This window comes from Carcharodon carcharias, chromosome 6 (assembly GCF_017639515.1).
Source record: "Carcharodon carcharias isolate sCarCar2 chromosome 6, sCarCar2.pri, whole genome shotgun sequence".
NCBI classification, from domain to species: Eukaryota; Metazoa; Chordata; class Chondrichthyes; order Lamniformes; family Lamnidae; genus Carcharodon; species Carcharodon carcharias.
Window position 1 is genome coordinate 64,131,893 of NC_054472.1, and position 288,358 is coordinate 64,420,250.

The following is a 288,358-nucleotide window of genomic DNA, read 5'->3' on the forward strand; positions in this document are numbered from 1 at the left end:
CAACATTTCTGGTATGTTATTAGTGTCCTCCTTTGTGAAGACAGAACCAAGGTATGTATTTAGTTGTTCAGCCATTTCTTTGTTCCCCATTATAAATTCCCCTGTTTCTGACTGAAAGGGACCTACATTGGTCTTCTTCTCTTCACATTCCTATAAAAACATTTACAGCCAATTTTCAGTTTTTATGTTTCCTGCAAGCTTACTCTTGTACATTATTTTCCCCTTCTTAATCAATCCCTTGGTTCTCCTTTGCTGAATTCTAAACTGCTCCCAATCCTCAGGTCTGTTGTTTTTTCTGGTCAATTTTTATGCCTCTTCCTTGCATCTAATACAATCTCTAAATTCCCTTGAAAGCAGTGGTATGGCCACCTTTCCTGTTTTACTTTTGTGCCAGACAGGATCAATCAATTGTTGCAGTTCACCCATGCGCCATTTGAACACTTGCCATTGCCTATCCACCGTCATTCCTTTAATTAATGTTTCCCAATCCATCATAGCCAACTCGCACCTCATACCATTGTAGTTTCCTTGATTAAGATTCAGGACCCAAGTCTCAGAATCAACTATGTCACTCTCCATCTTGATTAAGAATTCTATCATGTTATGGTCGCTCATCTTCAAGGTGCCTCGCACAACTAGATTGCCAATTATTCCTTTCTCATTACACAGTACCCAGTCTGGGATGGCCAGTTCTCTCGTTGGTTCCTCAATGTATTGGTCCAGAAAAACATTCCCGTATACACTCCAGGAATTCCTCCTCTATGGTATTGTTACTAATTTGATTTGCCCAATTGCTGGAGGAGATGGTAGAGACAGAGAGTGCCGATGGCGCCAGCAGCCGGAGGACTGCAGGGGACCAGGCACATGCTGAGTTGGGCCGTGATGATGTGCCTCTGGAGTCGTCCGCCATGCAGCAGCTGCAGGACAAGCGGTCGGGTGTGCGGGAGCATCTGGGAGTGTTGCATAAGGGTGTGCTTCGCTTGGTCTCCGTGTTGGAGGAATCCACACGGAGCATCAGTGATGCCATAAGCCTCATGTCAGTGCGTTAGGTTTCCTCCATGGAGAGATTGGTGACTCTTATGGAGAGGAGCTTCCAGCAGAATAGCTAGCTTCTGCTGGGAATACGTTCGGACCTCCAAGCCCTCACAGTGCTACTGGCCACAGGTGGTCATTGGCAATGTGGGAGATTGTTTGGGCACAAAGTGACCCAGCTCGATGCCCATCCATTTACGGTAAGCAGGGAGGTCCAAAGCAACCTCACGTCGGCGCAGCAGCTGCCTGTCGTTGCTGCAAGCTCCTCTCAGGACGCTCCAGAGGAGGGCAGCAGCTCCTCCGCCCCTCTGCCTGTGACTGTTGCATCTGTTGAGGCTGCGGCAACTGGGAAGATGCTAGTTCTGGAACTGGCCCCGCCCTCCCAGGCGAGGCCAGCACAGGCTCCATGGGCCAGAGGACATCTGCCAAGATCATAGAGGCCAACAGGATAGCAGAGTCAGCAGGCTGTCTCACAAGCCACTCCGAGCGATGGGGCAGCACCTAGACGTAGCACCCGTAAATGTAGGCATAAGGCACGTTAGGCACACCATGGGTTTGTCACTGGTGATTTTGTGTTGGCCCTAGATTAGGGAATTTATATTTTTTAACATTGTAACAGCATTTTGATTTGATTTTGTTGCACCATACGATGGATGAAAATAAAATCCACATGTGTAACCATGGTTGAGGGTGGCTCCTTTGTTCTGCATTTGTATGATATACATACATGTCATGGGTGTTTGAGCAGACATTGAGGATTACATCCAAAGCCCTTAGTTGCAGCTGATGAAGTGGAAGATGTAGCACTTAAGTGCCGCATATGGATGCACCAGGCAATACTGGTCCTGCAGATCCATTTGTGTGGCACAAATGTAGCTGAAGGTTTGTTGGATTAAAGTCTCCCAGAAGTCCCTGCCTCCTTGGTGTAGTTGTGGGTCAGCGTGCTGCCCCTCATCCTTCCCCTGTGCTTCCTCATCCGCCGAACCACTTCTGGAGTCATCGTGTGCAGCTGCATCCACTGCATAAAGGTCTTCATCATCCACTGCATCCCCCCTTTCCAGCGCAAGATTGTGGAGAGTGCAACATGCTACCACTATCACCGACACACGATCTGGGGGTTACTGGTGTGCGCCCCCTGAGCGGTCCAGGCATTGGAAGCACATCTTGAGAAGACTGATGGCTGTTTTCTATTGTAGTTCTGCGCAGGCTCTGTTCTTGGATGGTGGAGAGGCATCATGAGCCAGCTTCTGAGAGGATAGCCCTTGTCAGCCACCAGCCATCCATCAAGCCGGGCTGGAGCACTGAAGAGCCGCAGTGAGGATGTAGGCAGCGTGGGAGCTGCCTGGGTACCTTGCACAGACTTGTAGAATCTGCATCCTGTGATCACACACTATCTGCACGTTCATGGAGTGGAAGCCCTTCCTGTTGACGAAGGCACCGGGCTCACCTGCTGGTGCCTTGATGGCCACGTGTGTGCAGTCGATTGTACCCTGGGCGTGGGGGAAGCCAGCAATGGCCAAGAAGCCTCTGGCTCGCTGTGTCTGACTTACCTAGTTGCAGCGGAAATGCATGAAGGTCAATGCCCGCCTGAACAGAGCATCTGTAACTTGCTTGACACAAGTGTGGACAGCTGATTGGGAGACATCGCAAAGATCACTGGAAGGAGCCAGAGGCACAGAAGTTGAGGGTAGCTGTGACCTTTACAGCTGCTGGCATGGAGTGTCCACCCACACAGTTAGGAGAGATCTCAGGGCCTATCATCTAACAGATATAGTGTACTGTCTCCCTTGACAGTTGGAGCCTCCTTCAGCACTGCACCTCAGTCATATTGATTTAGCTGCTTCGCCACCTGTATACCCTGGCAGCAGGATGGTGGCGTCTTCTCTGGACCCTTCCACCTGGACTACCTCTTGGCCCTGCGCCCCTTGTGCCTGCGCCTGTCCTCCCAAAGGCTGATTGTCCACTCCTGGCCTCCTCCTTATTCTAGATCTCCCTTCCCCCTCAGAGGAGCTGCCTCTAGTGGAGATGTCAGAACCCATACCCAGGCTATATGGTGGCCTCCAGAAAGCTGCAGGTCCAATAAAGATTCCTGACTACAGAGTGCTGAGCTGAAGGTTCAAAGTACATAGAAAACTGCTGAAATTTGTTCTGATCACACAGGCAAGTTTAAAAAACTTTCTGCAATAAATACTTCACAGAACACATTGACAATCCCACTGAGCCCACATATCCCACCTGTGGATGAGCTTTGTTAAAAAGTCACTTACGCGCCTGCCTTTTGTGCCCGTGCGCTGAACCTAAGGTCGCACGGGCACCTGGGGATCGGTGTCGAGTTAAGGGCCTTAACTAGCCCTTTAATTAATGGCAGGCGCGTGTCGCACTTCATCGCGCGCTTACCCAACTAAATATCGCAATGGCGCGCGGTGATGTCGGGACGCTCGCCATTTTACGCGCTGATGTGCGGGGCCCGCCCCCCGCATGCCACCCAGGAAATTCTGCCCCATATGTGCAGAAATGTGCACATTTCTGGAATTAAAAGTCCAATGATGACCATGAAATCATTGTTGATTGTTGTAAAAACCCACCTGGTTCACTCATGTCCTTTAGGGAAGGAAATCTGTCGTCCTTACCTGGTCTGGCCTACAAGTGACACCAGACCGATAACAATGTGGTTGATTCTTAAATGCCCTCTAAAATGGCCTAGTAAGCCATTCAGTTGTAATAAACTGCAACAAAGACACAAAAAAGGAATGAAACCAGATGTGCATCCTATTGCATGTGGTCCTGGATAACCATATGTGTCATCAACTGCAGCTTTTCAAGCTCTGGGTTGTGGGGCTTGTGCAGCAGCTGGTGTCATCTACATGTTTGAGAGTTTTGAGAATAGCACATGATAGATGTGGTCTCCCTGCGGTTTAAGTGTACGCAAGATAGAAAGGGAATGGGTGACTGCCAAGCAGTCAAGAAGGACAGGCAGGTATTGCAGGAGACCCCTGAGTGTACCTCACTCTCCAGCCAGTATTTAGTTCTGAATGCTGGGGACAGTGATGGTTCATCTGAGGAGTGCAACCAGAGCCATGTCCGTGGCACCACAGCTGGTTCATCTGTATAGGGAGGAGGGTGTGCATGAGAACAATTTTAAAAACAATAATGATAGGGGATTTGATTGTTGAGGGAATGGACAGGCATTTCTGTGGCTACAGAAATGAATCCAAGATGTTATGTTGTCTCCCTTGTGCCAGGGTCAAGGATGTCACTCAGCAGCTTCAGAACACCCAGAGGAAGGAGGGTGTAAAGCCACTGGTTATGGTCCACTTTGGTGCCAATGACACAGGTAGAAAGAGGGACGTGGTCCTGCAGTCAGAGTTTAGTGGGCCAGGAAGGAAGCTGGTAAACAGGACCTCAACGTTAGTAATCTTCAGTTTACTCCCAGTACCAAGCGCAAGTGAGATTAGAAATAGGAAGATAGACCAGAGGAATGCATGGCTGAAGATATGGTACAGGAGGGAGGGTTTTAGATTTCTGGAACATTAGGACTAGTAGTGGGGGGAGATGGGATATGTAGAGGCCAGATGGATTTCTCCTGAACAGAGCCATGATCAATTTTCTTGCTTGTGCATTTGGGGAGCGTTTAAACTAACTGACAAAGGTGTTGGACACTTGCATGAGGGGGAAAAGTAGGGCAATGAAAGTGAGATTCTCTGAATGACAAAAGAGATAGAGAGGGAGATGAAGCAGAAATATGGTGCAGTGCCAGATGTCAGATAGATAGTACAATTAACAATCAATATTGAAGGTTCAGAGGGTAATCGAAAAAAACAAATAAGAGAAGCAAAGAGAGAGAATATGAGAAGAGATTGGCAGATAACATGAAAGGGAATCCAAATATCTTCTATAGGCATGTAAATAGTAAAAGGATGGTAAAATGAGGAGTGGGGCTTACATGGACCTAAAAGGAGACTTATGCATGGAGGCAGGGGGGCATAGTTATGGTATTAAATGAGCAACTTTGTATCTGCCTTTACTAAGGAAGAAGATACTGCCTAAGCCAACGTGAAACAGGGAGTAGTTGAAACACTTGATGGGTTTAAAATTTAAAAGTTGGAGAGATTACATAGTCTGGCTCTACGTAGATATGTTAAATCATTATGACCAGAGGATATGCATCCATGGATACTGAAGGAACTAAGGGTATAAATTGCAGAGGCATTGAGCATAATTGTCTAATCCTCCTTAGGTACAAGGTTGATGCAATTTTTGGAGAATTGCAAATATTACACCCTTGTTCATAAATGGGTGAAGGATAACTCCAGCCAGTTAGTTTAATTTTGAGAGACGGGAAGCTTTTAGAAATGCTAATTAGGGACAAAATTAATAGTCACTTGGGCAAATGCAGATTACTTAAGGGAGGTCACCACAGAATTGTTAAGGGAAAATTATGCTTGAATTTTTCAAGGAGATAACAGGGAAGTTGGATGAGGGTAATGCAGTTAATATGGTGTATATGGACTTACAAAATACATTTGATAAAGTGTTGCACAACAGAAATGTGAGCAATGCTAAAGTGCATGGAATGCAAGGGATAAAAGCAACTTGGATACAAAATTGGCTGAGTGATAGGAAACAGAGAAGAGTTGTGAATAGTAATTTTTTCATACTGGAAGAAGGTTTCTAGTGGGATTCCCCAGGTGTCAGTGTTAGGACCCTTGCTTTTCGTGATACAAATTAATGACCTACACTTCGGTGTACAGGATACTATTTCAAAGTTTGCAGATAACATGAAACTGGAAAGTGTTGTGAACTGTGAGGAGGATAGTATTAAACTTCAAAAGGACATAGACAGGTTGATGGAATGGGTGGACAAGTGGCAGATTCAATTTAATACAGAGATGGGCCAAATGGCCTAATTCTGTGCTGGAAATGGGTCTATGGGCGGAATCGTCCCAGGTTTGCACTAAGTGCTGTAGCAGGCAATTAAAACAACATTTTACCTGCTGGCCGCGATGGTAGGTTTTCACGGCATATCGTCCTAACCCACCACATTATTTAAGTATTCCCAGGAAATAGGTCATTTCAATTGCCCACTTCACTGCACGGACACATCTTAGGGCTTCCAGGCCATGACAGTTGCAGGGAAGATGTCCACAAAAGGCAAAAGGACTGCAGCCCCCAGGTTTAATGACACGTCACTGGAACACCTTTTGGATGCTGTGGAGGCCTGCCGCAATGTCTTCTAACCCCATTCCAGCAGCAGGATGGTCAGCGGCATTACCAACCAGCACCAATGCACTGCAAAAGAGGACAGCCACCCAGTGCCACCACAAGATGAATGGTCTCATCCGTTCTGCCAGATTAACTCACTCTTCTCATTACTCTCAACTCACACACTCACAAAACACATCAAATATCCACAGGGATCTCATACCTCAAGGGACAACACCGCTAACTCTCACACACCCTCACATCTCTATCAGGCTCATATCCTTTCAAACTCAAATCCCCATTCTTGTCCGCTCATCACACAAACATCCCATGAAGTCCTGTGTGTCCTGCTCACACTCTCTCCATCTGTTTTCATGCAGGAGAAACTTGCTCACATTAGCAGGAATAGGTCCCAGACTGCGGTGGTGTGGCCCACATTAGGCCCCTTGCTCACTTTGAGGAGGGTGGCATTGCGCTGACTGGTGAGGACGTGGGACGTGCCTGAGGTGACGGTGAGATCGGTGGCGAACACCCCCCTGAGGATTCTGCACCACATCACCTCTCTCTCAACGCAACTGTGAGTGTTCTCTCTACTGCCTTTGACTCTGCTGCCATGCCCTATTTATATCTACTTTGGTTCACAGGGAGCTCTATCAAGGGACCAACACCCTCAGCCAACCAGCCCCACAGCTCCATGCATGTGTTGATCTGCAGCCAAGAGGACTCTTCCTTCAGTGCAGAGGTGGAAATAAGCAGCCTGGAAAACCCGCCACTGCAGAGGGAGCAGCTGGCCCATGAGTGATTCTGGAGGGAAAGGTGTGTGTGTGGCAGGGTCTTTTAGATCCTCGTGTAAGCACACCCACGCACACAAATCCTTCATGTTTCACACTCATCTGAATGTCCTGAGCATTTTCAATGCTGCCTGCTGGGGTTCACTTTCAGTTGTTAATCTGAGCTGACCTGCATCTCCACCCACCCACTGATCACACCCCCAGCAACACCTGATCTCGCCCACCAGGACTCTCATTTCACTTTCGATTAGGGCAGCATGGTTCTAATTTGTTTTTACTTTTTGCTCCCCCATCCTTTATCCCCCCCCAGTCACCCATTTCTTCTCCCCAATCACAGTTGACCACGCCCCAGCCCCCCACAGCATCACCTTCCACCTCTCCTCCGTTACCTATCGGTCACAACCCTTTTCCTTTGGGGATGTCCAGGTGAACTAGCATGTTTTCTTCCTTCCTAAAAGTCCCACCCAAACCCACATTCATCTCCTGACCTCCTCCTTCCAATCCTTGAATCTGTGTCTGCCTCTGGATCTGCACCAACTACTCTCGCCGTCCCTTCGATCAATATCGGCAAACCCTCACCCTCCTACCTTACTGCCTCACTCTGCCCTTGATCATTCTCACCATTCCCTCATACCACACCCACTCTCAGTTTGCTCCCTGGGAGGCAGACTTGGACCCATCAGCCCCTCCCGTACACATTCACCTGCACATCCCCCCCATGCACACCTTCCCCCCAGGAACCCCTTTCCCCCCAGAAACCCGTCCCCCTGCCTCCCAATCTTCCCATCACCCCGGACTCACCCCATCCCCCCATTTAGGCCCTCCCCATTCCTGGCGCCTTACCCCACCCTTACCTCTTCAGCCACCTTTAGTCCCTCCCCCCTCCTGACTCCTTCCTCCAGCCTCACTTTATCCTCCAGCCTCACTTCTTCCTCCAGCCTTATTCCTACCCGCTTTCTAACTTCTTCCTCCACTTTTACTTCTTCCTCAACCCTTACACCCTCCCCTCTCCGCACCCCTCCCTCCCCTGGACACCCTCCCCTCTCTGCACCCCTCCCTCCCCTGGACACCCTCCCCTCTTCGCACCCCTCCCACACCCGGACACCCTCTCCTCTCCGCACCCCTCCCTCCCCCGGACACCCTCCCCTCTTCGCACCCCTCCCTCCCCCGGACACCCTCCCCTCTTCGCGCCCTCCCTCCCCCGGACACCCTCCCCTCTCCGCACCCCTCCCTCCCCTGGACACCCTCTCCTCTCCGCACCACTCCCTCCCCCGGACACCATCTCCTCTCTGCACCCCTCCTTCCCACAGACACCCTCTCCTCTCCGCACCCCTCCCTCCCACAGACACTCTCTCCTCTCCACACCCCTCCCTCCCACAGACACTCTCTCCTCTCCACACCCCTCCCTCCCACAGACACCCTCTCCTCTCCGCACCCCTCCCTCCCACAGACACCCTCTCCTCTCCGCACCCCTCCCTCCCACAGACACTCTCTCTTCTCTGCACCCCTCCCTCTCCCAGACGTCCTCTCCTATCCACATGCCTTCCTCGCCCTGGATACCCTCCTTGCTCTGCACTCCTTCCCTTGCACCTTCCACCCACCCTTAGACCTACCTCCCCAGTTGCAGTCTTCACCCTGTTACCCCTTCTTCCCCCAGCTCTCCCTCCTTCCCCCAACCTCCACCTGACACCTTCATTGCCCCCCTCCCAACCTCCCCCATCCTGACGCCTTCATTCCCCCTACCCTAACTCCCCTTATCCTGACACCTTCATTATCTCCGTCCCAACCTCACCCCCGACACCTCGTCTCCAGCCGATCCTAGTCCTTCCTCTCCCACCCCCTTGACCATCGCTCATTGTGAGCATCAACGGTGACTATCCAACTTCCATGCGCTGCTTCGCAGCAGAGTCATGACCATGAGAGTCCATCCAGCATGCCAAGGGCATCCCTCCAGTGTACCATTGCTCTTGGCCTCCAACATCTTCTGCTCCTTGGATGTCCCAGTGTGAGCAAAACCACATTGGGTAAGTCCCGACTTGTGCATGTCACACTTGTCAAGATGTGTTCTACACCAACATACTTTCCTACTGATGTGGGTGGATGATCCAGTGGGCGAGGCGGGGGAAACGATTTCAATGGACAGAACTAACAACGATTTGCTGATGTATTACAATGAGGCTCTCGGCGTCCGATGGTGGAGAGCGCAGCCTGCCATCAGTGGGCTGAGTGGATGATTACAAACTGGTTTCACAGCATTGTGAAACCAATCGCACCATATTGTCCGCTCACACCACCGAATACACCCAACACTGGTGGGCACAGAAAATCCTGACCTATGACTCTGTGACTCTCTATGACACTAGGTGTGAAGTGATTCATTTTGTTACAAATGAAAAGTTTTATATGATTGTTTCATTTCAGGACTTAATTCAGGAAAAAATGGAGGAATAAAGGATCATGTGACCTGAAAGCAAGCCTGGATGGATTAGTTGTCAAAGATTAAAGGGAGTACTTAGGTTGTTTTACTGGGAAGAAGGTGCAAAGTTTGCATGCCTGTAAACAATGAGCAATGCATCTGTGCTGAAGGTGGATAGACTGTTAGTCTCCAAAGTCCCAGGAAGGTGTTAGCAATGTCAGGTTTTGTAAACGGTTATGCCTTAAATTGCCTATTTAGATTCAAGATGGAGTGAAGTGGGAGTTCGAAGGATAGCTAATTAGGATATCTACCAAGATACATGTATGTGATTCATGTTGCTGGGCTTTGAGAGGGGAACAGTCCTTAGGAAGCCATGGTAGGATTGGCTTACAAGGTGTTTTCTTAAAATATCACTGAATCTCACAGACAGAGTAGTTTGCCAGAATCGGAGAGAGAGAGAGCTGAGAGATAGAGGCAGACAGTCTCTATGGTTTACCACACAGGAATGTGGGTGAGAGTTCGCAGTCTGAATGGAGATACTGGGTTTATGAAGATTTAAACAAGACTGGAAGATTCACCTAACTTTGGCTAAAGCGAGGAATCTCTAGGGTCACCCTCAAGTCAAAAGCCAGTTTAGGGATTAGAAGTTATCTGCTGGAAAAGGAAATAAAAAGAAGCAAGCCCTCAGGAACTAAGAATCACTTTGAACTGGTTCTGAGAGATTAGAGTTTGTACTTAAGGGACAGAGTACAGAGAAACCATGTCAGGAGATTTTTTGTCATTAAATGGGAATCTTTTCTGTAGTTTTGAGAGTAGTTGTCTACTGAAATAGTGTTTTGTCAGAGTTGCTATTAGTTTGTGTGTTACAGTAAAAGTTGTGTGATTCATTCAGTTATTCACTGGAAGTTCTAATTCATTTTTAAAAGTGAAGAATCCCTCTAGGATCATAACAGAATAGGGAGAGGCAATATAAAATAAAGGGTAGAATAAAGGAGGTGCAGAAGTAGAGGGTCCTGGGGGTATAAGTACACAGATCATTGGAGGTGGCAGGGACAATTGAGAGTGTGGTTAATAAAGCTTATGGGACCCTGGGCTTTATAAATAGGGGATGCAGTACAAAAGCTAGGAAGGTATGGTAAACCTACAAGACACTGGTTTGGCCTCAACTGAAGTATTGCATCCAATTCTGGTCACCAGAATTTAGGAAGAATGCAAAGTCATTAGAGTTGGTGCACAAAAGATTCATGAGACTGGTTCCTGAGATGAAGAATTTTAGTTATGTAGATAGATTGTGGAAGCTGGGGCTGTTCTCCTTTAAGAACAGGTTGAGAGAAGATTTATTAGAGGTATTCATAATCATGAGGGATCGGGTCAGAATAGATAAAGGTACAGTTACCAGTGGTGGAAGGATTGAGAGCCAGAGGACACTGCTTTAAGGTGATTGGTAAAGGAAGCAATGATGACATAAGGAAAATCTTTTTTTATGCAATTAACAAAAAACAAGTAACTATAGGCCAGTTAGCTTAACATATGGAATTGGGAAAATGTTACAGTCTATCATAAAGGATCTAATAGCAGAGCATTTAGAAATTTATAATATAATCAAGCAAAGTCAGCATGGCTTCATGAAGGGGGAATCAAGCCTGACAAATTTATTAGAATTCTTTGAGGAGGCGACAAGCACCAGTGCAGGGGTCACAATTATTTACAATACATATTAATGACTGAGATGAGGGAAGTGAATGTACTGCCATCAAGCTTGCAAATGATTCAAGAATAGGTGGGAAGGCATGTGGTGAGGATGACAAAAAGAATTTGCAGAGGGATATAGACAGGTTAAGTGAGTGGGCAAAAAGCTGGCAAATGGAATATAATGTGGGAAAATGTGAGGTTATGCGCTTTGGCAGGAATAATAAAAGAGCTGAATATTATTAAAATGGAGAAGGATTGTAGAAAGCTGCAGCAGAGTGGGATTTGGGGGTCCTCGTGCTTGAATCCCAAAAAGCTAGCATACAAGTTCAACATGTAATAGGGAAGGCAAATGGAATATTGGCCTTTATTTCAAAGGGAATGGAGTATAAAAATAGGAAAGTCTTGCTAAAACCATACAAGGCAGTAGTTAGACCACACCTAGAATATTATGAACAGTTTTGATCTCCTTATCTAAGGAAAGATAGACTGGCAGTCCAGAGAAGGCTCACTAGGTTGATCCCAGGTATGGAAGGATTTTCTTCTGATGAAAGGTTAAGTAGGTTGGGTCTGTACTCATTCAAGTATAGGTGAGTGAAAGGCAACCTTATTGAAACATATAAGATTCTTAGGGGCCTTGACAGGATAGATGCTGAGAGGTTGTTTTCCCTTGTGGGAGAGTCTAGAACCAGAGGGTGTAATCTCAGAGTAAGGGATCACCCATTTAAGATAGCGATAAGGAAGAATTTCTTCTCTCAGAGGGTAGTAAATCTGTGGAATTCTTTACCACAGAGGGCTATAGAGGTTGAGTCGTTAAGTATATTCAAGGCTGAGATAGACAGATTTTTTAATCAGTAAGGGAATCAAGGGTTATGGGGACAAAGCAGGGGAAGTGGAGTTGAGGATTATCAGATCAGCCATGATCTCATTGAATAGCGGAGCTGACTACTTCTGCTCCTACATCTTACCGTGTTATGGTCTTATGGAGTGGTTAGGATCTGGAGTACCTCTACCTGAGAGTGTTGTGGAAGCAGATCGCGGCTTTCAAAAGAGAATTGCATTAATTGCAGGTTTATGGGGTAATAGCAGGGGAGCTGCACTAGCTGAATTTCTCTTGCAGAGAGTGGTTGAATGGTCTCCTTCTGTGTTGCAGACATCCTATGATTCTATGATATGTAAACTTATTTGACTATCGCCGGATGTAAAATCTACCATGAACCAGAGGAAATAGGCAGCATTTTAAAACATAACTTATAAAAGGCAAAATACTACAGATGCTGGAAATCTGAAACAAAAACAAAAAAATTCTGGAAAATCTCAGCAGGTCTGACAGCATCTGTGGAGAGAAAGACAGAATTATACAGACTCAAAATGTTAACTCTGTCTTTCTCTCCACAGATGCTGTCAGACCTGCTGAGTTTTTCCAGCATTTTTTGTTTTTGTTTCATAACTTCTAAAAGGTTGCTTTAAAAAATATTCCTTGGTATCTTTCAAACTGGTAACCTGGGGCAACTTTTCTTTATATACGGCTGAAAATAAGCATTTTAATCACAGTCCAATACATGTCAGTAACCCAATTTTAAGCAACTGAAAATGACTTCAAAGTACTTACAGCACCTTTTGCTAGTTATAAATACAAAAGCAAAATACTGTGGATGTTAAGAATCTGAATTAAAAACAGGATTTCTGGAAATCGTCAACAGGTTAGGTAGCATCCAAGGAGAAAGAGACAAAGTCAGGTCAATAACCTTTCATCAAAACTCAACTTGTTTACTAGTTACTTTGGTGTACAGTAGGTTAGCTTTACATGACTGTATTTTAAAGCTGTTAAAAGTGCCAATTAATGTTCTTACTTGTTCCCCCTCCACATTCTTAAAAAAACATATTTTAAAGCCTCTGGAAGGCCTGAAAATGGGTGGAATTAGCAGATTCTCACAATAGCGATTAATTCAGCCTCGGTGCATGGCCTGTTTTGTGGCTAGCACCAGCTTTAGTGCAGGGCATTTTTAACTAGTGCAAAAAAACATGGAAAATGATTTTGCTCTTGAAACTCTGCGAGCTTTACATTGATTGTAGTTACTGCTGTAATATTCATGACATACTGTGTCCAGGAACACAGTCGTAGATATCATCACAAACAAAGCGTGGTGTAAATTGTGCATGAGCACATGCGCATGGAGATTTAGGGACAGGCACCATGCTGTCTCATTGGAAATAGAGCATGCGATGAAATTCTGAATGATTCATGCTGGACACAATGGAAGACAGTGGCAGTAATTTTATCCCTAAGAAAAGTGGGTTTGGGTCAGGTGTGATGTTATTTTTTTAAATTCTCAGACTCAGCCCCAACCTGCACAATTCTGATTTTCACAAGGTGAAGGCAACCAACCTGTTCCCAGTAGGCGGGTTGGACATTTAACATAAGAGCCTAAGAAATCGGACCAGGAGTAGACCCTTTGGCCTTTTGAACATGCTGAGCTGATCCTGGCCTCAATTATATTCTCTGGCCGGTCCCCATAACCCTTGACTCACTTGTAAATCAAAAATTTGTCTAACCTGACCTTGAATATATTCAATGACCCTGCCTCCACTGCCCTCTGAGATTGAGAATTCCAAAGATTTAGGACGCAATTTTCGTGCCCGGTGGTGGCGGGTGTGATAGTTGGTGTAAGTGGACATTATGACATGATCGGTTTCACGAGGGCCGGAAGACAGGTCACGATTGTCTGCTCAGACCGCCGATGGCGGGCCGCATTTCCCATCATTGGTCGTCGGGAACCTCATTGTAATACATCAGCATATCATTCGCAGGCCATCCCGCCAGGCTCTTGCACCCCCACTGGATCGTCCATCCACATTGGCGGGAAAGCAAGCCGATGTGTTTCACAACAGCAGGGAGGTGGCCTTCACCTTGGGTGAGCTGGAGGTGAGTGCACACAACGTTCTACAGGGTTTGCCAGGGTCACCTGTTGCTTTGCAAGCTTTAGGGGCGACGGGGGGTGGTGGTTGGGGTTAAGTGCCACCCTGCCTGACTGGTAGTGAGGGGGGTTCAGGGGGCAAGTGCAGCATTGCTATTGAGGTCACTTGCGAGGGGGGGGCAATTGCAACTTTGCCGATGAGGTGACTGATGGCGGGTAGGTGGGGCAAGGATAGCCCTGCTGCTGAATATGACACACAAGCATTCGGTGTGGGCGGGTAGGGTAGGTGAGGGAAGCAGCCTCGCATTCAGGAAACCTGTATAAAGTGACTACTCATCTGCAACTGAGACAGTTCAAGCACAACCACAACGATATGATTGGTCGGGCTCTTAGCTTATCTGCCAACTCACGCGACGCAGAGGCATCAAAGTGCCACTAAATTCTACAGAGCTCCCCCACATCCACCGCGCCCACCACCCACCCGCCCCCACCACCCTCCAGCCCCTGGTGCAGACTGCAAATTCATGAGCATTTTAGCGGACTGCAGAGCAGTTGGACGACTGCACATGTTGTACAATCTCCTCACTAAAGCTGGCCAGGACAGTCACTGCTGGAGGTGCTCACAGCCTTTTGCAATCTCAACACCCCGGTTTGGATCAGTCTCTCCCATGGTTGAAGCTAACAAGGCAGCCATGCAGTGCATTAATCTTTGGCCATCCAAGTAGTGGCCAGCACTCTCCGGGAAGCACTAAGGGGCCGTCACGCTTAATCGGGACAGGTTCTTAGTGCACCCATGCTAACCACGTGCTTCCCTCTTTCACCCTGCAAGAGGAGTACATCAGGATCAGGGAGCCTGGTGAACTAGCTATATGCCTGATGGCCTACAGAGCGTGAATACGATGGAGGAGAGAGCGACTGGGGTTCCTGGCTGTGAAGCAAGAGCAGCAGCCTCAGGAAGAAGGGATGGCTGGGGCACCCACACACACTGCTCAGGAGCCATAGCTGCTGTCGCTTTCGGCGCCTAGTGACACCCAGGGTCTATAGATGTCACCTTTCATTCCTGCAGATGACTGAGAACCAGTGTTGCTGAAAACTGCGCATGTCCAGGGAACTGGTTGCTCAAATCTGCGATTTACTGCAGGATTTGGTGCCACGGGGACATGGAGGGCATCCACTGCCAGTGGCTGTGAAAGTGACCACAGCGCTCAATTTCTATGCCAGTGGCTCCTTTCAGGGCTCCATAGGTGACCTCTGTAGGATCTCTCAAGCCTCCAGCCACAAACCCATCCATGAGATCATGGATGTCATCTTCACGAGGGCGCACAACTTTCTGCATTTTACCCAGGACCAGGCCAGCCAGGATGCAGGTGCGATTGAATTTGCCCAGATCTCCAGTTTTACACAGGTGTAGGGTGTGATTGACTACACTCATGTGGCGCGCAGATCTCTGTTGTAACACACAGTGGACTACATCAGCCACAAGGGCTTCTATGCACTGAATGTGCAGCTTGTGTGCAGCCATATGCATCCTGCAGGTGTGCACAACGCCTACATGCTCAGTCACTCGCAGATCCCTGGAGTCTTCCAGGGTCCACAGAGGCTGCAGGGATGGCTCCTTGGGGATAAGGGCTACCCTCAGAGGCTGTAGCTGATGACACCCGTGTGGTGGCCTCAGACTGCAGCAGAGCGGTGATATAATGAGGCTCATGCAACTTGGTGGAGCAGACCAGCGGGATGCTGAAGATGAGGTTCCGGTGCCTGGACCGGCCTGGTGGAGCCCTGCAATACAGTCCGCAGAGGGTGTCACGCATTGTCATCATCTGCTGCCCCCTTAACAATCTGGTGCTGCAGTAGGGAGATGAGCTGTCTGAGGATTTGGAGGAGCTGCACATCTCTGATGTGAAGGACGCTGACAGGGATGAGACTGAGGAAGTCCTCAGAGGTGACGACGACGGGAATGAGGCCCTCGCACTGGCGAGGTGAGATAGGTGCACTCGGGATGCCCTCATAGTTGCTACATTTGTGGAGGATAATGACGACATGCAGTGAGGAAACACCATAGTTCCTCACATTGCACTGGTGAACATCTGACTCCAGTCTGACTTATGACAGTGCGATTTCCCTCTATGAGAATGCTCCTGTCATGGAGACACTGTGGAAGCCCTAATAGTTGCTCAATTGTGGGAGGGTGATGACGACATGCATTGCAGACACTTCATAAATCTTCACACAGCCTCTAAGAATGTCTGACTCCTGTCTGGCCCTGGGCAGATCGCGTGTGCTCTGTGATGAGAGTCTTGGTGCTCTCCGGACATCCACAGCAGAGGTGCAAGCAGCCTGCTGACTGCGACATCCTATCTGTGATGACTTTGGTGGGCACCCTCGGGAGAGCTGAGACTTGTAGGGCCCTGGCCTACTTTCAAGATCCTGCTATGTGGCAGTGACACTGTCCTCAGTCTGTGGAGCTGGAGCTGCTGAGGTCACAGGAAGAGGGCTTTTGGATGGGATGGACGCTCTCAGAATCACCTGGGTGGATGGGCCTAGAGTCTGCACCTGCGGATCTTCCTCCCTGTGGGTGCCAGGGGGGCCCAGGCTGACTCCTTGAGAAGCAGGGGTAGCTGGGAGGAGGTCGAGCTGCCTGGCACCCCTCTCATGTACATACTTTTGGAGGCTAACTATGGCATCAGCGATGGAGTTGAGTCCATGCAGCAGTGAAGGAGCGACATCCTGGACCAAGGTCTCCATGCTGGCCGCCATCCTACCAGTGTTGACCTCGGTGCATTGGCATGCCAGTGCTATCACTTCAGAGTGAGGGTAGACTCCTCCATCGTGCCTTGCAATCTGATGAATGCAGCGAACATTCCTTCCTGATGCTCCCAAGCTTGCCTTTGCAGCTCCAGCAACTGTGACATGACCGAGTCCAGAGGTTCATCATCTGATTTGGACTCAGCAACATTCTAGCCTCCAGTAATCCTCTGAGTGCTGGGTGGCTGCGAAGTCCCTGCTGCTGCCTGCAGTGGATCTGATATTGTGATGTGCTCACCAGATTGTAATAGCAAGGCTACCTTAAGGCAAGTTCCAACCGAGGTGTGTGTCTCTGCGCTGCTGGAGGGTGTGGGTGAGTGCTGTGACGAGACTCAGGGAGGGTGCCTCCAGATTCCTCTTCAGAGGTTTCTTTGGGGCTTGATTGGAAGCCCTGGGTCATGGACTCTGTCGACTGTTTGGAAGATGTGCCTGTGAAAGCAAGGGGAGATAATTAGTGCATGGCAGTGGCCTGTGAAGGAGGACACATCACTCACAGCATGGTTGTCTGATGGCATTGCTGGATTCTTACTTGGTGGAGCAGCGCCGACCTCAACGTCAGCACAAGACTGGTCCTGGTCATCAGTGGCCAGCTGGATGGTTCTGCTTTCAAAGTCCATGAGGACCTTGATTTCAGGCATTTTGCCATTGGTCTGCGGCCCCTCTCTCTTGTTGTGTGCCAACTTGTCCTAAATGGATAGAGATGCTGAACGTGTAAGCGGGACGCCTGTCAGGCCAGATGACAATCATGCCTGACCTGTATAGGGGTTGAGTGGTCCCATGGAGGGATGAGAACAATGATGATGAGCACAAGAGAGTGAATGGTGATGTCCCTTGAACCAGCAGTGAGTACGGGCCCTGTGCATGTGTGATAGGTTTGTGAGTGTGTGAGTTGAGTGACTTACCCTGGTGGAATGGAGGAGATCATTCAACGTCTTGTGGCACTGGGTGGCTGTCCCCTTTTGCAGGGCCTTGGCATTGACCACTGCTGCCACCGCCTCCCAAGCCAGGTTAGTGCTGTTGCTGCCCATCCTGTGACCACAGCCAGGGTAGAGGACATTCAGGCGAGCCTCCAGAGTGACCAAAGGTCACTCGAGAGTCACAGCGCTGAACCTGGGGGCTGTAGTCCTTTTGCTTTTCGTGGACATCTTCCCTGCAGTAGTCATGACTTGGAAACATTGAGTTGCGCACATACGGCTGGACTTTAAATATGGTTGGCTGGCCGCATTGGTGGGTTTTCATGCCATATTATCCAAACTGGCCACATTAGTTATGCATTTTTAGGAAACATGACATTTTGGTGGAGGACAGGCTCTCATTCACCTACCACGCCATCATCTCGCCGCTTCATCATGCCGGGCGCTATATTTAACGTCCAGCTGCGCGCACACATCTCAGTGCTTCCAGCCCACAATTGCTGCAGGGAAGATGTACACGAAAGGCAAAAGGACTGCAGCCCCAGGTTTATTGATGTGTCACTTGACCACCTTTGGACACCGTGGAGGCCTGCCGCAATGTCCTCTAACCCGCTCTGGCTGCAGCATGGGCAGCGGTGTGACCAACCAGATTAAGGATGAAAGTTCTCATCCGTGCAGCCAGGTTATGGCAACCATCGCATCACTCTAAACTCACACCCAAGCCCATCACACATTCACTGGCATCTCACTCACTGACAGCTCAAGGGACATCACCACCCATTCTCACACACATACCTTCACATGTCCTTCTGGCCTCATCTCCTCTGGAGACTGCCTCCTCAACCCTCACCATCTTGAGGTCACTTTCATAGATCAGTATGTGTCCCCACACACACCCTGGGATACCCTCCTTCCCCAAATACAGCCCTTGTCCTGCAGCCTCTTCCCTTGCCTGAGGCCACTTCTCCCCTTTCCCCAAGCAAGACCTTGCCCTGCAGCCATTGAAAAGCCACCAACATATGGCAGATCTGGTAGGTAGAGACCTACCCGTGAGCCCCCCTAAAGGTGATGTGGTGTTGTCTGTGAAGCATGGCGCTGATGACTGCAAATGCTGCCCGAAGCAAGTTAGGCAAACAAACCTCGAAGTCCCAAGCTAAGTGCAGCTCCACCAGGTGCAAGTCACTTACGTGGTATTGTGAAACACATTGGCGTGTTTACCTGCTGATGTGGGCAGACGATCCAGCGGAAGGGGACGATTCTGACGGGCTGGCCTAATAAGGATATGCAGATCTATTACAATGAGGTTCCCAACGCCAAATGGTGGGAGACATGGACGGCCAACGGCGGGCTGAGCTGATGATTGCAAAATGGTTTCATATTGTCTGCTCATGCCACCGAACATGCACGACACCAGTGGACACGGAAAACCCCGGCCTTATGATCCTCTGAGAGAAGAAATTCCTCCTCATCTTTCTTCAAATAGTGCCAAGGCACCTTTGACACCTACCTGCGAGGATAGGCAAGGCCTTGGTTTAATGTCTCATCTAAAAGGTGCCACCACTGATATTGTATTAAGGTGTTAGTTCAGATTTTATGCTCTGGACTGGTACCCTCCTTTGATGCCTCTCTTGACTTAGTTGTTGCATACCATCCTACAATTAATTTTGGTCATACCACTAATTATTTTTTGTTAACCCTTGTCAAGTTCTTTCATTCTTGAAGACTACGTTCAACTGTGTTGCCAGCTTTTCTCACCTCCCTACTGCTGTTTGTATAGGTTTGATGCCAGTTCAAATAATTGGGGCCTCCCAGGCATGACGTCATATTGAGGCACAGATTCCAATTTATGAGCAGTTCTGGTAGCAGCATTGCAATATGATTATTTACATAGGTTGATGGCCTCATTACATGCCTGTTTGGGTATCTAATTGATTATTACTGCAGTGTGATAATTGAATATTTTTCCATTGAATGCTAAATTCAAGTGAAAGATACAACATCATTGACTTGTCCATCACACAGAAATTAGCCTAACGTTACTTTTTTGTTCATGCAATGCACTTTTAAATATACAGCAATATTAGAGTGGCAGTGTAACTTGAAAGAAAAGCAAAATACTGAGGATGCTGAAAATCAGAAATGATAGCAGAAAATATTGGAAAAATTTCAGCAGGCCAGGAGGGTATCTATGAAGAAAGCAGCAGCTCGAGCGAAAGGTCATCGACATGAAATGTTAACTCTGTTTCTTTCTCCACAGATGCTGCCTTACCTCCTGAGCATTTCCAGCATTCTATGTTTTTATTTCAGAGTAAATTGGCCGTCTGGAAACGGAAACTGGGAAACTCAGAGTTCTGAGAGCAACTTGCATAGGAAGCCTGAAACGGCTTGACCTTTGGACTGAATGCAGCACCGCATTAGCCCAATCTAAAACTAAAGTGTCTAGGTAGTTAGGAAAATTGGACTGGAAGAATTTCAATGTTAGGATTAAACTAACACTCCTGTTTGCACTTCTATAATGTTAAAAATTCGACATCAAGCAATTAGCACAACTATGTGCAGAGTTTATTTATGGCTCAATATAAAGTGCAGCTGTCAATATAACTAGCTTTTACTTACTATGCATTGTACAGCCTAAGGGCAATATCTGTAGAATAATCCCTTTAGATATCTAATGCCTCATATAGTATAATACCTAAAAAATAATACCTAATGATACACTTAGGTGATTGTATGCCCAGCAATTCAAAACAAAGCTCATGGATTCCCATACACTTTCTTTTCTTGAAGGAAATGCTAACACTGGAAAATATGTGGTGTATGGATCCATCTAGAGGATTGTCCAGTAACTGAGGAATGATTTTACAACTTTTTTTGTATTGCCAGCAAAACACAATAGAAGCATAAGTTGATCATAAGTTGTAGCATGAAACGAATTAACATTTTCCTGAAATTAATTGCAAAAATTAGGTAATGTAAATTTAAAGCATTTAAGATTTAAAGAATGCTGAATTCATGAAAGGTGCTCTTGTGGTGGCCTAGGCAACTGCAGGGAACCCATTTGGTGCTGGAAGGGTGAATGGAAAAGTTGAGTTGTATGCCTAGGCCTAAGAGAAAAATACTGCAACCTTGAGAACCAATACTATCTTGTCTGACCACAGTTGTAGGATGAGCCCTGAGACATTCCATGTTGTTCTTTCTCAGGCTGAAGGTAATCAAGGTTGCAATAAGCAACACCGTAACCAAACATCTGTTGTGAGGGAAATGGAAATTTACTGGAACATGGATTTGGTCAGTTAACATATGCAAATAAACGAATAGGTTTGTGCAAAATTTACTGATTGGCTGTGAAAATGCTTTTGACAAGTCTGCGTGTATTTTGCTATGAGACAGTACAGTACAATAGCTCTCATTGTATTGTCTCCCTTGTGCGCAAGTAATAAATTACGTACGAAATAATGCCTCGGTGTGATTAATATCTGACAGTTTCTTGGAGGTTCCACCGAGATGACTAACCCCTAGAGTTGGGCCACGGAGCACCAGCATTAGGACCTCATGATTCAAGGACTCCTCAGTCCATGGCAGCCCGATTAGGGCTTCTGGGGTTCATTGCGATCTGCCTTCGCCTGCCTGTGGCTATCTCTAAGGGTAAGTCATCTATTTAAGTATGTTGGATATTAGTTATTGCGGTCCGGGACCGCTCTGGCCAAAATATACTCAAGGTCGGTAGCCTCTGGAGTTTAGGTTTAGAATATACTCGAGGTAGGTAGCCTCTGGAGTTTAGATTTAGAATATACTGGAGGTCGGTAGCCTCTGGAGCTTAGGTTTAGGATATACTTGGGGTTGGTTGCCCTTGGAGTTGGTACTGAGTGTGTGTGTGCGTGATTGCGGCTTGGGGTCCGGGACGCCTTGAGCATGTGAGTGGACTGATTGCTGAAAGTACCTTAGTAGTAGATTGGGGGTCGAGGACCCGCCAAGGACTGGCCTTTCTTAGTTATTAGACAGTGAATGGATAATATGGCATCAAAGAAACCTCAGGTTCCCCCTCCAAAGGGAACCCCAAATCCTTTATATATGTGTTTGTTTGTGGACAAGGAAGCATTTGTATGTGAGCTTTAATGTGTTTTTGTCCCTAAATTGTTTTGTGTGTGTGTGGTTGAGCACTTTAGAGTCAAAAGCTGCATATTAGATTAAAGGAAAAGTTTATTGAAACATTCCAAAGTTTTGAGTATAAGGTTTGAGTTGAGATTTCTGGCAAAATCGCATTTTGAAGGTTGTGTAAAGATAAAACAGGGCTTGCCTTTGTTTGAGATGAACCAACCCTTACACCACCCCCTTGCAGACTAGTAAGGAATAACCCTCATCATCAGCTTCCAAGCTGATTAGGATTAATACATACGAGTTAGTATTCTAAAATTCTGAGGGGAAAAAAAAAATACTTGAAATTCAGAAGGATTCTACGAAAACCAAAAGACATAAACACAGTCTAGATGGTTCCAATGAATAAAAAGGGGTTTCTTTTGAAGAGATGAATTAAATATTAAAGGAAATCTGCATCCCAAATTTAATTCAAGAATAAGAGCCCCAGGGAAGTCCAAAGCAACATACGTAGTGAAATTGAAGCAGTTAACTGAACATTCTGACTTCAGGGAGGCCCTAAATGATATGTTAAGGGATTGTTTGGTCTGCAGTGTGCACGATAATGCCATTCAACAACAGTTATTAGCTGAAGTAAATATTAATTTGAAAAGAGCATTGGAAATAATACTTGCGATGGAAAACACCGAGCAGGATTCACAGACTTTACAGGGTGTAAAAAATGCCACCGTTTTCTGCTGGGGTGAGAACCAACCACTGGGAGTGGTATGAAAACCAGGGAGGCAGCTGCAAAGTGGGAGACAGTTCCTGTTACCTGAAAATTTAAAAAAAAATATGCAGGATGCAGCCCAGCAGCAAATCTGAAAATGAATTGTTACTAATGTGGAAGTAACCATATTCCTGAAACTTGCCATTTTAAAGAAGTGGAGTGCCATTATTGTCTTAGAAGAGTGCTCTTACTGAAGCAATGTAAAGCAAGATTGAGACAGACTCCCAGGCAGCAAACTAAACTGATTCAAGTACATTATGTGGAAGAACTAGAAACCGCTAATTCTGATGTTTATTCTCTCTTTTATGTGAAAGTAGTGAAAACAGAACCATTCAATGTTACTCTGCAGGTCAATGGAAAGCCTTTGATTATCCCCAGGATTGAGGACCTGAATGCCAAATTAGCAGGAGAGAGAATTTACATTAAATTAGATATGAGTCACACATATCAGCAGCTGGAACTAAATAACACATCCAGAGGATTTGTAACCATAAACACACACAAAAGGCAGAATTTTATGACAGCGGGATTTTACGTTCCCGTTGTTGTGAATGGGATTTATAACGGCCCGCTGCATTTTATGGCCCCATCCCCGCCAAAATGAGGCCGTAAAATTCTGCCCAAAGAGTTGTATCAATAAGCATGCCTGCCTTTTGGTATTTCTTTGGCCTGTGTGATTTTCCAGAGGATGATGGAGAGCTTTCTGCAAGGACTATCTCAAGTGGTTGTCTACCTGGACGACGTCCTAATAACTGGGTTAACAGAAGGGAAGAACTTAGCTAAATTGGAAGAAGTCTTAAAATGATTCTTGGAAGCAGGGGTGTGCTTGAATAAGGAAGAGTGTACCTTTCAGGCAAGTGAAGTCATTTAATTGGGCCACTGCATGGATGCCCAAGGGTTACACCCGGTAAAAGAAAAAGTTAAAACTATTAAAGGCGCACCCTCACCTATAAATGTCTCAGAGCTCAAGTCATTCTTGGATATGGTAAATTACTATAGTTGATTCCTACCCAACCTATCAACAGTCCTAGCCCCTCTACACTTATTATTAAAGAAAAGCCAACATTGGTCTCGGAAGTTGCCTCAAGAAGAAGCCTTCATGAAAGTTAAACAGTTCTTGTGCTCTTCAAACTTGTTCGTAGACTGGAATCCAACAAAAGAGATGGTGCTAACTTGTGACACCTCCCCACCACCGCACCTTCCCCCCAAACCGTGGCGTAGGAGCAATACTATCTCACAAGATGCACAACAGTTCAGGACGGCCAATAGGCTTTGTATCCAGAACCCTCCCTATGGCCGAGAGGGGTTATTCAAAAATCGAGAAAGAAGCATTATTGATTATTTTTGGAGTTAAAAATTCTGTCACTATGCACATGGCCGACTATTTACCATAGTATCTGAGCACAAACCGCTTTTGGGTATGTTTAGTGAAGAAAAAGCTATCCCATCCATAACTTCCACAAGATTTCAAAGATGGCTTTGATTTTATCAGCATATGAATACATTTTTATGCACAGACCAGGGATGCATACAGCCAATGCAGAAGCCCTTCATTTGCAGGAGAGCTTTGAACATGCTCCAACCCCACAAGAGATCATATCAACAATTAATTTTCTGGATTATTCTCCAGTCTGCACGAGGAAAACAGGAAACTGGACAAACTGTGATCCAGTCTTGTCTAGAGTACGAGATCAAGCATTGAAAGGATGGTCCAGAACAAGATCCCGAGGAATTGAAGCCATTCTTCACCCCAAGGAATGAACTGAGTGGTCAGGATGGTATCCTATTATGAGGTGCACGAGTTGTGGCTCCTTCACAAGGAAGGGAACCGCTTTTAACCGACTTACTTAGTGCACATTTTGGAACTTCCAAAATGAAAATACTTGCAAGGAGCCAAATCTGGTGGCCAGGTATAGACCGTGATATAGAAAACATAGTTAAACACTGGGCAGAATTTTGCCCTTGGCATGTGGGATGGGCAGGGATGGTCGGGAATCTGATGCTGTCCACGATCGACAGCATGCTGCGATTTCACACTGGAGGGCCAATTAAGGCCTGCCTGGCATGATATGTGAGCGGCAGCGCTGAGCACTGCCTGTGCAGGTGGAGAGAAGGAGGGCGAGCAGTCCTGGCATGAACTTCATAAATAATCTCCCTGAGACTTAGGTTGTGGCTCAAAGATTGGTGTGGGAGAAATGGGTTTGAATTCATGGGACATTGGCAGCAGTACTGGGGAAAGAGGGAGCTATTCTGTTCGGACAGGCTCCACTTGAATCATGGTGGGACCAGTGTCCTGGCGAATCACATAACTAAGGTTGTAGACAGGGCTTTAAACTAAATAGTTGGGGGGAGAGTTTAGTTGTATGGAAATATAAAAAATCAAAATTTAAGGAGAGGGTAAGAGTGCAGGTTAGTGACAAGGCTGATTGTTACCAAAAAGTGAAAGGAAGGGACAGAGTGTGCAAATGCCATATTGCACCAAAGAATCATAGAGGAGCAGGGAAAATTGACAGTAGGGCAAACTTAAAGGCTTTGTATCTGAATGCACGTAGCATTTGGTATAAAACCAATGAGTTAACATTGTAAATAGAGATAACTAGGTATGATTTGGTGGCGATTACTGAGACATGGTTACAGGGAGAACAGGTTTGGGAGTCGAATATCCAAAGGTATTCAGTGTTTTGGAAGGATAGGCAGGAAGGAAAAGGAGGTGGTGTAGCTTAGTTAGTAAAGGAAGAGATCAGTGCTATAGTGAGGAATGATAATTGGCACTGGAGAGCAAGTTGTAGAGTCAGTCTGGGTAGAAGTAAGAAATAGCAAGGGAAAGAAATCCTTGGTGATGGTAATCTATAGGTCCCCAAACAGTTGGTCAGTAGTAGGGCACAGTATAAACCAGGAAATGCTGGGAGCATGTAAGAAAGGCACAGCAATAATCATGGGTGATTTTATTATGCATACAGACTGGACTAATCAAGTTGGCAAGGGTAGCTTCGAGGGGGAGTTCATATGGTGCATTAGAGATTGTTTCTTGGAGCAGTGTGTTGTGGAACCAACCAGGGAGCAGGCTATTCTAGATTTGGTTTTGTGTAATGAGATGGAATTAATTAATGATCTCACAGTAAAGAATCCTCTAGGGAAGAGTGATCATAGCATGCTAGAATTTCAAGTTCAGTTTGAGAGCGAGAAACCTGAGTCCCACAGTGGTGTTCTGGAGTTAAACAATTGGCATGAGGGCAGACTTTGTCTGAGTAGACTGGGCAGGAAGACTACAAGGTAGGACAGTTGATGAACAGTGACAGTTATTTAAGGAGACATTCAATTCCTCCCAAGTAACATATATTCCAAAGAGGAAGAAAGATGGTAAGAGGGGGAAAAAGCATCAATGGTTAAGCAAGGAAGTTAAAGATAAAGGCAAAAACTAAGGCATACCAAATTGCAAAGGTCAGTGGCAGGCTGGAATGATTGGAAAACTTTTAAAGATCAATAAAGGGTTACTAAAAAAAATAATAAAAAGAGCAAAGGTGAATAATGAAAGAAAACTAGCACAAAATGTAAAAACTGATAGCAAAAGCTTCTACAAGTATATATAAGGAAAGAGACTAGCTAAAGTGAATGTTGGTCCCTTGGAGGATGAGACTGGGGAGTTAATAGTGGGGAATGTAGAAATGGCAGAGACGCTTAATCAATATTTTGCCTCAGTTTTCACGGTGGAGGACACTGGTACCACACCAATAGTAACAGGTAGTGCAGGGGGTATAGAGAAGGAGGAACTTAGAACAATCACCATCAGTAGAGAAAAAGTACTGAGCAAACTATTGGGATTAAAGGGTGACAAATCCCCAGGACCTGATGACCTACATCCCAGGATCTTAAAGGAAGTGGCAGCAGAGATAGTGGGTGCATTGGCTATAATATTTGAAAATTCCCTGGATTTTGGAAAGGTTCCAGTGGATTGGAAAAATGCTAATATAACACCCTTATTCAAAAAGGGTGGGGAGGGGGGGGGAGAGGCAGAAAGCAGGAAGCTATAGGCCAGTTAGTTTAACATCTGTCGTTGGGAAATTGTTGGAATCCATTATTAAGGAAGTAGTAATGGGGCATTTGGAATGTCAAAATGCAATCCATCAGAGTCAGTTTGGTTTTATGAAGAGTAAATTGTGTTTGACTAATTTGCTAGAGATCTTTGAAGATGTGCCAAGCAAAGTGGGTAATGGAGATCCTGAAAATGTTGTTTATCTGGACTTCCAGGAGGCCTTTGATTAGGTGCCGCACAAAAGATTAATACACTAAATAAGGTCACATGGGGTTAGGGGTAATATATTAGCTTGGATAGAGGATTGGCTAACCAACAGAAAGCAGAGAGTCAGGATAAATTGTTCTTTTTATGGATGGCAAGCTGTAACTGGTGGAATGCAACAGGGTTCGGTCTTTGGGCCCCAACTATTTACAATCTATATTAATGATTGGATTCAGGGATAGAAGGTACTATAGCTAAATTTACAGATGACACCAATATAGGTGGGAAAGTAAGTTGCAATGAAGAAATAAGAAATTTACAAATGGATATGGACAGGTTAGGTGAATGGGCCAAAATCTGGCAGGTGGAGTTTAACGTGAATAAGTGTGAGGTTATCCATTTTGCTTGGAAGAATAAAAAGGTGATTTATTATTTAAATGGAGAGAAACTTCAGAATTCTTCAATGCAGAGGGATCACTGAAAGCTATTATGCAGGTACAGAAGGTAATAAGGAAGGCAAATGGAATTTTGGTATTTATAGCTAAAGGAATAGGGTATAAAAATAGGGAAGTGTTGTTTCAATTGTACAAGGCATTACAGAGACCGCACCTGGAGTACTGTGCACAGTTTTGGTCTCCTTACTTGAGGAAGGATGTAGTTGCATTGGAGGCGGTTCAGAGGAGGTTCACTAGATTGATTCCGGAGATGCAGGGCTTGTCTTATGAGGAGAGATTGAGCAGTTTAGGCCTGTACTCACTAGAGCTTAGAAGGATGAAAGAAGATCTATTTGAGGTATATAAGATGCTAAAGGGGATAGACAAATTAGATGTGGAGCAGATGTTTCCTCTTGTGGGGCATTCTAGAATGAGAGGCCTTAGTTTTAGGCTAAGGGGTGTTAGATTTAAATCAGAGCTGAGGAGGAATTACTTTTCTCAAAGATTCCTGAATCTGTGGAATTCACTACCTCAGAGTGCAGTGGTTGCCAGGACGCTGAAAAAATTTAAGGAGGAGATAGACAGAGTTTTAATTAGTAGCAGGTTGAAACGTTATGGAGAGAGGGTGGGAAATTGGAGTTGAGGCCGAAATGAGATCAGCCATAATTGTAATGAATGGCAGGGCAGGCTCAAGGGGCTGAATTGCCTACTCCTGCTCCTAGTTCTTATGTTCTTGTGTTCTTATGAGCAGGGACATGGTTTTCTTATTAAAAATTAAAGTTTTTATTTCATTTGTATTTATTTTTAGAAACCTCATCCTGACCATGGATAAGGTTTCCAAAAAAATGCAAAGGCCACTAGGCCTTTTTGCCTGCCCGTCAACCATTAGGTTGAACTGGCAGTGAAAAATTAAGGGCAATTGACAACTTAATTGCCTTAACAGGCCTTTTAATTGCCGACTCCAGCGCGCGCCCACTGACTGAACTATCGCCCGACTGTGCATTGTCGTCAGCACACTCGGCCAACGTAAACGCGTGTCATTTAATGTTCAGCCGGGTTGGGCAGGTGCCCTCCGAGCTAAATATTCTTCCCATTGTCTCCAGTGCCATCAACTACAGAAGTTGCTTGACACAGCCCCACTGTACCCATGGGAATGGCCTTTTCAATCCTGGGTGAGACTGCATATAGATTATGTAGGTCCATTTCTAGGCATTTCTACTAATAATTGATGCAGATTCCAAATGGTTAGATGTGTACGAAGTTAGATCGTCGACATCAGGTGCGACTATAGAAAGGTTACTCCAAAGTTACATGGGTTGCCAGAAGTCATTGTCTCAGACAATGTATTGCATTTACTATTGCTGAATTTCAAAGATTCGTGAGCCTAAATGGAATCAAACACGTAAAGGCAGCACTGTATCATCCATTGTCTAACAGATTGGCTGAGAGAACAGTACAAACTTTTAAAGTTGGGATGAAAATGTTATTGGGAGGATCATTGGTGACTAAACTTTTACATTTCCTGTTTCACTGTAGAACGCCCCTCCCCAGGTTAAACATCTTCATAAGCGCCGCCTTCATACGAGATTAAGCCTGGTACTTCCCAATTTGGAGGGAAAGGTAGAGAACAGTCATGGGAATTAAAAAGTGACTCATGGTTTGCATAGTCAAGAGCAAGAATTTACTGTCGGTGAAACAGTATTTGTATAAAACTTCAGTGGTAGATCGAATTGGTTACCTGGTGAATTAGTTTCTGTAGCTGGGCCATTGTTATATCACTTAGAAGTGGAGGGCTGGATCACCCGAAAACATGTGGGTCATTTGATAAGAAGGGAGACACCCCAACAAGCCGATTTTCCACCTGTAACCATTGTAGAATCTGTGGCTTCGTTGTGATTGATCAATCAAGGATAGACATACCAGATGTCTCTGTCCGAGTGGATAACACTGAACTATTTGAGCCTAAGGAGGTACCTGATGTTGCTCTGGTTGCAGGAAATGAAGATTCAGTAAGAGATTCTAAAGTCGTGGAGCTATAACATTCCACCCGGATCAAGAAACTACCTGAGAGACTGAACTTATAATTTCATAATCTGTGTATATATTTGTAATGTCATGAATGCAGTTGTTCTTGTAAATACAAATTGCAAAAAAAAATTGAACGGAGAAGAATGCAATAACTGTAGCCGTAAGGATAAAGTGACTGGCACTTTTCAGCTGATCAGAGACCCCCAAAATGGGATTATAAAGTGCAGGTCACATCTGATGAACTTGATTGAGTTTTTTTTTTGAAGCAGTGTCTACAGTAGTGGACAGGGGAATGTCTATGAGCATTATTTAGATTGACTTCAAAAAGACATTTGGTGAAGTCCCTCAGAAGAAACTGTAAGCTAAAATGGAGCTCATAAAATTAAGCTTTAAGACTTATTATACTGTGTAGCATCATGTGACTTTATGAACAAATCAGCCCTAAGTGTGGGGGGAACTTTAAAGGTGGAGTTGTTGTCTAGTTGTGGATCTTGATAGAAGCATGTAACTGCTGCTGAAGCTCTGTAAATAAAGTTCGCTGTTTTTTATGAGAAACCTGTCTGGACAATCAAGTCTATAGCAATAATGTTGTCTTCTTTTTTACAAAGGAGAAAGACATTCATATGAATAATATTGATGTGGGAACTATTCCTTTAGATTGGGAAAATTATACAGATCCCTCTGCTTTTTGAGAAAGGTGAGAGAGGGAAACCAAGGAATTAAAGGCCAGTTGATCTAATATCTGTTGGTGGGAGTTGCTAGAGGCTATAATTAAGGATAGAGTGACTGGCACCTTGAAAATTTTCAGCTGATAAGAGACCCCCAAAATGGGATTATAAAGTGTAGGTCATATCTGATGAACTTGATTGAGTTTTTTTTGAAGCAGTGTCTACAGTAGTGGACAGGAGGATGTCTATGAGTGTTATTTAGATTGACTTCCAAAAGACATTTGATGAAGTCCCTCAGAAGAAACTGTAAGCTAAAGTGGAGCTCATAAAATTGACCAGGTTTGAAAATAGGCTGTGGCAGGAAACTGTAGTAACTGTGGGTATAGCATCTCCTGCTGTCTATCAGGGGTCACGTGATGTTCCGAGAGGCTCCGACCAATGATACCTGAAGACAGGCAATCCGGGGATGGGGATTTCTGACGAGAACCCTGTTTGAGCATGTAGCACCTGAAAAAGCTTTCTGTAATAAAGTTTATCTGGTTCTTGTTGAAACCTGTCTTCACAGTCAAGTCATTACATTTGGCGACGAGTTTAAAATAACTCTGATGCTGTACCTCACATGGTTGCCGTGAGTACAGCGAATGCTGTTAGAAACATGAAAAGGCCTAGTAGAAACATTTCAGCAGCGACTACAAGAATAAACTTTTATAGATGTGCAGGTGACCACATACCAGATGCCTGTAAATTTAAGGAGGCAGAATATCATTACTGCCATAAGAGAGGTCACATAATAAGGTAATGCAGGGCAAAGTTAAAACAGCCTGTAAAGCGGCAAACCAACATGACTGAATTAAAGAATACAGCAGAACATGAAGCTGCCAACACCTACATTTATTCCCTATATAATGTTACTGCTGTAAATACCGAACCTATCACTGTCACATCCAAGTTAATGAGAAACCACTAATAATGGAGGTGGATACGGGTGCCTCAACTACAGTGGTGGGAGAGCACACTTTCAAATAGCTTAACAAAGGTAGAAAGCCAGTGAATCTGGAGCGGACAACTGCTAAATTAAAGACATACAATAGACAATATATTCAGGTAAAGGGCATCAACATAGCACCAGTACCTTACAGGCAACAGACTACCCAGCTGCCTGTGATAATAGTGAAAGAAGGGTCCAGTATTTTAGGGCAAGACTGGTTACAGAAGATCAAGCTTGAATGGTCTGAGGTACTTCACCTGAAATCAGGAAGAGTTCCTGAAGTGCTAAGGAAATATGACGTGGAATTTCAGGATGAATTAGGGAAGATAAAAGGCGTGCAGGCCAAGATATATGTGGATCCTCAGGTGACACCATGTTTCTTTAGAGCCAGACCTGTGCCTTATGTGTTGAAGTAGAGGTGGATGCAGAACTGTACTGATTAGAAAAACTGGGCATCACCAACCCGTCCAATTCTTGGAATGGGCAGCACCCATAGTTCCTGTGGTTAAGCCTGACCAAACCATACACATTTGTGGGGACTATAAATTGACCGTAAATAAGGCAGCGAAACTAGATAAGTGCCCCATTCCAAGGGTAGACAACTTATATGCAAAGCTGGCCAGAGGCAAGCCTTATTAAAAATTGGATATGAGCCATGCCTACCAACAGTTAGAACTGGATTACACGTCGAGAGAATACATGACTAATATAACACACAATGGTCTTTATCGGTACACACATCTAGCCTTTGGAGTATCATCTGCATGTGTGTGCATTCCAGAGAATAATGGTGAGTCTTTTGCAAGGACTTCCCTGATGGGTAGCAAGATGATGTTCTGATCACAGGTGTTATGACACAGCTGATGGTAAATGCAGAGTTGTTCAAATCCCAAAGGGAAACTTCAAACAACTGCCTCAATTTGTTTTGCAATTTATATAACTTCTGAGATGCCCTGAATTCAGTAGTAAAAAGACCACCAAGTCTTATAGGTTTTACAAAACTAGGTTAAACATTTACTAATAAGAGAAATTATTTTTAAATACATGCATAGATCTACAAATTACTACTATGATAACTTCTAAATCCCTTAATCAATCTAACGCCCAGTTACACTTTTGTTAGGGCGACAATAAGATATTTTTAAAAAGTCAGGCAAAGAAACATGATAACCTGAACAAGTCGAATTCAAAGTGATCTTTCTTAACTTCAGTCCTTTGAAGACAGCAGCTTGAGCGTAGATGCTAAATATTTCTCACACTTGTAGGATTTTAAAATGCCTTCCCTTAGAAACTGTCTTTTCTCCTTTATACATATTTTCCACTTTGAATGCAAATACCCATTATTATACCATGTCTTTGGACTTTATCTTCCTGTTAATAAAAACCTCTCATCGCACTAAGTTTTACCAGTAATCTTTGGAAAAATAAGTGCATTGTTTCTAAATTTCACTTGGCTAGGAGACACATTTCACCCCTCCAATGAAAACAATCTAGTCTGGTTTATTTAAAAATGCAAATGTACCCTTGGCATTTATGTTTCTAAACTTCCCCATTTTTACCGAACTAACATTTCAAAACTAACTTCTCTTCTTACATCAAAGCACCCAGACTAGTTGCCTCTAATTCAATTAAGTCTCACTCACACACACAGACACATATAGATACATAGACACATCCTACTATTACTCTTTAGCAATAAGTTCCAATAATATTATAAGAATGATTATATCTTCCTGACATTCCCTCTGTATTGAAAAATGAACCATCACAATTTAAAAAGACGGCTTCATTTTCATTAACCCATCTTACTCTACCTCCTATACTTATCTATATACTTACGCTATTACATTACCAGATGCATGCATTAACATAACAATATATTTACACATCCTTCGGATCAACAGAAATCATTTCAGTTCAGAGTCCAGGTTTTTAAATGTCCAATGTTCCCTTTAAGCTCCAAATTCTTGATAAAGCATCTGCCATCAGACTTTCTTGTCCAGCGACATGTATGACCTGTAGGTCAAATGGTTGCAGCAATAAACTCAGTCTGAATAGCCTTGCACTTCTGTCTCGAAATTTTTCCAGAAACTTAATAGGATTGCGGTCTGTATAAACAACTGTTCCTGACAAATTATTTGCCACATAAATTTCAAAATGCTGCAATGCTAATGCCAAACCCAAAGTTTCCTTTCCGATTGTTGAACCTCTTCTCTGCTGTGCATTCAACGTCCATGAAAAATGCCCAATCAGTTTTTCAATTCCACTGTCATCTTCTAGTAAAAGTATGGCCCCAATGTCTATGTCACTTGCATCAACAGCCAACTTAAATTGCCTAATTATGTACTGTCAAAGCTGGTGTCATAGTTAATACTGTTTTCAAATTATCAAATGCCTTCTGACACTCTTGTGTCCATTGAAACTTCTTGTTCTTTTTTAACAGTTCAGTCAGTGGAGCAACCACACTGCTAAAACTTGGCACAAATTTCCAATAAAGCCTATTCATGCCCAGGAATCTCAAAACTTCTCATTTTGTTGTAGGCACTGGGAAATCCACAATAGCCTTAACTTTCACATCTCCTGGAGCGACCTTACCATGTCCAATGGTATGGCCTAGATTTGTAAGTTGTGCTTTTGCAAATTCACTTTTAGCCAGGTTCCTCACCAAATTAGATTCTTGCAATCGAGTAAATAATGCTTCCAGATGTTGTAAATGCTCCTCCCATGTAGGACTGAAAACTATTAAGTCGTCAATATAAACAGCACAATTGCTCAGTCCTGCAATTACTTTGTCTGTCAGTCTTTGAAATGTTGCAGCTATATTCTTCATACCAAATGGCATGAATGTAAACTGGTATAGTCCATTTGGTGACACAAAAGCCGTTATCCTCTTTGCTCGCTCTGATAACAGTACTTGCCAATATGCTTTTAGCAAGCCAAGCTTTGTGATAAATTTTGATTGTCCCACTTTCTCAATGCAGTCTTCCAACTGTAGTATAGGATATTAGTCTGCTTTTGTCACCGCATTCACCTTTCAATAGTCCATTATAATAGGCGATCTCCAGTTACTGCAACTAGAATCAATTATATCATTTTGAGACATGAAGTTAATTTCTTTATTTACTTGTGATAACTTTGCTGAATTTAATCTATAAGGGTGTTGCCTTACCGAAGATGAAACTTCTACATATACATCATGTATAGCTAAATCTGTCTTCCCCAACTTATTTCCACGAATAGCTTTGTGTAACCACAATAGCTTTTCCAAATCACTTTGACATTTTTTGGAAGGTAACTCAATATTACATTTAAATTTTCAAGTGCCCCTTCAGTATCCAATTTGATTAGAGGAAAATCAATTTCAGAATCCTGCATTTCTACTTCTTTCTCATTATCTACCATCACTAATACCACATTTTGTTCCTCTTGCCTGTCAAAGTACTTTTAAAGCATATTTAAAAGACACACCCTCTGCTTCTTTCTTCTATCTGGAGTACTTATTAAATAATTTACTTTACTCAGTTTCTTTACAATCCTGTAAGGTCCACTAAACCTTGCCTTTAATGAGTCAACCAGTACTGGTAATAGAACATTTTCTCTCCAGCAACAAAATACTGAGCTGTAGCTTTCCTGTCAGCTTTCACTTTCATCGCTTGCTGTGATATCTTTACATGTTCCTTAGTCAACTCACATGCTCTGTCCAATCTCTCTCTGAAGTTTGATATGTAACCCAGGAAGGTAGTTTCTGAATTTTGACCCACCAATTTCTTATAAATCAATTACAGTGGTCCCCTTACCTCATGACCATAGACTAGTTCAAAAAGGCTAAAAACAGTCAATGCATCAGGAGTGTCCCTGATAGCAAATAACAGGAATGGAATTCCTCCATCCCAATCCTGTGGATAATCCTGACTATATGCTCTAATCATAGCTTTTAGAGTTTGATGTCATCTTTCCAAAGCCCATTGTGACTCAGGATGATAAGTTGTTGACTTAAATTCTTTTATCCCCAAACTGTTCATTACTTCCTTAAACAGTGGTGACATAAAATTTGAACACTGATCTAATTGTATTTCCCTAGGTAAACCATATCTAATAAAAATATAGTTAATTATTCCACAATCGTCTTTGTTGTAATGTTTCTCCAAAGGTATTGATTTAGCAAACCTGGTAGCCACATTGATTATTGTCAGTAAGCACTAATTTCCACTTTTTGTCTTAGGGAGGGGTCCTACACAATCAATCATGACCCTAGTGAAAGGTTCTTCAAATGCAGGAATTGGGATTAAAGGTGTCACCTTAGTTTTGTGGTTTTCCTATCAGCTGACATGCGTGACATGTTCTACAGAATTTGACTACATCCCTATGCAATCTACGCCCCCCAAAAAATGTTTTCTGTATCTTCACATGTGTCTTCCTAATTCCTAAATGTCCCCCACTTGGAATCTAATGAGCAATCCTCAGAATCTCATTTCTATACTCAAATGGGATAACAATCTGATGTACCTCCCTCCAGGTCTCATTTGCTGAAACATGATATGGCCTCCATTTTCTCATTAAAATATTACCCTTAAGGTAATAACATTCTGGAATATATTCTTGCCTCTGTTTCTGAGTAGGCTGTCTGATATAAATGTTTTATTCGCAAATCTTTTTTTCTGCAACTCCACCAACTTGAGTTAAACACTTCATCTGAATTGATTTCCAGTCTTTCTTCCTGAACAATGTTATCAAACACCGTGTCAGATAATTGGATTTCAACACCTTCTTCCTGCTTTTGAACTTCCTGTCCTTCCTGTTTTTCCTGTTACAACCTATGAGCCCATGATCTCATTATCACACTATCTGGAAACAATCCAGGATACTCTCTCTGCAACACTTCTGTTGAAGACATGTCTACAGGCTGCTCAACTACCATAGGCATCACCGACATTTGTGATCCAGCTCTACCTTTACCCAGGATAAATTGAACCCCTGCCATGGGCAATTTTTCTATTACTTCAACAGTCACTTCACCTGTTTTCCACTTACTCTTTGAATTTACCAAGGGAATAGGTTTAGCATCTCCATGAACCCACTTATTATCACCTGTACCTGCAATACTCCATCTGAACAACAAATGTCACTATCCCACAACATTAAGGATTGACCAACCCCTGTCTCTCTTAAGATTTTAACATCCTCACCTACTCCACCCTATACACATGGAAAGCCTATTCCTTCATATGCAAAATCTCTAAACATTTCTGCAACCTGCTCTTCTGAATTCTCTTGGGTAAATTGTGAACATATTCGCATTTTTTTTTACCTATCAATGATTCTCCCTGATTTACCTGTAGACAAGCCACTGTTTTTCCTCCTGTGCCTGAACCTCAGAACCCACAGTACTTTTCCAGCACACCAATTTAGCATGTCCAACTTTATGACAATGAAAATACCTCAATTTTCAAAATTCACTTCTACTCTCAGCACCTTCCTTTTTATTCTGAGAAAAAACTTCCTGGGAATTTCCACCTACTCCTCCTCTTCCCTAACTACCCACCTTTCTTTCACCTTCCCACTTTTTATCCTTTTCTGATTTAAAAGGGTGACATAAAAAAGTTTTGTCTCTATGAACAAACTCGTAGTCATTAGCTATTTATGCTGCTTGCCTTACTGTTTCAATTCTCTGTTCTTCCACATGAGTTCTCACAAACAAAGAATTGAATTGTTAAATTCTTCCAAAAGAATTGCTTCTCTAAGAGCTGCATATGTTTTCTCTATCTTTAATGCCCATATCCACCAGTCAAAATTACTTTGTTTTACTCTTTCAAACTCAATATAATTTTGCCCAGGCTGTTTTCTCATGATCCTAAATTTCTGCTTGTATGCCTCAGGAACCAACTCATATGCGCTCTAAATAACCCTTTTTATCACATCATAGTTCACCAATATTTTTTCTGACAGTGAAGCATAAACCTCATGTGCTCTACCCACCAACCTGGATTGTTTCAACAATGTCAAGTTTTCCTGTAGCCATTTCATCTGTTTAGCTGTCTTCTCAGATGAAATAAAGAATGCTTCAACATCTCGTTCTTCAAACTTCGCAAGAGCTTGTACAAACTTAAACATCTCCCCACTGGGTTCTGGTCTGGAAATAAGTTCTCCATAACCTGCTGGCATCTCTATTTTAACTGCCTGCATTTTAAGCTGGAACTCTCCCTCTCCCTCTCTTTTTATCTTTCCTCTTTTTCTAATTTTGCCATTTTTAATTCTCTTTCTTGTTTCCTGTGTCTCTCCTGCCTTTCTGCCTGTTCCCTTTGAAATGCTCTTCCTTTTTTTACTTCTGTCTCTAGCTCAAGTTTTTTTCATTTCCTTTGCTTGTTCAAATTCAAACCTCTTCATTTCTAATTGAAGTCTTACTACCTCCGGCTGTGACTCACTGGTGTCAGGTATCACTTCCAACTTTAAATGCTGTGCTACATCATCCATTACATCTGTTTTCTTAGCCCCTGCAGGTAACCCCAATTGTAATTTATCTGCCAATTCCAGTAACTTAACTTTATTTATCTTTTGTAAACCAGCAAAAGTTATAACTTCAACTCCCAAACAAGTCTTAGCAACTGCCAAAGCCATACTGCAGTCTCACCACTTCAAAGAAAACCCCATGCCAACTCCTGAATTCAAAGTACTTCTTGTGCTCGCAATCTTAAGATTCGTCAACTCCAACCCCAATCAAGGAATTTCAAATATATCCCCGCAAAGAGCTCCCAGTTTTTGGTTATGACACATAAATACAAATGCATAAATGTTCAAATCCTAACGTGAAACTTGAAACAACTGCCACAACTTGTTCTGCAGTTTGTATAACTTTCGAGGTGCGTGCCGTGAATTCAGGAGTAATAAGGCCACCAAGTCTTATAGGTTTTACAAAACTAGATTAAACATTTATTAAATGATTTTAAATACATACATAGATCTACATATTACTACTATGATAACTTCTAAATCCCTAATCAATCTAACCCCAATCCACATTCAAACTGCCTAATCTGGAACTGCCACTTTATGATGATGTGTCTCATGCTACAGTTCCAGATTCTGTTGATCCTGTTGAGGAACCTCAAGTGGTAGAGCTATGCTGCTCTAGCCATATAAGGAGAGCACCTAAGAGACTTGATCTTTAATCACCTGAAGTTGTATACATGTATATGTTGTTGGATACTCAATGTTTCCCTATAGATAGGAATTGTAAGATAAAAACTAAAGAGGGAGGAAATGTAGTAACTAAGGGTATTTCCTCTCCTGCTGTCCATCAGGGGTCACGTGATGTTCTCAGAGCCTCCAAACAATCAGTCCTGATCGTGAGCAATCCAGGGGGCATGGAGGGTGGGATGGGGCTTTCTGATGAGAGCCGTGATGAATATGTAGCACCTGGAAAAGCTCTCTGTAATAAAGTTTATCTGCTTCTTATTGAAACCTGTCTGCTTTGTCAAGTCATTACAGAAACAGAGAGTAGAGATAATGAGCAACTACTTTATTTGGCAGGACGTGATGCATGGTGTCCCACAAGGATCTGTGTTGGGGCCTCAACTATTCACAGTGCCTATGGGCAAATTGGATGACAGAATAAAAAACTGCATATTCAAATTTACTAATGACACAAAGATAGGCGGTATTGCAGGCAATGTGGATGCAAGTGTAAAACTGCAGAGATACTGATACATTAAATGAATGGGCAAAGCTGTGGCAAATGGAATGTATTGTAGACAAATTTGAGGTAATCTACTTAGGGCCTAAAAAGGATAGAAAGCTACTTTCTAAATGGTGGAAAAATAGAAACAGTGGAGGCCCAAAGGGATTTGGGGTTCCGGTTACACCAATCATTAAAATTTCATGAACAGGTACAGAAAATAATCAAAATGATTAATGGAACATTGGCCTTTATTTCTCGGGGACTAAAATACAAAGGGGTAGGAATCGTACTCCAGCTACACAAAACCCTATTGGCCACACCTGCAGGACTGAGAGCAGTTCTAAGCACCACACCTTAGGAAGTATGTTTGCCTTGGTGGGACTGCAGTGTACATTTACTGGAATGATAACTAGACTCCAAAGGTTAAGATACGAGTAAAGATTAAACAAAATAAGATTGTATTTCCCTAGTATTTAAAAGGTGATTTGATTGAAGTTTTCAGGATATTAAGGGGATCAGTTAGGATGGATAAGGAGGAACAGTTTCTGAGAGCTTTTTTTATTTGTTCATGGCATGTGGGCATCACTGGCTAGGCCAGCATTTATTACCATCCCTAATTGCCCTTGCCCAGAGGGCATTTTTAAGAGTCGGCTACATTGCTGTGGATCTGGAGTCACATGTAGGCCAGGCCAGATAAAGATGGCAAATTTCCTTCCTGAAAGGACATTAGTGAACCAGATGGGCTTTCACAACAATCAGCAATGGTTTGTGGTCATCATCAGACTTTTAATTCCAGATTTTTACTGAATTCAAATTTCATCATCTGCCATGGTGGGTCCCCAGAGCATTACCCTGGGCCTCTGGAATACTAGTCCAGTGACAATATCACCATGTTACCCCCTTCCCCAATTGTGGAGTTCAGGACAAGGGGGTATTGTCGAAAGATCGAGTCAGAGCTGTCAAGAGTGAAATTAGGAAACAATTCTTCAGGCAAGGGGTGGTAGAAGCTCGGAACATTCTTCCTCAAAAGGCAATTAATGCTCAATAAATTGTTAAATTTAAAAGTGAGATTGGCAGATTTTTGTTAACCAAAGTTATTAAGAGATATGGGGGCAAAAGCAATTATATGGAGTTAGGTCACAGATCAGCCATGATTTCACTGAATGGTGGAGCAGGCTTGAGGGGCTTGTATAGCCTACTACTGCTTCTATTTCTAATGTTCTTATGTAGTGTCAACACCTAAATAAATAGCTCAATAAAGTAGATCCTAGGTTTAATTTGTAGCCTGTAGTGAAATGGTTAATCTCAGCTGAGTTATTGTGATTAACACTACAAGTGACCTCAACAATGTAAGGCTTGGGAGGAGAGACTAAGCTAGAATTTCACTCCTGATACCTATTTATTGACCACTGCTAGAACACTGGCTGGAATTTTCAGGTCCCATTGGTGCCGGGCATTCTGGCAGGTGCTGGGGGGGTGGGGGGGCTACAATATGGGGAGGTGGCCAAAAATCAGTTCAAGTCACTGTGAAACCAGTTTGCGATCATCCGCTGCACAGGTCAATGGCGGGCCATGCTCCCTGCTACCGCACATCGGGAATCTAATTTCAATAATAAAGTATTTCATTATGAGCCCCTGCTTGCCGGAATCATCCAGGCACGTTGGCGTAATTGCATACCGACGTGCAACTGGTGGGCTGCATTTAGCTCGGGATTTCGGGGCTTGTTTGCCTACTTTGCTTCGGGCAGCACTTGTGGTCATCAGCGCCAGGCTTCAAACGCAGCAGCACATCACTTTCAGGAGGGCTCACAGGTATTTCTCTATTTACCAGACCAATCGTAAGGCAGGGATGGCTTTTCACCAGCTGCATGGCTCAGGCTTGCTTGGGGAAGGGGGAGAAGTGGCCTCAGGCAAGGGAAAAGGCTGCAGGGCGAGGGCTGTACTGGGGAACGGGGGCATCCCAGGGTGTGTGTGGGGATGCATGTTGACCTGTCCAAGTGGCCTCAAGATGGTGAGGGCTGAGGAGGCAGTCTCCAGAGGAGATGAGGCCAGAAGGAGATGTGAGGATGTATGTGATAGAGTGAGTGGTGATGTTACTTGAGCTGGCAGTGAGTGAGATGCCAGAGAATGTGTGATGACCTTGTGAATGTATGAGTTTAGAATGATGGAATGGTTGCCTTACCCTGGCTGCATGGATGAGATCATTCATCTGTTTTCCGCACTGGATGGCGGACCTCGAGTGCAGCATTGGCACTGACGGCCTCTGCCACTGGTCCCCAGCCAGAGTTGTGCGACTGATGGGCCTCCTGCAGCCGAGCGGGGGTAGACAACATCGTGGCAGGCCTTTGCGGTGTTCAGGAAGCACTGAATCCGGGGATACGCTCTTTTTGGCATTGGGGCCATGTCTTCACCAGAGCAGCCCTGGGCTGGAAGTATTGAAAGTGTGTGTGTGGCTGCAGTTTGAATGTGGTACCTGTGTGAGGAAGCATGGAGGTAGCGGTGTCACGGGCAAGTAAGAGGTTGCCCGCCAGCGGGACCACATGCTCCCTGTAGCTGCATAATTAATGACGTGGGGATGGGACAATACGCTATGAAAACCTGCCATTGTGGCTGGCGAGAAAACAACCTTTTTTTCCCACCTGCTACTGCAGTTTGTGCAAATCTGGGATGATTCTGCCCAGTGTGTACAACTGAGGACAGCATTGGACTTAGCTGTAATGATAAAGCCCAAACCTTTGCACAACCTAATGGCCCATCAATGCTTGCAGACTAAGCCCACATGAGAAAGAAGCCTTAAATTAGATGTCAAAGCATTGTTGCTACAAATGGAACCATACAGCTCATCCTTTCAGAAAAGGAAAGTTCAATAGATAAAATCATAAAATAATATAAAATAAAACAAAAAAGCTTGAAAAAAAAATTAAACATTTATTCGAGTGTAAATTTAATTATCGAATGAAATGCTTGTCTTGGATGTTGACGCTCTTTTTTAGTTATATCATGCTTTGAACAAGAAATACATGCAAAATTAAATTTTTTTTTGTGTGCTTGAATACTCTGTTGTATTATAACATAAGATAGGTTCTTTTTATTCCGCTAACAAATCAATGCTGATTCAGAATTAATAATGGTACAATGTTAATGAATGTATTTTCAGGTTTTATCAATTTGTTTTGACAATGAATATCTGGTACTCCCAATTTTCTTCATTCCAAGGTCTTTCTCAGCAATGTAGCAGCATATATCAGCACTGACCAAGAGTGAATTTACGCCACTGCTTACAGAACATTTGAAAAGTGGGTTTAAAATTCTTCTTTTTCAGGCGCATGTTTTACAACATCGGCGATCATGGGTGTTCAAAATTCACAGTTCCTGGTGGCAACCAAAATCTTGGTGTTGTTTTCAAACATTATACTTGTTCTGCTTCCTAAGCCTTTGGTGTATTTCCCCCATTGTCTCCCTCTTGTTCTGCTACCAGTCACAACTAGATGTTCTAGTTTCTCTCTCCTAAGTATGTGTCCAAAGAATTGCAGTTGTCCCTTGGGGATCATCTGCAAAAGTTTTTCTTGTGCCTGCTTTCCTCAAAGCTTCCTTATTAGTTGTGTATGTTGTCCAACTAATACACTTATTACGTCTCAGAAGCCACATCTCTCTGGCCTTTAATTTTTCTTCCATATTCCAACTTTCACATCCATATACAAAGGCTAAAATTAATCAATATAACAAGATGAAGCATAATAAAGGAAAGCTTAGGGCAGATCGTCCTAGGTTTGCATTAAGTGCGGTAGTGGGCAGGAAAAAAAGGCGTTTTACCTGCCGGCTGCAAGGGTGGATTTTTGCATGTACAAAATTATGAAGGGAATAGATAGAGTGGACAGGATAAAATTGTTTCCCTTGATGGAGAATTCTAGAACCAGGGCACATAGATTCAACATAAGTGGCAGAAGGTGTAGGGGGGACCTGAGGAAGAATTATTTTACACAGAGGGTAGTGGGTGTCTGGAATTCGCTGCCCAGGTTGGTGGTAGAGGCAGAAACTTTAAACTCTTTTAAAAAGTACTTGGATCTGCACCTAAAGTGCTGTAAGTTGCAGGGCTATGGGCTGGATGCAGGAAGGTGGGATTAGAAAGGGCACCTGGTGTCCTCGGGCTGGCATGAACAAGATAGGCCGAATGGCCTCCTTCTGTGCTGTAACCTTTCTATGGTTCTATGGTTCTATGATCCCATTCCCGCCTCATTAATTACGCAACCACAGGAAACACGATATCTCGCTGTTTTGTGGCCACCCAATTTGCCCACCACGCTGTTATCTCGCCACTTCCTCAAGCAGGGCACCATATTTAAACTGCAGCAGTGCGCACAATTCTCAATGCTTCCAGCCCAGGAGGGTGCCGGCGAACACATGGCTCCAAATGCCAAGAAAAGTGCATCTCCCCCAATTCAGTGTCTTCTGGATGCATGGAGGCCGGCCGCAATGACCTCTAATTTGCTCTGGCCACAGGAGGCCCATCAGTCTCACCACTCCAGCTTGGGAGACAGTGGCAGAAGTGGTTAGTCCCAATGTTGCACTGAAGAGGTCAGCCATCTAGCGCAGGAAACAGATGAATGATTTCATCCATGCAGGCGGGGTAAGGCAATCATCACTCTAAACTCACACACTCAAGTCCATCACACATTCACTGGCATCTTACTCACTGCCAGCTCAAGGGACGTCACCACTCAATCTCTCACACACACACATTTGGCTTCATCTCCTCTGGAGACTGCCTCCTCAGCTCCCACCATCTTGAGGCCACTTGTACAGATCAACCTATGCCCTCACACACCCTGGGATACATTCCTTCCCCAGTACAGCCCTCACTCTGCAGCCTCTTCCCTTGCCTGAGGCCACTTCTCCCCATCCCCATTCCCCAAGCAAGTCCTAGCTCTGTAGCCTTTGAAAAGCCACCCCTGCCTTGCAGCTGGTCTGGTAGGTAGAAACCTGCCTGTGAGCCCCCTTAAAAGTGATGTGGTGCTGCCTGCAAAGCCTGGTGCTGATGACTGCGAGTGTTGCCTGAAGCAAGGTAGGCAAACAAACCTCAAAGTCCCGAGCCAGGTGCACGTCACTTATGTACAGTTGTGAAAAATGTTGGCTTGATTCCTGAATGATCCAGTGTGGGGGGATGATTCCAGTGGGCAGATGTATTAAAATGACGTTCTCGATGTGTGGTGGCGGGAAATGCGGCCCGCCATTGACAGGCAGAGCGAGCAGTCACAAACTGGGTTGATGACATTGTGAAACCAAAATTTTGCCTTTCCATTATACTGTCCGCTCACGCCTGCCTGATGCCCGATTCCAACAGGGATGGAAAATTCCGGCCTTAGTTTCACACTCCTGATGCCATCCCTGTGAAATATTACCTTTTATCCTTTTTAAAGTTTTAATAAGCTTGTCTTTTCGGCCACAAAAATTGCATTCATAGCAGCGCTGGTTCTGCTATGGGAGCCAGGTGACAAAAGAAATGGTGGGGGTTCCATCCTGATAGCTTCTAATGCGATCTATGTCTTGAAGGCTGATAATACATGAGTCCTGTGTGTGCACTGGAAGCATGCAGAGTGTGCAGATTGTGACATCTGTTAGCCATTTTGTACCTTGCTGCTCCTATTAATGCACTCTCTTAAACTCACACAGCTGGACAAGTGTTCAGCTGTGAGAGGGAGCCACAACTCCACCACCAGCATTCTTTAAAAGCACCATCAATCAACTCCCAGGTGAGGTGCCTTCTATTATTTACTTGCTGCTGCAGAGTTAGTGGAAATACTGTGTGGTTGGAGGAATTGATTGAAGTTCTTTCAGTCAGAAGGGAGTAATCCTGAATCTGTGGAAAGAGTGGTATGATTTTGAAAGGCCTCTTGAGTGCACCGCTTGCACCCAATCATGAGAGTTATATTTGAAGTTCCTCTTGGGCTTCAGCATTTCAGGGAGATGGAGCAGAAGCAACAGGGAGGAGAATGTGTTAGCTGACAGAGGAGGAGGAGCAGGAGCAGGGGGCCCTGGGTGGGAGGCCTTACCCACCTAGGGTCTTCAGACAGGACATCTGTCACCTGTACCACAGCCAGGAGCAGTGTTAGCGCAGCTACACTTCGCAGAAGATGTGGCCACATAACTGTGCCATCTCCTCAAGATGGACCTGCAGACACCTAACAGGGTGAGAATGGCTCTGCCAGTGGTTGTCAAGTTCAACAGAGCCATCAATTTCTGCAGATCCTTCCAGATTGGAACTGGCAACATTGCCAACATCTCTCAGTTTGTCATCCATTGTTGCATCCAGGAAGTCACTGAGGCCCTGTGCAGCAGACAAAAGCAGCAAAAGTGGGCTTGTGGCTTTGCCAGGATAGCTGGTTTTCCCATGGCGCAGGGAGCCATCAACTGCACACACATGGCCTTTCACATGCTGCATCTCAATGGGGAGATCTTCTACAACCATAAGGATTTCCACTCCCTAATCTGCAGTTGGTATTCGACCACTCCCAGGCCATCATGTTAGTGAATGCCTGTTTTCCTCAAAGCTGTCATGATGTTTTCATCCTGCACCAGTCAGCCGTTCTAGCTATCTTTGAGCCACCATGTAACAAGGGATACCCATTGTACATATGGCTGATGACTCCCTTCTGCCATTGGATCATACTTGAACAGCTCTCCTATGACAACTATGTTGCTTTAGGAATGTTGTAGAGCCCCCTGAAGCAATGTTTCACTGTCTGGACCCTATGGGGAGAGCACTCCATCATAACAAGAAGAACATGTTGTCTGATGTGTAGCTGCATCCTCCACAACCTTGCCAGCCCTTGCCACCAGGACTTCAACAAGCACCTTAAGAGGAGGAAGAAAGGAGGCATACAAAACATCATTGCTATGGATGGCCTGTCCATGAGCATCCCATCAGAATTTGCAAAATTTGCTTCCCTAAAAGATAATCACCAGATAACCATTGCTCCATACGTCCCCAGCTTTCCCACCCTTTGAAATGGATCAAATAAGAATAATCTTAGCCTGAAATTGAAGACACCACAAAACAACATTTTCATAACAACTTTATCAAACAACAATTCCAATAAAAGGTGCAAAACTAAACTGGCCATCCTTGTTCATTCTCTCAGTGTCTGACCTGGGAATGTCTCACCTAGTCCAGTGCCCCTATAGAGTACTAACCTAGTGCCTACAGCATGGCTTGTGGAAGGATGCTGAATTTTACTGCGGGAGACTGGAGGTGTAGGATGACATTGATTAACTCTGGTCCTTAAGGGCTTGGATTCAGACTGCACTGTCTCAGTATGGATGGCAACATTTGAGGCTGGCTGGCTGAGAAGCAACAGGAAGTGTACTGGCAGTGTGGCTTGGGTGGGTAGATGAATGCTGTCTTCCTGAGAGTGGAGATCAGTTTCAGGTTCCTCTGAGCTACTGTTATCCCACCCCACCCCCACCCCCCCCCCCACCCCCCACCCGGGGATGGGGCCTCGGCAATCCTAGTAATCTGTTAGAGGATATAATGCTCGACCCTCCTGTGAGACCATGCAATCTGTTTTGAGAACTGGTGTCCACAGCCATGTTGGCAGCAGTCTGGACTTGGATGGCAGCAAGCTGGGCTGGGCTTGCATCACAACATTCAGAGAACTTATGGCCTCAGTCTGAGCTTCCACTGCAGCTCCAAGGGTAGCTTCTGCTTCTGCTGAGTTGGAAGCTGGGACATCAACCACCAAGTGCTGCATCATGGCTGGGTCCTCTAGTGTTCTCATGAAGTTGGCTAACACTTCCACACTGTAAAGGATGGGCTCCAAGCTCTATGACAAGTTGAAGCTAGACTTCTCCATGCTCCTTGACAGTGACCACAAGGTCTCTGGCAGGCCTGCCAATGCACCTAGCATGACCATGTACACTGCCCCATCAAAGTGCTCATCAGACACCCACACAACAGAAATCCTTTGCGACTTCTGAACCCACAATGCCCCCATCGGCCCCAACCTCAGGACAAAACAGGCCCATAATCAACAATTCGCCCTTTTCAGTGACACCTATTGCTCACCTTTGTCTCTTGTCATGCCACTTTTTTTACGAGGCAGAAGGCCACGTGGTAGAGAATAGGTAACAATGGGGAGGTTGAGTCTATGCAGCTTTCAATAACCTTGAACAGAAAAATGACAGTGTCAACAGTGTTAAACACCCACGTGTGCAACGTAATCGGGCTGCGCACTCTTGGAGTTTGGGCCTGGTCCTGTTGCCTGGCGACTGGGTTGCCTAATCACCTGGCCCTGGGTTTGTGCACTCACCGGGTGGCTTGGTCTTCATGTGAAGGATTCAGTTTTGGATAAGATGAAAGTGAAGAACTTGGTAAAACTAACACTGACACCTCAGTGTCCTGTGAAATTTGATAAAGATGGCTCTGTTTTGGTTGCCATTCACGCCAAACCTGGAGCTAAACAAAATGCTGTAACAGGTGTGTTGGAAGAAGCAGTTGGCTCAGCCATCGCAGCCCCTCCATCTGATGAGGAGGCGAATGCAGAACTGGTTCACTATCTGGCCAAGTGCTCGAATTAAAGAGAAGTACAGTTGTCCTGGACAAGCAGCTACAGAGGAAACCAGAGAGGGATTGAAGAGCAGTGGATGTGTGAAGCAACATAGAGGCTTGTAATGTCTCAAAACAGCTGCAGGCAGAGGTCACCCTTGGGTTAGTGACAGAAACAACAAATGAACCAGTTAATCTCACTGTAATGTGTGACAATGTGGAAATAAATGACTTTTGCTTGAAAAAAAAATCCATTCTCCTCCCTTTCCTAATACTCCACATGGTACAACCTTCGTGGTTTCAGCAGAGCTACGGCAGGTTGCTTGTTATCCTGCTGTGACTGTTTGGATGCTTTTGTCTGATGACCTTCGAAGGGGCAGACTCAGTCATCGGCAAAAGATGCCGTGGGGCTCTGACTGCGGGGGTGAGGGATGCAAGCATTTTGAGCAGAATCCTCACTTCCAAGTGTGTTTCTCCATCTTCGCTGTCACGGCCCACTCTGTTTCCTGCTAGCCAAGAGCTGTGTGATTTGCGATTTTCTGCATTTCAGCGAGGCACTGAATGGCTTTCCCCCATTTTACTTAAGGTAGCAGGCTGGGTGTACGGGCCAGGATGCACCTGTGGTGCCTGATGCTCCATGCAGGTGGGCACACCTTCTATGGACGTAAGCATCAACATGAAAGCCTGAGGTATCATGGAACTCACTAGAGGTGGGTTTCTTCAATCTCCCTCCATTCTTGCTCCTGTGGAAAGACTGACAGAACCTCTCACATTTTCTGCTGGAGAAAAAGAAGCGGCTAATGAGTGTGAGCTGTGGAATGTTTGGGGAGGATGGAAGGACAGCATTTTGTGTAGTGTTCTTGTGGGAGATGGGTGTAACATTGTAATAAAATGTGGGTGACTATACGTGGTGGCTGATTAGTTGCAAAGTATTGTTCCGTTTGAGAAGTCTGACTGAACATTACATTGAGACCAATAAAAAGCAAAACCTAAAAAATAAACATGCATTGGTGTTCTGATATACTATATTTCCAGTTGCCTATCAGGACAAAATGAAGAAACTGTTCATTATCATCACCTGACTGGGAAACACTATCCTGTTCTCAGCAGAAAGATGAAGATGAAAGATGAAGATGAAGCTTATACATCATGAATAGATCTGGGAATGTGAGAATCTAATTCTGTTCTCAGCACAATGGACTTTAACAGAATATTTCTCTGCAGGATCTTTCTCGACAAAAATGTTATGTTATCCACGGGGTTGTCTAGCTCTCTTCACATGCTTCCAGCACATGTGTGAGTACTGTCTTAAACGGAGTCTGATGGTTTTAAATGTACGCTTTCTCTGGTGCTATTATAAAAGTATGCTAAGAAATAGGTTTACAACTTTGCTAGAAAAAACAGGGAATCGTCAATGCTGCTAACATTCATCAGAATAAAAGCATTAATCTTTCATCATTGGGTCTTCAAAGTGTGTTAAAAAGAATGTGGATCACATGAGTGGAGCGCAGCAGATACTAAATGGATGGGGTATAAATTGCTATATAAGCAGAAATGTTTACATCCACATACAAAGAGGCATATTGGCACAAATTCCAATAGGGGTCCCAATAGGAGTGTACACTGAGACCTTCGCTGCTATTAGGGTCGCAATGGTATCGCGAGTTCCTGGGAGCCGATTTACGCTGAAACCAGGAACTTGCGATGTGTCAGAAATGGCCCTTTGGAGCACTCACTGCTGGACCCCGGGACCTGTCACCATGGGCTGAATCTTCCGAGGGGTGGCAGTCATCATCAGATTGCCCCTCCGCTCCTATTTTTTACACAGTGCTGGAGCTCAACGGTTCTTACCTGCACTTCCGAACCAGGCCTCTTCAGACATGTAGAGTATATCTGCTGCAGGATCCTTCACAGGGCAGGGTCGTCAGCGGAAGCCAAGCCACGCCCCCTTTTCACGGCACTAGCTGCTGTATTTTGGTAAACCTTCATTCACTAACACAATGAAACGCTTTGGGATGTTTAAATGGGTTTTCACTGTGTTACTGAATTAGTACGAGTGAGGTAAGTGGAAGGGTGGCAGGATGGTAGGGTGCCAGCTGGGCAGGGTGGCAGGGTAATAGGGTGGTAGGATGGCAGGGTGGTAGGTAATACTGTGCCAGGTGGGTAGGGTGGTAGATATCAGGTAGTTAGTGGCAGGGTAGATAGGGTTAGAGGGTTGAAACCTTCCAGACAATTTCCATGGAGTCCTTGCATTGGGACTTCTGGTGAGTCCTCACCACATCTCTGGGATATGTCCATCTGGAGACTGGAACATCTGGAGCCAGATAATCTTGGGTAGCTTGACCTCCACTTACCCTGGTTTTTACACTGAATTACTTAGAACTGTTCCAAGCAGGAATTAAGCCTGCTCAGGAGCACAACTCTAAGTAGATCAGGTGGCATTGTGCAACTCTTGTGTAATTGAAGCCCCTACACAGCTGACACCTCAGTCCCCTGACACAGCTCAACTCCACCTCTGGCAATGCTCACCCCACCTAATACTGCTCACCTTCCTGACACATCTCACCCCAAAACTGCTCAATCCCCCTGACCCAGCTCATTCCCACCCCCGACAATGCTCCCCCAATACCTGACACAGCTCACCCTGCACCCATTATGCTTACCAACCCCCCCACCCACTGACACAGCTCAACCCCCTACCAATACCACTCACCCCTACACTGTTGTAGTATAAAGGGTTAATAAGTATTATGCTCATAGCTAATATACATGATCTGTGATGTCAGATCACTTGCCGCTAAAACTCAGAGAGAGAGATGCCTCTAGAAGGAGCCTCATATGTATTTGTCCCTGCGCATAGTTGTGTATAGTTAATAAGTGTTTGGAAGTCCCTAGATGCCTTGTTTCCAGTAGTCTCTGGTAACTACACCCTAGCTCCTTTTCTGATATTACTTCACGGTGGCAGCAGTAAACTAACCAATTCACAAAGGTTTCCGACGAAACTGCTGGTGACAGGAAGTGAAACCATCGAGAATACAGCAGCAATAGAATGCCTGCGGCAAGGAATCAGAAATAAATGCACTAACAGAGTCCCAAGACAGTTGATTAAAGTAACAGACAACCATAGAAAAGCCCTACCTCTACCTGACCTTTTTGACCATGTGGAAGACCCCGACCAAACAGCACATTGGAAAATCTGGCTTTGCAGATTCAACAGTTATAGGACCACTTAAGGGTTAGCACAGAAGCCTGATAAAAAGCAGGTTAGTGCAATCCTCTATTCCATTGGCAGCAGCGCAGATGACATTTTAGTAAGACATGGTGTTATTGGAGACACAGCAACTTATGAAGAGGTTATTAAGGCCTTTGATTCATATTTCAGTTTTCCAAAGAACATTATTATAGACCAAGTGAAGTTTAACGTGCTGTCAGAAATCCAAAGAAAGCATTCATTTTTTCTGTATTAGCCTGTATTATTGATAAGTGTGAGTATGGGACTTTAAAGGAAGAACTTATTCAGGACCCTATAATGGTGGGAATCCTTGATGAAGGCTTATTTGACTTCCTACAGTCTAGAGAAGAGCTAACATTATCCAAGGCCATTCAATTAGAGAGACAGACTGAGCATTGAAAGCCAAACCAAGTTTTAATCCAGGGCGATGGAGAACCTTTGTGGAGCCACACTGCCGAATCAGTGCTGACAGTGAGCAATAAAGGTACCAGTGCACCCAGTAAAAAACAGGCCTAGAATGAAGAGAGGGTCGTTTCTCCCATTGTCCAGTGCTCCCTTGTGGCACAAAAAAACTCATAGGTGTGAATGCTGGCCCACCATACATGCAGAGTTTCATGCCTGCTGGAGGCAGGTGTTATGACATGCCTTTAAGCAATATCAGCATTTCATCAATAGAAGGGAATTGTGTTTTGTGATCCAGTCTTAGTTTCAATTTTGCTTTGAGCAGAGTACACACCCACACAGCTCTGATGTCTTCAAGCTTTATACCTATGTATAACTGTTCTCATGTGTCTAGTCTTAATACATTAACCCACAACATGTTTCTCCAATCCCTTACGAGTGACTGGTATCTTTGGCTTGTACAGTTAATAAGCCCAAGATATTATATCATTATTATAAGAAGACATAGGTCAGTATTTTCACATCGGCATGCAGGGGCATGCCCGTCATGCCAATGCATAAAAAGATGCATGGTGATGTAGGGTGTGCATCCCGACGTCACCACGCGTCATTCAGATCTTTCGTTCGGCGGGCGTGCGCCAGAGTTGGCTGTGCACCCGCTGAACTGTCAAAGGCCTGTTAAGGCTATTTAAAAAAAAATTAAAGTCATTATCAATGCTGCCCATCCATCCTTAAGATTGATGGGCAGGCAAAGAGCCCAAGTGGCCTTTGTGTTTTTCAGGAAACCTCATCCACAGGTGGGATGAGGTTTCCTGAAGGTTTCATTAAATTTTTTTTTCTCGCAATTTGTAATTATGTCCCAGTTCATGTGATGGATCATGTCTAAATAATTTTTATGTTTCTTTATTTAAAACCTTCGATATGAACTTAATCTCCCTGAGACAGCTCCATGCCTCAGGGAGATTTCTGCGCTCTTTTGCGCGCATACACGAAAGACCGCAAGCCCCGATTCTCCCTCCTGCCCCCCACCCGCCCACATAAAATGGCAGCGTGCAGCTGATTGTGGGCAGTGACCGGCTCCATGCCCGATTTCTACCGGCCCGCCCGACAGGCAGAAAGTTCTGCCCATAATGATAAGCGGTGATGAGGCAGGTGGCAGCAGGATTAAGTACAAATACGGCATGGTGAACACCCTTAGATCATGTTTCATGTCATAAGAAGACCCTCAACATTATGGTCAGACTGCAACAAAGTCACAGCATTGGAGAGTATTGAAACGTAGTGTGCTGACTATGAAGAAAAGCTTTGGAGGCACAGCACCGATCTAGTGCTCTAAGAAGATAGCTGGTAAGCAGACAGGTCCCTCATGGTGAGATTGCCTGTCAGTTCTATTAGTGCGACAGTGCATCGAGAACACCAGCACCAGGTTAGCTCAGTCGGGAAAGGGGAGTGATCAGGGTGTGGGCCGGACTGATGGCTATCAAGGGAGAGTCCAACAAAAAAACCCAAAAGAAACTCATAAGAGAAGACTGTTATTTTAATGGATGGCTTTAGGAGTTGCTGAATGATAAATTAAATTAAAAGCATTATTCCATGATGTGTTCCTACCACAACTCATCTTAGTGAACAGAGCTTTGGGAAAGTGCACAAAAGCAGCTACAACAACATTCATCCCAGGTACCACAGCAGAAGGAAGGCCAAAGGGATATTGTCAGAATGTCCACAAAATTCACCTGTTTGAATTGCAATGCAGCTGACCTACTATCCAAATTAAAAATTTTTAAACAGTGTACAGAGCTATGGTTCCTTGATTCATGAGTTTCTGAACCAGACAAGCAAGCCATAAAAATTCACCTAGCAATTGGCAATAAAGGTCTACAATTTCCAAACTTATTTACAGGTCTGGGGAAGCTCCACCTGTCTTATGACTTTTCTTTAAAACCAGATGTTAAGCTCGTCTGTTTATTTATCCCACAATAGGTCCCCCAACTGCTCTTAAAAAGAATGAGGCAAGAGATTGACATCATGGAGTGATATCATCGGTAACACAGCCTATTTCGTGGTGCTCCAGCATGGTACCTGTACCCAAGCCTAACGGCTCACTTTGCATTTGTGTCGACCTTAGGCATTTGAACAAGGCTGTAGAGAGAGAGGTCCACCCCATGGCATCCATCAACAAAAGCTTGTGAGGAGCTCAGTTTTCACTATTTTTGATGCCGGTAGTGTCTTCTGGCAGCTCCCGTTAGATGAGGAGTCAAAATTGTTAACCACATTTATCACGCACCTCAGCCAGTACTGTTTTACCCACCTATCAATTGGAATTACCTCAGCTCCCGCGATCTTTCAACATACCATGACTGGCATTTTGGAAGGGCTTGATGGAGTTATCTATCATATGGATGATATTCTCATTCATGGATCCCCACTTTGGAGCATGATGCCAGGGCTCAGACAGTGTTACAATGTTTACAGGCTGTGGGACTTACACTTAATCATAAACGCGATTTCTCTAAATGCATTAGCAGCTTCTTAGGCCATATTGTTCACACATTTGGCCTCCAAGCAGAACCTCAGAAAACCACAGCCTTCAAGAATTTCCCACCGTCCATGTTACAGACCATTAAGCATTTTATGGGCATGTTTAATCAGCTCGGTAAGTTCTTTCCCAATCTTGGATACATCAACAAACCGCTGTGATAACTCCTGAAGCAAGACTTGGCCTCGTTCAGGGGTGAACACCAACAGAACGTGTTTGACACAATCCAGGACATACGCACGTCCACATAAACACTGGCCCATTACCACCCAGACCTACCCACCATAGTCATGGCTGACACAACGTCCATTGGCCTAGAGGCCGCATTTTTCAAATTCAGCATGATGGCTCTCACGGACTAGTATATTACACCTCCAGGGCACTGGCAGAAACAGAACAGTGGATGCTGTCATTGAAAAAGGCCCTGGAGGTCACACGGGTTTGTGAAAAGATTTTGGATTATATCCTGAGACTCAAATTCACTATCCAGACCGATCATAAGGCACTAGTCACCCTGCTTAACATCAAAGAATTGGAGAAGATGCCATCCTGCATTCAAAGATTTCAATTATAGCTCATGAGGTTTGATGTCAATATAGAATACCTTCAGGCTAAGCACTAGGTCACAACTGATGCTTTGACCTGTATCCCTGTGGGGGAGCTAGCATAGGACAATATCCACTTTGCTAAAGTGGTGGAGTCCTATATCTTCTTGTCTACTAAGATCCTTCCAGTGACCACTTAGAAACCAGAGGAAATTTGAGCAGCACAGAAAGCTATTGCTGAGTGTGCACAGATACAGGAGTACTGTGCCACTGGGTGGCCTGTGTATTTTCCTAGCAATTGTAATCTGAAGCAATGCTTCAAACAGCATTGTCACCTTAGTCTCATGGATCACTTGTTTGTGTACAATGGCTGAATTGTCATTCCCAGAGTCCTCAGTCTAGACATTCTCCAACAGGGTTATACCAGGGACACCTGGGTATCACCAAGTGCAGGGCTAGGGCCCACAATTCAGTCTGGTGTCTAGGCATCCCCAAAGCTATTGAGGACATGATTTCCAATTGTACCACTTGCGCCATCTGTAGACAAGACCACAAGGAACCACTGATGGTGTCCTCTTTCCCATCCCGACCATGGGAGTGCCTCGGGATGGACCCTTTTACTTTCAAGGATAAAAATCTATCATTGTGGATTATTACTTTCAGTGGATTGAGGTCAAACGACTACATGGATGCACCTCAGCGATTTGGCTGCGTCTCATAATGGCCACAGTTTGCCAAGGGCTGCTTCAAACACTTCACGGAGATGTACAGCTTCGAGCACATCACGAGGTCACCCAGGTATTCACAGGCAAATAGTGAGGCTGAAAGAGTGGTCTGTACTATAAAATACTTTTATGAAAAATGAATATGTTGGCTTGGTCTTACTGAGTTACCTGTCCAGTTCTGCAGAACTGTCTAGTTCTATCTGAAATCTCAAAGGGTAGGAGATTATACACACAGCACCTGAGTCTCCCATGTACCACACATATGAATCAGAAGCAGGAGTAGGCCACCTAGCCACTCGAGTGTGCTCTTCCATTCAACAAGATCATGGCTGATCTGAATGTAAATTCAACGCCACATTTCTGCCTACCCCCGATAACCTTTCACCCCTTTGTTAATCAAGAATCTATCTAGCTCTGACCTGAAAATATCCAAAGACTCTGCTTCTATCGCCTTTTGAGGAAGAGAGTTCCAAAGACTCACAACCCTATGAGAGAAAAGAAAAATCTCTTCATCTCTGTCTTAAATGAGCAACCTCTTATTTTTAAACAATCACCCCTAATTCTGGATTCTCCCATAAGAGGAAATATCCTTTCCACATCCACCCTGTCAAGACCCCTCAGGACATTAAAGGTTTCAATTAAGTCGCCTCTTACTCTTCTAAATTCCAGTGGATCCAAGCCTAACCTGTCCAGCCTTTCCTCAAAAGACAAACCACCCATTCCTGGTATTAGTCTAGTAAACCTGCTCTGGACTGTTTTTAAAGCATTTACATATTTTTTTTAAATAAGGAGATGGGTACTGTACACAATACTCCAGATATGGTCTCATGGAAGCCCTGTACAACTGAAACATAACCTCCTTACTTTTGTAATCAATTCCACTCACAATAAATGATAGCATTCTATTAGCTTTCCTAATTACTTGCTGTAACTGCACACTCACCTTTTGTGATTCATGCACTTGGACACCCAGATCCCTCTGAATCTCAGAGCTCTGCAATCTCTCACCATTTAGATAATAAGCTTCTTTTTTATTCTCCCTGTCAAAATGAACAATTTCATATTTACCCACATTATACTCCATTTGCCAGATCTTTGCCCACTCACTTGACCTATCCATGTGCCTTTGTACCCTCCTTACGTCCTCTTCACAATTTACTTTCCTACCTATCTTTGTTTCGTAAGAAAATTTAGCAACCATTCCTTCGGTTCCTTCATGCAAATCATTTATATAAATTGTAAAAATTTGAGGCCCCAGCACAGATCCCTGTGGCATACCACTTGTCAAATCCTGCCAACCAGAAAAAAGACCAATTTTTGCCAACTGTCTGCTTCCTGTTAGCTAGCCAATATCCTATCCATGCCAATATGTTACCTCCTACACCATGAGTTTTTATTTTCTGCTCTAACCTTTGATGTGACACTTTATCAAATGCCTTCTGGAAATCTAAGTACAGTAGATCCTCCAGTTCCCCTTTATCCACAGCGCATGTGACCCCTTCAAAGAACCCCAATAAATTGGTTAAACATGATTTCCCTTTCACAAAACCATGTTGACTTTGCCTGATTGTCTTGAATTTTTCGAAGTGCCCTGCGACAACATCTTTAATAATAGCTTCTAAATGTTTCCCTATGACAGATGTTGGGCTAACTGGCCTGTAGTTTCCTACTTCTGCCTTCCTTCCTTTTTGAATAAAGAATGTATATTTGCTATTTTCCAATCTAATGGAATGTTTCCCAAATCTGGGGAATTTTGGAAAATTAAACCAACGGATCAACTATCTCACTAGCCACTTCTTTCAAAACCTTAGGGTGAAGTCCATCCGGACCTGGAGGTTTATTAACTTGCAACCCCAACAATTTGCTCAATACCACTTGGCTGGTGATTGCAATTTTCCCTTGTTCCTCCCTCCCTTCCATTTCTTGATTTACTGCTATTTCCAGAATGTTACTTATGTCCTCTATTGTGAAGGCTGAAGCAAAATACCTGTTTAATTAATCTGCTATTTCCCTACTTTCCATTTTCAATTCCCCAGACACACAATGTAAACTCTTTTCTTATGTAAGTATCTATAGAGACTCTTACTATCTATCTTTATATTACTATCTAGTTTTATCTCATACTCCATTTTTTCCCTCCTTATTAATCTTTTTGTCATTTTTTGCTGTTATTTATATTCTTTCCAATCTTCTGACCTGCCACCCATCTGTGCATAATTATATGCTTTTTCTTTAAGCTTGATGCTGTGTTTAACTTTTTTAGTTAACCATGAATGGTGGGCCCTCCCCTTGGAATTTGTCTTTCTTGTTGGAATGTATATATTCTATGTATTTTGACATATGCCTTTAAATGTCTGCCACTGAACTTCTGTTGCCCTTTCCCTTAACCTCATTTGCAGATCACTTTAGTTACTCTGCTTTCATGCCCTCATAATTGTTCTTATTTAAGCTTAAAATACTAGCCTTGGATGCATTTGTTTCTCCATGAAAATGAATGTAAAATTCAATCATATTGCAATCGCTGCTACCTAGGGGTGCCTTCACTATGAGGTTATCAAGAAATCCTCCCTTGTTGCACAATACCAGGTCTAGAGTAGCCTGCTCTCTGGTTGGCTCCAGAAAGTGCTGTTCTAAGAAACTATTCTATAAACGTTCCATGAACTCCTCATCTACGCTACCTTTGCCCAACTGATTTTGCCAGTCTATATGTTTGTTATAGCCCTCATGATTATTGCTGTACCTTTCTGGCAAGCTCCCATTATCTCTTCTTTTGTACCCTGCCCTACTGCGTAGTTACAATTAGGGGGCCTGTACAGCATTCGCACAAGTGTCTTCTTGCCTTTATCATTCCTCATCTCGACACAAACCACTTCTATATCCTGGTTTCTGGAACCTAGAGAGGTCATCCATCTCTAATGTGCTAATATGATCATTAATTACCAGAGCCACCCCTCCATCTTTTCCTAACTTACTGTCATTCCTAAATGTCACATACCCTTCAATATTCAGGTCCCAGTCTATGTCATCCTATAGCCATGCCTCTGTAATGGCTATCAGATTGTAATTATTTATTTCTATTTGTGTTATCAGTTCATCTGTTTTGTTTTGAATGCTGCTTGTATTTAGATACAGCCTTTAGCTTTGTCCTTTTATTATTTTAGAGCATCTAGCTGATTTACTCTTAGATTTGTACTCTCTGTCCCTTCCTGTCACAGTCTGTTTATCATTTCCCATATTAATACCCATCTCTCTTGCCTTGTCTGTATTCTTTGGCTTAACACATCTTCCCAAATTCGATCCCTTGCCCCCATTATTCAGTTTAAAACCCTCCCTACTACCCTTCGACCATGCCTCAAGGAGATCAGAAAGGTGCAGGAAAAATGTACTACTACTGGGTACAGCAGGCCCTCATGTACAACCATTGCACAAAGCACAGGATTTACCAATGTTCTCACCAAGAAAGTCTGTCTGGGTCCAAGACAAGAACCAGCTCGGCAGGTTTTGAGTCAGCTCATTCATCCACATTCCTATCTTGTAAACAGCAGCCTTTGGTGGAACAGATCCACACTAGTATCCACTAGCAGACCGTCTCTATGAAATTGGATTGGCTGCCCAGACAACCAAAAGGACAAAACAGGACTCAACAGTACAGTTCTGTTGATGGGTCATGAGGACTCAAAACGTCAACTGTGCTCTTCTTCACCGATGCTGCCAGACCTGCTGAGTTTTTCCAGGTATTTTTGTTTTTATTTTTGTTTTGGATTTCCAGCATCCTCAGTTCTTTGCTTTTAACCAAAAGGACAACCCAGCCAGCTTACTAGATGGTTCACAGCAGATTGTTGGTGGAAGAGGAGAAAGATCTGGGTCACGTGGCTTCAATGGGTAGTATATATGAAACCATTGAAGACAATTTTCTGCCTGCAAAAATGTTTAAAGAATGAATTTGACTAACAGCAGAAATGTTAGATGTTAGGATTCATACTGAAATGTCTGAGGGATTTCATTTTTATTTGAAAGGATGTCTGTGATATAAAACAAATAATAAACGGACAGAAGAAAGATTTACAATGTTTCCCAAAGAAGACTGTAAAGTAAAGCATTATATCTGAATGTAATCTGTTTCTATATCTATGTAATTGTTGGTTGTCTGAAGTTGAATTGCTGCAATCCATCTTTACTTCATAGGTGTTATTCATTATTGTGTACATCAGTAGTGGTAGGAAATGAGTCACATTTTATTCATACCAGGGTCAACTGTGGATCTTGTTTCATAGAGGCTTGTTTCATAGACCATGAGACAGGTGATTGAGATGTGTATTGCTTTATTCTGGCTGGCAAAACAAATTACAGAGTATTTGATGGAGATCTCTTTCAGCTTCATCAGAGTTCAATTTAACAAAAAGAAAGGCAAGAGGAACACAATGTCTCTAATTTCCCAACCTATCCCCCCATCTCTTCCTTCCACCTCCTGCTATCTATCATTGGAAATTAAAACAAGTAGATGAGTGCTAAACTTTTGTAAGGTCACATAATTAATATTAAATTAGCAAGTTGGATTCTAAACTGGATTGGCAATAGAAAGCAGAAGGTGATGATAAATGGATTAAATTTTTATCTAAATCTAATGACTTGTGGAAGTCTACAGGGATTCGTTCTGGGCCTCCTTCAATCTATGCTATTCATGAATGGTGAACAGGAAAACACCTTTGTAATATTTTAAAATTTGTAGATGACACTAAGCTATGTGTCCAGGTGTTGGGTATAAGGGAGATTTATTGCATTCAAATGGATTTGGACCAATGAAGCAATGAATGGCAGATGGACGTTAATGTAGATAAATGCAAGGTATTGTACAGTGGAACAGGGAAGATTAAGCATGTACATAATTAATAGATCTGGAAAAATGACAACTGGATTAGAACCTGTATGTCTTATGTGTGGAAAGCAAGTGTTCCAGTCCACTCTGCCATTCATTATTGTATAATACTGAGATTGTCATTCACAAAGTTACAAAATAAATACAAAGTTGATTATTTGTCATTCCATTTACTGGAAATATTGATTCAATGTGAAGCTGTTATCAATGAGGCTGATTAGATGCTATAATGTATTATGAAAGACCTTTGGCTAATAGGCTATTGTAAGTCTAATTTGTTGCTATGGTTGCTTTTGAATTTTTTTATGGGCAAATCTGATTACCTAGACTTCAAAAGGATATCGATATATTAAAATATTAACAAGGATGATTCAGGGATTAAGGATGCTAAGACAGGAAGAAATTGTAATACAACTAAACTTATTTTTATTGCCAAAATAAAAACAGGTGGGCTACCTGATCCATAACCTTAAAATATTGGTACATGACTGATGTAGATGTACGCAATGTATTTAACACTTGTAATAAAAGAAACTAGAAGCCATCAGTGCAATTTAATAAACTTCAAGCAGGAGTAGAATTCAGGGAAATATTTTTTCACACTAAATATTGCTTGGCATGGCTAAGATTTCCAAACAAAAAAGTTATTCTAAGTCAATTGCCGCTTCAGCACCTTCTTCGGAAAGAACAGGCTAAATATGCCAATTGACGTTTTCTAGTTTCATGATTTCTTATGCCCTTATACTTCGGACTTTGAGAAGCCCATGAAGGAAAGGTTCTTGCTTTGCTGACTAATATATAACTTGTTAAGTGATGTGTGATATTTGGGTTAGTTTTCTTGAGTTCCCACCAAGCAGGGACAGCAAAGCTCCTGTGACTGTCCAGACCTGGTACTGCCCTGATTTCCTGTTTCAGGCCATCTAACTGGCTCAGGCACAGCCCTTGTGTAGCAATATGGGCAGAAATTTCACAAGCAGCTACAAATCTCTAACAGTCTGCCTAGCCAAGGTGATCAAGATCTCCAGGTTATTGTTGGACCTCCACTGTTGGAAGATCTTGACTAAGGTTTAAGTCCCTTGGGTAGGGGAAAAATATAAAGAGCTAGGCTAATGTTCAGAGCGTTGTTTTTCACCCTCTGATTGGCTGGCCTGAATGCCCCTGTGCTTGAATGCCCATTGAAACCTGGAATGTCCCATTCTTTCTCATTAGCTTTGCTCCATCTGGGGCTATAATTCCTGCAAGTGCAGGTCAAGTTCAATCTTTACTAGGATTCCCAGGACAATGTTTACGAGGCAGAGCTGCAGCGATCTAGGTGTTCAATGTAAATTAAGATTGGAAGAGATGTTGAACGAGTGGGTGAATTAATATCACCCAAAGTCAAAATTAACCCCAAAGTCTTTGTGATTCTCACAAATCTATGGTTAACACAGGCTAATTTGTCTTTTCATACTCCATCATTACTGGACGATGCCTTTCGCCAATTTGCCAGTTCTCAGCAATTCTTTGTCGTATAGAAACATAGAAAAATTGAGCCACTTTTGGAAGAACCAAATAAAGCTTCATCCAGTTGAAGCTCGAGACAACTAATTTTTCCCTTTTTTTCTGAATTGCACAAATTTCGAGCAGGGGCAAACTATTTTAATAATGTGTGAAGCCACAAAGGCTCCTCTGCTTCCTGACTGTCCTGGATGCTTCATTTAAGTTTAACATACATGCATTTTTAACATATTTGTATGATGCAGACGATTGTCTGGTACAATAAGGTGTTGTTACCACATATATCAATTAAGTGGATACATGTACCCCTTCAAAATAACCCAAGAAATAAGTCAGTGAAATAAATCCCATTTTTACAAATGTCCATTGTAAAAGTGGAATTAAACTCTCTGTGACTTGAGCTGTTGGGCAGCAAATGCATTCTCAGGATCTGTTGAATAACAGCTTCACCTAGCTGTGAAGGGAGGTAATATCTGCATCAATTCAGATCATGCATTCTGAGTCCCTTGCTAATGAACAATGACAACAAGTAAAGTTCTAAAGAATAGTGGACTTGTTAATAAGGTGATACCAAAGTCATTTGGGGCCCACAGTGCAGTTTCTAAAGGCAAATAAATCCTTTTGTACAGTAAGAATGATTCATTAATAAAAGTTTAAACATTAGGACATAGCTTCAATTATATCAGATTGAATATATGTTCTGTGTAAATCAAAGAGGCAACAGAAAATTGTTTTCTTCTTCTCATAATTTTTTTGTTAATAATCTGGATAAATTTACCAGTGGTGTATAGATGGAATTAACTTTGGAGTTTTTCAAAGTCAACAATTCTTAAGCTTACATGGGACAGAATTTTCTTGTCAGCATGCGGGGGTGGGCCCCACACGCTGATGCGTAAAATGACATGCGGTGATGTCGAGCAAGCATCCCGACGTCATTGCACATCATTCCGATCTTCCCTTCGGAGGGCGGTGTTGGAGGCAGCTGCGCGCCCACTGAACTGTCAAAGGCTTGTTAAGGCCATTAATAAACTAATTAAACTAACTCTGAACGCTGCCCATCCAACCGTAAGGTTGGCCGGCAGGCAACGAGCCCAAGCAATCCCCAGGGTTTGCATGAAACCTCATCCACGGGTGGGATGAGGTTTCATTAAGGTTGTATTAATTGAATACATTTTTTAATAACAATTCATAAACATGTCCCAGCTCATGTGACACTGAGGGGACATTTCTGAATAATTTTATTTTTTATTTTTTTCCAACTTTAAAATTGAACTTAATCTCCCTGAGGCAGCTCCGTGCCTCAGGGAGATTTTTGTGCTCTTTCGGACGCATGCTCCCGACTCTCCCTCCTCCCCCCCGCCAACACAGGTAGCACTGAGTGCTAATGGGCGTGTGGCCTTAATTTTCCCACCCAGGTAAAATAGCGTTGCACAGCTGATCATGGACGGCGATTGGCTCTGCACCCGCCCACGCCCGCGCCTGCTCCTGACCGGTCCGTCCAACAGGCAGAAGATTCTGTCCATGATTTCTACGTGATCTGTTGTTGCAATCCAATTAGGGACCAGTAACATTTTTGTTAAAGTAGATTAAATTTGAAATCCTAGGTATTTACTGAGAGAATAAAGCCACATGATATCGTGGTTTTAAACAAATAGAAGAAATTTCACTATACAAGAGTCAACAAAGTAAACAGTCAATACTATATTCTAACATCTAGGATTACATGAGATAAACATGAATTAACAGGTAAACTGTCATGAAACACAAACTATGAACTGCATGCCAAATGGTAATCAAACCCAAGACAGATTCAATGAACATCTTAGCAGCCCACCCAGATGTTAATTATCACTGTGACTCACAGTCCTTCCAATTCTGTCTTCCTCATGAAGGATTTCAGGACTTCTCCTTTGAGGATTTAGCCTCTGATTTCCCTTTGACAGCAACTTCAACTCAGCTTGTTGCTTCTACCTGCAATGTGTGGTCAGGCAACAGGCCTACAAATTAGAATGCCCTAATAGCTTTCCTTCTAGCTATTCAATCTCTTCCCCTGAGACTGTCCCACTGGGGTTACAAGGCTTCACCTCATCATCTAATCACCAGCAGGGTCCAGCTGTCTAGCTGCACTGAGAAGAACATGAAAGATCATGGGCTTTTCTTTGCCCCAGCTGCCAGTTTAATGGAGTAGATAACCCCTTCAGCTTCACTGAGTTGACAACTACTCCTCCTGATCTTCCACCCATGCCCTGCATTCCAGCTCAGATCAGATGACATATCTTCAGCTCCAAACAGCTGATGCTGCTCCTGGGTTTCTCTGAGCCCCAGCTCCCTAGCAGCATGGAGCTATCAACTGCTCTCTAGTTCTTCCTGTGCCCTAGCTGCACATAGATAATGACAGTCCTTCTGCCTTCTGCTGTATGGGATCAAGCCTCTTCTTCTTCTGCTCCCAACTACTTTTGTCATGTGGGCTCGTTTTTGTGCCTAAAACCCCAGTCGCCTGAGCAACTTTCATACTACCTCCCCAGGTCCCATGGTCACTCCTTTAACACCAGTTCTGAGCAACCATCAAGGGAAACCTGGAGCAGGGTATGCGTGGCCCACTCCCCACCACCACCCCGCCCCCCCCCCCACCCCCTGCTGCACTCTGTACGTGCGATGGGGTCCTGAAGATGCTGTGAGCTGCAGTCCTCCAAGCAGGACCTGGCTTCCACTCCGGAAACACACAGAAATAATCCCTCAAAGTGTATTTGTACAGTCCAACGGTAATACATTGGTAATATGGGTGATTTTAACTAGAGGTGAGCTATGTGTGGGCAGTTTGATGAGTGGCTCACTGCCTGCATCTTGTTATTGGTATTAGGATTAGCCATTTTGAGCCTCAGGCCTTACTCACTTGTGGTTGGTTAGCTGCGGGTGCTGGGCTGCAGTTCACCAGCTGGGTGGGCAACAGAAAATTTAGTTGGTTTCCATAGTTAGATTGTGGGAAGGTTTGGTGTGGGTGCTGGGAGGGCGGTGGTGGTGCGAGGGGTGGAAGAGGATGGTGGGGGAGGAGGAGGTTGGATGAGTAGGTGAAAGGCTACCAAATTTAAATGCCCTTGCCTTCAGTTTACAGCAAATTAATGATGCCCATAATAAGGTGATAATGTAAGGAATGGCTCAACTGTTTCAGTCTATATAATAACATGGATCAATTATATTTATTTTCAGACTATAATGGAATAGTTTGAGGTCAAACAACAGAAAAAGATCAGTGATGTTCACAGCCATAGGAGGATGACCACTAGGATACTGTTCGGACTTATGAATTCCAGTTGCACGCTTGTTGTGGGATGGCCGAGTTGGTACTATAGATAGATTTGATCAGCAGACACTTCTTAGGTGGAACACACTCTGTTTATTTGCAAAGGTAGTCAGCAGCTACATATGTGTGCTTTCACATCAAACCCTATCTCCATATTCCTGACTCTAACTACTGACTACTGACTACAGAGATAGCCCGTACTACTCTTCTATTGGTTACACAACATCATGTGAACTTCCTTTATAACATTCTTCTTAAAAGTATACTACACATTAGATAAAACCATAATTACCACATCTCTCCCCTTTACTCAGAACATACATTTTAGATTTACAGTTACAATTTTCTCAAATTGGCAACTTATTTACACTGATAGATAATTTACAAATTCAGTCTTTCTGGGGGGTTTCCTTTTGTGTGTCGAACATCTCAGCTCTACAGCTTCAGGTGCTTTGTCAGGAACCTCCTTTTGTGAGAGCTGAGAGCTCTCTCCCTCTCCTCCTCCTCCTAGTTTGAGCAGCTTGGCCTCCTCTGTGTTGCCTTTGCTCAATCAACCTTTCTTGCTGCAGACCAAAGGGATATGGTAATGGCAGCACTGATGGCAATTGCTCTTACCAGAGCTATGGAGGTCAGAACAAAGGCCTTCTCCACATACAGCACCGTTCCCTGTTGATTACACCAATTTTAAACAGTAGTAAACTCATAGCACCTCTACAAACTCAAACGGAGCCAAAAGAAATTAATCAGCAACTAGCCTGAAAATACTTGATTATCTGTTTAAATAGCACCAGTGTGGTTTCTTCCTGCTGCTTGAGCGCACGTTCAGATATGCATGTTTAAGAGAGGGATTATCTGGAGCAGTAAGTTTGAAATTCGGTCATGCATCTGCGCACATTGTACACTTCTGACACATGCTCCTAACACCTGCGCTTTTGTCTTCAGCAGCACAGACTGCATCAGAGCTGTGTGTACACAGCACAGTTCCCATTTTGGTGCCAAAACATTGCCTGTAGCACCAGTTCTATGGGCATCATGGGACTGAAAATTGAGCCTAAGTATTTAATCACATTCGCTTAATTAGTTTTTGTTTTTTATGGAATTAATGTCCTGACCTAGTTTCAGTTATAAAATGATTAAATTTAAAATATTTACTTGCAAACCTACACTTGCTGATGCTCCTTGTGCCGTGAGGCTTTTCTCCTTCAAATTTACTGTGACAATTTCCCTTGGTGCTTGTTTTATGCACTCTGCCAAATCTGTTGCTGGCACATTTTTAAAATTTCCCTAGGCCTCTCATGTACTGTATTATGTACGACACCTCTTTTGGGGCTCCAATACTGTGACCAAGGAAAGTTGGCCTCTCTCCTTTTTTTTAACAGTGAATGAACATTTTACAACTTATTACTTATTTCCCTTTTCTTGTATGTGCAGCAGGTTGCAAGAATAAATTCAAGTTAAGTGCACTAGGTGTACTCAAGCAATATGCCTTTAAATGACTTTGATGGCTGAATGTTGTGATTGACCTTTATAGTAGCTAATGTGGTATCTCCCTCTCTGAAAGCCTTCAGGTGGTTTTCTGTTACATTTGGAACGTCACAGCTCCACAACTTCAGATGCTTTGACAGGAACCTCCTTTTCCGGAGTTGCCTGAACATCAGGTGCTTTGGTGGGCACCTCCAGTTCTGTATCCTCAACTCCTAAAGGAACATCAGATACTTCAGTCCTGGGTTGAGTATCCTCAACAGGAAACGCAGACCCGGTCATGGTCACTGTTGGAACCAAATCTTGCTGATTTGTTTTTTCCTTCCTTAAATGATCCACATGTTTACGGATGATCTGGCCTTCCACCTCTGCGTGGTAAGATAGAAATCCAATCACAGAACTTATTTTGCTTGGTAACCACATTGGTCCTGCTCTGAAGTTCTTCCTGTATGCCATCTCTCCCATGGTAATTTTCCTCTCATGACTATGCCAGTCGTGTCTAGTTTTCTGGCTTCCCTGACTCCTTTCCATCTTCCTCTCTCAATTTGGCATTATTAGGCTTAATCTCATCCTGAGACAGTGTTTCAATAATAATTCTGCAAGTGCAATGCCTGTTGTGTGAGGGGTAGCCCTGTAATGAAAAAGAAAGCGAGTTAGCTTGGTTGCTAAGGAATTGCCACTCAGCTTTTTAATGCCTGCCTTTAATGTTTGAACCACCCATTCGGTCAGTCCATTTGAGGAAGGGTGTTACGGAGCAATTTTTACATGAGTGATACTGTTGAGTCTGATGAACCGTTGAAATTCAGCACTCGTAAATGCCATGCTGTTATTGGAAATGACTACTTCTGGTAATCCGTGAACGACAAAGCTTTGACATAGTTTCTCATTTGTAGTGGTTGACGTTGGTGACTTCACCTCATATGTGTTGAACCATTTTGAATGGGCATCAACAATGAACAGAAACATAGTTCCCAGAGAAGGTCCAATGTGGTCAATGTGTAACACGCTCAGGGTCTACCTAGCCACTCACAAGGGTGTAACGGAGCTGTCGTTGGCAACTTTTCCAGTTGCTGACATTACACAAAATACTTCACTAAACTCTTCATTTCTCCATCCGTCCCAGGCCACTATAGATAGCTGCGTGCTATGGACTTCATTCTGGAAATTCCTGGATATGCACTGAGTGGCTCATTTAAAAATGGCTCTCTTCCCTTTGGAGGTACTATTACATGTACTCCCCAAAATAAGATGCCATCCTGGCTGGTTATTTCATGTCTTCTGCTGAAGTACGGTTTCATTTACTCAGGTACGGTCTTATGTGACCAACCGTGCAGCACTTGTTCTCATACTTGAGATAAGACTGGGTCCCGATTTGTCCAGTGTCTGATATGTTGACCACATACAAGCAAGGATCTAAGAAACTTAACAGTAAAACAAGTTCCTGTGGAACTAGGAGGTGCTCATCATTTTCTTGTAAAGGCAAACGACTAAGGGCATCGGCATTTGCGATTTGATTGCCAGGCCTATGTACGAAAGCGTAATTATTTGCTGCCAAGATTAAAGCCCTTAGTATTTCTGTATCTTCTTTCTATATGCTTTCTTATTTCTGGCACAAACTTTAATCTTGGCCTTTATTTTGACTTCACTATTGGCCAGACTTCTCTCAGATGCAAGCTCAACTTGTCTGAGCTTAGTGGTTGAGACCCTAAAATTTCATTATCTGTCTGCTTCTTGGAACATTCTGTGGCAATTGCTTCCAAAGACTCTTTCGCTTAATTTAGCTGATTCTTCAGCTCTTCCATTTCTTTTTTGTATTTGTTTGCTGCCTCCTGGAAAATTGAACATTGTTGTGTCTTCTCTGCTAACTCATTCTTCAGTTTATTCAAAGAAGTGCTAAATTCTTTCTGTTTCTCTTCATACTTTTCCAGCGGTACAAACTTTGACCTGAGGGAATCTTGTAGTGTGTGAAGGTCTTTCAACAAGTTTACTTTTTCCCTGCAAGGGTTGCTCACCTCGTTTCAAACTCTATTATCAAGCAGGGTCTTCGAATTTCTTGTGCTGTTCTTTCACATTTTGGCTTAAGACAGCCGGATTTCAATAGGCTGTTGTGACCTTATCCAAATCAGGAATGTTTCCAGCTTCCTTTTGGAATTTCAGTGGCTGCTCAAGGTTGATTTCCCTTAGCCAATTTCACCCTAGAAGGCTTGGTCCTCTGCTTCTCAATACCAGCACTGGTAGCTTTGCCAATTGGCTTCCATAATGGACGTTACTCTGCTAATGCCTTTTACTTGAATGTCTTCACCCAAATATGTTTTGAGTTTGGCAGCTGTTTCTTCTAAGCTTGATTGATGTTCACCATTATTCAGATATCTGAAAGTAAGTTCCCCAATTACTGTAGTGGAAGCTCCCGTGTCCCCGTCCATTCTAACAAGGCTGCCATTTACTTTCATTGTGACCAACATTGGTTCTGTCTTTCCAATTTTCAGATGAAACAATGAGTAAATGTTTGAATTTGTTGTTTCAGGCTCTTCTACACTGTAGACGTCATTAGCCTTTTTCTTTTGTTTACAAGCCTGCTTGAATCTTTCCTTGCACTGCCCCATGATATGTCCATTTCTGTGACAATAGTAGCATTCGATTTTTTCAAACTGCCATTCACTAAAAGACTGCTTGTTTCCACCTCTATTGAAATTATTCTTTGATTTCATTGCTAAGTTATTTTTCTTTATTCTTCAGCTAGCGGGGACTGTTTCCCGCTTCTCGGCAGAGTCTCGCTTTTTCGCTGGGGTTTCCTGTCCGATGTGGAGGATGGCACCATTTTGCACACCCTGTATTGCTTTTGAATCTTTTACTGTGCTTTCCACGACCAGCACTCTTTCTAGTGCCTTCTTGAAATCCAAATTCACTTTGGACAATAATCTTTTCTGAATAGTGCCCTCATTCACACCACAGACTAAACGACCTCTGAACATATTGTTTAGGGACGTACCAAACTCACTATGTTCCATTAACTGCTTCAAATTTGCCTGTACTATTGATGGAGTTGATCTGCAGGCACTTATTGGGTGGAAACATTAAGTTTATTTACAATTTACTCAGCAGCACCTACATGTGTGCTTTCAACTCCAACTCTATCTATACACTACTGACTCCTGGGGTAGCCTGCCTTACTCTCCTATTGGTTGCTACAGATCATGTGGTCTTTCTTATCCAGTATTGTTCTTAAAGGTATATTACACACTAAATAAAACCATAACTACTGTAGGTACATTTCTCTATTGTGGAAGAAATAACGATTTTCTTTGCATTCACTCTTTATTGAATGTTCATGTTAGGGCCCAGTGTTGTACTTGCCACTCTATGGAACATGACCGAACTTGCAGGCTCAGTTAGCCCTTGCTTCTATGCATTGTAAAAGAGATTGTCCAAGGGCACTCTCAATGGGGATAATTGAAACATTGAAGGTGAACTCAAAGCCCTGGACGGACTGCCATCCAATACCCTGAGATGGACCCACATCAAAAGGATTTTAATTCTCTTCAAGCAGTGGAAACTTGGGAAAGAAGGAATTAAAATGGAGCAACATCTTCACCTGCCACAATTTTACTGGCAGGTGGTTGAGGTATCTGTCTGAGTCAGTTTGACACCTCGGGCAGAATATTACGCGTCTCTGCCAGAGGGGTTTGCAGGGGGGATGGACCAAGAAATACAGGAAGCTGAGCTCTGTCGAATTGTTTTGATGACGGGGTGAAAAATACAGCCATCTGAAAAATCCTGCCTGTCATTGATGTATGATAATGGTGTCCGCTCACTTAAAAAGGGCCCAAGCGCAACTTTAATGGCCTACTGGCCATTGTGAACTCGTTGACCAGTGAAACTTGCCGGACAACCAATCAAACCAAAAATGAGGAAGTAAAATATTTTTCTGTGTGGCCAGAAGCTTCAGGGGTTCCCCTCTAGGCCTCGCAAGGAGTCTGGGCCTCAGTCAGCCTGGATTTCTCTACTTTCTTGCTGAATTGACGCCCCACTGAACCACTACCTCCAGAATTTTGAACACTTCTATGAAATGTCTTTTCAGCCTTTATTGTTTTTGTAAAAGAGAAACTTAGTTTTTCTTGTCTCTTCCCATAACTGAAGCCTAACCCCTAATAATTCTCATAAATCTACTTTGTATCCTGTCCCTGGTGCTGAAGTGGGCACCCATGTGGATTATAGGTTCAGAACTTCCAGTCAGTGTCAATGCTGTGCACATTGAAGCTGCCTGTGACAATTTCTGTGACTCAACCCTTTTGTGATTTTTCAACCAAGACATCCAGTCCTGGCTGAAGCATCGATGGGTCAGAGCAGACATCCATGGGGAAGTCTGTCAAATGCAAGAAAAGACAGACAAAGTGAGGATACAGTCTTTTCACAACGTTACCTGCCATATTCAGATACTTTTTAAAGGTCTCGAGTATTTCAGTGGGTTAGTGAGTGGATGAGTTAATGAGTGAGTGAGTGGATATGTGAGTGAGTGAGTGGCTAAGTGGGTGAGTGGATGTGTGGATGAGTGGGTGGTTGGGTAGGGTGGTAATCTGGAAAGGGGTGGTCAGGTCGGGGAGGTTGGTTGGGTGGGAGGGTTAGTTGGGTCAGGGGGCCAGCCGCATGGAGTTTTATTCGGGTCAAGTCAGGGTGATAGTTGGGTGGTAGTGGTGGTCAGGTGGTCGGGAAGGTATTAGGGTCAGGTGGGGGTTAGTCGGGTGGGGGTTAATTGGTTAGGATCGGGAAGGGGAGTCGGGTGAGGGTTGTAGTCAGATCAGATCAGGGGTTCGTTGGAGGGTTAGTCAGGTCGGGTAGGGGCGAAGTCAGGTCAGGTAGTCGGATAGGGGGGCAGTTGGGCCAAGTTGGGATGGTTGGATGGAGGGGGTAGTTGAGTCGGGTCGGGAGTAATTGGGTGAGGAGTAGTCAGGTTGAGTGAAAGGGTGATTGGAGGGTTGGTTATGGTTTCAGTTCAGTTACACTGGCTTATCACTGGTATTAACCAGTGTAACATTTTTGGAGTAAGTATGCATGTATGTCCAACATATCTGGCCCAAGTCTCTGACACTGAGCTTAGGGTCGGAGACTTTCCCAAAGCATCCCAGGTGGTGATAATCAGCCCATCAGAAGTTTAAAGTTCCTTAGCAATGTCAGCATGTGTGTGTGTCAGGAGTTCCGCAGGCTCTTGAGGTACTATCACAATTTAACTCCAACCTCTGATGATACTGATACTGGAAGATATGGGCCAATACATTTTATTCCAGCTAACTAATGATGTTAATAAGTTTAGAATTTTCTCTTAGCTAATATACTCCATGTCCTGGCTTACAATACCTAGGGTCCCATATGCACTTCTAATAACTTTATCAAGCTCTTCTCACTCTTAAAGATTTATGAATTTGAATCACTAAAGTCCTCTCATCTTCTAGATCTTTTAACGCTAACCATTTGCTTTCCTCTGAAATGTATTACATCACGTTTCTTTGCAGTGATTTATATTTATATTTTCTCCTGTCTATATCTTCTTCAAGTTGTCTACATTCCTCTTCATAATTAATCAAACTCCCTCTTTTTGTATCATCTGCAAATTTTCATATTGTGCCTTCAATATGCAAAACAAGTTCCTTTATATGAGTCAGGAAATTGTTTTAATACTGATCAAGGGAAAGCATTGTTTAGATCCCTTCAGTTGAAAAACATCCATTAGCCAACACCCTTTGTTTGTTGTCCTTTAACCAACTTCCTACTCAAACGGCTGCTTTCCCTTTATTGCTGCGTGCCTTAATGTTATCAACAAAGGTCCTTTGCAACACCTTGTCAAATGCACTTTGAAAACCCATCCTACTGTCATTAACTAACTCATGTCTTTTGAAGTTACTTGATCCAATATATTGTTCTTTAGAACATCATCCACTGCTAATATTTGACTGATCTATAGTTTCCCAGTTTTTCCTTTCCTCCTTCTGACAGTGATGTTATATTGAAACTCTCCTAATATCTGGTACAATTTTGGTGTCGAAGGATGTTTGAAAGATTAAGATCAGAGTCTCCATTTCATCTCTTACTTCTCTCAGCATTCTAGGAAGCTTGCTGGTTTCAGTTTCTTTTCCTATTAGTGCTCCACTAACTTTTTCAGTGTTTTTTCCTTGCAAATACTTATGATTATCTTATGCTGGCTAGTGAAGTGTTAATTTGAAATGGGTGACTGGAGGGCAAAGATAAGTGGGCCAAGCATTTGGAGTCTGTGAGAAGCAGCGAGAGTGCAAATCAGAAGTCTATCAAGCGATGGAAGTCTGCAAAATCAGTGAAGTGAAGAGGATCAAGCTACAAAAGCCAGAAAAATGAAACCAGCTGGATAGTGGGGACCCTGTAAGAGGTGGAGACGGAAAGAACTTGCTCTGAGAGAAATCGTGTGTCTGGTAGAAGGAGAAGGATGCTCAAGGCTGTGGCAAAAATGTAGCTGATTTGGGGGTGTTGAATCTCTTTGTCAATGGTGGCCTTTTGAGAGAGATGGCTTTCCTTAATTACTCCACATGTCCAAGTGACTGCTAATTTTATCCTGGATTATCAATTCTGAAAGCTCTCCCACCACTGAGGTTAAAATGACTAGCTTGTCATTAATGGACTTATTCCTACACCCTTTTCTGAGCAAGTATGTAACATTTGCAATTGTTCAGTCCTCTGGAACCACCTTTATATTTAAGAATGATTAGAAGATTATGGTCAGTATCTCTCCAATTTCCACCCTTACTTCCCTCAGCATCAACAGATGCATCCCACCTGGTTCTGATGGCTTATCAATTTTAAGTTCAGACAATATTTCTAATACCTCCTTCCTGTCAATTTCTATCCCATCCAGTATCTCAACTATTCTTTTAATGTGATTTTGGCAGCATCTTCTTCCATGGTGGACACAGATGCAAAGTAAACAGTCATTATGTTGGTCATGCCCTCTGCCTGCATTTGTAGATCATATTTTTGGCCCCTAGTTGACCCTATTATTATAAGCCTCTTGAAGACTTTTGAATTCCCTTTTATGTTAGCTGCCAGTCTCCTCTCGTGTTCTATCTTTGCCTCTCATATTTCCTCTTTCATATCCCCTCTGAACAGCCTATATTCAGCCTGGTTCTCACTTGTATAGACAATCTGACATCTAGCATACAAATCTGCTTTTGTTTCATCTTATTCTCTATCTCTTTCATCAGCAAGAGAGCTCTGGATTTGGTTGCCCTCCCTTTTCCCCTTGTGTGAATGTACCTTCACTGTGCCCAAACTATTTCCTATTTAAAGGTAGCCCATTGTTCCATGACAGTTTTGCCTGTCAAACTTTGATTCCAATTTATCCGGAACAGATCCACCCTTAACCCATGAAAATTAACTCTTCAAGTGAGTATTTTACTTCATTTTACTCCTTGCCCTTTTCCATAACTAATTTAAACCGATGATAAATGTTCTCTAAATTTTCTCTTACTGACATATAAGCCACTTGCCACATGTCATTCCCCAGAACCAGATCCAGCAATGGTGTGGAATATTGCACACCCATCACACCAGGAATACAGTGCCTCTGCATAACATGGCGTCAGAAAGGTAAAAGTTTCAACAAGGCAGCATGCTAGACTGAATGCCAGCTAAAATTATGTTCTCAGGTCTGCCATAGGGATTGACCCCATGACCTTTTGAAGCAGAGAAAAAAGTGTCACCATTAAGTCAAAGGCTGGGACTTTCTGGCCCCATTGTGGCAGGACCTGCCATGGGAGATTTGGTGGCCCAGCCAAAAGTCCAATGACTTTCAGTGGGATGGTACGATCCCGGTGGCAGGCGGGGCTGGAAAATCCCACCCAAAGTGTTAATTACTAATAAATTATTTTATGACAGAATTGACAATTTAGAATGGTACCATATGTAATTGCCCATCCTTTTTAGCATTAGCTTTTATTGGTGCTATTAATATCAAAAAAATCTTTTCAAGGGGCTGGAAAGGAGGGTTGTATTATTAGATTGTAATATTGGGAAGGATAGAACATTAATTTTTTCATCAATGAAATGGGGTAAATGATACAGAAAAGTATCTGCTACATCTGTGGAAAAACTTCATTGTTAATGGCCATGGTTATCACTCAGGAGTTATCACATATGACAGGACAGAAATCATATTTTTGATGTTGCTGTAATGAAGAGAGATATATATCCAGGGCAGTTTCCTTATCTTTTCACCAGTCCATGAGTAACTTTCACGATAGTTTTCAATGTGACCTCTGCGGACTTGAGTAAAATGGTTTGAGATGCTCAGAAGCTTAGATTAATGTGCTGTGCTTTCATATATGAATGACATATCCTTGGGTGTACAGGGCACTTTTGCAAAATTTGCAGGTAACAAAAAACTTGGAAGTATTGTGAATTGTGAAGAGGATAACAATAGACTTCAAGGGGACATAGGTTGGTAGAATTGGCAGGCAGATGAAATTTAATGCAGAGGAATGTGAAGTGATATATTTTGGTAGGAAGAATAGGGAGGGACAATATATAATAAAGGATAAAATTCTAAAATAAGGTGCAGAAGTGGAGGGATCTGAGGAAGAATGTGTACAAATTATTGAAGGTGACAGGGCAGGATGAGAAAGCCGTTTCTAAGGCATACAGTATCTGAAGTTTTATAAATACCGATTTAAGCTGCATGGCAAAAGAACCAAAGGCAGTATGAGGAGAAACATTTTTAAACAGAGAATGGTTGCATTCTGAAATGCCTTGTCTTTATGGATGGTGCAGGCAGATTCAACTGTGCCTTTCAAAAGGGAATTGGATAAGTATCTGGATGGAAAAGATTTTCAGGGCCATGGGGCAAGGGCGGTGGAGTGGGACTAGCTAAACTGCTCTTGCAGAAAGCTGAAACAGACTCAACAGCCTCCTTGTATGCTGTAACCAATCTTTGATTTTATTCTATGATTTATAGGCTATAGAGGCAACTGGGCACAGGTCAACAACTCCTTAATGAAAGTGCCAATCCATCAACCAGGCCTGTAGCTTGGGGCCATTCTTGAAAACTTGGGCCTACTGCCTACTGGCCCTCTTTGGAGATCAGAGAGGTGTCACCCCTCAAAAACAACACCAAAAATTCATTTTGTACAGTGCTGGCACATGCAATGAACAGTAAAATGACTGTGAGTATTCCATTCTGTAATACTGTACATTTAATAGGTATATGTGTGTGTCTGATAAGAGAATGTGTACACTACATATAGTTTTTGATCATTTAAATCAATGGTCAGAAATATTAGATGGAATTTAATGCCCTCCCCCCAAGGCGAGTTTGGAAGCGGAGTTGGTGAGTGGTGTGGTGTTAGCGGGGCTGGTGGCATTTAATCGAGCTAGAATCTGTGGGGTAGGGACTCTTGTGGACGGTCTTCCTGACCTAATGCCAATCAAGACCCATAAGTGGGCTGTTAATTCCCACTTAAGAGCCTCATCCCACCTCCACTGGTGTTCAACCAGCAGTTGGCAAGATCGTTGCCATGGCAGGCATTGTGAAAAGCAAAGCCTGTCATGTTTGCTTGGGGGTTTCTGTGGGTGAGGGGTGAGGGTGGGGGTTCCGTGTTGTCAGGCACTTAGTGTCTGATTGAAGGACCAAGCATTGGGAATGGGGGTGCCTGCTGGGATCAACCACCCTCCCCTTGCTTCCAACCTCGCCTTCTCCCTACTCATCCTGTGACCCCCCTCCCCACGGCCCCCCACCCCACCTTCACTCACCTGTGACTTGGGTCCCTCACTGATCCTGCACCTTTGGTGGGTGTGTTGCCAGCAGCTACCACCGCTCCCCCAGTGGTGCTGATGACAATGAGGAGCCGCTGACTTCTGATTGGCTGGTAACTCTCGGGGGCCGCAGGATTTATGCCCCCTGGATCCTTGATCCAGGGGAAGGCCCGCCTGTCTGACACTTAATATGGCAGGGCTTCCCCAAAGGAGGTGATGCAGGGCTCTCACCAGCTCTTGAGCTGGTAAGCGAGACCTTCGTCACCTGGATTAAATTCCGCCCATTATGTGCAACACAAACCTCAGTTTCCTGGTCGATTCATGACATTGGAAAATGATCCCTAAGTTATTAACTCAGGTGAAATACTTTCATTGTTATGAAAAGATGAAACATATCAGCCAACCCCTTTTGTTCAGTAAGGAAGCGATAGAACTATTTCACATAGCAGGATGAACTTCCATGGGGGTTTTCCTGCTCATCCATCATGTCTCTGCTGGAAGAGTTGTGGAAACCATGGGGAAAAACCATGGCCAATGAAAGTCTTGCTTCTATTTTGCTTACATATATAAATAATAAAAAGGTGGTTAGAGAAAGGATGGGGGTGAGTAATGACCAAAAAGGAAATTGTTTTATGGAGGCAGGGACATGGCTGAGGTTTTAAATAAATATTATGCATTTGTATTAACTAAATAAGCCGATGCTGCCAATGTCACTTTAGGAGGCATTAGAGAAACTGGTTAGGATAAAAAATAAAAAAAAGAGTGGATAAATAAATAGAAAATTCACCCAGCTCAGATGGCATTCATCCTGGATTGCTGAGCGGGTAAGGGTGAAAATAATAGAACTGCTTGCCACAATCTCTCAATCCTCCTTAAAAGCTGGGGGAGTAGTTACAGGAGACTAAGGGGGTTCCAAATGTTGGACCCCTATTCAAAAGGGTGAGAGGAATTAACCCAGCAACTGCAGGCCCATTAGGCTAGCATCAATGGTAGGGCAAATTTGAGGCATTAATCCAGTACAAAATTAATTGGCACTTGGAAAAATATGAGTTAATAAATTACTGACAGCATGGATTTGTTAAAGGCAAATTGTGTTTGACTAACTTCATTGAGTTATTTGATGAAATAACAGAGAAAGTTGCTAAAGGGATGAGATTAAAATTGTGACTTTGAAGGCCAGTTTGTGAAAGTACCATTAATAAAAATGTTCGCAAAATTGAATCTCATGGGATTAGAGGGATAATGGCAGCCTGGGTACAAAATCGGCTCACTGACAGAAAACAGAGAGTAGTGATGAATGGTTGTGCTTCAGATGGGAAGGTAGTACACAATGCTGTCTCTCAGGAGTTGATATTAGTACCACACTCTCTTTAAAATATATTGATGACCTGGACTTGAGTATACAGCATATAATTTCAATGCTTACAGGTGACACAAATCTAGGAAAGTAATAAACAGTTCAGGACAATAATAGCAGACTTCAAGAGGACTTAAAGAGACTGATGGGCAGATATCTGACAGATAAAATTTAATGCAGAGTAGTCTGAAGTGTTAAGTTTAGAAGGAAAGAATGAGGAGTACTAATATAAAACAATATTAAAGCATGTGCAACAACAGAAAATCCTGGAGATTTGCATACAGAAATCTTTGATGATGGCAGGCCAAGTTGATAAGGCTGTTAAAAAGGATTCCTGGCTTGATAAATGGCAGCATAGATTATAAAAGCAATGAATTTATGTTAAATATTTATTAATTATTAGTTAGGCTTATGCTGGAGTATTGTGTTTAATTCTGGGCAATGCACGTCATGAAAGATGTTAATGCTTTGAAGAAGGGGCAGAGAGAATTTACTGAAATGGTACCAAGGATAAAGAACTGCGGTTACATGGAGAGACTAGAAAACTAGAATTGTTCTTCTTAGAGCAGAGAAGGTTCCAAAGGAGTTCTGATAGAGAGATAAAGGAGTTCTGATAGAGGTGCTCAAAATCATGAAAGATTTTGCTGGTGGAAATAAGGAAAAACTGTTTCCAGTGGCATGATAGCCAATAACCAGAGAACGTAGATTTACATTAATTGATAAAATAACCAGACGTGAGACAAGGAGAAATTATTTTTTAATGGAATGAGATGTTATGTGGAGTGCACTTTCTGAGAGAGTGATAGGAGTTGATTCAATAACAACTTTTAAAGGCAACTGGTTAAGTGCTTGACCAGGAAATCTGTAGGGCAGTCAAGAAAGGACAGCGGAATGGAACTAATTGGACAGCTCTTTCAAAGAGGCAGCACAATTACAATCGGCCAAGTGACCTGTTTCAATTTATAAGATTCTATGATTTATAATTTTGTTACATTAGTGCAATTTTTAAAAAAATAACTGATGTACCCATTTCTCATCATGCAGAGTGCAAATATAAAGTGTGGGAGGGGAAAAGACATTGACATGAACTGGGAGAAAAGGGAAACATCTCTGGCAGTAACTAGGACAGATCAAAAACAATATAAACCAAGGGAAGGAATGTACCAGAATGAAAAAAAGAGGGTGAAATGTTCCAGCATGAACAGGGAAGGAACTTGATTGCGTTAACATAAACAAATGGGGCGTACTGTACTATAACAACAAATTGAATTTATATAGCACTTTAACATAATAAAATGTCTCTAGGCACTCTAAAGGTGAGGTGGGCCATGTGGATTAAGTCAGTAGGGGAACATTTAAGAGACAGCAATCATTGTATCTTAAGGTTTAGATTGGATATCGAAAAGGACAAGGAGCAATCCAGAGTAGGGATAATTAATGGGAGGGGTGGGGGTGCGTGGCAGTAGAAACATTAATGGAGTGAAAACTGATTATGCCCAAGTTAATTGGAATCAGAGATTGTCAGGCAAAACTGTGACAGAACAATGGGCTGCCTTTAAATCGGAGATAGTTCAGGTCTAGTCAAGGCATAGCTACTGACTGAGCTGGCTGATATCACCAGGACTTAGCTGCTAAGACTACATCTGCGGCAGGTGGTGAGGGAACCAACAAGAGAGAAAACATACTTGACCTCATCCTCACCAATCTGCATGCCGCAGATGTGTCTGTCCATGACAGTATCGGTAGGAGTGTCCACCGCACAGTCCTTGTGGAGACGAAGTCCCATCTTCATATTGAGGATACCCTACATCGTGTTGAATGGTGCTACCACCATGCCAAATGGGATAGACTTCGAACAGATCTAGCAACTCAAGACTGGGCAACCATGAGGGGCTGTGGGCTATCAGCGGCAGCAGAATTGTACTTGACCACAATCTATAACCTCATGGCCCGGCATATTCACCACTTTAATGTTACAACCAAGCCAGGGGATCAACCCTGGTTTAATGAAGAGTGCAGGTGGGCATGCCACAAACAGCACCAGGATATCTAAAAATGAGGTGACAATCTGGTGAAGCTACAATTCAGGACTATTTGTGAGCATAAGCAGCAATTGATAGACAGAGCTAAGTGATCCCACAACTAACAGCTCTGCAGCCCTGCCACATCCAATTGAGAATTGTGGTGCACAATTAAACTCACTGGAGGAAGAGGCTCTATAAGTATCCCCATCTTCAATGAGGGGAGAGCCCAGCACATTAGTGCAAAAGTTAAGGTTGAAGCATTTGCAAAAATCTTAAGCTAGAAGTGCCGAGTGGATGATTCATATCGGTCTCCTCCGAAGGTCCCCAGATTCACAGATGCCAGTCTTCAGCCAATTTGCTTCACTTATATCAAGAAATGGCTAGAGGAACTGGATACGCCAAAGGCTTTGGGCCCTGATAATATTCCGGCAATAGTACAGAAGATTTGTGCTCCAGAACCTGCCACGCCCCTAGCCAAGCACTGCCAGATTGTCTGCAACATTGGCATCTACCTGGCATAGTGAAAAATTGTCCAGTATGTCCTGTACACAAAAAAAGAACAAATCCAACCCGCCCCATCAGTCTACTCTCGATCATCAGTAAAGTAATGGAAGGGGTCATCAATAGTGCTATCAAGCGACACTTGCTTAGCCATAACCTGCTCACTGATGCTCAATTTGGGTCCTGCCAGGGACACTCAGCTTCTGACCTCATTACAGCCTTGATTCAAACATGGACAAAAGAGATGAACTGCAGAGATGAGGTGAGAGCAACTGCCCTTGATATTAAGGCAGCATTTGACTGAGTGTGGCAATAAGGAGCCCGAGCAATACTGGAGTCAATGGGAATCAGAGGGAAAACTCTCCGCTGGTTGGAGTCATATCTAGCACAAAGGAAGATGGTTGTGATTGTTGAAGTTTAATCATCTCAGTCACAGGACGTTACTGCAAGAGTTCCTCAGGGTAGTATCCTAAGTCCAACCATCTTCAGCTGCTTTATCAATGACCTTCCTTCCATGATAAGGTCAGAAGTGTAGATGTTCGCTGATGATTGCATAATGTTCAGCACCATTTGCAACTCCTCAGATGTTGAAGCAGTCCATGTTCAAATGCAGCATGACCTGGACAATATTCGGGCTTGGGTTAACAAATTGTAAGTAACAGTCATGCCGCATCAGTGCCAGTCAATGACCATTTCCAACAAGAGAGAATCTAACCATCACCCCTTGACATTCAATGGCATTGTCATTGCTGAATCCTTCACTATCAACATCCTAAGAGTTGCCATTGACCAGAAACTGAACTAGATGAGCCATGTGAATACTATGGCTACAAGGGCAGCTCAGAGGCTAGGACTCCTGCAGTGAGTAACTTACCTCTTGACTCGCCAAAGGCACTATCTACAAGGCACGTCAGGATTGTGATGGAATACTCTCCACTTGCCTGGATGAGTTATTTTTTATTATTCATTGGATATGGGCATGCTAGCTAGGCCAGCATTTATTTTCCATTCCTAATTGCCTTTGTTCAGAGGGGATTTAAAAGTCAACCACATTGCTGGAGTCACATGTAGGCCAGGCCAGGTAAGGATGGCAGATTTCCTTCTTTAAAGGACATTAGTCCTTTAGAATGCAACTCCAACAACACTCAAGAAGTTTGACATTGTCCAGGACAAAGCAGCCTGCTGGATTGGCATCTCATCCACAAATGTTCACTTCTTCCATCACCAAGGTATAGTGGCAGCAGTGTGTATCATCTACAAGATCCACTATAGGAACTCACCAAGGCTTCATTGACAGCACCTTCCAAACCCTAGATCACTATCATCTAGAAGGACAAGGGCAGCAGATACATGGGAACAACACCAACCGGAAGTTCTTCTTCAAGCCACTCACCATCCTGACTTGGAAATATATCGCTGTTCCTTCACTGTCGCTGGGTCAAAATCCTAGAATTCCCTCCCTAACAGCACTGTATTTACACCACGGGGACTGCAGCGGTTCAAGAAGGCAGCTCACCACCACCTTCTCAAGGGCAAAGGGATGGGCAATAAATGCTGCCCTGGCCAGCGATGCCCATATCCCATGACCAAATTAAAAAATAAATTCCCCTGAGGAGTGAAGATAGAACAAAAAAATCTGGAGCCTGCTGGATGACAAAAGAGATAAAGAGTAAGATGAAGCAGAAAATGAGTGCATATGACAGATGTCAGTTGGATAATGCAACTGAGATTCAATCTCAATATAAAAGGTACAGAGGGTAATTGAAAAATAACAAATAAGAAAAGCAAAGAGAGGGTATGAGAAGATACTGGTAGCTGACATTAAATGGAATTCAAAAGTCTTCTATAGGTACATAAATAGCGAGGAGTGGTAAAAGGAGAAGTGGGACCGATTATGGGTCTAAAATGTGATTCACAAATGGGTGGAGGGACATGGTAGAGGCATTAAACAAGTGATTGGTATCTATATTTACAAAGGAATAAGATATTACTCAAGACACAGTGAAAGATATGTTAGCTGAGGCACTTGATTGGTTTAAAATTGATAAGGAGGAGAAATTAAACATACAGGCTGTGCTTAAAGTTAAAACACCACCTGGGCCACATGAGATGCCTGTGGGAATACTGAGGGGAGTATGGGTGTAAATTGCGGAGGCACTGACTATATGTTTCCAATCCTCCTTAGATACAGGGGTGGTGCCAGAGGACTTACTTACCTAGGCTTAGTTCCTCTGGTTGCATGCAGGTGTAAGTCTGCAATAAGTATTTGCAGTTGTCAGTTTAGAGTCATTGAGCTGGAGGCCAAGCTGTGGACACTATGATGCATCAGGGAGGGGGAAGGTTACCTGGATACTTTATTCAAGGGATTTTATTCCAGGGACACCCCTTACACCTGGTAGAACTTTAGAGGTGGTCTATAGTCAGAGATAGGAAGGGGTGCTGCAAGCCAGGCAGGTATGGGGACCCAGCATGTAATGATGGAGGAGCCTCAACCCCTGACTTTGTCCAACAGAAATTAGGTTATCGCTACCTGTGTGATGAGGAGAAGGACTGCAAGGTGGATCAGTAGACTCACCAGGGCACCATGATGAAGGTTACCATTCAAGTTGGGGGAGTGAAGAGGAATGTGCTAGTGATAGGAGACAGTATTGTCAGGGGGATAGATACTGTTCTCTGTAGCCACGGCCGGGAGCTCTGAAAGTTGTGTTGCCTGCCCAGTGCTAGGGTTAAGGACATCTCCTCATGGCTGGTGAGGAACTTGGAATGGGAGGGAGAGGGTTCAGTTGTTGTGGTCCTTGTAGGAACCAACAACATTGCAGAACATCATTCCTGCTTCTACCTAAGATAATTTGAGGGGTTAGGGTCCAAATTAAGGCACAGAACATCAAGGTAATCATCTCTAGATTGAGTCATGCACCAATTGGCATAGGGTCAAACAGATTACAGAGTTAAATGCATGACTGAAAGTGTGGTGTGGGAAGAAGGGAGTTTTGATTCATTGGGCACTGACACTAGTGCTCAGAGGAGAGTTTGGATGGCTTCCTCTCGAACCAGACTGAGACCAGTGTCCGGACCAATCGTATAACAATGGCTGTGGACAGAGCTCTAAATTAACAGCAGGGGACGGGGTTGGGGGAGGATTTGGGTGAAGGGAGATCTAGAAATCCAAAGAGAAAGGGCAAAGCATTGGAACAGCGTAGCCATGTGGGTAACGACAAGTAGAGTGGGACAGGGAGTTTAACAAAGATTGTACATCAGTGAATAAGGTCTTGAATAAAATCCCTTGAATAAAAAATTGAAATTAGAAGTTCTTTATATGAATGCACAAAGCATCTGTAATAAGATAGATGAATAATGACACAAAAAGAGGTAAATGATTTAGATCTAATTCCCATTACAGAGATAGATCTAAATCTTCTTTATCTAATCTAATTAACTTGTAACCACAATTCCCATTAGAGAGATGTGGTTACAAGTTAATTAAGGTTGGGAAATAAATACTGCAGGGAACACAATATTTTGTAAAGACAAGACACAACAGCAAAGGAGAAGGGGTAGCCCTGATGGTAAAGGATGACATAAGGATATTAGTGAGATAGGATCTGGCCTCAGAAGGTCATGAAATAGAATTGGTATGGGTGGAAATTAGGAACAACAAGAGTTTGAAAACACTGGTTGGAGTGATTTATAGGCACCCTAACTGTAATAGCATTGGGCAGAGCATTAAACAAGGAATTATTGGAATTTGTAACAAAGGCAATGTAATAATTGAGGGGATCTTTAATCTTCATGTAGACTGAGACAATCAAGTTGGCAAGAGTGGTCTAGAAGATTAGTTTGCAGTATGTTTTTGTGAGTTTCTTGGAGAAAGATGTTGTGGAACCAATAAGAGATTAAAGATCTAGTATTGGGTAACGAAGCAGGGGTAATTAGTAATGTTATAGTAAAATAGCCACTGGGAAATCTTGATCATACCATTCAAGTCCATGTTAGGTTTGAAAGTGACATATTCCAACCACAAACAAGAATCTTAAAGTTAAACAAAGCCAATTACATAGATATGAGGAGAAAACTGGCTAAGTCTCTTGGGTAAATAGGCTAAAAGGTATGGAGGTAAATGAACAGCAGAAACAATTTAAAGTTTTCAACAAGAATACATTCCATTAAAAAGTAAAAACTCAGCAAGAAATATCCATCCATCCATGGCTCTCTGAGAAAGTTAAGGATAGTATTAGATTAAAAGAAGAAGCTTACAATGTTGCAGAAAATAGTAGCAAGTTTGAGGATTGGGAGTGTTTTTGTAACCGGCAAAGGACCACCAAAAGGTTGAGAAAAGGGGAAAAAATAGAATATGAGAGTAAACTAGCTAGAAATATAAAAACAGATTGTAAGAGCTTTCTTAAGTATATAAAAAGGAAGCCAATAGCTAAAGTAAACATTGGTCCCTTAGAAGTAAAGATAGGAGAAATTATCATGGGGGGCGAGAAATTATCATGGGGAGCGAGGAAATGGCAGAGGCATTGAAAAAGTATGTTGTGTCTGTCTTCATAGTAGAAGACACAGTTTCATACCAGAAATAGACAGTAACCTAGGGGCTAAAAAGAGTGGGGAAATTAAGAAAATTAATATCAGCAGAGAAAAAGGTATGGGGAAACTTAAGGGATTAAAATCTAATGAATCTCTGTGACCTGATGGCCTACATCCTAGCACTCTAAAAGAGATATCCGCAGAGACAGTGGATGTATTAGCTCTGGTTTTCCAACCATTCCTCAGATTTGAGAATTGTCTCATTATATTGGAAGTTGATAAATGTTACACTGCTTTTTAAGGAAGGGGAAGAGAGAAAACAATAAACTACAGGCCAGTTAGACTAACATCAGTTTTTGGAAAAAAGGTGGAGTCTATTATTAAGGAAATCTTAACAATGCACATGGGAAAACATAATATAATTAGGGAAGTCCTGTGGTGCAGTGGTACAGTCTCTACCTTTAAGCCAGAAGCTCCAAGTTCAAGTCCCATTTCAAGACTTGATGGCTATGGAACGTATGCACATAATGTGGCCAAACATGTTGATTAGCATTGTGCATATCCTTCCATTATGCCTGGAGGCAGGTGGTAGGAGTGAAAGAGTTTCCTTGTCAGCCATACTGCAGAAGGCAATAGCAAACAATTGCAATACTTTGCCAAGCATAATCATGGGCCAATCCAATGGAAGTCCACGGTCACGAATGCCCTGTTAGGGCATCATACCTGAAGGAGGAGGAATGTGATTAGAACAAGTTAACATGGTTTCATGAAAGGGAAATCTCATTTGACAAATTTATTAGAGTTTTTTGAGGATGTAACTCGTAGAGTAGACAAAGGGTAATCAGTAGATGTAGAATACCTGAATTTCCAAAAGGCATTCGATAAAGTGCCATACCAAAGGTTAATAGGCAAGATAAGGGCTCATGCAGTTGGGACAGATATATTAACATTGATAGAGGATTGGTTAATGGATAGACACATTATGACATGGCAGATGTTGTATGCCAGGTGGATAAAATCCACAAGGGAAACTTGGTCGCACAATCACAGTGGTTTTGCAATTTATATTTATTATGAGAAGATGTGTGCACTGAATTTAGAATTAATAAGTCCACCAAAACCTTTAGAGAGTTTTAAAAAACTTAAAATAAAACATTTATTAACAAAATAAAAGATTTCAACTACATATGTATGACTACAATTACTACTATAACAAATTCTAAAGTTCCAAATTGACCTGACTCCCAGTTACACACCCTATTTAAGACAACAGTCCAAACTAGATTTTAGATTTAAAGCAAACACAGCAAGTTAACATGGCACCCCTTTGACAGTGGAACTCCAAATGGCCTTTCTCTAATTTCAGTTACTCTACATAGCAGACTTATGCACAAATGGCTGGAGGCTTCTTGAAGGCTATTTCACACATTCCCTTTAGATCTTACATGGCCTTCCTTACATAGCCTTTCATTCTCCTTTATATATGTTTCTCTCTCTTTAATATGTAAATTCTATTGTTCCATATGTCTTTGAAACTGCATCTTACTCATCATATAAAAATTGTCATGTTGCCGATGTTGTCAGTAACCTTTGGGAAAAATAAACACCGTCCTTAGCCTTGCTTATCTGGCTAGTTGTAAACAGACTAAGATTACTTTGAAATCCGAACAACCCATTCATTTATCTAAAAATGCAAATCACCTTCACACCTTACATGCTAAGCCAGCATCTATTTTACTCATAAGCATGGCAAGTACATTTCTGTACCTAGCTTCTTTTGATGATTTCAAGCTTGCAGTCTTCTTGACTCCAAATGTAATTAAATCACACAGACAGAACGACCTATACTTACAGCCATAAATCTAGTTCACAATAAATCCTGAAAGGTATTATACTTTCGTCACAGAAAGCAGAGAGTTTGCACAAATGAGGCTTTTTCAAGTTGGCAGGCAGTTAATAGTGGAGTGCAACAAGGATCAGTGCTTGGGCCTCAGCTATTTACAATCTATACTATTGACTTAGATGAAGAGACAGAGAATAATGTATCTAAGCTTGCTGATGATACCAAGTGGAAAGGTAAACTTTAGGGAGGACACAGAGAGGCTGCGAAGAGATATAGACAGGCTTTGTGAGTGGACAACAGGATGGCAGATGGAGTACAATGTAGGGAAGTGAGAAGTTATTCACTTTGGTCGTAAAAGTAGAAAACCAGAATTTCTTTTTAAGTGCGAAACTTACAAGTGTTGATATTCAAAGAGACTTGGTGTGTTCATCTAAGGAACGCAGAAAGATAGCATATAGGTGCAGCAAGCAATTAGGAAGGCAAATGTATGTTTACCTTTTTTGCAAAGGGTTTGGAGTACAAGAATAAATAAGTTACAATTGTACAGGGCTTTGATGAGATCACATCTGAATACTGTGTGTAGTTTAGGTCTCCACATTTAAGAAAGGATATCCTTTCACTGGAGGCAGTGCATCAAAGGTTCACTAAATTGATCCCTGGGATGAGGGATTTGTTCTACCATGAGCAACTGAGTAAATTGGGTTATATTCTCTGGGGTTTAGAAGAATGAGAGGTGATCTCATTGAAACCTACAAAATTCTGAATGGGTTTGATAGGGTATATGCTGAGAGATTGTTTCCACTGGTCAGGGAATCTAAAACATGGGGGCACAGTCTCAGGATAAAGTGACAATCATTTAGAATTAAGATGAGGAGAAATTACTTCACTCAAAGGATTATGAATCATTGCAATTCCCTACCCCAAGGGACTGTGGATGTCCTGTTGTTGAATACATTTAAGGCCAGGATAGACAATTTTTTGGTTTCCCAGGTGAGAAAATGGACTTGAAGCCTAAGATCAGCCTTCAATGTATGGAATGATGGAGCAGACTTGATATCTGTGTGGCCTGCTCCAGCTCTTATTTCTTGTGTTCTTGTGGACAATGGGAAGCAATACACCACCATTGGCCCTGGTCCATCGTAATCTCTTTCACTCCAGCCCAGGTGGTGTCCCACACTTCACAGTGCTCCTGAAATGTACTTCACCAGACTTTTTTTGGCTGATCCCATCTTTTTCTTGCCCCTTGTGGTATCCACTCTACTACCAGTCAGGGAGGCGAAATATGTGTTCTCCTAACCTCAGTCATCTCTCTGTCAGTGTCCCGCAGGTTCACCTGACCAGTTCTTTGTCGCAGTTCTTCACTGGTGATGTTGTCTATTCATTTGATTCCCAAGATTGCACATAGGCATCGCTGTTGAAAGACATCCAACTTACATAACGCCATTGCTGTTCTTTTCCATGTCCTACAGGCATAGTACTACTATGGACATGTCAAGATTCATGGCTGTGTTGATGGTGTTAGATGCCCACAACTTCTGGAGCCATTGGAAGAACGATACTGCTTTTCTGATTCTTGTGTGGATGTCAATCTCTTTTTTACCCTCCTTGGAGATTTTGCTTCCTAGATAGGGGAAGCAGTCAATGTCCTTGATGTTCTGTTGCCCAATGTTAATGGGGGAGGGCCTTGTTGCCATCCAGTAGTCATTGCCTTGGTTTTCTCACAGCTGATGAGCGGACCAACCTTGGCGTCACTACCCTCAACATTTGTGGTCATCTCTTGGAGTACGCGTGATTCTTCATCCAGCAGGGTGATGTCATCTATAAAAACCACGTCCTTCAAGTGGTGGCCTTGCCATGGGATGCCAAAATCTGCACCCACCATCACCTTTCTCATGATGAAACCAATAACCAAGAGGAAAAGGAATTTATGAAAAGGAGAGTAGGCAGCCTTGCTATACTCGTTTGATGATGTTAAAGGGGGCCTTGTTTCCCTTGCCAGTCTTGATGTAACAGCTGGAATCGCAACATAAGTCTTTGAAGATGTTAATATATCACTGTTTGACATCATGCTCCCTTGTGATGTTTCGGATGGATGCTATCAAAAGCCTTCTTGAAATCAATGAAGTTGATATCAAGTGGTTCCTGATACTCTAGGTTCTGCTCGATGATGTTCTTGAGAGTAAAGATCTGCTCGCTGCATGATCTGCCATACTGGAAACCTGCTTGTTCTTCACAAAGGGTACCATATACTTCTGCTCCCAATCTGTTGCAGAGTATCATGCTGAAGATCTTGCCATGTACTGACAGCAGTGTAAAGCCCCTCCAGTTGTTGTGGTTGCTGAGGTTCCCTTTCTTCGGCAGCTTGATGATTACTCCTTGCCTCCAGTTATTCGGGATGTCCTCTGCAGTCCAGATCTTGTTGAACAGGGTCGTGAGCTCTGTTGTGATGGTGTTCATGACATGTCTGCTGGGATCTCATCGATCCCAGGTGCCTTTTTGTTCTTCAGGCTGGCGGATTGCAAATGTCATACTCTTGTTCAGAAAAGGGTGTGAGGGTAAGCCCAGCAACTACAGGCAGTCATTAAGTATAGAATTGTGAGGGCATTTTCATCCATCTGGACTGCAAAAGACAGGCACTGAAGGGGGGGTCAACCATGCCAAAGGCTGCCAGCTTGAACTGTGGGAAATGGAGGAGTGCAGCAGCACAAACTAAGGAGAGGACTGTATTCATTTCTTATAAGAGAAGGCCATATCTGCAGCTTAATCTATGATAAGGTCAGCCCCATTGAACTTTTATTGTGACTACATGTTATTCAGTGTGACTTCTGAACTGTGACCTTTGTTTGTGGCTGTGCCAGTTTTTTTGACATGCGTATCTTTTTCTGTTTTGAATTTGAGAAGATCCACATGGACCATTTTTTGAACTTGCATTCCCGTGTGGAATTTGTTCATCAAGGGTGCAAGTAAGAAAATAAGCACTTGAGAAATTGGAGCAGGAGTAATCACTATGGCCGCTTGACAATGCCCCACTTATCAGTAAGATCCTGGTTGATCTTCCACTTCAAATCCATCTTTTCACAATATTCCTGTATGCCAAAACTCCCTTAATATCAAAAAATCTAACTCAGTCTTGAATGCAATCAATGACTGAACATCCACAGCCCTCTTGTGTATAGAATTGCAAAGATCCACAAAGCTGAGTGAAAAAATTTCTCCTCACCTTGGTCCTAAATTGCCAACCCCTTATCCTGAGACTATGATTTGTAGTTCTACACTCTCCAACTAGGAGAAACAGCGTCTCAGTATTGACCCTGTAAAGACATCCAAGCATTTTATACATTTGAATGAGATCACCTCTAAAGACTAAAAAGTAGAGTGCCTAACACATCAATATTACAGGGAGATGATGGTGTAATGGTACTGTCACTGGTTTCTGTGATCTTTTGTTCTGATTTAGTCAATTTCATTGAGCTTCCTTTTTATGCATTTACAGGATGTGGGCATCGCTGGTTAGGCCAGCATTATTGCCCATCCATAATTGCCCTTGAGAAGTTGCTGGTGAGTTGCCTTTTTGAACTGCAGCTGTCCCTGTGGTGTAGGTACACCCACAGTGCTGTTAGGGAGAGAGTTCCAGGATTTTCACCCAACGACAAAGAAGAAACAGCTAAATATTTCCAAGTCATGGTGGTAAGTGGTTTTGAGGGGAACTTCCCACTTTTTTTGCTGTCCTTCTAGGTTTTAATGGTTGTGGGTTTTGAAGGTGCAGTCTAAGGAGGCTTGGTGGAGATTCTGCAGTGCATCTTGTAGATGGTACACAGTGTTTGATGGTGGTGGAGGGAGTGATTTTTTGTGGAGGGGATGCCAATCAAGCAGGCTGCTTTGCCCTAGATGATGTTGAGCTTCTTGAGTACTGTTGGAGACAAGCAAAGAATATTCCATTCCATCCTGACTTGTGCCTTGTAGATGGTGCACAGGCTTTGGGGAGTCAGGAGGTAAGTTACTTGCCATAAGATTCCTAGCCTCTAACCTGTTCTTATAGCCACAATATTTATATGGCTAGTCCAGTTCAGTTTCTGGTCGATGGTAATCCCCAGGATGTTGATAGTGGGGGATTCAACAATGGTAATGACATTGAATGTCAAGGGGTGATGGTTAGATTCTCTCTTGTTGGAGATGGTCATTGCCTGACACTTGTGTGGCATGAATATTACTTGCCACTCGTCAGCCCAAGCCTGGATATTGTCCAGGCCATACTGCATTTGGACATGGACTGCTTCAGTATCTGAGGAGTCATGAATGCTGCTGAACATTGTGCAATCATCAGCGAAAGTCTACACTTCTGACCTTATGATGGAAGGAAGGTCATTGATAATGCAGCTGAAGATGGTTGGGTCTAGGACACGACCCTGAGGAACTGTTGCAGTGATGTGCTGGAACTGAGATGACTGACCTCCAACAACCACAACCATCTTCCTTTGTGCTAGGTATGACTCCAACCAGCAGAGAGTTTTCCCCCTGATTACCATTGACTCCAGTTTTGCTAGGGTTCCTTGATGCAACACTCTGTCAAATGCTGCCTTGATGTCAAGGGCAGCCACTTGCACATCACCTCTGGAGTACAGCTCTTTTGTCCATATTTGAACCAAGGCTGGAATGAGGTCAGGAGCTAAGTGATCTGGTGGAACCCAAATTGAGCACCAGTGAGCATGTTATTGCTAAACAAGTGCCACTTGATAGCAACGTTGTTGACCCCTTCCATCACTTGTTGATGATAGAGAGTAGACTGATAGGACGCTAAGTGGTGGGTTAGATTTGTCCTGCTTTTTGTGTATAGGACATGCCTGGGCAATTTTCCACATAGTTGGGTAGATGCTACTGTTGCAGCTGTACTGGAACAGCTTGGCTAGGTGTGCAGCAAGTTCAGGAGCACAAGTTTTCAGTGCTATTGCTGGAATATTGTCAGGGCCCATAGGCTTTGCAGTATCCAGTGCCTTCAGCCATTTCTTGATATCACATAGAGTGAATCAGATTGGTTGAAGATTGGGATATGTGACGCTGGGGACCTCTGGGGAAGGCCAAGATGGATGATCCACTCGGCACTTTTGACTAAAGATTGTTGCAAATGTTTCAGCCTTATCTGTTGCACTGATGTGCTGGGCTCCTCCATCATTGAGGATGGGGATATTTGTGGAGCCTGCTCCTCAAATGAGTTGTTTAATTGTCCACCACAATTCACGACTAGATGTGGCAGGACTGCAGAGATTAGATCTGATCTGTTAGCTGTGGAATTGCTTAGTTGTTTGATCACTTGCTGCTTATGCTGTTTGGCATGCAAGTAGTCCTGTGTTGTAGCTTTACCAGGTTGACACCTCATTTTTAGGTATGCCTGGTGCTGTTTTTGGCATTCCCTCTTGCATTCTTCATTGAACTAGGGTTGATCCCCAGTCTTGGTGGTAATGTTAAAGTAGGGGATATGCCTGGCCATGAAGTTACAGATTACGGTTGAGTACAATTCTGCTGCTGATGATGACCCACAGCGCTTCATGGTTGTCCAGACTTGAGTCGCGAGATCTGTTTGAAAATTATCCCTTTTAGCACGGTGACATTGTCACATGACATGATGGAGTGTATCCTCAATGTGAAGACGGGACCTCGTCTCCACAAGGACTGTGCGGTTGTCACTCCTACCAACGCTGTCATTCTCAAACGCATCTGCAGCAGGCAGGTCGGTGAGGATGGGGTCAAGTATGGATTTCCCTCTTGTTGGTTCTTTCAACATCTGCCACAGACCCAATCTAGCAGCCATGTCCTTTAAGACTCAGCCAGTTCGTTCAGTAGTGGTGCTACCAAGCCATTCTTGGTGATGGACATTGATTTCTCCCACCCAGAGAACATTCTGCGCCCTTGCCACCCTTGGTACTTCCTCTAAGTGGTGTTCAACATGGAGGAGTACTGATTCATCTGCTGAGAGAGGTCAGTACGTGATAATCAGCAGGAGGTTTCCTTGTCCATGTTTGACCTGATGCAATCAGACTTCATGCAGGCTGGAGTCAATGTTGAGGACACGCAGGGTAACTCCCTCCCGACTGTATACCATTGTACCGCCACCTCTGCTAGATCTGTTCTACCAGTGGGACAGGACATACCCAGGGATGGTGATGGTGGTGTCTGGGACATGATATGTAAGGTATGATTCTGTGAGTATGACTACATCAGGCTGTTGCTTGACTTGTCTGTGAGACAGCTCTCTCAATTTTGGCATGAGCCCCCAGATATTAGTAAGGAGGATTTTGCAGGGTCAAAAGGACAGGGTTTGCCGTTGTCATTTGTGACGACTAGGTCAATGCCGGGTGGTCAATCTAGTTTCATTCCTTTTCACCAAGAGGATCTCGAAAATATATTTATGGTACATCAAACACAGGTAGCCACCTCCATTGCCAATCAGCTGCTGTTCTAATCATGAATCGTAAATCCATGATACTTGACTTAAAAAAGCATAAATTGTGAAATGCAATTGAGAAGAAAACCAGGCAGGTTGTAAAATGGGCTGTGAAACATTATCAGTCAATTTGCTCTACTGCACAAGATCAGTTTAACGTCCATTGCTTTTCAGGTAATTGGGCGTATCCTGCAAATTCAGCTTCCGAACAATCTTGACAAACTTGTTTGTGAATCATTAATGAACCATGTCAATAAACCCTGAGAAAAATGAAATATGCTATTTTATATCTATCTTGAACCAATAAGGTGATAAAAGGTTTATTCAGTTACATATTTAGCTATTAGGTTTAATGATCATAGCTGAACTGAATTATAATGGGGCAAACACTGAAGGTGGAAAGGTAGTTCTTGAATTATATCAACATAGAAAAGTTACAACACACTCATGTTGGTTCCTTTACAAGCTAATGACACAGCAGTTACTAAACATCAGTTGCACTTGAGCCTGTTCTCATTTTTGTTATCAAGAGTCCGAGGCTTCAAAATCTGGTTCCTTATTGCCTGTATACTCAGTGCTACAGGTAGCATTTTGGTTGCAAAATGGTGTCCACATCGCATACACACACTCAGCTGCTGCCCAGTCAGACACCATCTCGCTGAGGATATTATTGTGGGCGTTGAGAGCATGCACCAGAAGTATTCAGGGTTGGTAGACTGGGATGGCAGTCTAATGCTGATTTGACACCAGCAATGCCATTTTTGGCCTTAATGCTCCAGCTAACACTCGATGAACATGCACAGCTGAACAAGCATTCATCAGCAGGGATGACCCCAGCAATGCTATTTAAAGGGATCATCAGCTACTTTTAGGTTAGTTGCTGATTTATTTCTACTGGCTCCATCTGCGTTTGTACAAGTGCTGTGAGTTTCCTACTGCTATTTAAAGTTGATGAAATCAACAGGGAGTTGTGTTGCAAGTGGTGAATGTTAATTGCATAGTAATTGAGTATTTAATTGTGTTCATGAACTGGAGACGAAAACTGTACACGGTACTCTAGATATGGTCTCACCAATGCCCTGGAGAAAAATATCCCAACTTTTCTATTCCATTCCCCTTGCAATACAACCAACATTCAATTTGTCTTCTTAATCATTCGCTGTATTTGCATACTAACTTTTTGTGATTCATGCACCATGGCACCCAGATTGCTGTGTACCAGTGAGTTCTGCAGTATTTCTCCATTTAATAATAGGATGCTTTTCTATTCTTGCCAATGTGGACAAGTTCATGTTTTCCCACATTATACTCCATCTGCCAAATTTTTGCCCACTCACTTAATCAATCTATGTTCCTTTGTAGACTCTTTCACTCCTATTGACAGCTTACTTTCCTCCCCATCATGGCATCATTAACAAATATAGTTGCAATACATTTGATCCCTTCATCCAAGTCATTGATATAGACTGTAAATAGTTCAGGCCTCAACACTTTTCCCTCCTTATGTAGTAACCTTTATGGTACCTTATCAAATCCCTTTTGGGAATCAAGTACACCACATCTACAGGTTTTTCTTTATCTACCTTGTTTATTACTTCCTCAAAGAACTCTAATAAATTAGCTAAACACAATTTCCCATATAACCAATGCACCTACTGTCTCTACAGCCACTTCTTTTAAGACTCTATAATGCAGCCCTTCAAACCCTGGGACTTGTCAGCCTACTAGTTTTCTCAGCACATTTTCCCTGGTGATGGTGATTATATTAAGTTCATCCTTCCCTATCATCTCTTTATTTTCAAGAACCTTTGGGAGGTTTTCTAAGTCCTATCTCGTGAGGACACCTATTCAGTGCCTCTGCCATTTCTTTGTTTTCCATTACTAATTTCCCAGACTCACTCTCTAGAGAACCAATGCTCACTTTAGATACTCCTTTCCTTTTTAATTAATTGTAGAAACTCTTACTATCTGTTTTTATGTTTCCATTTAGCTTTATCTCATGCTCTAATTTCTCCTTTTTTTCATAATTCCTTGTTGGTTCTTAAAATCTGTCCAATCTTCTAATCTACCACTAATCTTTGCAAAATGATACAATGTTTCTTTTAATTATCCTTAACTTGCTTATTTAGTCATGTGTGATGCATCCTTCTTATAGAGTCTTTCTTTCTCACTGGGATATATCTTTGTCAAGAATTATTAAAAATCTCCTTAAAGGTCTGCCACTGTTTCTTTACTGTCTTACCTTTTAAAGTAGTTTCCCATTTTAGTCAGCTCTGCCTTCATATCCTTATAATTACCTTTATTCAGGTTTGAAACACTAGTTTTAGACCCAAACTTCTCACCCTCAAACTGAACGTGAAATTTTATCATGGTACGATCATTGTCGCCGAGAGACACATTAGCAGGCCTAGAATAGCCTGCTTCCTGGTTGGCACTAGAACATGCTGCTCTTAGAAATTTTCCTAAAAACGCTGCAAACTCTTCTTCCGGACTACCTTAGCCAATCTGATTCAACCAGTCTATATGTAAATTGAAATAACCCATGATTATTGCCATACCTTTCTTACAAGCCCCCCATTATTTCTTACTTTATATACCTCGTCCTACAGTATGTTTTCTGTTAGGGTACTTGTAAGCTACTCCCACAAGTAACTTTTGTTCTTTCTTATCTCCTCCCAGAGTGATTTTATATCTTGATCTTTGGAACTAAGATCATCTCTCACAATTATACTAATGTCATTCTTAACTAACAGAGTAACCCCATCACCTTTTTCCTAGCTTAATGTGCTTCCAAAATGTGAAGTACTCTTGAATATTCAGGCCCCAGTCTTGGTTACTTTGCAGTCACATCTATGTAATGGCTATCATGTCATACATATTCACTTCTATTTGAGTTGACAATTCATCCATTTTGTTATGTGCATTCCGATACAGAGATTTTAGTTCTGTCTTTTTAATATTTTTGCACACTCTGGCCTTACCTGCTGGCACAGTCTTAAGTTTGTACATTCTGTCCCCTCCTGCCATACTGATTATCATTATCCTTACTGCACCCTTGCTCTTTTGCCTTATCCTTACCCATTAAATTCCACATCTTCTCTCATGTGATCTCTTGTCCCCACTATTTAATTAAAAGCCCTCTCTACTGCCCTAGTTACACGACTAGCCAGAACTTTGACTCCTGCATGGTTCGGAAGAAGACTGTTCCAATGATACAGCTGCAACTTTCCATAGTACTGGTGTCAATGCCCCATGCATTGAAACTCATTTCTCCCATATAAATCTTTGTGCAGTGTATTCTACTCCCTAATCTTATTTACCCTACACTAATTTTCTATAGCTCAGGTAATAACCCAGAAATTATAACCTTTGAGGTTTTGCTTTTTAATTTAGCCTCTAGTTGCTCATACTCCCCAAACAGAACTTCTTTCCTAGTCCTATCTAAGTCATTGATAACCACGTGGACCACAATAACTGAATCCCCCACCCCACTTCACACCCCACCCCTACCCACACCAGGCTTCTCTCCAGCCCTGAGCATATCTCCCGAACCTTGACACCGGGCAGGTACCACAGCCTTCTGGACTCATGATCGCAGCTGCATAGAACAGTGTCTATCCCCTTGACTGCACTGTCGCCCACTACCACAATATTCCTATTTATCCCCCCTGCATTTGAATGACTTCATGTACCATGGTGCATTGTTTGCTTTCTCATCCACCTTTCAGCCGCTGCTCCCATCCATACAAGTTGCAAGAGCCTCAAACATGTTGGACAATTGTAAGGGTTGAGGCTCCTCCACTTCGGCCCTTTCAATCCCCATACCTGCCTCACTCACAGTAACACCCTCCTGTCCATCACCACGGACCAAATCAAAAGACCCTAGCCTAAGGGGTGTGACTGCCTCCTGGAACAAACTGTCCAGGTAACTTTCCCCCTCCCTAATGCATTGCAGTGTCCGTAATTCAGCCTCCAGCTCATTAACACTGATCTGAAGTTCCTTAAGACAAAGACAGTTACTGCAGATGTTGTTTGCCTTGAATCACACTGGCATCCACCAGACTGGGCATATTACAACCACAACACATCACCTGCCCTGCCATCCATATTCTGTTTTAATTAATTTATTTTCTTAATGAATTATCATTAATAAACCTTACCACTACTAATAAGCTTTACTACTGTTGGTAAACCTTACTACTATGAATAAACCTTACAATTACTCATGAATTGTTTTCAAGAAGGAGTTAGATATAGCTCTTGGGGCGAAAGGGATCCAAGGATATGGGGAGAAAGCGGGAGCAGGTATTGAGTTGGATTATCAGCCATGATCATATTGAACGGTGGGGCAGGCTCGAAGGGCCGAATGGCCTACTCCTTCTCCTAGCTTGTATGTTTCTATGTTTCTATTACCCGAGTTTCAAAAGAGAAACAATAAAAATACTCACCAACAAAGCATTTACTAGTTTTCCTCTGATGTTACACTTTGATTTTCTGAGAATGCAGGTCCACCCTGAAGTCACTGATGGCCTATCTCTTTTATATTGGGTCTTCACCGCTCTCCTCGCGATCTCTTACACTGGCTCTCCCCTGCTCTCCTCATGTTCTTTTAAACTGGGCCACCACCAGATTGTTGCACTCTTTTATCCTTTGTCTCAGCTGCTCTCCTTACTGTCTGCTGTACTGTGTCTCATCTCCTTGCACTCTTCTCCTCTGCTCTCCTCATACTCTTTTATCCTGTGTCTCCGCCGCTCTCCTCACTGTCTTCTGTACTGTGTCTCATCTCCTAGCGGTCTTCTCCTCTGCTCTCCTCATGCTCTTTTATTCTCTGTCTCTGATGCTCTCGTCGTGCTCTTTTATCCTGTGTCTCCACTGCTCTCCTTGTGTTTTTTTTATCCTGTATCTCTGCTCTCTTCACACTCCTTTATCCTGTGCCTTTTCCACTCTCCTCACCCTCTTTTACGCTGTGTCTCGGCTGCTACAATTGCTCTCTTTTAGTCTGTCGGCGGAATTCTCTAGTCCATTTGGTGGCGGGCAGGGGGCTCAATTCTGGGGGCAGAAATTGGTTTCACACCAGTGTGAACGCACAACAGGAGCATCTCTTAGTGTCCACCATGGTGGAACGCGAATGCCACTGGAGGCCGGCATGAACTGGATGTGCATCCCGGTGATGGTTTCCAAATTAAAACCTAACCGGAATTGTCCCCCCATGCCCAATTTACTGTTATGTCAGTGGGAAAACATGCCAACCCAGAACACATCAGGACAAGTGTGATGTGCAGAAGTTGGGCTTACTGTTAGGGCCTTGCTCAGATCGTGGACATCCAAGGAGAAGAAGATGCTGGAGCCCTACAGCTACTGGACACTGGAGGAACACGTGCATCACATGCTGGGTGGATTCTCATGGACTTGGATCCACCACGAAGCAGCTCATGAAAGGTGGGAGGTCTCTGTTGATGCTTCGGGCCTGCTTCAGAATGTCACGGTCTTGGTCATGGGCTACTACGGATGATTGTCGAAGGAGAGAGTGGAAGGTCTAGGCATGACTGGGAGAGGAAGGTGTACTGAGAGAGGGGGGTGAGGTTCGGACAGGGGAACAAATTTGTTGGGGGGGCTGAGGTTGGGAGGGGGAGGAGGGAGTATGGGGTAGAAGGGTGTAACTAGGGAGAATGCAGCAACTGGGGTGCTGGGTTTAAGGGAGAGGAAGGTGCAAGGGAGAGCATTTGAGGGGGGAATGTGTCCGGGCAAGGAGGGAGTTCAGAGAGGGGAAGGTGTCCGGGGGTACAAGGGAGTTCGGAGGATGGAAGATATCTGTGGGGAGGAGAGAGTTTGTTGGGGGGAAGATGTTTGGGGGGGGAGGATGAGTTCGGTGGAGGAAGTTAGGGTGAAGGAGGGAATAAGAGGGATGATGCCAGGTGACCATGCAAGGGAAGGGTCTGTGGAGCCAATTACTGCCTCCTAGGGAACGAACTGAGTCTGTGTATGGTAGAAGGGAAAGCTGAGTATCAGAGGCTGCAGAGGGAGCCGGTAGGGTAGGAGGGTACATTGATAGCGGTAGAAGGAATGGTGAGGGTGGTTGGTGGGGAGCCAGAGGCAGACCCTGTGGGTGGGAAGAAGGAGGTGAGGGAGGTTAATGTGAATTGGGGTGGGATTCGCAAGAAGGTAGGGAATGTGCATGCTTACCTGGACATCCTGGAATGACAAGGGTTTGTGCTGGGATGATGGTGGGGAGGTGGAAGGTGATGCCAGGGGGATCGACAGTGATGGGGGAAAGGACATTGGTGACTGGGGGAGGGGAAAGGACAGGCGAGCTGAGAAGAAATTTAAAGACTGCCATGGCTGTCAAAATCAAAAGTGAATGGAGCCTCCTGTTGGACGGGAACAGGTACTGCATGGGAGTGTGATCAGTGGGTGGGCTGAGAGAACCCAGCAGGCAGCATTGAAGATGCTCAGGACATTGAGATGTTCTGCATGCATGGGAGATTGCTTACACAAGGCTCCAAAAGGCCCTGAAGCAAAAAGAGATCTTTACACATTATTTAGTGAAAGTGAATATATTTTCAGATTGTGAAGTGACAAAATGTGTTCACCCATGTAACAACATGTGATCTGAATTTCTTAATTTTTCTAGGCCTAACACTTCTAGGTGCTGCCCTGACATCTGCAGCAGGGGCGGAGAAGCCTGTGCAATGGTTGGCTCTGTTGTTATTGAAGGCTTCAGCATATGTCCTCTGGACAGCCATGGCCTTGAGGGCCCTGATTTGCTTTGGCTGTCCTCCTGTGGGCCAGCTGCTCCCTCTGCAATGGCAGAGGATGAGATTGAAGGGGTCACAGGCAAAGGGACTTGGACAGAGTGGACAGCCTCTATGATTCCTGAGTGGATGGCCTAGGGGTGTCCAGCTGCTGCTTCTTCTCCCTTTAGATGCTCGCGGGCCTTGGCCTGACTCCTTGAAAGGAAGGAGCATCTGGAGGGTTGGCGAGGTGCCTCGTTTCCCTCTCATGTTGCCACTGCAGGGACTCACCCATGGCTACTGCAGTGAAGTGTGGCTCTGTGTGCATCTGCGCGTTCTGTTGGACCAGCAGAAGAAACTTAAAGACTGCCATGGCTGTCAAAATCAAAAGTGAATGGAACCTCCTGTTGGATGGGAACAGGTGCTGCATGGGAGTGTGATCAGTGGGTGGGCTGAGAGAACCCAGCAGGCAGCATTGAAGATGATCAGGACATTGAGATGCTCAGGACATGCGTGGGAGAGTGCTTCACTGCATCTGTCGCCGAGCCCATGGAGACCACCATTTGCGCATATTTGGGCACCACTTCATCAGAGGGCAGGGGGACGTGCTCCTCCGACTCGTGTGCCACTCTGTTCAGGGCTTGCAACAGCTCTGTGTGATGTTCCCATGCCTTCTGCTGACTCTCCATGATGAGTTGAAAGGCCAACTCAAACGTCACAGCCGCCCCTTCCCCAGCAGTTCTCCGAGTGCCAGGAGCTTGGCTGAACCTGCCTCCTCATCCTTCAGAAACATGTCCATGTGGTGACCACCAGATTGTGAACCCGAGCTTGCTCTAAATCCTGATCCCACTGAGGTGTGTGTCTCTGTGCTGGTGCAGGATGTGGGTAAGCGCTGTGACGGGTCTTCCAGGCTGCTTAATTCCAGCTCTTCAATGGAGGAGGTGTCTTCTTGGCCGGAGGTGAGGGCCTGGATGCAGCTGAGGGAATGGTTGGCTGAGGGTGTCAGTTACTTGCCAGAGCTCCCTGTGAACCAAAGAAGGGATAAGTAGTGCACAGCAGCAGAGTCAAGAGCAGGAGAGAGAGCACTCACAGATGCGTTCAGAGAGGGCTGATGTGGTGCAGGACCCTCACGTGGGTGTTTGCCGCTGACCTCACTGTCGCCACAGGCATGGTCCATGTTCTCACCAGTCCATGCGATGGCACGCTCCTCAAAGTGAGTGAATGGTCTAATGTGGGCCACTCCACCCCCGGCATAGACCACTCCTTTCTGCTGTGAGCCAGCTGTTGTATGAAAACAGATGGAGAGAGTATGAGCAGGTCACATATGGCACTGCATGGAATGTTTATGTGGTGAGCAGAGCCATCAACAGGATGAGGAAGCAGGTGCCAGAGGATATTTGTCTGATGGAGATGTGAAAATGTGTGAGGGTTAGTGGTGTTGTCCACTGAAGTGGATGTGAGTGTGAGTGTGAGTTGAGAGTGATGAGATGGTTGACTTAATCTGGCGGAACGGATGAGATCATTCATGCTTTTCCTGCACTGGATGGCTGACCTCCTCTGTTCTCCGCTGGCGCTGATCGCCTCTGCCACTGCCTCCCAGGTCGGATTGGTGACTCTGAACTTCCTACAGAGGTAGAGAACATAATGGTGGCCTTCCACTGGATCCAGCAGGCGCCCCAGAGAGGCGTCACTAAATTAGGGGCTGCCGTCTTTTTTGCTTTCAGGGACAATCTGTTGCCTGGAGCAGTCCTGGCCTGGAGACATCAAGTAGGCTGCGATCTGGTGCACTTTAAATATGGCGCTTGGAGCAAGGAAGTGCTGAGGTCACAGTGTGGTGGGCAAATCCAAGCCCACCCGCCAGTAAACTGGTGCGATTCCTGTGATGCATTATTAATGAGGCAGGCACCTTGGGAAGGGGACGATATGGCTTGAAAACCCGCCATTCGCAGGTGAAACATGGTTTTTCATGTCTGCTACCCACACTCAATTCAAATCTGGGACGATTCTGCCCTGTGTTTCTGCCATACCCCTTGTGCTCTTTTGTACTCTATCTCTGCCACTCTCCTCACCCTATTTTTTCCTGTTTCCCTGCCTCTCTCTTCATGCTCTTTTATCCTATGGTGAGAGGAGAGATGGGATTTTCACAGTTTAAAACAATGAGAAGAGTGCCGGGGTTTTCACAGTTTAAAACAGCGAGAGGAGAGCCGGGAGTGTTACAGTTTAAAACAGCGAGAGGAGAAGCGAGATTTTCACAGTTTAAAACAGCGAGAGGAGAGCCGGGAGCACATGGAGAGTGGAACTGCATGGGAAGGGCAGTGACGGCAGAGAGCCCTTCAACCTATTTATACCTGTAAGAGCCGAAGTGTGACATCACAGGAGAACAGGTGGGTGATAGGCAGGTACGTCTTCCTTGTCTCTTTTGATTGGCCAAGTGATTTAAATCAGGAGGTGTTATTACAGCTGAAGAGTACAGTTAAGAAATTCACTTATAAAATATTTAACACCCAAATTAATTATTTAAATAGAATAGCGATGGCTGGGCAGGCAGAGAACAGTATCTTTTCTCCTAACTATGCTATTCCTTATTACAACTACATTTCTCTTTTCTGCCTCCACTTGAATGGCACTCTGTACCACAGTGCTCTGGTCAGTTCGCTCATCTTCCCTGCAGTCTGTGCCCTCATCCTTGACAGGGGCAACACCTCCTGATTTAAATCACTTGGCCAATCAAAAGTGACAGGGAAGACGTACCTGCCTATCACACACTTGTTCTCCTGTGATGTCACACTTCAGCTCTTACAGGTATAAGTAGGTGTTGCAGCTGTAGTATGTAGGAACTGATGGACGTCGTTGCGATTCACGGTGACCACATCTGCAGCAAGTGTTGGCTGCTTGAGGAACATCAGCTCAAGATTGATGAACTGGAGTCCAAGCTGTGGACACTGCGACACATCAGGGAGGGGGAGAGTTACCTGGACACTGTATTTTAGGAGGCCGTCACATGCTTTCGATTAATTACATCAAATTTGTTCCGTGGTCAGGGACAGGAGGTCTTGACTGCAAGTGAGGCAGATTTGGGGAACCAGAATTTAGCTTTGAAGGAGCCTCAGCCGGTGCCCTTGTCCAATAGGTACAAGGTTCTTGCCCCTGTCATGGATGAGGGCACAAACTGCAGGGAAGATGAGCGAACTGACCAGAGCACTGTGGTACAGTGCCATTCAAGTGGGGGCAGAAAAGAGAAATTTAGTAGTAATAAGGAATAGCATAGTTAGGGGAAAAGATACTGTTCTCTGCAGCAAAGACATCGAGTCCCAAAGGCCGTGTTGCCCACCTGGTGCCAAGGTTAAGGACATCTCTTCTGGGCTGGAGAGGAACTTGGAGTGGAAGGGGAAGGATCCAGTTGTCTTGGTCCACGTACGTACCAATGACAGGTAGCACGAGGAAAGAGGTTCTGCTGAGGGACTATGAACAGCTCAGGGCTAAATTAAAAAGCAGAACCACAATGGAAATAATCTCCAGATTACTACCTGAGCCATATGAGTAAATTAGTGTAGGGTAAATAAGATTAGAGAGGTAAATGCGTGGTTCAAAGATTGGTGTGAGAGAAATGAGTTCTGATTCATGGGGTGCTGGCACCAGTACTGGGGAAGGAGAGAGCTGTTCTGTTGGGACTGGCTTTATTTGAATCATGCTGGGACCAGTGTCCTAACGAATCATGTAACTAGGGTTTTAGATAGGGCTTTAAACTAATTATTGGATAGGAGGGTTCAATTGAAGGGAAGCTTAGAAAATCCAAAATAATTGAGGGAGCAGAGGTGCAGGGTGGTGAAGACGTGAACGATAATCAAAGTGTGACAGGAAGGGGCAGAAAATATAAGCAGAAGAGTGCAGCAGAAATGAGAACCAGAATGAGAAATAATGGTAAAAAGTCAAGCTTAAGGCTCTTTATCTGAATGCACATGACATTTGTAACAAGATAGATGAGTTGATGGCACAAGTAGAAATAAATAGATATGACTTGATAGCTATTACAGAGACGTGGTTGCAGAGTGACCAAGTTTGGGAACTCAATACTCAAGGGTATTCGGCATTCCAGAAAAATAGGCAAAAAGGAAAAGGAGGTGAGGTGGCTTTGTTAATGAAGAAAAGTATCAGTGCGGTGGTGGGTAGTGATATAGGTGCAATAGATCATGATGTGGAATCAGTTTGGGTGGAAATAAGGAATATCAAGAGGAAGAAGTCACAGGTGGGAGCCGTTTATAGGCCCCCAAAGAGTTGCCTCACAGTAGGACAAAGTATAAATTGGGAAATAATGGAGGTGTGTAAGAAGGGTGCTACAATTGTCATGGGTGATTTTAATCTGCATACTGACTGGACAAATCAAATTGGCAGGGGTAACATGGAAGATGAATTTGTGGAGTGCACCAGGGATTGTTTCTTAGAGCAATATGTTGCAGAACCTACCTGGGAACAGGCTATTTTAGATCTAGTAATGTGTAAAGAGGCAGGATTAATAAGAGATCTCATAGTTAGGGATCCTCTAGGGGGTAGCTATCACAACATGGTAGAATTTCAAATTCAGTTTGAGGGCAAGCAACTCGGATCTCAAACCATGTACTCATCTAAAATAAGGGCAATTACAGAGGTATGAAGAAAGAGTGGTCTAAAGCTTGCTGGGAAAATAGGCTAAGGGGAAGATTAGTGGATGAGCAGTGGCAGATATTTAAAAACGCTCAGCAAAAATTTATCCTGGTCAAAAAGAAGGACTTGATGAGAAGGATAAACCACCCGTGGTTAACAAAGGAGGTCAAGGTAAGTATCCAATCAAAAACTAAGGCACACAAAGTGGTGAAAACTAATGGTAGGCAAGAGGGTTGAGATTTTTTTAGGAACCAGCAGTGGATGACTATAAAGCTAATAAAGGGGGAGAAACTTGATTATAAAAGTTAATTGACAAGAACTATAAAAACAAACAACAAGAACTTCTACAGGTATATAAAAAGAGAGTAGCTAAAGTGAGTGTGGGACCCTTGGAGGATGCGACTGGAAAATTGATAACAGGAAACAGGGAAATGGTAGGTAATCTAAATCAATTTTTGCATTGGTCTTCACGGTGGAGGACACTATAAATATTCCAAAGAAATCAGATAAGCAAGGAGCTAATGGAGGGGAAAGATCTTGTAACAGTCTCTATCACAAGGGACAAAGTATTTGAGAAACGAATGGGACTAAAGGCAGACAAGTCACCAGGACCTGATGGCCTGCATCCAAGGGTTTTAAAGGAAATGGCTGCTAAGATAGTTAAGGCATTGGTTGAAATTCCAGAACTCACTGGATTCCTGGAGGGTCCCAGTGGATTGGGAAACTAATCATATGATGCCCCTCTTCAAGAAGGGAGGGAGACAAAAAGCAGGAAACTATAGGCTAGTCAGTCTAACATCTATTGTTGGGAAAATGCTAGAGTCCATTATTAAGGAAGAAATAGCAGGACATTTAGAAAAGCTGAACACAATCAAACAAAGTCAACATGGTTTTGTGAAAGGGAAATTATCTTTGACAAATTTGCTAGAGTTCTTTGAGGATATAACAAGCAGAGTTGATAAAGGGGAATCGGTAGATGTAGTATATTTGGATTTCTAGAAAGCATTCGATAAGGTGCCACTATTGCACAATATAAGAACTCACAGTATTGGGGGCAATGTATTAGCATAGATTGAGAATTGGTGAACACACAGAAGACAGAGAGTCAGGATGAATGGATCTTTTTCAGGTTGGAAAGACATATCTAGTGGAGTGCCACAAGGATCAGTCCTAGGGCCTCAATTCTTTACTATCTCTATGAAAGACTTGGAAGAGGGGGCAGAGTGCAATGTATCCAAATTTGCTGACAATACAAAAATAGGTGGGAGGTCATGTTTTGATGAGGACATAAGGAATCTGCAAGGAAATATAGACAGGTTGAGTGATTGGCAAGAACTTGGCAGACGGAGTTTAAATGTAGGAAAATGTGAGGTAATGCACTTTGATAGGAAAAATCAAAAGGCAGACTATTATTTAAATGGAGAGACTCTAAAAAAGTACAGCACAGAAGGATCTGGGTGTTCTTGTGCTTGAAACACAAAAAGTTAACATGCAAGTGCAGCAAGTAATTAAGAAGGCAAATGGAATTTTGGCCTGTTGAATAGTTAAACAGGTTAGGCCTTTATTCATTAGATTTTAGAAGAATGAGGGGTGATCTTATTGAAACGTACAAGGTTCTGAGGGGGCTTGACAGGATAGATGTTGAGAAGATGTTTCCACTAGTGGGGGAAATCTTGAACTAGGGAACATTGTTACAGAGTAAGGGGACACTCATTTAAAACTGAGATGCGAAGGTATTTCTTCTCTCAGAGGATAGTGAATGTTGGAATTCTCTACCTCAGAGAGTTGTGGAGGCAAGATCACTGAAAGTATTTAAAGAGAAGGTATATATATTTTTGAAAAAATGGGGAGTTGAGGGCTACGAGGAGCTGGTACGAAAAGAAGTAGAGGCCTGGGGCAGATCAGCCATGATCTTATTGAATGGCAGGGCAGATGTGACAGGCCGAATGGATGACTCCTGCTCTTATTTCTTATGTTCTTATGTCTCTGCCACCCTCCTCAGACTCTTTTATCCTGTGTCACTGCCACTCTCCTCAGGCTGTTTTGTCTAGTGCTACTGCCACTGTCTTCACGCGTTTTTATTCTGTGTCTCTGCCACTCTCCTCAAGATCTTTTATCCAGTGTCTCTGCCACTCTGCTTACGATCTTTTATCCTGTGTCTCTGCCACTGTCTTCACGCGCTTTTATTCTGTGTCATTGCCACTCTCCTCAGGCTGTTTTGTCCAGTACTACTGCCACTGTCTTTATGCACTTTTATCTTGTGTCTCTGCCACTTTACTCACGATCTTTTATCCTGTTTCTCTGCCTATCTCCTCACGTTCCTTTATCCTGTGTCTCTCTCACTCACCTCATGTTCTTTTATCCTGTATCTCTCTCACTCTCCTCATGATCTTTTATCCTGTATCTCTCTCACTCTCCTCGTGATCTTTTATCCTGTGTCTCTCCCACTCTGCTTACATTCTTTTATCTTGTGTCATTGCCACTCTCCTAGTTGTCCTCTTTTATCCTGTGTCTCTCCCATTCCCCTGACGCTCTTTTATCCTGGTTCTTCACCACTCTCCTCACACTCTTTTATCCTGTTTATCGACCACTCTCCTCAATCTCTTTCATCCTCTGTCTCTACGGCTCTCCTTACCCTCTTTTATCCTGTGTCTCTGCCACTATCCTCACATTCTTTTATCCTGTATCTCTGCCACTCTCCTTGTGCTTTGTTAACCTGTTTCTCCACCAGTCTCCTGATGCTCTTTTATCCTGTACCTCCACTGCTTTCCTCGCACTCTTTAATATTGTGTTTCTGCTGTTTTTCTCATGCTCTTCTATGCCACTCTAATCCTGCTCTTTTATTTTGTGGCATCAGGTATAGGAATAAGAGTGTAAATGAATAAATTGTTTGAGAGTTACTTAAACAATTTGCTCATCCTACTTGTCAACAGTTAAAAATCCTGCTGAATCATGCAGATGTGGCTGATGAGGAGTATACTGACTAATAGAAGAGATTAGTAAGAATTGCAAAATCTGTAATAAGTACTGGCAGATGCTGCCATGTCCTGTAATAAGGCTTCCATTGACACTTCACTTTAACAAGAGAGTTTCCATGGATCTAAATTATGGAATAAAGACCGAATAAAATCCTAGATTTTATTGACTTGGCTACCAGGTTTAGTATTTATACACTAATACCTCATAAAGACAAGAGTGTTTTTATAACGGAAAAATGGATAAGATCCGTACATGGGACACCAGTGAAGTTACTGACTGACAATAGATATGAATTTGCTAATGATAAATTCAGACCTACGTGTGAAAACATGAATGTTATAGTCGTGAATACAGAATATGATGGCCCTTTTAGCCACGGTCTTTATGAAGGATACTTGCTGTGGTAGATAAAATGGTGCATGAAATTTTAGCTAACCAGGTTGCAAATTGACAGCTACCTGGCATGCGTGGTTAAAGCAGAGAATTATTTCCAGATAGTTGGAGGATATTGCCCCTATCAATTAGTTTATGGACAAAACAAATTCCTTTCTGTTCTTTGTGATAGCCCTCCTGCTCTAGAAAGTACAGCAATTCAATCATTTTTTCTTTCACAGTAAGACAGGCTTTTTTCAAGGCTAAGGTCTCAGAAACTCCATCGTGCACCATGGTATTGTATAAGACTATCTGAGACAGAGTTTAACTCAGGAGCTTTCATATATTATAAAAGAATGGGTCATAGGAATTGGAAATGTCCTGGTAAGGTCATAGGTAATTATGATAAGACAGTACTTTTCAAACATGGTAATCAAACTACTAAGGTTCATTCCTCATGTATAATTGGAAGTATTTACAAAATTTGAACTCTGAGCAACCAATAGAAGTTTACGAGGCAAGTTGTACCTCAAACGCTCAAATGTTTACTGATGAGGGTCCTAAAGAACAGAATGTGGTAGGTCAAGGGCTGTATGATGGTAATTTGTGTGATCATGACACTCACCACAAGACAGAGCTATAACATCCATAGGCCAATTACTCAGAATGGGTGCTCGGGTGGCATATATTCCAGAGGAGTTTAATGAATGGAGGGATGCAACAATTGTAGGAGGTGTAGGAAAAGTTACTGGTAAGTTTAAATATTAGTTGAATGTTCAAGAAGATGACAAAGAATTGAGGTCTAGCGACTGACAAATTGGAGTGGAAATTAAAAGTGCATTGCAAGTAGTGACATTGAGTGTGGAAATGATTCCTGTGGCAGAAAACAATCACAAAATAGGGAAGGAACCTCTGTGCAAGAGGGAGATATCACTGTAGTACTAGATGTTGGGTCTATATGACATGAATAGAAATCCAAAACTTTATTCTTTTGCCATGTTTAAGAAAATTGGTTTTTGCAGAACCAAAGAAAAATGGCTGCTACAAGTCACATGACCTCAGGTCAGGCCCCTTGTCCTGGAGTTAAAAGAACAAAATAATTCCTCACTCAGCCTGTGGAATCTCACACCTAATTGTACAGACCTCTTGTGATCAACGAAAGCAGAGGAAGTGCAAATGAATTGCGCCCATCCCCAACTGGAACTATCACAAAAGAGAGGGAGCTAAATTTGTCTTTCACAAGAGATGCTAATAACCACTTTGTCTGTCTCCTAAGGAGGAACAATGGAATTCTGGCCAGAAGCACAGAAACTGATTGTTAAACTGCAATTAACAGTTACTGGGCCATGTCACATGATCAAAGTATCTGGCCTTTTGTACAATTTTAATGTTACATCTTTGGGCCTCACAGGCAGTCTGCTGTTTAAGATCCAAGAGGCAGAACTCCAGGCAGAGCAACAGCCTGTTCCTCGAAGCCTGTCTCTACTGGAAGATTTCCTACCATTGCCTGCAGAACTGTCCCAGTCTCTATGTACCTATTTCATTTTGCAGCATCAGCACCAACTGTAAAGCAAACTCTATAACTCCATACCTCAGCCAGCTGAACACGAACTCCTATGTGAAAGAGTTCCTCTCTGACGTGCGTATGTGTGTTTCTTGGAATGGGAAGTTGCTTGTCCAGGTTTCAATGTGAAATATACTAACCTTCTGAGTTCCTCATAGTGTGAATTTGCTGCAGGTAATTAGTAAATTGGATCACACAAACCAAGGATTTGGGAATTCACTTCACCGGGTACTTTAAAAATTATTCAAAATAGCTTCTGCTTACAGACAGTTTGGTGAGACAAAATATGTATAGTCTGCCTGTCTCTCTCCTGTACGTTATACAGTGGAAGTAGAGTTCATTGCTCAAATAGATTAGACAATGAAATAAAGGCCATGGAACAGTTGCACAATTGAACTAAAAGCAGAAATCCTTATGTTCATAAAGTTTTGGTGGATAAACAAATAAGAGAGACACAACAAAGAGACGGATATTTGGAGAGAGTTTAGAGTTTAACCTGAGATACCAGATAAGGGTCAACCAGCTTTGTCACATAAGTGCATTGTACTGAAAAGTAGTTGCAGATGGAACTTGTAAGGCCAAAGCAAGGTTAGTGGCTAAGAGTTTTGTAGAGTGATTGAGTGATACAGATATTAGAATGGACTTTCCCACAGCCAGAAAAGTAATCTTAAATCTTTTTAGCCTATTTGACCACATATTCATGGGTGTGTAGATCAATCAACACAAGTCCCATTTCTACAGAGTGAGGCCTTTCAGGGAGGTCTTTCTGAATTACCCAAAGACAAGGAAAATGCACAAGAAAAACCATGGAAACTAAACAACTGCATCCATTGCCTGAATGATACTTCTAAGAGTGGTTATTATTGGGGAGATGTTTTGCTAAACACAGGTTATGTTCAATTAATAGATCCTGCAATGTTTAATTGGTATCATGAAAGAAAAACTTCTAGGCATCTTCATGATGAACATTGATGATTTCTTATGGGGTGGTACAGCAAAATCTTTTTTAAAACTCTTATTAATAAGATCAGAGTAGAATTTAATATTGGAAGCCAGGCTTATGGGTTTTTCTTAATAAATTGGTTTAAATGTTAAACAGAACACTCTGGAATAACTTTAAACAGCAATCTTATTTAAAATGTTACCTTCATCCCATTTAATTGTGCTAGGCCATCAGAAAGATAATGATACATTTAAAACAAACAATTGCCAAGCTTAATTGACCAGGTGAATTGGTTGTGCACTCAGAGTAGGCTACATGATAATTTTGAGGTGTTGCAGTTTAGTATTTTGATGAACCATTCTAAAGTATGAATTGTTTTAATGGCAAATAAAACATTAAGAAAATAAAATCTAGATAAATGTATGCTTAGGTTCACATCCTTAAGTGATGCAAAGAACATGAAGGTAGTTATTTTTAATGATTGTTCATATGCTAATCTTCCTGATAGGTATTTTAATACATCTGGTTTCATAATGGTTCTGATGGGAGAGAATTGTCCATTGACTTCATAAGCTAAGTAAATAAAAAGGTTGTTAAATGAACTTCAGATGCTAAAACACTATCTCTTAAGGAGACAGTGGATATTGAATCCTATTTGTCAACTATTTTAACTGAGAATCTTAACAAGGGATCTACTGAAGATAGAATGCCCATTAAATGTTATGTGGATAATCATTCATTTTTGGATTTATGATACTTTACAAAATGAATGAGAATTAGTTATGGATTGACCTTGCTGGTTTGGAAAAAATACTGGAAAGAAAGGAAGGGCAAAATTTTTAGCTCGGTGGGCGGGCATAAAATGATGCGTGTTGACGTCAAGTGAGCATCCCGACATCAGTGCACAGTCGCGCGATATTTCATTCAGTGAGCGCGCATCGGAGTCAGCAGTGCGCCTGCCAGCAATTAAAATGCCTGTTAAGGCCATTAAAGGATCAATTGAATAGAATTTTTCAGTGCCCGTCCAACCTTATGGTTGACGAGCAGGTTAAATGGCTGCCTTTGCACATTTTAGGAAACTTCATCCACGGGCAGATTGAAGTTTGCTAAAGCAAATAAAAATAAAATTTAAAAAGTAAAATTTAATTAATAATGCCCCTACTCATGTGACAGAGTCACATGAGAGGACATGTTTTATACCTTTTTTCATTTCTTTATTTTTTTTTAAACCCTTCAGCTCCCTGATGCAGCTCCATACCTCAGGGAGATTTTCAAGCACTCATTCGTGCGCATGCACGAAGTTTGCGCTAGCCCCGATCGCACTCCCGCCACCACCCCACCCACCCGCACAGACAGCGCTGAGCGCTGCTGCTTGCGTTTCACACCAGGAGGTCCATTATTGGCCCACCAGCATGAAATAACCTTCTGGCCTCAATCGCAGGCGGCGGTCGGTTTCCTGACAGCCCCCACCGAGCCCGCCCGGCCTGAGTGAAATTCTGCTCCAAATCTCTAAAATTTAATGATGGCTGCAAGTTATCAACTGTTGAATTGTTTTACAAAAGGAAGTGCATGTCTGAAGAAATTGTTAGGGGTCCGAAAGGAAGATTGTCTCGAAATGTAATGCTTTGTACAGAATATGGAAGCATTTGATTTAGTTTTTAGAAAATGTAGTTAAAAATATGAACTCCAATTTTTATTTAGAGGGAAGAAAACATATTAATTGTTTATTAATTCAGTGTTTTATTGTGTTCAACTGGTGGGCATAACTGGGAATTCACTTGTACTCCGAAATATAGAAGCAGAATGAAACTATGGTTGGTGGGTTAAGAGGTGCATGTTTGTATTGGATATTCTCTTGTAAGCTTAAAGTGTATAAAGATTGGGCTCCAGATTTTATTCTTCACTACCTGGCTTTCTAGAATAGGACAGTGAGGGTCTTTGCTCTGAATTCAAAGGTTCTGGTCAGATCACTTTCTCACAGTCATGGGTGCTGTAGCCTTGGCCTGCAGTATGTCTAGGAAACTGTGTGATGTTCTGAGTCGAATACGACTTCTTCAGAACTGAAGGTAGCAGAAATGTGATGGGTTTTATGCTATTGAAAAGGGGGAGTGAGAGGAAGAACAAAAGGGAGGGTCTGGGATAGGGTAGAGGGCAGGAGAGATTAAATGACAAAGATATCACTGAACAAAATCCAAAGGGAAGGGTAATGAGTTTAGTAAAGAAACAAAGTCCAGAGTGAGTGTGAATGGCAGAATAATGAGCAGCTCCAAATGAAAGCAAAAACATGAAAATTGGCACATGGCAAAGAATCAGAATCAAAATGGGGACAGAGTTCATGGTCTGAAATTGTTGAACTCAGTGTTGAGCCTGGAAGGCTGTAAAGTGTCTAATTGGAAGATGAGGTGCTGTTCCTCAAGCTTGTGCTCAGCTTCACTGGAATACCACAGCAGGCCAAGGATAGAAATATGAGCATGAGAGCAAGGAGGTGAATTAAAATGGTGAGCAACTGAAGCTTGGGGTGATGCTTGGGGACTCAGCAGAGATTATCCACAAAGCAATCACTCAATCTGTGTTTGGTTTTCCAATATAGAGGACACTACATTGTGGACAGCGAATAAAGTAGACTTAATTGAAAGTACAAGTAAATCATTGCTTCACTTGGAAAGAGTGCTTGAGGCCTTGGACAGCGAGGAGAGAAGAGGGAAAATAGCAGGTGTTACACCTCCTGTGACTAAATGGTCACCATGTGGTGTTGGAGGTGAATGAGAAGTGGACCAGGATGTCACAGAGGGAACAGTTCCTTTGAATGCTGACAGAGGAAGGGATGGGAAGATGTGATTAGTGGTGACATCATGTGGAGGTGGAGGAAATGGCGGAGGATAATCCTTTGTCCTCACTTTCCACCTCACCAGCTTCTATATTCAAAGGGAACCCTAACTTAGCTCTGGGAGGGAGAGGAAGGGGTGAGAGCAGAAGTACGAGAAATGGGTCTGATATGGTTGATGGCCCTCTCAACCAGAATAAGAAGGAATCCTTGGTTGAGGAAAAAAGAAGACATGTTAGAAACTCTGTGTGGAAGGTAGCATCATCAGAACAGGTACAACGGAGATGGAGAAACTGGTAGAACAGAAAAGAATCCTCACAGGAGGCATAGTGTGAGGAATATAGTTAAGACTGTTGTGTCAGTGGGCTTATAATGAATATTAATAGACAGCCAATCACTTGAAATGGAGACAAAGATGTTGAAGAAGGGAAGTGTTAGGAATGGACCGTGTGAAGGTGAGGGAAGTTGATGAAGTTTTCCAGAAGAGGAGGTGGCTTGGGTCAGAAAACTGGAAATTGTTGAAATGACGTAAGGCTTCAGAAAATTCACAGATGCAGGTAGGAAGAGACTGGGCAAGGGGTGAAAAAAAAGAGTCGAGATAGGGAGAAATAAGTTCAGTGGGGCAGAAAAAGGCTGAACTGGTGGGTTTACCAGTACAGTCCTGTTTGTGAATGTTGGGAAGGAGGTAGAAGTGGGCTGTTTTGGGTTGGGGGACTATGAGGTGGGAAGCTGTAGACCGAAGACCTCCAGAGGAGATGGGGTCAGTGACAGTGCTGAAAACAATGTTCCATACAAAATCAACTAACCAGCATTGTGCATTTCCTCAGTGCCTGCATTCCTTCTGCCTTTGATTGCCCTGGTGCTCTCACAAAATGATATTCCAGTGGCTGAGCATGACAGGTTGAAGGTTGCTGACTTTCAGTGGGGAGGATTGCAGATTGTCTTGCAGGTGGCCTTCGAGCAACTTTGAACCTAGAAGGCCTGGTTTCGGACTGCACCACCTTCGCGTGGGCAGCAGAAATCTGGGCTGGCTGGCTGTTAAACTACAGCGAGGGCACTAGTGGAGTGGCAGTGGTCTGAGCTTCCAATACAGCATTCATTATGCGTTCTGCTAATGCTGCAAAGGAAGCCTTGGTAATGTCACTGGACTAGTAACCCAGAGGCCCAGGCTAATGCACGGGGGACATAGGTTCAAATTCCATCATAGCAGCTGGTTGACTTTAAATTCAATTAATAATAAAATATGGAGTTAAAAGCTAGTCTCAGTTATATCATTATGAAACCATTGTTGATTGTCTTAAAAGTCCCATTTGATTCAATAATGTTCTTTAGGCAAGGAGATCTGCCGAGCATGCCTGGTTGTTCTGCATGTGACTCCAGGCCCACAGCGATACAGCTGGCTCTTAAATGCCCTCTGAAATGGCCTAACAATCCACTCAGTTGTATAAAACCCCTACAAGGTCTAAACAAAAGAATGAAATCAGGCGGACCTCAGGCTTTGACCTAGGCACCAAAATTGATAATGGCACACCCAGCTCTGTCGACCCTGAAAAGTCCTCCTTTCTAACATCAGGGGGATTGTTCCAAAACTGGGACAGCCTTGCCACAGACTAGTCAAGCAAAAGCCTGCCTTGTTACCTTCAGGTAATCATGGCTTACAGATAATGTCCCACACATCACCATCATCATCCCTGTGTATGTCCTGTCCCACTGACAGGACAGACCTAGCAGAGGTGGCAGCACGGTGGTATATAGTTGGGAGAGAGTAGCACCGGGAGTCCTCAAAATGGACTCCAGACCCCATGATGTCTCATGTCCTCTGTTAGGCTTTTAAACAAAGACATACCCTGGAAGGCAGTCCTTTTCCCATCTGGGTCTGGCCACATAGGTCACAGTTTAGGTCTATGGTATATCCCTACCAATAGGACCTCCAGCTTCAAGTATGGTGCTGCTGATGGTCACATGACATGACCTACCAGACATATATAGACACTCTCTAGGCACCTACTCCATAGCTGGACTCCTCCTTTCTCTACAGAGCTACTTGGTGCTCCCCAATTCTCTAGAACTCCCTCTTTTCTTCTCTAAACATACACAAAAACAAATTGCCTGTTAAACTGGTTGTGGCAGTTATCTGTCAATCAGCCAGACATAGTTGGCTTAAGTGGTGTTAATTACTGAAGGGAGGAAGCTAAACTAGCTAGTGACTCATCAGAGGGTCTATATAAGACCTCGGTTTTTCAAACTGCACAACCAGTAAGGGATGCATGAGGAGACAGGAAACAACACCTGACTGAGACAGAGACCGAGTGAGTAGAAAATTAGGTTCACCTGGGAATTTGGTGAATAGGGAAAAGATGCATAGTATACATAGGAATTATTCTAAGTTTATTGAGAAGGTAATTAAATAAAATTACCTAAATAATATAAGTAACAATAGCAGGATAGATGTTATTTTGCAACTGTGGAATGTGGAAGATTTTGGATGCCAAGGCAATCCAAAACAAACACATATGCAGAAAGTATAAGCAGCTAGAGGAATTCTGGAACAGGATTATTGATCTGGAAGCCAAATTGCAGACACTGCGCAAAATAAGGGAGGGGGAGAAATACCTGGGCAGTTTGTTCAGAAGACGTTCACAACTCTTAGAATATGGTTGTATGTTTTGGTTAGTGGTGAGGGAGAGGAGGGTGTAACCATGAGTGAGGCAGGTAATGGGACTGAGCAGACAGTAGTAGAGGAGCCTCAGACTTTGCAATTGTCAAACAAGTTTTAAGTGCCCACAACCTATGTGGACAAAGGCAAGGTCTGCAAGGTGAATGAGCAGGCTGGCTATGGCACCATGGTGCAGGAAGCTGTTCAAGCTGGGGAGCAAACAGGAATATAGTATAGTAGGGGACAGTATAGTGAGGAGCATTGACACTGTTCTCTGCAGCAGATGGCTGTTGGCTACCTGGTGCCAGGGTTCAGGACATTTGCTCAGGGCTGGAGAGGAACTTACAGTGGGAGGTGGATGGTCCAGTTGTCATGGTACATGAAGGTATCACTACATTCCTTTTTGCTTCCCCCACTTGAATGCCTTCCTGTACCTCGGTGCTGTGGTCAGTTTGCTCAATTACCCTGCAGCCCCCACTCTAATCCAAAAAAACTGAGAGAACCTCAAACCTATTGGTCAATTCCAGAAGCTCACAGTCCTGCCCTCTGGTTCATCTTACCTGCCTCACTCTCAGTCACATATTCCTGTTCCTGACCACTGTCCAAATCAGAAGACCCGATCCTAAGTGGTGTGACTGCCTCCTGGTACAAAGTATCCTGGTAACTTTCGCCCTCCATGATGTGTCGCAGAGGCTGCAGCTCAGCCTCCAGCTCAATGACTCTGAGCCAAAGTTCCTGAGCCACAAACACTTATTGCAGACGTGTTTGCCCTCCCACATGCTGCAGCCTTGACACATCACCTGTCATCCTTAATGTGTTTTAAATAATTACTTAATTATATTAATCACTTATTTATGTTATTTTTGTATATATTTTATTAATTTTACCACCACTTTGTGTGCTATTTTAAACTTGGGGATAGAACAGAACTTACCTGCATAGCATAGATACTCACCAAACAGTTAGCTCCTTTCCCCGAAGCCAAGCAATAACCAATTCCTACAGGGTGAAAAAGATTAAAAAAAGGAAACAAACGACTCCTTCCCCACCTTCACCAAGCTCCCCTTCACACCAAACTCCAAATCTTCACTCAGTTACCTCACTGTACTTACCTCTGATAAAGGGAAGCCTATGGATACCCTGTATTTAGATTTCCAGACAGCATTTGATAAGACGCCACATCAAAGTTTATTGTGGAAAATAAAAGCTGTAGGGGGCAAGGTATTAGCATGGATAGATGATTGGCTGGCTGGCAGAACACAGAATATGCATAAATGTTTTTTGTTCTGATTGGCAGGATCTGACAACTGGAGTCCCGCAGGGGTCTGTGCTAGGGCATCAACATTTTACAATTTATATCAATTGCTGAGATGAGGGGAGTGAAGGCATGGTAGTTAAATTTGCAGATGACACATAGATAGGTAGAAAAGTATGTTGGGTAGAGGATATAAGGAGGTTGCAGGTGTACAAAGATAGGTTGAGTGAGTGGGCAAAAAATTGGAAGTGTAAAGTTGTTCACTTTGGCAGGAAGGATAAAAAAAGCAGAGTATTACTTAAATGGAGAATGGCTGCAGAATTGAGGTGCAGAGGGACCTAGAAGTTCTAGTGCATGAGTCACAAAATGTTTGTGTGCAGGTACAGCAAGTGAATAAGAAGGCTAATGGAATGCTAACCTTTATTATGAGAGGGATTGCACATAAAAGTCAAGATGTTATGTTTCAGTTATACAGTTCATTGGTGAGGCCACATCTCAAATCCCGTGTGCAGTTTTGGTCTCCTTATTTAAGGAAGGATGTAATGTGCTGGAGGCAGTTCGGAGGAGGATTAATAGATTGATACCTGGAATGAACTTATGAGGAAAGGTTGGACAAACTGGGCTTGTTTCCTGTGGAGTTTAGAACTGTGAGGGGTGACTTGATTGAATTATATAAGGTTCTGAACAGTCTTGACAAGGTGGACGTGTAAAAGATGTTTCCTCTTGTAGGTGAGTCCAGAACTAGGCGGTACTGTTCTAACATTAAGGCTCATCCTTTCAGGATGGAGATGAGGTAATTTTTTTTCTCTCAGAGGGTCATGCGACTTTGGAAATCCCTGCCTCAAAAGGCAGTGGAAACGGGGTCAATGCATGTTTTTAAAGCAGAAATTTATAGATTCATGTTAGGCAAGAGAATGGAAGGTTTTTGGGGGTAGATGGGAATTGAAAGCACAAACAGATCAGCCATGATCTTATTGAATGGCAGAGAAGGCTCAAGAGGCTGAATGGCCTACTTCTGCACCTATCTTGTATATTCATATGACTGAGATCTCTGGTTAAACACAACAGACCAGATGTCTGCAGTCTCCAGGTCAGCTTCTCTTATGCTTATTTAATTTCTGAAGAAAAAAACACAAAACAAACCAGTTTTTCATTTAGACCATAGCTCCTCTCTCAGGGATTTTCTTCATAGCAAACTCAGGGTTTTGTTGCTTCTAAAAGCCTCTCAGCTGGGTCAAAACTGCAAGCATTTTTCTGTAAACACATGCAGGCCTACTAAACCAAACCAGAAGTAAACAACCCCCAATTCACCTTAATCTGAAACCAAAACTCATTACATTCTCACCCTTAATATAAAAACAATAGAGACAGTTATAACACCTGTCTTTTTTTATAAGTTACTGGTCTTTCCGGGGATTGTAACGTAGAGCAGAATTTTGACCTTGCCGGGTGAGCGGAAAATGATGGGCATTGACGTCAGGCAAGCGTCCTGACATCAATGCACACTCACGTGATATTTCGGCCGGCGGGCGTGTGCAGGTGATGGAGCTGCATCAGCCATCAATTGAGAGGCCAATTAAGGCCCTTGACATCCCAATTGCTGGTGATGTAATGTTGCCCGTTCAATTTCTCACCCGTTGCCCGGGCAAAACAGGCAGACAGGCAGCCCACAATTTGTAAAAGCTCTTCTACGGGCTGGATAAGAAGGGTCACCAGCATTGTTAATGTGAGTAGTGATCAGTTTTGGATATCGTGTGCTGCTGGTTGTTTATTTGAACTAGAACAGCTACATTTCGGCTCTGAGCTTCATTCTGAGCATTTCTAGGCTTCATTTCAGGACTCATTGGTGTCTTCCAGGCCCCTGGATGATTCAGACTCTGTGGGCTCTTCCAGGTATCAGACAGCCTTCCATTGCCCTGGTAATGGGGATTGTGGTCTCCGCTGGAGGCACCTCTACTGAGGAGGAAGTGAGGGGCAGAAGGGAAAGGAGGCCAGGTGTCCCAAAGCAGCTTCCAGGGGAGGGACCATTGGGAGGAAAGGCACAGGCACAAGGGGCACAGAGCAAGCTGGTATCCAATGCTGAAGGGGATGCAGAAGACATCATTATCCTGCCCCCAGGGTTTACACACTGTGATGCACTACTTCAATATGTGTGAGGTATAATGCCGAAGGAGGCTCCGCCTCTGCAGGGAAGCCATTAACCCTATTTGTCAGATGATCAGGACTGAGATCAGCTCCGACAGTGGCACTGAAGGTCACAGGGGCCTTCAACTTCTATGCCTCTGGCTCTTTCCAGGGCTCAGTGGGGAATCTGTTGGAGTCTCACAATTAGCTGTCCACTATTGCATCAAGCTGATGACAGAAGCTCTGTTCAGGCATGCACTGACTTTCATTCATTTCCGTATGGTTGAGGCCAGCCCGGCCGAGCGAGCCAGAGACTTTGCAGTGATTGCTGGTTCCCCTGCGTCCAGGGTGCCATCGACTGCACACATGTGGCCATCAAGGCGCCAGCGGGTGAACCCGGTGCCTTCATCAACAGGAAGGGCTTCCACTCCATGAACATGCAGATAGTGTGTGATCACAGGATGCTGATTCTACAAGTCTGTGTAAGGTACCTAGGCAGCTCCCATGACGCCTACATGCTCAGACACTCCCAGATGCCGAGGCTCATCAGTGCTCCATCCCGGCTGGATGGATGGCTGCTGGGTGACAGGGCTATCCCTTGGAAAGGTGGCTCATGACACCTCTCTGCTACCCAAGAACGGAGGTGGAGCATCAGTACAACAGGAGCCACACCTCCACAAGGGGTGGTGGTAGAGAGGACCATTGGTCTTCTCAAGATGCACTTCCGATGCCTGGACCGTTCAGGAGGCGCACTCCAATACCCTCCAGAGCGGTTGTCACTAATAGTGGTTGCATGTTGGCACTAGCAAGGGGAGACCCAATGTAGGAAGAGGATGTTGGTGCAGCTCTACAGGCAACAGATGATGAGTCCAATATTGAGTCTGAGGACAAGCATGGTGAGGGGAATGCTGAGGGTGTGGAGCTAGACCTCAGAAACCTCCAGAGAGGCAGGGACACCAGGGACGCATTGGTCCAATGCTCCTTCAGCTAATCTCCCAGATAAAAACTACCACTCATGCCAGTGCTGCCACCTCCATCCTAGATCCTCCATCCTGTGCAATGAAGTTTCAAGAGATCCACATCCAGCATTAAATACTGGCCTACCCTGCACCTACAGAACAAATGAAGCATACTTAGGCCAACAACACAAATTCAAATCTCATTTAATGTTGGAACTCACAGCTTCTTGAACTGAACAATATCTGGTGTTGGTAATCACACCATTAAAAAATGAAAAGCTAAATGGGAGAACAAAAGATCACCCATGACCAGCCCCTCTTGTGCTTAAAGTACTTTAAACTTACATTTATGGGCACTGTGTCTAGGTGCTCCCCTCTTGTTGGCACTGGTATTGGAGACAGCTTACTGCTCTGCTATCTTGTTGGCCTTAATGATCTTGGTGGTCATGCTTTGGCCAGTGGAGCCCGTGCTAGCCTCGCCTGGGAGGGAGCAGCTAGTGCCATGGCTAGCATCTCCCCAGTTGCTGCAGCCTCATCAGATGTCGTGGCCACTGGCAGAGGGGTGGAGGAGCTGATGCTGTCATCCAGAGTGCTGTGAGAGGAACCCCACAGAGATGACAAGCAGCTTGTGCGTCAACGTGAGGTCACTCTGGACGCCCCTGCTCACCATTGACGGACGGGCATCTAGCTGAGATATTGGGTGCCAAATCCATCTCCCACACTGACACTGACCAGCTGAGATCATTGCCTGTGTGAGGGCTTGCAGGTCCGAGTGCAACCCCAGGAACCCTGATCCTGTTCCTGGAGCAGCCTCTCCATGAGAGTCGCCACTCTCTCCATGGAGGAGGCAATGCGCTCAGCCATGAGGGTCAACGCAGTGCTCATGCTCCACAGGGTCTCCTCCAAAATGGAGCCCATGGCACATATTCCCTCATGTATCTCCGCCAGATCCTCCAGCACACCCCACTGGACTTACAGCATCTGCTGCCTAATGGATGACTCCAGAGGCCCATCATCAGCCTTCGACTGAGCATTGTCCTGGTTATCAGCAGTTCTCTGACTGCCAGTGCCCTGGGCACTCTCTGCCTCCATCTGCACCTCAAGTGAGTGCGAAGTGCCCTCACCAATGTGCATTGAGATACGAGATGGCGATCTAATGCCCACCAAGATGTTGGTATCTGTGCTGGTACCTGCTCCAGAGAGCAGGTGTGACGCATGTGCGTGGGTGGCCCTTCAGGGTCTGGAGTGCGAATGGCTGCTAGTGAACTTAAAACAGAGAAGAAGAACATGTCGTAAGTTAAAGTCATCACACTGTCAATGTGCATGCCAGGTACCCTGGTGAGACAACAGAGATCTGCATCATGGTGCCCTCAGCTTTCAATAATCAATGGGGACTCCAGGTTCGAGGCTCACGTCAATGAAGAGACTGCACTAGAATATGTAGCAAAAGCCGAAATTCTCACCTCAGTGCACTGCACTCTTATCTTGGTCTGACACCCCAAACTCTCTGCGGCTGAGGTGCATGGTGCCTCTCAAGCTCCAAGGTGTCCTGTTTGTAATGGGAGAGGATGAGGAGGTGTGGGTGCCCCCTGCAAGTCCACAACCTCTGTTATGGGATGTCTTTTTCTGAAAGGATAGAGGAGCATTGATTAGTCCACTCTGTGCCTGCATCACCATTGCAGCCTGGCCAACCCCACCTGAGGAACACCTCACAGGGCTCAGCCAATTCATGGTTTTGGAGCCGCAAGGCACTCAGTCCAAGCAGCCAGGACTCACCCCCTTGGCCAGCTCCGGCGTGATTGACAGTTGGCACTCAGACTCTGGCACCCCTGAGGGCCACAGGGGATGGCCAGCCCAAAACACTTCAGCACACTGGCCCATGCCAACATGTACTCACTCATCCTGAACGCAGCAGGTCATTGAAGCACTTCTGGCACTAGAGCCAGGTGCGCTATACCAAGTCATGGCTGCTCACCTGGGCTGCCACCTCCTCCCATGCCTTCTTGGTGAGGTGTGGTGGCTTCCCCCTCCCATCTCTGGGGACAAGGGCGTCCCTTTCTGGCAGCCACCTCCTCCAGGAGGGCAGCGAGGCACTTGTCGGAGAAATGCGGGGGCGACTGCCCCGCCGACCTCACCTCCCGCATTGGTTCACCTTCCCGGGTCACAGACATGTCGCTGTAGCAACTCCAACCAAGACAGTCTCCTTGGGGCTGCCTGCGCCACTTTTGAATCAGTCGCTGGGTCGCCATTGAACCTAGCGGACAACAGGCCCACACCCCCACCCGCCCCTTCTCGGAGGTTCTTCAGTTGGCATTCACGCTGGGTGGGCCTTAATTGACATGCTAGCGCGAAATCGCCTTCCGGCCTTGATCACGGGCGGTCAGCTTCCCGACTGTCACTGCCCATCCCCGCCAAGCCCAGCCGCCGAGGTCAAAATTCTGCCCAGAGTATGAAATATAGCAACTGTGGAGACTGAAGCAATTTCTTCAAAAGAAATGGGGAATGTTTACAACACAGGCCGTGATGATCCTTTAGCCATTAACTTATCAACATGCTGCAAAGAGCTGTAAAATTATACAATCCTTTATCTGCCTCATTACTTTCTAATTAAGCCTATAATTGTTGTTTTTGAATCTAGTTACTGTTGGAGGAATTGTCAAATTATACTGCTAGATATAACCAGCAATCAAACTTTTACAGATGGCAGAAGTGTTAAAGACAAAAAACAACTTAATCACATATGTTCTCTTGAGGACAGAAATGGAAATGGAATCCTTCTTTGGCTGGCAAATGATCATGGAGAAACCTTCATGAAAGATAAGTGGCAATTGCTTTTGCTGCAGTACTTAACAATTATTATCAAATGCTTCATTTGAATAAATAAATTTATGACTACATAGAGCACTCAAGTAGGCACTCGTGTCCTTTTTCCAGATGTGACTGCATTGAAACATTAATTAAATCCTGAGAACGAGCTGGAATTGAAAGAAAGGGGATGGTGCTTTCTTTCAAAAAAAACTAAAATGCTGGGAAATCTCAGCAGGTCTGGCTGCATCTGTGGAGAGAGAAACAGAGTTAATGTTTCAGTCAGTATTGGACTCGAAACGTCAACTCTCTTTCTCTCTCCACAGATGCTGCCAGACCTGCTGAGTTTTTCCAGCACTTTTTGTTTTTATTTCAGATTTCCAGCATTCACATTGTTTTGCTTTCATCTTGGGGCTTTCTTTCGATTAAGTTAATGTTGCTCTACTTTGTGAAGGGTCGGAAGCATGCCCATCTACAATTAAATGGACAATTAAGCCCATTAACAACCCAATTGATCCAAATTTTATGTTGCCTGTGCAATTTAGCGCTTGTCACATGATAGGCAGCCGATCTTTTTTATCATTTCTGATGAAGGGGGACTGGAACATTGACTGCATGAGTTGTTAGGAGTTCAAGTGAGAATTTGCTGCTGCTTTAGTGCTGAGATTTCAGATCTTTTCCTGTGGTTTCTGCTGAAGTATTTGCTTTGTTAGCTTTGTTTTGATGACTCTTTTGTTTTGTCAACTCTCTTGGAGGATTCCTACTGAGTGTACCCTTCAGTGCTCGAGACACCACCATCTGCATTTCAGCAGATGGGGATTGTTTACTCCACTGGCAGGATCGCCTCTGAAGAGGAAGAGAGGGGATGAAGGGAGAGGAGGCCAGGTGTCCACAGGCAGCATCCCAGAGACCTTTGGGAGGAGAGGCATAGGCACACGGGATGCAGGGCCAGCAGGGAGAGCAAGATGCCACTATCCTGCTGCCAGAGTGTACAGGCAGTGATCTAGCTACCTCAACATGTCTGAGGTCCAGTCCTGACAGAAGCTCTGCCTTTCTAGGGACACCATGACATCAATGTACCAGATGATTGGGCCGGAGATCGCCTCCAACTGTGTGGCAGTGGCTCTGAAGGTCACAGTAGCCCTCCAATTATTTTGCATCTGGATCTTTCCAGGGGTCGGTGGGAGAATCTGTGTGGAGTGTCCAATCAGCTGCCCACAGTTTTGTCAAGCAGGCCACTAATGCTGTCTTCAGGTATGTCCTCACAATCATTTATTACTGCATTCGTGAAGCCAGCCAGGCTGAGTGAGCCAGAGGCTTTTCAGCAATTGCTGGGTTCCCCTGCATCCAGGGTACCACAGACTGCACTCATGTGGCCATAAAGGCACCAGCTGGTCAGCCGTGTGCCTTCGTGAACAGAAAGGATTATCACTCCATGAACGTGCAGAGAGTGTGTGATCACAACACACAGATTCTGTAAGTCTGTGCAAGGTACCCTGGCAGCTCCCATGATGCATACAACCTATGACACTCCCAGGTGTCAAGGCTGTTTATGGCTCCAGCTAGGCTGGATGGTTGGCTGCTGGGTGACAAAAGTAATCACTTGAAAAGGTTTCTCATGATGACACTCTGGCACCTAAGGACAGAGACGGAAAAGAGGTACAATCAGAGTCATGCCTCCACAAGAACAGTGGTAGAGAGGACAACTGGGCCACTGAAGATGAAGTTCCGCTGCCTGGACCGATCAGGGGGTGCACTGCAATATCCTTCAGAGCTTGTCTCACTTATAGTGGTCGTATGCTGCGCACTATACAATCTGGTGCTGGCACTTTGGAGGATGAGGATAGTGAGGGAGCTCCACAGGCTTCAGAGGATGACTCTTCTGATGGATCTGATGAGGATCCTGGGCAGGAACAGAGTGAGGGCGTGCAGGCAGACTTGACGAACCTTCAGGGAGGCAAGGGCACCAGGGAGGCCTTGATTCAATGTACCTTCAGCTGGGCTGCCAAGACATGGCTTCAATCTCATGGCCAAGGTGCTGCCTCGTTTCTACACATTCCTGAGGAGGCAATCCCATGACTGCAATGTCGCTTCAATCAACCTCTGTAATAAAGTTTGCTGCCCCTGATGTCTATCATAAGGCACTGAAGGGCCCTGCACCTATGGAAAACATGAAGGATATTCAGGACATTCAACCAAAATCTAGATTTCTATCTCTTCCAGAAGCTGGAATTTTCTGCTCCCGCCGTGTTTGGCAGCATGAAAGGGAAACATCGTCACATGGCCCCAATTGTGTTTCCCGGCGACGTAAATCCAGTGCACGATTGTCCCTGCCCACCAACACCACCACCCCCACACTCAATGGCAGGCTGCATTTCCACCGTCCAATGCCGGGAACCTAATTCGAGTGCATTTGGATCTCATTATTGTGCCTGCTTGCCGGAATCATCCCCCAACTTCAAACTTAATCCCCACGTCGGCGTGACTTCAGAACGGCGTGATTTACGACTGCCTTTAAAAGGCATGCAGCTGGTGAGCTGAACTTCGCGGGTAACTTGAAGGTGAGTGCACCCAACCTTGCGCAGCGCACATGAGGATTGACTGTAGGACATCATGGAAGATGCACCGCACATTCAGGCAGGGTGGCACAGGCAAGTCGCTTTTTTTCCAGCTGACTTTCAGTACAGTGACGGGACAAAGGCTCCAGCGGGGGTGGAGCTGGGGGTGGGGGCAAGGTAGCGCAGACTGATGGAAGTGCACAAGCACATGCTGGGGGGTGGGGGAGGGTGAGGGAAGCGGCCACGCACTTGAGAAACGTTGTCAAAAGTGAGCATTCTTCTGCAGCTGAGACCATCCAGCAGCAGTTCCATTGACACGCTTGGAGATAGGCCTCTCGAGTATTTCTGTCCACTCGAGCAAAGCGAAAGCATGAATATATTGTCAAATGCTCCAGAACCTTTCACCCCTTGATCGCAGACTGTGAATTAATGTTAATTTTAGGGGGCGGCAGAACAATTGGACAAATGGGCAAATTGTAGAATCCCCTTGCAAAATGTGGCCATGGAACAGTCACTGATGAAGATGCTCAGAACCCTTTGCAATGTATTTATTCAGGTTTTCCCCATTAACTCTCATGGTTCACGTTAATAGCCTTGCAGTGCAGGTTAGGATAATGCCTGTACCTAAGCTGAGAACATAGCATGCAATCAAGTGGCTGAAACTGCCTTCAATCGGTTAAGTGGGTGGGGTGGAGGTTGGTGGGTTTTGGGACAGCCATGAAGGGCACTATACACTGGCCATCCAAGTGGTGGCTAGCATTCCCTGGCAAGTGTGAAGGGCCTTAAGATATAGCCAGAGCTGGACACGTAGCCAAGGGAGGTCCTTAGGAGACATATGCTAACTCTCACCTCTCTCTCTTTGATACTGCAGGAGGAGAACATCAGGATCATGGAGCCTGGTGATCTAGCTAAATGCCTCATGGAGAAGAGCAGAGGTGCATGGCTCAACTAACAGAGGAGCACCACCCAAAAAATGAAGATCCACAGTGAGCAATCGCTCGTAGGTGTCTTGCTACACCCAGGGTCCATAGATGGCGCTTGTCATTCCTGCAGATGAGCCAGAACTAGTGTCATCAAAGACTGGGCATGTTTAGGGAACTGGTCACTCACATATGCCATTCTCTGCAAGATTTGGCACCATGGGACTTGGAGGGCATTCACTGCCAGTGGCTGTGAAAGTGACTGCTGCACTCAATTTTTATGCCAGTGGTTCCTTCCAGGGCTCCACAGGTGACCTGTGCGGGATCTTGCAAGCCTCCACCTACAAATGTGTCCAGGAGGTCATGGACACTATCCTAGCAAATGCACAAAACATTCTGCATTTCAGCTGGGATCAGGCAAGTCAGGAAGCAAGATCGCTGGGATTTGCGCTTATCTCAGGTCTTCCACACGTGCAGGGTGCCATCGACTGCACTCACTCGGTGCTTAGATTTCAGTGGCAACAAGCAGTCCAGTATGAACCACAAGCGCTGAATGTTCAGCTGGTCTGCGACCACCACAAACGTATCATGGAGGTCTGCACACCATACCCCAGAAGCGTAGACGACTCCTCCATCCTCAGTGGGTCTCAGGTCCCTGATATTTTCCAGGGTTCACAGAGACTGCAGGGTTGGCTCCTTGGGGACAAGGGCTACCCACAGAGGATGTGGCCTGTGCAGCGGCCTCAGGCTGCAGCAGAGAGACATTATAACGAGGCTCATGTCGCAGCCTGGACTTTGGCGGAGCAAGCGATTGGTAGCTTAAAAATGAGGTTCCAGTCCTCAACAGCTCTGGTGGAGCATGGTAGTACAGTCCCCAGACAGTGTCGTGCATCACCATAGCTTGATGCGTGCTACACAACCTGGCGCTGCAACAGGTGGAGGACCTGGCTGACGAGGAGATGGAGGAGCTGCATGTATCCTCTGGTGAGGAGGATGTTGAAGGGGATAAGGGTAAGGAGGGGCCTGGAAGGCAAGGATGCTGGTGGTGAGGCTATCACAGTGGCCAGATGAGGCAGACATGCTTGTGAGGCCCTAATAGCTTCAGGATTTGTGGAAGTTGATGACAACAAAGACAACAACATGCAGTGAGGTCACTCCTGACATCCTCACACTGCATATATGAACATCTGACACTTGTCTGGGTAATGGCAGCGCACATGCCCTCTGTAATCAGGCTCATATCATGGAGAAGCAGCGGAGGCCCTAATAGTTGCAAGATTCGAGGAGGATGATGATGACATGCATTGAGGACACACCACAGATCTTCACATTGCATCTGTCTGGCTGAGGACAACTTAATCATGCTCTATGCACAGTGTCATATCATGGAGATGCAACGGTGATACTTCAACAGCACCTGATCCTATGGAAGCCTTCAGCATCTGTCCCTTTCAGGACCACAACGTCACCAGACACAGATGCTGAAGAGATGGGGGAGCCAGCCCACCTCAAAGGTGCTGAGTTCACACAGAGAATACCATGGAACTCTGACGCCTGCCAATGACGTTCTGTCAGAAATGACAAGCCACATTGAGGTGCACGAATCAATGATGTATTGAGTGATTATGAAGCCAGACAATCACTTTGTTTTGATGGTTACACACTGCACAAAGGAGAAGCCCTGACTGAGACACTTGCCTCCATCCTGTGCAGGAACCAAGGTTTTACATCTGAATGACATGAATGCTGCTTATCATAACAAGGGGCCATAGACAAGGAGACATTCTTGTGAGTTCATTTACAATCGTGAACATTATGTACATGTGATTAACACCCATGCCCAGGCTGTTGCAACGACATCTTCTTAACTTTCCTAACCCTGCCGCTACGTCTTGGTGCTCCTCCAGCATCCATAGTGGAGGTGGAAGCAGCCTGCTGACTGCTACCCCTGTCTATGGTGACCTTGGCAGGCATCTTCTGGAGGGTTGATACCTGGAGGGCCCTGGCCTGCTTTCAGGTTCCTGCTTTGTGGCAGTGGCACCCTACTCGGCCTGCAGAGCTGCAGCTATAGTGCTCACAGGAAGAGGGGAATCGGATGAGCCGGACACTCCTGGAATCACATGGGTGGATGCCCCGGTGTATGCACCTGCTAATTCTCCTCCCTATGGCTGTGCGAGGGCCCTTGGCTGACTCTTTTAGAGGAAGGGGCAGCTGGAATGAGTTTGAAATGCCCTGACCCATCTTGCATTGACACAGATGGTTGCCACCAAGTGCCTCAGCAATGGAGTGCAGCTCCTTCAGCAGCACAGGACCAGTGCCCTCCACCAAGGTCTCCATGGCTGCTGCCATCCTACCAGGGTTGACCTTGGCGTGTTGGCATGCCAGTGCTATAACCTCAGGCTGAATGTGGATGAAGTCCTCCATCGAGCCTTGCAATCTGAGGAGAGCAGCAGACATCCCTTCCTGATGTCCCCGAGCTTGTCTTTGCAGTTCTGGCAACTGAGGTAGAACCGAATCCAGAGGCTCATCATCTGACTCGAACTCAGCAGATTCCTGGTCTCCAGCTGACACCCTTTGATTTCCCTGCCTCCACCTGCTGTGGATCAGACGGTGCAGTGTGCATACCAGGTTGTGACCCCCAAGGTTAATCTATAACTAGGTCCCATCGAGGTGTGTGTCTCTGTGCTGGTGATGGGTGTGGGTGAGTCTGTGACGGGTCTTCCGAGGTGTCCTCAGGGCTGGATTCAATGACCTGGCTCGTGGCCGAACGCGGCTGCTTCCCGGATACACCTGTGATAGAAAAGAGAGATAATTAGTGTATGGTAGGGAGCTGTGGTTGTCTGATGGATGTTGCAGTGCAGGATCCTCACTTGGTTCAGTGCTGCCGACTTCACCATCAGTGCAGGAACGGTCCACATCCTCGCCAGCCAGCCAGTTGGCTCTATTTTCAAAGGCCATGAGGACGTTGATGTCGGGCTTTCCTCCACCAGTCTGGGATGTCTCCCTGTTGTTGTGGGCTAGCTTACCCTGCATGGAGATAGACTGAGAAAGTGTAAGCAAGATGTCCGCCAGGGCAGATGAAAAAGATACTTGGCAAATGTGGAGTGTGATTGGTGCCATGGACGGCATGAGGACATGTTGGGCAGGGGAGATGAGGGTGCTTGTGAGAGAGTGATGATATCCCTATGAGCTGGCAGCGAGTGCGAACCCTGTGGATGTGTGATAGGTTTGTGAGTGTGAGTTGAGAGTGATGAAAAGAATGACATACCCTGGCAGAATGTAGGAGATCATTCATCCCCTTGTGGCACTAGGTGGCTGTCCTCTTCTGGAGGACGTTGGTACTCACCACAGCCACTACTGCCTCCCGTGCTGGTTTGGTGAGCTTGGTGGCCGATCTCCGCCCAAGGCAAGGATAGGGGAGCTCACAGCAGGCTTCACTGTTTCCAGAAGGCACCCCAGGGAGGTGTCATTAAATTTGACGGCTGCTGTCTTCTTTGCTTTTGGGGCCATCAGTTGCTTGGAGCAGTCCCCTGGTCTGAAGACATGAAGTAGGCTGTGCTCTGGTGCATTTTAAATGTGGCCACCAGCGATCCAGTATGTTTTCCGTGCATGCATTGTTGATGAGGCGGGTGCGCAGGGAAGCAGCTGATATAACACAAAAACGTCATTGCAGCCAGCGGGAAAATTGTCTTTTTTCACACCCACCACTGCACATAGTGCAATTCAGGGACAATTCCATCCAGAGTTGCAAAAAAAGGGAACGTAACATAATTTTGTTGCTACTGTCACACAAAAACGATACATAACACTGATGAAATGAAAGAATGTCACCATTTCCTGTGCTCACAGTGCCTTAAACTTACACTTGTGAGTGCTGCGTCTTGGTGCACCCACACTCACTGGCAGCAGCATTGGAGGCACATTGTGGGCTCTGCTGTTGCATCTGCCCCGATGACCTTGGTGGCCGTCCTCAGGCCGGTGGGGCCTGAGCAGGCTCCGCCTGGGACTGTGCAGCCAGTGATACAGCTGGGAACTGCTCAGTCATCACAGCCACATCAGATGCCATGGTCACTGGCAGCGGGGCAGAGGAGCTGCTGCCCTAGTCTGGAATGCCATGATAGGAGCCCACATTGCTCATCCACCAGCATGAGGTATGTCTGAACATCTCTTCTCACCTTTGATGGAGAGATTAGGTGCCTCATTCATCTCTCATCCTGGCAGTGACCTCCTGGAGTCATTGCCAGTGTGAGAGCTTGCAGGGCCAAGCGCAACCCCAGGAACCCCTGATTCTGTTCCTGGAGCTGCCTCTCCTTTAGAGTCGCCACTCTCTCAATGGAGGAGGCCGAGCACTCAGATCTCAGGGTCAACACAGAGCTCAAGCTCCTCATGAACTCCTTCATGACAGAGCCCATGGCATGCAGACCCTTAAGGATCTCTGCCATATCTTTCCATGCATCCTGCTGGACATCCAGCATTTGCTGCCTGATGGACGACTCCAGAGACTTATGTACCTTGGACTCAGCATCATCCTGGTCTCTAGCAGTTCTCTGACAGCTAGTGCCCTGGACACTTTCTGCCTCTGCCATCTCAAAATGTGAGTGTGCCATGCCCTCCCCATAGAACGCTCCCATCTGAACTGACGAACTAATAGCCACCAATGTGCTTATATCTGTGCTAGTGCCTGCTAGCGAGAGTAGGACGTTGGTGGATCTGTCTGCGGATCCTCCTCAGGTGACAAGGGAGGGTCCCCGTTTCCTAGCAGCCTCCAGACGATGGCTCACCTGAGGGAGGAAGACAATATGTCAGGATTATCAATCATCACATAGCCTCACCTCCCGAGCATGCACATTGACTATGAACAACTGCATCATGGTGCATCATGATTGCTGGATCACTGGGGGCTCTTGTTTAGTAATTCTCATTTGAGATGAGACAACCCTACATTTTTTGCGCTCTTTGCCAGTCTCACATCTGCCCACTCCACTCTTACCTTCCTCTGGCAGCCCTGCTTCTCCACAACCTGAGGACCCTGCACCTCACTGGCACTCTAACTCTCGGGTATCCATCTCAAATTTGGTTAGTATGAGCAGGTTGGCCACCCCATTACCTGTTTGTCTATGCTCCACAACATTATGGCTTCTTTCTCCTGTTCAGAACAAAGTGCATTAATATCATACCAACCTCACACCCACCCCAAACCCACTGAAGGACCAGGCTGAGGAGCCAGTCAAATTTGCACATCCCACCCCCTATGCCTCCAAGGCTAGCGGCCACACCTCCCAGCCTTGGCCGGCACAGGTATATGTGCGTTTTGTCACTCTGAGTCCCACACCATTGAGCACCATGAAGGATGGCCACCCTTCACGACATCCCCAAACAGTTCCATGCCAACTTGGTACTCACCCTTGCCGAGCACGGAAGATCATTAAACTGTTTGCAGCACTGGATCAAGGAGCGATGCTCAATGTCATGCCCACTGACCAGGGCTGCCACCTCTGCAGGCCTTCTTTATCTGGTGTGGTGGCCATCTTTTGCTATCCTGCAGCATCCGAATGTCCCGCCTGCCAGTCACGGACTCCACTAGAGTACACAGGCACTCATTCGAGAACCGGGGGGGTGAGGGCAGGGAGGGGGCAGAGTGCCCACTGGTATTGCCCTCCTGTCTTGTGTGCCCAGCAGGTGCTAAGGCCATAACTCCTGCAAATTTCAAAAGTCTCTCCAAGACAGCTCCCTGAGGCTCCGCTTAACTTCCTGGCAGCCTTCAGGAAGCTGCCTCTGCAATTTTTAAATGCCGCTCTGGGTCCCCATTGGACCCAGCACCCGCCACGGTCTGACCCTTGCCGCCAGCGCATTGGCAGTGCTCAAGTGTGCTTCACACTGGCCGGCTCTTAATTGGCGCTCGGGGTCCAATTCCGGTAGGAATTAGAAAACGTGGCTGCTTCCGGGCCTGCCCAACAATCGCGTCCAACAAGCACAAAATTCAGGCTTAAATGTTTTCCCATTTCAGCAAAGGTATGTTCAAGGAAATTTTAGTTGGGGTTTGAAGTATTTTAGTCACATAATAAATGGCTTCACCAAAATGTCTCTAAAAATACCTTGAAGGAAAATTAAGAACACATACACGCACAATTCCATCAAACTCTGAGAGATGTCAGTGAAGGAGATAAAACCAAGCCCTCTGAGCAATAAATGGGTTCTTTCTTTGTGCTCGGTCACATTTTTTTCACTAATTTTAGTACTTCGTATGGTTGTATGAAAAAAGACCAAAAGGTAAATGTCTTTCAAATTATGAAGGGATATGATGAGGTAGATCTAAAGAAACTCCTTGCACCTGTGGCATAAAAAACAAGAAGGTATAAGTTTAAGATTGTAAAAAAAAAAAAAAGCATATGAGACAATGTATAAAGGAAGAATCTTTTTACGCAGAGAATAGTGAGAATGTGAAACTCTCTGCCACATGGAATGGTTGAAGCAGATAGCTCTAATGCATTGAAAGAGAGGCTTGATGCATATATAATGGAGAAGAGAAATAGAGGATTGGGGGGGGGGGGGGAGTTGGGAAATATAATTAGAGTGGGAGGAGGCTTATGTAAAGCATATATCAGTATGCACCAAATGGTTGTTTCTGTGCTTCATGCAGTGTCATTCCATACAGTTTTCTGACTACAAAGGTTGATTTTATCATAAACAGATTCAAAAGACTTTTGTACTGGCGCTTATTAATGTATCAGAACAATTCCTTATTGCTATCTCAAAATTGGTCAGTATGAACAGGTTGGTCACTCCATCTCCCGCGCTCCACAGCGTTATGATGTACCTTCTGTTCGGAGCAAAGTGCATTTATTAGTCCACCCCCTACTTTTAACAACAAACCAGCCTTGCAACTGCCCCCCTCCCCCCCCCCACCCCACCGGGGGACCAGGTTGAGAAACCCATTAAATTTGCACAACGTACCCTCTATGCCCCCAAGGCTAGCGGCCACATCTCCCAGCCTTGGCTGACACAGATATATATACCTTTTATCACTTTGAATATACATGAATTGTACTATCATTAGATTAAAGATGCAACAAGTTTTTGTCAGCAACTTCTCAATTGTAGAGTTAATATGAACAATTCCAGTACTAGTGTACTGTAACTGTCAATATTAACCCTTCAGATAGTAACGTTCAATAACAAAAAGGTTTGTCATTGTATTGCTGGTGACTGAGGACAACTGCTTCTATTGATTCCATGTCAGTTGGGAGGTAATTACAGAGCTTTTCCATCCACTACAAGGATAACCAAGGGACACAGATGTAAGATAATTGGAACAACAACCAGGGAGGAGATGAGGAGTTTTTTTTTTTTAACGGAGCAAGTTGTTATGATCTGAAATACACTACCTGAAAGGTTAGTGGAATAGACTCAACAAAACTTTTAAAAAGGAATTGGATATATGCATGAAAAGGAAATATTTGCAGGGCTATGGATAAAGAGCAGGGAATGCAATGACCTGAACAGCTCTTTCAAAGAGCCAGCACATACATGATGGCCCAAGTGACTTCCCCATATGTTGTAAAATTCTATGATTCTCAGGATACTATCACAATGTATAATATAGACATGCTATCACCACCACCAGTCAAGGAGACCAATGACATTAACATTTCTGCTCATTCTAAGTGACCACCTTTGGACATGATGGCTGCACACATGTGATGAATGATTGGTTAGCATGTCCAGAATTCTTCATCTCATTTCCTACTGAGGCACAACAGAAGGGTGACACAGTTAGTTGTTCAATTTTTGAATACCAAAATTACTTGATTTGCTGCATTTGAGGAAGTGCAGAAATCTTGAATAGCACCAATTTGATCATCCAGCCTCAGCTAGTTGTGATCCTAACAGGAAGTTCTAAAAGTTATTTAAATGAGCTGACTCAGGACAGAGCTCATTGTGCAAATAGCATATGTGTTCTTAGTTAATTCCAATAATTGTATGTTGAGGAACAATGAGTCTGAAGCTAGCCTGTACCTTAAAACAGGCTTATTTCCAAGATAGCAAAGTAAATTCACAGACTCTCCCAGTTCCTCTCAGATCCCAGAGTAAACTGGTTTATATACTCTTGTAATGATTCCTTACTCCTTTCCTAGTTGGAGATAGCTGTGCTTAATTACCAACTTAAAGCATGTATTCTATTACAACACAATTTCAACATTAACGTTCTTTGCAAGAGCTGCTCTAGCTCCAGAGATGGGGGGTCACTCACTGGATTAAATGTGATCTAACTCATCCAATGCTAAGCTGACAGGATCTGAATGGTTGTCTCTAATAGACCCTGCCTGATTTTACTCTACATTGGCTTCAAAGAAAATAACTCCTGTTTGCTTTTGTTTTGATGCAATATAGAAGTGGTCTTTTTTTTCTGTCTGCTACTTGTAACAAAATTGTAAATACAAACTTTATTCAAATATGTAGCATTTCCTACAAATAGCAAACAAGAATAATTTTTCAGTTGGCCCAAATGTCATTACTCTGCCTTTCCTTCTAACAGGATCAATTTAGATTTTTAATGGGTTTTATTTTATTTATTCAGAGGATATAGGTATCATTGGCTAGCCCAGCATTTGTTGCCCATCCCTAATTGCCCTTGAGAAGATGCTGGTGAGCCACCTTCTTGAATCACTGAGTCTATATGCTTTCGGTACACCCAAAGTACTGTTAGGAAGAGTGTTCCAAGATTTTGACCCAGCGACCGTGAAGGAATGACAACATAGTTTCAAGACAGGTGGTGAGTTACTTGGAGGGGAACTTGGAAGCTGGTATGCACCTGCTGCCTTTGTCCTTCCAGTTGGTAGAGGTCATGGGTTTGGAAGGTGCTATTGAAGGAAACTTGACGAGTTCCTGCAGTGCACCATGTACTGCTTCCATTGTGTGTTGGTGGTGGAGTGAGTGAATGTTTAAGGTGGTGGATGGGGTGTCAATCAAGCAGGCTACTTTGTCCTGGATGGTGTTGAGCTTCTTGAGTGTTGTGTTGCATGAATGACTTGCTAGATTCAGCTCTCCACTAATAAATGTTTTTTACAGCTGAGATTTTTATATTTTACAATCCTTGATTGGCTTGGCAGACTGATTTATAATGGAATCTCATAACACCGGCTGAACGTTGGATGTCAAAGTAACAAAACGGCTAATAGTGCTTGCTGTTATTTATGCAATTAAATGTGGAAATTGAAAATTTTTTGTTAGAAATACTTCTCATTCCCATTAGCTTAACGAAAAATTGCACCTTATCGTCTGGCTCCCTGGTACAGTGGTTTTGCATTATTGATATTAAATAAAATTGAAATAATTATGTTCAAAGATGTTTTTAAAGATCAGGAACAGGGCTTTCAAAATTAACATTTGTTGTTTCTTTTGACTATTCTAAATTCTCCTCTTCTGGATTGAAGAAATATTGCCCTGTTTGGTTTTTGATTGCTAATTTTTCAAAACTGTTCAGTGCTCGCCTCTGAACACTTTTTTCCTAGTTTTAATTAAATCTGCACATTTCCCATATTTTCGCTTGTGGCAGCAAACTGTAGCATACAGTCAAATATAATTTACCAATTAGTCCTTTTGAGTCAAGACTAATAGAGATGCGGATGTGTTAATATTCTTCACATGCACTCATAGAAAAGAGCTGATGGAGCATACCATTCTTTTCAGCATTATAAATGTTACGGCAGCCATATTTGTACTTCAGCTGCAAATTTACATTTACTGTGAATTTAAAATTAATAGGTAATAAAATCCAACTTGTGAAGTGTGCCTAATTGTTTACGGCCATTGTATATCATTGTGGAAACTTCTACCTCTTAATATTCTATTTCAACTGAGCTTTGAAGCGGGAGATTTACATTCATGGCAATAAATTTCCCATTTTTTTCTCTTCTGATTTGCAAGTTTAACAATCAACACACATATTACTATATATGACTTGTGAACTGTATCTGAGCATAATTAGGTGCAATGTTCCTTGTCCCAGACCATTCTGAGTTTATAAATCACACTTTTTTTTGCATTTGTGACACTTTTGGGCTGAAATTGGTCTTTGTCTGTAGTGCAGTGATAAGTGCTAGCAATTCAATTTACCTCACCCAATTTGCTTTTGTATTGACTTTAATGGAAGAGAAATTCAGGCATAATGTAAAATATGCTCCCGATTCATTAACACCTTTTTGCACTACATTTGAAGATTGATTTTACTACCTTTGTCTCTTATTATCTTATGTATGATCAGCCAGATAAGGCTTTGAAAAACAAGTATTTTTCCCTAAATGAATGGTGAGGATTGCCACCCTGAATTGACTGACACGATATGTCTCAAACAATGAGTTCAGGACCTGTAGAAACCTCAGTCCACATGAATGAAGGTGATGTTCAGAATCAATCTTTTACTTTTTGACCAATCTACTGCAAAAGTACAGGCTATTCTGTGTTGGTAAAAGAATCAGACCTATTAGATTGCAGAAGCCTCAGTGGTACTGTACAAAAGTTATCATACTGGCGAGTAACACCATCAACAATCAGCATCAAGGGCAGCATTAGCAGTCTTTGTGTTAAAGCATTTATTTCCCTTGAAAATATCTCCAGGAAGGTATTGACCAAAGCTGAGATCAGTAATAGGGCAGTTAGCAAGTAAAACAGATGCCAAGGCCACTAACCATTTAACAGCCTTGCTGTAGGGGGTAGGGCTGCTAATTGGTTCGTAGTCTTGGCATATGTTACATTCTGAAACCAGAGGAATAGGGGAAGCTAAGCTTGAAGTTGCTTAGAAATCATAGTGCAGACTTCAAAAAAGTGAAGCCACAATAAGGCCTACTGAAGTGTTGTCCAGCGAATAGATTGAGTCTTTCAATAGACTGAAACAGAAAAGGATAAATGTAGATGCTGATGTTCCTGTGTAAAACCAGAGATCAAAGCCATAAGGACGACAAACCTAAAGGCCCAAATTTGGAATGTGCATAGCCTGGAATCAAGTTATATACAACTAGGAATTGTGAAGTCATGCCTAAAGATGAACTATATTGTAAACCCTGTCCGAATTTCTTTTCCATCGACTTCAAAGGAAAATTGGGCAGTGCGTAGAATGGATTGCTGATCCAATGTTGCCTGTTTTATGCTGCCACTGTAGTTGAAATTTCAATGCAGGCACACATGCTCTTCACATCGACAATTTGCGTGGGCTTCTGGCATGTGATAAGGAATGGAACTTGATTCTCCTGTCTGATTTTCTATCCCCACATGTTGGAGTTAGATCAGGGGGTCAGGGTAACTCCAAGCCTGATAATTTCCCAAACAGATGAATCTGAGGGCCCAATTCTAATCATCCTCTAAGTATAACTAATGTTGCCATATTACTTGTCCTACTTAATTTTTCACTTCACTGCACGCATCAATGTATGACTCATGTAACTAAAATGGGAAATGGCTGGTATGTTTGCTGTTAGTTGGATTCACTTGCTGCAGCTTGGCCCCCAGGCATTCAATACGTTGGTGTATGGTGTAATAAAATGCAGCTCATCTTAATTTTCAACACCAGTGATTTCTGGCAGTAAAGCTGTATTTTAGCAGATCATTAGCTGTGATTAATAGTTTATGATTATGTGGTAATGTCAGACACATACTGTTGACTTATCATATGGAATACAGTCAGGTAACTATAGTTTTGATGGTTAATATGTTCAGGGAAGTAAATCTTCATTGTTTCTTTTGGGCAAACTTAGAAGAATAATTCCCTTATAATCAGAATGTAATGATAAACTGAAAAGTGTTCAAATCTTCTAATGTGAAACAGCCGAAGATGAGTATTCTGTGAGCGATTGCAGAACCAGCACAAATTAACAAAAGAAAGGATGGTTTGTGCTGAAGAGTCAAAGCATGATTTTTGCAATTGACATCTTGCAGTTATATTATCATATAATCGTGACAAATGTCCTGTCACAAATACAGGCACCTGGAAAACAAAATACAATTGAACACTTGAATGAAGCTTGTGGCACTTCTCAGTATAGCAGTGCCATCTGATAGGACAGGATTTTTATTCACTGCAGTGGAGCAATTCTGAGCAGTTTTGATTCATTATTTTGATGATGGATGCAGATCCAATTTACCTGATTTCAATCTTGTACCTTAGCTATTCTATCTATTCTGAATGAGATGCAAAGCTAACAGTGGGTGAAATTGGGCATTGGCAATAGCACACAATGGTCAATATTGAGTTGGTAGTCTTCAACTTCAGTGAAAAAGAAGAGCAAGTGGGTGGAAAATGAGCTGCTGATTCAATATTGTCCATTTTGTGCTATGGGCAATGACCAATTTCACCCCCGAGGAGTAATGCTCTCTGTGTACCAAGCAAAACATGAGCCTCAACCCTAATCTTCTGTACACAAATATATACATTTGATTTCCCATGTCAACTATCCCTGACAACAAACATTTGTGTCTTAGATTAATATTTCCCTAACTCATTTCATGAGGTATTTTATGGACAGTAGACAAAAACAATTCTCATTCTTGGTTGCATTCAAACAAGGACCCATGAAATTTAGGTTAGTGTGGACAGAAGGACATGCAAGAAATTCCAGGGTCCGTCTCGTTCTAATAAAATAACAATGTCCCAGCCCTAATTGGACCTGGAAATGCAGCAGAGGAAATAGAAGAGCAGTAAATTGGATGTCAGCAGCTCTTAAAAGGAAACTGGAAAGGGATTTACTTATTTAAAGATAAACAATTGCATACGGGGGAAAAACTGTTACCCTTTTAATGGTGGTAAATATTTCACATTCCTTTCCAACCTCTCAAAAGGCTTTTTGTAGCACAGAAGTACCAGGAAATATACAGTGATTGATCCAATAAATGCAGATATAGCAAACAGAATACATGTGCTCGTGTTGGAACATGGCAGGACTCAAATCCCCTGTAAAATGGCTGGTGAAGTGGAAATGCTGCATGAGATAGCTATCAAAGAAGTTTATTCTCTTTGCTATTCCAGGCCCACCCTCATCAGGGATCAGCAGTACCGTATACCCTGAAGAGATGGAGATCAGGCTGAATATAGTGAGCATTGCCTCGAACACAGATGTGGAAGAAGATAGCACACCTAAACGGAGCTGTCAATATAGGCTTATCCAATTGTTACATTTAATACAGCCCTTATACATTAGAAATTATTGCCAGCCAACCTGTTGCCCATTTACTGCCTGCCTATTCAGTAGACCAGTCTTTGCTTGCAAACATGAACCTTGCCACATTTATCCCTTCAAAAGCACTATAATATATGAAATGTGGTATTGCAGTGTAATACTAAGGAAGCCATATTGTGTTCCTTTTGCTCTTCATTGGGAAAAGAAAGGCTAGCACTAGTCATGCTGACCAATATTTTGATCACCTCTTTAACACATGTATGGCCGCATTTTAGCTAACATAGCAATAGCAGGTTGAAATGAGCAACAGCAGCAAAGTTGAGCATGGTAGTGATCTTGACTGCCACTGGCAGTGACCGTGTATATGTAGTATATTATCAACAAATGTTCTTTCGGCAGTTGCTAAAGTTCTATAGCTGGCTCCTTGCTTACCCAAACACTGTAGAGGCAGTTGTCCTAATTCATTGCTTGTTAGGAGTGTTAAAGTGTGCAAATATAGTTGTTGGCATAACTATATTTGTAAGCAGTGCTGCTCAGGTGCTTACTGATCTGCTATCCCTTTCATTGCACACTATTTCGATAATGGAGTAGTCTATTTGGTGTAGGTCAAAACTGGCTCGCAGTTTGAAATTTAACTTGCTGCCTTTCATTAGAATCTACAGCTCGTATCTAGATGGCTCCATGAGCTTCTGTGAAAGTAACCAACTGCTTTTCAGCTGCCTTCCCTTTTTTCTGTTCTGGTAATTGTCTGATGATTCACTTACAGATTTTGATTCATTTAAAGTCTGTCTTTCCCAGAGCTAAAAGCACCAGAATGAATAGCTGAAACAAACATGCATGCATTCATTTAAAAATTTGAAAACATTTCTAATAAAACAATCTAAGAAAGGTGTTGCATTTAAAAAAAAAAGTGTACAAAAATCCAGAGCCTTTAAGAGTTTCATCTCGTATGTGGGGTAATTCACTGAAACTATCCTCCCAGTGCAGAATTTTGCTATCTAAAACTACATATCAAGGTATCGAGATTTAGGGGCAACAGGCCCGACAGGTTTTTTTTATCCAGTCATTTTAATAGATGGAAAATCCCATTAGATCCCGGATCTTCAAACCTACATTCCCAATAGGTGTATCTGATGGCTGATGCTTTACATCCAAAGTGCAAATTCACAGAATTTACTGTCGGAACTTCCTTACACTGTCTGAAAATGGGCTTTGGAGGGAAAAAGTGCAATTGCACAGAAGGCAGAAAATTGAGGTACGTATTCATTGAAAAGTTCTTGCTTTTATTCTGGGGCTTTAATGAGGCCAAGAAGTGAAAAAGGATGAATTCTGAAAGCCGTGAGGCTAGTGTGGAGCCTGACTTGGTGACGTGGGTCTGATAAATAATGCTATGTGTTACATCCTTCTCTTTAATCTGTCCTGGCACCTCGCAAGGTTGCACACTGGCAACAGAGCCCAATTCCTCCACAGTGCTAGCATTTCACATATTACTTCTGAAATTAGCCCTGCAGTACATGCAAGCACAAAAAGCAGCCAGATGAAAAAATTGCTGGCAGACGCAGTTGACACAAAACAGGGCTATAACTTCCTCCCTGAATTCAATGATAATTTTGTGTCCATGTTATATGGGCATATGTGTTGTAACCGATCTACAAAATCTATCCTATGATCCAATAACCCACTCAATCAGCCATTCAGGCCTGACCTTCTGCTTTGTCTCATCATGCCAGTTTTCAACTTTGATAACTTTTCAATTTCTCGTGCCCTGAGAAGTGCTGGGTACAGCACTCAAAATGCACTTTGAATATCTGGATGGATTTATTAAAATGCTTAAATATCATGGAAAAAAAAGGGGTAAATTTCCCCTGGGGCATTTTCAAGCAGCCCCTGTAACTTTGAGGGAAGATCTGCAGAAACTCCAGGGAAACAAGAAAATTAATTTCTAAAGGCTCCAAATTTTTTAGTTGCAATCAACTATACTTGGTAAACTTATTCTTACCTTTCAGAGTAATATTTACTGCCATTATAAAAATTCAAGGTGGCTACTGAAGATACGTTAAAAAATTATTTGCCTGAATAAATGACTAATATTTTGTAGGTAATCGTTCTGTGGGAGATTTAGATTTGGATTTAACTCTGATAGCAACATCGAAAGCAACAGCACACCTGGCAGCTAAAACTTGTGGGGGATCAAAGAAAACAACAAAGGAGATGAGGGCCAAGGAAGCATTAATGTATGTGTATCTTCAGGACCAGGATGTTGTACCTCAACTTGCCAGAAGAACAGTGTGTGAGGAGGTGGCGATTCAGTAGGCAGCTACTGAACTTTATCACCAGTTGCAAAAGGAATTGGAAGTAAGTAGCATGAAATCCAAGTGGATGGAGTGCTGCTCCAACAGAGTGCTTGCTTCACTGAAGGAATTTGGTTAGTGAGGGAATTTGGCACAATGAGGGAACAGGTGCTGTTCTGCTGTTTTGCACAATAAGGAGTGATCCAAGAGAGAGAGTAAGAGACCTGAGAACAGAAGTCTAGGTGCAGTAATTAGTGAAACACTTAAATTATTTGTTGATAAGTTTTAAGGGTTGTTTTTTTTCTCTAAACGAGGGTTGTAGCTTAAACTAGGACTGGGAAAGTATAAATACTGTATTAATTTTATAGATTAACTAGTTAAGCTACAAATAATCATTTAATAAAATACATTAATTAAATAAATGAATACAATAAGGCTAAGGTATGGCAGGGCAGGTTGTGTGTCTGGATTACAGAATGTGGGAGTTTGTGGATAGCAAGGTTATCCCAAATAAACACATCTTCAAGGAAAATCTCCATTTCGAATCTTTCTGGCTCAGGATTATTGGGCTGGAGTGTGAGTTGGAGAAACTATAACACACACTTGAAAGGAAGGAATTTGTGGATAGTTTTATCCAGCATTTGGTAACACACCAGGAGAAAACACAGGTTCAGGAAAGGGAGGGTGTGACTGATAGGGAGCTAGTATTCAGGATGGTTGAGAAGGAAGTCCTGCAAACAGTGGACCTGTCCAACAGGTACGATGTACTTGGTACCAGTGATAACAAGGAGAGAGAGCACAGGGAGTACAGCCACAATGCAGAGTCCAAGGTACTATGGTTCAGAACATACTTGACATCATCCTCACCGACCTGCCTGCTGCAGATGCATCTGTCCATGACAGTATTGGTAGGAGTAACCACCACACAGTCCATGTGGAGACAAAGTCCCTTCTTCACATTGAGGATACCCTCCGTTATGTTGTGTGTCACTACCACCATGCTAAATGGGATAGATTTCAAACAGATCTAGCAACTCAAGACTGGGCAATGATGAGGCACTGTGGGCCATCAGCAGCAGTAGAATTGTACTCAACAATAATCTGTAACCTCATGGCCTGGCATATCCCCCAGTCTACCATTACCACCAAGCCATGGGATCAACCCTGGTTCAATGAAGAGTGCAGGAAGACATGCCAGGAGCAACACCAGGCATACCTAAAAATGAAGCGTTAACCTGGTGAAGCTACAACACAGGACCACTTGCATGCCAAACAGCACAAGCAGCAAGTGATAGACAGAACTAAGTGATTCCACAGTCAACGGATCAGATCTAAGCTCTGCAGTCCTGCAAAATCAGTTGTGAACATAAGAACTAGGAGCAGGAGTAGGCAATTCAGCCCCTTGAGCATGCCCCGCTATTCAATACAATCATGGCTGATCTCATTTCGGCCTCATCTCCAATTTCCCGCCCTCTTCCCATAACCTTTCAACCCATTGCTAATTATAAATCTGTCTATCTCCTCCTTAAATTTATTCAGTGTCCTGGCATCCACTGCACTCTGATGTAGTGAATTCCACAGATTCACGACCCTTTGAGAAAAGTAATTCCTCCTCATCTCTGATTTAAATCTCCCACCGCTTAGCCTGAAACTATGGCCTCTCATTCTAGAATGCCCCACAAGGAGAAACATCTGCTCCACGCCTATTTTGCCTATCCCCTTTAGCATCTTATATACCTCAATTAGATCTCCTTTCATCCTTATAAATGCTGGCGAGTATAGGCCTACATTGCTCAGTCTCTCCTCATAAGACAAGCCTTGTATCTCCGGAATCAATCCTTCCTCAAGTGAGGGGACCAAAACTCTGTACAATACTCTAGATGCGGTCTCACCAATGCCTTGTACAGTTGAAACAACACTTCCCTATTTTTATACTCCATTCCTTTAGCAATAAATGCCAAAATTCCATTTGCCTTCCTTATTACCTGCTGTACCTGCGTACTAGCTTTCAGCGATTCATGCATGAGGACACCCAGATCCCTCTGCACTGAAGCATTCTGAAGTTTCTCTCCATTTAATTAATAAGTCACCTTTTTATTCTTCCGACCAAAATAGATAACCTCACACTTATCCACGTTAAACTCCATCTGCCAAATTTTGGCCCAATCACCTAACCTGTCCATATCCATTTGTAAATTTCTTATTTCTTCATTGCAACTTACTTTCCCACCTACTTTGGTGTCATCTGCAAATTTAACTATAGTGCCTTCTATCCCTGACTCCAAGTCATTAATATTGATTGTAAATAGTTGGGGCCCAAGGACTGAATCCTGTGGCGCCCCACTAGTTACAGCTTGCCATCCAGAAAAAGACCCATTTATCCGGACTCTCTGCTTTCTGTTGGTTAGCCAATGCTCTATCCAAGCTAGTATATTACCCCTAATCTGTGTGATCTTATCATGTGTATTAATCTTTTGTGTGGCACCTTATCAAAGGCTTTCTGGAAGTCCAGATATACTACATCTACATGATCCCCATTATCCACTTTGCTTGTCACATCTCCAAATGAATGGTGGTGGATGATTAAACAACTCACTGGAGAAGGAGGTATCACAAATATCCCCAACCTTAATGATGGGGGAACACAGCACATCAGTGCAAAAGATAAAGCTGAAGCATTCACAACAACCTTCAGCCAGAAGTGTCCAGTGGATGATCCATCTTGGCCTCCTCCGGATGTCCCCAGCATCACAGATGCAGTCTTCTGTCAATTTGATTCACTCCATGTGATATCAAGAAATGGTTGAAGGTATTGGTACTGCAAAGGCAAGAGGCCCTGACAACATTACAGCAATTGTACTAAAGACTTATGGTCCAGATCTTGCTGCACCCCTAGCCAAGCTGTCCCAGTACAGCTACAACACTGGCATCTACCCAGCATTGTGGAAAGTTGCCCAGGTTTGTCCTGAACAGAAAAAGCAGGACAAATCCAAACAATCCAATTACTACCTTATCAGTCTACTCACGATCAGCAATAATGTGATCAAGGGGTCATCAACAGCGTAATCAAGTGGCATTTGCTTAGCAATAACCTGCTCACTGACACTCAGTTTGGGTTCCTCCAGGGCCACTCAGATCCTGACCTCATTACAGTCTTTGTTCAAACATGAACAAAAGAGCTGGACTCCAGAGGCGAAGGAAGAATGACTGCCCTTGACATTAAGGCAGTATTTGACCGAGTGTGGCATCAAGGAGCTCTAGCAAAACTGGAGTAAATGGGAACTGGGGGAAAACTCTCCGCTGGTTAGAGTCACACCTAGCACAAAGGAAGATGGTTGTGGTTGTTGGAGGTCAGTCATCTCAGTTCCAGGACATCACTGCAAGAGTTCCTCACAGTAATGTCCTCAGCCCAACCATCTTCAGCTGTTTCATCAATTACTTTCCTTCCATGATTAGGTCAGAAGTGGGGATGTTTGCTGTTGATTGCACAATGTTGAACACCATTTACAAATTCTCAGATACTGAAGCAGTCCATGTCCAAATGCAGCAAGACCTGGGCAATACCCAGGCTTGGGCTGATCACCTCTTAACATCCAATGGCATTACCATTGCTGAATCCCCCACCATTAACATCCTGGAAGTTACCATTGACCAGAAACTGAATTGGATTAGCCATATAAATACTGTGGCCACAAGATCAGTCAGAGGCTACGAAGCTTGCAGCGAGTAACTCACCTCCTGACTCCCCAAAGCCTGTCCACCACCTACAAGGCCAAAGTCTGGAGTGTGATGGGATTCTCTCCACTTGCCTCGATGAACGCAGGTCCAACAACACTCAAGAATCTTGACACCATCCAAGGCAAAGCAGTCTGCTTGACTGGCATCCCATCTGGCTGGATGACCCAGCGACAGTGAAGGAATGGCGGTATATTTCCAAGTCAGAATGGTGAGTGACTTGGAGGAAAACTTCCAGGTGGTGGTGTTCCCATCTGTCTGCTGCCTTTGTCCTTCTAGGTGGTAGTGATCATGGGTTTGGAAGGTGTTGTCAAAAGAGGCTTGTGAATTCCTGCAGTGCATCTTGTAGATGGTACACACTGCTGCTGCTGTGTGTCGGTGGTGGAGGGAGTGAATGTTTATGGATGGAGTGCAAATCATGTGGGCTGCTTTGTCCTGGATGGTGTGAAACTTCTTGAGTTTTAGGAAAGTTAAGAAAAGTTGATGTCACTTTTGGGTCACGGGTATGCTGTACATGTAAAGAAATTGTACTTTTATTAATATATTTGCTGGTTCTATGAATCTTTTGGGAAACAGAAGGCATTGTGATTTTGTACATTGGAACCCTCTTAAGTCGAGGTTTAGCCATTCACCCACTCAGTGATAGTGTCCCACTGTGAGATTAACATTCCTGTGATTTCAACCTCAGTTGAACTAGTCTCTGCACTTATGTGTGATGTCAGGAGAATGTGTTTAGATCTTCATTTGAAGTGTGTGATGTAAACATTTCTAACCCTTTTTCCACAAGGAGCACCATTGAGTGAGGGCAGTTCATCAGCATTGATAAGCTAGTGGCATTTGTGTCTCCTCAGTTGTAGTGGCAGAAGGCAAGATATGCTCGGGAGACATGTCCACATCACAGTCGCAGCAGTGTTTGCATCATTAGATGGCAGTGAAGGCTTTGAGTCTTCTCTTGTATCACTCTTGTTCCTCAGTGGGCTCTCAGTTCTCCTTCCAAGGAGAGCTTCAGAAATATTTGAAGTGTTTTTTTTTTCCCTCCCCTGGAATACTGACCATTTGAGAGTTGAGAAAACAGGACCTGCTGGGGAAGATGATTTACGGCCATCTAGACACAATGTCCTGTCTATCAAAGTTTATTTTGCAGGAGTTGAGGAATCAGTATGCTCCAGCTTGCGGTAAAGCTTCAGGTCACAGTCAAACACCAGGGTGATGTTGTGGTGGATCAAAACCTAGTTCAGGGGTCCAAAAATCCTTGAATGTGGAAACAGAAATTTATATTATCGAGCAGGAGGATCAGAAGTTGTACTCAGTCAGAGAGCAAGAGAAACAGCACATGGAAGATGAGAGGGCTGAAGATATAATTCCAGCTCCCACACTAGAAATGAAAGTTGGAGATTCACAACTTACTTTCACAGTTTATAGAGTAGCAGCAGTGTGTATTATCTTGGAAGGACAGTACAAGAAGTCCCTAAGTCACATTCCCTTGAGCAAAACTGGTGTGAAACTGACTAGTTATTCAAATAACAGTATTACAACACTAGGTCAAGTTATTGTTAGGGTGCAATATGTTAATGTATTATATTACTTGTCATTGGTGGTAGGTGAAGGGAACCAAGGCTCCCTGATGGAAAGGAATTGACTTAAGAAAATACAGTTAAACTGGCCTGGTTATTTACACTAAGAATCAGTAACGTCTGACATTGAGAAAGTGCTAAGGGAGCACAAAGTGTTATTTGAACAAAGAGGACCAAAGGCTAAAACAAGGCAGAAGTCAAGGTAAAGGGTGATGTACAGCCAACATTTTGCAAGAGGCCAGTGCCCTATGCACAGTTATAGTAAGTGAAGAGTTGTTTAGATTAGAAAGAACAGGGGCGATTAAGAAGTTGAAGAGCAGTGATTGGGCCACATCCATTTTGGTAGTTCAAAAAGCTGACAGGTCCCAAGCAAGTGGTAAATAAAGTGATCGAGAATAATGCTTACCAACTGCCTCCCAGTGAAAAATTGTTTTCTCATTCAGCTAATGAAAAGATTTGTCAAATGCATATTTGCAATTAGAATAGCTGAAAAGAACCAGGAATTTCTCACCTTTCATGCAAAAGGTTGTACCAGAATGAAAAATCACCAGTGAAGTGCTCCTGCAGTTTTCCAGTGTGTCATGGATCAGGTAAATGGAATGAAAGGAGTGTGCTGATTCTTAGATGACATTCTAATCAGCAGTAAGGCAGAGAAAGAACACATGTTAAGGTTGAATAACATCCTAAGTCAACTTCGAGTTTGGCATCAAAGCAGAAAAGCACAAATGCTGCTTCATGGTGTCAAGTGTAACATACCAAATATACGGTGAAGGTATCCATCTAGAACAAAAGATTAAGGAGATTTCGAAGGCAAGGAGAGCAGTGAACAAAGAAGAACTTAGAACATTCATAGGGATTGTTTTGTATTATTCGATTCTCATTCCTGACTTATACAGCAAATTTGTGCCACTGTATCAAATGCTGAAAGATGAAATAGCTTGGGAGTGGTCTGTGGAGTGTCAGGAGGCATTTGAAGAAGTGGAGAAAGTACTGACCAGTAATGTTGTTCTGCCTCACTATGATCCCAAGAAAAAAAATTGGTTTTACAATGCCATGCCTTACCACAAGGGTGTGGTGTTACCTCATGTAATGGAAGATGGTGGGGAGAAGCCCGTATCCTATGACGCTCATACTTTAATGAAGTCAGAGCAAAATTATTCACAAGTTGGGAAAGAGGCATCAGCATCGTACATGGTGTCACAAAGTTCCATAAGTGCATGTACAGTAAGAAATTCACTTTGGTAATTGATCACCAAGCTCTAATGATCAATGAAGAGGGTAATATCCCTAGCTGCAGCGGTGATTTTACTGGCCCATCAATATGATATGAACTATCATAAGTCAGCAGATCAGGGTGATGCTTTCAAGGTTTCTCATGAGGGCTGATTCATTCTTAACCACTTAACCACATTCTGAATTACTTGTCATACACAAATGACATGCTAGTGTGGGTCAGAGAAATCAGTGAAGATTCTTGAAAGGATGTGGTGCTCAGTAAAGAACTTAGTTTTGACATAAATGGTTGGCTTAAACAGTATGATGATGAGAAACTACATGAGTATTTCACCCATAGAAATCAATTCAATGTGGATCAAGACTGTCTCCTTTGGGGCTTAAGAATCAATTATTCTGCCAAACTTTCGAGAGAAATTGTTAGGTGAACTACATCAAGAGCACAAAGAGATGGTCTGTGTGAAAGCAGTGGCAAGAAATTATTTGTTTATATCGAAAGGGCAGCTGAAGAATTGGTGATAAGTTGTGAAGTGTGTCTCACATTGAGAAATGATCCACCCAAAGTTCCTTTCATTCCATGGCCTAACAAAAGAAAGCCATGGAAATGAGTACATATTGATTTCTTTGAATTGGGAGAGAAAGGGTATTTTGCTTTGGCCGATAGCTATAGCGAGTGAATATACGTTAATTCTATGCCCAATACCACCGGTGCTAAAACTATTAAGGTTTTGAAGAATTGGTTTGCAATTTACAGGTTGCCAGAGGTGTTGGTGTCAGACAATGGTCCACAGTTTACATCAGAAAAGTTTGAAATAGTTTTGAATAAAAATACAGCCTAGTAGCACAATATCGCCTAGCACTGAATGATGCTCCAGAAATGAACAGAAGATGAAGAGGTCTTTGCAAAAGTATTTGCTAGGTGACAAGCTAGCCAGTGATTCCCATCCTTCCCTTTGACACAGCCAAGACAGTGTTCTGTTCTCTTACAGAATAACAACAGGTTGCTCACCTTTATAAGTTCGTGTTTAAACACACTCCTCAAACAAGGTTTAGTTTGCTTAAGCCTGATGTCAACGGCAAAGTAGGAGAAAAGCAAGACAGAGTGAAGATGAGTCATGATACATGGGGGATGTAGCATCGAGAGTTTGGTGCTGGTCAGAAGGCCATGGTGAAAAAACACCGAGATGGTAAGGAGCAGTCTGTGATTGCAGTTGTTGTAAAGAGACTAGGTTCATTTACATATCTAGTGAAGATTGGTGAGAGACTACATCAGTGTCATGTAGATCATTTGCTTAAAAGAGGAAATCTGACAAAAGGAGAGCATGAAAACGCTTCTATAGTCCAAATTCCCCCTTCACTCCAAAGTACAAGTCAAAAAGAAAGTATAAGTCACAAAGAAACTGAACGTTTGCTGCTATCACAGTATCAAACAGTAGAGCAAAGTGAGCCCAGGGTTTTTGATTGAGACTAATCAGCCAGTGTCACTGTTCCAACCATTAAGTAGAGTTGGACAATTGGTAATCAAGGCCAAAGTTCAGGGTTGACACAGTGAGAAATGTTGAGAGAGTAAATGGGAGGAGATACCCAGCCAGAAAGAGAAATAAACCAGATAGTTTAATTGGAAGTATGTAGGAAAAAAGAAGGAAGAAGTTGTTACTTTCATTTCTTTCTTGTCAAATTATGATATTTTGGTTAAACATTTACTGGTGGTAAGGAAAACGTTTTTACATGCAAATTACTTGTAATTTTGGTCATATATATGTTTTAGTTCTGATTACAGAAAAAAACAAATATCCAATCCAAACTTAAATTTCAGGTATTGTTGGTTTTGGTTTCGTATTATGTATATGTGCATGTACCATTCACATTTCATGTTATTTTCTGATTTTGTTTTAAGTGGGGAGAGAGTGTAATATATTGTAAGAGCTGACCATGTTATGGGACTGCCCTTTCTGATGCCTCTCTATTGGGAAGGTGTAAATAAAGTGTGGGCAATGAAGGGAATAAATTCCATTCATTTCCAGTATAGGACAGAGTTGGCATGCAGCATCCACAAAGTGATGTACTTGCTATCTATGGCTCTCTGCACCATGGTGTAGCCTGCAATCCTTGCAAAGCTGCATGCTTACTCCGCCTGTTGCTTTCTGACCAGAGAGAATAAAGTGTAGATGGCTCTCATTTGAGTTGAGAGCCCCTTACACAACATTAGGCAGCAAGAAATGAAATGTTGCAAATATCTCCAGTTTCATTCTGGAACCATTCAGATGCATAAAAGTTTATGACCATAGTCAGTTTCACAGCCACTGGCAATACAGTCCTTTCCCTGCAGTAAGGTTGCAGTTGTGTCTGTAATGCATGGAAGATTTCAATAAGGATGTCCTTATGTAAGTGCAGACTTCTCTCACATTGTTCGTTGCTGATGTTTCAATTGGAGAATTGCTGCCTAACCATTCTGCGTGGATATGACCTCCTGCTGAGAACCATTCACACCTCCTCCTCCACCTACGAGCAGCTTGTCCTGCTGTGTGTGGTCTCTGTTCATTCTCCAAATCATGATATATTCCAAACAAGAATAGTTACTAATGAATACATGTCTGGCAGATGTGTGCTGAGTTCCAAAATGGCACCACTGGTGCCAAACCAGTGTTGCACACTGATTGGCATTATGATCTACCTGCTTGTATAGTTCCATCAGAGCTTCACACTGTGCATATGCTGACATCTTTACCATATATGCCATCCAGAGCAATCTGCCACACAATGGTGTATGCATCCAAAAAACAGTTGCAAACAATCCCAATTCTCAACCTTTCTTTTTTAGTCCTTCAAAAATATATTACAAAAAAATGCTGGTATTGTGTACAAATACCTGAAAGGAAATTCTTACATCCTTCAGAGTTCCCTATTGTCTGGATATATTCTTATTCTGACTAGTTGCATGGAATTAGTCAATTTAATTTCTTTTATGTGACATGTTTAATCCTCTGATGGCAGTTCCAGATTGATTTTCTTTTCAAGTGACAAGACTTGGTTCAATGCTTTATTCAAATCTTTGTTGATATTTATCTAGTAGAGCACATCAGAAGTAGACATGGGACTTTTACCTGTCTCCAAAACTTGCACATCAATATGGACTTTTTCCCAGGAGTGTATCTGTGAAGCATTGAGCTTTTGGACTTTTTTTGTGCAAGTTGTTGGTTCCTATTTGGTAGAAGTTTCTATTTCCTCAGTTTTCAAAATTCTTGCAGTGATCAAATCCATGGGCAGGATTTTACCGTCAGTGAGTGGGGGACGAGGCCAGCTTGCCGATGCGTAAAATGACGTGGGATGATGTTGGGCAGAACACCCGACATCACCCCACCCCATTTAAATTTTCAACAAGGCGGGGGTGCCAGCAAAATCAGCTGCACACCCACCAACCTGTCAATGGCCAATTGAGACCACTGACAGGATCAATTAACCAATTAAAGGACCTGCATCTGAATGGTTCCAGAATGAAACTGGAGATATTTGCAACATCTCATTTCTTGCTGCCTAATGTTGTGTAAGGGGCTCTCAACTTAAGGTTGGCGGAGAGGCCAGGCGCTCCGGTGGGAAGTAGAAAAAACATGAAACCTCATCCACAGGTGGGATGAGGTTTCATGTAGGGTTTTAAAAATTTTAATAAAGTTTTGTTGGAAATTATGAACATGTCCCAACTCATGTGACATTATCTCATGAGGGGACATGTTAGGGAAATTTTACTTTTCTATTTTTAGGGTTTTAACATTTTGAGCCAATCACCCTGAGGCTGCACTAAGCCTCAGGGAGATGAGTGCGCTCTTTCGTGCACATGTGCCAAAGAGCGCAGTCTCGATTTTGGGATTCCCCCTGTCTACACAGGGAGCGCATAGCACTTCTGTGTGGATGTCACGCTGGGCGGGCCTTAATTTGCCCGCCCATGTAAAATGGTGGTGCAGCCCCAATCGCTGGTAGCAGTTGGCTCTGCGCCCGCTGGCGATTGGGTTGGGCCTGCCCACCCGACAGGCAGAAAATTCTGCCCCATGTGTCTAAACAATTTAGCAGCATGTAAAATGCTGTTGTGCCACCTTTGTGTTGGTTGCCAGTGACAGAAGTGAATGATGTTCATTTGTTTGGAGCTTCCTAATAATTACAGATTTGTCTTTCCTACAATGACTCAATAATGATTGGAAGTCTCTCATTTCCCTCCTGCAAAGACAATTGCATTTTTCAAAATCGAGTTGTGGAGGTTGAAAGTCCTTCAGGTCCATTTTCAGGCTAACAATCAGCACAATGCCAGCAGCACATGCCTATCATTTAGGAGTGTGGTGGTCTGGGCAACTGCAGGGAGCCCATTTCGTGCTGGAAGGGTTAATGAAAAGTTGATTGTACATCTCGGCTTTAGAGAAAAATACTACAACCTTGAGAAGAATACAGTCTTGCCTGACCACAGTTGTAGGATGAGCCTTGAGACATTCCATTTTGTTTTTCTCAGGCCGAATGCAATCAGGGTTGTCATAAGCAACTGAGTAACCAAACATTTGTTGTGAGGAAAAGGGAAATTTACTGAAACATGGATTGGTCGGTTAACTTATGCATATATATGGATAGGTTTGTTGCAAAACTTACCGATTGGCTATAAAAATGCTTTTAACAAGTCTGCATGTATTCTGCTATGAGATTGTACAGTAGCTCTCCTTGTGCTGTCTCCCTTGTGCACAAGTAATAAATGGGATTTCTATGTAAGAAATGATGCCTCAGTGTGATTAATCTCCGACAGGAGTAGCGAGACTGGTAAGTTGATAGGGGATCTTCATTTTAATGAAAAAGGCAAGCTGCAGACATGAGTCCCCCTGTTGATTGGCAGCTCACCTAATCAGAGTCACGTGGTCAAGTGATCCAAACTGCTCCATAGACATGAAGACACAGCAGTCTGCAACTGGACCACTGAGGCCCAGAGCTGCTCAGGGTAGATGGTGTTGAGGATAGTTATAGGCTTCAAGGTGAGAGAGGCAGGATGGTGAAATGGATAGAAGTGCGGCAGATAGTGTTCAATGTGGAGAAGTGTGAAATGATGCACGTCGGGAGGACTGATGAAAGACAGTGTACCTGAAATGGCTGGAAAGTGTAGATGAGCAGAGGGATTTTTGTGTCCATGTAGACAATTCCTTAAAGGTAGCAGCGCAAGTTGGTAAGGGGGTTAAGAAAGCATAAGGGTTACTTGGATTTATAAATAGAGGAATAGAATATTTAAGCAGTAAGATCATGCTATAACTTTATAAGTCATTAGCTAGGCCTCAGCTGGGGCATTGTAGATAATTCTGGGCACCACACTCCAGAGAAGATGTAAAAGCCTTAAAAAGGGTAGAAAGAAGGATTACCGGGATGTTCAAGTTCCAGGTTGATGACCCTTCATCAGAATGGTCAGTTCTGATCAAATCAGGTCTAATGAAGGGGTGTTGACCTGAACTTTTAGGCAATTTTCTTCTCTTGCAATGATGAGCTTGGAGGCAGGAAGGGCATGTAATTAGGTGAAATGGTGGCATACAAGGACCCTGCCACCTTCCTGCCTCTGCCTCCGCCAGAATCAAGTCCTGGGCAGAAAGGCCCACAGTTGAACTTCCTGCCCGACTGCCTACTAAGGCACTTGAGTAGCCCTCAAGAAGCTCATCCTGCTGCCATTAGTATTAGCGCAGCTGCATTCAGGCCTGTCGCCATGCATGGCAGCTAAAATAATGCGACCACTTTGTCACTTCCGGGGGCCTGGGGTGAAGGCATTCAGTGTCTGATCAAGAGACTGGACATCAAGAAGTGAAAGGGGCCTGCTGAGAGCCACCCACCCTACTCTTGCAGCAGACCCCCAATATCCGTCTCCCTGCCACCCCCACCCTGCAAAACCAATGCCCCTCCCCCCCACAACCTGCCATCCCCCCAACATACACATTACTTACCTATGGCCTTGGTTGCTGTGCAATCCTGGGACTCTGGTAGGTGCATTTCCTATAGCATGCATTGTCTCCCCTTTAGAGCTGCGCAGCGCAAGAGCTGCCAGCCTCTGTTTGGCCGGCATCTCTCGGTAGACAAGACTTCTGCTCCCAGGGCCTTGAATTTAGAGGACGGCCCACTGGTGGCTTGTTGTTCAACATGCCTTCCTGAAAAGAGGCAGCATGGGTCTCTCGTCGGCTCTCACGACCCCCAACGCCTCAACAAGCCCATGGGCTTTGTTTCTCACTTTGCAGATGCTGTCAGACATGAGGAGCATTTCCAGCATTTCTGTCTTGTTTCACATTTCTAGCATCCAGCATGTCTTTTGACAAAGTTGTAATTCAGTTATACAGAGTCGTGGAGAGATCCAATTTGAAGCAATGCATTCAAATTTGAATATTTCTTCTCAAGATATATTGACCTTGGAAGAAATGCACTATAGATTCAAGAGAATGACATGAGGTCTTAAAGGGTTCATTTATTAGAGTAGGTTACGTAAATATGGCTTTTATTCCCTCGACTTTAGAAGATTGATGTGGGATCAAATTGAGGCGTTTAAAGTGACAAAGGGATTCAACTGGTTGATATTGAAATGTGCTTTTGTCCAGTGGGTCACTCCAGAGTCAAATCAGGTGTTGTAGGGTGGCTGAGTTATGCTGTTAATGATAGAGTTGTTTTACAGACACTTCTTGGTTGGAAACATTAAGTTTATTTGCAATATAATGAGCAGCAACTATATGTGTGCTTTCAACTCCAACTCTAACTCTACACTGACTGCTGAGGTAGCTCGCCCTGCTCTCCAATTGGTTATTACAGATCATGTGATCTTGCCTAACAGGTATTATTCTTAAAGGTACATTACACAGTAAATAAAACCATAATTACTACATTCTTCCCCCTTTAACTCAGCTGTACATGTTATATTTACAAGTACATATTTTTCAAGACAATATAATATTTACACTGGGTAAGGAATTTACAAGTTCAGTCTTTCAGGTAGTTTCCTGTTTCATGTGGAATGTCGCAGCTCCACAACTTCAGATTCTTTGTCAGGAATCTTCTTTTTCTGGAGTTGCCTGAACATCAGGTGCTAGGGTGGGCACTTGTAGTTCTGTATCCTCAACTCTTGCAGGAGCATCAGACATGTCAGTCCTGGGTTGAATATCTTCAACAGGAAGCACAAGTCTGGTCATGGTCACTGGTGGAACCAAATCTTGGTGATTTGTCTCTTCCTTCCTTAAATAGTCCACATATTTACAGATGATCCGGTCTTCCACCTGCACATGGTAAGATAGAGATCCAGTCATCTCACTTATTTCACCCGGTAACCACTTTGGTCCTTCCCCCAAATTTATTACGTATACTGGCTCTCCCATGGTAAATTTCCTTCCATGACTATGTGTCAAATGTTCTGACTTCCCTGACTCCTTTCCACTTTCCCCCCGTCCCCGTCCCTAAATTCACCATCATTAAGCTCAATCTCGTCCGGAGATGGCGTTTCAACAATAACTCTGCAGGTGCGACACTTGTTGTTGTGTGAAGGGTAGTCCCGTAACGAAAAAGAAAGGGCGCTAGCTTGGTTGCCAAGGAATCACCAGTTAACTTAACTTGAACGTTTGAACCGCCCTTTCAGCCAGTCCATTTCAGAAAAAGTGTGGTATGATACGGTTTTCACATGAGTGATACCATTGAGGCTGATAAACTGTTGAAACTCAGCAATCATAATTGCCATCTCACCTTCATGAAGCAAGCGATTGTTTCTGAATCCATATGAATCTTGGCCTGCAGGCACTGAATTTTCCCCAGTTTGTCCTTGAAGATGGTGGTGTGCTTTCTAAGTAGCTCTGGTAGTCCACTTGCTCTCAACTGGAAAATTTCAGACCATTCCAACTTCGTCCCATTTAACTAATTTCGCCCTAGGAGGCTTGGCCCTTCACCTGCTACCACCATCAAGGGTAGTTTTGCCGATTGGCTTCCATAATGGACAGTTACTCTTACTTGAATGTCTTAATCTATATGTTTTTAGCTTGCCGGCTGTTTCTACTAAACTTAATTGATGTTCCCCATTATTCAGATATCTGAAGGTCTGTTCCCCAATTACTGTAGCGGAAGCTCCCGTGTCCACTTCCATTCTAACAGGCTTGTCATTTACTTTCGCTGTGACAAATATTGGTTCTGTCTTTCCAATTTTCAGATGAAACAATGAGTAAATGTTTGAATTTGTTGTTTCAAGCGCTTCTACGTTGTAGACTTCATTAGGCTTCTTCTTTTGTTTACAAGCCTGCTTGAATCTTTCCTTGCATTGTCTCATTTTATGTCCATTGCTATGACAATAGTAGCATTCAATTTCTTTAAACTGCCAATTGCTAAAAGACTGTTTCTACCTCTATTAAAATTATTCTTTGATTTCACTGCTAAGTTACTTTTCTTTATTCTTCGGCTAGCGGGGGCTGTTTCCCGCTTCTCGGCAGTGTCTTGTTTTCTCGCACCACTTTTGACTGATATTTCCCATCCTATGTGGAGGATGGCACCATTTTGCGCAACCTGTATTGCTTTTGAATCTCTTACTGCGCTTTCCATGGCCAGTGCTATGTCTAGCACCTTCTTGAAATCCAGATTAATTTCGGACAATAATTTTTTCTGAATAGCATCCTGTTTCACACCACATACTAAACGATCTCTGAGTATGTCATTCAGGGTCATACTGAACTTACAATGTCCCGTTAGCTGCTTCAGATTTGCCACATAGCATGCAGTTGTCTCACCTGAGGCTCTATTTCATTAATTAAACTTGAACCTCTGCATTGTGACTGAGGGCTTGGGTTGAAATTGACCCTTCATAAGTCCACCAATTCATCAAAATTCTTCAAATCTTGGGCATCGGGTGCTGTCAAACTTGGAATCAAACTGTAGGTTTTGCTCCCATAAGTACTCAAGAGGATCACTCGCCTCTTCTCTTCCGCCTTAATTTCATTCGCTTGAAAAAAGAACGTGAGGCCTTCTATGTATTGAGACCAATCGTCTGTGGCTGGTTCAAAAGGATCAATTCTCCCAAATTGTGGCATTTTGAGAGGGGATAACTTCTTCAATTCTAATGGAGCTTGCTACTTACAATCACTGGATGAGGTACAGTGCCAATTTCATTCTAACTTGATTTCTTCTGTTCAATCCTGTTTTATCCTCATTGCCAGTTTGTTGTAGGGTGGCTGAGTTGTACTATTAGTGTTAGAGTTGATCTGCAGACTCCTCGTGAGTGGAAAATTAACTTTATTTACAATATACTTAGCAGCAACTACACGTGTGCTTTCAACTCCAATTCTAACTCTACACTGTCTGCTGAGGTAGCCCATGCTACTCTCTTTATTGGGTCCTACAGATCATGTGATCTTGCCTAACAAGCATTATTCTTAAAAGTACATTACACACTAAATAAAACCATAATTACTACATCAGGAAACATTTTTTAATGCAAAGCCTTGTAGAAATCTGGAACTCACCCTCTCAAAAGACTATGAATACTGAGTCAATTAACATTTTAAGGAAGCGATAAGCTGGAAGAGCTAAAGGATCTAAGGATTCAAGGTGATTAAATTATTAAACACAGTATTACAGATTAGCAACACAACTAAAATGTTAACAAAGCACTGGAATTTATTTCTAGGGGCATAGAATTCAAAAGCAACAAAGATATGCTGAATGTGTACAGGGCCTTGGTCAGCACAGTTGGAGTACTCTGCACAGTTTTGGGCTCACTGATCTCATTTGGTGAGCACCAAAATCATGATTCAAGCACGGTCCAATTTCTCGGCCTAAAAATGACTCCATCTACTAGAATCACTAGAAAGCATAACATAGGAATTTAGGAACATAGCTGTATGATAATTCAGCCTCTTGAGTCTGTACCCTGCTTATTTAGATCCTCGCTGATCTGTATTTAAACTCCATCTACCCACCTTGGATCTGTAATCCTTAATTCCCCCCTCATTTAACAAAAATCTATCAGTCTCAGTTTTGACATTTTCAATTGACCTTGCATCAACAGCTTTTTTAGGGAACAGAGTTCTAGATTTTAACCACCCAGTGTGTGCAAAAGTGTTCCTGACACCACTCCTGAATGGCCTGGTTCTAATTTTAAGATGATGGCCCTTTGTTCTGGATGCCCCATTAGAGGAAGTAATTTAACTCCATCTCCCCTATCAAATACTTTAATTGTTTCCAACATGGGTGCATCACTTCCAAACTGTGAAATAAAGTTTCCACTAAAGGAATTCTATCAGTCTAAGCAAAGTGAAATCAAAAATAGAAAATATCGAGAAAGATGTCTTCAATGTGAATTTTGAAGAAGCTTTGTCATTGCTGTTACCCCCCCTGAACGCTGACACTCAGAACTAATAACCATATTGCTTCAATATTAGCTTATTGTATAAAAAGACTGTAAAGTTAAAAACAAGTTGCTGCATACTCTGAGAAATGGTTCCAGTTATTGAATTACACATAGCTATTCTGCTTTGAATGAATTCCTCTCTTGAGACATGTACTAACCCAGAATTAGATTGCAAAGAACAGCAAGGAAATGTACTCAATCATAGTGGCTAAAGCTGTTTGATAAAATACAAATGTCCTTTGAAAATGAAGATGCAGGACATATGTATGATGGAATAAATAATCGGTCCCTCAGTCAAGGAGATTGCGCCACTCAAATCCCAAATGGGAATATCATCACTGACAGAGACAGGCACATGCAACATTTGACAGAATACTATAATGAACTTCATCCATGTGAAACAGCTGTTTCTGATGGCTGTCTCTCCCAGCATTAAGAAAGGTGTACAGGAAATAATGGAATTCCAGGTGAAGCATTTAACCAAGGAGGTTAGTTTGCACTGTGGCCTGTACTTTGCAGGAAAAGTTTTCGCCATTCACTATGCTGCTAACTGTCCACACAGTTTTTGTAGGTTTTTGAATGGAAACTTGCTGCCATAGGGCTTGTGATCCAGCCTTTGCTCCCTCTACAGGGTTTCTGTGGTGTCTGTAAGCAGGGAAAGTGACAGCAAGGCTCCTCAACCAAGAATTTAAGTACAGGAGTAGTGAAGTCTTGCTTCAATTGTATAGAACCTTGGTTAGACCGCAGCTGCAGTATGGTGTGCAGCACTGATCCCGTTACCTTAGGGAGGATATTATTGCCAGAGAGGGAATACAATGAAGGTTCATCAGACTTGTTCCCGGGATGGCAGAGCTGTCCTAGGAAGAGAGATTGGGGAAACTGGCCCTGTATTCTCTAGAGTTTCGATGAATAAGAGGTGATCTCATTGAAACCTACAAAATACTTAAAGGGATAGACCGGGAGTTGCAGTTATGCTGTTTCCTCTGGTTGAGAGACTAGAACCAGGTGACATAGTTTCAAAATAAGGGGAAGCCACTTAGGACCAATATGAGGAGATTTTTTTCTTTATTCTGAGGGTTGTGAATCTTTGAAATTCTCTACCCCAGGCGGCTGTGGAAGCTCAGTAATTGAATATGTTTAAGGCAGAGAGTGACAGATTTCTAGACACCATAAAGGGATATGGGGATAGTGTGGGGGAAAGGCATTCCCTTTTAATCTGACCCCACATAATGGGAGGAATTTTCTGTGCCCATTAGCGGCGGGCATGCTTGGTGGCATGAGTGGACAATATAGTGAAAAGGCCAAAAATCAGTTTCACGATGTTGTGAAACCAGTTTGCAATCATCTGCTCTGCCTGTCAATGGTGGGCCATGTGTTCCATGGCCGCGCATCGGGAATTTCATTGTGGTACATCTGCATATCATTGTAAGCCCAGCTCACCAGAATCACCCCCCCACTCACGCTGGATCATCCGAGTACATCGACCTGCAATCACACCAATGTGTTTCACAACTGAACATAAGCGACGCGCAATTGACGAGCTGCACTTCGCCCGGGACTTTGACTTGCTTTGGGCAGTACTTGCAGTCATCAGCCCCAGGTTTTGCAGGCAGCACAACGTCACTTTTATGGGGGCTCACGGGCAGATCTCTACGTACAAGGCCAGCCGTAAGGTGGAGGTGGCTTTTCAATGGCTGCAGGGCTAGGCTTGCTTGGCGAAACGGGAGAAGTAGCCTCAAGCAAGGGAAGAGGCTGCAGGGCTAGGGCGTTATTGGGGAAGGGGGTATCCCAGGATATGTGTTGGGCCACATGTTGATCTGTGCAAGTGGCCTCAAGGGTTAGGGCTGAGGATGCAGTCTCCAGAAAAGATGAGGCCAGATGAAGATGTGAGGGTTTGTGTGAGAGTGATCGGTGATGTCCCTTGAGCGGCAGTGAGTGAGATGCCAGTGAATGTGTGATGGGCTTGTGAGTGTATGAGTTTAGAGTGATGAAATGGTTGCCTTACCTGGTGGCATAGATGAATTCATTCATCCATTTTCTGCACTGAATGGCCGATCTCTTGTGTGCAGCATTGACACTGACCACTTCTGCTACTGCCTCCCAAGCTGGAGTGATGGGCCTCCTGTGGCCAGAGCAGGGGTAGAGGACATTATGGCGGGCTCCAACGGTGTCCCAGGGATGCGTCACTGAATCGGGTGGCTGCAGCCTTCTTGCCTTTCTGGGCCATGCCTTCTGTGCAGCTGTCCTGGATTGGAAGCAGTGAGGGGTGTGCATGCAGCTACACTTTACATATGGCACCCGACGTGAGGAACTGGAAAGGTGACGGTGTGGCGGGTGAATCGGAGGTCGCCTGCCAGCAAAGCAGCGTGTTTTCCAGGAATGCATGATAAATGAGGCAAGATTGGGACGATATGGCCTGAAAAGCCACCATTGCAGCCGGCGGGTAAAATGTTTTTCCTCCCCGGTACTGCACTTAGTGCAAACCCGAGATGACTGCACCCGATATCTTACTGTTTCTTCCTTTGGTGCTATTTTTCACTCAATCCTTTGTGCATCTTGTTTCTCATTCCTAATGTTCCATCCTGGTTCTCAAACTCTATGTAAAATTATACCCTTTTCAACAGCACTAGCAAACCACCCCACAAGGATTTTGGTCCCGGCTCTGTTGAGGTGCAACCCTTGAAGAAAAGTGTCAGGACCAGGGACAATCTCTTTACTTGGCCTGAGACCTTACAAATGTGTTGAACTGGTAAGCAGGGAGTGCTTTTTCCAATTGCTGGATTTGGTTTCACCCAGTTCTCCTCATTTTGATTTGATCCTACCATCTTGCCAAACAAGTAGGTAAGAAAATTAAGATGTTTCATAAACCTAGAGAGAGTAAAATGTTTGATTTATTGACTCACTTTATTGACAAAGCATTCATGCCCTCAACAGCCGACCATTGAGGACTAATTCTTCCTGACACTGGAGACAAGGTTGGAAGCTAGGAGCTTCTGGGAAAATAGCAGGGAGCCCTGTCTAGATGGCGTGTTGACACATTCCAGCCTCTGGGCAAGTTTCCAAGGGTGGGGCGGAATGCGGATCAACTGCCCGTTCCACGGAGGAGGACAGAGGACATCCAATTTAAATATTTAAGACCCCAATTAAGGATGTTTTTTTTGGACTGCTAACATCTGGCCACAACAGAGCGCTGCCCACCGACCCCCCCACCACCACCACCACCACCACCACCACCACCCCCCCCCCCCCCCCCCCCCAACACCCCCACACCCCCACCCCCTCCATAGCATACGGACGCTGCCAGCTCAAGGAAGGCAACCTTCCTAAGGCAGGCTGGGAACCTTTGAAGTTTGATGTTCCATTGACAGAGTCATGTTGAGGTGCCCACTGATTCTCAGATCCTGCTCAGCAGTGCCTACCTCTCCTGGTGGGGCTGTCGATGCTCTAGGGCTGCCAGCCCCTTGATTGGGCCAGAACCTGTTGGACGCAACACCAACTGATGTTTCATGAGCATCCTGTTGTTCAAACAGATGTGAGGCTCCACGTCTTTCCATATCCTGTTGTTAGCTCCTAACGTTACTTTCCTCCAAGTCACAGCTTTATTGTAAACAAAGCTTTTGATGGCTTTCTCATAGCTGCACATTGCCTATTATGTTGCCTGTCCTTACACTACCCTCTGCATGCCTTAAAAGCATACATGTGTTATCAGCATCATTGAGTGGAAAAGAGAATGTTTATAAGAATGTGATTTAAAGTTATGTCGAATGTTTTTATTCCTAACAAAGAAAAAAGAGTAATGTCAAAACTTGTTGATATTCCTAAACTGTGAAGGCTACAATCCAGTACAATGGTAATCGATCTGACAGCTATGGATTTTGCAATGGCATCAAACAGGGATGTATTTTACTCTTTGGCACATCTTCTATCTGCTGCTTCATTATGCTTTCTTATCTTGTGCCAGAAGATACATTATTCCATAAAAGATCAGAATGAAAGTTTAATATTGCATGTCTTAGACCAAAAAGCAAACTAACACCAGTCACTCAGAGAATTTATTTTTATCATTGATCCAGTGCTTGCTACACAGAATGAAGTGGGGGGTTAAAAACTGATAGCCCCCAAACCAGGCACCGGGATCGCAATGTCCAATTGATCCATGTCTATTGATCGCGATGCAGATGGCACATTAAACATCATAGTGTAAGACCCTCTTCCTGGTCTAAAAGGTTCCTGTCTCTACTCTGGATATCACTGACACAACAACTTGAATGAAGTTCCACCGAAGGTGACAACACCTTTATTAAGTCACTAAGCCATAGTGCATTCAATAATATCGGTTGCTTAGCTCCCTTGCGTGCTGGATTCTGTCTGTGGTCAATCACATGACGAGTTGTTTGTGCGCGATTTCTAAGTGCCTGACCAAATCACTAACCCGCTGCAGCAAAGACGTTTCATTGGACCCTTTCTTTTTACCTTTTCTTTGCTATGGCCCTGTGCATATAAAGTAATACCTGCTTTTAGCCTATTTAATTGGTTTTCAATTGCATCATTGACTTTTCCCTTGTTCTTATGTCCTGGGCCTCTCACAAGGCCATGCTTGAAGGAATAAAGTCAATCTGACTTTGTTTTTTGATCTCTTACACTGTTATCAATCCCCAGGCTGGTACAGACAGACATCTTTATTATCGCTAATGGACACAAAAGGGGTTTATCTTTATCACAGTTCGAAGCCAGTTCTCCTGCACAGTTTAATTCATTTCGCAGAGCTTGCTAATTCTGGTAAGGCTTTGACTTGACTGAATTTACCATCATGCTTTGCTTTTTAAGCCCACAGTGTAGTTCAGTACAGTTCTTCAAATACCTTAAGTCTGGGTTCTTCTTTCACCTCAATGTTCCATGTTACCACCATGAGACAGGCTCCACACACAGGTTACACCACAATTGGTCTACATTAGTTAATATAAAAGAACTAAAGAAACAGTTACCTAGTTGAAAAGTAATTAATACATTAAGAGAAAATAAATAATACATTGGCTTACAATAGTGCCAGCTCATTTCAATGACTTCAGCAGCCAGCCAGCACTATGCACTGTTAACCTTCTGGATACATCAGCAGGGGGCCAGTATCATGAGTGGCGAGCACCACTGAAAACCAGCCTGCACTGCTTAAAGCAAATCTGTACTGCTTAAATGAGACATGCGTTGTGTCTGAAGCAAGTGCTGGCATTTGTGCAGAAAGTGACGGTGACCTGGGAAACATTGAAGAAAAAATAAAAAATAAAGTAATACTTGCATTTATATGAAACCTAGCACTATCACCAGATGTTCCACGGTGCTTATAGCTAATGAAATATTTTTTGAAGTCTAGTCACTGTTGTTATGTAGGAAATAATAATTATTACAACTATAACAGAATAACTGCTGGCGCCAAATCTGAAGTCACTTCTGTTCAGGCACATATTTGCCCCATATCGCACCTGTCCATGGATGGGGAATTTTTCCAATCCATGGCATCTTCAGAACGTGCCCTTCAGCAGAGTACAGATGCCCATAACTGTGTGCACATGCACAGATCAGCAGGCATCAGCATGCGCAGTGATATCATCATGCACCAGCATTTGGGTGCTCACATCATCAGATAGTCATTGGTGCAATTTTCAAGCTGGAGACTCCACTAGAGAAAGTCATTGAAAATTTTAAGTGCATTTTTAAATCAGGATTTATTTCAGATGTGACATTTCTATCTACTGTTTACTGTTTTAATTAAAACATGTTTTGCAGGTATCTCACCGTGGGCTGTGAGGCATTCATGATGTTGAAATTCAAAGTGACCAAGAACAGGGGGCAGAATTTTCATGGACTGAACCAGGTCAGAACAGAGGCAGGTGACACCCCGCATGCTGGTCTGCTGCTTCCGTTCCCAGCCCAGGCAACATGTGCAAGAGCAGGAGGAGAGTTGAGTATGTATGGGCTAGAAAACTCACCCACAGCAATGATCAGGCCAATAAAGACACACAAGGAGCTCATTAGGAGCTCACCTTTGATTCTTCGGGAGCTGTCTAATGCAGATCAGCTCAAGGATGATGAGAACAAGGTCAGCTGCATTTTGAGTGCAGAAGATCAATATATAAGTCACTGTGAAGAGGCTTAGTGGAGCAGAGGAAGCCCACTCCATCACAGAATCACACAATGCAGAAGAGGCCCTTCGGCCCATCCAGTCTGCACCGACATGTAAGAAACACCTGACCTACCTACCTAATCCCATTTACCAGCACATGACCCATAGCCTTGAATGTTATGATGTGCCAAATGTTCATCCAGGTTCTTTTTAAAGGATGTGAGGCAACCCATGTCCACCACCCTCCCAGGCAGTGCATTCCAGACCATCACCACCCTCTGGGTAAAAAACGTTTTTTCTCACCTCCCTCCTAACGCCCTGCCCATCAACTTGAACTTATGTCCCCTTGTGACTGACTTTTCAACTAAGGGGAACAGCTGCTCCCTATCCACCATGTCCATGCCCCTCATAATCTTGTACACCTCGATCAGATCGCCCCTCAGTCTTCTCTGCTCCAACAAAAACAACCTCTCCATAACTTAAATATTTCATCCCAGACAACATCCTGGTGAATCTCCTCTGTATTCCCTCCAGTGCAATCACATCCTTCCTATAATGTAGCGACCAGAACTGCACACAGTACTCCAGCTGTGGCCTCACCAAGGTTCGAAACAACTCCCAAACATGACCTCCCTACTTTTATAATCTATGCCTCGATTGATAAAGACAAGTGTCCCATATGCCTTTTTCACCACCCCAATAACATGCCCCTCTGCCTTCAGAGATCTATGGACACACAAGCCAAGGTCACTTTGTTCCTCAGGACTTCCTAGTGTCATGCCATTCATTGAATACTTCCTTGTCAAATTACTCCTTCCAAAGTGTATCACCTCACACTTTTCAGGGTTAAATTCCATCCGCCACTTATCTGCCCATTTGACCATCCCGTCTATATCTTCCTGTAGCCCAAGACACTCAGTCTCACTATTAACCATCCGGCCAATCTTTATGTCGTCTGCAAACTTACCAATTCTAGCCCCCACATGGTCATCTATGTTGTTTATATAAATGACGAATAATAGGGGACCGAGCACAGATCCTTGTGATACGCCACTGGACACTGGCTTCGAGTCACTAAAGCATCCTTCTGTCATCACCCTCTGTCTCCTACAAGTAAGCCAATTTTGAATCCACCCTATCAAATTACCCTGTATCCCATGTGCATTTACCTTCTTTATACGTCTTCCATGTGGGACCTTGTCAGAGGCTTTGCTGAAATCCATATAAACTACATCAACTACACTACCCTCATCTACACACCTGGTCACCTCCTCAAAAAATTCAATCAAATTTGTTAGGCATGACCTCCCTCTGACAAAGCCATGCTGACTATCCCTGATCAAACCTTGCCTCTCCAAGTGGAGATAGATTCTCTCCTTCAGAATTTTCTCCACTGGTTTCCCTACCACTGACGTGAGACTCACTGGCCTGTAGTTCCATGGCTTCTTTCTACAACCCTTCTTAAATAGTGGAACCACATTAGCTGTTCTCCAGTCCTCTGGCACCTCCCCGTGGCCAGAGAGGAATTAAAAATTTGGGTCAGAGCCCCTGCAATCTGCTCCCTTGCCTCCTTCAGCAGTCTGGGACACAAATCATCCAGATCTGGAGAGTTGTCCACTTTTAAGCCTGCCAATACCTTGTCAGTCCAAATATTAATTTGCTCAAGAACCTTGCAGTCTCTCTCCCTGAGTTCGATACCTTCATCCTCATTCTCTTGGGTGAAGATGGATGTGAAGTAATCATTCAACACTCTAGCGACGTCCTCTGGCTCCACCCATAGATTGCCCCCTTGGTCCCTAATGGGCCCTACTCTTTCCCTGGTTCTCCTCTTCCCATTGATGTACTTATAGAATATCTTGGGATTTTCACTACTTTTACCATCCAGTGCTTTCTCATATCCCCTCTCTGCTCTCCTAATTGCTTTCTTAACTCCACCCTGCACATTTTGTATTCCACTAATGCCTCCGCTGATTTGCTCCCCTTGTACCTGCTAAAAGCCTCTCTTTTCTTATCATTGTATCCTGAATATCTCTGGTTATCCATGGTTCTCTGGGGTTGTTACTCCTTCCTATCACCTTAGAGGCAACATGTTGAGCCTGTACCCTCCCCATTTCCTTTTGGCACACCCCCCACTGCTCCTCTGTAGATTTCCCCACAAGTAGATGTTCCCAGTCTACCTTGGTCAGAGCCTGCCTTATTTTACTGAATTCCACTCTCCCCCAATCCAAAACATTTGTTTGCAATTTGTCTCTTTCTTTGTCCACAACAAACTTAAATTGTACCATGTTGTGGTCACTGTCGCTAAAATGCTCGCCCACCACCACCTCAGCCACCTGTCTGGCTTCATTCCCCTGAATTAGGTCCAGCAATCCTCCGTCCCTTGTTGGACCCTCTACATATTGACCTAAAAAGTTCTCCTGTACACATTTCAAGAAATCTACTCCATCCAAGCCCTTAACGCTATGTCTATCCCAATTAATGTTGGGAAAGTTGAAATTGCCTAATATAATTACCCTATTGTTATTGTTTTTATACACCTCTGCAAATTGTGCACATATTTGCTCCTCAATTTCCCACTGACTATCTGGGAGTCTATAATAAACACCTAACAATGTGGCTGGATATGCATAATTGCTTTTCTTTTAAATTCTCACGTTCCTACCGTGTCCGGAACTCCATGCCTCCATTTTGGGTCTTCCTCAGAAATGTGAAAACTCTGCACAATGATGTTAAGTACCTCATTAATAGGAATGGTTCTGTTCTGAGGGCCACTTCCTCCCCTACCTTTCAGACACAGAGGCGGGACCTCTGGCTGTGGTCCTACTGTCCCGCCTTGGTTCCTGCCTCATCGGGGTCTAGACAATCCGGCCAGTGGTTTGAGCAATATGCAGTAACTCGCCACTCAAAAGGTTGTGACGTTTGACTTCCCTCCTCTGCTATTTTTAAAAGATTATCTCCTTTATGATCATTGTAAAACACATTTTCTTTATGTCTTAACTCTCTCTCAGATAACACTGGATGTAATTCTTCCTGAATTAGGTGCTCAATTTGCAGTTTCCTTCTTTCTTCTAGTCTTGCTCCCCTTATCGTGCATCTTCTAGGTTAGTGTTCCATCTGCTCTGCATACTTTTGCCCTATTAGTAAATAATTCCATTGGCTGGAGAATTGTGGCCAAGTTGGATGTTGACCTACACAGTGTGAGGAACATTCACTCGCACAGTAACCTTGCTTGATAGTTTTGTTTTTAAAAACAACTTTCCAACCCATTGTAAACTGGATCCCCAGCACCCTGAATATCGCCAAACAGAGGTCTTACACAAAGGCTGGATATTCCTGGTCCCCATCCAATGGGAATGGAGGTGGGACAGAGAAAACAAATAGCCGCTGAGCCACGGGGCCAGGCATTTAGCCTTCATTTCCACCCTCTCTCATTTTCCCAAAGGTGTGAAAGAATGTGGGCTTCGGAACAGACTCATTCCTATTAAGGACCTAATTTATATCATTAAGAGCTGCCTCTGGTAAGTTTTTGTTTAGTTTACAGCAGGGCGACTGAAGCTCAGTAGCTGTCTGGTGTCAGACCAGCTGCATGGAGGCAAGAACAGACCATAAGAGCTGTGGGAAGAGTTTTATAAGGTAAGTAAAAATGGTTTTTAAAGTTTAAATGGCTTACCTCTCTGTAGTTAGTTTCATTATAGGTCAGGGCAGGAGCCAGAATTAGGAACTTCGCCAATTCAGTGGGAATCACATAGGCATTGGAGCAGTGGGCACAGTTGTTTGGATTCCACCTGAGCACCAGGGAGGCTGCAGCTAGAAATGGGTGACAATGGAGAAGGAGACACTACCCTGAACACAGAATCTATGAGAAGAGGTGAAGATGACTGTGGACCAGTGGTAAAGGAGACTGAGGCTCTCTAGAGGGATGGCCACAGACATCTGTGCCCTCATTAGTTACAGACTTCTACGGTATCAGCAGTGCATCATCCAATCGACAAATAATCTCTTTTCCAATGCTGAACATCAGAATCACAGCCAAAGGTGCACCACAGGCTTAGAAGGCAAAGGGTCTCGAGCCTGGAGCAGTCAGGTGGTGCCCATACCATCAGGTAGAGGGAGAGAATACTGAAGAAAGAGGTACCCCTGCTGCATGAAAATGTGACCTCCCAGTTATCCTCTGGAAAGAGGACCTCCCTCCCCTCTCTCTCTCTCATGAATTCCAGACTCCCCTGTATCATCTTGGGTCCATGTGATGCAATGGCAGACTTTGGCATAAACTCACTCCCTCAGGAAAGTAGCAACTTCAGTGATGGCTACCATAGGGGTCTGAAACCTGCCTCCGTCCCTGCCCCCACTAACTTTAATTGGACAGGAAACACATCTCCATCCCAGTTAAGGGCCAGCCCTGGGGAAATTCAAAACTAAATCAAACCAGAGAAGGGTTTCTGACTCAAAAACAGAACTGATTCCTGTTCCCTGTATCCAATGGGAAAATCCAGCCCCAGGGGCAGAATTTTTACCTCGTTGAGCGGGCAGGCCCTGGAGCGGCCATGAAACTGACCACCTCCCGCGATTGGCCCCAACCATGATTTCATGCTGGCTGGCCAATTAATGGCCAGCCAGCGTGAAACACATGCTGATAACCTCAGCGCTGCCGGGCTGGGGGCGGGAGGAGTGCGGGTGCTGAAGTTTGCGCATGCGTGGGGGTGCACTCGGTGAAAGTTCCCTGAAGGCACAGAGCTGCCTCAGGGAGTTGAAGACTTTTAACATTACAAATAAAGAATTTAAAAATTGGGAAACCATGTTCCCTCATGCTAAAAATGAGTTTTAAAAGCTTTTGGCCAGGATTTTACCGCCGCGCTGTGGCTTGTCTCCCCCGGCAGTTGCAGGGAGCCATTTAAATCTCCATTCAGTTCGGCAGGACCGTAATATCCCCGCAGGCTCATGAAATCCTGGCCTTTATTTTTTAATCATTGGTCAAAACCTCATTCTGCCCATGGATGAGGTTTTGCAAAAAATGCAAAGGCAGCTTGGCCTATTCGCCCGCCTGCCAAGAGGCAGGGAGCGTTCAATGTAATTAATTAATTCATTCATTAATAGGCTTAACAGCCCTGAAATTTGTCGGCAGGGGCGCTGCTGATTCCTGCGCGCGCCTGCCGACCTAAATATTTCACGAGTGCGCGGTGATGTCATTGTGTGCTATTTCACACACGTGTGTGTCAGGCGTGCGCCTGCACACCAAGCTGAAAACCCTGGCTCAGGTATCAAACTGGAACCTTCCTGTTTCAGTGCCACAGCACATAGTGCATAGACCTGCTCAACCGTTGCTGAAGTCGCAGGTGACTTTAGACTACTCCTAAATGGAATTGTACTGAGACAATCACAACCCAACTGTTCTTTTTTACATATCTGTTCCTGATTTGGACTTCAGTGACAAAGCCAACATTTATTGCTCCTCCCTAGTAACCCTAAGAAGTGAATCATCTTCTTCAAGCAGTTGGATATAATTGAGTGGTTTGATAGGCCACTTCAGAAGGCAGTTAAAAGTCAACTACGCTACTGTGTGGTTGGAGCCACATAAGCGCCAGACAGCCTGGTTTTTCTTCCCCGAAGGACGTTTAAGACACCAGTCGGAATCTATTAACTTATTGAGTCGCACCTCAATATCTCTTGCCTGCTAAAAGTTTGCTCCTAATGTTAACAATGCTAATCGCTCGTGCCTTTAATTAGAAATTCAACCTTTGACAGAATTGATATGTCATCCCCCCCTCCCCCACCCCCCACGGTTGGTTAGAGAGCCTGGAGGCAGGATGTTAATTGGTTTGCTCTTGTAAAGAACAACCACCAGGCATGTTGTGCAGGAAGTCGGGTTCCAAACCCAAAAATGGGCCCATTGTTGCACCGTGAACTAAGTTGATACGATTCTGCCCTATAGTTTACTGCAAAAGAAAAAGGTAGGACTCCCAAATCTAGAGCTCCTTGGATGTCAAGTAGCATACAGGATAGGATCAGGTTGAAAAAAGGAGCTTTAAGTGGGATACTTCTGGCTCACTGCTGCAGAAAGCCTAGAGGACTATAGAAAGTGCAGGGGTGAAATTAAGGAGGAAACTAGAAATGAAAAGGTAGGGCGTGAAAAAATACTGGATACTTAAAACAAGGAAAACCCAAAGATGTGCATAAATGCATAAAGGGTGAGACCATAATAAAGATAAAAGAACAGTGTATTAGAGACCATGGGTGGAATTTTCCGTAAGTGAGACCAAGTGTGTGGCGGGCGGTTACGGCAGTGCTCACCCCGCCAACCGGAATGGTGTAAACTTGCGCCCGATTCTGTGCTTGGAGCCTCATTAATTCTGCAAAGGGACATATCGATCCGAATCACCTGGCGGGTTGGGAGTTGATGTGTGCAGTAGCTGGCAGGCTCATGGGTCCTGGTGCCATATTTACAGGTCAGTCCAACACGCAGTCTGACTCTGTCCAGCCCATCAGAGATGTCTGGCAGCCAGAAGGGGAAGGCCAAGATCCTGAAGGACAAGACAGTGCCCCTCTTCACACACCAGGACCTCCAGGCCTTAATCAGAGGATTGCAGGTGCACTGGCATATGCTCTAGCCCAGGGATGGCTGCAGGAAGCACAGTCGCCTCACCTCTCAGGCTTTGAAGGCCGTTGCAGAGCCAGTCAGCACAGCTGGCACCTGCACCCAAAATACTGTCCAGTGCAGGAAGAGGATAAATGATCTCACCTGCTTTGCCAGGGTAAGTCATCCTTCAACACCCTCCAATATCAAACTCTCATCATGGCATCATGCATACCAACGGTTACTCACTTCAGGGATCTCACACAACCATTAGCAGGGGACACATATTGACACTCATTCTCTCAGCAAGACTTTCCCATCACCACCATTCCATCTGTCATGTTGTCCGCACTCCATCCTCTGGCCCTGCTGGGAAGGGCTCACCACACACGCGCATGTATCTCACCCAAGCTCTACTCCATTCCTTCTCATCACGTGCATTCCTTTCTTTTTCATACAGGCCAAGCTGGTGCACAACAGACGCAAGAGTGAGGGACGCTCGCCCAAAGTCATTGCACGCTATTTCATGATCGTGCGCGTCGGGCGTGCACCTGCGTGCCGAGGTGATAATTCAGCCCATGGGTTAATCACAGGTAGTCAGCATGGCTTTGATAATGGAAGGTTGTGTCTGACTAACTTGATTGAATTTTTGAGGAAGTGACAAGCGGGTCAATTAGAGTGGCACGTTCGATCTGGTCAAACATGGATTTTAGCAAGGCTTTCGACAAGGTCCCGTAGAATAGATTGGTCAGGAAAGTAAAAACAATTGGGAACTAAGGGCAAGTGGCAATTGAATCCAAAACTGGGTCAAGAGCTGGAAGCAAACTTTAATGGTCGAGGTGTTTTTGAGACTGGAAGGCTATTTTCAGTGGGGTTCCGCAGAGCTTAGTATTGGGTGCCTTGTTTTTTTGTGGTATAGATGGATCATTTAGACATGAGTGTAAAGGGCATGATTTAAAAGTTTACATATGATACAAAAATTGGCCATGTGGTTGATAGTGAGGATGAAGGCAGCAAGCTGCATGAAAACACTAACACTCTGATCAGATGGGCAGAAAAATGACAAATGGAATTCAATCTGAAAAAGGGTGAGGTAATACTCCTGGTAAGGGAAAACAAGGTGAGGGAACATTCAATAAATGATAGGACACTGAGAAGTTTAGAAGAGCAGAAGGAACTTGGAGCCATAGATCCATGAAGGTAACAGGGCAGGAAGATAAGGCAGTTAAATGGACATACAAGATATCTTCCATTATTCGCCAAGACATAGACTATAACAGCAAGAAGGTTATGCTATAACTGTATAAGACACTAGGTAGGTCACAGCTAGAGTATTACATACCGTCCTGGTCACTGCATTACATGTTCACACTAGAATAGGTACAAAGGCTTATGTGTATGTTGCCAGGACTGGAAAATTTTAGCTATGAGTAATCATTGGATAGGCTTGGGTTGTTTTCTTTGGAATGGGGAGGCTGAGGGTAGATTTACTTGAGATGTATAAAATTATGAGAGGAATAGCGTTAGGACATTCTTTCCTTAGCAAATAAGTCAATAACCAGGGGGAATAGTTTTTGAGTAATTGGTATATGGGTTAGAGGGGAGTTGAGGAGAATTTTTTTCATAGAACGTCTGGCAGGATTTGGAACTCTATACCTGAAAGGCTTGTAGAGGCAGAAATCCTGATCCTATTTAAAAGGCACTTGGATATGCACTTGAGATGCCACAACCTAGAAGACAATGGACCAAGACTGGGGACATAGGATTGACTGGTACAGACGTTATGGGCCGAATTACCTCCTTCTACACTGAACATTTCTATGATTCTTTCTGGGCAATATTTATCCCTCAGTCAAATCATAAAAAATAAATTATTAGTCATTATCACATTGCTGTTTGTGGGAGCTTGCTGTGCACAAATTGGCTACCACAATTCATGCAGTACAATAGTGACTACACTTCAAAAGTACTGCATTGGCTGTAGAGCATTCTGGGATATGCTGAGGTTGTGAAAGACATTAAATACATGGAAGTCTTTCTTTTAACGTCCCAATGTCACCTTATGAAACTCAGTGGCAAATTAAAGGTGTTACATTAAAACAAGCTGTTACTCTTGTTGTTGACTCCATTGCTGTCTGGAGCCACCTGGAGCTGGGTAAAGAGGCAGCTTGACTTCCTTAAAGGATATTAATGAGCCACATAACTTTTAAAGCAAACTAATAGCTTCATGGCCAACTTTAGTGAAACAAGATGTCCATTCTAGATTTATTAAATTAACTGAATTCAAATTCACAAACTGCCATGATGGATCTTCAGGTTGCTAAGCTAATACCATAATCACTACACTAGTAATCAATGTATGATCACATCTGTGTTCCTACATCATTTTGCAGAGTCCCAAATAACTATTTTAGATACTTAAAGCCTTATTTAAAAAACTTGTCCTCAGGATTTGAGCATTACTGGAAAGGCTGCTTTTATAGCTCATCCCTCATGGTTGTGTGATTTGTGCTTGAGTTGCTGAAGTCCTTGTAGTTGTGGTGTCCCCACAACGATGTTAGGTAAGAGAATTTCAGGATATTGACCCAGGGGTGATAATGCAACAGTAGTATATGCCCAAGTCAGGAAGATGTATAACTTTGAGGGAACCATAGAAGTGATGATTTTCCTCAAATATTGCTGCTCTTTACAGTCTCAGTGGTAGACATAACTGGATTAAAAGGTACTGTCAAATTAACCTTGGTAAGTTGATAGGGGGCATCTTGCAGATCAAACATCCTGCAGCAACAGTGCACTGGAGGTGAAAGGGGTGGATACTGTGTCCAGTGACATAAGTCAGCAATCACATAAGCTTCACTGTCCTGGATGGTATTCAACTTTTTGTGTGTTGCTCTGGCTGGACCTGTCTAAGAAATTGTAGAGTATTTCATTACATTCATAACTTGAGCCTTGACTTTGGCAAAGGCAATTTTTGAGGGGTCCAGAGACAAGCCAGCTGTCATACATTACCCAACCTCTTCTGTGTTCCTGAGGTATTTGACATGGCTGATCAAGTGTAACTCTGGCCAGTGGTGACTCCAAAATATTGTTGTTATGGAACTCAGCAATGGTGATGTCATTAAACTGGGAAACATCTTCTCAGGCTGACATCTCACTGAAGTTCAATGTAAGCATGAGGAACAGCACTTCATCTTTCAATTAAATACTTTATTGCCTTCCAGACTCAACATTGAGTTCAACCATTTCAGATCATAATATCTGTATCATTTTGTTTCCTTTAATTTGCATCTTTTGGTTTTTCTCTTATTTTTGCATTCCGTCAGCAGCACACCTGCTTGAGGCACATCTTTCATTCCTTTGTTTATTTTCTTGCCCCATTACCATTCCTTTCGCCCGAAAAGAGAAAAGCTTGTCAAAAGTGATCAGCTGGAAATACTCAGCAGGTCAGGCAGCATCTGTGAGGAAGAAACTGAGCTAACATTACAGGTCTGTGACCTTTCACCAGAACTGAGAACAGTTACAAGTTGTGAGCAAGGGGTTGGTGGGACAAGGACAAAATTAATGTCTGTGTTAGGGTGAAAGACAGGGGAGACTGAATGACAGAAGCCTTAGTCTTTCACCCCTTATTGTTAGATCCTGTTTTATGCTGGCATAGCTTCTTCATTGCTGGACCAATTGTGAATTGAACAAAACATCAGTGAGCAGACCCAGTCCTAACCTTATGATAAACGGAAAGTTAAGAAAGATGCTCGAGGCGAGTATGCATCCCCGAGAAATCCTTGTGGAGCTACGATGACAGGTCTGCAACAACAACACCTTTACATCAGGTATGACTTTAGCTAGTTTCAGGTTTTCTGTTTGATAAGGGCTTTTTGGTAGCATATTCAGTCAATTGATGTCAAGGACAATTACTCTCAGCTCTTCTAAATTAATTTCTTCACAGAGTCAAGAGCCATTTGATTATTAATCACAGTTTTTTTTCTACAATATAATTAGTCAATTTTTTCACAATTGATGTCAAATCTAATGACTAATAAATCACTGTATCTGATAACAGAACTTTGAACATCAATAGATGATTGAATAGAGCCACAGCTAATATTTTTCTTGTGCTAATGTAAACAAAAAACAAAGGCCTGAATTTTCCGGCCCCGTTGGCGTCGGGCGTCATGGTGGGCGGGAGGGGGACAATATAGCGAGAAGGCAAAAAAATTGGTTTTGTGCTGTCATGACACCAGTTTGTGATTGTCCTCTCAACCTGTCAATTTTGGGCTGTGTTTCCTGCTGCCAGACATCAGGAGCATCATTTTAATACATTTGCATCTAACTGTAAGCCCCACTTGGCAGAATCATCCCCCCATGTTAAATTCACCACCCACGTCCGCATGATTTCAGATTGGCAAGCTACGTGATTGCCTTTAAAAGGTGTGCACCTGGCTACCTGAACTTCGAGGGGATCTCGGAGATGAGTGCATACAACCTTGTGCAGCGCCCGTGAGCATCACCCGTAAGACATCAAGGATAAGGCACGGTGCATTTGTAGGGGGCACAGGAAAGTTACTTTTTCCCAGTTGTCTTTCAAGGCAAGGGCTCCAATGCACGTCAAACAAGGGAGAAAAGCTTGTCGAAAGTGATCAGTTGGAGTGAGATCGAGTGCCCCACACTCATCTCGTGCTGACACTGTTGGAGGCCAACTATGGCAACAGTGATACAGTTCATCCCGTGCGGCAGCGCAGGGCCTATGTCCTGGACCAAGGTCTCTATGGCAATTACCATCCTACCAGTGTTGACCTTGGTACATTGGCATGATGGCGCTATCACCTCAGCCTGAAGGTGGATGGACTCCTCCATCGTGCCTTGCAATCTGAGGAGTGCAGTAGACATTCCTTTCTGATGATCCTGAGCTTGCTTTTGCAGCTCCAGCAACTGTGACATGACTGAGTCCAGAGGCTCCTCGTTTGACTCAGACTCAGCAGATTTCTGGCCTCCAGAAGTCCTTAGAGTACCGGATGCTTAGGAAGCCCCTGCCACTGCCTGCTGTGGCAGATAGTGCAATGTGCTCACCAGATTGTGACTCCAAGGCTCCTCTAGAACTAGGTCCCACCAAGTGTCTTTGTGCTGGTGGATGGTGTGGGTGAGCACTGTGATGTGTCTTCAGTTAGGATGTCATCAGCTTCTTCTTTCAAGGTGCCTATGGGGTTTCAGTCGAGGATCTGGATCATGGACCCCCCTCGGCTGTTTCCCAGATGTGCTTGCGAAAGCAAGGAGAGATAATTAGGGCAGGGGACTGCGGAACAGGGGGATTTGCAGCATGGTTGTCTGATGAATGTTGCACTGCTAGACCGTCACTTGGCTGAGCACCACCGACCTCACTGTCAGCACAGGAACAATCTGGAGCATCACTGGACAGCCGGATGACTCTATTTTCAAAGCCTGTGAGGATTTTAATGTCAGGCATTCCTCCACCAATCTGTGACCTCTCCCTTCTGTTGTATGCCGGCTTGTCCTGCATGAATACAGATGGAGAGAGGGTAAGCTGAACGCCTAGCAGGCCAGATGATAATGATGCCTGGCATATGTAGGTGGTGAGTGGTGCCATGAACGCGATGAGGACATGATCTACAGGGCAGATGAAGATGTGCGTGAGAGAGTGAATGGTGATGCCCCTTGAACTGGCAGTGAGTGAGATCCGTGTGATGGCCTTGTGAGTGTATGAGTTGAGAGTAATGAGAAGAGTGACTTATTGTGGCAGAATGGAAGAGATAATTTATCCTTTTTTGGCATTGGGTGATTGTCCTCTTCTGCAGGGCATTGGCACTGACCACAGCCATTACCACCTCCCATGTTGGATTGGTGACCTTGCTTGCTGGTCTTTGCGCAGAGTGGGGGGTAGAAGACTTCCTGGCAGGCCTCCACAATGTCCAGTTGGCATCCGAGGTGTTGCTAAATTTGGGGGCAGCATGTTTCCTCCCTTTGGCAGACATGATTTTGCAGCAGGTTCCAATGCCTTAGAGAGAGAGCTAGCTCTGTGCAGGGGCAGCGTCTAAATATGGTGCCCGAATTACTGAAGGCTTGAGGTGATGGTGAGGCGGGCAAATCAGAGGCTGCCCTGCCAATGCGTGTTCCACAGGAATGCATTATCAATGAAGTGGGACACATCGGGAATTGGACAATAGGGAGCAAAGAGCCTCCAAACAGCCAGCGAGTAAAACGTCCTTTTTCCCACACGCTACTGCACTGTGTGTAAATCTGGGACGAATCCGTCCTAAGTTACTTCGTTCTTAAAACTTTAAAAGATATTCATTCGTAGTTTCCCTATTAATGGAGGTAGTTAGAAACAAATCCCCACTTTATTCGTGAGCTTACTCAATTGTGGAATTTCCTCCCTTAGAAATGTAGCTAAGAATGTACATTTACTTTTAACCAAATGACCATCCCTATTTTGATTAGATTCTACCCATAAGTTCTGTCAATTTGGACATGCCTACTGATTCACCAAGCCACCCAGTGCCTGACAATCTCTCAAATCTCAATCTCTCAATTGCATGTAATTTATGCCCTGAAATTATATGATTCTTTCCTCCGTTATTTCAGCAGAGCTAGCAACAAATTTATGTTAAACAAGTGAATAGCACATCAAAAATGACAAAGAGAGGAATTTCAGAAAAATGTGTTTAATATTTGAATACCAATATCCCCCCATATTAAACAAGGTTTGGAGAAGCTTTGAACAAAAAACATGAATAGAGAAAATATAGAGAAATCTTTGAGGAAATTATGTTGGTTATACTAATGGCAATTTTATGCAATAAAACCTCTATCTAAGTTACTTATTTACTTTTGTGAATGATTAAGCCTGATCCTGGAAACGCTTGCTTTTTATCATTTATTTGTTCTAGACTGTGCTCCCTGTTTGGCTAATTTAACAAGTTAACAGCAGCAGCTGTCGTGTCACTGTTGCAATGTTGGCAACATTCATGATTTATCTTATGGCGATTTTGTTTCTGGCATGGTTTGAGGGGGAAAAGCCTGCTGTGTTGCATGGTTCACTGAGCGTAGCTAATCATCAGGTGAAACTTCACACGTATGGAAGAATGCAACCTTCAGTGCCTGGACTGTTTGCTATCAGCTTAAAATAATTGTCATTGTCTCTTAAAAAAAAACTGCAGTGACCAGATTAAAGTTTTCCTCAAATAAATTTATTGATATTTGTTTCACTTTTATGCTAAACCTTGGAGGACCAATCCTTACATAATTTGAAGCCTAACATCAAGATCTCCACTGCTATGAATTGACCTGTCAGCAACGTAACTTCCAGCATCAGATTCTCCAGGTATTGGTTTAAATCTAAATAATAAGACTTCTAAGCGTAAGAAGCACCGGCACTCAAAGGAATAAAAACAACTTATACTTTCCTAAATTACATTTAAAATGTCAGCAGCTGATTACCATCATCACTATACTAATAAATACAACATTTTGCATTAATTTGCAATTTTGTCAGATTAATAATGTTCTTGCAATGTTTTTATGCAATAACAGTAGTTCTGAATAGAGATTGTAAAACTGTTTCAATCACAGATTCTCTGGGATGACTTAGAAGATGATACTGCCATATCTAACAAAAGTCAAAATCAAACAATGCAATGCACAAATTGCATGATCAAGATGTCATTACAAAGGTAAAAATCCTTACATAAGAGATCCCAAGAGATGCCACATGGCAATATAGCAATCAATTTGTTGACTTTCAGAAATTTTGGACTTACTTGGGGGTGATTCTGGAGTTCTGCCTAAAATGGGTACTTGGTGAACACGCTGCCCTTCCCCCTCACCCAATCTTCCACCCCACAACCCTGCCACCCTTCACCTGCCAAGCCTGGCATCAGTAGGTTGGATCCATTTTCAGGGTTACATCTTGTTTGAATGTCACCAGCAAGATTCATGTTATTGTTGTTCATGGTCTCTTATAGTCTGCTGTCATCATATAGGTTGAGAGTCTCGATGTAGACCTCAAGGGATCTGTCTCTATGCTATCTATGCTAAGCAAGATATTGAGACTGACAAGGGTTCTAGTCAAACACAATTATATGAATGTTATTACTGGCAACAGCTCTGCACAGGACATGATCTAGCCTGGGTCCTAACAATTACATAGGCTGATTACTTGACTATATGCCTGACTCATAACAGAATTTTCTGCCTGTCGGGCGAGTGGGCCCGACCCAATCTCCGGCGGGCAGGGAGCTGATCCCCGCCGGAGAAGCGTGCACCTGGCGAGCTTCACTTCGCTTGGTTCGTCGAGGTTTGTTTGCTCATCTTGTTTCGGTCAGCACTCAGTCATCAGCGCCAGGCTTCTCAGACAGCACCACATCACTTTTAAGGGACTCATGGACAAGTCTCTACCTACTAGACCAGCCATAGGGGGTGGGGGGCGTGGCTTTGTATGATTATTTTTGTTCACAGGTCTCCCACAGGGATCATAACACAATTACTGAAGCATAGAGAATAAACAGACAGGAGCGATGGGAATGTATGATCATGCCACTTACATTTCTAAAATTATTTGTCTAAAGTCTGATCTTCCAGTGTCAGAACAGAATAATTTATTAAAACCTCAAGGGTTTGTCAACATTTGTTACATTCTTCCTCTCTTCAACCTAAGCATATCAATCACACAAGGATTGGTGAAACACCAATGTGGGTTCTTTATTTGAAGCTAAGACTATATACATATAGCATTCACTAGGAGGCTAATTATAGTACATCTGAGCTCTACTCCTGCTTGCAGACTAACTAAAAGTCAGGGGACTAATACATCATTTCCTGTTGAGTAGGTAATGATTGAAATAGTTGAGATATCTTCCTTAAAAGTGCATGCACCTCATTTCACAACCTCCCCGCCCTTGCCTAAGCTAAAGATTTACCCTTAAGGAAACAAATGATTTTCATGACAGCAAGGCAAAAAAACATTGGTCGGAATTTCCCAGCCCCTCATGCTGGTGGGATCTTCCGGTTCCGCAGATGTGAATGGAGATTTCAATGACTCCGGCCATTGCCACAAGAAAACCCACGGCAGGGGGCCTGGAAAATTCTGGACATTGTTCCTGAATGTACTTTAACGCATAACAATAAATTTACAAGCCTCTGAAATGTATTGGTGATTTGCTTATCCATCCAGAATTAGTTATGGTGATCCTTGTTGGAGATTGTTGTGCATTTTCAAAATGTTGGTTGGGATAACTTGTTTCTGTTGTGTTTTAGACTATGTTCTGTTCACAGTAGAACTGCTCCATGTGTCTGGTTGTGGAATTGTTCTGATTTGGCATCTGTTTCATCGCACTGTCATGCTATTTGGTGTCTATGCTTGATACGATCTTAGTTCTGGGTATATGCTGACAATTTCTGCTGGATTCCAGGTGATATCGGTTGGGTATTATAGTTAAACTTTCTGTCCAATGTTCAGGGTTAGCAGACAAGTGGGAGCATCACTGCCTGGAAGTTCTGCTCTAAGCCACTCAGCATCCTTATTTGTAAATATACCATCGTTCCTTCACTGTCACTGGATTAAAATCCTGGAACTCTCCCTGACAGCACTGTGGGTGTCCCTACACCACATGGACTGCAGCGATTCAAGAAGGCAGCTCACCACCACCTTCTCAAGGGCAGTTAGGGACGGGCAATAAATACTGGCCTAGCCAGCAATGTCCACATTCCATGAATGAATAATAAATCCACATTCATTACCTGCATGTCTTTCATCTTCCTCTGTTTATCAAGAAGTATGTCACGTACCTCTGGGAGTATTGATGAGTGATACTCATTGTTTGTCCACACGTGTCTGCTGAATAGTAATTCCGCCATTGGTGCTGTGGTATGGTGAAGTGTGCCCATTCAGAATAGGTATACATATTTAATTCCAACTGTGCTGCATCACCTGTTGATTGCTGTTCTGTATTGCAGAGTTGGGTGGTCTTCTCCCAGGGTTTTCAGTGATGCTGTTTGTGATTTCTGATCCTTGTCATGGTCTTGACATTGTCATGGATGGTGACCAAGGATAGGTCCTTGCACGTTGGGACCTGTAGTTTCCACGACATAAAATATCTAGGGTGGCCCGGATGAGCTTTTGTAGTGACACTTGAGGTTAATGGATCCCAGGGACGGAATATCAGAGCCATTGTGTACAGTGAATTTTTCAGTGATTGGTTGATTTATTGCTTGCCACTTTTTTGAGTACATGCATTTCAGTGTGCAAAGTGATATCAAAGTATTTGCACCTGCACCAGTATCCAGTTTAGCGTATGTTGACCCTTCATTTGCAGACAAATAATCTGGACGGTGGCAAATGCTTCTGTTGGTGCCTTTGTGCCAATACATTCTTTGATGCTCACTATGCTGAATGTCTGCTCACTTTGTGTGTTAATTGTCTGGTCATCCTCATCATCTGACCCAATGGTTTGGCTAGACATTTCATGGACCTTGTTTGACAAGGTGTTTACCAAAACCAGCTTTCACAGCCATGTCTCCGTCTCCGACTTACCCCACGTGGATTTCAACTGAAATTCCACCCCTCATGTATCAAACCCACCCAGGATTACAGGTACCTCCGAGACATAAAAAGTTTCTCGGACTGCTGTTCCCGTCACATTCTGAGATCCACTCTCAGTGCCATGCGCCGCCATATGAACACACTCAAGCTCTCCCTCCAGCAGCACCGCCGTACCCTTTTTCAAAGCTGCGCGTGCCCCCAGTTTCATTTTATTCTTCGTCTCATCCGACGCCTCAACAAGAAACTTTTTCTCTTTCTCTCAAGTGCTAAGGAACGCAAGCTCCAACAACTCATTGACACCAACACCCATCTAGGACACTCCACCCCTGCCTGTCCCTCCGTCCCCACCCCATCTTCCAATCCCAGCCCCAGCCGTGTATTCACTATACCCCCTGACCTTCCCCTCTCCGATGCTGAACGTTCAGTGCTCAGCAAAGGACTTAGTTTCATATCCCTACGCCCTCATCTCAATGAATTTCGGGCTCGGCATGATGCTGAACTCTTCTTCCGCTGTCTTGGTCCCCGGGCTAACTTCTTTGGGCAGAAGTCCTCTCCCCATTCAACGGATCCTTTCACCCACCTCCAATATTCTCCCTCCACCTTGACCCCTCCCTCTGGATTCTTACCTTCTCTTGATCTTTTCATTGAGAACTGTCGGTGCAACATTAGTCGTCTCGATTTCTCTGCTCCTCTCACCCATTCTAATCTCTCTCTCTCTGAACTTACTGCACTCCATTCTCTCAGGTCCAACCCTGACATTGTCATCAAACCTGCTGACAAGGGTGGTGCTGTTGTTGTCTGGCGCACTGACATCTACCTCGCGGAAGCTGAGCATCAACTCGCAGACACTTCCTCCTACCTCTCCCTGGACCATGACCCCACCACTGAACATCAAGCCATTGTTTCCAGGACTGTCACTGACCTCATCTCCTCTGGGGATCTTCCTCCCACAGCTTCCAACCTGATAGTCACCCAACCTCGGACAGCCCGCTTCTACCTCCTACCCAAAATCCACAAACAGAACTGTCCCGGTAGACCAATCGTGTCAGCTTGCTCCTGCCCCACACAACTCATTTCTCATTATCTGGACTCCCTTCTCTCTCCCCTTGTCCAGTCCCTTCCCACCTACATCCCACCTCTGACACCTTACGTCACATCAACAATTTCCAGTTCCCTGGCCCCCACTGCTTCCCCTTCACCATGGACGTCCATTCCCTCTACACCTCCATCCCCCACCAGGATGGTCTGAGGGCCCTTAGCTTCTTCCTCGAACAGAGGCCCGAACAATCCCCATCCACCACTACTCTCCTCCGTCTGGCTGAATTTGTTCTCACACTGAACAATTTCTCCTTCAACTCCTCTCACTTCCTCCAAATAAAAGGTGGGGCTATGGGTACCTGCATGGGCCCCAGCTATGCCTGTCTCTTTATGGGGTATGTGGAACATTCCTTGTTCCAGTCCTACTCCGGCCCCCTTCCACAACTCTTTCTCCGGTACATCGATGATTACTTCGGTGCTGCTTCATGCTCTCTTCGGGACTTGGAAAAATTTATTAATTTTGCTTCCAATCTCCACCCCTCCATCATTTTCATGTGGTCCATCTCTGACCCTTCCCTTCCCTTCCTTGAACTCTCTGTCTCAATCTCTGGTGATAGACAGTCCACCAATATCCATTATAAGCCTACCGACTCCCACAGCTACCTTGACTACAGTTCCTCACACCCCACTTCCTGTAAGGACTCCATCCCATTCTCTCAGTTCTTTCGCCTCCCTCGCATCTGTTCTGATGATGCTACCTTCAAAAACAGTTCCTCTGACATGTCCTCCTCCTTCCTTAACCGAGGTTTTCCACCCACGGTTGTTGACAGGGCCCTCAACCTTGTCCGTTCCATCTCCTGCGTGTCCACCCTCACGCCTTCTCCTCCCTCCCAGAAACATGATAGGGTCCCCCTTGTCCTCACTTATCACCCCACCAGCCTCCGCATTCAAAGGATCATCCTCCGCCATTTCCGCCAACTCCAGCATGATACCACCACCAAACACATCTTCCCTTCACCCCCCCCATCGGCATTCCATAGGGATTGTTCCCTTCGGGACACCCTGGTCCACTCCTCCATCACCCCCTACTCCTCAACCCAAACCTATGGCACCACCCCATGCCCACGCAAAAGATGTAACACCTGCCCCTTCACTTCCTCTCTCCTCACCGTCCAAGGGCCCAAACACTCCTTGCAAGTGAAGCTGCATTTCACTTGCATTTCCTCCAACTTAGTCTACTGTATTCGTTGCTGCGAATGTGGTCTCCTCTACATTGGAGAGACCAAACGTAAACTGGGCGACCACTTTGCAGAACACCTGCGGTCTGTCTGCAAGAATGACCCAAACCTCCCTGTCGCTTGCCATTTTAACACTCCACTCTTTTCTCTTGCCCACATGTCTGTCCTTGGCTTGCTGCATTGTTCCAGTGAAGCTCAACGCAAACTGGAGGAACAACACCTCATCTTCCGACTAGGCACTTTACAGCCTTCCGGACTGGATATTGAATTCAACAACTTTAGGTCCTGAACTCCCTCCTCCATCCCCACCCCCTTTCTGTTTCTTCCCCCTTCCTTTTGTTTTTTCCAATAATTTATATAGATTTTTCTTTTCCCACCTATTTCCATTATTCTTAAATATTTTAAAATCTTTTCTGCTCCCCCCACCCCCACTAGAGCTATACCTTGAGTGCCCTACCATCCATTCTTAATTAGCACATTCATTTAGATATATGTCACCAACTTCAACACCTATGTGTTCCTTTGTTCTGTTGTCTGTGACATCTTTTGATGATCTGCTTCTATCACTGCTTGATTGTCCCTACAACCACACCACCCCCCTCCACTTCTCTCCCCCCACCCACCCACACACATACACGCACACACACCTTAAACCAGCTTATATTTCACCTCTTCCTTGGATTCACCTAGTTCTGTTGAAGGGTCATGAGGACTCAAAACATCAACTCTTTTCTTCTCCGTCGATGCTGCCAGACCTGCTGAGTTTTTCCAGGTAATTCTGGTTTTTGTTTTGGATTTCATGGACCTTGCCTTGACTCTGTTTGGTAAGCACTCTTGGTCATTTGGAATGCTGTACCTGTCTTGCCTTTGGTTTTGGCTTCTCATGGTTTTGAACCACTTGTTTTGGCCTTTGCTTTATACATTGGCATATCCAATGTCATCTGGCGCCACGTGCCTTGCATACAGCATTAAAAGCTGGGCATCTTCTGGGTGCATATATGAGGCTGCACCATCCACATTGCTTACTAGGCTTGCCTGCATTGGCTATTGTGCCAATGGTGGATGAATTATGCATAGCCTGTAGACTTGGTCTACCCATTAGTATGGCTTCGTAATTGTGTCTGCTTTGTGGTAATGCTTAAAAGGGAGTGGAAACACCCTCTGATTCCGCAGAGACTAAATGAGACTTGAGCTCCTTAATACCGGTTTATTCAAGCATATGCAGCAGAGCTGCATCCATTCACAAAATGGCGTACAAGCTCTCCGATCAGTTACATTTCGTTACTTTTGTACCTTTTACAGATCATGGAATATTTGAATATACCAATCATTAGTTGACACATTTCTTACTCTAACATCGTTATCTAATTGTATTCATTTACACGTAATTAGGTTATCCTATTACATTCAAGGCACGTACACTTGATTATACTATCCAATCATATTCAAAAGGCATATTCATGATTATACCATCCAATCATGTACACATGGGCCTTGACCCTTGTTCGACTCAGTAACTCAAGAAACTTGTGGTTTATCAAAGCTACTTCTCTGTCCATTGTTCCAGTCTTTCAACCCCTTCATCTGCACCTTCAATGCTTTCATGATGTAACCTTTGGATTGGTCCAAGATCTATTTTTTGAATGCTTCCACTGGGGTAGATGCTACCATGAGTTCAATTATTCTGTCAGCTAGCTCAGCTGCTGTGAAGTTGCAATCATTCCCCTTGCCTCTGCATCTTTTTATGAATTAACTAATGGTCTCTGCCGGTTGTTGCCTAAAAGACATGGATTCCAGATGGTGCGTTCTGAAGTTGAGCTTCACTCATAATTGATCTTCAATATTTCATCTGGGTTCTTAAGATGGTCTTTGGACAGACCTGATGCATTCAATCTGTGGAGGCTTCATTGCCTATAGCAATTTTAATTATAATGGCTTGTTTATCTGGTTCAGAAATATTGAGGTCCAGAAAATATACCTCAACATATTGTCGGAAAAACTGTAAACTTAGATAAGAAATCTGATACCTTCCAATTGAGTGTTGGAAATTTGGTGGTCAACTTTTAGGTTTTGGCAGAATTGTTAATGCTATCTGGAGCTTTTGAGCTATCTGGAGCTATGTAAGTTTCTTCCAGCTCTTTTAGAGCTAATTTAGCTCTGAGTTGCAGTACCTTTTAGGAGCCACTGCCTTAGCTGGTTATAGGATACTGCTTGACTACATGGTGACACTGTTGAGGTCTTTCTGATTCCTTCTGAGTTTTATTAAGCTCTGCCCTCAAAGCATGATTTAAGTGGGAAATTGGCTGCAGGTCTGAAAGCACACAGTGTGAAAACAATGATTTACAGGCTTCTTTTAGCTATTAGTAGCTGTTACTGGATAGGCTAAGTCCCAGTCTGCAGTAATTACCTTCCTCAGACCTCATGTAGGGATAGTAAGCAGTAAGCAGTAACAATTCTATCTATGGAGTCCTGCTTAAAGTGAGACCATGAACTTGGCCTAAATAGCCAAGTGGTTACGGTACTGGGCTTGTAACCCCAAGATCAAGAGTTCAAATCTCACAATGGCAAACAATGAAACTTCATAGCTTGGCCTAAATAGCCAAGTGGTTATGGTACTGGGTTTGTAACCCCAAGATCAAGAGTTCAAATCTCACAATGGCAAACTATGAAACAATGTAACTTCATCTGAAACAGATGGAAACAGGTTTACTCAAAAGAGTATCAGGAGTTCAAATCTCACAATGGCAAACTATGAAACAATGTAACTTCATCTGAAACAAATGGAAACATGTTTGTACTCGAAAGAGTTACAGGAATTGCTCCATTTAGCTTGGCCTAAATAGCCAAGTGGTTATGGTACTGGGCTTGTAACCCCAAGATCAAGAGTTCAAATCTCACAAAGGCAAACTATGAAACAATGTAACTTCATCTGAATAGGAACAGATGGAAACAGGTTTGTACTCGAAAGAGTTACATCTTCTGAACTTGGCCTAAATAGCCAAGTGGTTACAGTACTGGGTTTGTAACCCCAAGATCAAGAGTTAAAGTGAGACCACCTGGAGCCTGCTCTTTAATTTCTGTTCCTGTTTAAGCTTCACAGAAGGTAGACTTCAACTATCTAAGCTCCCCCACCCCGCATGCCCCCCTCCCCCCTCCCAATTTAAACAATCTCACTGGGACCCCATACCTGCTACTTGGAGCGAGGTACTTTCCCAAATGAAAGAACAAAGTATGTAGGATTCCTAGAGAGCTGCACGTAGTGAGTTTTGATAGTTGTTTCATATTTATACCAGTTCTTTTCTTTTTATACTTCAGTCAAATCTTCAAAAACCATGCTGTCACCCTGCCATCATATTACATCTTTTCAATGTAAACATACCAATCATACACAAAGATTGGTGAAACAATGATGCAAGTTCTTTATTTGAAGATAAGACTATATACAGTGACTGTTCACTTGGAGGTTAAGTATAGTGCATTTAATTTTTGCTCTTGCTTCTTGCAGACTTACTACAAATCATAGGATTAATACATCACATCTTGTCAGGATTGACAGTAATCTAAGATATGCACCCTTAAATGTGCATACACCTCATATCACAACAGGATTTCTAAACCTTAGCTCATCAATTCATTCTGTGGAGCATTGAGAAGTACACAAACATGTTTTCTGGAAAAACATGTTTCTGGACCTGGCAGTTGTTTGCGGTACAGCCAATGAAATTTAATATCCTGGATAATTGAAATATGTGGCTGCATTTTCAGAATTTATACTAGTATCTCTGCCCTTAAGAAATACACAAAGAAGGAAAATTCAGAAGGTTAAGAGGTGAGGAAGTTAATTGTTTTACAAAATTGCTGAGCCAACAAATTGTGAATAAAATATATCATAATTAAATGTAGGGGCTTGATTTAAAGCTGACATGAAATGCCATTGTTAACTTTGAGCACTGAAAAAGTATAAACCAATATGCTGATTAAATTTATTCTTTTAATGGAATAGAACCAAATTCTTTTCAGTCACTAGTTCAGGTACTGTTTAGTTTTTCATGTTATATTCCCTTGGAGGGCATCATGTTGGGTTTTTAATTCAGGTTTTTGTGAAATTGGGGATCTGTGGTGAAATACTGGGCCATCAGAGCATTCACAAAGTGACAGTTGTAAATGTAATCCTTGAGCATAAAATTGATATTTGTAACACCACTAAAAGGTAGGCATCCACTACATGCACCAGAAGCCCCTAAGCCAGGAATATTGATGGCACCCAACCGATGGCTAATTGTCCATTGCCCTAATTTGGACGTTGCAGGCTCCATCAACAAATTCATACACCATTCGCCATAGATCAAGTGTTCAGCTGCAAGTGAGGCCTAACACTAGATCTATTTAAAAGACAAGGCACTCAACCTGTAGCTGAGTTGAATTTGAAGAACTTCTGCTGTTGCAAAGTGTCTGGAAGTACAGTAGAGTGTTTCTGGAGGTTTTGTGATGAATTCCTGAATTTAGTAGTGAATCTTGCTGCATCATCACAGAGAAGTATGAGGATTTGGTGAATGAGGGCCTCCCCCTCATCCCAGTAAGCCGCTGACAAACCTGACAGGGTTTGCTGGGTGCCCCCCAGATGACATGTCCCTGACCTGTCGCTGATTGAATACCAGTAATTTTGGGATGAGGCATGAGGTGGCCCATAAGTTGGCCTGAAGTGTTCAGAGGGATATGGGAGGGCAGCAGGATCTCCACCCCACACACTCCCACTGATCACATGGACACTCAACCTCCAAACTTGCCCAGGGTGGGGCGGCAGGCATTAAATCCAAAGAGTAGGAGTGTACTCTCAGTGACCCTGCCAAGATTGAACATTCACTACTAAAAGTAAATTAGCTCTTCATTTACTTCAATGTTCTTTTCCAAGCCTTGCTTGTTGCAAGTTGGCTGTCACATTTTCATTCATTACAATCGATTGACTGTGAAGTGCTTTGACATATCACGAGGTTGTGAAGGGTGCCGTATACATACAGAGTTAATTTGTTATGTCTTTTTTTTAAAGGTCAAAAGTTGAAAAATATCTCTCCAGACTCTGCAACCAGCCAATGTTGGTGATATCCACTATAACTTTCCTACTTCATGGATATAAGTCAACCACACATGTTAAAAATACTGAATTTTCAAAAGTTCTATTATTTAAAAAAAAATATCAAAATTACAGAAAGTCACCTGAAAATTATTGTTGGAGTTAGCCACATTATCACCAAGGAGTAATATTGTGAATGTGGAATATTGTACATTTTCCAATTGTTATCAAATTAGACAAATTGCATTCTAGATAGATGGTTTCTGTGCACCATTCTGTGGAAGACTTGTGCCTGGCTAGCTTAGCTTGTTACTAATGATTTAATAGGTACTTAACCAAAAGGTGTGGAGTTATGTAAAGCTATTTATTGTATATGCAATTCGTTCCCTGCACAGATGTTGACAGACCCATTGAATGCCTCCACAGTTTCCTGTTTAAGGAAACTTAAGGGGTAATTTGTACTCTTGCCAGGGCAAAATCTGACAGGAGTAGATCCGATGCCTACTTATATATCCTGCCTGACTTTTCATGCTATTGACCTTGAGGGAAAGTAAAATCCAATAGTGTTTTTAATGGACAGCCAATCTTCAAATGTCAGTTTTCTTCCACTCTTGAATTAATGAGTTAAAATGCTAATTTGCTGTTACTTTAAATGTGTTCCTATCTGACAATGAATCTCAGTTACAAAGATTAGCATCAGTACAAATGTGTCTTCTGCTTCATGCCAACAATAAACTTGTAGTGGTCAGTTTTGACTGGCTGTAGCCTTGCTTTAATGGGATAATGGCTTCAAAATGGGTCGTGTTACCTTTTAATATTGGGAATGTGGTTGGTTCCATTTTGAAAGGGGCTCACCGCAGTGCTCACCTGTTCAAAGAAATAAGTTCCATTTAAAATGAAAATCCGGAACCTATGAAGTAAATAGGAATCTAATTGCCATTTTAGGTCAAAATCAATGCTCCAAGTTTGACCGTCCTGGGCCCAGAGAAATAATTTGGGTTAATACCCCCCCAGGATCTCCACACTCCTTGATCACAATCTTCCAATATCCATCCAACACGGCCACCCTGCAACTTACCATGGCTGCTACCCTGTTCTGAGCTTCAGGACTCAATCAAGTAATCTACACTGGGACATCTGTTGGGAACACCATCGCCTTCCTGTCAGGTTTAAATGAGTCCTGAACCTAAACCTGGTGACCTGCTCGCTGCTGGAACCAACCAGTACACTCTGTCAATCAGGTTCTTTCAGGTAATGATTTTGCATAGAAACGTAGGTATAATTTCACCTCTGCAATGCCAGCTCAATGTCCAGTGCATTCTGAATATACTTTGCTGATTGCATCCTCATGGAAACTAATGTCTACATTTATTCATAAAAAGAGCCTCACCAAGCGAAACACTGAGTGAACCTCAGCATCTTCCTGAGGAGTCCGGGATCACAAGTGCCAGTCTTCAACCAATTTGATTCAGTCCACATGTTTTTAAGAAATGGTTCACTGCACTGGATACAGGAAAGGCTGTGGGTTCAGATAACATCCTAGCTGTAATATTGAAGACATGTGCTCCATAATTAGCCACATCAAGATGTTCCAGTGAGGTTACAATACTGGCACCTACCTATCAATGTGGAAAATTGCCCATGTGTATGCTTCCACAAAAAGCAGGAGGATAACTGCAATCCACTCAAGTACTGTCCATCAGTCTACACTCAGTTATCAGCAAAGTGACAAAAGGTGTCATCGACAATGCTATCAAATGACACTTGATCACTGATAACCTGCTTACGAATGCTCAGTTTGTGTTCCACTAGGACCTCTCGATTTCAGATCTCATTACAGCCTTGGTCCAAACATGGGCAAAAGAGCTGAATTCCACAGGTGAAGTAATAGTGATTGCCCTTGCAATCAAAGCAGCATTTGATTGAGTGTGGCATCAAACAGCCCTAAAAAAAAAATGCCAATTAGAATTAGCGGAAGATCTCTCCTTTGGTTGGAGTCATAGCTAGCACAAAGGAAGATGGTTGTGGTTCTTGGAGGCCGCCTCAGTCCCAGGACATTTTTCTGTGAGATCTTCAGGGCAGTGTCCTAGGCCCCATCACCTTCAGTAATGACCTTCTTCCACGTAAAATCAGAAGTGATGATTTTCGCTGAAGATTTCCCCAATTTTCTCCGTAACTTGTTAAATAATGAAGTATTCCGTGCCTGCATGCAGCAAAACCTGGGAAACAGTTAAGGTGGAATTTTCCCAGAATTGCACTAAGTGTGGTAGCGGGCAGGTAAAATGGAGTCCAGCCTGCTGATGAAAATGGCGAGTTTTCACGCTGTATCGTCCCGAGCCTGCCTCATTACTTATTCACTCCTATGAAACATGCCGTTTCCATGGTGAGCCGCCCGCCCACCATCACCCCGCTGTTGCATCACGCCGGCCGCCATCTTTAAAAAGCAGCCGCCAGCAAAACGCTAATTGCCAGCAGCTTATCACTGATGCCCAGGAGACATGGCCAGCAAAGGGAAGAAGACAGCAGACCCCGCTTTAACGACAGGTCCCTTGGTTGCTGGATGACGTGGAGGCCCTGTGGGATGTGATCTACCACCACTCTGGCTGCAGCATGGACACCAAAGTCACCAACCCGGCTTGGGAGGTGGAGGCAGCGGTGGTCAACACAAATGCCCTGCAGAGGAGGACAGCCACCCAGTGCCGTAAAAGAACGAATGATCTCCTCTGTTCCACCAGGGTAAGTCGCTCTTTTCAGCACTCCCAACTCACACACTCGCAAACCCATCACATATCCACAGGGCCTTCACTCACTGCCAGTGCCAAGAGACATCACCATTCACTCTTGCACATATGCCGAGATTGTCCTCATCCCGTCCATGGGACCACTCACCACCCTCACAGGCCAGGCATACTTATCATCTGACCCAGCAGGCATCCTGATACCCTCTCCCCATCTCTTTTCATGCAGGACAAGCTGGAAAGGAGGGAAAGGTCACAGACAGAAGGAGGGATGCCGGAATTCAAAGTTCTGATAGAATTCAAAAACAGAGCCATCCAGCTGTCCAGCGATGACCGGGACCAGGCCTGTGCTGACGGTGAGGTCGGCGCTGCTCTACCAAATGAGGATCTAGCAGTGCAACATCCATCGGACAACCATGTCGTGAGTGATGTGTCCTCTTTCACAGGTCACTGCCATGCATTAATTATCTCCACATCCCCCCTTGCTTTCGTAGGCACATTTGCCAAACAGCTGACAGAATCCATGAACCAGGGCCTCCAATCAAGCCCTGAATAAACCATTGGAAGAGGAAGCTGAAGGCGTTCTCCCTGAAGTCTCATCACAGCACTCAGCCACACCCTCCACCAGCACAGAGACACACTCCTCGGTGGAACCTAGCTTTAGAGTAGCCTCGGTATCACAATCTGATGAGCACATCACACTTTCTGATCCACAGCAGGCGGAGGCAGGGACTTCCCAGGTCCCCGGCGCTTGAGGGACTGCGGGAGGCCAGAACATTGTTGAGTTCAAGTCAGGTGACGAGCCCCCGGACTCGGTCGTGTCACAGTTGCTGGAGCTGCAAAGACAAGCTCGGGAACAACAGGAAGGCATGTCCGCTGCACTCCTCAGTTTGTAAGGCAAGGTGGAAGAGTCCATCTTCAAGCTGAGCTGATAGTGCCAGCATTGCAATGCATCGAGGTCAACACTGGCAGGATGGCGGATGCCATGGAGACCTTGGCCCAGGAAATCAATCCTACCCTGCTGCGCAGGCTTAACTCCATCGCTGATGCCATAGTTGGCCTCCAACAGTGTGTAAGTGAGATGGGTGCTAGGCAGTTCAATCTCACTCCAGCTACCCCTTCCACTCATGGAGTCGGCCAGGGGCCCTTGGGCAACCATAGGGAGGAGGATCAGCAGGTGCATGCTCTAGGGCCATCCACCTAGGTGACTCTGGGAGTGACCATCTGAATCCCCTTTTCATGTGACCTCTGCAGCTCCAGCTCCTCAGGCCATGAAGCGTGCGACTGCCACACAGCAGGGACCCGAAAGCAGGCTGGGCTCTTCCAAGTCTCAGCCCTCCAGAGGACACCCACGAAAGTCATCACAGACAGGGCGTCACAGTCAGCAGGCTGCCTCCACCTCTGCTGGATGTCCGGGGCGCACCAAGGCATAGCTGCAGGGTTAGGAATGTTAGGTAAAAGTAGTTGCAAAGCCTGACCATGGGTGGTGATCACTTGTACATACTGTTCACTATTATCAATAAACTCCAAAGAACATCTCCCTGCTCCTCATTCGGACGAGCAGTGTTCTTGTGACTCAGATGCAAAACCTTCCTGCAGAAGATAAAAAGCAGGTGTCTCAGTCCAGGGCCTCTTCCCTGTGCTCTGTGCAGCCTTCAGACCACAGTGATGGTCAAGCTTCACACTCCCTGGGGACATTACTGATGCCTGTACCTCGGCAGTACTGGTCATTGCTGCCAGAATGTAGTAGGCAGGCGTCACAGAGTTCTCTCATTCTCTCTGTGTGCTCTCAGCACCTTTTTAAGGTGGGGCTGGCCCCCATCACACCAGCATCAGTGACCAGTGATGCTGTGCACCAGCTCCTGAAGGGCTGAGGTGCTGAAGACGGACACAGCATCAGATGCATCTAAAGTTTCATGTCTGTGTTTCTGAAATGGCCCTGATCATGGAGCGCAAGCGAGCTGCCCTCGGCCAGACTGGAGTCAGGCATTCTCAGAGGCCATCTAGGGCGTGTCCTTACTGCATGTTGTCATCATCCTCCTGCAATCAAGTGACTATTAGGGCCTCCACCGCATCTCCATGACAGGAGCATTCTCACAGAGGGTATTGGCGCTGCTATAAGCCAGACTGGAGTCAAATATTCACAACTGCGAAGTGAGGATATACGGGGATACCTCACTGCATGTCGTCATTATCCTCCACAAATCTGACAACCAAGAGGGCCTCCCGAGTGTGCCTGCCTCGTCTAGCCAGTGCGAGAGCCTCATCCCCATCATCCTCACCAACTGGGACTCCTCACCCTCATCCCAATTGGTGTCATCCTCATCGGAGGAGACATGCAGCTCATCCATCTCCCCCTCAGCCAGCTCTTCTCCCCTTTGCAGCGCTAAGTTGTAAAGGGCGCAGCAGATGATGACGATGCGTGACACCCTCTGTTGACTGTATTGCAGGGCTCCCCCAGACCGATCCAGGCACTGGAACCGCATCTTCAGCACCCCGATGGTCTGCTCCACCAAGTTGCGAGCTGCTGTATGAGCTTCATTATAGTGTCGCTCTGCTGCAGTCTGAGGCCGCCGCATGAGTGTCATCAGCCACGGCCCCTGCAGGTAGTCCTTGTCCCTGAGGACCCATCCCTGCAGCCTCTGTGGACCCTGGAAGACTGCAGGGATCAGCGAGCGACTCAGGATGTAGGCGTCATACACATTTCATGGAAACTGTGCGCATACCTGCAGGATGAGTTTCTGGTTGTTGCATACCAGTTGCACGTTCAGTGAGTGAAAGCCCTTGTGGTTGATGAAGTCCACTGAGTGTAGCAACGGAGACCTAAATGCCACATGAGTGCAGTCAATTGCACCCTGCACCTGTGGGAATCCTGAGATCAGGGCGAACCCAATGGACCTTGCATCCTGGTTATCCCAGTCCTGGGCGAAATGCACAAAGTTGTGTGTCATGGAGAAGATGGGCATCCGTGACCTCATGGATGCATTTGTAGGTGGTGGATTGTGGAATCCCACGGAGGTCACCTGTGGAGCCCTGAAAGGAGCCACTGGCATAGAAATTGAGCGCTGTGGTCACTTTCACAGCCACTGGCAGTAGATGCCCTCCATGTCCCCGTGGCACCAAGTCCTGCAGTAAGTGGCAGATGTGAGCCACCAGGTCTCTAGACATGCGCAGTCATCGGCGACACTGGTTCTCAGTCATATGCAGGAATGACAGGCGGCATCTATAGACTCTATGTGTTGCTAGGCGCCAACCAGCCACAGCTTGCTGTTGCTCCTGGGCAGTGTGTCCCGGAGCCCCTGCTGCCCCTTCTTCATGAGGTTGCTGCTCCTGCCTTTGTGCAGCCAAGAGCCTCAATCGCTCCCTCCTCCATCTTCTACGCTCTCTGTAGGCCATCAGGCATACAGCTGGTCACCAGGATTCATGATTACTGACATGGTCCTCCTGCAACATGAAAGAGAGAGAGAGACATGGTTATCATGGCTGTACTTAGCACCTTTCCTGGCCCTGTGTGATTGCCCCTTAATGCTTCCCAGAGAGTGCTCGGATAGCCAGAGATGCGTGTGCTGCATGGCTGCCCCAGCAACCTGCGACATGGGGGACACAGGTCCAAACCGGGATGCTGAGATTGCAAGGGGCTGTGAGCGCCTCTATCAGAGACTGCTATGTGGTCAGCGTTGGTGAGGAGATTGTACAACGTGTGCAGTCCAATCGCTCCGCGGTCCACTTAAAGTGGTGGTGGACCAGTCAGTGCCGGGGGGTGGGGGTATGGTGGGGATAAGGTGTGGGGTGCTTGGTGGCCCTTTGGTGCCACTGCATTGCTTGCATGGGCAGGCAGGCTAGGAGTCCAACCCCAATCATATCACTGTGGCTGCACCTGATTTGTCTCAGTTGCAGAGGCATGGTCGGTTTATACAGATGTCCCTAATATGTGGCTGCTTCCCTCGCTTACCCTGCACCCCCCCCCATCTCAATTGCCTGTGCGTAGGCTGTAACACGAGGTAGCACTTGACCACCCCACCCTCAGCAGTCACCTGTGGCCCAGGCATCAGTTTCCCTGTGCCCCCCACCCCCCCCCCACCCCCCACCACCACCACCTCACCCCGGCGCCCCTGAGGCCTGTAAACAATGGGTGAGCTGTGGAGAATGCAGCTGCTCACTCACCTCAGTTCCCCCAAGGTGAAGGCTGCCAAGTGCACGTCACCTGCATGCTGTTGTGAAACACATCGCTGTGCTTTCCCACCGATGTGGAGAGACTATACTGTGGGGTTCCAAGAGCCTGGTGGGATAGCCTTTTAATTATATGCTAATATATTACAGATAGCCCCACGCCGACTGATGGCGGGAAACACGGCCCGCTGTTGGCTGGCTGAGTGGATGACCACGACCTGCCTTCACACCGTCGTGAAGCAGGTGAAGCCATTTTTTCCGCGCATGTCACCTACCACTCCCGCCACTAGCAGGCTCAGAAAATTCTGCCCTTTGTGTCAATATTTGTGCCACATGTGTCTGGAAATGTCCATCTCCAACAAGAGAGAATCTTACTCTCTCCTCTAACATTCAATGGCATTCCCATTCCTGAATCCCCCAGCATGAACATCCTCGGGGTTACTATGGACTTGAAACTTAACTGAAACAGCCATATAAATACTGTTGCTAGAGGAACAGGTCAGAGACTAGATGTTCTGCAGTGAGTAACTTTCCCTGACTCCCCAAACCTGTCCACCATCTCCAAGGCACAAGTCAGCAGTGTGATGGATACCCATTTGTATGGATAAATGTTGCTCCAAAAACACTCAAGTAGCTAGACACCATCCATGATAAGCAGCATGATTGATTGGCACCCCATTCACCATCTTAAACATTCATTCCCTCTGTGCACTCTGCAAGATTTAGCAGAGCATTTCACCAAAGTTCTTTCAATATCACCTTCCAAACCCATAGCTTCTCTCACCTAGAAAGACAAGGGAAGCAGGTGCATAAGAACACCTCCCAAATTACACACCACCTTGACTTGGAAAAATATTGCAATCCCTTCCATGTCACTGGGTCAAAATCTTTGAACTCCCACCCTAATAGCACTCTGGATGTAGCAACACCAGATGGATTTCAGCAGCTCAAGGGAACCTTCTTAAGGGCAATGAGAAGATGGGCAATATTTGCGAGTATTGCTCACTACCATTGAACAAATAAACCAAAAAGTAAGGAGTTTGTTTAATTCTTTGTAGAATCACTAATCAAGGGTTGGGGAGGCTAGATGGTGTAGTTGATTAGATGCTAGTCAGTTATCCCAGGAATATGGGTTAAAATCCAGTTTAAATGAAATACTATGGAAATAGAAAACTATTAGATCAAGCATGAGCAGTCAGGAAAATCAATCATCAGGTAATGGGGAACAAATGGCATTGTATCAAGAATTTTAAAGTTGCTATCTTAGTTTATTCACTGAAAACCAAGCTGACTTCAGAGGACAGGTGAAGAATCAAAGAGGAAGCATAGAAAAAGACTGGCAGTTGGCATAAAGGGGAAATCCCAAAATCTTTTATAGGCATATAAATAGTAAAAACATGGTAAAAGGAGCAGCAGGACATATTAAGGAAAAAAGGGGATTTGCACATTTGCACAGAAAAAGGAGGCAGGAGGCATAGCTGAGGTACTAAATGAATACTTTGCATCTGTCTTTACAATGGAAGAAGATGCTACCCAGGCCATGGTAGAAGATGAGGCCATTCAGACACTAGATGGATCTAAAATTGAAAAGGAGAAGGTATTGGAGAGGTTATCTGTACTTAAAGTTGATAAGGCACCTTTAGTAACTGTGGGTATAGCCCTCCTGCTGTCTATCAGGGGGTCACATGATGTTCCGGGAGGCTCCGTCCAATGAGCCCTGAGTGTAGGCAGTCCGGGGGGTGGAGCTTCCTGACAGGAGTCCTGGTCTAGTTTGTAGCACCTGGAAAGCTCTCAGTAATAAAGTTTATCTGTTTCTTGTTGAAACTTGTCCGCTCCATCAAGTCATTACGTTTGGCAATGAGGGTAAAATAGCTCTGATGCTGCACCTCACCCTGTTACCATGAGTACATCGAATCTTAAGAGAAAGAAAAGACTACTCACCAGTCATGCCACTTTTGGGCAGAATAGATCCTTATGATGCCACTATGGAAGACTGGAGCCAGTAGGTAGAGCGCCTCGGATTTTATTACAGAGCAAATGACATTACCGCAGAAGAAAAGTGGAAAGCCATCCTTTTGAGTGTATGTGGCAGTAAGACATACAATCTCATTCGCAACCTGTCGGCCCTGAGCGTGCCCAATTCTAAGTCCTGTGATGAATTGGTGGACCTCGTGAAAATGATTTTCCAGCCGAAGCCATTCATAATAATGCAGTGGTTTAAGTTCAATTCCAGAGTTAGGGCTCCGGGAGAGTCCATCACGACCTATGAGCAAACCTTAAGTAGTTGACAAAACACTGCGAATACGGGACACATTAAATGAGATGCTGTGGGACCGATTAGTTTGTGGAGTTCAGGATGACTCCATTCAGCGCTGTTTACTCACTGAGGTCAACGTTAACGTTAAGTGCGTCCTAGGAATCTCCCTCGCCATGGAAAGTGCGGTGAGAAACTCGCAGGCTTTGCAACACGTACAACATGGCACTGTTCTTCCTGTGGGGTGGGAACCTGTTCCCGAGCGTGGTGCCAAAAGCAGACCCACAGCATCAAATTGAGAGACAATGTCCACCATTAGAAACATGAAAATTCCGAATAGAAACACTTCAGCAGTAGCTCCAAGAGCAATTTGTTATAGATGTGGTGGTGACCACGGACTGGACACCAGTAAATTCAAGGAGGCGGAATGTCATTACTGCCATAAGAAAGTCATGTAGTAAGGCAATGCAGGGCAAAGTTGAAACAAACCAACATGATTGAATTAAAAAATGCAGCAGAACCATATGTTGCCGACACCAACATTTATTCCCTGTATAACGCAACTGCTGTAAAAACTGAACCTATCACTGTCAAAATCCAAGTTAATGAGAAACCACTAATAATGGAGGTGAATGGGAGAGCACACTTTCAAATACCATAGGGAAGGTAGAAAGCCAGTAAACCAGGAGCCTCCCCTATGGAGTATCAACTGAATTTTCCAGGGAACAAGGGGGAGTCCTTGCAAAAGACTCTCCAGAGTGGTAGTATACCTAGTTGATGTTCTGATCACAGGGTCAACCGAGAATGAACGCTTGCCCAACCTGGAGGAGCTGCTAAGAAGGTTCATGGAAGCCAGCGTATGATTACAGAAGGAAAAATGCACATTTCAAGTGCCAGAAGTTACTGTTTTTTAAATTATTTATTAATTTTTTTAAAATTTATTTTTTTAAATTAATTTTTAAAAAGTTATTTATATGTATATTTTTTTTCTTTTCCCACCTATTTCCATTATTTTTAAATTTATTTCCATCCATTGTTTTATCTCTACCTTTTAGCCTATTTCGATCCCTTCCCCCCACCCCACCCCCATTAGGGCTATCTGTCACTTGCTCGTCCTACTTCCTACCCTTAATGTCATCATTAGCACATTCCTCAGCTAATATCACCATCGTCAACACGCCTTTGTCCTTTTGTCTATGACATCTTTGGCATTCTCTTCTTTGCCTTCACCTATCAATGGCCCTCTAACCAGCTCTACCTGTCCCACCCCCCTCAACTAGTTTATATTCCACCTAATTTCTATATTTCTTAGTTCTGATGAGGAGTCATATGGGCTCGAAATATTAACTGTATTCCTGTCTGCAGATGCTGTCATACCTGCTGAGTTTTTCCAGCTATTTTTGTTTTTGTGGCAGAAGTTACTTACCTGAATCTCAGGATGGTTGCCGTGGGTTTTCATCCGGTAGAAGAAAACGTTCAGGCAATAAAGGATGCACCCTCACCATCTAATGTAAATTAACTTTAGTCCTTTCTGGGTATAATCAACTAATATAGCCACTTCTTTCCTAACTTATCAATTGTGCTGGTACCATTACACTTGTTGTTAAAAAAGCATAACCGTTAGTTGTGGAATTCACGGTAGGAAGAAGCGGAAACAGTTGCATTCATCATATTTATTGTTACACCATGACCCATCAAAATAGTTGGTAATAGCATGTGATGTCTCTCCTTATAGTGTAGGAGTAGTGTTATCACATAGAATGGAAAATGGATCAGAAAGGCCCATTGGCTTTGTCTCAAGGACCCTCTCCACAGCCGAGAAGGATTATTCCAGCTAGGAAAGGAAGGTTTATCGGTGGTATTCGGGGTGAAAAAACTCTACCAGTACCTACGTGGACCACATTTCACCATTGTGTTGGACCATAAACGATTAATGGGTTTATTCAGTGAGGATAAGGCCATTCCACCAATAGCCTCAGCAAGAATACAACATGGGGCTCTGATATTATCTGTGTATGCGTATACTTTTATATATCGCCTTGGCTTACACATTGTAAATGTGGGTGCACTCAGTTGCATCCCATTACCAGACAGCATTGTACATGCTCCTATTTCACAAGAAGTTGTGCTATTAATGAATTTCCTGGATTCTTTGTGTGTGCGAAGCAAATTAGAAATTGGACGAACTGAGATCCATTATTGTCGAGAGTCAGGGACTTTGTTTTGCAATGATGGTCAAATTCGCCTGTATCTGAAGATTTGAAACCATTCCATGCCAGAAACTCAAAGTTAAGCTGTCAAGATGGAATTGTGTTGTGGGCATCAAGAGTTGCTGTCCCATCCTAAAATAGAGAACCACTCTTGACAGAGCTTCACAGTGTGCATCCAGGCATATCAAAGATGAAAATGCTTGCACGAAGCTATGTCTGGTGGCCAGACACTGACGGTGACATTGAAAGAATGGTCAAGCATTGTCTCCATTGTCGGCAACAGTAGAAATTTCCTGTTTCAGCTTCCTTGCATTTATAGGAGTGGCCTGTACAGTACAGCCTTTACCAGCACAGTTTCAGAAATTCATGAATCTGAATGGAATCAGACATATTAAAACAGCCCATTACCATCCCTCATCAAATGGTTTAGCCAAGATAGCTGCACAAACTTTCAAGTCTGGTATGAAAAGATTATCAGAAAGTGCTCTAGAACCTCAACTTTCCCGCTTTCTTCTCAGTTACTGTACAAGGCCACAACCAACTACGGGTTCAACATCGTCTGAATTATTGATGAAATGCCACCCACTTACATGAATAAGTCTGCTGTTTCCAAATTTAGAGGGGAAGGTAGAGCAGAATCGAAATAATCAAAAATTGAATCATGATTTGTACAGCAAAGCTCACACATTCAGAATAGTGACATGGTATTCATGTGATATATTGGAAGTGCTCCTTGTTGTGTTCCTGGAACCATTATCTCAGAGACTGGCCCATTATCTTTCCAGGTACAAATGGAAGATATAATTGACTGTAGGCATGTCGATCATGTTCGTGATAGTGACACATTTCAGCAATCAATTTTTCCGTCTGTGATTAACATCGAACCTTCAATTCCTGAGGGGACAGACCAACCTAGAATAGACATGCACGATGTCACTGTAGAGTTGGCAAACCCTGACCTGCCATTTTCTAATGACATGTCTCATGCTGCAGTCTCAGATCCTGTTGAGGAACCTCAAGAGGTAGAGCTACACTGCTCTAGCCATATAAGGAGAGCACCTCAGAGACTTGATCTTTATTTATCTGAAGTTGTATATATGTATATATTATTGGATATTCAATGTTTCTTTGTAAATAGAAGCTGCAAAAAAAAGTGGCTGGGGAAATGTAGTATCTTTGGTTATAGCCCTCTTGCTGTCTATCAGGGGTCACGTGATGTTCCAGGAGACTCATACCAATGAGTCGTGAGCATGGGCATTCAGCAGGCTGGGGCTTCCTGACAAGAGTCCTGATCAGGCATGTAGCAAGCTCTCTGTAGTAAAGTTTATCTGTTTCTTGTTGAAACCTGTCTGTTCCATCAAGTCATTATAGCACTAGGACTAGATGAGATGCATCCAAGGATACTGAGCTAAGTGAGAATGGAAATTGCAGAGGCACTGTCCATAATTTCTCAGTCTTCCTTAGACTCAGGGCTGGTGCGAGAGGACTGGAGAATGGCAAATGTTACACCCTTGTTCAGAAAAGGGTGTAAAGGTAAGCCCAGCAAAGCCAGTCAGTTTAACTTCAGTGGTGGGGAAACTTCTAGAAACAATAATTCAGGACACTTTTAATTGTCACATGGGCAAATGTGAGTTTAATTAAGGAAAGCCAGCATAGGTGTCTTAAGGGAAAGTTATAGTTAACTAACTTGCAGGAGTTTTTTGAAGAGATGACAGGGAAGGTTGATAAGGACAATGCTGTTGATGTGGTGTACATGGACTTCCAAAAGCCATTTGATACAGTGCCGCACAACAGACTTGTGAGCAAAGCCATAGCTCATAGAATAAAAGAGACAGTAGCAATATGGATATGGAATTGGCTGATCTACATGAGACAGAGAGTAATAGTTAATATATGTTTTTTTCATGCTGAAGGGAGGTTAGTAGTAGAGTTCCCCAGGATCAATTTTGGGACTCTTGCTTTGCTTGATGACCTAGACTTTGGTATACAAGGCACAATTTCAAAGTTTCTGGATGATACAAAACTTTAAAGCATTATGAACTGAGAAGAGGATAGTATAGAACTTCAAAGGGTCAAAGACAAGTTGGTGGAATGGGCGGACAGGTGGCAAATGAAGTTCAATGCAGAGAAGCGTGAAATGGTACATTTTGGTAGGAAGAACATGAAGAGACAATATAAAATAAGGGGTACAATTCTAAAGGGGGTGCAGGAGCAGAGGGACCTGCATGTATATGTGCATAAATCATTGAAGATGGCAGACAGGTTGAGAGAGCAGTTAAGAAAGCAAACAATATCCTAGGCTTTATTAATAGTGACTTAGAGTGCAAGAGCAAGGAGGTTATGTTAAATTTGTAAAAGTCACTAGCTCAGCAGCTGCTAGAGTATTGCAGCCAGTTCTGGACACCACACTTAGGAATGCTGTGAAGGCATTAGAGAGAGTGCGGAAACGATTCACGAGACTGGTTCCAGGGATGAAAAACTTCAGTTATGAAGACAGATTGGAGAAATTGGGTCAGTTTCTTGGAGAAGAGAAGGCTGAGAGGAGATTTGATAGAGGTACTCAAAACCATGACAGGTCTGGAGAGAATAGATAGGGAGAAACTGTTCCCACTTGTGAAAAGATCAAGAATGAAAGGGCAGAGATTTAAAGAAGTTAGTAAAAGAAGCAGAAGTGATATGAGGAGAAACATTTTTATGCATCGAGTGGTTAGGGTTTGGAATGCACTGCCAGTAAGTGTGGTGGAGGCAGGTGCAGTTGAAGCATTTAGATAGGTAATTAGGCTGTCCTCGAAAAGGAAGAATGTGCAGGGTTACAGGGAGAAGGTGGAGGGATGATACAAGGTGACTTGCTCATTCACAGAACCAGTGCAGACACAATGGGCTAAATGGCCTCCTCCTGCGCCATAACAATTCTGCGATTCTTTGAATTAAGAATTTGCTACTGTAAATAAAACTGGAAATATAATCAAGATGATCAAATTGACAATTATAAGCTAATTATTCAATTTACCAGTGCAAAAACTTTTTGTTTTGTCTTTGAAATGCCTCTAACAATAACCTGATACTTGAATTCATGGGATTCTCAGAGCAATCATTATGTCAGCTCAAATAATCTCCAATAAAGTTGCAAACTGCATGCGCCAGAAAGAAACACTGTGACTGTGTGAAGATAATCCATGGGGAAATCTCCAAGCACAACAAATGAAATATGCTCCCTTTGGAACCACAATTTGGAGCAGACAGATTGTTTTGGTGACTGATAGGAAGCTTATTATCCACAGAGCTTCTCAAGACTTGCAATTTATAGTTTCCTGCACTTGAATTGTTACCAATGTGGCAGATGGTGCATTACTGGCATGGAATGTATGTGTGCACAATGTCTGCCATATTCAATGCTTTGGTGCCAGTTTCACACCAGTAAAAGGGTGCAGTGCCAATGAAGTTCTAGGTGTAGGCATTAGTCGGGAAAGTTGAGACCAGAAGTGTGCCGGATTTGGGGATTTTACGGATTTTGTGTCACCAAAACAAAGCGGCAGCTCAAGGAAGTGCTCTGTGTGCTAATTTGAAACTGTTACACAGGGCACCAGCTTCGAATGTAGCTGGTTTTTGAGTCCTTCCAGATTTTGTGATGCCAGATATGGGGTCCAGTACCTGCACAAAGCAGATATGATCCTTTGGAGCAGATTTACAACATCTCGCCCTGGTATAAAATTGATGGTATGACATCAGTGGTCTTGGTCATCTTCAAGTTCCTCAAGCAAGTGAACAGGACTCATGCTTGTGTTTTGGTATTTGGAAGCTATTCTACAGTGGGAGAAAGGTGGGGTGGGAGGGATTGTTGTCACCCCAATCCAGTTTTTATATGACATTTTTTTTAACCTCTCCTTAAATTAGGTGTGCTGAAGCCAATGATAGTGCCCTGACCGCAACCAAAGCTGAAAATAAGTCAAATCAGCACAGCAAAATAATTGAACCTTTGACATCCCTGGTTTGTTATTCTTTGGGTAACTGCAGTGAGCCATTAGGATCATGTGGAATTCTTTGGAATATTGTTGAGCCAAGCATTTTAAAAGGGCTCTTTTCTCTAGAAAAGAGAAGGCTGAGATGTGGGCTGAAAGACATCATTAAAATTATGAAGGTGTTGGATTGGATGGATGCAGAGAAGGTGTTTCCACTAGTAGGGTAATAAATATAAGCTGGTCCCTAATAAATCCAATATGAAGTTCAGGTGAAATTTCTTAATAAAGAATGTGGAACTTGCTACCATATGGAGTAGTTGATATGAACAGCATAGTTGCATTTAATTAGGAGCCAATTAAATACATCAAAGAGAACGAAATAGAATGATATGCTGATAGAGTTAGATGAAGTAAAGTGGGAGCTGGCTTGTGTGGAGTATTAACATTGCCATACACCAGTTGGGCAGAATGGTGAAAATTCTAGGTCCCTGATCTTCTGTTCTCTGGATTGTTGGAGACCAGATGTCCAAAACAAGATATGTGTTGGGACCATGCGGAAGTCCTGATGCACTAACCTCTGGGGAATTGCCTGTGAAGTTTGAAATTCCAGTGGGCAATTCCCATGCTTTCTGGGACCCTCTGCAAAAGTCTATTCTGGTAGAATCCGGAAGAATAGTCATATTTTAAGACCGAGCAAAGAAAGACAATAAAAGAGGGAGAAAGTAAAATATGAGAGAAAGCTAGCTAGTACTATAAAAGCAGACATTAAGAGTTTCTACAAGTATTTAAATAGGAAAAGAGAAACTGAAGCTAGTGTTGGTCCTCTAAAGAGTGAGTCTGGGGAAATGATAATGGAAAACAAGGAAATGGCAGAGTTGAACAGGTATTTTTGTCTGACTTCACTGTAGAAGACTTAAAAAACTTCCCAAAGATACTTGAGAATTCAAGAAGTGAACTGGAGGGAGGAACTTAAAACAATCACCATCACTAAGGAAAAGGTGCTGGGAAAACTATTAGACCTAAAGACTGATAAGTCCCCAAAGACCAGGTGGCCTGCATTTGGGGCCTTAGAAGAAGTGGCTGCAGAGATAGCAGATGCATTGGATATAATCTTCCAAAATTCCTTAGATTCTGGAAGGGTTGGAACAGATTGGAAAATAGCTAATGCAACACCTTTATTCAAGAAATGAAGGAGACAGAAAGTTCGCCTAACATCTGATATAGGGAAATTGCTAGAATCATTATTAAGAAGGTTAAAGTAGGATACTTAGAAAATCATGTGATCAGGCAGAAAACATGGCTTTGTGAAAGGGAAATTGAGTATAATTAATTTATTGAGTTTTTGAAGGAAGTAACAAGCAAGCTGGATAAAGGGGAACCTGTAGATATGGTGAATTTAGATTTACAAAAGGCATTTAATAAGATTCTGCATCAAGGACTACCAATATAGGAGAACATGGTCTATGGGTAACATATTAGCATGGATAAAGGATTGATTAGCTAACAGGAAGCAGAGGGCAGGGGAAAATAGGTCATTTTCAGGGTGGCAAGCTGTAGCTAGCGGAATATCACAGGGATCGGTGCTAGCACTCAATTACTTACAATCTATATCAATGAATTGGATGAAGGGACCGAATGTATGGTAAATGAATTTGCCGATGACACAAAGATGGGTAGGAAGGTAAGTTGCCAAGGGAATGTAAAGAGTTTAAAAAGGCTTTTGGATTGATTAAGTGAGTGGGCAAAAATTTGGCGGATGGAGTATAGTGTGGGAAAATGTGAACTTGTCCATGTTGGCAGGAAGAATAAAAAGCAGATTGTTATTTAAATGGAGAGAGATTGCAGAACATGAAGGTACAGAGGGATCTGGGTGTCCTGGCACATGAATCACAAAAAGTTAGCATGCAGGTACAGTAAGTAATTTGGAAGCCAAATGGAATGTTGATATTTATTATCAGGGGAATAGAATATAAAAGGGGAAAAGATAAAAGCAAAATACTGCAGATGCTGGAAATCTGAAATAAATATAAAAATATATAAAAGTAGGGAAGTTCTACTGCAGCTGTACAGGATCTTGGTGAGACCATATCTGGAATACTGTGTATAGTTTTGGACTCCTTATTTGAAAAAAATATATAATTGCCATAGAAGCTGTTTAGAGAAGGTTCACTTGACTCATTCCTGGGGTGAATACAAAATTGATTATAAAACTAGGAGGTTATGCTTCAGTTGTATAAGGCACTGGTGGGAACATGTCTGAAGTACTGTGTACAGTATTGGTCTCCTTATTTAAGGGCAGATGTAAATGCATTGGAAGCAGTTCGGAGAAGGTTTATTAGACTAACACCAGGAATAGGTGGGTTGTCTTATGAGGAAAGGTTGGACAGGCTGGGCTTGTAACCACTGGAGTTTAGAAGAGTAAGAGGTGGCTTAATTGGAACCTTTAAGATCCTGAGGGGTCTTGACAGGATGGATGTGGAGAGAATATTTCCTCTTGTGGGAGAATCTAGAACTAGGGGTCATTTAAAAATAAGGGGTTGCTCACTTAAGACAGAGATGAGGAGAAATTTTTCCCCCCAGAGGGTTGTGAGTCTTTGGACCTCCCTCCCTCAAAAGGCAGTGGAAGCAGAGTCTTTGAATATTTTTAAGGCAGAGCTAGATAGATTCTTGATAAGCAAGGGGGTGAAAGGTTATTTGTATGTTTTATGTATGTATGTTTATGAAGGGTTTATCTTATGAAGAAAGATTAAACAGGTTGGGCCTAGACCCATTGGAGTTTAGAAGAATGAGAGGTGATCTTATTGAAACATATAAGATTCTGAGGGGACTTGATAGGGTGGATACTGGGAGGATGTTTCCACTTGTGGGGAGACTAGGACCAGTGGACATAGTTTAAGAATAAGAGGTCTCCCCTTAAGATGGAGATGAGGAGATTTTCTCTTTCACTCAGTCATTAGTATGTGGAATTCTCTTCCCCAGAAAGCAGTGGAGGCTCATTGAATTTATTCAAGGCAGAGTTATGCAGGTTTTTGATAGGCAATGGAGTAAAAGGTTGTGGGGGACAGACAGGAAAGTGGAGTTGAGGCCACAAGCATATCAGCCATGGTCATCTTTAGTGGCGGAGCAGACTTAAAGGGCTGAATATTCTACTCCTGTGCCTGGGTCCTATGTTCCTGTGACTCTGGGTTAGAGTTGGAGACTTCAGAGAGTTCCAATGTACTTGCCTGGATAGTTACCCAGGAAATGGTAGAAGGAAAAATTTTAGTCCTACAGAACTGATCACCAAGTCACTCAATCTGACCCCTGAAACCCCGACTACCCCCTCTAACACCCAACTACCCCCGACCCAACTAATCATCTGACCCCCCCGCCACGACCAACCATCCAACCCGACCCAACTACCCCACCTGAGCACGGTAACCCCCAGCCACCCAACTACCTCCCCAACCAAACTTGACTACCCGCCACAACCCGACTACTCCCGACCTGACCTGACTACCCCCGACCTGACCTGATCACCCCCCAAACCACTTGCCCACCTACCAACCACACCCACCTGCCACCCTACCAAACTCCCCACCTACATCACCCACCTAACCATCTTATCGCCCTATACATTCACACATTCATCCACTCACCTATTCAAACATTCACTAACATCCATACGGAAATTTAAACTTACCATATGACAGCTAGTACCATAAAAAGGGGGCATGTCCTGTTCACCTTGACATACTCCGCTACGATGGAGTTCGCTGATGGACTGTATGCTCCGCATTTCTGGAGAAGCGGGGCTTGGACGATACAGCCAGAAATGCAGAGCTGTGTTGGGGCGCAGAAAGGTACGCTCAGAGCGGCAAACCGAGGAAAATTGCCATGTCACAGAAGATCTGAGCCATTGAAATTATAAAAATTTCACCGTCAGTTCCTGATTGTAACAGATCATGGGGCAGGAAAACAGAAGAGAGAGAACAGAGTGACAGTCTATTACATTCATATACATCCTATTGGCCAGTGACAGGATCCCTATGTAACCAATATGTTGTTAAGTGGATGGAATGTCTCCTAATAATTTAATTTTTGTCAAAAATTAGCATGAATTTAAAATGAGAAATCGCCATTTTGCACTGACACCAACATTTTCACTAAAATTATCAACAGACAAAATTTGAAATCGAAATGATGACGAGAAACAGAAGAGTATTCCAAATAATAATGCAATAAATGTTTTATTTATATGCAAAATTAAAATTAGGCAGTTATCAGTCAGATTACCAAAACGGCAGATTAACAGTTTCATGATTTATTTATGACAAGATAATTAGCTTTCAGTACAAAAAAATAAACAAATCAGTCAAATCCACTTCATATTTCTTACATATTTCAATATTATCAAGATTATTTTTTGTAATGTTTTTGTCATTAACAGCCAGTAATCCTATGCACTTCAGCTGGAGAATATAACGGCCCAGAACTTCTGATCTCCAGGGGAGGGGGTGGGTGAGGTTCGCACCCTGGAGGCACCCCAGAAGATGTGCTGGGGTACCCCTTGCAAGTCCCCATGCAAGGACTGCACTGGAATTGCTCAGGAAGTTTAAACTTCCATTGGGATCCTGCACATGGAACCATCCAATAATACTTCAGATCGAAGACTTTGAATAGTTCTGACCTTCTTAGCAGAATAGTTACCCAGGAAAAGTTAGAAGGAATAAAATGACTTCTAACTCCTGGGTAACAATGGGTAGGATTTTTAGGTCAGCGTGCAGGCGCGATCGTCAGGCCCGGGATTGGACCACTGCCCGCGATTGGCCCCCGTCCAAGATTTCACACTGGCTGGCCAATTAACGGCCAGCCAGCATGAAACATGGGCTGAAATACTAAGCGTTTCTGGGATGGGGGTGGGAGGAGGGCGGGTGCTGACCTAAGCATGGGCACGAATGAGCACGGAATGAAAGCTTCCTGAAGGCAGAGAGGTGCCTCAGGAAGCTGAAGAATTTAAAACCAAGAAATGAAGATTTTAAAATCTGGAAAAAAATGTCCACGCATCAGAATCAGTCACCTGAAAATAAAAGATGAAAAATTCTGTCCATACATTTTCTTTTATTTAATAACGGAAACCTCATCCCACCCTTGGATGAGTTTTCATCAAAAACATAAAGTCTGCCTGGCAGATTTGCCCATAAGGTTGGATGGACCATGAAAAATCGGGGACAGTTGGAACTTTAATGGGCTTAATTGCCCTCTTCATTGTCAGTGCACATGCTTCTGACTTCTGCCCAATGGTACTGACTCCAACCCCCGACTTGACCGCCGACTAACCACCCCCAATCCCCTGACTGCCTGCTGACTATCCCTGCGCCCCCAAACTGCTCGACTATCCACCAAACCCCGACTAACCCCTCACCCCCCAACCACCTCAGTCACTGCCCCAACTAAGCTACCCCCACCAAAACTGCCACCACCTGACCCACCCTGAAAGCCCCTGACCACTCCCCCCAACCAACGGATAGCACCTATCCTGAACCCTCATCCCCGACCATCCTAGCCCCTCACCCACTTACGTTACACACTTACCTTATATCTTGTCAAAGTGGCTGGGAACTTTAAATTTACCAATTTATAGCAGCTACTTCCCCCGACACTGCTATACTGCACAAAAGAGTCCCAGGAGCTGCTGCACTGCACATTTTTGGGAGGCCTGGGTTGGAAGATTGGGCGAGGAACTATGCAGCTCTGTTCTAGGGTAAGTAAAAGGGAGTGGAGTGACAATCCCATGGTGATTGTCACTCCACTGAAGTTCTGGACCAATAATTTCTGGGGGTTAAAAGGGGGTTACTGGTACTTGTACAAATTGACCTATAATGAATTATGTACCATTTGATTCAACTGTAGCCCCCTCTTAAGAATGCCCAGGTGAGATGACAAATGAAGTCCAGACTGGAAGAGTTTACCAAGTGCAAAGGAAGGGTGACAGAGACACAGTGCATCCTACAGCATTAACTGGTGATTGAAAATTAACAGACCAGTGAAAAGCTTGTGCAAGACTCAAGGTCATCTGAGCATCTACTAAATGACTGGCTTGTTCTAGTTCTTTGGCAATGTTACAGGAAATCACGCCAACCGTCAGATAAACAGAAACATCTGTGTATTAGGCATATTTACATAGACATGAGTTCATTCCTTATGTATTTTAATAAATGAACTGTTTATAAAATAGTTTATAAAATGATAAGCACCTTGCATCCATCGGTCATGTCGTTACTACATCTGATCTATTAAATTAGTGAGGACAGTTTAATTGGAAGTGATATTTTTATTTGTATATAATTAATGATGTACTAATTTTGTGAAGGCCTCATTTTCGGATTTTCCAATAGATAAACAAAAGTAAGATGTTGAAGTTGGATTATATTGACTGTAGACCAGTTTTTATCTTCTTTGAACCTTTACAATCTAATTTCTGTCAATGATATTAATGCTTTGACATTTGTAGGTCATCTTAGTAAGAACCAGAATTAAACTGTAAACTTCTAATGGTGTTTACTAAATAGTAAATAGAAAAAGGAAGAATATTTTGGGGCTCAGTTAGCTCAGTTGGCTAGATGGTTAGTGTGTGGTTCAGAATAACACCAACAACACAGGTTCAGTTCGAGTTCCAGCTGAGGTAGCCTTGCCCTCTCATCCTGCCCCTGAAAGTGGACCACCAAACCACCAGTGACAGAAAGCCGCCAATAAAACAGTTCAAGATTAAGCATCAGCAAACGATGAGCCAAGGACCTGCCTTCAGACAGAGCGCACATGATGATGATGAAAGGATATTTTGTGTACTATTGCAAGATTTAATTTTTCTAATGAACATTGGGGGCACAGTTTTCACTTTAGCAGCAATCAGGAAATTATTCTCAACATTTCACCGGTTAGGCTATGGTTCAAGTTTCTGATAAAATTAACTTGCACAATAACAAACATAAAATCTTCCATGAGCCAGTACAATCAGGCAACTTAATAGAAGGTAATCATTTCTGCTTTTTTTTTTCAATAAAAGTATTCATTGAGATATTTAAGATGGTAACCTGATGCAGTTTTATTGATTCTTTTTGAAATGAGTTTTTTTACCCATAATAATCATTTTTAATAACTTTAAAATAAGAACATAAGAAATAGAAGCAGGACTAGATCATTTGGTTCCTTGAGCCTGCTCCACCACTCAATAAGATCAGTGGGGAAAACATCCTTTCAGCATCTACCTTGTCAAGCACCCTCAGAGTCTTATTTGTTTCAATAAGATCACCTCTTATTTTTCTAAACTCCAAACCTGCTCAACCTTTCCTCAAAAGAGTACAACTTCATTCTAGGAATCAACCTAGTGAATCTTCTATGAGGTGTCTCCAATCTAAATATCCTTCTTAAATAAGGAGACCAAAACTGTACGCAACACTCTCGGGCCGTGATTTTCTGGCCCCACTGTGGTGGGACCTGCCGTGGGGATATGGTGAGCCAGCCAAAAATCCATTGACCTCCAGCGGGATGGGATGATCCCAGTGATTGGCGGAGCTGGAAAATCCCATCCTAGATGTGGTCTCACCAACGACCTGTACAGTTGTAACATGGACTTGCCAAATTTATTCTCTGTCCCTTTTGTAACAAAGGCTGAAATTCCCTTTGCCTTCCTAATTCCTAGTAGTACCTGCATGCTAACCTTTTGTAGTTCATATATGGGATCATTCAGATCCCTCTTTACTCTTGCTTTCTGTAGTATTTTAAAAAGCCAGACTGAATCACTTCCTAGTTTCATGAGTATACGCTGGTCAGTTCCTTAGAAAGTTAAACAATTTTGTGCCAAAAAACCTTTTAAAATGTGTCTACCCACCTAAGATAAGGGGCACAATGTGAAGAAATTTTCTGAGCTAGCACAACTGACAGAAACTCAGAATGTCACCTGGGCATGTGGCAGTTTTGTGAGTGGGGCCTGATCTGGGAAATTTGAATTTTAAACTAGGCCAAAGATCCAAAATTTAGCTTTAGTTCAGTTGATTGCACTAGAATCTTGATACAAAACTGACAGAAAAGTGGAAACTCAACCCTGTACTTCTTTCAACATTGCTTTCCAGATTTAGAGAAGCTAATAATCTGATTTATGTTTAACGTAGAGGTATTGGGGACCAGAAGGCTTTTATCGATCTGTTAATTTTGCTTATAGCAAACTATTGAACTATGAGGAAGTATAAATTACATACAAACATACAGATTACTTAGGAGCAGGAATACGCTATTCGGCCCCATGAGCCTGCTCCACCACTTAATAAGATCATGGCTGGCCTGATTGTGGCCTCAACTTTATTTTCCTGTCCACCCACTATACTCTTTTTATTCCCTTGTTAATCAAGAATCCATCTAACTCAGCCTTAAAAATATTCAATGACCCCAGTGCTTTCTGGGGAATAAAATTCTACAGACTTTCGACACTCTGACCCTCTCATTCTTCAATTCATACAGGCCCAACCTGTCTAACCTTTCCTCATAAGATTACCCCTTTGTCCCAGGAATCAGTCGAGTGAACATTCTCTGAACTGCTTTTAATGCATTTATATCCTTTCTTAAGTAAGGTGACCAAAACTCTACACAGAACTCCAGGGGCAGAATTTTGCAGTTGGCGAGTAGGGGGTGGGGCCCGCTCACCGACGCGTAAACTGACCGGGATGATGTCAGGCGGAACCCCCGACGTCATCCCAGCCCATTTAAATTTTCAGGAAGGCGGGGGCACAGCAAAATCAGCGGATTGAGGTTTCATGTAGGGTTTAAAAATGTTTAATAAACTTATCATGTAAATTATGAACATGTCCCATCTCATGTGACATTGTCACATGAAGCGGACATGTTAAGGAATTTTTAATTTTTTAATTTTTAATATTTTTAAAAGTGTAAGCGATCTCCCTGAGGCAGCACTTAGCCTCAGAGAGAGGTGCGCTTTTTTGTGTGCATGCGTGAAAGAGCGCACTCTCGCTTTTGGTGAACTCCCCCCTGCCCATACAGGAAGTGCATAGCGCTTCCCGCCGGACGTCACGCTGGGCCTTAATTGGCCCATCCATGTAAAATGGCGGTGGGCCCAGGCGGGGATCGGTTCCCCGCCTGCCGGAGATTGGGTTGGGCCTGCCTGCTTGACAGGCAGAAAATTCTGACCCAGATGTGGTCTCACTAATGCCCTGTACAACTGTAGAAAAGCTTCCCTACATTTATATTCCAATCCCCTTGCAATGAACAACAACATTCCAGTTGTCTTCCTAGTCACTTGCTGTACATGCATCCTAACTTTTTGATTTATGTACTAGGGTACACGGATTCCTCTGTACCACCATGTTCTGAGATCTCTCTCCATTTAAATAATATGATGCTTTTCTCTTTTTCCTGCCAAAATAGACAGGTTCACACTTTCTCACATGATACTCCATCTGCCAAATTTTTGCCCATTCACTTAACCCATCTATATCCCTTTGCAGACTTCTTATGTCCTCTTCACAACTTACTCTCCTACCTATCTTTGTGTCATCCGTAAATTAAGCAACCAAACATTTGGCTGCCTCACTCGAGTTATTGATTTAGATAGTAAATAATTGAGGCCTCAGCCCTGATCCCTGTAGGATCTCATCCACTAGTTACAGTTTGCCAATCCAAAAATGACCCAATTATTCCTACTTGCCGTTTCCTGTTAGCTAACCAATCCTCTACCCAAGGTAATATGTTACCCCATGCCTACACCAGGAGCTCTTATTTTGTTTAGTAACCCTTGATGTGACAACTTTTCAAATGCTTTTTAGAAATCCACATCTAAGTTCCTCTTTATCCATGTTGCTTGTTACTTTCTCAAATAAATACAATAAATTACGTGATTTCCACACTTGGTCACCTTGCAGCCACATCTTTGCAATGGCTATCATGTCACACATATTTATTTCTATTTGAGCTGACAATTCATCCTTTTTATTATGAATGCTATTTCATTCAGATACAGATATTTTAGTTCGGTCTTTTCATTATTTTTGCAAGCTCTGGCCTTATCTACTGGTGCACTCTTAAATGTATCCCTTCCTGTCATGATCTAATTATTATTACCCTTATTGCAACCTTGCTGTCTTGCCTTGCCCTTTCCCTTTAATTTACCACATGATCCCTCATCTTCACTATTTATTTAAAGCCCTCGCTATTGCCCTAGTTGTACGACTCAATAGAACACTGATTCCAGCATACTTCTCATGAAGGCTTACCAACAGTACAGTTCCAACTTTCCCCAGCACTGGTGCCAATGGCCCACGAATTGAAACCCATTTCCCCTGCATAAATCTCTGAGCCATGCATTCTATTCCCTAATCTTATTTACCCTACACCAATTTGTTCATGGCTCTGGTAATACTCCAGAGATTATTAACTTTAAGGTTTCAGCTTTTTAATTTAGTCCCTAGTTGTTGATACTCCCCAAGCAGGACCTCTTTCTTAGCCCTATCTATGTTGTTGATACCCACATGGACCAAGCCAACTGGACCCTCCCCCTCCAACTGCAAGTTGCTTCCAGCCCCGAGCAGATGTCCTGAACCCTGGTACCAGGCAGGCAACACAGCCTTCTGGACTCTTGCTCTCAGCTACAGGGAAGCGTGTCTATCCCACTGAATATATTGTCATCTACTATTATTACATTCCTATGTACTCCTCCCACTTGAATGGCTTCCTGTACCACAGTGCCATGTTAGTTCACTCAGCAACCCTGCAATCCCCACTCTCATTTATGGAAGCTGCAAGAACATTGAATCTGTTGGACAATTGCAAAGTTTGAGGGTCCTCCACTTCTACCTTCTCGATCCTCATACCTGCCTAACTCACAGGAACACCCTCTTGTCCATGACCATGGATCAAATCAGGAGACCCTAGCCTAAGGGGTGTGAATGACTTCTGGAATGAAGCTTACAAGCAACTTTTCCCCTTCCCGAATCATTGCTGTGCCTGTAATTCAGTCTCCAGCTCATTAGCTCTGAACCGAAGTTCCCCAAGCTGCAGACACTTAGCACAGATGTGGCTGCCAGAGATTCAACAGCTCCCACATACTGCAGCTGTAACATATCACCTGCCCTGACATTGTTACTGTGTTTTAATTAACTAATTAATTAATTGTTTTCTTTGTTATATTTTAATTAATGCTTGTAGTCCTGCATGTGCTTATATTCTTATTATTTCAGTTAATATCCTGATTGAATTTCCCTAGTTTAGATAAAACAAATAATAAAGGCTCACCAACCAATCACCTACCTGTTTCCTTGTGATATCACACCTCAATTTGTTCCTTTCCAATGAGGCCTCTGAACCCACAGACTGGCTACTGGTTTCCCGCTCTGCTCTCGCTCCTTTCTGCCACTCTCAAAGTTTCTGATGGAAAGTGGATCAGAGTGGGTTTCAGCTCCCATTAATATAAGTGTGAGAAGCTAATGGCTCAGCAGCACCACCTAGTCGGTACTTTGTGGTATAGCAATTGTTGGCAACACAAAATTCTCCAGGTTTGCCTTAAGTGACTTGCGAATCTCACATGCAGAGGTCACTCCTAAGATTGGGAGGATGCAACAGAATTTGAGTGAACCGATCACAAAACTGGGAAAATGTCTTATAAAGTGAAGCTGGATTTTACCAAAGGGCTAACTGACTTGAGGAACCAATGATGATGAACTTTTGGGCTGGATTGTTCTGATCCCATCTGGATAGTCATCATTGCCTCAGTCCAGTTTCCTGGTTTGGGGATATTAGATATTAATGGTGAGCTTCTCATAGCTCCTGTTGCTGGTGAGGATCTTGTGGTGAACGTTAAATCCTACCCGTGGAGTTCCTGAAAAGATAGGCATGGATTTGGGAGGTAGTGACAGTCTCAAGGACTTTGGAGAGGAAAGGGAAGTTGGAAATGTGATTGTAGGTCAAGGACTGTGAGGTAAAGGGTTAATTTTTTAGGAGAGGGGTGATGATGGCAGATTTAAAGGAGGGAGGAACAGCACCCGAAGAAAGAGAGCCATTAACAATATCAGCTAGCAGGGGAACCAAGAGGGAAATTTGGGCGATCAGCAGTTCAGGTTTGAGGGGAAAGGAGTGTGGACAGGCTCATGGGCAAGATGGGCTCAGAGATGATATAAGCAAGATAGGAGAGAAACCAGATAAATCTGCATGTTTAGGGCCAGAGCAAAGAGGTGAATTAGGGGAATGGGCTAGAGGAAAGGAAAAGTGCGGCAGAGACTGCTGATCAGATGATTGCAAACTTAGTGACAAAAAGCCCATGAGTTCCTCACACTTAATGTTGGAAGTGAGGGGTGGAGGAGGCAGGGGGGAAGGGTTTAGAAGATGATCTGCAGTAATGAAAAGAAGCTGGGGTTATCTTTGCATTCCAGAATGACCCTGGAATAATGAGTAGTTTTAGAAGATGAAAGCAGGACGCAATAGTTTTTCCTGTGGTCGAAGTAGATTTGGAGCTGATTGGTTAAACCAGTTATTCACCATATCCGTTCAAGTTTGCAGCCCTAGGACTTAAAGGAGTGGAGATGAGGGCCATGCAGAGGAATGGCCAGGATGAGAAAGTAATGTTTCTTGGGAAATAAGGTGGAGGTCATGGTGCATTTGAACAATTCAGTAGCTGCAGAAATGTGGTGCCTGGAAGGTCAAAGGTTAGACAGTTGGGATTTTAAAAGTCCATTTGTAAGTAAATTGGGGGATAGGTTTTTACAAGGCAGCATGCAGAGGGAGTATGAATGAGCTGGGTGTGGGTGGATAGTGATGCAAGCAATGGATCAAAGATGACCTTATCTGTGATTGGTACAATGGGAGTAGTGAGACCCTTTGAGATGAAAGGCCAAGGAGTGGCCGTGAATATTGTTACTTGTTAGCCCATTCTGCCTACCACTATGGTTTACTTGGGAGTCCTGGGAAATGGTGGAAACAAGGCAGCAGTGAGGGAAAAGGGCTAGGGTTACCACAGTGGGCAAAGCAAAGAATGACCAGTGGAAGTCATTCTAGGAGTGGGAAGAAAGAAATTCATGTGAAACAAGGGCCAGAAATTTCCCCTCATCGGGAGGGTTGCGTTGATGGGGTGGGGGGGTGCGCATATGGTGGGGGCGGGTGAAAACCCAATCGGAGCCCCCGATCGGGTCTGTGCCGGCATTTTACATTGGCTGGCCAATTAAGACCTGCCCATCGTGACGCGCACCTGGAAGCACTCCCTGTGCAGGCGGGGGAGGATTCCCTGAATGGTCCCCTGTGCTCTATTGCGCATGTGCACGAAAGAGCACAGAGATCTCCCTGAGGCACCTCCGTTCCTCAGGGAGATTTGTTTCACTGTTAAACCTTTAAATAAAGGATTTTTAAACTTTTAAAACATGTCCCCTCATGTGACATTATCACACTGTTGCCTTCCAGGATTCAAACTGTGTGGGCGCTTCCAGATATCAGACAGCCTTCTATTACCCTGGTAATGGGAATTGTGGTCTCTGCTAGAGGCACCTCCTCTGAGGAGGAAGAGAGGGGCAGAAGGGAGAGGAGGCCAGGTGTCCCAACACTGCTTCCAGGGTAGCGACCTGTGGGAGGATAGGTGCAGGCACAAGGGGGGCAGGGCCAGCTGGCAGTCCAAGGCAGAACGGGCCACAGAAGATGCCTGCTGCCAGGGTTTATAGTGGTGATGCAGCTATCTCAATATGTCCGAGGTGCAATGCTGAAGGAAGCTCTGTCCCTCAAGGGAGACTGTGACCTCCATTTGTCAGAGGACCAGGCCTGAGATCAGCTCCAACTGTGTGGGGTGGACACCCCATGCCAGTGGCCCTGAAGATCACAGTGGCCCTCAACCTCTATCCCTCCAGCTCTTTCCAGGGTTCAGTGGAGTATCTTTGTGCAGTCTCCCAATCAGCTGTCCATAGTTGCATCAAGCTGGTGACAGAAGCTCTGTTCAGGCATGCATTGACTTTCACTCATTACCGCACGGACAAGGCCAGCCAGACCAAGACAGCCAGAGGTTTTGCAGCGATTGCTGGGTTCCCTTGCATCCAGGGTGCAATCGACTGCACACATATGGCCATGAAGGCGCCAGCGGGTGAGCCGGGTGCCTTTGTCAACAGGAAGGGCTTCCACTCCATGAATGTGCAGATAGTGTGTGATCACAGTATGCAGATTCTACAAGTCTGTGCAAGGCACCCAGGCAGCTCACTTAGATTTGGAGATACTCCCAGGTGCCAAGGCTGGATGGATGGCTGCTGGGTGACAAGGCTATCCCATGAAACGGTGGCTCAAGACATCTCCTCACCATCCAAGAACAGAGCCTGAGCAACGGTACAATAGGAGCTATGCCTCCACAAGGGCGGTAGTAGAGAGAACCATAGGTCTGCTCAAGATGCGCTTCCAATGCCTGGACCGTTCAAGGGGCGGGTGTCACTGATAGTGGCTGCATGCTGCACTCTCCACAATCTGGCACTGGCAAGGGGGGACCCACTGGAGGAAGAGGATGTTGACGCAGCTGCACAGGTCACAGATGATGAGCCCAGTAGTGAGTCCGAGGACGAGCATGGTGAGGGGAACGCTGAAGGCATGGACGCTGACCTGGGCAACCCCCAGAGAGGTAGGGACACCCGGGACGCTTTGATCCAATGCTCCTTCAGCTAGCCTACCAAATAAGAACCACCACCACATGCCAGGGCTGCAGGCCCCATACTCGATACCTGACAGGAACTTTTCCTTGGCCAACAACATACACTCTATCCCTGCAATAAAATTTCAGGAGACACACGTCCATCATTACATAATGGCCTTCCCTGCACCTACAGAACAAATGAAGCATCCAGAAGCCAATAACACAAAATAACATCTCATTTAATTGTGCATGTGACTCATAGCTGAAATAAACATTAACCGGTGTTTTCAGTCATGCCATTAAAAAATTTAAAGCAAAATGGGGGAACAAAATACCACCCATGATAAGGCCGTCTTGTGCTTAAGGTGCTTTAAATTTACATTTGTGGTGCTACGTCAAGGTGCTCTCGCTTTGCTGGCACTGGCATTGGAAACAGCTTGCTCACTCTGTTGTCTTGTTGGCCTTGATGGCCTCGGCGGACATCATATGGCCCATGGAGCCTGTGCTAACCCCGTCTTGGAGGGAGCAGCCAGTGCAACGGCTGCCATCTTCCCAGTCACCGCATCACAGATGCCATGGTCACTACCAGAGGAGCGGAGGAGCTGCTGGCATCATCCATAACTCCCTGAGATGGGCCCACAGAGACGACAGGCAGCTTGTGCGCAAACACAAGGTCACTTTGGACCTCCCTGCTCACCGATGGATGGACACCTAGCTGGGAAACTGGGTGTCCAATCAATCTCCCACACTGACCCGGACCAGCTGAGGTCATTGCCAGTGTGAAGGCATCCCCAGGAGCTCCTGATTGTGTCCCTGCAGTAGCCTCTCCATGAGAGTCACCACTCTCTCCATGGAGGAGGCACTGCGCTCGGCCATGATGGTCAACACAGTGGCTGTGCTCCGCAGGAAGTCCTCCCAAATGGATGCCATGGCACACATTCTGTCATTTCTCTCCGCCATATCCTCTCACACACCCTGCTGGACATCCAGCATCTGCTGCCTAATGGATGACTCCAGAGGCCCATAATCAGCCATGGACTGAGTATTGTCCTGGTCTCCAGTGTCAGTCCTCTGACTGCCGACATCCGATGCACTCTCTGCCTCTGCCTGCACCTCAAGCGAGTGTGAAGTTCCCTCACCAATGTGCACCAAGAAACTAGACGGCAATCCTGTACCCACCCAAGTGCTGGTATCTGCGCTGGTGCCTGCTTGACAGTGAAGGTGTGACGCAGGTGCGTGCTGAGCACAGTAGTCCTCCGGGGTCAGGGCTGGGCCTTCAGGCTCCTCATTGCGACCAACTACTGATGAGAAGGGAGAAGAAGGACAAGTCATTAGCTTAAGTCATTACATTGTCTCTGTGCATGCCAAGCACCCTGGTGAGACAGAGAAATGCATCATGGTGCCCTTGTCTTTCCCTTATCAATGAAGACTCCAGTTTCGAGGCTCACATCAATATAAAGACTACACTAGAATGTTTGTAATAACAGACATTGTCACCTCAGTGCACTGCACTCTTACCTTCGTCTGGCACCCCACCTCACAGCAGTCAGTTGACCGAGGTGCATGCCGCCTCTCGAGATCCAGGGCTTCCTGCTTGTACCGGGAGAGGATGAGGAGGTGTGGGGCCGCCCAGCCAATCTGTGACCTCTCAATATTGTTATGGGATGTCTCCTCCTTAAAGGACAGAGGAGCATTGATTGGTCCACTCTCTACCTGCAGCGCCATTGCAGCCTGGCCAACCCCAGCTGAGGAACACCTGGCAGGGCTCAGCCAATTCGTGGCTCTTGAGCCACAAGGCACTCAGTTCAGGCAGCCAGGGCTCACCCCATGACCAGCTCCGTCATTGACGTTGCCATTCACACTCTAACACCCCTGAGGTCCACAGGGATTGGCCAGTCCTTAACTGTTCTGCGCACTGACCCATGCCAACACGGTACTCACCCTTCCTGATCATGGCAGATCGTTGAAGCGCTTCGGGCACTGCACCCATGTGCACCTCATCACGTCATAGCTGCTGACCCTGGATGCACCTCCTCCAGGAGGGCTGTGAGGCACTCATTGGAGAAACACGGGTTGACTGCCCTCACAACCTGCCCTCCTGCCTGCCGTGTCCAACCACATTGAAATCCATCGAGAGTTCAGCATCCTTCCATGGCAGCCTTGCAGGGGCTGTCTGGCCTGCTTTTGAATCAGCCATCGGGTCGCCATTGGACCCAGCAGACGTCATGCCCTTGCCCCTTCTCGGAGCTTCCCTAGCCACCTTTCACTCTGGGCGGGCCTTAATTGGCCCACCATGAAATCGCGGTCTGTTCCCAATCGCGGGCAGCGTTCTGACCGCCCCTGCCGAGCCAGCCTGTCAAGGGCAAAATTCTGCCCCATGTATTTTTCTTAGTTGATATACACACTGAAAAGCTTTCTGCATCAAAACTAAATTTCAGAAATAACTAGCATAGCTGGACAAGAACACAATAGTATGAATGCTGAAAATTTCTGATATAAAATTGAAAATGCTGTAAAATCTTAGCAGGCCAGATTGCATCTATAGAAAGAGAAACAAAGTAATAGCGCTTCAGGTTGATAACTTCTTGTCAGAACTGGAAGATCCTGGTGGTTAACAACTGTCAAGCAAGCGCAAGGGCCAGGGAAAAGGAATGCAGGAAAAAAGCAAAAAGCTAAGTTCTACGATAGAATCATAGAATGCTAGAATTTTTACAGCATGGAAGGAGGCCATTTGCTCCTTTTCTTTGCTGGTTCTCTACAAGGACAAATGTGTGTGCACTTTCACCACATGGACTACAGCAGTTCAAGAAGGTGGCTCACCACCACTTTACAAAGTCAGTTAGAAATGGGCATGCTGTCATTGCCAGTGTAACACATGTCCCAAGAATGAATAAAAGAAAACTCAACTCGTCCAACTCCACCGGCCTTTGTCTGTAGTCCTGGATTTTTTTTTTCTTCAGGTGCTTACCAAATTCCTTTTTGAAAGCTTTGATTGCATTTGCCTCCACCACCCTGTAAGGCAGTGCATTTAAGATCCTAAGAACTCACTGCATAACAAAATTATCCTTGTGTGTCATGAAGCTATTGATCTGTATAATGTTATTGGAACTTATTTTAAATTGGGCTTGTAGTTGGGTCTGTGTCTATGGGTGTTGGTGCGTGTGTGCCTTCATTGGATTAAAGCCAGCTAGTCTGGGTGCTTTGAGGTATAGTAGTTTGAGATGTTAATCTGTAAGAAAGTTAAGGTAGAGGGCACATTTGCATTTTGTTAAATAAATGATTCAAAGACTGGGGGTGAAATCTTGCACCTAGCTAGGAGATACCAAGCAATATGTTTATATTACAAATAAAATTGGTACTATGAAAGGGGTTTTATTGTTAGAAGGGGTGGAGTTCAAAGGGCCTGGTGATACAAGGAGAATTTGCATTCAAAGGGGAGGCTAGGTATATACAGAAGAGTTTTGTGTGTTGAAGTCAGAGGCATGTGAGATCTAAGCTGCCTGTAAGCCTACACCTGTCTGGAGAGGAAGAAAATTGAAAGGAACCTCATTTTGAATTTGTATGATAAAATGTGCTTTGCCTGGTGTCTGTTTAATTCTATGGGTTATTGTTGCCATGGTAAAGATTACCTGGGAGTGATTAATTCGGGGATTTGTTTAATATAATAATGTAATAATTTGTAGATGTATATGTGTCTAATTTCTTATTAAAATTAATAAATGGTTAATTTAATTTATATTAAAAACCTCTGAAGGCTTGGTGGTTTCATTTTTTAGAAATATCTTGACTGTTTGTATTTCTATTTCATGTCAGTGTTTTTCAACCTTTCTGATGCAGCTGTAAACCAGTACTCTGGCTGTCTTCTCCTCTTCACATATGGATGCATATTATTCACATATGATAGAAATTACTTTTGCATCGGTTTCCGAACTTTAATACAGAAGGTTTTTCTTACTCCCCTACTCTGTTGATGGAAACATGCCTTCAATGGGTCCTTTAAGTTTGCTGCGGAAACTGTGTATGCCTGATTGACAACCAACTTCAAAATTATCTTCTTCACTCACTTCCTCCATAAATTTTGTCATCCCATTGCTTTGATCCAGCTGAATAAACCTGCAGCAAGGGAGTTTTTCTGTCTTTACTCAAGTCATTTTCTTGTTTACCCGAGAGATGTGTCACAGCCTTCTGCACATGTTCATATTCCTCTCATTGATGCTTGAAAAATGGAATCTACATCTCCATTTCCTTCCAAATTTTATCCAAATATTTGCTTTTTCTCTTATTTACCAATTGCTTTCCAAGCTTATGAATCTTTCCATTCAGCTCAAAAACTGCTCGTGTCAGTTCAGTTGCCTTTGTTTCAGAGGATTCTTCAGAACCCTTATACAAGCTTAACAACTTCACATGGGCATTCCATTCATTTCAGAATCCTTCCTTCATGGTCACTAATTGCTCCTTAGTCTCTCAATTGACTCATTAGATCCTCAATCTGTTTTTTAATGTTTTCCTTAGTTGCCTTTAAAGTCTGGACTAGCTTTTCCATACCACACATATCATCTTTCTTGTTCTCCAGATTGCATTGGAGTTCAAGAATTCCATTGCTCTTTTCACATTGAAGTTTTAACAGTTCATCAGTCTTGGTTTTTAATTCTACAATCAACCAACTGTCTGATTTACCAGCAATTCCTTCTTCATATTCAGAGCATTTGTCACAATACTTAGTAGAGACTTCTGACACTTGAAGTTCACAAAGTTTTAAATGAAGATCTACCATTGTTGTATTTGCTTCTGCAAGTTTATCATTTAGACCTTTCAAGTCCTCATTCAACTGTTCTGCTTGCTGTGACTGGCACTCCAATGCTCTCATGAGTTCTTGTTTTTCATGAGCAAATTCGTCTTTCATGCATGAAGGTTTGTTCCTTACACTGATCAGCCTTTCCTTCAATTGTTCGTTATGAGCAATAAGCTTCTCCTGTTTGGTCAAAGTAATTTTGAGGAGTTTGTTGAGATCAGCATGATCAAACAACTGCTGCAACACAGTCATCGCCATGTTACTGGCCAAATCATTTCCCAGTGTAAAGTCTACCCCTTCAATAGGTAAACTATGAACAATTACCACAATAATAATTCAATTTACCATGTCACTTTGTAAATTAATGTGACACAAGCGAACAGGTTCATATATCTCATGAGTACCCCTTATTAACACTTTTTCCTTCATCAAACCATCTGGAACACAAATTGTATCATCAGCCACAATCAATGGCTGATCTGCCCCAATATCTCTCAAAATATTAATTTGTTTACTTGTTTTGTTGGAGGATTAGGGAATACTTCTCCCTTCAATACAAAATCTCTATAAACTCCAATCACTTGACTCACAGCAGTACTCAAGGAAGAATTGTCTTGACTATCCTGAGTTGCATTTCCTATTCTAGGAGGTTCTGAGAGAACACATTGCGCTAAGGACAGCATGGAGAAAATGCCAACAGAACTCAAAAAAAGACTAGGGTGAATAAAAGCCGTGGAGAAATCTTAGCCTCACAAGAGTGCTTTGACCACGTGGGAGACCCGGATCAAGCTGAGAAGTGGTAGAATTGATGTTGTAGGTTTACAAGGTACTGAACTGCTTCTGAACTAGCAGAGGAGTCCAGCAAGGATTAACTCAGTGCCCTTCCCTGCACCATAGGCAGTAGCGCAGATGACATAATGGTCAGACGGGGCATAAATTAAAAGACAGTGACATACGAAGAGGTTATGAAAGCCTTTGACACAACTTTAGCTTAGATGGAACACCATAATAGAAAGGCCAAGTTCAATAGGAGTATCCAAAGACCGGGTGAGAGCATAGATTTCTCCATTAATGATTTATATTGATGAGCTGAAAATCACGAATATGGAGCTCTGAAAGACAAATTAATTTGGGATCGCACTTTTGTAGGGGTCTTAGAGTTTGTCAGATTTTCTGCAGTCGAGGGAGAATTTAACGTTATTGAAGGCTGTGCAGTTAACAAGGTAGGCAGAAGTCAGAAAGCAAAATCATGCATTTATTCAAGGCAACAGGAAGATTTTGTGGAGCAACATAGCTGACACAGTGCAGTTTTGTAGGACACACAAGAAGCAGTGCACCAACTCAAAAAAAGCAAAAGGATGAGTGGGACGTGATAGCCACCATTATCAGTGTTCTCGCTATGGCAGGAAAAAGCTGCATCAGTGTGAAGAATGCCCCACCAAAAATGCAAAGTACCATTCCTGCATGAGGAGAGGACATTTTAAATCTGTATGCCACACAAAAATAGCTCCCAACTCAGAGATTAAAAGAGAAACCAATTAAAACATGGAGCACCCAAGAAATTGAGATGATAAAGACAATTGAAGTATCATTCTTAGCAGAAATTACCAGATCAAATGGGAACTGTTAGAGAACAGACATTATGGTCAATGGGCATAAAACAAATTTCAAATTATACACTGGAGAGTGAATTTCAGTTCTGACAGACATCAAACAGTGGCTAAAGCAAGACTTTCTCCATCCATCAACTTTATGAATCCATGTTCCAGGAAGCATTCAACTAAAGGTCGTGGGTCAGTTAACTTCTAAACTTCAGTACATAGGAAGAGAAATCACAGAAACTTTATGGTCCAAAATCAAGAGTGTTTCCTGTTAAGCTGAGAAGCTTGCCCAGACCTACAACTCATCTATAAAGTGGATGAATTGGGGAGCCAGAAAAAACTGAAAGAATTCAGGACAGATTTTCAAAAATTATTTAGAGGCCTGGTGAAGACTGAAACAAGGGCTGTGAAGTGCCACCACCAGAACTTAATGGAATGATGTGAAAACCTCGAGAAAACCAGGCAGAAGATTTCCCATGAATGGCAGGTCAAAGAACCACAGGTTCATTATCTGGAAGCAGCAGCTTGCATCAAGCAAGAAACCGTTAGACAAACTTGAGCAAGGAAAAAAATAAACAACAGCACCTGCATTGTCACACATTCCTGTTGAAAAGCCTGAATGTGAGAACATATATTTTATCGAAATGTGGAGTTCTATGCCTCATAGACCACAACATTCCTACCAGCAACAACACAGAGGCTAAATGAAAGTCAAAAGGCACTAAAAGTAGATGAAGAATGTGCCCAAATTCTGGAATAATGCATAAAAGGATGGCCAAAATATCTTCCAAATAATCTCTCCCTGAATCAATACTTCGAGCAACGAAGACATCGTTTGTGGATAACTTGTTGATTTATGATGAGTAAGAGTTCAGAATATACAGAAAATATACATTCTAATGAGAAAGAAAAATTCCAAGGGGAGGGTTCACCATCTGTGGTTAACTAAAAAGTTAAAGACAGTATCAAACTTAAAGAAACAGCATATACTTACACAAAGACAGGTGGCAGGTCAGAAGATTGGAAAAAAATATAAAAAACAGCAAAGAATGACAAAAAGATTAATAAGGAGGGAAAATTTAGAAGATGAGAGAAAGCTAGCTAGTAATATAAAGGTGGATAGTAAGAGTTTCTATAGGTATTTAAATAAGAAAAGAGTTAAGAAAATGAGTGTTGGTCCTATAGAAAATGCAGGTGGGATATTGATAATGGAAAGTAGGGCGGTGGTGGATGTGTTAAGCAGGTATTTTTCTTCAGTCTTCACAATAGAGGACACAAGTAACATCCTAGAAATAGCTGTAAATCAGGAAATGGAATGGAGGGAGGAAATCGGGAAAATTAAAATTATCAGAGAAGCGTTATTGAACAGTTGAGGCTGCAGGCTGACAAATCCACAGGTCCGGATGGACTTCACCCTAAGGTTTTGAAAGAAGTAGCTAGTGAGATAGTTGATGCATTAGTTTTAATATTCCAAAATTCCCTAGATTTGGGGAAGGTTCCATTAGATTGGAAAATAGCAAATATAACTCTTTTATTCAAAAAGGGAATGAGACAGAAAGCAGGAAACTATAGGTCAGTTTGCCTAATATTTGTCACAGGGGAAATGTTAGGGCATTATTAAAGATGTTATAGCAGGGCACTTAGAAAAATTCAAGGCAATCAGGCAGAGTCAGCATGGTTTTGTGAAAGGGAAATCATGTTTAACCAATTTATTGGAGTGCTTTGAAGGAATCACATGTATTGTGGATAAAGGGGAACCAGTGGATGTACTGTATTTAGGTTTCCAGAAGGCAGTTGATAAATTGCCACATCAAAGGTTATTGCAGAAAATAAAAGGCCATGGTGTAGGTGGTACCATATCAGCATGGACAGAAGTTTGGTTAGCTAACAGGAAGCAGAGAGCTGGTATAAATGGGTCTTTTTCTGGTTGGCAGGTTGTGATCAGTGGTGTGCCACTGGGATCAGCGCAGGGGCCTAAAGTTTTACAATTTATATAAACGACTTGGATGAAGGAACCAAAGGAATGGTGGCTAAATTTGTTGATGACACAAAGATAGGTAGGAAAGTAAATGGCGAAGAGGATGTAAGGAGGCTACAAAATGACATAGATGTTAAGTGAGTGGGCAAAGACCTGGCAAATGGAGTATAATGTGCACAAATGTGAAATTGTTCATTTTGGAAAGAGGAATAAAAAGAAAGTATAATATCTAAATGGTGAGAGATTGCAGAGCTCTGAGATTCAGAGGGAACTGGGGGTCCGAGTGCTTGAATCACAAAAGGTTAGTATGCAGGTACAGCAGGTAATTAGGAAAGCTAATAAAATGTTCTCATTTATAGTGAGGGGGATTGATTACAAAAGTAGGAAAGTTATGCTGCAGTTGTATAGGGCATTCATGAGACCACATCTGGAGTATTGTGTACAGTATTGGTCCACTTATTTAAAGAAAGATGTAAATGCGTTCAAAGCTGTTCAGAGAAGGTTCACTAGGCTAATACAAGAAATGGTTGGATTGTCTTATGAGGAAAGGCTGGACAAGTTAGGCTTGTATCCACTGCCATTTAGAAGAGTAAGAGGTGACTTAATTGAAACCTTTAAGATCCTGAGGGCCCTGATAGGGTGGATGTGGAGAGCATGTTTCCGCTTGTGGGAGAATCTGAAACTAGGAGTCATTGTTTAAAAATAAGGGGTTGCTCATTTAAGACAGAGATGAGGAGTTGTGAGTCTTTGGAACTCTCTTCTTCAAAAGGCGGTGGAAGCAGAGTCTTCCAATATTTTTAAGGCAGAGCAAGATAAATTCTTGATTAACAAGGGGATGAAAGGTTATCAGGGGTAGGCAGGAATGTGGGTTGAAGTTACGTTCGGATCAGCCATGAACTTATTGAGTGGCAGAGCAGACTCAAGGGGCTGAATGGCCTCCTCCTGCTCCTAATTCGTATGTTTGTATGTATACATAGAGTCCTCAGGCTTGAGATCCTTCAGAGGAAGCACCAGGGATACCTGGGCATTACAAAGTGTCATGCTAAAGTGCAAAATTCAATTTGGTAGCCAGGGATCCCATAGTCATTAGATGAAATGATTTTGAGCTGCATCACCTGTACAATCCATCACCAGGATAAAAGGCAGCCACTGATGGTATCCTCATTTCAGTCCAGACCGTGGAAATGTCTTGAAATGGATCTTTTCATGCTCAGGGGAAGACATTCCTCATAGTTGTCAACTATTACTCTAGTGGATTGAGGTTAAACAACTTCATGGTCCCAGCTTGGAAGCTGTCATTAAATTATTAAAAGAAATTTTTGTCACCCATGTCATTCCAGATCTAGTCATTTCAGACACTGTTTGCAAATAAATGTTTTAAGCAGTTCATAAAAGTCTGTGGACTTGTTCATACAACCAGTTCACCCAGATACCCACAAGCTAATGAAGATGCCAAGAAAGGAGTAAAAACAGTGAAGGCATTGTTGAAGAAAAATGTCAATATCAACTTGGCACTGTTGAGCTACTGTTCCAAACCACTCCAGAATGGTTTGGCTCCATCAGAACTGCTGTTGAGAAGCTGACTACAGGTTTAACTTCCTGTTCTTCCACATACGTTTATGCCATGCCTCAAAGCAGCAGATATCGAGAGAGTAAGGGAGAAAGAGAATGACTATAGTGCAAATCAAACCAAAAAGTACAATTAATGCCATAGAGTACAGAATGTACCAGAACTTCAGCCAAGTGAATCAGTATGGATTCATAACCAGAACTGTGAAGGCCAAGTTTTGGAAAAAGCATTGCATCCACAATTTTATCTTGTAGAGACTGAAAATGGAATAGTGAGAAGAAACAGAAGCCCATTCATATATACAAGAAGAAGACCATCAATGAAATGTACCAACTTACCAGACAATCAGGAAGACAACTTGAATAGTGAGCCAGTAGTTTCTGAAGATTCACAAATTAGTTTACTGAGTTTAAGAGAGAACATGGAGAACTTGAATCCTACATGTCTTCTGAGAGAGCTGAGAACAAAGTCTGGGAGATTGGTGAAATCACCAGCGCTTATATCTGAGATCCAGGGATAAAGTCAGAGACTTCTGGGGGAGATGTAGTTTAACGAGTTAATGTTAAATCTATAAATAGATAGTCTACATCACCAGTAGTCTAAGACATGACAACAGAACATGCTGAGAGATAGATCTATGTGAAGTCTCATGGTAAACATTGGACTATACATAGTGCCACGACTCACTGGGGATAGTGCGCTACAATATTAAGCCCCACTGCTCCCGAGCTGCGACAAATATGAAAAAGTTTGATCATCCCACCTAATTGTTTAATTTAGGTTAACAGAATATGAGCACCATGTTTGTAAACTTAATAAGTAAATAACTGTTTATTGAACAAATTGCCTTTAACCAGTGGCAAAAGAAAGAAATATGAACTGTTAATTTCTAACTCTGTAACCAAAACTCCACCCCTTCTTAGATCCATATACACACATATACAAGGCGGATAAGACACACAAAACCAATGATTTTGAGGGTGGGATAAAACAGTTCAATAGCACCAATTCCAGAGTACAGGATTTGATGGGTTGATTTTGCTTGATGTCTTCCAAATTCCTTTCAGTTCTTTGTTGATACACAAGGTGGTCTTCCAGCACTTTCAATCTTTAGTTTACTGGTTGAGCACTTGCCTTTTAATATCTCTAACAATGATTTTCCCCTTTGCCTCTTGATAGAGGTTTTGAGAAAGAGAGCAGGTTATGCAGACATGAGGAGAAAAAGCTAGCTAGCTATTATTGTAGTATTACTGGAATCTTACACATACAGGAGAGAGCGATTTTAAGAAATTTTCCTTTCAGGCTAGGACCTATTCTGCTGCACTGCTTTCACACAAACCCTGGTCACCTCGTCAAGAGCCAGTTAAAACATTGTTGCCAGGCAGTTCCCCAATTAGGCCAGATTCCTCCTCAGCACCATCCTGTCTTTCATGGCACCTTCTGTTTCAGGACAGCAACATTGTATATAACCCTCACACTATTTAAGTAGACATGTCTTTCAAACTGCAGCCATTGTAATTTTAGTCCACAGTTCAACAGAAATAAAAAGATATGTTCTTTACCATAGTTAGTAGCATGTTCAATAAAAGGTAAAGTTTACCAACAGCCTTGCCTCCAGCAGTACCTATCAATCCTGACCAAAGACAACCTCATCTTAAACCCTCAATGATGATAACTGACCTACCTAACACTACTGTGTGAGTAACTTCACATGGACTGCACCTTCTCAAGGGCAATTAGGTATGGAAAATAAATGCTGGCTTTTCCAGCGATGCCCACAATTCATGAATGAATCTTAAAAAAATGTACTAGTAAATTGCTTTTTCACTCAGGGGTGTTTGGGGTCATGGCTGGTAGGAGCCTGCATGCATTCCAACCTTATGGACTAATTACACGGACCAATGGAATAAACCTATACATCTTAGACTTATTGATGTTGAGGCATGCAAGCTGAATGCATAATAGTTGAGGATAGATACGATCTCAACTACCACTGTCATCCTGATTGTCTGAAGCTTATTTTGTAGCAAAACCTGGTCATAGTCTACTTAGGGAATGTTCCCTGTAAATACAATTCTCCTCTCAAAATCCCAGTTAGCTGTGATTATGTTTGTAAACATGACTCCAGGAATAAGGGCATATGTAGCTAGACCACCTCTAGGGTAAATGATATTCCCTGGTGTTCCTTCATTAATCTTTGTCCTTCATCTCCAAAACACAGGAATAGAAGAACACAAAACCAGACACATTCTCACAACTTTGTTATATTTAGATAGAATGTTTAACATAATGAAATGTCCTCAAATGCTTCACAGGAACATTACTAAATAAAAAGTATGACAACAAGCCACAGAAGAAGGTATCAGTTCAGATGACCAAAAGCTTGGTCTTAAGGAGTGTCTTAAAGGAGGAAAGTGAGTTAGAAAGGCAAAGAGCTGTAGGGACAGTATTCCAGAACCTAGGCAACTGATAGCACAGCCACTAATACTGGTGTGATTAAAATTGGGGATGCACAAGAGGCCAGAATTGGAGGAGTGCAGGGACCTCAAGGGGCTGTGGGGCTGGAAGAGATTACAGAAGAAGGGAGGGGTGAGGCCACGGAGAGATGTGAAAACAAGGATGAGAATTTTAAAATCAAGATGTTGCTTGATAAGGAGCCAATTCAGGTCAGTGAGCGCAGGGGTGACAGTGGAAGGGGATTTGTTGTGAGTTAAGATGCGGACAACAAGAGTTTTGGATGACGTCAAGTTTACGAAGGGTAGAATGTGGGAAACCAACCAGGAGTTTGTTAGAATAGTCAAGTCTCGAGGTAACAAAGGCATGGGTGTGGGTTTCTGCAGCAGATGGACTGAGAAAAGGGCAAGGTTAGCCAATATTATGCAGGTGGAAATAAATGGTTTTAATGATTGCATGAATATGAGGTTGGAAGCTCATCTCGGGATGAAATGTGACACCAAAGTTATGAACAGATTTGCTTAACCTCAGACTGATGCTAGGGGTGGAGTCAGTAGCTAGGGAATAGAGTTTGGAATGGGGATTGAAAACAACAGCTTCAGCCTTCCCAATACTTAACTGGAGGAAATTTCTGCTCATTCAGTACTGGTTGTTGGATAATCAGTTTGATAATTAGCAACAGTGCAGGAGTTGCCAGAATGGGTGGTTGCATAAAGTTAGGTGTCAATAACGTACATGTGTAAATGAACACTGTGCTTTCAGATGATATCACTGGGGGCAGAATGTGGATGAGAAATAGGAGAGAGCCAAGGAATAGATCCTTGAGGGACACCAAAGGTAACGTTGCAGAAAGCAATGCAAATATTTCCAGAAAGGGCAGACATTATCGGGAGAGAGTGGGGTGAGTTCTCGTCTTCCCAAGGACAATCCCACAATGGAACAAACTGCCAAATGAAACAGTCTCGGCCCATCACTTGAAATATTCAAGACCCATCTTTTAGATTATTTCCATTTAAAAGTTGTCATTGTCAGGATTACCATTTCTCAGGTGTTATGGCATAGCCAATGGTAAATGCTGAGTTGTTCAAATCCCAGAGGGAAACTTGAAACAACTGCCACAACTTATTTTGCAATTTGTAGAAATTTTGAGATGCCTTCAATTCAGTAGTAATAAGATCACCAAGTCTTATAGGTTTTTACAGAACTAGATTAAACATTTATTAATAGTAGAAATTATTTTAAACACGTACATATATCTGCAAATTGCAACTTTTTTTTATTTGTTCATGGGATGTGGGTATCACCGGTCAGGCCAGCATTTATTACCCATTACCCTAGTTGCCCCCTACTTCAGAGGGTATTTAAGAGTCAACCACATTGCTATGGGTCAGGAGTCACATGTAAGCCAGACCAGGTAAAGACAGCAGATTTCCTCCTCTAAAGGACATTAGTGAACCAGATAAGTTTTGACAACAATCAACAATGGTTTGATGACCATCATTAGACTTCAAATTCCACTATCTGCCGTGACAGGATTCAAACCTGAGTCCCCAGAGCATCACCCTGGGTCTCTGGATTACTAGTCCAGTAACAATAGCACTATACCATCGCTTCTAACTCCCCTACTTAATCTGGCTCCTAGTTTCACTTTCGTTAAGGCAACAGTAAGACACATAGATTTTAAAAGACCCAGGCAAGGTGACACATAATACCCTGAACCAATCGAATTCAAGTAAGTTTTCTTAACTTCAGTTCTTTGAAAGCAACAGCTTGAGGCATAGATGCTGAAGGCTTTTTACGCTTGTCAGATCTTAAAAACACAGATCTTACACACAGCCTTCGCTTCTTTATACATATTTTCCCCTTTGAATGCAAATGCCCATTGTTTCACTATGGGCAGGATTTTTCACTTGGCATGTGGCACACACCTGACACACCCAAGCATGAAATAAAATGCAGTGATCTTGGCCGCCTCGGCCTCAGCCGACATCATCATGCACTCTTGCGATAGTCCAGTTGGCGGGTACGCCCCACAGCCAGCAGCTCTCTTTGTAAAATAAAAAATTTACATTTGAATTAAAAATATGTCCATGATCACATGATAGAGTCACATGAGGGGACATGATTTATTACATTTTAAATTTGTTCTTTTTTTTTAAACAGCGCTTCATCTCCTTGAAGAGATTGAAGCGCTCTTTAGCACGCATGAGCAAATTTCTCGCTTGCCCACTCACCCTCCTCCTCCCGCCTGCACAGGCAGTGCTGAGTGCTGCCGCTCACGTTCCATGCATTCAGTTTACTAATTTTAGCCATATTGCACCAAGGTTCCCTAAAAGCAACGTTGGCATCATTGGAATCATTGATTTTAATGTGAAGTGAGTCAAATAAACTTTTAATTGAAAATTCAGACCCTGCCATCTCCACCCTGGACACCCATCAAACACACACACAGGCACATTTGACCCTCAACTTTGAAAACAATCTAGCCTGGTTTATTTAAAATTATAAATGCCCTTTTACACCTTACATTCTAAACTTCCATGTTTACCATGTTTACATCAAAGCCTTCAGACCAGCTAGCTTTAATCCAATTAAGTCAAACACACACACACACACACACACACACACACACACACACACATATATACACACATACACACACACAGATGCAGATACCACTATTTTGCAATAAATTCCAATAACAATGAGAATTATTATATCTCCCTGACACAGGTTATGCCTGGTTTAGCTTGCGCTGCCCATATACATGTTGCTGGTGTACGGATGTTCATCTGTGATGCCAACTCAACTGAAACAGAAGCAGAACTGAGGTGGTCAGGTGGGGAGGGGGGCGGTGGGAGTCCTTGATTCTTAACACCTATTTTAACAACATAAGGGCATAATATGAGTAAAAGTTGAAAAATCACACAAGAATAACTTGCCAAATGTTCATTATGTTAATAATGCTTTTGTACATTTTGTGGTGACCCAGTTTACTGGAAAATAATCTGGTGTACTAAATCTGGCAATGTGGCATATCGTACTGCTTTCTGAGCCACAATTCACAATCACACCAGCAGGATCAATCCTTCCATATTATTTTGGAAGTTAGATTAAGCAGGTTTGGCTGAAATATATTTCCAAATGTATTACAGTACTGTTGTGTCTAATTTTATTACCAAACATTCCATTGTTAAAATAAGCATTGCTTCCCCCTTGGTGGCTCAGATAGTTAAGATAATGAACAGTTAAGCCACATAAACCAGGAAGATCACAGGCTTAGTTTTCAGCTTATGCTGAGTCAGTTGATCTCAGGCAGGATATTGGTATGGGAAATATAATTGGTCTCAATGCCTTGGTGAAGGAGGGAAATGTAGATTTCTTCTGCTGATTGCTATCCTTTGTTAAGTTTAGATGTGGAAAGGAGCCCCAGAAAGCATTGCAGTGACAAAGGGCTATATATGATAGTTAAAGGCTGTGCTTCCCACATTATTTCCCATTGTGGTCCCAATTGAAAGTAATGTGACCTCATTAAGTCTAAAAGAAAGCAATTAAGCAGTATTGTAACTTTCAGTTTATATTTATTAAAGTTTGCATATAATACATCATATAAATATGAAAATCTGTTTTTTAAAGTTATTTGTAGAAATGTTATTATTTTATGTACTCACCAGTCCACTACTTCACCTCAGCCATTCCAGCCCATGGACTTTGGCCTGGAGATAGCAGGTACTAGTGATGCTTGCATTTGCATTCAGTTTACTAATTTTAGCTACATTGCACCAAGGTTCTCTAAAAGCAATGTTGGCATCATTGGCATCATTGATTTTAATGTGAAGTGAGTCAAATAAACTTTTAATTGAAAATTCAGACCCTGCCATCTCCACCCTGGACACCCACCTAACACACACACACGCACACTGTAATCAGTCACTCTGTCTCCCCAACTCCTGTAATCAGTCCCTTTCCCCATCTCCCCCACTGTAATCAGCCTTTCTCCTCACTCCTCACACAAACTATAATCAGCCGCCCTCCACACATCCCATACACATTGTAATAAGTCCCCCTCCCCACCCCCTGTACACACACTGTAATCAACCTCTCTTCCTGCGCCCCAAACACACTGTAATCAGCCTCTCCCCTTGCTCCCCACACACACTGTAATCAGTCTCTCTCCCCATCTCCCACACACACTGTAATCAGCCCCTCCCCCACCTCCCATTCACACTATAATCAGTCTCTCTCCCCACTCCCCACACTCATTATAATCAGTACCTCTCCCAACCTCCCAACACACTGTAATCAGCACCTCTCGTCACCTCTTACACACACTGTAATCAGCCTCTCTCCTCATCTCCCACACACACTATAATCCCCTTCCCCCTCCTCCCACACACACTGTAATCAGCCTCTCTCCCCACCTCCCACACACACAGTAATCAGCCTCTCTCCATGCTCACCAAACGTGTTGTAACCACCCCCTCTCTCCACTCCTCACACATTGTAATCAACCTCTCCCCCCACCTTCCACACGCACTGTAATCAGCCTCTCTCCCACTCCCCACACACACACTAATCAGCATCTCTCTCCCACTCCCCACACACACACTAATCGGCATCTCTCTCCACTCCCCACACACCCTGTAATCAGCCTGTCTCCCCCACCGCCTCCTCTGCCCACGCGCGCGCGTGCACACAAATATACACGCACACACACACACACACGCACATGTGCACATGTACTGTGTAATCAGCCCCTGTTCCAAACACCCACCTCACACAAGTAGCCAGTCAGTGGCAGTCAGTGGGGAATATGGCAGTTCTGACAGCCCAAGCATGAACAGGTGTGTGGCTGCAGCGACATTTTTAAATGGTCTTGAGACAAGTCCACCAGTGCAGAGATCAGATCTGGTTGAAATATTCACAGGGAGAAGGATAAAATGAACTAGTTCATTTCACTTCAATAATGCAGCAATAAAGTGAAGGTCACATTGATATTAGTCGGAAAGAGAGATTGAGAGATGAGCAGGGCAAAGGCAAGGTGGGACACCACCTGGGCCTTGGTGCCAGTATGGGGCACAGTCTCAGGGTAGGGGGTGTTTGCAAACCTATTTGCTGTTTCTGATTGATTGCGACCCACAGATTGGGAACTGCTGGTTTATAATGTAACAAATGCATGTCAATCATAAAAAATTGGGGTGATTTTCCAATATTTTCCCACCATTGGCTTTGTTTTAGCTCCAACACTCTTCAACAATTCTGTGAGCGACATACTTTCCACCATCTCGAGGAAGTTTGCCTATACGGATGATCTGGCACTTGCTGCCCTGGCAACCAACCTTGAAGATCTTAGCAGCACCTTGTCCCAAGTCTTAGAAGTGGTGGAGCAATTTTTCAACGACTGGTGTCTCCTCCTAAACTCGACTAAGACTGTAGTCACTGCTTTCCTCCTCAGCAATTGACTGGGTAACAGTGAACACCAGGTCTCCTTTCGCAGCAAACCAGTCAAAATAAGTTATATCCCAAGTACGTTGGAGTTGGTCTTGACTGCAACCTCACATACTGTGAACACCAGAAAGGGTCACAGGAAAGACCAAGGTCATATTAAACATTATCTGCAAACTAACAGGACCTGCCGAGGATCCCATTCATGCACTCGTTGTACTGCTAAAGTTGCTCTTGCGTACCCTTCAGCGGAATACTGCACTACTCAATGAGGTGAAAGCAGCCACACAAAATGCTTGGACACTCCTCAACACATCAATGTGGATAATCAGTAATGCACAGAAACCATCAGCTGGGCAATGGCTCCCAACCTAATATCCCACCTCCTGACTTGAGTCAGAAGGCAAAAACACTGAAGTCAGAATTTTCTGCTTGACATCAAGGGGTGGGCCCTGCACGTCAGCACGTAAGATGACACGCTGTGACGTAGGGCAAGTGTCCCGACGTCACCAGCACCGTAGCGATATTTCGCTGGGCAGGCGCGCAATGAAGTTCGACACGCACCTGCCATTAATTAACAGGCTAGTTAAGGCCCTTAAATCAGCAATCGATGGCAATTTTCAGGCGCCTGTGCAATCTTCGGCTTGGCGCACGGGTGCAACAGGCAGGTGGATAAGAGACTTTTTAATGAAACACATCCAGGGGCAGGATAAGAGGGATCAGTGGGGTTGTCAATCTGGCCTGTGAGTCTCTATTGCAGAAAGTTTTTAAAACTTGCCGGTGCGATCTGTAGCAGCTTAGACCAAATTCCAGCAGCTCTCTGTGTATTTTGAACCTTCAGCTCAGCACTCTGCAGACAGTAACCTTTATCATGCCTTCATCATTCCAGAGGCCTCCCATTAGCCTGGGTATGGGTTCTGACATCTCCACTGGAGGCAGCTCCTCTGAGGGGGAAGGGAGGGCTAGAATAAGGAGGATACCAGGAGTGCACAATCAGCCTCCAGGGGAACCACCTTTGGGAGTACAGGCTCATGCACAAGGGGCCCAGGGCCAAGGGGTAGTCCAAGGTGGGAGGGGCCTCAGAAGATGCCACTATCCTGCTGCCAGGGTATAAAGGCAGCGAAGCAGCTACCTCAATATGAGTTGCAGTGCCGAAGGAGGCCCTGACTGTCAAGGGAGACAGTCAACTATATTTGTCAGATGATTGGCCCTGAGATCTCTAACTGTGTGTGTGGACACCCAATGCCGGTGGCTCTGAAGGTCACAGTTGCCCTCCACTTCTCTGCCTCTGGTTCCTTCCAGGGCTCAGTGGGTGATCTCTGTGGTGTCTCCCAATCAGCTGTCCACATTTGTTTCAAGCAGGTGACAGACGCTCTGTTCAGGCATGCATTGACCTTCAGCCATTTTCACTGGGACCAGGCAAGCCAAACACAGTGAGCCAGAGGCTTCGCGGCCATTGCTGGCTTCCCCCGCATCCAGGGTGCATCGACTGCACACATGTGGCCATCAAGGCGCCAGCAGGTGAGCCCGGTGCCTTCGTCAACAGGAAGGGCTTCCACTCCACGAACGTGCAGATAGTGTGTGATCACAGGATGCTGATTCTACAAGTCTGTGCAAGGTACCCAGGCAGCTCCCATGATGCCTCCATCCTCAGACACTCCCCGGTGCCGGGGCTCTTCAGTGTTCCAGCCCGGCTGGATGGATGGCTGCTGGGTGACAAGGACTATCCCCTCAGAAGGTGGCGCATGAAACCTCTCTGTCATCCAAGAACAGAAGCTGAGCAACAGTATAATAGGAGCCACGCCTCCACAAGGGCTATAGTGGAGAGAACCATCGGTCTTCTCAAGATGCGCTTCTGATGCCTGCACTGCTCAGGGGGCACACTCCAGTACCCTCAGATCATGTGTCAGAGATAGTTGTAGCATGCTGCGCTCTCCACAATCTTGCGCTGGAAAGGAGGGACGCTGTGGACGATAAAGACATTGACGCGGTGGATATGGCTGCACACGATGAGTCCAGCACTGATTCTGCAGATGAGGAAGCACAGGGGAATGATGAGGGGCTAAATGTTGACCCGGGACTACCCCAAGGAGGCAGGGACACCCGGGACACTTTAATCCAATGAACTTCAGCTAGCTCCACACAAATGGATCTGCAGGACCAGCCTTGCCTGGCCCATCCATACGCAGCACTTAAGTGCTACATCTACCACCTCATCAGCTGCAACTAAGGGCTTTGGACATAAACTTCAATGTCGACTCAAACATTCATGACGTATGTAAAACATACAAATGCAGAACAAAGGACCCACCCTCAGCCATGGGAACACATCTGGTTTTAATTTTCACCATCAGAAGTTCTCACAAATTCAAAACAAAATGTTAATCAAGCAGAAACAAATAATAATTTCCTAATCTAGGGCCAACACAAAAGCACCAGTGATAAACCCGTGGTGTGCCTAAGGCGTCTTATGCTTATGTTTACGGGTTCTACGTCTTGGTGCCGCCCCATTGCGCGGAGTGGCTTCTGAGACAGCCTGCTGACCTTGCTGTTGGCCGATAACTTTAGCGGCCATCCTGTGGCCCATGAAGCCTGTGCTGGGCCTGCCTGGAAGGGATCTACCAGCTGGCATCTCCCCAGTTGTCGCAGCCTCACCCGATGAAGTGATCACTGGGAGAGGGGTGGAGCAGCTGTTGTCCTCATCCAGAGTGCCCACAGATACGACAGCCAGCTGCTGCGCCAACGTGAGGTCGTCCCGGACCTCCCTGCTCACCGTGGATGGATGGGAAATGAGCTGGGAAGCTAGAAGCCCACACCATCTCCCACATTGGCAATGACCAGCTGTGGCCACTGGCGCTGTGAGGGCTTACAGGTCCGAGCATAACCCCAGGAGAACCTGATTGTTCTCCTGGAGGAGCCTCTCCACCAGTGTCGCTACTTTTTCCATGGAGGAAGCATGACCCTCCACCATGGACACCAAGCAAAGCAAAGTCTTATGTAACACTCCCAGATGCTCCCACACACCCAGCCGCATTTCCTGCAACTGAGTCGCGATCGACTCCATAGACATATCATCAGGCACCGACTGAGCATGTGCCTGGTCCCCTGCAGTCCTCCGATTGCTGGTGCCATCAGCACTCTCTGTGTCTGCCAGCTTCTCCAGCGATTGTGAAGTGCCCTCTCCACTGTGCCCCGGGACACTAGCTGATGTTGCTAGTACCTGCGCTGGTGCCTGCCTTACGGAAATGGTAACGCAGGTGACACTTGAGGGCCCTCAGGTGTGAGAGGGGGCATCTGGAATTGCTCCTGGTGGACAGGCTCTGATGATGTTGAAAATTATTACAAGGACAGTGGATCAGTTAGTGTGCACGCAGTGACACACTTCCTTACTTTCCCACTGGCTTATTATGCGCTCAGCTTTCCAGAACCTATGGCGACGACTATTAGTAGGGTGGCAAATAGTGAGAATGATACCCTTACATTACAGGTGGATATGGACGGGATGGTCAGATGGCCTAAGGAATGCCAAATGGAATGTTATGTGGATAAGTGTGAGGTGATGCACTTGGGCAGCAGAAACAAGGCACAGGAATACACGAGGAATGGTAGGACCGTGGAAAGTAAGGAGGATCAGAGGGATCTTGCTGTGCATGTCGTCACGCCTGTTAAGGTAGTGGGACAGGTATATAAGGCCTTTAAGAAGGTAAATGCCACACTTGCCTTTATTAGCTGAGGAATAGAATATAGGAATAGGGAGGTAAAGTGCAGAAAAAACCGCCTAGGCCACAGCTATAGTTCTGCATACAGTTGTGAAATGCACTTCACGGGAGGGATGTGATTGGAGTGGCGAGAGTGCAGAGGTCGTGGACCAGCATGCTGGCTGGGCTGGAGAGTTTGACCTATGAGGAGACATAGCATAGACTGGGGTTATTTCCCCTGGAGCAGAGGAGATTGAGGGGTGTCATTATTGAGGTTTATAACGTTATGAGGGGCAAAGATAGGGTTGACAGAAAGGAACTTGTCCGCCTGGTGGAGGGATGAGTAACCAGGTGGCATAGATTTAAGGTAAAGGGCATAAGGTTGACGGGTGATGTGATGAGCAACACAGAGCGTGTTGGGAATGTGGGACACGCTGTCCGAAAGGGTGGTGGGCGCAAAAACCCTCCTAACATGTAGTAAGTTTTTGGACGTGCAGTTGCGATGCTGTGGCATACAAGGCCATGGGGAAAGTGCTGGGAAATGGGATGAGGCAACTTTGGAAGGTGTTTGACGCATGCATTCTTGAAGGGCCGAAGGGCCTTTGTCTATGACCCACACCTCTGACTCTATCGCTCTGTGACCGAGCAATGTTACAACAATAACAAATCAAACAATCATCAGTGCTATGGATGTTGGGAGGACATAGCAGATCTCACTGTTGGCCTCAAATACCTGGCCGTTCCACCCCAACATCACTGACACCAGTTGACCTGGGCGCATGGCGCCTCTCAAACTCCAGGGCCTCCTGTTCGAAGCGGCTTAACATAAGCAGCTGGGCCTGGCTGCCTCCAGTCCTCGAAAACTCACATGCATTCTGAGCATTCTTCACCTGAAAAACAGAGAAGGCCATTCATTGTGGCTATTTGCACATGGACTCTGCATGCGCACGCCGCACCCCAACCACAATGACCCATATCAGGCCTCCAGTGCCTCCTCTCCCCACTACTGCTGATCACTCACACAAAGATGATATACCTGCTCCCAACCTTCCACAGTGGCCAATTTGGACACATGCTGCATACACCACTTTAGGAAACACATGGTATTTGCTCCCATAGCAAGGAGGTGCAACTATTTGCAGTGCTGAGGGCAGTAGATGGCTCTTGGCCACAAGACTTTGAGGCTCCCCTTCCACAATCCCATCACCATGAATAGGACATGTGTTGGGCTTCTGAGTATGTGCCTAGCTGCATCTCTTGCAGGTTGCCCCCAGACTAGTCATGTGCAACTAAGAGCAAAGGGGAGAACATATCTCATGGGCTATTCAGGCTGATCTAAGCATGGGCACTATCTGCTTGCCCACCCAGCATACAAGAAATGCACAACCTGATTCAATGCAGTCACAACAGTAAGACTTGGTAGGGGAGGGGGGCAGTGGCAGGGGGAGGGGGGCCACAAAGGCTAAGGCTACCTGCTGGGTTAAACGCCCAATGCCAACATGGTACTCACCCTTCCAGAGTGCAACAAATCGTCGAACCGCTTGTGACACTGGATCCAGGTTCGACGCACCACGTCGCGGGAGCTCACCACCTCCGCCATCTCCTCCCAGGCACGCTTCATCATGTGGAGGGGCCTCCTCCTCCCATCCTGGGTGACCAACACCTCCCGCCGTGCTGCCACTCCTCGAGGAGGGCAGCAAGGCAGTCATCAGAAAAGCGAGGGGCACATTGACCCCCCGCTGGCCTACCCTGCAGCCTGCCGTGCTCCTGGAGCAGCCTGGCCTGCTCCTCTGCCCTTCCCTCCAGCATGCCCTGCTCAGCTGACCCCATGCGATGTGACCTGCAAGTGGCCATTGTGAGCAGCCTACAGGAGGCTGCTAGGCCTTCTTTTAAACCATTGGACCCGGCAGTCTGTGCACGCCCACCCCAACCCGCATATTCCCGCTATTCATGGGAGTCAGAAATGCACTGGGCGGGCCTAATTGGTCCACCCGCGCAAAACGGCTGCGCGGACCCGATCGCTGGTGCCAATTGGGTCTGTACCCACCCACGGTCGCTCATGCTCCATCCACCCAGCAGGCAGGAAATTCTGCCCTGAAAGAATTTAACTGCGTTGAAGTCAACCCAGAACTACCGATCAATGAAGACCTTCAGAGCCTACCACCTCAAATGGCAAAACCTGTCTGGAGCTCTGTGAACGATTGGAATGAAACAGGTTTTGACAAAAAAGGACAAATGGCACATCCTCTGGGCTGACAACAATATCACCAACAAAGATCTGGTGACTGATCTGACAGTAGAGCCTCCTGGTTTCAACCTCCCTCAAAAACAGTGGTCTACACTCAACAGGATCTATATTCACTATACAAGAACATCACACCTCCTCCAGGATTGGAATTTCAAGATCAGCCCAGCAGACCTCGGAGGTCACCTGGATCAGGCTGTTCATTGCACTGTGAATGAATAATGTGGTCTACACGAATTTACTGCAGGATTCAAGGCGATCCACCAAAAAGCACAAAGTATTGTGACTTAGCTATCTAACCTAGGCTCAGACTTGTAAAGCTGCAAGATTCCATATGCAAGAAGAAGCAGGAGAAACGTCTATAAAAATAATACCCTCTCCACATATCTGAACTCCTTCATCACTTGTACCATTTCTTGTAAATCTCCTCTGACCAAGACATCCATCACATCCTCCTTAAAGTATGGTGCCCCAAGCTGGAAAAAAATACTTCAGCTGAGGCTGTGATGTGCATGTTTTTATGACAATTTTAATTAACATTTGGAACGTTGTGCAGGACATGCCCGCAGATTTTCAAAGTGCATCTCTGGCAATTAAAAATTCATCTGGCCTAGGGGTGCTAATTTTAGGTGCTAATTAGCCTCCAAGGTGGTTAAGATGGTGGTCTAAAGTGTTACAGTGATGGGAAATTGTGACTGAGTGACCAACCAGTAATTTCCCCAGTTAACCATCAACACACTGAACTATCTAAAAGGGACCCTTTTTTTTAAAAGACACTGACTAAAAATGACTGAAACAAATCACACAATTGCAAGTTGACCTTTTCTGGAAAGTTACTATATGGATTGCACTGCAGAGAGGCCATGACATGTTGCTCATGGAATTCCACACCTAGGGGTGTCAAGGTCCACTTCAAAAAGGACTATTGAAAGGAATGGATATGTCATTTGCATCTGTGTGAGCTTACCTCTCCAGCAGAGACAGAGCCATACATGGGGAACTGCTAGCCAGCCAGGACATACAACCAACAGACACTCAACACCCCCTTGCAGAGGATAAAAGAACCCAATCTCCTGTTACTTTCTATGGTCTTGAAATGTGTCAGATATTTCTGGGATGAAACATCGAAATGTGATTACTTGTTACACAACAATTACTGTAGTAGAAACAAAAACAGAATTACCTGGAAAAACTCAGCAGGTCTGGCAGCATCAGCGGAGAAGAAAAGAGTTGACGTTTCGAGTCCTCATGACCCTTCAGCAGAACTGCTGAAATGTCAACTCTTTTCTTCTCCGCCGATGCTGCCAGACCTGCTGAGTTTTTCCAGGTAATTCTGTTTTTGTTTTGGATTTCCAGAATCCGCAATTTTTTTGTTTTTATCTAATTACTGTAGTAGGCCTGATAATCAAAGTCCTTTGGCATATACTTTGACCAGGACTTTAAGATTTGGGTTTGCCAAGCAGAGGCAGAGGAATCTGGAGAATCTGTTCATGGAGTAGTAAGGAATCTCTGTCTATATCTCTCTCTTAAGTTAAGTAAAGCCCTATCCGCACAGTCTAAGAATCAAACGAACAAGAGACAGTGAAGGTCCAATTGAGACATCATCAAAGAGATTTTGGAAAAAAAAACTTCAGCAGAGAAACAGGCTAAAGATATCTCTCTCTCTCTCCTTGGGAATAAGCGCAGCACTCGGTTCAAGAAATCAGCGTACCCAAGATCTACCAATGAACCGAGATCCTGTAAGAATTGCAACATCGTCTACGTCTACCTGCTGCAAAGAACCAGATAACTTCAATCAGCCCCAAGGTTTAACAATCTGTACCTCAAAGACAAGCAAAGGACTTCTAATCATATATTCTTCTAACATTTAGTTGGAATCTAACTTTCCTTACTTCTGATACCTGTGGGTGTGTGATGTCGCATTTCTTATTATTTATTCTAGGGTTTAATCGCTAATAAACTTACTCTTTCTTTGATCCAAGAAAACCTTGTTTAGTTGGCTCCTTATTGTTCACTGCATAGATAGAAAAAACATACATTTACATTTGGATAAGGTATCCAGGGGGAAAATAAATTTGTTGTGAGCAACCAAGGAGGCTGAATAGAGGGGAGCCAGTTCACTGCCCCTCAGGTCATAACATCAGAGCAACATCAGTTTAACCCATGTTTCCTGTGAGACACCAACTTGGTAAAGAAGCTGAACTGTGCGGCAGGAACCATTGCCTGAAGGATCATTAAGGCTTTGATAGACAATTAAATTGCCTCATTAAAGAGTTGCACATCTTTTTGGTGGATAGCACTTGACCTAATGTCCTCTCCTGATAGCAACAAGCTGTTAGCGAATAAAATAGTCGTGCAGAAGATTTTGAGTGTTATTTATCTTTTACTAGTTAGTGAAGGTTTGAAAAGGATTTTCAAAACACATCAGAAGGCTTTGTAGAATGTTTTTCAGGACATCACCAAACCTTTATCAGCATTTATCCTGGAAATTCCCTGAGGACTTCAGCTAAATGGAGTGAGCACTGTACCACCCAATGGACACTTAATAGAAGTCACCAGGAGAAAAGGGATTGAAGTCTGTGCTAGGAACTACCATCTCTGAATGATTAAGCCTCTGACTGATAATTAAATTGTGCCTTATAGCAATAATTAAAGAGGCTGCATGCTGTTTTGGTGGCTAATGCTTCAATTAACTATCTCTCCTAACAGTAATCAATTGAACAGAAGCAAAAAAAATATTGCTGCAGAACTCTAGTACTATTCAAAAGTGTGCTTAATTTCCATTGTTCACTTGCAGCTGGCAATTAACTGTGTTTGAAAAGGACTTTTAAGACACATCGGGAGGCTTTCTGGGACACTGCCAAAACTTTGGTAACACTCTATATGCATTTTCCATGGAAATTCTTTGAGGAATTCATCTAAACAGTGTGAGTGCTGCACTCTTATACCTTACTGGAGGCTTTTAAGATATCACTTCTCCGACCTCAGGGTCAGAGGACTCCACTGCCAAGTCCAAAAACAACGTTGGTCCTCTCACTCAGTTACTGAGCCATCCTCCAAGCTGCCAATGTGCTTCAGCTAGCATACTCTATCCCTTCAGGGGAAGCTGGTGGGTGAAGAGTACAGATCCAGGTAAATTCCATCTAATCTATGCTTGACAGCTAACCCTGCAATGGACAGTTTCAGCAGCTACTGGCATGTTTAAATAATGTAAATCATCAATTAGCCTGAAAATTGTGCGCTGAGTTTACACTTACACTTTTTCCTCATTTGGGGGCATTGTTATGCAGAGACATGTATAAATGATAGCAAGTCTGATTGCCTGTAAAATCATTTCAGTAGACTAACCATTTACAGGCCTCTTCTGGCTTTTCCCGAGGCAGCTTCCGAGACCTGCAGGGAACACCTGTGAGTCGGCAGGAAAGAGGTTCAGATGATTGGAAAGGAACCTAAGAGCCTTTTTAATCACAAATTCCTTTTTTCCCGACAGTTATCATGCTGTGTCTGCACCTCACCAAGGTCATCAAGGCAAGTCTTCAGTGAAGCTGACAAGATGTGAAAACTTTGATTAGTTATACTGAAGCGTACATGCCACAGCCATTGAGAGGCTCCTGTTCAAAGCACTTCTTCTTTCAGAGAGTGCTTTCACTGCTTGATAGGTGATTGCCAACTTCTTTGAAGACACTTCAACCGTTAAGCACAGGGGCCTACAACCTGCGACTCAATAAGGACTCATGTGCAACTCCAACCTTGATTGATAAATCCATTCTGATGATACTAAATGGCTTGTTTCATTTTTAAAACTCTCATTACCATTGTACTTGTGAGAAAGTATCATTCAATTAACTTTCTTCTCTAAAATCCTTTAAAATGTTGTAATGCACTCTGTCTTGATTTTCATTATTATTGCCATATGAGTAACAGCATTACAGCTCTTAAGACACTGTGTTTATAGCTTAATTTAAAAAAGCACGGCCCTTCTTTTTATGGCTGTCATCACCTGACCTAACACTTCACTCACCTTCGGCTGCCCTTCCCTGCTGCCAGCCTTCACTTCAGCATGGGAGCAACTTATGCAGTTCCACCTTCCACCTCTGTTGAGGAACAAGAGCAGAAAACACCAGCAGCTCTAGCAGCAGCAAGAGCAAAACCACCAGAAGCACCAGCTGACCAGAAGGAAAAAAAAACATTTCAGACCAGTACTCTTATTTCCCAGTTTTACTGGTGTTCCATTTTAAGGTATACAAGACCAGTTCAGACCAGTATTCCTATTTCCCAGTTTTTACTTTTTTTTACCTTCTGGGTGTCTTCTCTTCATCCGCATGCCCCACCATAGGGAGGAGGGGATAACACTGAGATCCAGGTATAAAGAGGCAAAAATCCCAACACAGGGTCTACAAGCATAGGGTCAGCTCTCTTGAAATATCTGAGCACCAGTGTCTCAGTTTGTGCAGGCTCTCACACAGGTCGCTGTTGACATCTACAGACTCTTGGAACAAGAACTCCTTCCAAACTCCTGGGTCTCTGCCTTTTTGCAAAGCTTTGTGCTCTCTTCTCCTGCAAGAAGAGAAATCAGAGTAGTGCAAGTATTCATAATGGCTCGTCTGGAGAGGAGAGATGGACACTATTTGTAGAGGGTGACTGTGAGGCATGGATGCAAGAGGGCAATAAGATAATGGTGAGTGTGAGTTTTGGCTGTTTGGATGGGGATGTGAGGTGCCTGCAGAGAGAGGAATAAGTGGAGTTGCAAGGTGTTATAATTTATGAGGAGTGATTTTTAAAGCTGGGCCTGTCCTCTTTAGATGAGAGAAGGTTTGGAGAAGATTTGATAGAGGGCTCTGGATAGAGCAGACAGGGAGAAACCATTCCCATTGGCAGAAGGTTTGAGAGCCAGAGAACCAATTTGAGCTGATTGGCAAAAGAACCAGAGGCAACATGAGGAAAAACATGTGCATGTTGTGAGTGGTCAGGATCTAGAATGCAATCCCTGAGGGTGTGATGGAGGTAGATTCAATCATGGCTTTCAAAAGGGAATTGAATACTTATCTAAAGAGAAAGTAATTGCAAGGCATTGAAAAGGCAGATGAATGGGACTAGCTGAATAGCTCTTACAGGGAGCTGGCGCAGACACAAGTAGCCAAATGGCCCTCTTCTGTGCTGTAAACATTCTATGATTCTATAATTCTATGACCTGAGGACTGCTTCCAGGAGAATGCTGGGAGATTCAGAGCATGGAGCTTGACAGCTGAAAGTGTAAGTCATTCATTTGTCATGCTTTCCGGAGGTTCTGAGTCCTCTTGTTTTATAATATTCTTGTGAGATGTTTTATTGTGTTGGAGATGCTATATAAATTTCCTGTTGTTAGGTAGTGAGTTCCAAGATTTTTAACAAGTGGCAATGACAGAATGACAATACATTTCCAAGTTAGAATGGTGTATGTGATTTGGACAGGAACTTGGAGGTGGTAGTGTAGTAAAACATCCCAAGGCACTTCACAGGAGTGTTAGCAAACAAAAAAAAATGACACCAAGTCTCAAAAGAAGATTTTATGACAGATAGCTGACTAGTTAGGTAACCTATTAAGTCACCAAATATACCATCATCTCAATTGCCCCCATAAGTAATAGGAATAAAATATTTATGTTTATCATTTGACATTGCTTTGACTCAAACATTGTTTTACATTTTGCTTGATCGGACACTTTTTTTGCCAGCACACTTCTTTCTCAGAAATATTTTTCTTATGCTGGTTAATTGAAATATTTTGTTGGCAGTGCATTTCATCAATTTGATGCTGGACAGAAAAGGCATTATTGTTATTGGCTTAGGGAAGAAAGCAAAATCTAAACCTGAAAGTAAAAGCATTTCAAAATGACATTGGTATTTTCCAACTAATCTTTGGAAAAAGAACAGCAAATTCCCCAAGGCAACTGTCAAGCTTTTAATATGTATCACTGAAGAGGTTCCAGAGAACACGTCTCCCAATAGTAAGGCACACAGGCAGCACAAAAAAAAGTGAAATACATGGTTGGGTTTAGAATTTAAAGATCTGTTGATAGTGACTTGGTTACTCTTGACCCTATCATGCACAGCACTGAATGCTGGAGGATCCTCAAAATGTAGCCACATTTCTGGATAGCCTTGCAAACTCTTTGAATGGGAGATGCCAGGGTTTGCTTATCAGACTTCCCGCATGGTGAGCCCCCCACCGCTGCTGTGGTGGGATGAGGTCCTTAAGTGGGGATTAACTACGCACCTAACGGCCTCAATTTGCAACAGGTGGGAAAGCTGTCGACAAGTCTTCCTGCCCCAGACTTAATTGGGGTGGAGACGGGAAGGTGGCGGGAAACCCACCCACCGCCCTCCCGCCTGATTAAATGTCCCCCACCACCAATCTCACCTTGGGGGAGAGTACAATGTTCTGCCCTATAGATAAGTGGCAAAGTGTGCACAACCCTTTGTTTAATGGCTGGCGAAATGGGGGATGCAAAGAAGCTGTCTTTGTTTCTTAGCATTCCTTCGCACTCTCCCATGAGGATATTGGTGCAGAAGGCAGTGACAAACAGGCTTACTTCCCTATACACAATGCAAATGATGTGGAAGAAGATGATGTACACCTCTAGGAAGCTGTCAAGATACGACTGCTTAACTGTACCATTTACCAGGTATATAAATCATGTATGCCTACCACAAAATGTCCATATCAGCCTGAATGAGGTACAGAATGTGCATAGGCATGTTGCCCACAAACTTTCAGCTATTTCATTGCATCTCACACATACTGATATTTATTTGGTGGAATATGCAACTCACATCTTCCAAGCAGATCACACTACAAATCACTTTAAAATAATCTAGCTGCATGATGTGAAGTCACTGACACTTAGGTTGGCTATAGGTTGCGCACATGCCTATTAATGCGTAAGTGCTCCTTTAACTTCCAGCAGCTAAACAGTGCTTTTTTGTTTGTGCAACAATGCCACAATCCTGACCTAAGAGAGGGCTCCCCAGTGATGTAATAAGTATTAAAAAATCTCTTTGATGGCATATACAAGTAATTCTGCCAGAGTTTGTGTGCATTCATGAGGTAGAGGTATGTTTGCAAGTTAGTGAAAGAACTAGAAGTTTGCATGAGTGTTTGTTGACAAATGACTGCTTAATTAGCCTCAGGCACAAGAAGACCTTCTCCTAATATTTTGTCCACGATTGTTTTTCAACTTGGAGCTTCCTGAAGGCAAGAAGAATGTGCCAAAATTGAAGCATTATTGTTCAAGATTTAACTTGGTTGTGTCTAGTTTAATTCTGTCAAAGGGTTAAGCATAGAAATCATAAAGTAAAACTTCACTCCACTGCTTCGATGGCACAAGTGAGAGTGGGTAGGAAACCTGCACCATAGGCCTCGGAGTAGCTTAATCAAGAGTGATACGGCAGATGATCTCTTATGCAGTTTGACTAGGGGCATCCAAAAGCTTGGAAAAGTAAAATAACTTCAAAACTGCAGGGGAGCGGCAGGGAATACAATAATTCTCACAGCCTTTAAAGTTAAAATATTTTCAAACAACCTCCCTTTGCAATAATTATCTCCTTCAAATCCAATTGCATAAGCTCAGCCTTCAATCCCATTTACCTCACTGCAATGATGAAAATAGTTACCGTAATTTTTTTATTTTTCAGATTTGGCATGGATGTGCACTTTATAACCTCAATGCCTATTTCTTTTTAAATATTCCTGAACAGAGATACTGGGTCAAATGCCTGTTTTTGAAAATCCTGCTTATCAATACTAGGTAAAATGGCAATTTTATAATGTCCATCTTCATATATGTTACCCTTTCTTTTGTATTTTTGCTTTCATCTTTGTTGCATTTCTGTAGTAGTATAATTTTCATTTGGTAAGCTAGTTTAAGAACATCAAATTTTCAATCCTTTGAATGCTTTTGCCCAAGTATATTTTATGATTCTTCTGTTTCAGATATAATTCTGTTTCATACAACTTTATCCAAAAACGTTAATTATGTATAATGTTATCTATACTCTCACATGAGAAAATCTGCTCTGTTCTTCTACTGTATGCTAAATCTTCAATGAAAGTTTCTCTAGCATCTTTGAAATGTATGTAACATGAGAATCATGGCAGTGTTTTGCAAAGATGATGCAAGTAAATAGTCCGGCAATTCCTCAAGTCATGTTCCCAGTGGTTATGTAGGGATTGCACCAATGATCCCTGCTGTGCTCCTTCTTCTTTTGTATGGCTGGGTATAGAGCAGCAACTATAATTTTACATCAAGATAGTCAAGCCACGATATTACATCGGGAATGGTGGTATCACCATAATACCTCCATGATATTTATGAGTTACGCATTGAGTTATCATGTGTTCCATGGTTTGTTCTGGATGACCACAGTCGCACACTGGAGAGTTTTTAATTTTCCATTTGCGCATCCGGCATCCACATCTGCAATGGTTTGTACGAATACAGTTTAGGACTGCCCATGATCTTCGTGGGAGGTTGAAATCACAAGGCCTGAGGTTTTGTGCATGAGTCAAAAAGGGCTTACATGACTTCAAGCGGAGGTGAGGGACATTAGTGGGATCCTGATGGATGCATTTGTTTTCCTCAATTCGCTGAGCTTCAGGGAGGGTTGCAGGATCGTGCCAGATCAGTGAGGTGGGGGGGAGGGGGTGTGATGTGTACCAGCGCGGGTAGCCAGAGTGTTTGGGTCGACTTGAGAGTTCCAGTGATGCATCTCATTGCAATGTTCAGTTACACATCAACCTGTTGAGTGTGGCTATCTCTGGTCCATATCGGTGCACACTACTTAGCTACGGAGTACATGAGGGCCATCGCTGAAGTCCATAGTACTGATGCTGAGGCTCCCCCACTTTTCTTTTATTCATTCATAAGTTGTGGGTGTCACTGGCCTTGCCAGCATTTATTGCCCATCCCTAATTGCTCTTGAGAAGGTAGTGGTGAGGTGCCTTCTTGAACCGCTGCAGGCCCTGTGGTGTCGGTACACCCACAATGCTGTTAGGGAGGGAGTGCCACGAATTTGACCTAGCGACAATGAAGGAATGATGATATAGTTCCAAATCAGGGTGATGAGTGACTTGGAGGGGATCTTCCAGGTGGTGATGTTCCCATTTATCTGCTTGCCCTTGTCCTTTGACTTGGTAGTTGTTGTGGATTTGGAAGGTGCTGTTTAAGTAGGCTTGGTGAGTTTCTGCAGTGCATCTTGTAAATGGTACACACTGCTGCCACTGTGTGCCAGTGGTGGAGGAAGTGAATGTTTGTGGATAAGATGCCAATCAAGCGGACTGGTTTGTCCTGGATGGTGTTGAGCTTCTTGAGTGTTATTGGAGCAGGCAAGTGGAGAGTGTTCCATCACACTCCTGACTTGTCCCTTGCAGACGATGGATAGGTCTTGGGGAATCAGGAGGTGAGTTACTCACTGCAGGATTCCTAGCCTATGACTTGCTCTTGTAGCCACAGTATTTATATGGCTAGTCCAATTCAGTTTCTGGTCAATGGTAACCCCCAGGATGTTGATAATGGAGGATTCAGCATTGGTAACACCATTGAACATTAAGGGGCAATAGTTAGATTCTCTCAGGTAGGTGTTTGCCAATTTCTGGATCAAATTGGCTCTTGACTTCATCTTCTTCAGGTGATTGTGGAAGGTTAGTGTACGGTCTAGTTTCACTCTGAAGTAAGTCAGACTGGGTCATATCATATAAGGTTGCTGCAGGTCACATTCAGGGTACGTTTAGCATTCTTTCTATCAAGATGAAATGTGATGGCTGTTGTTTTGTGGGATTTGGTTTGAGCCTCTATATTAGGAAATGCTCAGACATGATGTAGATGTCCCTGTTCAAAGTGGACTCTATTTCGTTGAAGGTAGCTGCTTGCGTTGCCAGGGCAAGATCATCCACATATATAAATTTATGCAACTTTGTTGGTGGCATGTCGCTCATGTAGATGTTGAAAAGTGTCAGTGCCAGTACTGATCCTTGTGGCTGCCCATTGTTGAGGGGTCGAGGTGAGCTGACTTTGTCACCAACTTGGACATGTAGCTGTCCATTGCTTCGCCCAAAGCAGGCATTGAGGTATGGGGTAGCGGATGATCGTTGTGAGTTTCAGCATCAGATCTTTAAGCCAATTCTTGGACATCGCAGGGAAGATTTCAAAATAAAATTGTTTTGAGTTGTGTTTTCATAGGCCGATGGCAGGTCTATGAGGGCTGCACCGGCCTTGAGTTTCCTCTGGAAACCGGCCTCAATGTGCATTGTGAGGGAAAGAACTTGGCTGCAGCAACTGTGTTTACGCCCTAGCCCGCTTGTTCTTCAGGGATCACGGCCTTGGCGAAAGGGCTATTTCTCCATAGAATGACACCTTCTAGGCATAATAAAAGTGATATCAACCTATAGCTTGCCGGGTTGGTGATCAGCTTGCCAGGTTTTGGTATGGCACAGACCATCTTCTCCCGCCATGCTTTAGGGGTGCATCCTGAATCCATGGCTTTGCTGAACAGTTTCACAAACTACTGGAGTCCCTTTGGGCCTAGTTATTGGAGAAATTCTGGAACAATACAATGTCTTCCAGCTGCCTTCCCTTTCTTCATTGCCGTTAGCCTTTCCTTCGCCTCACCTATGCTGATGGTGGTGGGGCCTTGTGGAGGGATCAAGATCATTGCCCAGCATAGTTGACAATGTACCTCTCTCTTTGTGTTCTTGTTGAGATGTCTTTTGCACTTTCCACTAATTTGGAAGCTATGGAGTTGTGCCAGACTTTTGGGGCTTGGTATTCCATAGGATTAATGGCTACAAGATGATCTAGGGGGGCTCAGGCATGATGACTAGAGTGTGTGAGGTTCATTCCTTCAATACATTCAATCCATAGCTGGCATCTGGCTGAATCGATCAGGGTCTTTGCAACCTGTGGCCTGCCAGACTGATTGTATTGCCAGAGCAGGCCCTGGGGCTCTTTTGTTCAGCGGGGAGTGTATTCTTCCCTGAAGCTTCAGGGATGCTTTTTTTGGTGGCACGGAGACCACCAAGCCAATAATCACATTCCGGGATGGGAGGGATTTGGGTCACCACTTTCTCGACGGTTTCCCTGTAGCTGGCTTTGGCCAAGTTCCACCGTTGAATTCATTTTGATGAGATCACAGGGATTTCAAGACTGACATGAACAGTGATGGTCCTTGTTGGCTGTTGGGGATGTCAGAGAGTTTTTTTGCGGGATGTATGTAGCGTGTCCCACTTTGATCTTTAGACACAATGTTGAGGTCTGGGTTGTCAACGGGCATAATGGAAATTTGCTCATTGATTGGGATTGAAGACCTGTTTCAGATCTTCAGACATCCAGCCTGTTGGGTCTTTGCCATTGGCTTTATTTATCTCATAACCCCACATGGTGTGCTGACTGTTAAAATCACCAACATATACAGCTGGGATTGGTGCATTTGGGAGTGCTGGCTTCAGCAATTTTGAGTTAGGTGTTTTATATACAGTACTGATCATACTTGAATTCTCAGGGACAGTGAGAGTGCAGTTCATTGGCATGTGGCAGGCTGAAACTCTAATAATGGGATACATAGACCATCGTCTTTATCCAACAATTGTCCTTGATTACCACAGTTTATTCAACAAACAAAATTGATTCTTTGACAATCCAAACTGCTCACCTCCTCCCAATCAATTCAATATCAAATCTTCAGTGGGCCTGGAATTTTGAGGCATGTAAGAAACAGTGAAAGAGGACAAATTCATTGTGGTGCACTTTCAACATGCACCAATCCAGGAGGTCTGAGGCTCATCAGAAATTGGGTCATGAGCCTCATTGTAATAAGATGGGCAAAGTGCAAAGCTAATGCACTTCCAGAGGCTGCTTTTCCAAGCGGTCACTTGAAATTTAGGTGACTTGCCCCAGTGATCTCATGTAAGTCACGGGAAGGAGAAAGAAGAAGAAAATATGAGGGGGGTGATCAAGTGCAGGCAGCGGCCCCCAGGCACCCGCTTCTTTTGATACTGCATTGGCCTCAGGCAGGCATTGGACCCCTCATTTACATATTCAAGGGGCCTAATGCCTCTTTCTCAGTCAGGCACTATGGGCAAATGGGCATCAGCCTATGCCAAGACTGAAGGCATCCTAACTCTAGTTGTAGATCAGGAATGGGGCATGCACCTCAAAATGGTCCTTTGGACACAATGAGGGCCAATTTTTACCCAAAATCTTCCAATTACATAATTATATTTTCCTTAAATGAATTGGAAAATATTAACAGTAAATTAGACTTTTGCAATATATTGCTTACAATATAACCAAACAACAAAATTATAACAGAGAGGAAAGGGAGAACTTAAATAGTACCAGAAGCTAAAAAAGGCCAAGGTTAAGTAAAAATTCTTAAACTGTAGATCCTGTGTGACCAATGCCTATACCTAAGTGGAAATATTAATCTGTGTCCATATGATGGGCCTAAAATTGAAATCTTCTTGAGGTAATGACAAGAAATTGTCATTGGAACTAGTGTTGTAAGATTGCTCTGTTTTCCTTGCAAGTAATCATTCCTTGAAATAGAAAAACATTTCTATTTACAAGCTGAAAGATTTATGCTAAAGCAGATTTTTCAATAGAAATGTCAAAACATAGGACCATCAATTCAATCAAACAAACAAGGAATAACCTTCTCCAGCAAGATAAACCATTTAAATGATAAGGGAAGCCTGGGTGCACGAAATGTTTATTAATTAAAATTAATTATTAGTAACAGGCTTGGAAACAAGAGATAATTTCCAACTTTCTACTTCTAACAGGAAGTTTCACCCACAGGAAGAGCTATCAGAAAATTAGGTTTGACTGATTGTCAAACCAATTAAATTAATTACCAGAAAATCATATGTAGAGCGCACCTCAATTTCCCATACATGGTCCAACTAAGCACATTCATGAGGTTAGAAAATTAACCCTCATATGTCACCATAATTAGAAGAAAATTTTAATACTTGTATATGATTAAGAAGCCATTGAAAATATTACTGCCCATTACAAAACCCTTTTATCCATATATATGAGGTTTTTTTTGAGTTTGTATTGCCAGCAGTGTGTGTTAATGGAAACTAATTTGAGAGAGGCGATGGCACTCCAAGGGAAGCTTAATGAAAGAGCTCTACTGGCCTCCAATTTGCTTTCCAGTCAAAACTAAGTCAGCTAATCTCAGCCAGAACAGTAAGGAGGGCTTTACGTTCTTGGGCTGAGGAGGAAAAGTGGCCTGTTTTGAAAATGTGCATTCCTGAATGTTGGATGAAGGTGGGGTTGGACAATGTTCTGATACCCCAACACTAAGAGTGTCTGCTGGTCCTTTCCATCAAGCATCATATGTGAAATGGGACTACGTCAGGGGACTAACAGATCACTGGTTACCATGGGAGCATACTTCAGCAAGACACTTTAGAAGACTTCTTTAGAAGAAGAAAGAAAAAAGGGGAGAAAATTGGGAAAAATATGAAAAAAATCATGGAATTGAAAAGCTTATTTACAAAGCATGTTTGCACAACAGAGATTATTAAAAATACCACAGGATAGAAGAAAGCATAAAACCAAAATAAATCAGATGGAGAATAAAAGATAAAATTTGAAGAGTCATTTCTGCTGAAGATTGAGCATTAGTAATTGAATTGCTGACAGACAATCTTAAATTACAAATAAATAGGCTCATACCTCCATTAGAAGAGTAGAGAAATGTCATATTTACATATTAGACAGTTGTTTGCTAGTGTCAAAGCTACAATTTACAATTGTGTAACTAAGTCACAAGCTACTGTCATAATTAATTCAACAATTGAAAAAGAATGCCTAAGCATCTTTTACATACTACAGAAGTTGTGAGCATGTTTATCTGAGATTGCATTTACTATGAATTCTGACCACAATCTTTCAGCACACCTCTGTTCATATCAAAAATGTAATCTGTTGTGGTGGATGAAATGCGAGAATATAATGTTTGTGCTGCAACATCATCATGATATGCAACATAGAAATGACGATGCACTTATATAAGGCATTAAGACACGATTCGTCCTCATCAGCATTTATGAGTACCAAATTCGAGAGAGTGGAGTGACAAACTTGAAGTATAATGCATGGTGTTATTGATTTCTTTCCTATTTTGGCACATGTAAGGTTAAAAGCTACATTTGCTCAGAGAAATTTACCCAGCTTGTTTTGATATACAAGAGTGGCAGGATAAATCTTGGGCTAAGGTACTTCTGCCAGCCACTGCTGGCCACAATTCTCTCCCTTCTGTTTCCTTAGCCCCAACCCCACCCCCTCTCAGGCCTTAACTGTTGTGATATGAGGTACATGTACCTTTAAGTGATCATATCTTAAAATGTTGTCAATTACTACCACCTTGACAGGATGTGATGTATTAGTCCCATGACTTGTATTTAGTCTGCAAGCAGCAGCAGTAGGAGTCAGATGCATTTATTAACCTCCAAATTAACAATATTTGTACATAACCTTATCTTCAAATTAAGAACCCATATTATTGTTTCACCAATACTTGTCGTGTGACTGGTATGTTTACCTCGATCAGAAAAATGTAACATTGTCTGAAGACTACTGCTAGCGAGGCAAGCAACTTGAGACTGAAGTGCTCCCTCAAGAAAGATGTTTGTAAAAACACAACAGGTCAGAGAAATTCACTTTGAATATGTAGATGAGAGCTGAGGACCAATTTCTAGAGATCCTATGACCTGTCTCTTTAATTACGTGTTGCCCCCACAACCCTGAATCTACCTCATGAGGTGCAGCCTGCAGCAGGACTCTCTCAGGTCACGTCTATGAGAAGCTTAAGTCTAGGGTTGAAAGCACATTCTTCCTACATTGATAGCAAGAAGTTGCACGACTGTAATAAACACTAAACATATTGATGAAGGGACATTGATCTGAAGGGCTAAATCCATTTATTTCCACAGATGCTGCCTGGCCAGCTTGGTGTTTCCAGCATTTTTGGTTTTTATTTTAGGCATATACACAGTATGTATTTTCCATCCTAACTACAGTAACATTAAACTTATGTGTGTGGTCATTTGTTAAAAACGTTTTGGAGATTGGCTGTATCATGTGGTAGGCATGGGAGCTAAGTGAACTAAGTACATACAGATAAGGGCCTGTACATATCGGTAGATTTGTGGAAAGAAAGGGGACTGATATTCATAGTCTGAATTGTGAATTGACCAATGAACATTCAGTTTTACAATGTTTGTGCTTGTCACCAGGCAGGTAAACTATCTTCTGATTACGCCAAAAGTACTGTTAATAGTGACTCATCATCCATGTAGTAAAACCCCCACCATGCCCATCGTGTTAAGGAACAATAAAAAGGGGATCTTATCATCAAAGTCAAATACTTTCATAATAAGCTTTTTTTATTTTTCATACATTCATTTGGAGTTTTGCCCTTAAGAGACTCATGAATTCAGCTTTGTGTTTGCCTAGCATTTCAAGAGTAGACAGGCAATTCATGATTGCTGCAGCTTTCCAGTTCAGTGCAGTCTTCCTTCTCTGCAAGCAATGGTACAGCTTAAAAGCAGCAACATGTAAACACATATAAAATGTGATGCAATGCTAATAGTACAAACCACTTGCTGAACTTTACTGCCATTAATATCTAGCCACATGACAATCCAGCTTCTGCTCTTTGAGAAGTTCAAGTAGGGAATATGTTCATGATTCACAGCAAAAGTTGTTGAAGTATAATTAGTTTCTCCTTCAGAAAGTGCAATCAAATATGTACAAGAAATATTGACATGGCGAATTGTACTTTTAGCTGACAATCACCCCAGCATTAAAACAACCTCATTAATGAAGATCACAGCTAGTAAATCTTAAAATATGCATCATTCCTAACAAGAGTTATCAATTAGCTTGGATCTTATCGTAGATCATCAAATAATTAACACAGCATGGTACGTGTCAATGAACAAAGCTAACTTATTTGACATAATGTATGGACTATTATGATAATTTAGATGTGAATGAAGTTGACATAAGCAACAACTGAAGAGGCAACTCAGTTGAAAGCATACCTCCACCATGCTGTGTTAACTCAACATTATTACAATTATGTAACTCTTCCTTGAGGCTTTTCCCTATTTGATGCTCTGTAACTACAAGTTGAAAAAAATACATCTTTTTTATTCAAGCTTCTTTCTCACTGAGGAGGCTTCAGGCCAATCAACACCAAAAACCTGATCTGAAGACTCTGCTCACATTTTGACAGCTGTAACAAATTCCACCAACAGTTGATCTAATCCACAACATTCTAAAACAACTCCCAACATTATAAAAGAAAAAAGTCAATTTGCCTTAGCTCCCAATGTTAATGGAGCCTTTAAAAAATTCCAGGATCTGGATGTGCATCTTAGCGAAAAAAGTAATTAATTCATCCTTGGGCCTACTCCATCTGTGTACCAAGCTTTGTTGAAATCAGTCCATTAGTTTTTGAGATATATTGTTTACAAGCAGTCAAAGAAACTAACAAACAAGAGCAAGAACGTTACCTCCCCTTAACTTTAGTGGCGGCGGTAATGAAGGACATGAAACAGTAAACCTCGATGCACAGAAAGAATGAGTTATCTGAAACTCTGAAGGACATGAAACAGTAAACCTCGATGCACAGAAAGAATGAATTATCTGAAATTCTGAAGGACATGAAACAGTAAACCTCGATGCACAGAAATAATGAGTTATCTGAAACTCTGAAGGACATGAAACAGTAAACCTTGACGCACAGAAAGAATGAGTTAGCTGAAACTCTCACTCATGATCAGTTTGGCAAGCGTTACCAACTGGACAATGCCATGAGTTAACTGTAATTATGAATCAATGTCAGTTCCTGGCAACAATGAAAGAAGCATTAACATCAGAACAACGTTATGAGCTAAGCGCCCATCACCATGAGGGAAATCACCTTATCTTCTTAATGAGAGCAGGACAGGATGGTGTATTGAAATGGCAAGTGACAGGAAGGTCTGGGTCATGCTTGTGGACAGACCGAAGGTGTTCCGCAAAGCGGTCAGCCAGTCTGCATTTGGGGGGCCCCCCTTGTCCTCACTTTTCACCCCAACAGCCCCTGTATTCAAAAGATCATCCTCCGCCAACTCCAGCATGATGCCACCACCAAACACATCTTCCCTTTAACCCCCTCTCGGCATTCCGTAGGGAGCGTTCCCTCTGGACACCCTGGTCCACTTATCCATCACCCCCTACACCTCAACCCCCTTCCACAGCATCTTCCTATGCAATCGCAGAAGGTGCAACACCTGCCCTTTCAGTTCCCCCTTCCTCACCGTCCAAGGGCCCAAACACTCCTTTCAAGTGAAGCAATGCTCCAATTGCACTTCCCTCAATTTAGTCTATTGCATTTGCTGCTCCCAATGCAGTCTCCTCTACATTGGAGAGACCAAACGCAGACTGGCTGACCGCTTTGCGGAACACCTTCGGCCTGTCCACAAGCATGACCCAGACCTTCCTGTCACTTGCCATTTCAACACACCATCCTGCTCTCATGCCCACATGTCCATCCTTGGCCTGCTGCAATGTTCCAGTGAAGCTCAATGCAAACTAGAGGAACAGCACCTCATCTTCCAATTGGGCGCTTTACAGCCTTCCGGACTTAACATTGAATTCAACAACTTCAGATCATGAGCTCTCTCCTCCATCCTCGCCTCTTTTTGATCCCCTCTTTTCAAATATTTATTTTTAAATTTATATATATGCATTTCTCCCACCTATTTCTATTATTATCTTTAAAATTTATTTCCATTCATTGTTTTATCCCTACCTTTTAGCCTATTTTGATCCTTGCTCCCACATCGTCCCCTATCCCCACCACTCCCCCATGAGGGCCATCTGTTACTGGCTCATCCTGCTTTCTACTCTTAATGTCACCATTAGCACCTCCTTTCGCCAGTATCACCACCATCAACATCCCTTTCACCTTTTGTTTATGACATCTTTTGCAATCTCTCCTTTGCCTCTATCTACCACTGGCCTTCTATCCAGCTTCATCTGTCCCACCCCCCTTATACAATATATATTTCACCACATTTCTACTTCTCTTTAGTTCTGAAGAAGAGTCATTTGGTCTCTCCACAGATGCCGTCAGACCTGCTGAGTTTTTCCAGCAATTTTTGGTTTTGTTTCAGATTTCTAGCATCCACAGTATTTTACATTTGCCTTATCTCCGGTTGTGTAACGAGCAGGGGAGGAGATAAGGAATTGTCTTTGACCTTGCAGTTTTGCATAGGTCAAGTGGTTGAAAGGCCAAAATAAAGAGGTATGAAAGACCAGGTAATCCAGTAGGTTGTTAACTGAATCTAAGCCTGAGGCCTGGATGTGGGTGTTAAAGTGACTGGGACACTATAAAAAGAAGCTCAGCGTTGAAATGTGGGCACTGCAGTCAGGTGAAGAAGGATGGGGTCCAGTCATCCCCAGATCCAGGCCTCTAATCAACACCGGTAACAACCAGCCACGTGGGTGATTGTAAGTTTCAGTCAAATCATGAAGAGGTTTGTACTGGGGTTTTGTTTGTTTAATAAACTAATGAGTTTTGCTTTTCAGCCAAAACCTATTTGTCGCATGAATTTTATTGTAATTCTGGGGTCCAAGAATCACTCGCAGGAGGAAAGGAATAGAACCCCTTACAGTAATAAGCAGCAACTTACATAATTAAAGGGGAGTGAGATAACAATACAACTAATGCCATTAAATAATTAGCAGTATTGAATAACATCTACAGCCACAGTAGTACCACAAAGCCTAAAATTAGAATTGACAAAATATGCCATCTTGGTGCACAGTTCTCAACAGATCTACTCTGCCCCTGGAATTTTGCTTACCAATTTATTTATTCTCCTGAGGTAAAATAATCAAAAGTAACACTTCTAAAAAAGAAAAAGGCCCTGAAATTCGGCATCTGTAGTGCCCTTTTTTGGTACTACTGGTGCTGTTTTGCCTCCAAATTGGAGTTTGCAGTGCTGCACATACTTATTATCCATGCACATGTGCGGAGTATGCATGTAACAAAAGCCATGCTGTCACACAAAATGTGGTTGAGCAGACAATGGATATGCTAAACAACATTTCTGCTGTCTAGACTGCTATGGAGGAGCTGGCAGTAACTGGCAGAGGGTGTGCCAAGTTCTGTTTTGATCTGTTGCATCCTACATAATATTAACAACAAGAGGACACGGCCATTACTACTAGCTATGCGACAGCAAGCTGGCAAGGAGGATGAAGAGGAAGAAGTGAGGAGGCCTTTTTGCTCGGGCTGTCCATGATTGACTCAACCTACTCTGGCATCGCTGAATGCAAATCAAATCCTGATTTATCAACAGTGCCAGCCTTAACTTTCGCTCTGATACTGACCATCACAGCATCCTCTTGGCCATAACATTAAAACAAAAGCCAATAAACAAACTAGCCACTGTAAGGGGCCTATAAACTGCTATAAACCATGCCCACCAATAACTTTTTTCTTCTACTATTTCTTATCTCCACACAGACTGATTATATATTTCACTTCTCTCAACCAAGATCCTTTCTCACGGTACTGATCTTCTCCTTTATTAACAGATCTACTCACCTCCTTTTCCTTTCTTGCAGTGATGGCAGGAACTGCACTTGGTTAGCAAGGAAATGCAGGTGGGCACTGAAAGGACAAAGGGAGGTAGCGATGATGGCAATCAGAGTTTCTCCTTAAGACATCCCTCCCCCCCCTCCGGTCTCTAGCGAACCCCTTGGCTCACCCGACAGCCATAATCACTGTGTCCTGATGCTTTGATCGAAGCTGCTCGTGCATAGATGAAGGTGGGTCAGCCTGTGAACAGAGGACATGTGCCCTGGACTTTTCATTCACTGGAGCTGAGAAATAAGTCGGCTGACTCCATGCATGCTCCAAATGCAGGGGTAGCACCATGTAGAAGAAAGAGAAAGAGGACATTGAAACAGTCTCAGTGGCACAAAGAAGTTCCCATAAAGGCAGCTTCCAATGTTCTTGAGAAATGACAAACTTCTCTTTCAAAGAGCCATGTCTTATTGTTATCTGAGAAGAGTCCAATCCCAGGTTGATAATGAGCTCAGTGAATTTGTGAAGTGGCATGAGATTGTAGGTTGTCAATGTAAGGCAAAGAATGTGTTGAAGGCTGCTCACAGCAGCGAGCTTTGTTTGCGGGAACAGGGTGGTGTCTGCATATGTGTGAGTGACAGAGCAATACAGGCATTGTCCTCAGTTGAATGAGGGAGCTGCAGGTTTCTCTGATATGCAGATCTATGCCAGTATGCATGTTGGGAAATTATGGATGGTGATGCTCCACCAGGTCATCTTCCTTCTCGTTCTTCTCTTCCAAAGAAGTGGTCACACCTCAATTTCCTCTGTTGCCAGTTCCACTCCTCTTTGGAAAGCAGGTTGTGCAGAGTGAAGCACACCAACACTATGCAGGAGATCCATTCTGGCCCATATTTAAAAGCAGCTCCAGAGGGATCATGCACCTGATCTCCATCTTGAGCAAGTCAATGGTTTCATCAGCCAGGTTTTCAGCGGGAGCTCTTTGATACTCCATCCACTGAGGCTGTGGAGGTGTGAAGATCTGAGGCAATTGAGGCTGCCAAAGGATAAAGACATCATGGGAATTCTCTGGAACTATTGCACACACTTGCAAGATCTTCTTGTGGCAGTCACATAACAGCTGCAAACTTCATGACTGTAAGACCTTACAGTTAACAAATATGCTTGGTGGGTCCACTGGAGCCTTGGTTGCCATATCATGTGCAGTCAATTACACACTGACCTTGAGGAAATCCTGCCATTGAGGTGAAATCTATAGCCCTTTGAGCTTTACTGGTCTCATCTGTGTCAAAATGTATATACTCTGAGGCCATCCGATACAAGGCATCCATCACCTGGGTAATGCAGTTGTGGGCAACAGATTGTAAAATCATACAGATGTCTGTAGCTGAGCCCTGAAATGTGCCAGACACATAAAACTCAAAGTTACAGTAACTTTCACCACCATGGACAATAGATTGTCTCCAACTCTTAATGGCCTTAGGTCTTCCTTCTTCACTGCACAAAGGTCAGCAACCCCTGCTGCTCTATCAGCTCGAGGAAGCGGACCTGAGTCTATAAACCCTGTGCAGACAGTAACGGCTTCCTCTGGATGCAAGCCTTCCGCCTTCCACCAGCACCTCTGCAGATGCCTGTCTCTGTGTTGCATGCTGTAGTTGCTGCTCCTCTGGCTCTTGCTGCCTCTGCCATTGTAGATGCCACTATTGCAGAATGCTGCAGTTCCTCCTCAGTGGTCTGTACTACTTTGAGATTTGTGAAACCCATGTTGCCATGTAAGGTCCCAAACTTACAGTCAAAGCAACTGGCTTCAATGGAATTACATCAATTTTCTTGCTGCAAACTTTCCAAGGTACTTGCTTCGAGGAGTTCTTCCTCAGCACTAGTCTTACACTGTGGCTGCCCCAATGATTGTCAATTTCCCACCTTATACTGATGTGATGAGCTCTCAGTGACTTCCTGCTGTGCACTCGCCTTTGTATATTGACAAATTGGCAACACTGTATGTGACCCCTCTGCCATTGGGAAACAGTCACTATATGTGCAAAATGGCTTTTTATTGGCCTTTAAATTGCCTTCATTGGCTATGTGCTTTGACCCGTGGCATTTCCTCGTCAACCTATTCACCCGCCTATCCAGCCTCAATCCCGCCTCTAAATGCCCAGTAAAATTTCACCCACACACTATTAAAAAGAGTTAATGCTATGCTAATGCCTTTAAAAGAATTTTGACAATTGTCTTTCACAAGTTGGAGTTCAAATACTTATTCAGCCAGGATTTAACTGCATGATGAAACAGGCTTGAGGGGCTGAATGACCAACTTTTTGCCTTATGTTGCCAAAGTACTGAAGGCAAAACAGTAGATATAAGAGTATATTTGGCAAAACTATGCTCCTAAATGGGGCCTTGATAGATGGAAGTGCAGTCTTGCTAAATTTACCCTAGAGACCTGGATGATCAAATGCTTGGGCCTCAATCTTGCATTTCGAGAAATGCATGTAAAATTGTATTTAATGACGTTGAGTGCGTCTGAGTGACTAGGTTCCTCTTCCATCTTTCACAGTGGCAGTGACCTCCTGAGGTCATTGGCTGTATGAGGGCTTCCAGGCCTGAGTGCATTCCCAGGAACCCCTGAGTTTACTCCTGAAGTTGCTTCTCCATGAGTTGCCACTCTCTCCATGGAGGAGGTTGTGTGTTTGTTGTTAAGGATCAACACAGAACTCATGCTCCACATGGACTCCTCCATATTGGAGACCATGGCACACAGCCCCTCATGGATTTCTGTCAGATCTCCCCGTGCACCTGCTGACTGATGGATGATTCCAGAGGCTCCCCATCTGTCTTGGATGCAGCATGGCCCTGGTCTCCAGATGTGCTCCCATTATCAGCTCCCTGGGACCTCTCTGCCTCTGCCAGCTCCTCATGTGAGTGTGATGTGCCCTAACTACTGAGTATTACTTGGGGAGCCAAAGAACTGATGCCCACCAATGCGTTATTATCTGCACTGCTGTCTGGTTCAGAGAGACAGTGTGACACTGGTGCAGGTGTGAGGTCTTCCTCGAAGCTCAATGGCAGGTCCTCAGGGTTGCCAGCGGCTCCTGCAGAGATGCATCTGCGGGAGAAAGGCAAAAGGTCAGTGTATTCAATCATCATAGTCACTATGCATGCTGGGCGGGCTGAGGAGACAGTGGAGAGCTGCTGCATGGTGCCATCTGCATTGGAGCTTCAATGGCCTCTCTGGCTATGACAGTTCAGTTTCTGATGAGAGGGGCCCATTTTGTTTCCAGTACCCACCGTACACACATCAGTCACCTGCACTCTTACTTTCATCCGACACCCCCACTTCACCACAACAGGAGGAGCGAGCTGGCCAGTGGCATTCCAGCTCCAGTGGATAGCTTTTGTGCTTTGTGAGGGTGCACAAATTTGGCACTCCTCCACCCGTTCTGTGGCACTCTGCAGAGTTATGACTGCTCTTCTCCTGACAGGGAAGAATAGAAAGCCTCATTATTACTCCACCTCCCTGAAGGTCCTTTCCTGTTTCCTCCCCCACCCTGCACCCAGGCATTAGACGGGCTGTGTTGTTGTGGCACATCTCACCCTGCAATGCACTAAGGCCAGTTGTGCTGACATCCCAGTCTTGGCAGGATAGGCTTCAGTGCCAGTTGGCATACACACTTTTAGACCCCTGAATATTCTGAGCAACAGGCACCGGACTAAAATCCTCCAAACAGGTCCAAGCCATTTCTGCACTTAACCTTGCTGACCGCAGCAGATCATTGAACCTTTTGCAGCACTGGATCCATGTGTGGCGCACCACATTTTCCCCAATGACCTGGGCGGTGACCTCTGTCCAGGCCTTCTTGGTCAGGTGGGCTGGCCATCTCTTGCCGTTCCTGGACATTAAGAAATGCCACCTGGTACTGACCTCTTCGACCAGCACTCCCAAGCACTTATCTGAGAAATGGGGGGCAGAGTGCCCACCTGACTTGCCCTCCCGCCTTCTATGACACCCGGCACTGAGGCCATGACTGCACACCAGGAAACTCCTTGGATAGCTTCAAAATAGCTCCCTCTGCCTGTCCCACAACTCCTGGCAGCCTTCAGGGAGCTGCCTCTTCCGTTTCGGAAGACCCTGCCGGGACCCCATTGGACCCGGCGCCGGACTCATTCCCACCCCTGGGCATGGAATAAAACCATGCTGTTTCACGCTGGATGGGTCTTAATTGGCCACCCAGCGTAAGATCGCATTCACAGTACAATCTCAGCCGGGAGTCGGTTTTACATCCACTTCTCGCAGTGCCAACTTCAGGCGCACCTCAAGGGTAGAATTCAGGCCTGATGTAGCATCGTGCATTCTGTGGTATTGGATTCATGGGGCAAAAATTTTCACTTGGCGGGCTGGCAGGGACGTGCCCGACCCACTCGAGCATGAAATGACGTGCGTTGATGTCGGCTGAGCGTGCCAATGTTAACGCGCAGTTGCGTGATAGTTCGGTGAAATCACGGTCCAGTGCCGATTGCAGGGGGGCGGTCAGCTTCCCGACCGCCCCTGCCCACTCTCGCCGAGGGAAATTTTGCCCATGCCCCAAAATTTAATACGATAGGCTGTAACTTCCTACCTCTGTTGGAAAGTGATGGCTCGCCGCAAAATCAACAAAAAGAAAACATGCTTACCTGCCCTTCAAATTTACGCTGACTATTCTGATCCCAGGAGGTTTTTGGGGTTTGCAACAAGGGACTTCCTGTCAGCTCCAGCCAAGCGCAACTTGGGCGAAGATACACCCCCCACAACGACACAACTGGAGCAGGCGGTGCCCCGTAATGGCAGCATTTGATAAAAGAGTTTTAAAGAGACAACATGAAGACCCAAGGATTCTCCATGACTTTAAAGGTGTTACCCAGCTTTTTAAAATTATTTATTTAAACAGTTAATGCTGTTGTTATTGACTCATTCTAAGTGCAATTATTTAATTTCTTTTGATGTGAATATAACTTTTAGTCAAGGTTTATAAGTTAACTTATTTGTTCTTACTTATTTTAAATCTGTAATGTAATTAAATGATTTAAGCGTAGTGCACCTAAAAGCATTCACAATCTTTGCATTTAGAAGATGGCAACTCATAATAATGTGGTGAAGAAAAGGAGTCAAAACTTCACAGAAGAGGAATTGAATATTCTTTTAAAAGAGATGGAGGAAAGGCACATGTACATCCCAGGGTGTGGAAGATCTAAGCCTCCGAGGAAACTTCAGAGCATGGCTTGGAAACAGTTTGCAGCAGTTCTTATTGCCAACAGCATTATGCCTAGGATGGTGGATCACTGCCATAAGAAACTGAATGATTTCATGCATTCAGCCAAGGTATGTATTCTGAATACATAATATAATTTCTGAAACTAAAAATCCTAGTTTGTGACTTTAAAAATTAAGTAAGGTCAGAAATATTTGTTCTGTCTACTAAGTTTGAGGTGTCAAAATGTAGTTGCCCTGGAAATACTTTGAACCATGTTATATTCATTCTTGATAAAACAAAACAGAGGTGTAAAGAGTACAGTTGCCTTGGAGACACAGTGAACCAGTTCTACTTAATCTTGATAAGACAATACAGTTTTTGTGCTAACTTTGAGAGGTGTCGTAAAATGCAGTTACCTTGGAGATGGCTCTGACTTTGTCGTAAGTGTTATAATGGAATAAAAAGTCCTCCAGGGTACAAGCTTTCATCTGTCTCCAGAAGTCGTAAAATATGTCACAGGACAGTTAGTTTTTTTGAAATAAAGATTTCCAGTTCTTTTTTTTAGACATAACTGGTCCATAATGCCCAGGTGCGCTCACTGATTGGAGGGGACTGGCGTACATTAAGGACTTAACTGAACAGGAGGAGCACATAAAGAGACTGATGGGTCTCTCCAGCCCTATGATAAACAGCAGTGGGTCAGATGTGGGGAAACGCGAAGATGAAAAATGCTGAGTTCTCACACCATCAAGATGACAGTGGATTTGTTACAAAAAATAATTGTGCTTTTTTTGCTCTCACAGATGGCATGGTCACATCAGTTGCTAACACAGGTGAGTCTGGGGCAGCAGCAGAGATACCTGAAAGAGGTCAGGATGTAACAGAGGTAAGTTCATCGCAGCAATGCAGCATAATAGCTGCAGCGGAGGAGCGAGAGGCCTTGCAGGAGGGTGAGGTTTCAGACCTTGAAGGTGATGCTGTGCAAAGTCCTGTGTTGACGATAAATGTAATGGTGATTGGGGAGGGGGAGGCCTGTGATGATGTGGCTGCTGTGTCAGAGGGAGGGCACTCAGAACCTTCAGGAAGTGAGGAGCCTGCGGCACTGGCAGCAGAAGCTGCCCCTCCTTCACAACCAAACAGACAACTTGTGGCCCATGCAGGTGATGATGAAGATGCTGAGTTAAATTTGACTGTCTGTATCAGGATCTGGCACAGATGGGTGAACGTTGTGAGGCTAATTCACAACTGCAATAACAGGGCCTCAACAGGCGTTTGCCAGCACGGCAAAGATTAACTGAGGACAATACTCAGCATGTCCAAACTTCTCAGGAGCAGGATGAGCTTATGAGACAGCACAATTAGTGTCTGTCAGATCCTATCTAAAATGGTAACACATGCAGCTGCACCTCTGTCCAGAAGCTGCCCAGTTTAGAGAAAGCTGCTGCTGGGCATGCATCTGGGATACAGGAGGTTACATCACGCAGATGGGGAAGGGACCGGGAGTGACGCAGAAGGAATTAGGGTCCCTTCCCTCTCCCTCCAACACTGCCTCCTCTATCTCATCGACGTCCATTTTTTGCATGATGGGCATTTTCTTTGTTTTTTCATTGCTTTGTGTTCCCTATTTGTTGCACTTTTGGCCACTGACTTGACTGTGTTTTGGTACATCTGACTTATTTTTTGGTTTGTGTTGTTTATTGTTATATGTATGTATTCATTTAAAAATATTCCAGTTCAGGTTTGTTGTTTATTTCAGTTATGTTATTCAGTTATAGTTACCTTTTATTTAAGAGCTCAGTGTTTTTGATGTTGTAATAATACATTTGTTGCAGTCAGTAAAGTTTTATGAAAAACATTTATTCACAAAAATAATGTAAGAGATACAAAATCTTATTTTTTTGACCACACTAACCTTTAACTTAAGCAGCTGCTCTATGACATTTTGAATAATAAATATCTCAATGTTTTTACAGTTTACAAATAAAATGAAGCTTTTTTTAAACTTTACCACAACAGTTCTCTTGTCTTATTTTGGAATGGGGGGAGGGAGGGACACATTGTGAATTTTCAAAGCTCAATGTCCAAAAGCAGAAGCGACCAGGCGATCTCGAGCTGCCGTTGTGACAGCTGGAGCCTGGGCCTCTTCACGTGCTCTGGGAGGCATTTCTGCATCAGGCTCCGCATTGCCCCCCCTCCAGATCCTCCAGTTCTGGCGCCAAGTCATCTTCAGGTTGAAGGTTCAGCCCTTGCTTGAGGGCAAAGTTGTGCAACGGCACTTACTACAACCATCTTGGAGACTACCAAAGGTGCTTTCTGTACCTGTCCAGACATTGAACACGTGACGTTAGAAGTCTAATTGTCCTCTCCACCACCTGATGTGTTGCTACATGTGCACGGTTGTATCACTCCCGTGCTTCATTGTTCTCCGAAATGGTGTCATAAGCCACGTTCTCAATGGGTATTTCTTATCACCCAGTAGCCATCCTGCAATTACTGGTGATGTTGTCATGGCCCGTTGCAGTATTGAGTTTGCAGGACGAATGAGTCATGAGAACTTCCTCTGTTGGTTGCGTTCACATTAAGGATCCTCATTTGGGCATCACGCACAATGATTACATTTAAAGAATGGAACCCCTTCCTGCTGATCAATGAAACAGCCTCATCTATTGGTGCCCTCAATGGAATAAGTATTCCATTGACTGCCCCAACAACTTTTGGGAAACCATCAATCTTGTGGAATGTGAGGGGCCTCTCCTTTATCCTCACAGGGGATATTGTCAAAACTAATAAACTCTGAAGCCCAATGAAAAATTGCCTCAGTTGCTTGGTGAATGCAGGCCCTCACAGCATTCTGCGATATGTTGCACATGTCACTAATGCCATGCTGAAAAGACCCAGACTCAAAGAAATTCATCGCTGTCGAGAGTTTCATCTCCACTGTTAAGGTAGTGCAGTTTTTGGAGTTTGGCTTCAGGTCTTCCTTCAACATTTCACAGAGACCTCCCGTCGCTTGTTTGCTGAAGTGTAGTCTCCTAACACACAGCTCCTCTGACATCATTTCATATGATTTTTTTTGGGAAAGATATACTTTATTCATAAAAATATCTGAAAGAACATTACAAAACATTTCTAAATGGCCATCACAAAAAGTGCAATTATATTCAACTTTTACACATGGATCACAAAGTGCTTCCATACAATCAATGAATATTACAGTCATTTCAATATGGTCATTACAGACAGACAGTGCAATGATATTGGAGTTATCGACAAACATTGTGTTGCACTCTGAGGTGCTTTAATACAATTGTAATACATTTAGTATACACTGCCTACGTTCCTTGTGTGTGGGGTGGTGGTGTGTGTCAGCTTCACCTCTGACTTCTGAGTGGTCCGAATCACTCCCACTCCCTGGGTTCTAGACCTTGGACTTATTTGGGGGTTGTGACAAAGTGCAGCATACAACTGGTTTGGTGCAAAGAAAAACTCGGTTTATTGAAGTCACAAATGAACTTATAACATTAGGATTACACTGAGATTATGCAAACCGACAAAGTACACTTAGCTACGAATGGGGAACCCACGGCATAATGAGGGAAAATCACGCTACTAATCCCCTTACTCTTGTCCCACCTCCAAAACCTAACTAAATTGAACTAGGAGAGGTCAGGGATCATGTTCACCAACCCAGGGTTCCTTGACAGTTCGAAATCCAGCCAGGTAAGCAGGTTGCAGTTTTGGGGTACGCTCTTTGTGTCCTCTGGGGCCTGCTGTCCCCACGTGGTCCTGGTCTGTGGAATCTGCGAAGGTTCTTCAGTTGGGTGGAGGGCACGATTGTGGGTGGTCGATCCTCATGAAGGGCTGCGGTTGCGGCCTTGTTGTCTTTGGTTGAGCCTACCACCCTGTTCTCCTAACCGTGATGTTGCCTGTGGGCTTGCAAACCTCCAGATCTCCTCCCTGCTTAAACTATGTTGCAACCGCGCCAAAAACTGCTCACCCTTCTGTGTCAGCTTCACCTTCATAACTGGTGGCCCAGTTATACTGTTTTTTTTAAATTTCTTAACTCAATCCAAATCAAGGTTGGTTCTTTTTCTGATTTTGGTGGGCTTCCCCAGGTGATTGTTGTCTCGTTATTTTTAATGGGCTCGCATGTTAATTATCGTTGTCTTCCTGTCACCGTAACTAGTCTTGAACTGAAAGCCATTGTATATGTGGAGTATTGATGGCTTTGCATAATTGCACTGATTGCTGGCTTCCTGCCTTAATAGATAGTAGTGATTATTTATGCAAGATTTTGATGGGCTTTAGTTTCGTGTAAGATGCATTCTTTCTCTGGGTTGATTATTTTAAAGGGAAGAATGCGATGGAGGGTATTCTCAATGTGAAGACGGGACTTTGTCTCCCCAGCAGTGTAGTGGTCACTCCTGCTGATACTGTCATGGACAGATGCATCTGCAGCAGACAGGTTGGTGAGGATGAAGACAAGTATATTTTTCCTCTTGTTGGTTCCCTCACCACTTTCTGCAGGTCCAGCTAGCAGCTATGTCCTTTAGGACTAGGCCAGCTCCCTCAGTAGTGGTGCTACAGAGCAACACTTGGTGGACATTAAAATCCCCTTCCCAGAGTACATTCTGTGCCCTTGCACGTGGTAATCAGCAGGAGGTTTCCTTGCCTATGTTTGATCTGATACCATGAAACTTCATAGTGTCTGGAGTCTATTGAATAAAATGGTCCAGAAGGAACTTTTCTTTAAAATGTATTCCTCCACAGGATGTGGACATCACTGGCTAGGCCAACATTTGCTGCCTATCTCAAATTGCCCTTGAGAAGGTGGTGGTGAGCCACCCTCTTGAACTGCTGCAGTCCATGTGATGTAGGTACACCCACGGTGCTGTTAGGAAGGGAGTTCCAGGATTTTGACCCAGCGATAGTGAAGGACAAGAATGTAATTTCAAGTCATGATGGTGAGTGATTTGGAGGGGAATTTGCAGGTAGTGGTGTTCCCATGCATATGCTATCCTTGTCTTTTTAGATGGTAGAGATCATGGGCGAAATCATCCCAGATTTACACAAAGTGAGGTAGCGGGCGGGAGAAATGATGTTATACCCGCCAGCTGCAATGGCAACGTTTTGTGTCATATCATCCATTTCCCGGCTCCATATTTAAAGTACACCAGAGCGCAAGCCTATTCCATTTCTTCAGATCTGGACTGTTCCTGGCGATAGATGGCCCCGAAAGCAAAGAAGACGGCAGCCCCCAAATTTAGTGATGCCTCTCTGGGACACCTGCTGGATGCAGTGGAAGGCCACCGTGATATCCTCTACCCCCTCTGGCCATAGGAGGTCTATCAGAATTACCATATGGCCTGGGAGGCAGTGGCAGCGGCAGTCAGTGCCACCGGAGCACACAGAAAGGCCAGCCATCCAGTGCAGGAAGAGGATGAATGCTCTTATCCATTCTGCCAGGCTAAGTCAACACCTCATCACTCTCAACTCACATACTCACGAACTAATCACACAACCACAGCGATCACATATCTCAAGTGACAACACCACTAACTCTCACAAACAGCCTCACAGCTCCATCAGGTTCATTTATGGAGCTCGTGTCATCATCCCGTCCATGGCTCCGCTCACCACACAAACATTCCACGCAATGCGTCCTGCCCACACTCTGTCTGTTTTCATGTAAGAGAAGCTGGTTTATAGCAGCAGGGAGAGATCCCAGACTGGGGGTGGAGTGCTCCACATTAGACCCCTCACTCACTTTGAGGAGGGTGCCATTGCGCTGACTGGTGAGGATGTGGAACATGCCTGAGGTGACGGTGAGGTCAGCGGCGAACACCCACATAAGGATCCTATACCACATCATCCCTCTCTCAATACAACTCTGTTCTCTCTCTCCTACTTTTGACTCTGTTGTCATGCACTAATTATCTCCAATTTGGCTCACAGGGAGCTCTGCCAAGTGCCCGACACCCTCAGCTTGCCAGTCCCTCAGCTCCATCTGGGTACTCACCTCCAGACAAGAGCCATTGAAGAGCTGGAAATAAGCAGCTTGGAAGATCTGTCACAATGCTTACGCAAACCCTACACCAGCACAGAGACACACACCTCGGTGGGATCTAAATCTAGAGCAGATTTGGGTTCACAATCTGCTGGTCACCACATGGACCCGTGTCCGCAGCAGGAGGAGGCAGGTTCAGCTGAGCTCCCCAGCAATTGGAGGACTGCCGGAGACGAGGCATCTGTGAGGTCCAAGTCTGAGGACGAGCCTCTGGATTTGGCCTTCCAGCTCATTGTGGAGAGTCAGCACAAAATTGGGGAACATCATGCAGATTTGTTGGAAGCCCTCAATAGAGTGGCACACGAGTCGGAGGAGTGCGTCCGCCTGCTCTCAGATGAAGTGGTGCCCACATGTGCACGTATGGAGGTTTCCATGGCAAAGATGGCGGATGCCATAGAGACCTTGTTCCAGCATAATGCGTAGATGCCCGCAGACCTACAGTGGCAACGCGAGAGGAAATTGGGGCACCTCGACATCCCTCCAGGTGTTCCTTCCCTCAAGGAGTCGGGAAGGAGGAGGAGCGACAGCTGGACACCCCTGAGTCATCCATTCATCTCAGAGGCTGTCCTCTCTCTCACCAGTCCGGCTTTGCCTGTGACCCCATCAATTCGTCCTCTGTCACACAGAGGGAGCAGATGGCCCAAAGGGCCCCGGCTCTCCAGGGGATGCACACTGCAATCATCAGTGGCAACACGGCCAACCACTGCACAGGCTGTCTCCACCCCTGCTGTGGATGTCAGGACAGCACCTAGAAGAAGTGGTAGGCCAGGAAAAGTAAAGAAATTCTGATTACAAATGGTTGCACGGGTGGACACATTTTGTCACTTAATAATCTGAAAATATATTCACATTCAGTGAATAATGTGTAAAGTCATCTTTCAGCTTCATTTACAGGCTTCACGGGTTCCCCCACTACATCCCACCCCCCACAACAGTTCAGCTGCCTGCAGACGGACCACGTGTGATTCTGGAGGGAGAAGTGTGTGTGGCAGGGCCTTTCAGAGCCTCATGCAAACATTCCCCCTTGCACATAGAGCCTTCCTTCATCACACGTATCTCAATGTCCAGAGCAGTTCCCCTTCTGGGGTTCCCTTTCAGTTGTCCATCTGAGCTGACCGGCATCTCTGCCCACTCACTGATCACACTCCCATGCAGCACCTGTGCCCATCTAACATGAGGCTTCGCTCACTTTTGCTTTGAAAGCATGGTCATAATCAGGTTTCTCAAAAGCTCCCCCATCCTTTCCCCTCCCCCAGACACCCATGTCCTTTGCCCCATCACTGTCAACTGCCCTGGCATTAACTTCCACCTCCCCACTGGCTCCTACCAACCCAAACCCTTGTCATTCCAGGATGTTCAGGTGAACATGCATGTTCCCTACCTTACTGAGAACCCCACCCCGTCCACATTGAACTACGCAACCTCCTCCTTCCCACCCCCAGGGTCTGTGTCTGTCTCTGATTGTCCACCAGCCACCCTTGCCATTCCTTCTACCGCTGCTGTTACACCCTCACCGTCCCACCATTCCGGCTCACTCTGCCCCCTCTCAGACTCACCATTCCCTCCTACCAAGCCTACCCTCAGTTCACCCCCCAGGAGGCAGTCATTGACTCCACAGACCCCTCCCTTGCACGTTCACCTGGACTTCCCCTGCCTTCCTCCCTCTTACATCCTTATTTCTTCCTCCACACTTACTCCATCCAGCTCCAGACTTCTTCCTTCCCCCCTCCTTTCCCCCTCTGAACGCCTTCCCTTATACCTTCCTCCACTCTTACACATACCTCCCCACTTGCTTTATTTTGCTGGTTCCACCCTCCTGCTCCTGTCCTCCTTCCTTCCCACAGCTAACCTTAGCTCCCGACACCTTTGTCCGTCTCGTCCCATCCTTCCTCCCGCTGACATCTTTATCCCCTAACTCCCAACCTCACCCACCCCAACACCTTTGCCCCCCCACCATCCCCCCAACATCATCCTCCCCAGTGGACCTTCATCTCCCAATCAAACATAGACCTTCTTCTCCCACCTCCGCCCCCACCCCCCACCACCACCTCCTGCACCCCACCAGTACACCTTCCTCTCCTTCCTCTCCCACTCACAGCTGAACCTTTCTTTTGCCTACCTCACTGATCATCCGTGGCAGCCCATGGCTAAGACTCTGATGTTTCGGAGCAGACCTGAGATATCAGCTGAGATCTCCCACCTACCATGAACTGCTTTGCAGAGAAGCCACGTCCATGACTATCCAGCTAGCATGTGATTCATGTGTTCCTCCAGGGTTCAGTAGTTTTAGGGCTCCAGCTCTTCTACTCCTCGGATGTCCACAGTCTGAGCAAGGCCCTAACATTAAGTGCTGACTTCTGCACATCACCCTTGTCCAGACGTGTTCTGGGCCAGCACAATGGAAAACCAGGCATGGGCGATGATTCTGGTCAGGCCTTACTTTTCATCCCATTAGCAGGATGCAAACTGGGTTCATGCCGGCCTCTAGTGGGATTTGCGTTCTGCCACGGCGGACACCATTGTATGATCCCTCTGTGATTTCATGGCAACGTGAAACTCATTTTTGGACCTGACGACTTGACAACCAATGCCAACGGAAATGGAAAATCCCGGCCCATGGGTTTAGAAGGTGTTGTTGATGGAGCCTTGGTGAGTTGCTGCAAAGTATCTTGTAGATGTTTCACATTTCTGGTGCTGGAGAAAGTGAATGTTCAAGATGTTAGCTGGGGACATCAATCAAATGGGCTGCTTTGCTCTGGATGGTGTCGAGCTTCTTCAGTGTTGCTGGAGCTGCACTCATCCAGGTAAGTGTGGAGTATTGCATCACACTCTTGACTTGTGCCTAGTAGATGGTGGATAGGTTTTGGGGAATCAGGAGGTGAGTTACTCGTCACGGAATGCCCAGCCTTTGATGCCAGAGTATCTATATGACTAGTCCAAATCAGTAACCCCAGGTCGGTGATAGAGGGGGATTCGGTGATAGTAATGCCTTTGAATGTCAAAGGGAGGTGGTTAGATTCTCTCTTGTTGGAGATGGTCATTGCCTGGCACTTGTGTGTCTGAATGTTCCTTGCCACTTATCAGCCCAAGCCTGAATAATGTCCAGGTCTTGTTGCACACAGACTGCTTCAGTATCTGAGGGTCATGAATGGTGCTGAAATTGTGCAATCATCAGTGAACATCCCCACTTCTGACCGTATGATGGAGGGAAGGTCATTGATGAAGCAGCTGAACATGGCTGGGTCTAGGGCACTACCCTGAGGAATTCCGCAGCAATGTCCCAGGACTAAGGTGATTGGCTTCCAACAGCCAAATCCATCTTTCTTTGTGCTAGGTATGACTCCAACCAGTGGAGAGAATTCTCCCTGACATCCATTGACTCCAGTTTTGTTAGGAATGAAACCTCTTGTCGTTTATTTTATGTTCTCACACAGTGTTGTAATGGTCCACTCAGCTGAGACAAGCTTTCATATACAATTAAATAATGATGACATAGAGATGTGGTTGTGAACTGAGGGTCAAAAAGTGCCCTGTCAATCAGTAGATTTTATATTTATGATGTAACTATAAACCTGTAAAAATAGAGTTAAGTATGGTTCACTGCTTCCATGATATTCTATATTTAAGAGAATACCGACATGGAGGATCTTGGCCTCATGAATCAATATAAGATAAACAAAACTAACATTCATCAATGATGAAGTTTAGTATGTTTTGCAAGCCTGTCAAGGTTTCACGTACTTCAGTGTTACCATTGAGTGACTTTATACCTATTGAGGAAGAGTCAAAGGAAAAGCTGTTTAGGACAATGGTTATATTACTGGAGTAGTGAATCCAGAAGTCTAGACCCACTTCACCGGCTGGGGAAATTTACAATCAGTTAATTAAATAAATCTGGAATTCAAAATCTAGCATCAGTACTAAAGAGCATGAAATAGCTGGATTCTCATAAAAATCCATTTAATTCACAAATGGCCTATCGGGAATGAAATCAGCCATACTTAGCCAATCTGGGCTATGTGTAACTCTAGACCCACACCAAATTGATTGATTATTAACTGTCTCTGAAATGTGCTTGCAAGCCATTCAACTATATCAATTCACTATGAAGAAGTCTCTAGGTGCTCCTGAATGGTTGTGGTGTGTTATATTTTGCACAACATTATTTTGCAAGTGAGTTTTGGACCTGCAGGAGGAACAAGGCACAGAGTACAAAGTCACTTCAGTTGAATCTGAAGAGGAACGGGAGAAGGAGGAGGTGGAAGGTGATGCGAGTAACACACCACCAGTGGCAATCATTGCTGTCTGGATGCCCTCATTATTTCAAGGTTCACTTAGGTTCCATAGCACAGCCATCTGCTAACCACCTGCAAAAGTCCTTTTTGCATTCCTGAATTCTCCCAATGCCTCCAAGACAAAACAGCCCTGAAAACATCCAAGCTCTTTCCCACCTATAACTGCTTCAAATTGCATGTTCAAAGTGTTCTTTTAAATATTGGTATTCAGATTTTATCATGCCCATCGTCATCATGCCCACTGACACTAATTGGTTGCAAAACCCAGAAATCATATGTTAATACAGGCTGTGTTCAAAGGTTGCTGAGACATGCTTCACATATTTCCAAGTTTCCCACACATCTTCAGGCCGCCTCACTGCCAACGTGTCTGCATCTTAAAATCCAGCCCTAAGTGTTTCTCTTTTGAGATACGATGATGACAATTAAATTGTACAGCTTCTATTGTTGTTTTAGAAAAACCTTGTTGAGTGGGTGGCAACAAATAAATAACAGAAACAATCAAATTGCCATTTGGGTGAACTTAATGCCTCTTGTTATCATGTTCTTCTGTGGATTATTGTTTGGTTGAGAGGGATCCTAAATCAACAAGGAATAAATGAGTATGTGAAGACTGTTCACTCTGAAAAAAAAACTTACAGAAAAGATAACATAAGTGGAACATTACAGGCCAAAATTTACCAACAAGAAGGAATTTGAAAAATGAATGAAAACACCCAACATTCAAGCTAAACATTTCAATTGTTTTCTTAAAATAAAATTCTAATAATTACAAAAAATGCCAATAATCTATATTATAGATTCCAATTTGTCAGCTAAGATGACACCTCCACTTAAGGGCCTCAACTGACCTTCGAGCAGGGAGCTTACCCACAAGACTTCCTGGCTTGGACATAATCGGAGGGAGGCAGGAGGGCGGTGGGATCTCCATCTCACACCTTCCACCTAGTCACACAGACCCCCACCCACCTCCAAATTTGCCCGGAATGGGTGGGGAGTTTGGGGGCACTAGATTCCACCCATGAAGACATAGGCAGTCAGTTAGATTTTTACAACAGAAAGTTGCAAGGGCCAACCTGGTCAGGCTCAGAAGGAGAAGACAGAAGGTTAGTTAGGAATGATTTATTTTTAAGTCAGATTTTTAAACTAAAATGATATCCTCAGCAAAATGATTTTACTTCTGCACTTCAGCATTTCTGCAATTGTATCTCAAAGTGTAAATGCTATAAGACATTGAGAGGACAGGGTGTGTGCTTCCATTGCCAAAAAATAAACACAGTTGATCAATCACTATAACCTTTTTATTTGAGACATTAGTCAACCATATGTTTTTACTCATCCAAGGTTGAAAACATGGGTCCTCTGCCAAATGGGGCAGCTAGAGGGTTAAATGAAGGACTGTCATGGTATGGAAACCATTTTAAGTACATTTAATAATGACGAATCATCTAAAATTTTTATAGAGTTTTTTTACAGTCCAATACTGCAGTGCTTGCCTTTGTTTTTTTTTTATTTAATGGAAGATTGTTCATGATTATCCTGTTAAATTAAAATACCTAGCTTTTAAAAAGAATTTATGAAAAGAATTAACATTTACATTTATTTTCCCACAACTTATACTCTTTAAATCCATGAGTGTGAATCACCCTGGAGTATGTTGGCTCAGAGCAGTTGCAAGTTTGAAGAAGATGATAATCAGCTTGTGGCAATCTAAACACTTTGTGCAGGGATCAATAATGAGTTGGCAGATCCACGATGAACAGCATGCATCAGTTGTCTACTTTTCATATTAGAGGATAAGGAGACCTGAGACCTACAGCTTTTAGTGCTCAGTATGTTTGAAAAATAAATATAAAAATCAGAGGGGCTTTTCACAGTCCAATGGGAGCAAAATGAACAGGGCCTTTTACCCTTTACCCTTTTAAAATGGATGCTGAATCTGAGACCCTATACAAGAATTTAATAACCTGGGAAAAAAATGAATTAATGCTTGGAGAAATATGGGTTAATAAATGAAAGCCAACACAGGTTTCTTCAGCTGCTTCATCACTGACCTTCCCTCCATCTTGCCTCAACATTCAATGACATTACCTTTCTGAATTCCCCACTATCAACATCCTGGGAGTTACCATTGACCAGAAACTGAACTGGAGCAGCCATATAAATACTATGGCTACAAGAGCAGGTCAGAAACTGGGAATTCTGAGGTGAATAACTCACCCCCTTACTCCTCAAATTCTGTCCACCATACCAAGGTTCCTTCAACAGCACCTTTCAGCAGGTGGACTGCAGTAGTTCAAGAAGGTGGCTCACTACAACCTTCTCAAGGGTAATTAGGGATGAACAATAAATGCTAGACTTCTAGTGATGCCCACGTCCCTTGCAATAATTTGGAAAAGGAAACAGATTTAGCAAAGACAAATGTTGCTTGACTAACTTAATTGAGTTATTTTGTTGGAGTACCAGGTTCATCTCAGGCTCCTTTGTTCTCAAACCTCATTGAAACTCAAATCCTTCCAAATATAAAGTTTTTCAAGTTTCTGTTTTGTCTCTGCTTTCAGGCCAATAAAGTATATGTTCTTCAATTTACCTATGGAACTCCTGTAAAATGCAAAAATGTTTCTTGTCACCTGACTTCCCTTTGATATTCAAACTCTCAACTTATCTAAAAAAGCAAATGTTAGATCCAACCTGTTTACTTGTACCTCAACCCCACCATAATATCTTACCACAAATGCACAAACTTAACACCTACCAGATAACCTGTCTCTAGTAACCTTTCCCCAGCTTAATCAAATCATTTACACACTGATATACAGCCTTCTTCATAGAATAACACAATGTTTCCCAAAAATCTTTAAAAAAAACATCCATTCTCACAATCATTACATAACCAGAAAAAGTGCATGTGTACCAGAAAGTCGGCTCTACTTTTAAGATAGGTGCATGAGGCTGCTGTCTCCCAATCCCCTCAGTGGAGTGCCTATTAACATATGCTAATCATTCAATTGGAGTGATTTTCAACACAGCTTTCATTTTAACTTTGCTCCCAAGAGTCTCCCAGGCTTCCTTATATTCATTATTTAAAACAAAATGAGAACACAATGACAGTTGTGATTGGCTGATTCAACGTCTTGCAAATAAAGCAATGAAGACTTAGTACTCATAGCTATTTTTAAAAATTCTTTCGTGGGGTGTGAGCATTGCTGGCAAGGCCACTATCTGCTGCCCATCCCTAATCGTCCTTGACAAGGTGTTGGTGAACTGCTTTCTTGAACTGCTGCAGCCCCTGTAGTGCAGGTACATTCACAGGGCTGTTAGTCGGGGGAGGTTCATGAGTTTGACCCAGCGACAGCGAAGGAACGGTAATATTGTTCCAAGCCAGGATGGTGAGTGGCTTGGAGGGAAACTTGGCAATGGCGGTCCCCTGAATCTTTGGTAGAAATTGTGAGTTTGGAAAGTCTTGTCAAAGGCTGCTTGGTGAGCTGTAGTGCATCTTGAATATGGTTCACACGCCTGCCACAGTGCATGGGGTGATGGTGGGACTGAATATTGCAGGTGGTGGATGGGATGCCAATCAAGTGGGCTGTTTTGTGTGTTATCCAGGCACTCCTAACTAATGCCTTGTAGATGGTGGACAGGTTTTAGAGAGTAAGGAAGTGAGATACTTGCCACAAAATTCCCAGCCTCTGGTCTGTTCTTGCAGCCATTACTTTCTTACCCACTAGAAGGAAAAGCCCTGTTTACATCCTACACCTGAGGTTTAGTTTCCTGAATCAGATCAGGATAGGTGGCACATTGGCTGCGTAGATTGGATCTCCACAAGGAGCAATATTATGGTCACCAGCTCCAGCACACACAGCTTACTGTTGATAGACCTGCAAATGGAAATCAGAGGGAGCATCAGTAGATGTTCACAGGAGGTACTACCTTGGACACAGTTGGTACAGGCAGATGCTAAGCTTCTTTGACTTGTCAGAACAGCAGCATTTCAGGAAGTTCAGGTTGTGACATCGAGTACTGGCAGACATTGGCAGCCTTTTAGGAGAAGACAGGTCCTGCTGGACCTGTTGGCTCTTCAGTACCCTTGGCTGTCAAAGTGGCCACTGGCTCAGCCACAGACATATCCAGAATCTCCCAATCAGCAAATACATAAGGCAGGTCATTGCTGGCTTGTCTGCCAGGGCCAGCAATTATATGAACTTGGCTTACAATGGTGGCAGTCAGAAGGAACAGGTGCTCATGTGTTTCAGGCTGGCTAAGTCTTTATTGCTTTATTTGCATGAGGTTTAACCAGCCAATCGCAATTGCCATTGTGTTCTCATTTTGTTTTAAATTAATATAAGGAAGCCTGGGAAGCACATGGGAGCAAAGTTAAAATGAAATATTGCTCCAATTGAATAATAGGCAACCAACCTCTCCTGAGGGGATTGGGAGACACCAGCCTCACACACCTGTCTTAAAAGTAGAGCTGGCTTTCTGGTGCACTCGCATCTTTTGACGGTTATAAAAGCAACTCTACAGGTGCAGGGCATCAATGACTGCACACACATGGGAATCAGGCCACCCCCAGGTCAACCATCAATTTGCAGCTGGTGTGCAGCCACGAAACAATAGCCTGAATTTCGTGTCTGTCGGGCACACGCGTTCAGCAAGCCCAGAAACGGATGTAGAATCCACGCCCGGGTGACATCGTGTCAGGAACGTGATTTCACACTGGTTGGTCAATTAAGGCCCACTCAGAGTGGAACATGTCCTTTTGCGTGGTCTGTGCTCCAGGTGGGGTCGGGTGCTTGTTGGGCGCCGGGTCCAATGGGGACACGGTGGGGGTTTTACAAAGTTGGGAGCTCCCTGAAGGAGCCCCAGGGAGCTGTCCAAAAGGAAGTTATTTGGTTTCAGCTTTTCTGTAGTATTGGCCTCAGTAACCGGTGGGCATGTCAAGCGGGAGTACAAGTCTGATGGGCACTCTGACCCCCATTTCTATGATGTGTGCCTCAGCATCCTGGTGGAGGAAGTAAGTGCCAGGTGGTACATTTTGATGCCATGGGATGGCAAGAGGAGGCACCTGCACCACACCAAGAGGGCCTGGGCAGAGTTGACAACCCAGGTTAGTGGACATGACATAGTGTGGCGCATAGGGGTCGAGTGCCATAAAAGGTTTAACAATCTTCTGCTCTCGGCAAGGCTGAGTACAGAGGGGGCATGGCACTGTGTGGAGATGTGTTGATGGGTGGCCATTCCTTATGACGCACAGGGGTGTAAGAGTGTGTGTGCCAACTGGCACTGAAGCTTATACCAGCGAAGGCTGGGAGGTCTGCCAGCTTGGCCTGAGTGCATTGAAGGGTGAGATGTGCTGCTCTGACAAACCCCACAACCTGATTATCAGCGTGTATGTGCCAGGCTGGGATGGTGCTGTAGGGAGAGGCAGCACTGATGAATACTCTTCTGCCTTTTCAGGAGAGGAGATGCCATAACTCCATTGAGCAGACAAGAATGGGGGGGGGTTGGTGAGGTGCCCAACTTATTCATCCTCACATGGTATAAGATGCAGCTGGAATGCCACCACAGAGCTTGGTCCACTGCTTGTGAAGAGGGCAGGAGTCTCGGTGGAAGGTAAGAATGCAGTAGACGATGTGAGAGCGGTAGAGAAGACAAACAATGTAGGATCGTCTTATCTGAAATGAAAAGTTGAAAGCAAGAGTACTCATTGATCCTCCAATCATGATGACACCATGATGCAGTTCTCCATTGTCTCACCAACCCACCTAGCATGCACATTAATTATGTGATGATTGATACGATTGACAAGTGTCCTCCTCCCTCAAATCTTCCAGAGGTTTCCAGGACCCTGAGGAACCTCCCTTGACACCTGAGGAGGAGCAGCAGGCAGATATACACCACTGTGACATGCTGTCTTAGAACTAGGAACCAGTCCAGATACAAGGATGTTGGAGAACATTAGTTCGTTAGCTCTAATGGTAGTGCATAGTGGGAAGGGCATGGCACACTTGCATGAGGAGCTGGCGGAGGCAGAGTGCCAGGGCATCGGCAGTCAGAGGGCTGCTGGAGACCAGGCTAATGCTGAGTCCAAGACAGATGATGAGCCTCAGGCAGCAGATGCTGGATGTCCAGCAGGATGCACAGGAAGAACTAGTGGAGATACCTGAGGGCCTGTGTGCCATGGTATCTATCATAGAGGAGTCCATGAGGAGCATGAGCACCGTGTTGACCCTGAGCACCGAGCGCACAGCCTCCTCCATTGAGAGAGCAGTGACTCTCATGGAGAGGCAGCTCGAGGAACAGAATCAGGGGTTACTGGGATTACACTTGGACCTGCAAGCCCTCACACTGGCAATGAGCTTGGGAGTCTGAGAGATGGATGGGTCACTTTGTTTCTCTGCAAGGTGCCCATCCATCATTGGCAAGCAGGGAGGTCCAAACTTACCTGATGCTAGCAGACGAGCTTCCTGTCATCTCTGCAGGCTTCTCACTGGATGCTCTGGATGATGGCAGCAGCTCATCTGCCCCTCTGTCAGTGACTGTGGCATCTGATGAGGCCATGACGACTGAGGAGTGCCCAGCCATGGCACTGGATGCACTCTCCCCAATAGCGGCTGTTCAGGCTCCGCCAACGACACGACAACCGCCAAGGTCACCATGGCCAACAGGACAGCAGAGTCAGCAGGCTGCCTCCAATGCCACTGATAGTGAGGAGGGTGGTGGGGGGAGGGGGGAGGCTTCAAGAAGCAGCACTCGCAAACAGAAGTTTAAAGCACCATGAACACAAAGACATTTTCACGGCTTAGATTATTTCATTTCATCAATGTTACGATTTTTTGGACGCGAATGTTAACACCACATATTTTCCTTTTTTGTTGCTCTCAAGAAGAAATAATTATTGATTTTGTTTTAATGGCCTGGGTGTGCTTGATGTTTCTCTAGGTGCAGGACACGGCAGTGGCTTATGGTAGACAGCAGCAGCTGGAAACTTTATTATCAAGGTTGTGAATTGACTTTGGGGTCATAGGATTGGCTGACCACAAATGTCTGATAAGGGGGCAGTGCCCTTGGCATGAGCTAGAAGCCATGCCTTGGCAGCCTAGCTGAATGTGTGTAGAATCAAGTCCTCCCTGGTATCCCTGCCTCCCTGAAAGTTCCTCACATCTGCCTCCACGTCCTCACCCTGTGCTCCCCGGGCTCCTCATCAGATCCATCACTTGAGTCATCCCCTGCGGCCTGTCGAGCTGTCTCTTTACCTTTATCCTCTAGTCAATTCCCCCGGACATCTGAACCTCAGCTGGAGCAACGCAATGGTCCTCTCATTAACCGTCCTTTTAGAGGCATAACTCCAATTTTACCTCTCCTCCGCTTCTGTCCTTGGGTGCCAGTGGTGCCATGCATCACCTTTTCAAGGCAGAGCATTTGTCACCCAGGAGCCAACCATCCAACCAAGCTGGATCGATGAAGAGCCTTGGCACCTGGGAGTGTCACAGGATGTATGCATCATGGGAGTTGCTAGGGTACCTTGCACACACTTGCAGATTCTGTATCTTGTGATCGCATACTATCTGCTCATTCATGAAATATAAGCCATTTCTGTTCACAAAGCTGCTGGCACCTTGACGACCGCATGTGGGCAGTCGATGGCACACTGGATGCGAGGGAGCCCAGCAATCACCATGATGCCTCTGGCTCACTTAGCCTGGCTGGCTTCATCCATCCAAAAATGAATGAACGTCATGACCCATCTGAAGAGAGTGTTAGTGACCAGCTTGATGCAACTGTGGGCAGCAGATTTGGACACACCACATAGATCTCCCACTGAGCCCTGGAAAAAACCAGAGGCATAGAAGTTGAGGGTCACTGTGACCTTCAGAGCCACCGGCAGAGGGTGGCTCCCACACAACTGGATGTGATCTCTGGCCCAATCATCTGGCATCTGGAGGTTATAGTCTCCCTAGAGAGGTGGAACCTCCTTCGTCTCTGGACCTCAGACATGTTGAACTAACTGGAGCGCTGCCTGTAGACTCTGGCTGCAGTATAGTGGTGTCTTCTGTGGACCCTTCTGCCTTGCAGTCCCTACTGTCCCTGAACCCTCTCTGCCTGCACTTCTTCTCCCTGGGATACTGCCTATGGATACCTGGCCTCCTCTCCCTTCCGGCCTTCTCTTCCTCTTCTGAGGAGGTCCCATCAGCGGAATATAAAATCCCAATTAGCAGAGATGCAGAGGACACTGCCTCGTGCACTGAAGGGTGCACTCCGCAGAAATCCTCCAAGAAAGCTGGAAAAACAAATGAGTCCTCAAAAAAGGCTGGCAATGCAAAGAATGCAGCAAAAATTGCAGAGAAAGCTCCCAAATCTCAGAAACAAACCAGCATCAAACTCTCACCTAAACTCCTAACTAATCTCACTGCTAATGCTCCAGACCCCTTTTATCCCCCACCCCTCCCCCACCCCCGAATGAGAAATACATCAAAACAGGATGGCCACTTTCCCGTGATGCCCATGCCCTGACTGAAATCGCTTAGCAATGTAAAATTCTACTCAATTGCCTTTTTAATAGGTTTAATTGCCCCTTTAATTGTCAGTGGGCACGCTTCCAACTCTTGCTCACACCTACCAACCATGATATTGCTTGAGTGCTAATGATGTCAGGACACGCCCAATGTCTTCTTGTTCAATTTCACGCAAATTTGTGTTGGGCGGGCGCCTGCAAGAGCAATGTAAAATTCTAGCCAGCATTTCTGCAGTTGTATACAAGATTCCCTGGCAGCTGCCAATGATGTGTTTGTCTTGCAGTAGTCCAAAGTCCTTAATGTCTTTGCACCTGCAAGCAGTATTAAGGGGTGGCAGCTAGCAGGCAAGGGATGCCCACTTCAAACTTGGCTGACAGCAAGATCTCAGAAATCCAGCCAATGAAGCCCAATTAACGAAAGCCAGATGTGTGACTGAGCAAGTCATCAGCATGTTTAGGATCCACTTCAGAGGTCTAAATAGATCTGGAAGTGCCCTTCAGCATGTACTTGCCAAGGTTTCTAGAATGGCTATGGTGTGCTGCACTCTGCAAAACACTACGGTGGTGAGGTGTGGACCTGCAGGAAGAACAAGAGCACAGCACAGACTGTCTGCAGATGAACATGAGAAAGTGGAGGGAGATGTGGGAGAGAAGGAATTACAGCAATCCAGCACCAGTTGCTCACATTACTGCCTGGATGTCCTATTTAACGCAAGGCTCGCTTAGGTACTGCTAGTGGATTGATGTCAGAACCATATGCAATGGCCACTTTTCCATCCCCACCTCAATCCCACAATGTCACTGACCCAAAGCATCCCAACGAACAGCTAACCACCCATTGCATATTCCCGATTAGTTCCTGTCAATTCAGATCCTTCCATCCAAGCCAGAAAGTGAATTTCCACTCAGAAACCAAAAACGGGCTGCACAGGAACATGGTATGAAATAATAACTTCCACGTGATTCTGCTAAAGAAAAGTAACTTGGCGATAAAACATTTTTTCATGCAATTATGTGCAGTTATAAAGCTTTACTCTTCCTTTATCTACCACTCTTACATGGTGCAACGCTGTGGCTTCAGCAGACGGGATGCTCAGATCCCTCATCTCCCTCCTGAGGTGTTCTTAGCCAGTGACTTTTGGATTTTGGAGCTCATAAATTTCCTGTCAAAAGCTATTCCATCTGCACTTGTGCAGGGGAAGAACAACCACTTGGATCTGAAGCAGCATGTCAGGTCATGGCTGAGGAGGAGACAACTTTGCAAATCTAAATAAATTATGATGACTACTACAAAAGTGCTCTCCCACTGATATCCCTTCTACCTGCCCAGCTTCATTCCCTAAAACTAAATCCAGAATTACGCCTTCCCCTCCTTCCCCCACCTCTGCCTACGCCACCTCCACATCCCCCACCGACCCCCCTCCCCCCATCCCCCCCCACCGCCCCCTCCCCCCCAGTAGCAGCAGTAGGTCATTTATCCTTTTGACCCTGCTAATCCATGATTATACAGAATGATGTATGTTCTACCTCAACTTCACTTTCCTGCAATATCACCGTATCCTTTAATCCCCTTAGTATTCAGAAATTTATCAACTTTCTTCTCTAATGTACTCTATAAGTGAGTATCCATAGCCCTCTGAGGTAGAGAATTCCAAAGATTCTTTAAGTGAAGAACTTGTTCCTCATCTCAATATGAAATGATCAACCCCTTATTCGGAGACTGTGACCCCAAATCTACACTCCCCAGCCAGGAGAACCATCCTTCCAGCCTCTACTATGTTAAGCTCCTTAAGAATTATATGGGAAGGAGGAATTGGATTAGGTTGAAAACAAGCACCGGGATTGTAATACACCTGTTTGTAGCAATGCAAGCAACATGTCAACTTTGAGATGGAACTGGATAAAAGAAAGTTTATGAGCAGAAAGAGAAATGGAAAAGCCGTAGCAGGACAAAGAAGGTGCCCCAAGGATCTCTGATATAGCATTGGAGACCTTGGGGCAGGAGGTGGACAGAAGGAGTAAAGTCCTCACCCTTCAGAGATCCAGGAAGCCCAACCAGACAAACAAAACTAAGGCAGTAGGAACGGATAACCATCATGGCCATAGCCAGAATTCTAGCTCTGAGGGCAGAGATGTAGTTCTGCAAAAAAACTCAATTACCTAATGTGAATGGTCAAGGCCAATGAATACATCTTCTCATGACATATCCTTGCACTAGCCTTGCACAATGTTCCATTCAACAAACTCACTTCATTTACCTGCTGTGAGGCGTATCTAAAACTACTGCACATCACCAGACAGGATGTGATATATATGTTCAT